We start from the raw sequence: 288,358 nt of genomic DNA, 5'->3' as shown, positions 1-288,358 counted from the left end.
GGGGTAGCTGGGTTTAAGCGCTTTGATTTTAGATTTTATCCTCGTTTTGCACGCATTCCTCAGATGTGCCGAGTTGTTGATTAAATAAATGATTGAGCTCGGGGAGCGTGGGGTGCTGGGTTTAAGCGCTTTGATTTTAGATTTTATCCTCGCTTCGCTCTCCATTCTCCGATGTGCCGAGGTGTCGATTAAATAAATGATTGAGCTCGCGGAGCGTAGGGCAACTGGGTTTAAGCGCTTTGATTTTAGATTTTATCCTTGCTTTGCACGCCTTCCTCCGATGTGCCGAGGTGTTGATTAAATAAATGATTGAGCTCGGGGGCGTGGGGTAGCTGGGTTTAAGCGCTTTGATTTTAGATTTTATCCTCGTTTTGCACGCATTCCTCAGATGTGCCGAGTTGTTGATTAAATAAATGATTGAGCTCGCGGAGCGTAGGGCAACTGGGTTTAAGCGCTTTGATTTTAGATTTTATCCTCGCTTCGCTCGCCTTCCTCCGATGTGCCGAGGTGTTGATTAAATAAATGATTGAGCTCGCGGAGCGTAGGGCAACTGGGTTTAAGCGCTTTGGTTTTAGATTTTATCCTCGCTTCACTCGCCTTCCTCCGATGTGCCGAGGTGTTGATTAAATAAATGATTGAGCTCGGGGGCGTGGGGTAGCTGGGTTTAAGCGCTTTGATTTTAGATTTTATCCTCGCTTTGCTCTCCATTCTCCGATGTGCCGAGGTGTCGATTAAATAAATGATTGAGTTCGGGGAGCGTGGGGTAGCTGGGTTTACCCGCTTTGATTTTAGATTTTATCCTCGCTTCGCTCTCCATTCTCCGATGTGCCGAGGTGTCGATTAAATAAATGATTGAGCTCGGGGAGCGTGGCGTAGTTGGGTTTAAGCGCTTTGATTTTAGATTTTATCCTTGCTTTGCACGCTTTCCTCCGATGTGCCGAGGTGTTGATTAAATAAATGATTGAGCTCGGGGAGCGTGGGGTGCTGGGTTTAAGCGCTTTGATTTTAGGTTTTATCCTCGCTTCGCTCTCCATTCTCCGATGTGCCGAGGTGTCGATTAAATAAATGATTAAGCTCGCGGAGCGTAGGGCAACTGGGTTTAAGCGCTTTGATTTTAGATTTTATCCTTGCTTTGCACGCCTTCCTCCGATGTGCCGAGGTGTTGATTAAATAAATGATTGAGCTCCGGGAGCGTGGGGTAGTTGGGTTTAAGCACTTTGATTTTAGATTTTATCCTCGCTTCGCTCTCCATTCTCCGATGTGCCGAGGTGTCGATTAAATAAATGATTGAGCTCGGGGAGCGTGGGGTAGTTGGGTTTAAGCGCTTTGATTTTAGATTTTATCCTTGCTTTGCACGCCTTCCTCCGATATGCCGAGGTGTTGATTAAATAAATGATTGAGCTCGGGGAGCGTGGGGTAGTTGGGTTTAAGCGCTTTCATTTTAGATTTTATCCTTGCTTTGCACGCCTTCCACCGATGTGCCGAGGTGTTGATTAAATAAATGATTGAGCTCGGGGGCGTGGGGTAGCTGGGTTTAAGCGCTTTGATTTTAGATTTTATCCTCGCTTCGCTCTCCATTCTCCGATGTGCCGAGGTGTTGATTAAATAAATGATTGAGCTCGGGGGGCGTGGGGTAGCTGGGTTTAAGCGCTTTGATTTTAGATTTTATCCTCGTTTTGCACGCATTCCTCAGATGTGCCGAGGTGTTGACTAAATAAATGATTGAGCTCGGGGGGCGTGGGGTAGCTGGTTTTAAGCGCTTTGATTTTAGATTTTATCCTCGCTTTGCACGCCTTCCTCCGATGTGCCGAGGAGATTTTATAAATAAATTACTGATCTCCGAGAGCATGGGGTAGCTGAGTTTAAGCGCTTTGATTTTAGATTTTATCCTCGCTTCGCTCGCCTTCCTCCGATGTGCCGAGGTGTTGATTAAATAAATGATTGAGCTCGCGGAGCGTAGGGCAACTGGGTTTAAGCGCTTTGATTTTAGATTTTATCCTCGCTTCGCTCGCCTTCCTCCGATGTGCCGAGGTGTTGATTAAATAAATGATTGAGCTCGCGGAGCGTAGGGCAACTGGGTTTAAGCGCTTTGATTTTAGATTTTATCCTCGCTTCGCTCGCCTTCCTCCGATGTGCCGAGGTGTTGATTAAATAAATGATTGAGCTCGCGGAGCGTAGGGCAACTGGGTTTAAGCGCTTTGATTTTAGATTTTATCCTCGCTTCGCTCTCCATTCTCCGATGTGCCGAGGTGTTGATTAAATAAATGATTGAGCTCGGGGGGCGTGGGGTAGCTGGGTTTAAGCGCTTTGATTTTAGATTTTATCCTCGCTTCGCTCTCCATTCTCCGATGTGCCGAGGTGTTGATTAAATAAATGATTGAGCTCGGGGGGCGTGGGGTAGCTGGGTTTAAGCGCTTTGATTTTAGATTTTATCCTCGTTTTGCACGCATTCCTCAGATGTGCCGAGGTGTTGACTAAATAAATGATTGAGCTCGGGGGGCGTGGGGTAGCTGGGTTTAAGCGCTTTGATTTTAGATTTTATCCTTGCTTTGCACGCCTTCCTCCGATGTGCCGAGGTGTTGATTAAATAAATGATTGAGCTCGTGGAGCGTGGGGTAGTTGGGTTTAAGCACTTTGATTTTAGATTTTATCCTCGCTTCGCTCTCCATTCTCCGATGTGCCGAGGTGTCGATTAAATAAATGATTGAGCTCGGGGAGCGTGGGGTAGTTGGGTTTAAGCGCTTTGATTTTAGATTTTATCCTTGCTTTGCACGCCTTCCTCCGATGTGCCGAGGTGTTGATTAAATAAATGATTGAGCTCGGGGGGCGTGGGGTAGCTGGGTTTAAGCGCTTTGATTTTAGATTTTATCCTCGTTTTGCACGCATTCCTCAGATGTGCCGAGGTGTTGATTAAATAAATGATTGAGCTCGCGGAGCGTAGGGCAACTGGGTTTAAGCGCTTTGATTTTAGATTTTATCCTCGCTTCGCTCGCCTTCCTCCGATGTGCCGAGGTGTTGATTAAATAAATGATTGAGCTCCGGAAGCGTGGGGTGCTGGGTTTAAGCGCTTTGATTTTAGATTTTATCCTCGTTTTGCACGCATTCCTCAGATGTGCCGAGGTGTTGACTAAATAAATGATTGAGCTCGGGGGGCGTGGGGTAGCTGGTTTTAAGCGCTTTGATTTTAGATTTTATCCTCGCTTTGCACGCCTTCCTCCGATGTGCCGAGGAGATTTTATAAATAAATTACTGATCTCCGAGAGCATGGGGTAGCTGAGTTTAAGCGCTTTGATTTTAGATTTTATCCTCGCTTCGCTCGCCTTCCACCGATGTGCCGAGGTGTTGATTAAATAAATGATTGAGCTCGCGGAGCGTAGGGCAACTGGGTTTAAGCACTTTGATTTTAGATTTTATACTCGCTTCGCTCGCCTTCCTCCGATGTGCCGAGGTGTTGATTAAATAAATGATTGAGCTCGCGGAGCGTAGGGCAACTGGGTTTAAGCGCTTTGATTTTAGATTTTATACTCGCTTCGCTCGCCTTCCTCCGATGTGCCGAGGTGTTGATTAAATAAATGATTGAGCTCGGGGGCGTGGGGTAGCTGGGTTTAAGCGCTTTGATTTTAGATTTTATCCTCGCTTTGCTCTCCATTCTCCGATGTGCCGAGGTGTCGATTAAATAAATGATTGAGCTCGGGGAGCGTGGGGTAGTTGGGTTTAAGCGCTTTGATTTTAGATTTTATCCTTGCTTTGCACGCCTTCCTCCGATGTGCCGAGGTGTTGATTAAATAAATGATTGAGCTCGGGGCGTGGGGTAGCTGGGTTTAAGCGCTTTGATTTTAGATTTTATCCTCGCTTCGCTCTCCATTCTCCGATGTGCCGAGGTGTTGATTAAATAAATGATTGAGCTCGGGGGGCGTGGGGTAGCTGGGTTTAAGCGCTTTGATTTTAGATTTTATCCTCGCTTCGCTCTCCATTCTCCGATGTGCCGAGGTGTTGATTAAATAAATGATTGAGCTCGGGGGGCGTGGGGTAGCTGGGTTTAAGCGCTTTGATTTTAGATTTTATCCTCGTTTTGCATGCATTCCTCAGATGTGCCGAGGTGTTGACTAAATAAATGATTGAGCTCGGGGGGCGTGGGGTAGCTGGTTTTAAGCGCTTTGATTTTAGATTTTATCCTCGCTTTGCACGCCTTCCTCCGATGTGCCGAGGAGATTTTATAAATAAATTACTGATCTCCGAGAGCATGGGGTAGCTGAGTTTAAGCGCTTTGATTTTAGATTTTATCCTCGCTTCGCTCGCCTTCCACCGATGTGCCGAGGTGTTGATTAAATAAATGATTGAGCTCGCGGAGCGTAGGGCAACTGGGTTTAAGCACTTTGATTTTAGATTTTATACTCGCTTCGCTCGCCTTCCTCCGATGTGCCGAGGTGTTGATTAAATAAATGATTGAGCTCGCGGAGCGTAGGGCAACTGGGTTTAAGCGCTTAGAATTTAGATTTTATACTCGCTTCGCTCGCCTTCCTCCGATGTGCCGAGGCGTTGATTAAATAAATGATTGAGCTCCGGGAGCGTGGGGTGCTGGGTTTAAGCGCTTTGATTTTAGATTTTATCCTCGCTTCGCTCTCCATTCTCCGATGTGCCGAGGTGTCGATTAAATAAATGATTGAGCTCGGGGAGCGTGGGGTAGTTGGGTTTAAGCACTTTGATTTTCGATTTTATCCTCGCTTTGCACGCCTTCCTCCGATGTGCCGAGGTGTCGATTAAATAAATGATTGAGCTCGGGGAGCGTGGGGTAGTTGGGTTTAAGCGCTTTGATTTTAGATTTTATCCTTGCTTTGCACGCCTTCCTCCGATGTGCCGAGGTGTTGATTAAATAAATGATTGAGCTCGGGGGCGTGGGGTAGCTGGGTTTAAGCGCTTTGATTTTAGATTTTATCCTCGCTTCGCTCTCCATTCTCCGATGTGCCGAGGTGTTGATTAAATAAATGATTGAGCTCGGGGGGCGTGGGGTAGCTGGGTTTAAGCGCTTTGATTTTAGATTTTATCCTCGCTTCGCTCTCCATTCTCCGATGTGCCGAGGTGTTGATTAAATAAATGACTGAGCTCGGGGGGCGTGGGGTAGCTGGGTTTAAGCGCTTTGATTTTAGATTTTATCCTCGTTTTGCACGCATTCCTCAGATGTGCCGAGGTGTTGACTAAATAAATGATTGAGCTCGGGGGGCGTGGGGTAGCTGGTTTTAAGCGCTTTGATTTTAGATTTTATCCTCGCTTTGCACGCCTTCCTCCGATGTGCCGAGGAGATTTTATAAATAAATTACTGATCTCCGAGAGCATGGGGTAGCTGAGTTTAAGCGCTTTGATTTTAGATTTTATCCTCGCTTCGCTCGCCTTCCACCGATGTGCCGAGGTGTTGATTAAATAAATGATTGAGCTCGCGGAGCGTAGGGCAACTGGGTTTAAGCACTTTGATTTTAGATTTTATACTCGCTTCGCTCGCCTTCCTCCGATGTGCCGAGGTGTTGATTAAATAAATGATTGAGCTCGCGGAGCGTAGGGCAACTGGGTTTAAGCGCTTAGAATTTAGATTTTATACTCGCTTCGCTCGCCTTCCTCCGATGTGCCGAGGCGTTGATTAAATAAATGATTGAGCTCCGGGAGCGTGGGGTGCTGGGTTTAAGCGCTTTGATTTTAGATTTTATCCTCGCTTCGCTCTCCATTCTCCGATGTGCCGAGGTGTCGATTAAATAAATGATTGAGCTCGGGGAGCGTGGGGTAGTTGGGTTTAAGCACTTTGATTTTCGATTTTATCCTCGCTTTGCACGCCTTCCTCCGATGTGCCGAGGTGTTGACTAAATAAATGATTGAGCTCGCGGAGCGTAGGGCAACTGGGTTTAAGCGCTTTGATTTTAGATTTTATCCTTGCTTTGCACGCCTTCCTCCGATGTGCCGAGGTGTTGATTAAATATATGATTGAGCTCGGGGGGCGTGGGGTAGCTGGGTTTAACCGCTTTGATTTTAGATTTTATCCTCGTTTTGCACGCATTCCTCAGATGTGCCGAGGTGTTGATTAAATAAATGATTGAGCTCGCGGAGCGTAGGGCAACTGGGTTTAAGCGCTTTGATTTTAGATTTTATCCTCGCTTCGCTCGCCTTCCTCCGATGTGCCGAGGTGTTGATTAAATAAATGATTGAGCTCGCGGAGCGTAGGGCAACTGGGTTTAAGCGCTTTGATTTTAGATTTTATCCTCGCTTCGCTCGCCTTCCTCCGATGTGCCGAGGTGTTGATTAAATAAATGATTGAGCTCGCGGAGCGTAGGGCAACTGGGTTTAAGCGCTTTGATTTTAGATTTTATCCTTGCTTTGCACGCCTTCCTCCGATGTGCCGAGGTGTTGATTAAATAAATGATTGAGCTCGTGGAGCGTGGCGTAGTTGGGTTTAAGCACTTTGGTTTTATATTATATCCTCGCTTTGCACGCCTTCCTCCGATGTGCCGAGGTGTTGATTAAATAAATGATTGAGCTCGGGGAGCGTGGGGTAGCTGGGTTTACCCGCTTTGATTTTAGATTTTATCCTCGCTTCGCTCTCCATTCTCCGATGTGCCAAGGAGATTTTATAAATAAATTACTGATCTCCGAGAGCATGGGGTAGCTGAGTTTAAGCGCTTTGATTTTAGATTTTATCCTCGCTTCGCTCGCCTTCCTCCGATGTGTCGTGGAGATTTTATAAATAAATTACTGATCTCCGAGAGCATGGGGTAGCTGAGTTTAAGCGCTTTGATTTTAGATTTTATCCTCGCTTCGCTCGCCTTCCTCCGATGTGTCGTGGAGATTTTATAAATAAATTACTGATCTCCGAGAGCATGGGGCAACTGGGTTTAAGCGCTTTGATTTTAGATTTTATCCTTGCTTTGCACGCCTTCCTCCGATGTGCCGAGGTGTTGATTAAATATATGATTGAGCTCGGGGGGCGTGGGGTAGCTGGGTTTAACCGCTTTGATTTTAGATTTTATCCTCGTTTTGCACGCATTCCTCAGATGTGCCGAGGTGTTGATTAAATAAATGATTGAGCTCGCGGAGCGTAGGGCAACTGGGTTTAAGCGCTTTGATTTTAGATTTTATCCTTGCTTTGCACGCCTTCCTCCGATGTGCCGAGGTGTTGATTAAATAAATGATTGAGCTCGTGGAGCGTGGCGTAGTTGGGTTTAAGAACTTTGGTTTTATATTATATCCTCGCTTTGCACGCCTTCCTCCGATGTGCCGAGGTGTTGATTAAATAAATGATTGAGCTCGGGGAGCTTGGGGTAGCTGGGTTTACCCGCTTTGATTTTAGATTTTATCCTCGCTTCGCTCTCCATTCTCCGATGTGCCAAGGAGATTTTATAAATAAATTACTGATCTCCGAGAGCATGGGGTAGCTGAGTTTAAGCGCTTTGATTTTAGATTTTATCCTCGCTTCGCTCGCCTTCCTCCGATGTGTCGTGGAGATTTTATAAATAAATTACTGATCTCCGAGAGCATGGGGTAGCTGAGTTTAAGCGCTTTGATTTTAGATTTTATCCTCGCTTCGCTCGCCTTCCTCCGATGTGTCGTGGAGATTTTATAAATAAATTACTGATCTCCGAGAGCATGGGGCAACTGGGTTTAAGCGCTTTGATTTTAGATTTTATCCTTGCTTTGCACGCCTTCCTCCGATGTGCCGAGGTGTTGATTAAATATATGATTGAGCTCGGGGGGCGTGGGGTAGCTGGGTTTAACCGCTTTGATTTTAGATTTTATCCTCGTTTTGCACGCATTCCTCAGATGTGCCGAGGTGTTGATTAAATAAATGATTGAGCTCGCGGAGCGTAGGGCAACTGGGTTTAAGCGCTTTGATTTTAGATTTTATCCTCGCTTCGCTCGCCTTCCTCCGATGTGCCGAGGTGTTGATTAAATAAATGATTGAGCTCGCGGAGCGTAGGGCAACTGGGTTTAAGCGCTTTGATTTTAGATTTTATCCTTGCTTTGCACGCCTTCCTCCGATGTGCCGAGGTGTTGATTAAATAAATGATTGAGCTCGTGGAGCGTGGGGTAGTTGGGTTTAAGCACTTTGGTTTTATATTATATCCTCGCTTTGCACGCCTTCCTCCGATGTGCCGAGGTGTTGATTAAATAAATGATTGAGCTCGCGGAGCGTAGGGCAACTGGGTTTAAGCGCTTTGATTTTAGATTTTATCCCCGCTTCGCTCTCCATTCTCCGATGTGCCGAGGTGTCGATTAAATAAATGATTGAGCTCGGGGAGCGTGGCGTAGTTGGGTTTAAGCACTTTGGTTTTATATTATATCCTCGCTTTGCACGCCTTCCTCCGATGTGCCGAGGTGTTGATTAAATAAATGATTGAGCTCGGGGAGCGTGGGGTAGCTGGGTTTACCCGCTTTGATTTTAGATTTTATCCTCGCTTCGCTCGCCTTCCTCCGATGTGTCGTGGAGATTTTATAAATAAATTACTGATCTCCGAGAGCATGGGGTAGCTGAGTTTAAGCGCTTTGATTTTAGATTTTATCCTCGCTTCGCTCGCCTTCCTCCGATGTGCCGAGGTGTTGATTAAATAAATGATTGAGCTCGTGGAGCGTGGGGTAGTTGGGTTTAAGCACTTTGATTTTAGATTTTATCCTCGCTTCGCTCTCCATTCTCCGATGTGCCGAGGTGTCGATTAAATAAATGATTGAGCTCGGGGAGCGTGGGGTAGTTGGGTTTATGCGCTTTGATTTTAGATTTTATCCTTGCTTTGCACGCCTTCCTCCGATGTGCCGAGGTGTTGATTAAATAATTGATTGAGCTCGGGGAGCGTGGGGTAGCTGGGTTTACCCGCTTTGATTTTAGATTTTATCCTCGCTTCGCTCTCCATTCTCCGATGTGCCGAGGTGTTGATTAAATAAATGATTGAGCTCGGGGAGCGTGGGGTGCTGGGTTTAAGCGCTTTGATTTTAGATTTTATCCTCGCTTCGCTCTCCATTCTCCGATGTGCCGAGGTGTCGATTAAATAAATGATTGAGCTCGGGGAGCGTGGCGTAGTTGGGTTTAAGCACTTTGGTTTTATATTATATCCTCGCTTTGCACGCCTTCCTCCGATGTGCCGAGGTGTTGATTAAATAAATGATTGAGCTCGGGGAGCGTGGGGTAGCTGGGTTTACCCGCTTTGATTTTAGATTTTATCCTCGCTTCGCTCTCCATTCTCCGATGTGCCAAGGAGATTTTATAAATAAATTACTGATCTCCGAGAGCATGGGGTAGCTGAGTTTAAGCGCTTTGATTTTAGATTTTATCCTCGCTTCGCTCGCCTTCCTCCGATGTGTCGTGGAGATTTTATAAATAAATTACTGATCTCCGAGAGCATGGGGTAGCTGAGTTTAAGCGCTTTGATTTTAGATTTTATCCTCGCTTCGCTCGCCTTCCTCCGATGTGTCGTGGAGATTTTATAAATAAATTACTGATCTCCGAGAGCATGGGGTAGCTGAGTTTAAGCGCTTTGATTTTAGATTTTATCCTTGCTTCGCTCGCCTTCCTCCGATGTGTCGTGGAGATTTTATAAATAAATTACTGATCTCCGAGAGCATGGGGTAGCTGAGTTTAAGCGCTTTGATTTTAGATTTTATCCTCGCTTCGCTCGCCTTCCTCCGATGTGTCGTGGAGATTTTATAAATAAATTACTGATCTCCGAGAGCATGGGGTAGCTGAGTTTAAGCGCTTTGATTTTAGATTTTATCCTTGCTTTGCACGCGTTCCTCCGATGTGCCGAGGTGTTGATTAAATAAATGATTGAGCTCGGGGAGCGTGGGGTAGATCAACCAGTACGCACTTGTCCTGATTGATCTTGATGCGTACCTTGCGTAGAGTGGCGAAGAGGAGATGCTCCAAATGCTGCTCCCGACCCCTGGATGCAACGACTATGTCGTCCAGATATGCTCGCGCGAACGGCAGGTCGCGCAGAAGATGATCCATTGCGCGTTTGTGATATTGTGCCGCGTTGCGGAGCCCCATCGACGAGCTAGTGAATTCGAAGAGCCCAAAGGGGGTTGTAATCGCCGTCTTGTGCGCGTCTTTGGGAGCGATAGGGACTTGATAAAAGGCCTTCTTCAAGTCTATGACTGAGAAGGTGTTGCCTTGTAGTTCCAGTAAAAGGTCCTCTATAACTGGGAGCGGATATCTGTCCGGGACGGTGCGACTGTTGGGCTGGCGATAGTCGCCCGTGATGCGGTATGAGCCATCGGCTTTCTTGACCAGCTGTAGAGGGCTCGCCCAGGAGCTGTCTGATAAACAGCTGGTGGACCGTTCGTCACGATGTGGTGGAGGGCGGAGAGATCCGGTAGTGAAATGGTGGTGCTGCCTGGAGTAGCTAGATCTTGGTCTCTCAACACGTCAGCAAACGCACCCTCAGCGACGTCGGCCGTGATGTTGACTGCGACGGAAAAGACTCGAGCTGGAAGGATTGCACCGGTGGTATGGTGTGAGTGGTCGGCATCGAGGAGCTGTCTGTGATGGAGGTCGACAGAGAGGCCGAAATGTGCCAGAAAATCCGCGCCTAGGATGGAATCACTGACATCGGCTACGATGAACTTCCAGCTGAGTGGTTTGGCCAAAGCGAGGTCCAGCGTCAGCGAGTGAGTGCCGTAGGTATCAATCGCTGAGGCGTTGGCTGCACTGAGGGTGAGAGGGCTACGTTTTCTCGTCTCCTTGAAATGTGAGAGAGGCAGCAGTGAGATGGCCGAACCGGTGTCCACCAGGAACTTGAGTTTTGATGACTGGTCGGTGATGTGCAAGCGTCTCTCCGTGACTGCGCCTACCGCCTCGGCTTGCGGGGGCGGAGGCGCCTTCAGTTTCCCAGGCCCGGGGTGAAAGAATAAGGCTGCTTACACTGTACGGCCTGCTGGCCGAATTTCCGGTGATACCAGCACATGTCGTCGCCGGCGGCTGCTGGCGTTGCGGTTCGACGGGGGCGAGAGCGAGAGCGCGCTCTGCCTCTGCTGTTGCTACTGCTATTGCTGATGTTGTTGCTGGTGTTGTTGCTGGTGTTGTTGCGCACGAGGGTCTCGAGCAGCTTGCTCTGCCTTTGCGAGGTGGTGAGGAGCTGCGCCAGCGTAGCCTGCAGCGCGGCCATGTCCGAGTCCGGCTGGGGCGATGCCGTGCGAGACGAGACGCCGCTCGACGAAGGTGTTGAGAGTCGAGAGGCGACGGCATGGACCTGCGGCTCTGGAACCATGGCGAGGTCAGCCAGCTGGGCCAGTTCCTCGAGAGAGCTGGTCTGCAGGACTCGGCAGAGCCGGCTGGTGTGCGGCGGCAGGATATCGAGCCATTTGACCTTCAAGGCCTCATCCGAAATCGCGTCGTTGGCGAGACGTCTCATGTGACGCAGCAGCTGGGATGGAGTGCGGTCCTCCAGGCGCACCTCGTTCAGGACCTGGTGAAGCTGGGTGTCGGCTGAGGTGGAGAGGCGACGTAGCACCGCCTGGCAGAGGGCTGCGTAGCGGTTGAAAGCTGGAGGATGGAAGATCAGGTCCGACAGCTCCTCTGCGATGCCCTGGGGAAGCCGCGCCACCACGGTGTTGAATTTTTGGCGCTCGTTCGGCACTACACCGGCCTCAAAAGCTGCGTTGACCTGTGCGAGCCACAAAGCGGGATTAGCGCTCCAAAAGGTACGAATCTCGCAGCGCGTGGTCTCGTAAGCCGGCCGCGGATACGGAAATAACCCGTCGATTGGCATGGGCGGCGGGGCTGGTATCGTTTCCGTACCATTCGCTCCCGTTTGCGAGCTCTGAGGCCCCACGGAGGACTGCTGCCCGGTTGGCGTACGCAGCACCATGTCTGAATTTAAAGTTGTCTCGGGGTGTAAAAAGTTGAGCGCGGCGTCGGCGCCGGCGGCACGCAACAGGTATACGCGGCACTTGAAATGAAAGAGCGACTCAAGACCGCGAAAAGACTATACCTGTTGCGGGGCGAAAAACTTGATGTGATGATGCTGCCGCCGGACGCTGCCGATGATGATGGCGAGATGTGGCCGCCGCGCTGCCGCTGGACTGCCCTGCTCGGATGATGTTGTTCCGCCGATGTTGATGGCACCTCCTGGCTGGGACCCCGGTGCGTTGCTGCGTGTCACCGCGATGCTCTGCCGCTGTGCCTCGTCCTCGGTGGTGCGGCTGCTCTCGCCGCGTGGTGTGCTGCAGGCAGGGAGACGACCGACGGGGCCGCTCCGCGCGCACTCCAGCTGTAGAGGGGCTGGAGGCAGACTCCATGCTGCTGGTATGCCGTGCGGCGAGGTGCCTCTGGTGCTCGCCTGGTGTTGCTCCGGTGAAGGGCGCACGACCGCGCTCGCTGCTCGATGCGAGAAATAAAAAGAAAAATAAAAGTGGACGCCGCGAGCTGTAAATGGGCTGCGGCGTGCCGTATGTCGAACGATAAAAAAAAATTCTTTCTCGGCTCCGCGCGGTACTCCGAGAGAGAAGGATGGGCTGGCCGCCGAGAGTAAGAAGTTAAAATAGTGAAATTCCACTAATTCATAGTGTATATACACTAATTGGATTAGTTAAAAATGCTCCACTGTGAATTAGTGCATATACACTAATTACAATAGTGAAATGGTTGCACTATTTGAATTAGAGAAATATGCACTATTAAATTTAGTGTATATGCACTAATTGCAATAGTGGAATGGTTAGTGAAATTAATAAATTTGAATTTACTTAACGTAATAGTGAAAATCAAATAACTAAATTAAGAATTAAGAATTCATAATCAATTTATTTAATGATTTTTACAAATTCTGATGGAGTAATAAAAAATTAATATCCGTAAGAAATAGCAATTTTATTCGTCACTATCAGAACTATTGCTATCGTGAGTCAAATTCATATTTTTTAAATTGACATATAATGATGCCACAATAGAAATTGACTTTTTTTCTGTTAAGCGATATACGTACGACTCTATAAACGTATAGACATTTTGTAAAGACACTGGATACTGAATATTAAATATGAAATAAATTTTAAACATCAAATCAAAGGCCGCAGTAAAATCGTTTCGATTATTACACGTAAGTATAGCATTGTCAGCAATAACATAAAAGTGGGGTGTCTCGTCATCAACTTGAATGATGTACGGTTGAATGGTCGATGTGCATTCAGATCGTTTCGATTTTACGAATTCTTGAACATTAGCTCCAGCCTATAAATAATATTTAAATTATTTTTATAATATAATACAATTTCATAAATTTTTCAAAATGGACAAAATTATAATATTCATTTACATTTATGTTTTCGATCATGAATCGATAGGGCTCGATCATTTTAACTTTCTTTTTCTGGGAACTATCCATTGGCTTATCAACTTTTTTCTTTGATTTATTTTTGACAGCATTGCTTACTGGCAATAATGTTATCAACAGAAGTAAAGCTTTTAAAACATCTGGAAATGAACGAGTGACTTTATATTAAAAACCTGTCAACCCGAAATATTTATACAGTGTAAATTTTGAAACAAATATATATATATATATATATATATATATATACCGTCGGTTATAGCATTATGTTTTTTCCATAAATCATAATTGCATATTCTTGTATATTCAAAAATACGTGGAACGTAATATGGGCCAAATTTAGACAAGAAATCATCACATTTTTCTGGAGACATGAGTTCGAATTCAGCTATTATCTGGAAAAATGTATTTTTTTCCTCTGTTACAATGATTTCTTCTATTCTCCCGAAAAGATGTAAGCTATCGTTCCTTGATGAAGCTTTTTCCAAAATAACAAATAGCTTTGGTCGAAATTCAACACTATTGACTAAAACCGATTTTGTTACACATACAAAATTATTACCTTCAAAACCAAGTCGAAGAAGATACTGTCTACTTAATGTACTGCAAACAAATTTTGTTTTACCAGTTACTACTTCATGATGGTTTATTTTAACATTTCCTGAACTCCACTTTTCACATTGAATACATTGTGATACTCGAATTATAGTTTTTGGTATGTTTTTAAAATTATTTACAGCTTGAGCTCGCTTGGCCAATTCGTTATGTTTTCCTTCAAACCTCATGCAGTAAAAGTGAACAAGAGGTCCAGACCAAAGAACACATTCAGAATAATGCATTGCGTGATGAAATTTGTTGATGATATTAACATTTGGAAATAAATTTTTAAAGCATTCTACGAATTCCTGAAGTAGATTATTGATTATTATAGATTATCATAAAGAGAAAGCAAAGGTTTTTGTAATTTTGGTGAAAAAATAATTTCCATTATTCGAAGTAACAGAATTATTAGATACATGTGTTCATCTCCTTCTTCAATCTTTCCTGCGAGTAGAAATGGCAAAGCTCTAGTCAACAACCATATTTGCATAGCTTTCTGTTTAAGTGTATGATCCTTTCTCTTGAGTATATCTTCGGTGAAAGTTGCTGAAGGTTTATTTTTAACTTCAAGATAACCATAATTAAACAAATGTATGCGATTATTTAAAAAAGGAATATCAAATCGTTTTTGGGCACATACATATTCATGGAGAACTAATTTACAAATTATTGGACATATACCGCATAAAAAGTCATGCATAATGTCAAATACTTTGTTGTTTGTAATATGAAAATATAAAGATTTATTCAAGCAGCAGTCACCTTTCATGCCCGTTGCTGTCTTTGAATCATCAGAGAAATTTGTACTTTTCAGTAATTCCAAATGCTGATCATATACATTTTTAGTACGAACTTGAGATTTTTCAAAAGAACAATTGTGTAGATTTTGTCGATTATACAAACACAATGAACAAAATAAATTTGCTGAAGGACTCAATAAGTTGAAAACGTCATGAAGGGCTAGTGCATCTCCACAAAAACTTTCAATGGAAGCTCGAAGAATAAAATTTTCATCTCCAAACTTCAAAGTTATTCCCGCATCACTTTCTAATTGGGCTAACTCTTTCATAAAATGAGAAAGAATTTTCTCGAAGCCATACTTTTGGACATCAACGTGATGAGCTACTATCAAAACATGAATACTGTTTAACGCAGAATTCATATGAGCAGGTAAATTTGAAATTTGGTAGTAAAAAACTCCAACCTTATGAACACCCGTTTTAGAACCTAAGGGACCAACAAGTTCTTTCTCATCGTAATATAATTTTAATCTTAAAGCTTTTTTGTACTTTTGAAAGAAAACATGATTCTTAAAATGATTCCCGTCTATAAATGACTCCAAACTACCATCAGAAGATGGCTGCTCATTATCGATAATTAACCTAACTTCTTGATTGCTTAAAACCATTTTTAAAACCTTTATTACAGGAACATATTGATAAGATTCTACGACCTCTTTTGATACATACGATAGAGTTGTTTTATTTAATCTGGAATCCACACGTCGACCCAAAGGAATTTCGATTGGATCAATGTAGTCACTATTTTCATTCAGTGCCTTCATTTGCTGTTCAAATGTTTTTAAATCTAGAAATGGATTTTCGTTATCAAAAACCTTATTAACGTCTCTAATAATTTCATTATTTACTAGATGTTGAACCAGTTGAGCATTTATTTCATCTTTTAATGAATTTGAGTAGATTGAAAGCAAATTTTCACTATGGTTTAGAAATCTCGTTATAGCAGATCCTGTCATAGAGGTATCACTATGCAATTTACAAATCATTTTAAGAATGTAAGATCGCAAATCTAAAGGGGCATTTACAATATCCCTAGCCATATTATTGAATGCTTCAGCTTCCATTTCATGATGCTCTAATATATCGTTATTGTCATATTCCATATTTTCATTCATTTCAACTGCATTGACTTCGTCATCGGCAGCAGCTGTTGCCAAATTTGCTTCAGCCAAGTGGTTATTTAATATGTGACGTCTTAAGTTACGAAAATGAACAAAATTGCTCTGACAACCATTTTGCCCACATATGAATCCAGTATCAGGTATTCCTTTGGTAACATTAATACTATGATACATAGTAAAATGTTGTGTAAAATCTTTTAATCCACCAGGAATTAATTGATATTGGCATAGAAAACATCGTAATCCATCCATATCGAGTTAAAGTAAGATTGCTGAAAACATTTTTATATAGGAGAATGCTATTTTCTTACATTTAAGATTAAGAGTGCTCTGCAATCCTGAACGACCAATGAGAACACGAGATTTTTCTCGACAAATTACGGATTTATAATTTGTTATTAAATAAAGCCGTAATTTGTCGAGACAAATCTTGTGTTCTCATTGGTGGTTTAAGATTGTAGAGCACTCTTAAAGGTATTCGGAATATTTAGGAAAATCGGGATATTGAGGAATTTTGGAAAACTTAGTAAATAGTAAAACTCAGTAACGTAATAAACAATCTATTATGAAACAGCAGGAAGAGTAATACATTCGTCACCCTAGCCAAGAATCCCCTGCCCCAACTCCCTTATTTCCATAATATACTATTTTGTATTCTAATATAATATTTATATTAAATAAGTTGTATTTATTCCAATTAATAAATTTATTAAAATTTATTTTCCTAAATCCGAGTTCTAGTACTGTATTCTGCTAATTGTAAACTACTGAGATTTTAAAAACTTCAGTTTAATATTTTGTATATCTCCAACAGTAAATATCTCTAACGTTACAAAAAAATGTGAATGATCTCACTTAAATAAATCCATTCGAATCCATCAAATATTTATTTATTTTATTTTGAAACGACTTAAATGAACAATCTACATGAATTAAGAAGTCAAGCCAGGGTTGGGATAAAATTTAAAAAAACATCAAACTTTTATTTACTTTTGTGAAAGTATATTTTCTATCTAAAAATTAACCTTTCAAAAAAAGTGAAATTTTGGCAAGTATAAGTGGGTTTGTATAGTTTAGTATTCAAATGTCAACATTCTCGAATTTTTACCTTGACTTGTTTTTATACTAGAACAAAAAAAAAGAAAAGAAAAAAATGGAACTCATAACCTGAACCTCGTGATCAGCCACCCTGAACACTTAGACCCTGTTACAGTCTTGTATTTACTCCTAGATACCAAAAACTATGGAGCGCACTCCCTGCACCTCGTCATTGGCCACTTTGTACACCTAGACGCCGTCCCGCTCTAGTATTTACACTTAGCTACCGAAAACAACGGAGCGCACCAGCTAGACCTCGTCGTCGGCTACTCTGTACACCTAGACACCATCTTCGATCATTATTCACACCTGGACACCGAAAACTATGGAGCGCACCACCTAGACCTCGTTATCGGCCACCCTGTACACCTAGACACTGTCTTTGATCAGTATTTATACCTGGACACCGAAAACTATCGAGCGCACCACCTAGACCTCGTCATCGGCCACCCTGTACACCTAGACACTGTCTTTGATCAGTATTTATACCTGGACTCAGAAAACTACGGAGCGCACCACATAGACCTCGTCATCGGCCACCCTGTACACCTAGACACTGTCTTTGATCAGTATTTACACCTGGACACAGAAAACTACGGAGCGCACCACATAGACCTCGTCATCGGCTATCCTATACGCCTAGACGCTGTCCTGGTCAAGTATTTACACCTAGATATCTAAAACTACGGAGCGCACTCCCATGACCTCGTCATGAGCCACCCGGTACACCTAGACAACGTCTTCGAACAGTATTTACACCTGGACACCGAAAACTACAGAGCGCACGAATATTTAATAATTATATTTTTCGTAAAATCCTATTTTTGTTTATCATTTTCTTAAAATAATATGAATTACAAATTTAACTAGTAATTTATCAAGTAACTTTATAATATAAATTAAAGGAGAGATAAAAAAAATTAATCAAATTTGAATTGCCGCTTAAAAATACCGCGAGAAATTCCGAAGAAAAAGAAGATCAATGTTTTACCATCAATACATTCTACAACCTAAAAATAGTGTAAATGTATACTGACTTGTCAAAAGATTAATATTAAGTTTTAGCTAATCAATACGACTATTTTATTGCAAACAACATTTATAACCTGTCAGTACATTCAAAATTACTGTATTTTAATTAGAAAAAAAATTCATAATGATAAGATTGTCTAACTTAAACTGTCGAAAGTAAATACATTGATTCAAATTTACTCAAAATGCACCTGACTAACATTACACTGTGGATTAATTATACCCAATTAATTTATCACATTGTTGAAGAGTTTACTAACTGTAACTATGAAGTTTCAGCATTATTTACGTACTGACTTGACCTATCCAATATAAGTAGCTTTCTTATAGGTACAAGATTTATTTGGATTTTTTACCTTTTAATATGTCAAGAGTCTCCTGGTTTATGGAGTGATTTATACGGAGGAATTCAATCAATTCTTCCGTACTCAAAAAGATGATGGATGTCATGGAGAACCTCAATTTACACAGTTCTGAAAAAAGACTGAAAAAAGACACGTGTTACTAGCATATTCTAGGTTAGAAAAAATAAACGGGATCTTTGTCGGACACTTAGTACTCTAATTTGCAAAACTAATCAATACATACCTTTTGTACAATCACGAGCAGCTTTGTGAAGATGACATGCAGCGAAGAACACGTTTTATCTTTTGTCACGAGCTGGTCGAAAGGCGCGAGAGAGGTTCGAGCTCCGAGCTCCAGCTTATAACACGTGCAAATGCGGCCATGATGATCTGTACGTTCTCGTAACCAACATCTTTCACTGATTTCATATTGAAATTTCACTATTTCAATAGTGAACCATCAGATTTCACTGCCTAATTTAGTGAAATTTTTTATCCCGGAAAAACAAAGTTTTATTTTCACTAATTAATAGTGAAGTTCTACTAATTTAATAGTGGAAAAAAGTTTCACTGTGACAATTAGTGAAATTTTCACTATTTTAACTTTGCAGAGAGAGTGAGATGACGTGGCGAAGATGGCGTCGGTTCTTCGCGCTGTGCCCGACTCCGAAACGTGTTGCTGAACGGGGTCACCACTTTGGAAATTGACTGAATTCCTATTCAAATGTAGCTTTTTCGCGATCGCGAGTCGCGTGGGCACAGGAAGGTACAGGAGGAGGAAGAAAATCTAACACTCCGATGTACTGCTAACTCAACTCTGACGACTTTATTAATAATAGTAATACTGTTGGGTTTGAGCGTGTGCTCAGTCTGGCGGCCAGTCCCAGAATGGCGACCGGGTGCGCGCTCCCCGCTCGCCACAGCGTGGCGTCGGCCGGACGACATTTGAGGCTGACTCCGGCGGTACTCCGCTAGTCGAAGTCAGGCCTCGGCTGCAGCGTCTGCTTACGCTGGTGACGACGCTGTCCAGCGCGTGGCGCCACATGTATATGCCTGCGTGGATGAAAAAAATATATAATTTATCCAAATGAATCAATCTTTAATGACATTTTGTGCACTCTTATCAATTCTGGCTCCTCGTTCGTGGAGTTTTTACTGGTGATCGGCTTTCGCCGATATCATAAATTACTCTGTTCCTAGGTTCATTGGCATTTGAGTAATGCATGACTTTCAACGTTTCATTATTTTCTGGGATAAATCCATGCCCCATTTATATGTTTGTCACAGGTGGACAGTTTTTAAATCTCTTTGTTAGGAATTGACGAGTTTGTTCGTGATCTTGTTTGGTGTATAAGAAAAATTTTATATTGAATGATCGCCCATTAGCCCATGAATAAATATTGTGCTCATCCATAATGTTCTCAACGTAATTAGAAAACTTTTGAATGTCCGGACAAAATTTGCATTCATTCAAATAACAACTTGGTTTGGGATCCTCACATAGAACGAAATTCAAACAATCTTTATAATTCTTCAGAATATTGTTTGAGATTTTTTCTATATTTACTGCGTCAATCATCGCCTTGAAATTTTGGTGTATCGTACATACACATACATTGTGTGTACCAGAGGATCCTGCAAAGACACAACATTTTGGTCTCAGTTCCGCAAACTTGGTAAGCCCAATCGGATGTTCAGGAAACTGTTCTTTAAATTGATTATGAAGGTTCTTAATATCAGTAAGTAATAATCTTTTCTGCACTTTTATTTTTTCACCATATAAATAAATACTGACGGTATCTTTTTTATTTGGCATAATTCTACTGTTAAGATCATTTTCGTAAAAATCTTCAACTTTCTGAGTAGTTTCTGCAGGTAATGTTTTTCCACATTTTGCAACAGGAGAAGCCAAAACTCCATCTGATTCTCTTAACTGTTTTGCTTTACGAGCCATTCTGTGAGACACACCAAATTGGTTCATAATTTTACGTATTGCCCAGTGTTCGGGCAAAATAGTAAGAATACTGACACGTAATGGATCGTTCTCCGGCAGGGATTGGAATTTGTTTTTAAGTCCAGTTAAAATATCTGTAAGATCATCTTGCATAGGTGCATCCGTGTTTGAAACCGAAGGTGAGTCAGTCTCTGAATCAAAATCAACACTCATACTGACGTTTGGAGATGACAAATCATGTAGTTTGTAAAAGGATTTTCTACATGTATCACAAATCAGTGAAGATGTTGGATAATCAGGATAGACATCTTGAAATTCTTTGGAGATCTTCCTAAGAGATTTGCTGTGTCCTGTATTAATATCAAATGGATTAACGCATCTATCGATACGATATTTTTTCGCAGGAGAAGACATTGTTGTAGGATATGAAAAAGCACAACCAAAACAAAAAAGAATGTTAGAAATAACAAAATTACGGCTAGTACAGTTGAACAAGGAGTTGCCGATAAAGTAAGACTTACTCAACAACTGCCTTAAAAAGGATGTTGAAGAAGTCGCCAATGTATCTATTAATGTACCTATTAACTATCCTAAAAAGGACTGTTGGAGAAAAAGTCGCCTATGAATAAAGTCGCTGATGGACTTACTCACCAACTATCCTGAAAAAGACTGTTGGAGAAAAAGTCGCCGATGAAGAAAGCATTCCTTGAAGAAAATATTCCTTTCTATGGGTTGCTAAACGTGGGAAGGGGTTGGGGGTGTAGGTAAAAAAGAGGGATGAAATAAATCACTTGAAAGCAATAAATTCCTTTGCCACAAAACAGTTTTATTTGCTGAAGTCTTTGCACAAGTTGTCATTGGACACGAGCCGTGTACTTGCAGCATTAGGCTGTTGGAAGGGGGCCGAGGTACAGCGCTGGACCCGACCTCCTTATGTGCCCTCCGCGACGCTACTTCACTTGTGGGTAATGCGCAGCCGCCTAGCGGCGCGCCGCGGTACTAGCGCCGCGGTGATAAGCGCTGCAGCGTGCGTGGCGTGTTCGGCGGTTTGCGCGATAGCAGGGGCTTTTCGCGAGAGAGCCTGCGGGTGGGTTATGACAAATATCCGCCGGTTTATATTGGCCATATTGAATTTTGAAATTTCAATGTTAAAATAAGATTCAGCGGCCCCTAAAACTCCCATACCGATACTTTAAACTGATTTAAAATCGTTCATTGCGGTAAAATAGTTTTGGTGGTTGTATAATGTCCGCCATTTTGGATCGGCCATTTTGGATTTTTAAATTTCGATGTTAAAATAAGGTGCAGTGGCCCCAAAAACCCTTATATCGATACTTTAAAGTGATCTAAAATCATTTGTTGCGGTAAAATTGGTTTGGTGATAGTATAATGTCCGCCATTTTGGATCCACCATTTCGAATTTTGAAATGTCGAGGTTAAAATAAGATTCAGTGACCCTGAAAACCCCCATATCGATACTTTAAACTGATCAAAAATCATTTGTTGCGGTAAAATAGGATTGGTGGAGGTATAATGTCCACCATTTTGATTCCGCCATTTTGAATTTTGGAATTCCGTCAGCATTGTCAATAATATGTCCTGTCATGATTTGTACATGCTTTTTGGTGGGATATTTCACAAATTAGAACATTTTTACTATTGTTTTTGTTGAATGTGCTATGAAAACGTGGGTTTCAGGCTCCATATTTTATGCGCCACATTGGATTTTTGAAAAGGCCAGAACTTTTTCAAAAGCCCTTGACCAGGCGATCATTTTGAGACCGCAAACGTCTTGTTAGGTTAACCCAAATTTTGGGTGCACTGATGGTCCGGTTGACGTGAAACGTCCCATATATATATTGATAGCTATATATACAGGGTGTTTCATTTTAATCCGACCACGACAAAAAACCATGGAAAAACTAATTTTAACGAAAAATGACCTTAACAAAAGTTGAAGGGGGTAAAGGGGGCCATCGAATGACATAAACACCTATGACCTTGAACTCGATTTTCAAGGTCATTTGAGGGTAATTGTGATTTTTTTAAATAGGAACCTCCATTTTAGACCTTGGAATCGGATAGAGCGGAAAAAATTACGTCGCAAAGGATATTTTAAGTTTGCTTTGGTGACCTTGATAAGGTCAATTCAAGGTCAAATAACAACAAATCTGCTAAACAGCTGTTTGTCTGGTTTTATTTTACTGATGTCGAAAGATGACCTTGACAAAAGTTGAAGGGAGCAAAAGGAGCCATCTAATGACACCAACACCTTTGACCTAGAACTCGATTTTCAAGGTCATTTGAATGTCATTGTATTTTTTTAATGGGAACCCCTATTTTTGACCTCGGAATACGGAGCAGCGGAAAAAATTACATCGGAAATGACATTTCAAGTTTGCCTTAGTGACCTTGAGAAGGTCAATTCAAGGTCAAATAAGAAGTATCAGCCTAAGATTGTTTTCCTTTCAATTTTTTCGTAGAATTATCATTTTGTTATTGTAATAAACATTAAGAGAATAATTGACCTAAAATGTGATTATGCTTTGCCGACTTTAAAGCCATTTTGTAAGGTCAAAAATGCAAAAATGCAATATCAAATGTTATGTGAAGTCCATATTTATATCCTAACTTTAGCGTTACCCAGGAACAACGACGTGGACGTAATAGGATTGTGTTCCCTTTGGGGTGCTTGATTAGAATGAGTCCCCTTGCCTCTCACTTTTCGGGGTGCTTGATTAGAGTGAGTCCCCTTGCCTCTCACTTCTCGGGGTGCTTGATTAGAGTGAGTCCCCTTGCCTCTCACTTTTCGGGGTGCTTAATTAGAGTGAGCCCCCTTGCCTCTCACTTTTGCTCAAAATTCAACGCAGGTGCTCAAAGACACCACCATTTTGTTGGATACACAATTCAATTCGCTGCTGAAAATGTTCTACTGATTATATCTTCCCTTGTTGTAGTTTCATGTTCATAAACAACATCTTTCAAATAACCCCACAAATAGAAATCGGGTGATGTCATATCTGGAGATCTCGGTGGCCATCGAACACCCAAATCTCCACGTCCAGTGCGTCCAATCCACCTGTCACGGTAATTTTGATTAAGATATTGTCTAACTATTCGAGCATAGTGCGCAGGAGCTCCATCTAATTGAATCCACATTCTTGCTCTTGTGTATAAATCTACTTCTTCAAGAAGTACTGGAAGACGTTCTCTCAGGAACTGTAAGAAATTATGGCCATTTACATTTTCATCGAAAAAGTATGGGCCTACAAGGTATCCGTTAACAATTCCATACCAAACATCTAGACTCCAACGATTTTGGTTATCTATCTGCCTGTACCAATGCGGATTAACATTCGACCAATAATGACAGTTGTGTCGGTTAAGCTCTCCATTGCTTTTGAATTTTGCTTCATCAGAAAACATTACGTATTGAAAAAAGTGACGATCATTAGCAATCATTTGTCGTGCCCATTGGCAAAACTGTAGCCTTAACCTCATATCAGCAGGTGTGAGATCCTGAGTCAAAGTAATATGATATGGATGATAACGTTGACTTCTCAGTATTCTCCAAGCAGTAGCCATAGGTATACCACTTTGCCTTTGAATTTCACGGGTACTAACGTGGGGATTCAAATGAACCATTGCTAAAATGACCATTACATGAAGATCATCTTCGTTGTAATTACGACGTTCTCTAACCCGCGCTAGTTGCCTTTGTTGAGCTCTACGGTAAATCTCACGAATGGTTGTATGACTTGGATGTCTTCTATCGGGATATCGAATTCGATACAAGGCTGCAGCTTGTCGATAATTACGTCTAGATTCACCAAGAATCAATAAAATATCAATCATAATCACATTTTAAGTCAATTATTCTCTTAATGTTTATTATAATAACAAAATGATAATTCTACGAAAAAATTGAAAGGAAAACAATCTTAGGCTGATACTTCTTACTTGACCTTGAATTGACCTTCTCAAGGACACTAAGGCAAACTTGAAATGTCATTTCCGACGTAATTTTTTCCGCTGCTCCGTATTCCGAGGTCAAAAATAGGGGTTCCTATTTAAAAAAATCACAATTACCCTCAAATGACCTTGAAAATCGAGTTCAAGGTCATAGGTGTTTGTGTCATTCGATGGCCCCCTTTACCCCCTCCAACTTTTGTTAAGGTCATTTTTCGTTAAAATTAGTTTTTAAATGATTTTTTGTCGTGGTCGGATTAAAATGAAACACCCTGTATATATATATATATATATATATATATATATATATATATATATATATATATATATATATATATATATATATATATATATATATAGCTATTATTTGAGACTATTTATTGGATATTTTAATGCCAGAGCGTACAACTGATTGATCTCTGTGATGCTGCTGATTTGATCGTAACCAAAAGTTTTACCAAGATGTTGAAGTTCTTCATGACGAAGGAAGTTGCTGAAAAATTTACAGCTGTAAGAAGTGCAAGGAATCAAAGCGAAGAGAGAAAAGAGAGATTTGTCTCGACTAATCTGTATGGCCTTATGTGTGGTATGTCTTGCACTACGGATGGCATATTAATCAAAAGCACATAATCTTGGCATTTTGAAATGATCAATCAATTCATTTTTTGTTTACAGGTATTATAAAAGTAAAAAGAGTTAAGAAGACATTAGAAGTCTCTGATAAAATACTATTGAAAAGTATTAGTGAAGTTTTATGCAATGTTAAGCAGTGGAAATAAATTATTATTGTATTTTTGTATAACTATTACATTAAGGTGTTTTTGTGGAAAAAGTTTATCAAGCCTCCTGTAAATAAGGAATTTTTCAATAAATATAGAATAATTATTTGTTATTTTCTAATGTCCTAACCTTTTTTCTAACATTGTCTAACAATAATCCAATTATAATTAATTAATCATAATTTCAATTCCATTCATTTTGAATATTAATCTTGGAACGAGTGAAAGAACTCAGAGTGAGTTCCAACAAAAGGAAAGGGTTGAGTGAGTGAAGGGTTCTTTTTAATTAACACACACGATTTCGCGGTACACAGAAAGCACTTGCTTTGGCGTAAAAACCCTCACGGTTTAGAGGGAAAAGCCTCAGCAAGTGTAAGCTTTATTGAAAATAAGGAAAGGGAAACTATACAAATAAAAGAAAGAGAACAGTGACTCTAAAAGAGAAAAAACTCAAGTGAAAGAACGCACGCAAACGCAAAGACGCGAGGTATCTTTTCCGCACGCAGAGAGAGCTCTCTTACCGCAAAGACGAACGCAAAAACCGCCGCTGAAGAGGGCGTTGAGCAGGCCTCGTCGTAGTCCGCCGCTGCTTCCGTCCTGGCCTGGAGGTCTGGAAGCCGGGCCTGGGGAGCGAAAGGATGGTCCGCAACCGTGCACCAAGCGCGCCCCGACGTCTCGGGGAGCCAGACGCTTGGCACGAGGGCAACAAGGGGTGTTGCCGCTGTTCGCTCGCCCCGAAGGAGTCACGTACAACACGTGGACACCTTCGCCAACAAACCTTAAGACTATCGCCTCGAGGCACACTCACACACTCGCACAAATACACACACGCGAACGACGCGATCGCGAATTTTCCGCTAAACACTACCAACACGGCGCAGAACGAGGTAAACAGTGATAGCTCTGAGAAGAACAAGTCACTGGCTCACCGTCAGAAGACAAAAAAAATCGAAAAGCGTAAGGAAGCCAAACGTGCGAAGCGCTAGGCAGTCCGAACAGGAATCCGCGCGCGCGGGCCCTTCGCGCGCTCGCAAGCGGGGCCGGCGGCGCGCAACTCGACGCATGCGCGCGCGCTCTCAACGTCGCAACGGAGAGCGAGCAGCGGCGCGAAATTCAAAAAGCCTAAATTTACACCTACACTACTCGAACGAATAAAACGAACTGAACACATTTATAGAAAATCATAACCTCACAATTTGCACGTATCACTAGTAAGCTAAATTTCAGCAATTTAACTGTAAGGAGCCATGTATAAGCTTCTATTACAATAAGCGGTTATTTAGCGGTTTTCTAAGCGGTTCATTAGCGTTATTGGCTAAATAAGCCATTAATAAGCCATTGAACCGTTGAGATTTCTACCAGGGCAGGTCTGAAATTTTTGAACAAGGTATATTTAATGTTTTTAAATAGCCTGCAAAAAGTTTGATTTGGATATCTAGTACTTTGTTTTTTGGACGGTCTACCTTGAGTCGTATAAGTGTATGTTGAAGATTTCTGCAAATATTCGGGAAAACTTTGGGTTTGCATATTTATTTATAGCATTTTTTTTTTTTTTACATGGCATTTGGAACTCGAAAGTTCATCGCCTCATCTACGCAAGCCTTCCACGCTGCCCTATCTTGTGTCAACCCCACCCAAGATGCACCTCTCCGATCGACACCCACCCGTCCTATTTCTACTAGATCCGCTTTAACGTTGTCCTCCCATCTACGTCTAGGTCTACCTAGAGGTCGCGTTACCATCGGCCTGCCCTTCATGACACGCGCTGCGGTACGGTCGTCTCCCATTCTCACTACGTGCCCTGCCCATCCCAATCTGCGCGATTTTATTATTCTGTTAATATTTGGTGACGCGTACAAATTGTGTAACTCATCATTGTGTAGTCTCCTATCAAGTATCACTAAAAACCAATATATATTGTAATTCAACAAAATCGAATAAGAAAGATTCCACAGTCAAATACAAGAAAATAAAACCGCTGCCAATTCATTGGCACGTAGCTTCTTCTGCTTAAATTTATAGGTCTGATAAATAAAATATTGTTTCAATACACAGTATAATCTGCCTGCTAATGTATGGGGCGGTTTTTAATACATAATTTAATATTCAAGTTTTGGATGGTTCATTGTCCATAGGATTGTAGACCTCTCTCTTTTATTATAGAATACGAACACTGTCGTTAATTTACAAAAATTCACGCATGTTTACATGTGTTTCTAACCAACCTAAGTATAAAAAAAACAGGCTATTTATTATATAGATCGCTCGCGCAATTTTTAAGAAAACGATTTTTACATTCTAGATCTTAAGTTGAAAACTGCACGACGAAATGGTTTAAAATTTTAGCGGCAGATAGCTTTTTTGTGGTAAATCACTTAATGAAATTTTGAAGCATATGACTACATTGTTTTAGATATATAAGAAAAAAAAGAATTTTCAAAAATAAAATTGAAACCTTGATATCTTAAGAACTATAGGGGTTTGAAAGCTGCGCAATGAACTTTGCCGAAACACAAAATATCTACTTTTTTTCAAAATCTCAATTGCAATAAGTTTATGTCCGTAATCGAGGTACAAAAACACACATTTTTCCAGTTTTTGATTTATTATTGGAAAAATAAGTAGTCGAATTACTTGAAATTTTAATGGGATATTGTTTAATACGTGATCCATCGACATGTTTTTTTTATGTAAGGTTATGATGTTTAGTTTCGGAGATATGAAATTAGATAAAAACCACTGCCAATTGTTCGGCACGTAGCTTCCTTCAACATTATGTATTGCTTTAATATCAAAATTATTTTACTTCATATATATATTTCTATAAAGTTTTTGTACTTTTTCGTTTGAAAGATAAAATTATTTCTAATAAATTGCATAAACATAATCAATTATAATTCTCTCTCTCTTTCTTTCGCATAGCTATAATTGTTAAACTGATCTCCAAGAGTCATCACCCTCTCTTTTTTACCTGACACTATATTTACTATCTTATATACTTGTAAATAGGGTGTTAGTTTTATTAGTTGATATATTATCTTTGTCATTATGTTTCATTTTCTTACACACTTTAATAAATTATATTTTACGTAATCTTTTTAATAATTACATTTTGATGATATCGTTTCCTCACCACCAAGCGGTAGATATCTCGGCGCGTTTTTTTTTGAAAGGAAATATAACAGTTTTCCTTTCTCAACATTTTTCTATTAACTAAACTGAAATTATTTTCAATTTTCTTTTACATTTCCTTAAAACAATGTTTTATATCTCATCATTTAATGAGATTTACATATAAAAGTGTTAAAATGAATGATATAAAATTTTGTTTAAAGTGGTATCCCCAATCCCATAATATTTTCTAAATTAATTAACCAATAGTGTGGAAAAATGATACTTTCCACCCGATTTACATCAATTTAATAGCATATTTTTAGTGTAATAGAACAAAAAACGTAATATAATGGACAATATTATGCAAAAAAGGCCTAATCCACTTTTTTCTTGTTTATTTACAATCATTTCTCAATTGTTGATAGATACATATTATTTAATGAATTATATTTCTTCTAATAAAATAAGATAAGCATATTTGCTGTAATTAGGCCAATTTTGTTTTATTAAATTTAATTCGTCGACCCTTATCCATTTATTATTTTTCCGTAACATCTTCGTATAATGTCCTGAATTGATATTATTACGATGGTGGAATGTTGCATTTGTAATTTTAACTGCGAGCTTTCATTTCCAGCCACAAAAACCATGAGATTTCACGTCTTTGCCAAATTTATAACTTTAAAACTACCGTGTAACATAAATACGACATACGACTTTTTACGGCAGTCGTTTGGGACGGAACGCGGAAAAAGCTCGACTTGCCGGGGGAAAATCAAAAAAACGATATACTTCGAAAAAATCGTAATGATTCCGCTGTTTACCTTTGGAATTTATTTTTCTATGCTTGGTGATTACTCGTTGAATTAAGAAGATTCGCAGACGATGTATGTAGTTTTTCTTAAGGTGCAGCGTTTAACCAACAGGGCTATACAAGCTACTCTGTGCGATATCAAACAATGCGCACTATGCGGTTGCAAATAATTCATTTAAACTCTCTATAATCTATCGTATCGCGTTCAAAAGCCCGTTGAAAACGGCAATTCTCTCAAGATATTGAATATATAATAATAATTAAACACATATGAGGCATTCTACGAGAAGTCAGACACTTCGCGGTCGAAAAATGGAGCTCTTGCAATTTTGAGGGCACACTGACCAGACCAACTTTTTTACATGCGCTTGGACATACAATACGTAAAAAACATGGGTGCCACCTCCAAACCCTATGCCAACAAAAAGTTACGGGCCAATTACTAATTACCAAAAAATAGCCTTTATTGCACCTCGGGTAATTAATTACCTGGCCTAGCAAAAATAATTTTTTCTGGCATTACTAAATAGTTTAGTCCGAGATCTTTAATTAAAAAAAAAATTGTCAAAAATGACCGTCCCTATCAAAAGGTACGAGCTATTTAAAATAGGCTAAAAATTGTTGAAAAGGCCTTCGAAACCAGAATTTTCAGTATTTTGTCGGATACGATATAACGCCGCCACGATACGACGTTCTCGGAGTCGCCGTCACGATACGACCTTATTCCACGTAGCCACCGATTTAAGCAACTTATTCCTATTTTAAAACTTCATGCTTTCATGTGCGCTTGAATTAAATCGACGACGCTCTCACTACATTCTAGCGCCATCTGTTGTTTTAATCAGTTTTTGGTTATATACGTACCCACCAGCTATATTGTAAATATATGGTTTTTTATTTAATACTGCTTTTTTAATCTATTTATTTATAATCATTAGCGTATAGATAGCATTCATATTATCCTGTAAGAACCATTTTTTGCATGAAATAGCTATAATTGCATAAATTAGGCAGCAACCGAACTGCAACCGAACAACAACCCAATTCGGTTGCTGTTTACCCACCAGGGCGAAAGAATATGCTAATGTGGGAGCTCTGATCTATTATTATACATGCTTGCAAATATTTACATCGCATTAATTTCTCGGGTTCCTTCGTACAACAGCAGACTATCAATTTGCGCGCGATCCTCCCGAGTTTACACAACCGATCACGATGATTCACCAGCGGCAGTAACAGCAATTCCCGAGTGTGATATTCTGGAAGGGGCGAGCGTTGCGGTGAATAGCACTGCGACCGCAGCGGCACCGCCTTCCGAGGTTCCGCGGGCTCGCTTGGCTTCCGTTGGATATTCAATTGAGTTGCTCTCCTGTAGGAGCTAGACGTCCCGACCACACCGGACAGACGCGCTTGTCCTTGACCCGAGCGTCGCGAATCAAAGGTGTGAGCACTGAGCATGCTAGGCGTCAATGCTTTTAATCTTGGCTGATTGCCAATCACCGATTATCGACATCGGCGCGCGACGCTAGTTAATCTAATTGCTTTCGAGCGAATGAGGTATTAAAGTCTGTCTGAAAATAGTGTGGGAAGCCATCGGTGAGAGTTTTCTGTAATCCTGCGAAATCCCCGCACTTACAGAGCCGAGAACGTTGCTGCTAAAACAAACGTCGATGGCAGAGAGGCAGGCGCCCCTCTTCATTCATTAGCGAATCGAATTGCCTCTTCTTATTTACCCTTTCATTTGACGGAACTTTCAGCCGAAGTCTCGCGAACAAGTCAATCCGATCGTCAATAATTTTCCGACATTAGCGCCAGTGGGCACAGTCGAGCGTATAAGAGATACCTATACATCTCTGCGCGAATTCATTCGGCGCCGCAATCAGTCGGATTTTCGACTCGCGCAGCGAAGGAAAGTTCGACTCCGCGCGCACACGTACAACATATCGCGGTGCGCGGCATACGTGTGCAGAGCGCGAAATCGATCGATCCGAGAGAAAGTTTCGCCCTGTCGGGGGCGTATATTGGCGGCGGGCTGCCGCGACGCGCAAAGTTACGGTTAATCACTCCGTGTAGGTGAATCCTCAATCAAAGGCTCCACCCCCCCCCTCTCTCTCTCTCTTTCGCATTGTCAATAAAAGACGCGCCTCAATGGCAGAGCAGTAGCGCCTTCCGCGGCTCCCAAAAGTGTGTACAGCCGTGGCTGCCCTGTACAGGCACCAGACAGAGCGAGAGAGTCTAATCTCTTCGAACCAATAGGGAACATCGATTTGCAGCCCGGCCTCGTTAGCGATGCTGATTGCCGCCTTGTGTACCCGACTCCGCCGACTCTGCGCTCTGCTCTCGTTTCGCGTCTTCGCACGACACTGCTCAGACTCCTCGGGGATGTCCTCCCTCCGGCGCGCACCTGCTCTCACCCCATTCACTTTGGAAGCGTCTTGGCTCGTGCGTAGCTCTGTATACATATATACGTATGCATAGAGGCGAACCGTGTCAACGAGCAAGGATGAGTCTAACGCTGCTCTCTATCGCCTAATGCTTGTTTTCATTTCGTAGCTAGCGACACACGTATTGACACTGTTTTGAGAGGAGCCTGCAGTGCGTGTACAGTGTGGATACTGTGCAGTGTACACGTACAACAACAGCAGAACGGGCATAGACGAGCTACGAATGACACTCGGATAGAGATAGATTGAGAGCCGAGGCCTATGACGGGGTAACGGGGATTAAGACGGTTGAATAATTTGTTTATTTGCCTGCGACGAGCAGGAGGAAGGTAAACTCCGGCGATGGAAGGCAAACTCGACTGTACAAGTGTTTTCGTGCTGTGTCTTAGTTTTATTTCAACGTACTCGTAAACTAACAGTTGATGCACAATTACCCTTCTTTTGCTTGTTTGATACATTTTTCCGGCAGACCGTACTGTTATCAAAACCGAATTTTCCGTAATGAACTTGATGAAAATTACACAGAGAGAGAGAGAGAGAGAGAGAGAGAGAGAGAGTCATCGGGTTGCTTCTCCTTATAAATCTTCCTGCGAGGTCATTCAAGCGCAGTAATGAATTCGTCCCCCGCCGTCGTAATCCCGAAGTAATAGAGAACAGCAGAAGCAACTTTTGCAAACAAAAGGCAAAAGGAGAAGCGTCTCCGTCTCCGAATCAATCGTAAAATCCTCAGTCCGCCTTTTCAGCCATCTTGCTCCTCGCGACTCGGGCAATATCCGAAGAAAGCAAAAGCATTCCAAAGTCAAACAAGCCCCGCGACGCGTCGCCGTACAGGCCGAGGGGACCGCTCGCTATTATCCTGATGAGAGAAAGCGAATAAGCGAGATTGGGCGAGCGGGAGAAAGGAAGAAAGCGTCAGCCGAGCAAAAATGACGCGGAGCAGGCAAGGACGAGAGCCCGTCTAAATTACTTCTCGGACTGATGCTGTAGCCGCGGAGCTTGTCAAGCCAGGGACGTCGATCTGTTTAAATAAACTCTGCAGCCGCGACGCTAATTCACAGAGACTCGCTGGGATCTCGTCCACGTCACCGAGGCATTAGTCGCGCGCACGCGCGCGCTCCTCTCCGTCGGATGGATGCACTCTGACTTTGCGCCGACTGCATATTACATTATACCGTATAATCACGTATATTTTACAAACTTCAGTTTACGTTGGGTCAACAACTTGGAAACGCTTTATCGGGCGAATTTATACACCTTTTGTATATACTGATGACAATCATACAAATTATACAATTATCAAAAGTGAAAAGAATAAAACGCAGAAGAAGCGATTATAACACGATTTTCATGTAATATTTCTGTTTTGAAAAATGTCAGCAAACAATAATTTGCTCTCCGCAGAAACGATCTATCGGTCCAATAGCAGTCAATCACAATTTCTAGCCGAACAATCGGACAGGTAGGACAAGCTGATAAAATAAACAACGTTTCCTCTCCCTCTCGTGGGTTTTTCATTTAGAAAAATTATTCCAGCCAAGCTACGGCAGTAGCAGCAACGCAGGGGTCGTCAAGCGGGTATCGGAGATAATCGAATCTCTCTCGGATGGCAGACTCGTTCGATATCGAAATGCTCGCGGAGAATGCACTCTTTGGCTGCCCCTATGCATGCTGCTGGACGTGGTCTGCGACGCAGGAGCACATCCAGGCTTTTGTGTATGCACCGCGAGCAGTGTGTGCGACTGCTAGGAGAGGACAGTTGGTCTGGCTGTCAGAAGCGTCCCTACGGGCTTTGAAGTTTTGTTGGCCGACCGACATCTGCGCGGATGGTATGCAAATTGTAAAAATTCCGTCGAATTAAATTCAGAGGGGCGGCCGCGTCGATAATTGCGAAAACGCTGGTCTGAAATATTACCACTGCTGAGGGTGAAATTCACCAATACAAGGGAAGTGCTGTATGGTCCAAGCTTGAGGTTTTACAAACGGAGAGGAGACAGAGTCGAAAGCGAAAAAAGTAGACGACGGGACTCGAACTCGCGGACCCGAGAGCCAGAGGTCTGTGCTCTAACCACTGAGCTAACGTTTACGATGCATCCGAAGCGCATGCATCGCAGTACGACTCAGCTGCTCGACTCTTATCGCTGACTCGTCTCGCTCCTCGCGTTGCAGACGTGTGCGTCTGTGACAGAGGTAAGTCAGGGCTTATTCCGCCTTGTATACAAGCTGTTGAAATAATTCAACAAGCCGATAGTTCAGCTGAGGTATTTCCCTTGGCTTTCTGCTTTTGCGCAGCTTCGTGTACATCGTTGGATCCGACAGGAGAGCACCGACTATGAAATTCACTACAGCGTTCAACTTGGCTATAAAGGATCAGCCTCGTGGAAGTGAACGAGAAAGGGTCCGAGTTTAATCGTTGATTCGCTACACCCCGAGTTTTCGCACTCAAAGTCGGATTTTATTTATTCGTTTTAAATTATCGCGTATAGGTATATTTTCAACGCAACATACATCAGTAATTCTTTTGTAGCTCGCTTCCCCTGCGCGCATTTCAGCGTTAAATACACGCCCGATCGGTTATAGGACAAACGCTCAGTAATTAAAAATGATCAATTCTGATTCCTTGAAGAGTACTCCTGGCTGTGGATTAACGGGCAAGTTTCGAGGGAAGCTCGAGTTCTTCATTCGATTCGCGCTATTTTCCGGGGAATTGAAATCGACGTCGAGCGAAGAAAGCAGAGTGAAGCGAGCATGGGCGCTGGCTGCGCAATTGGAAAGCCGAGAGAGCGGCAGTGAGATAGCGTCGCTCGCACTTTTTTTCCACAAATTTCGCCCGAATCAATTCGATTGCCGGTGGCGTCGGTGCCCGCGTAATCCGGGACACAGCGCGCGCGCAAGCTCTCTTAGCGCGGTAATCAATCCTTCGGGCGTGAAAACTCGCTTGTATGTGCAAATTTGCGGCGCTCAACAGCTTTCCACGGCGTCGCTCTCACGCGCGAGCTTACCTCTCTAACTTGCAGCTCTCGTCCGAGCAGTTACCTCGGCGCCCGCTCTATTTTCTACCTTTTTCTATTTCTTCCGGGAATTGGACGCACAGGACGGAATGAACGCGCGGCTCCTAAATTCGGGACTCGATAGAACAAGCTTGTGGGGAGAAAAATCAAACCAAAATGTTGCTAACCCATCGGCTGAAACAAAGGTGGGGTCCGTTGAACCCTTTCGTTGAACTTTGCAGAGAGCAAGTTTCCCGTTCATTTTTCTTCGAGTTTTTACGAGCGAGAAGTTCTCCGAATAAAGGACGACGAATGATGCTGCGCCGACGCCGAGTGAAAAAAAATCCCCAACCGACTGGTCCAGTAAGATTTTCACCGAGTCAGAGACGTCCAGTACTTAGGAGCGCAGAAGCTCGTTTCTTTCCGTTCTCCATGGTTACGGGAGGAAGTGGTGATGCGCTCGCTATTTGTATTCTTCGGGGCGACAGCTGTTCGCCAGCGCTGTCTTGCCGGCTTTTCGTTTCCGGGGCGCACTAGCAAAACCGGCAGCCGCCTGAAGACGGGGCAGAAAAGCGAGCGAAGCAGCTCCGCGCGCCCTCGAGCTTGTTACTTACAACAACTTGTGCCTTCGAGTGGCGGTCTGATTTGCATTGTAAGCGATACGCTGCCTTATACGTATAGCAGACGCCCGAAATATTCCCTGACATCGCACTTCGGGGGCCCCGCAACAGACTCGTTAATGAATCCGATTAATGAATTTTCCTAGCTACTGTTGCGAGGCTTGTTCCCCTTTCCCCCAACTCCCGATTCGCGATGTATAATGCATATGCATGTCGAAGCGCTGCGGTGAGCGGTGAGCCCGCTGCTTGTGCAGCTCCCCGCAGATACTATGCAAGCTGCAGCTCGTCTCGGAAAAAATTCACTACCTTCGGCATAATTAGGAGGAGCTTGAGGTTTCTACCTATTATGATTATGTTCTGGCAAGTCTGTTGCCACTATGCTTCTCGCGAAAGTCGTTATACTTTAGCTTATAATAGTTAAATGCAGCAGAAAGCACAGTCTTATACTTACCTGACTCATACTACTCGTCCGCTAAATGTGACATTTTCTTCGTGTGGGCTACGTAAGCGAGCATCAGGAGTGATCATAAAAACGATAAAAACAATTTATAGCTCTGGATGGCCTTCGTCCGCACTTAGGTCACGTCTATCCGTGACTTAAGTAGTCGATTATTGCACCATCCATATTGCACGGAGTGTGAACATGTCAAAGTCTTGCTCCTTCGGATTAAGAAGCGCATATTGGAACGGAAGGGAACTGATAGCAACCAGAACATTAGTTGCAGCTGTAATGGTAGACCTTCTGTAAAGCAGGTCTACAGTTACAGCTGTCAAAATGCTTATGTTGTAAAGTGAAGTAACAGGCTCAGTATATAAGTTTAATTATTGTTCATTAACATATAAAATATTTTTTCCGTGTATAGTCCAATTATATAACCTTGAATCCAGATTTCAGAGCCCCTTGGGCTGCGCGTGGCGTGCTGGTTTAATTTTCAACTGAATTATAACGTAGTTTTCATGAAGAATTTTTAAAAATGTAATAAAACTTTCATATGTTAGTTTGCATTATTAAACATTTTATTAACAAATACTTTTTTGCCAGTGTTTATTCCCCCAAAAATAAAATTAAAATTAAAATTAATTTGGAGAAAAAATATTCCACGAATAAAATGCGTACTTAAAAACCGAATTTCAACAATGCTACCGCGACATTTGATTAAAAGTTCGTACAACGCATTTCGTAAAAACTTGACGCACCCAACAGCTGCGACCTTACATTATCCGGTGGTCATTAATCGAATAAGGTAACTAAAATTTCATCGAATCAGCGCGGTATACGCGTGCGCGCGAGCGTCGAAAGCGCCATAAAGTATTAATTTCAACCTAAAAGTTCAAAAAGCCATTTCAACTCCTGCGCAGGAGCGTGCACAGTGCACACACACACACACACACACACACACACACACACAGAGGCTATATGGCCGCTTGCGAGCCCGTATCGCCGCGATAAATGACGCACGCTTGTATAGGCTCGCGCGCAGCTGAAATGGGACAACCGCCGCCGCGACAAGCGTCACTCGTATTTCGTCGGTGCGCGTTTATTAAGTCGTAAAAAGTGACACTTCAGCGCTATACTGGGACTCTTCTTCGCCGTTCTTTTTCCGGGCGCAGCTACTGTCACGCCCGTGTTTTTTTTGCGTTCATCGCCGCGCGTATACACGCAGTAGCCGTCGTCGATGCCGGCGGCCCGACGAGAACGAGTGGCTCGTAAAATCATGAAGTATCGAGTCGTAAAAAGGGGCGCGCCAACAGCTAACTGGGACGCGCGCGCGCTCCCGTACACTCGGCGCTGGCCTTCGTTTTCGATAATTATGAATTATGGAAAACGAGAGTTGAATTTGAATGAAGTGCGCCATCGGCTGCAGCTATATACTCCCATACGTGTCGGTCAGCGCGAAAATTATCGGGGAGCGGCGCGCGAGGGCAAACAATGCGGACCCGCGTCGTGCATAAAGTGCGTGAAATAATAAAAGCTTTATCGCGCGTAAATAGCACTAAATCCGAATCACGTGATTTACGCGGAGGAGGGAGCTGGTCTGCCGATGCCGATGGGGATCGTAAAAGGATGTCCGTTTTTTCGTATACATGACCGGCGAGTAGCCGTTCGGCTGTTAATCGAAAATTATGGGGGGGGGGGGGCGGCTAGGGAGTAGCTGTACGGATAGATGAGAGCTCCGCGAGCCCGTAATTGATGCGCGGTCGAAGGTCCGGTTCTATATTGACGAAATGTGCGTCGAGTACTCTTTTCGCCAAGCGAAGCAACGAATTTTCGTTTAATCGGTTTTTGTGCGCATATTTTATCGCAGCCTCCGCTGTAGAGTAAAGCGAACTCGCACGAAAGTATCTAAAAAGAAGAAAAAAATGAATAGCAAATAAGTCCGCGCGCTGCTGTGTATCATACAAATTTTCAAAGTTCAACTATGCATCATTCTAAATTTGAAAATTATCAAACTTTGGCCATAAAGAAGCACTCTCGAGAGGAATAACCGCGCCGTTTCGCTCAAGCTGCAGCTCTTCGCGTAAGCTGTCGAAAAATCGACGTAGGCGCATCGGTGCGTTTCGCGTTAATCCCAGTGCGAACGGCCCGGACGAGGTGCGCGCGTACAGCGCATAATCAAATCACCGGCGTAAAACTTAATCATTATTGCGGGGCATGTGGGTGTCGTGAAAATAACGCGAGATCAGCGTGATGCTTTCGAGATCCCGTAGCCATGAGCATCACGGCCGGGTATTAGCTTTAGCGCGTCGTCGCGCAAATGGAACTGTCATAATCGTTTATCGTGATATTCCTCGAGTGCTCTCGCTCGCACTGCTGAACATTACAATGGACAATTACAGTAACCACATGCTTATTACTTTCCAACTGCCGCGCATCGAACATCGCCTGGAGTGAAGAGCTGCATAGCCCTTGTTGCTATTCGTCCCTAGTTAACCGCCAGAGTGAGAGAGAAAGGATGGTGGGGGGAGTATTGGGCGCTAATGAATTTTCCGGTGAGGAGGAGCAGAAATCAAAGTTCATCCCTCCCGAGCGATGGAGATATAGCGCTGTCTTTCTCTCCTCCGACTGGATTGCAATTGATTAGCTGCGCAGTGGAGGTGCACCCGCTGGGCAGAGGGGGGGGGGGGGGGGGGGGGGGAGTGCCAAAGAGTCGGTCCGGAATGTTATTCTGTAATGCAGCTAAGGTAAAATGCCCAGTACATGGACAGATTTTGAGGAAATTTTAGAAGCTCATTTATTTCGCACGGATAAATTGCGAAGTATCAAAATCTTTTAACACCAACATTTAGCCGACATAATTAACTTTCAATTAAAAAAAAAACCGAACCTCAATTAACAATCAGTTTGTACAATAAAAATAAATGTTGAAGAGTGGCATAAAAACACGGTATAGCTGGACATCATTTGACACAGTTGAACCAGTACTTGGACGCGGTCTTAGCCCCAGTAGCTGGACGTTTGAATTAAACGTGTCCAACTACTGCTTTATAGAAATCTCGTTTTCGGTAAAGTTGGAGAATACTGAAAAAATTGCTCTTATGAGACTCGAGAACAGTCTTTCGAATCATCCTTGAGAATTGACTTTTGTTAAAATGTTATCAAAATCATTAGTATATTATTAGTGATGATGTTTACAATGCTGATCCAGTTTAGTTTTTGAGGTTACGGTTTTTATTTTATCGCAATAGCAAATATTCGGCACTCGTGGATACTGCTCGCAGGTAAGTACCTTATGGCCGTTCAAAATAATCAGGGCTACTTTAACAATTCCCTCGACAGCTATTTGCCATTGCACTTTAACGACCGAGGTTGCTCCGCCCCTTCGGTCTACGTTTAGCATAGCGTAGGTGCGAACCAGGAGAGCTTGCGTCCTTCCCCGTCCTTTTTTCAGTCGACGACAACGCGACGAGGGTACGCTGTCGCCCGCGTGTTGACACGAGGGGTCGCTTAATTGGGTTTGATCGGTCGACAAGAGTTTTGACGCGAGTTCGCGGGCGTGACGCCATCACCGCCGGCCGCACGCCCGTTCAACCCCTTCGATATCCCCTCAAAGAGATTCCGCTCTTTTCGACTCGATGTATAGTATGACACACCGACCAGACGACGCACAGAGCCTCTTAACGCATTTAGAGGTGTCTGATTTCTGCGTCGCGAGCTCGTCGTCTACCAAACGCCGAACGTGTGAACGATCAAATGGGAATTTTATGGCCTTTAGGAAAAATTCGATTTACACGAGCACACGCTGCAATTATGCAGTTGGAAACTTTTCTGGAAGTGGCCGATCCATCATCCTCGAAACTCGCGAAGCAATAATAAAAGCTCTTACAGAGCCCTCTCGCTTTCTCTCTTTCACTCTCGTCTTAACAGGCCATTTCGCAATTACCAATATATAGACGAGCCTAGCGCACAAAAATTCCTCTCTCCCACCCATAATAAAGGCGGCGGCCGGGCACTCGATACTCGGCAAGAAGAGAGCCCTGCGGGCAAACTTCTTCATCCACTTGAAAATTCTTCGAGGGCGAGTATATAGCGAAGGACGACGGGGAGATCGACGCCACCGAAGTGGATAGTAGTAGCAGCAGCAAGGCGGAGACGTAACTTTGTTTACCTGAATTTGTATTCAAATTTATGAGCGCCGGCGCGCCGCCAAGTTTTCGCCGGTCTGCTGCCGACGCCAACGCTACTGCAGCGTCGGAATCACGATAACTGTTCCCCCGAATGCGAGTTTCATTCTCGTATGTGTGTGCGTATGTGTGCGGGGGGTGTGTGTGTACGCGCGCGGCCGGCTGTATGGGCGAAAGCTGCGCGAGTCCACGCAGTGTGTCATGCGTTTAATTAAAGTAAGTCTGGCGGCCGACTGGCTAATGGTTTGCATGTTCCCCGAATAGGAACAGGACTAATTAATTTTCTGATTTTTGTGCCCGCGTCGTAATTATTCCGAGGACGGGCAGATTTTATCAAATGGGGATATATGCCTAGTGGGATTAATACTCTCGGTGAAAAGGCACGGAAAGCTGTGATGCGAGATATCATCGGTTTCTTCGCTGCCAAACGAGGCTAATTTTTGACGCTGCTGCCGGCGTATGCTTGACTTTCCATCGGAACAAGTCAAAACGAAAGCCCAGCGAATCGTGTCGAGTTAAAAATGTTGACACTCGCAGCACTTTTTTTCTCATCGCGAAGCTCGCTGGCCTCAAACAAATTAAAAGCGCGTCAAAAATACGCAGCCAGAGAGAGGATAGCTCACGGCTATACGTACCTCCTGCCGAAAAGCAGAGCCGAGCTGCAAAAACGGCAGAGCCAGCGAAAAAGCGAGTGAGCGCGCGAGCACGCGTAGAGAATGGGCTAGCTGGCTATGTGTCTCTAATAGCTGGCAGCTGCGAAGCTCCGGAAAAATGGACGGCTGGCTCGTCGCGAAAAAAACTCAGCGCGACGTGCATAATTAGTAGCGTCCTGCCGCCCTTTGTTTTGTCTGCCGGCCGGCGACTAAACAAATATTCGTTCGGACCTTTTTCGAGCGCCCGGCGGTAAACGAGGCGAGGAGTAGAGTCTACTCGAATTTCGCGGGATTTGAAAGAACTCTCAGATCCTACTCGCGTAGGGAGTTCTCTCGCGCCTCTTTTTATTAGCCGGTTCGCTGAGCCGTTAGTATGCATATAAATTAAATCGTTGGTATTTACATGTTACTTTCTCCATTTTTGAGCTGCGAGAGCGGACTCCTTTTGATACACCCTCGCTTTGACGAGTGTCACGATTTTAATTAACCTTCGTCCTCGTCGTATGCTTGAAATATAGTGATTCCGTTCTATTTATTTCAGAGAGTAAAACGTGTTGGTGTTTTTTGTTCTGGAATAGTCTCAATAGTTGACGAGATGAATCGACATGCAATGTAGCGACGGTTCTATCAACCCAACTCTGAATAGAAAATGTTATCTCCTAAAATTCGAAAAAAACTACAGTTTGCAGTTTCAATAGAACAACTCAAACCGATATTTAACTTTCAAAAAATAGTAGTAGATAATGCAATTAGAGGAAACGCCTTCGGCCAGATGCCTTTGACACTGGCCCATGTTCAATACTTTCGGTCATGCTGAAAAAATACTCGTTCCATGTACTTGCGCACCTCTATCTGTAATCCATCAAAAAAGGTAAATTAGAGCAGTGGAATCACACTCGGTAAACACGATTGAAATAGGAGTCACGGGTGAGCACTTGATTTTCTCGTTCATTTTCAAACGCGTTTTACACGCGCGAGTACAATATTCAGTATTTGCATTTATAACAGTATAAATTCTATCATTCTCGTTAAATAACAAGCATCGTTAAGAGACTTCATCCATCAGCAATTCACACACGTGCTCTCTAGCCTTTAATTTTTTCGCCTCAGCCCCACAGACGGCGCAAGTACGCGAAACCCGCTGTGGGCCCAAGGAGACCCTCTGTGGAATAAAGTACGCGGTGCAGACGAAAAAAGAAGCGACAAGAGCCCGCGCGGAATCACCGCAAAATATCGCTCGCTCGCGCTTCCGCATTGCAGTCCAGCTTACTTCGTCTTTCCTTCCTTCTCCCCGAAGTGCAGTACGCGCGCGAGCGTAAATCCAAGCAGGCAGACGCGCTGCGGCTGAAATAAATACGCACACACGGCTGAATCCGAAAAACTCGCGTCTCTATACGTATAGGCATTAAGCATTCGCCGTGGGCTTCGATATTGCGCCAGCTACCTACATATTTGCAAGACCGTACACGCGCGCGGAGCTACATCGAATTTGTTTTTGCGCAAGCGAGACCAGTACCTATATGACTTGTGCAACGCTGCATCAAAATACTGATATTGTACATGCTTCGACTGCGCGAATGTTTTCCCATCCTGAATCATGACAGAGAGCTCGGATACTCTTGACTTGTAGTCTTTTCGAAGAGGAAGTTCGGGTTTATAAAGATTTTTTGCGAGTTTTCGATGCGCGATTTCGAAAGTTCAAATGCAAGCAAAAATGTATGCTTTACATTCTAAAACACGTTCACTGTTATGGGCATGGCTTTCGGTTTCTTTTCCTGGTGTATTTTTCTCGGCGATGCGCGTGAAAGGTACACCGATGGTATATTTTAACTGAAAAATATAAGTTTGAAGGAATGATTTTCAGTAACATCCAGTATTTTATGAAACTTTTCATTTACATACATTCTACTAACATTCTCTATTTGTTGAAAATTTATCAAGTATAATCCTCGTGGATAAACGTACACATCAACGTATTAAAACGTCACTCATTTTTTAATCTATTTAACGTGACATTAGCCCGTATTTGAAAGTATGGTGGACGCAGTTCTGTACGATTACAAACAGCGAAACTCGCTGCGTTTCAATAAAGTGAAAAATACAGTTCGCACGTGCGCGTGTCAGCTAAGCTGATAGGACAATATACTTGTCGCGCCTGATGCACGCAGGCTGTTGACTTTTTTTCACGTTTGTTGTTTCAAAAAAGAATAAGCTCTTTACTGTCGTACCATATATGAGTTCTAAATCAAACTGTATTTTTGAACCGGCGAGTTGTTTGAAAGCTTCATTAAAACACTGACATTTGAATTTGAATAAGTATTTTTATACGTTAAAAGATTTCTGATTATTTTAGTCATATACCAAAAATAACTTCCTTGTTCACGTTATTAGATAAATAACACACTGTGTGTAAAGTTTGTAAAGTCCTGATGATTGCTCAATTCTGCGATACCTTATATTTTTGTCATTCACCTAGTTGATTGGTTAATAAATATTACTGTATTAACTCTGTGAATAATCGTTAAAAAATAAGGGTAAGGAGACAAGACAAGGAGGAAAAGAAGAATGCATCGAAGTAAACAGTAAAAGAAAAATGAATGGAATCAAGGAAATTATACTGCAAGTCGCAGTACTATAAGGATAAAAGAGAAAGTGTAAAATTATGTTATCAAGTGTAAAAAGTAAAGCTAGTAAGACAGCGGGAGAAAGAGGACAAAATATTTGCATAAAATCTTCGTTGATGTATATTATGCAATTATGCTATTTCGTTGTATTGTACAGAGTGATACCAATAGTTTTGTTCAAGCCTCTTATTTTGGACGATAAAATAATTTTTTTATTTTAACACTGTAATTTAGATAAAAAATAATTATTCCTAATATACTGTGGTCGCGAAGGCTAAATTCAATCCATCAAGGAGATGCAATTACATTGATGGAACCAATTGAGACTTCGATCCTAAGTCGAATTAGGAGAAATGCAAACGTTATGTCGCGCGCTTTCTGTCTCAGGATTTTTCACTACTGCGAGTTCCACGAATAACTCTCGTCTGTGCAGCAATGACAAGCGCCATTATTGGCATCTGCGCGAGCTAACCGTAGCCTCTCTTTCAAGCTCTTCTGCTTTCTCTCGTGATCTCTTCGTAATTGTCTCCTCTCAACCCCTTTTCTGACGAAGCAGCAGGAACAGCAGCGCGTCCGCGAACAATATCACGCTCGGTCTAGCTCGTCGCTTGGGCGCTTATACCTGCATATATACCCAGTACCCACACACAGTTCTCGCGACACATATACATTTCAGCCGCACATACGTTCATTCGGCCTCGTTGCGCGGTTCTCTGCCCTTGCTGCTGCTGCGTACGACATTATTCTTTTTTCTCCTCTCGCCCCTTTTCAGTCCGCGCGCTCTCTATGTTTCCGCTGTCCTCCGCTCGCGCGTATTATTGCATAGGACCCAGATGCGGGGTAGAGATGCGGCAGCAAGAGCAGCAACAGAGGCACGCGCCTGCTGCATCGACTGCTGCGCACGGCACGAGTATTATTGCCGCCGTCGCGCCCGCGTGCTGCATTTATGAACGTCATAAATTACGAAGTCGCAAATTGCACTTGTTACCGTTTACGCGAAGCGGGGCTGGAGCTGCCGACCATGTGCACCGCTGCTGGTACTGATGGCGATGGTGAGCCTGATGCTGCTGCAGCTGCGGATGTATTCGACGAGCTCGCAAGATTTTGCACAACTGCGATTGCTTGTCTGATCAGCGTCAGAGAAATTGGCAGTAGACATTGGATTTTAGAATTCTTATCATTCCTCGAACATTTAAACTACTTTTATATCTTTCCATAGCGATCTTTAATTTAAAATATCGAAGAAGTTGAAATGCTCAACACAACGATAAGAAATAATGCAACTTTCGTGGTAAAAAGTGGATTCAATTCTTGTTCTTTAGGTGACAGAGTGTCGCTTAATCAAAATCAATAAGTTACAGAAAAGTACGTAACGCGTATTAAGTGCATAGTCTGACCAAACTTTGATATATACTACTTGTATGGTTCTAATGTTTTTATGCACTGGCTGGATCTCTTACATAGTGTTTCAAAAATATTAATGTTTAAAAACCTCAATTTATCGATATTGATTGTAAACAGATAACCAGTATAGGAGAAAAAACTCTAGTTCCAATAAAATCAGTCCCATTATCCGTTATACCTGCTAAAAAACAAGAAAGATTTGAAATTCTATGCACAAAAGACGTCCATGAGAAATTGAGCAAAACTGTTTACAGACCACAACAAATCATCCGGAAAACTGCTTAATTGAAACAACAAATAAACTCAAAATACTCTTTCCTTATGTTAACATCTAGAAATCAAACAACAATAATAATGATGTTGGTTTCAAAGCATCAAAGCAAAATCAATGTTTGCTGGTTAGTAAACGTTAATAATTCCGCAGCATATTAAATATCCAGAACGTCTATAAATAGACGCAAGCACACGGGTCGGTCAATAAACTTTGTTTACCCCTGCCAACTGTAGCGAATGATGTAGCGCATTATAGATTAAATCACGATTGCGCTCGAAGTGTAAAATATTCCTCGGATTCGGAAGAGGAATAAATCAAAACGTCCGTCAGTGCTTAGGTCATCTAGCCGGCATAGGCAGTGTCGGCAGTAGCGCTGGTGCGGCGGCAACAGCATAGTAGCTGCAGCAGAGCAGTAACAGCCGCGCGCAATGTGTGCCAGCGCGCGTCGACTTGATTAACTGCGCCGGGGACGCGAACTGCCTCTCCCCCATCCTCCCTTTAATTCCGCTCTAGCTTCCCTTTCGTCCTCTCTCTCTCTCTCTCGCTCTCTCTCTCTCTCTCTCTCTCTCTCTCTCTCTCTCTCTCTCTCTCTCTCTCTCTCTCTCTCTCTCTCTCTCTCTCTCCCAGTCACCCATAAACGAATACGCTCGACGTTCTTCCCTCCGCACTCGGAGCAATACTTCCGCAGACAGAATCACCTCCTTACACTTTCTTTCCGCGTGTTTTTGTCCCATTTTTTTCAAAGTCCCTCGTTGTCTCCTCCAGCACGCACTCTATCTCTCATTCCGCGCGCTAACCCCTTTTTGTATATCCCCGAGTTCAATGTACATCGGGCAGACGCGTGCACACTCACACACGCCTACAGAGGGAGAGACGCAACACGCAGGAAGAAGCAATGGCAGCGGCGGCGATCAATCGCCTCCTGGTAATTGCATTAGTCGAGTCAATTTATCTCCTTTCCCTGGCCAGCGCCGCGTGCAGCTGCTGAGGCTAGCGGCGAAAACGGACATGTCAATTGCCCGACACTGCCGCCACGATCACGGACCGATTGGACCAGTAGTCTACACATGCGCTCCCCTCTTGCTGGTCAACGTAAACTCTCGATGAGTCGCTCGGTCGCTTAGCTCTCTGCTGCTTCTCTCTCTGGGGGCCCGGATTTTTATCTGGGTTAATGGATTTTTTCGGAGTGCTAATTGCCGGAACGAGTGTGCGGCGGGCAAGCAGAGTCGAGAGCTCGTATACGAGGCATGATGAAAGCGTGGAATACCCCGCGCGCCCGCCCGTCCGCCGGCCGCCTGCCTGCTCTCGGAAGTTGGCCGAAATTTTAATTGATGATATCCGCGCTCGCTTTTTTTTCCGCCAGCCAGCTTGGCCAGATTTCAATTAAACGGGGGATCCTCTCCGCGAGCTTTATGACGCCGGGCGTGATTTATTAATTCGCGCGCGGCCTGGCTGCTACTGCTGCTCTTCATTATCATTTTATCGTCGCCGCTCACCAGGCTCTTTCTGCGAATACCCGTACTCTCTGTCGCTCCCACTTTTTGTTACCTTCTCCGAGCACTTGTTACGCTAAGCCTTGATAATTCGACTAGAGCATAGGATCGACCCGCGGACGTGGCTATTCTTCGGTGCGAGAAAAAGAGAACGTATACTTACCACTTACCGTGAGAGCAGCGACTGTGCGCTGTCTTGCCTTGCAGTACTGCCAGCGATGGCGCCAGCTCTGCCGCTGCTCCTGATGCAGCCACTTCTCCGCCGCGCGTACTCGCGTTGTTCAGATGCGCACAGGTGCTCAAGCGTACCGGGCCAAAGTTTTTGATTAACGGCTGATGGTATGGGCCTGCATCGCTGCACTCTGTCTGATGGGAGACATTAAATCACCATCGTTAATACTGTTCGAGGAAGAAACGTTAAAAAAATACACGCATTTTTGCTATGAATCAATTTGTTCGTTTTATTCAGCTCATATTATGTCGAAAGTCAGTAAAAATGTTGCTACAAGAACTCATCATGGGCGATTACAATTTGCATTAGCAAATATTTACAAAAACAGAATTCAAATAATCATAAGGTATTCCTTAAAAACTAGGGAAACGACGGAATGAGTTGGCAATGGTAATATGCACGTGATAATTACTGAAAAACAAATACATCCGTAGGAAGTCTCGCAATAATCTCATAATCACCGATCGGCCCAAACATGTAATCAACGCTTCAAAAGGGAGGAACTAGCGTCACTGAAATTCCATCAGTATCTCGAATTGTCTACAGTTTTAATCAACAAATTTCACCCGAATTCAACAAACACTTTTCTTTTATCTAAATGCGCGACATGCGCGAATCGGTCACTGTCGCTTCCAACGCAATTCAACGAGTATAATAACAGAGCAAGTGCAAACATTCGAGCTTCGAAAAAGTTCACCCCCTCCTCCTCAACCCCGCTCACGCCAACTCCTCATCCGAGCAAATTTGCGTTCGCACACAACGCGTATGTGTTCTCCTGCCGTTTAGCGGGAGCAATTGACTTGCGTGCGATCAGTCTTGCGAGGGCCGACGCGAAGCGACAGCTTTTCCGAAGCTCGCTCGGCGAATCGATCAAACGGCGCGCGCTTCCCCCAGAGCGTGAAGAATCTGGCCGACGAATCGCGAGAGCGCTGCTCCATTAATCTTGAGCGTAGCGCCACGTCAGGGACGTCTCGAATGAGCGAAAGATGAGCAAAGAGCCGGAAAATCTGTGCGAAGCGCTGGAGGAGAGGGCGAGCGCAAGCTCGAATTAATATTTGATATTTGTGCACGCAGGCGGGCAGCGGTGAAAAAAGTAACGGGAAAAGCGCGTTTGCGGCACGCGCGCGCGCACACACACACACACTCGCCCTCTCGTCGTCGATAATGCTAATCAGTCGAAAGAGGTCGATGCACGCGCTCACCCCCGCTCGCTCCGCGCCTCCCTCTGCCCCTACTCCAGCGTACGCCTGATTCGCAAATGAGAATCCAGGCACGTAACTGGTGCAAGCAGGGACTCGCTTCCTTCCGGCTCCTTCTCTCTCGCTCTCGCCCTCGCTGCTATGCCTCTTTCGTTCGTTTCAGGCTTTTAATTTTCTCTTTGTTTGCATCCATTCCTAGCGATTCGTTACACTAAATGGAACTGCTTTTTTTATCTATTCAATCTGCGATTGCATTCGAATTGATCGGATTATTTCCGAAAATGCTGGCTGCACGCTTGTAACTGTTGATTTAATCGCGCAGTGAATTTATTGAATCGCCGGCAATTCATTGAATTTATTATGATTGAATGATCGATGCGGATTAACGTGATTTCGGTAATGAATAATTCCGGCTCTTGAGATTTGCATATAATTGTGCAGACTCCAAAACCTTTGTGCTCTCTCTCTTTCAATCGCGCATCATGATATTCGAATAATTCGCGCCGAGTTTAATGAACAGAATGCAGCGCGAGAGGAAGACAAAGGACCGGCCCTTTTTCCACAGCTTGTCGCAGATAACTTTTGACGCAGCGAATTTACAAATTTCCAGGGCAACAATCGCGCACGACTCGCCTTCCTCGCTGCCTTGCTGCCTCGACCATGAACTTACACCGCGCGGCGACCATTAATTTTCAGAGGCCCGATTCACAGCAGCCAGCGACAAAAAGCTGAAGCGCATCGCTCTTCTAGGAAGTTCGATTTCGCACTGCACGGCGGACGCAGTGATCAATTGTCATTAATTAAACGCCACGATCGACTTTATCGATGTGAAATTTCATTTATTTTCCGATGCAGCAGGCTAGCCTAATTTAATTACGTATAGATTTTACGGTTCGATTAATCACGTCGGTTTTCCAAATCCATATGAAAAGGCACTTTGGAACGAATAAAATCGCACACCAGAAATACTTTCCGGCTGAATGACTGATGGAGCTTCATTACAAGCGTCTCCGCGCAATCACGTGTCCATCCAGAAATTTTTCAGCAGACAAAGAGACGGAACGAGGAGGCGAGAGAAGCGAAGCAACGAGAGAGCGAGAGAGAGAGAGAGAGAGAGAGAGAGAGAGAGAGAGACAGACAGACAGACAGAGGGGGGGGGGGGCGCGAGAATAAAAGCGCGAGGGAGATCGACGACGAGCTGCCGGAGCAGGAGGGTCTTGCGCGAAGAGCGATAAACGGGGGCGATGGGGGCGCGCGCGCGTGCCCAGGACGGCGTTCACGCGTGAAGATTAGGACAGGCATGCACACGCGTGCCTCCGCGGCTCTCTCTCTCTTCCTCTCTCACAGCCACACACATACATACTGAAACTCTCGCATTGATTGCGGTCAGTGGGCGTGAGCGCAGCAGTAGCAGCGAGTTGTGGACAGCAGGCAGGTTGTGCGCGGCTACAGTGGCGCCTCATCCCCATCTACGTCGTCGAGAAGCAGTCCCGTCATCAGGGCGCGGCGGCAGCCGCGGCGCTGGACTGCGGAATTCCGGAGCCCGGGGTTGCTGATGCTGGCGGCGTCACACTCCCGGACGTCGATAAGCCTGGGGCCGTCGCACTGTTCGGGGGCGCAGCGTACGGGCTTCCGCAGAGCTGGTCGGCGATGCGGCCACCCTCGCGCAGCCCGCTCAGAAAGGCGCCGTGCACCGTCGCCGGATAATTCCGTATCGTGTGCTCACCTGCGCGTGTCAATAAACATATTTCTGTGGTTATTCAGGTTGGTCAAAGAGGATTTTACATATTTGCGGGAAGAAGTATTTCAATGGAGGAGCTGAGAGAATAAATGAGAGTTCTTTCTGGCTATTTCGAATGAATAATAACAAAAAGAGTAAAAAATAAAAATACACATCAGTACGATCTATAGCTTTCGTCGCAATATAAGCGAAACGTCAGAAAGTCAGAGCGAAAAGTATTTTCCTTTTGATAAAATCACGTAAAAAGTTGTGTGTAACGAAAAATAACCGCTGTGTATGGCTATCGGATTTATTGAACTAAACTTTACCTTTGCGCAAAAAACTCAATGGATTGCATTCCGTTTTATTTGCTTTTGCATTCAAAATATGAATGTAAATTTCGTACGCGCCATAATGAAAAATATAAAAAAAACGAAATTCAGGCATGGAAAAAAACTCGTGGTAAAAGAATTGTTATTCACACCCTAAAATATACAATTCCAAAATATTACTACAATGCTTCTATTGACTGTTCTAAAAAAATCATGGTATTATGCTATTTATTTCTCATTGGCTGTGCGTTTTTGCTCGAAAATATGATAAAAAGAAAGCGCAAAGTTCCTCTAGGTGTCTCTAGTACATATCTAATGATATATCGACGCTTCCTACAAAGTCTTCGTACAAAGTGCAGAATATTGTATAAGATATACATTATCGAAACCCGTTGAAAAAGCTGAACTTTTAAATAAAAAATTTGACTACATATGTTTTATTTTAAAAAGCTATCGAATTTTCGTTAAAGAGGCGTAATAATCTGTTACAGAAAGTACTTCTTATTTTACTATCTTCGCCATCTGTCCCAAACAAGCATTTTTAGCAAAAAGCGTCCGGAATAAAAATAGACCACCTGGCCACGAGCTCCCTCGAGTGACTCGGTGCTGCCAAGATAAATCGACCGTCGCGGCGAGATACGCTTGGCGGCTTCATTAAATCGGAGGTTAATTAATGTAGAATTTGCTAAAATGGATCGCTTACCGGCAAAAAAGACGCGTGGCTGGGGCTGGGCCGAGCCTGGCGGCTGATTGGCTGGCGCTGCGGGAGCGACGGGCGCCGCGAGCAGATCGTAATCGCTGCCGGAGCTGCCGACGGCGACGAAACTGTAGGAGCCACGGGCCCAGGGGTCCGCGCGCCACCTCGTCACCACACTCTCTCGCGGCTGTGGTACCACTTGGTTGCCGAAGATGCCCTGTGAATAAGTGGAAAATATACAGGTTTCATTCCATTAATATAGATTAACATTTTCCGAAAACTTTCATAATGTTCAATTAAGCGTAACGAACAGGAGGACAGCCGGTTACTGTTGCCGAGAGAACAATTAATAAGAAGTGAGTTCCGTTACTCGGAGGACTTTCATCATAATTATGGTTTCCCAGCTTATTTGCCTCAAAAGGCGGCATCCGATTCCTTTATCATTGATTAAATCGCCGCGCATAATTAAGTAAATATTTATAATGAATAAAAAGGAATACGCGTGTTTGCCATAAATTCATGTAAGGCCCTCGCGTGACTTTTTACACGTACACGCGCTTAAAATATTCAAGCAAATCTTTTTATCAGGCAACAGACAGAGCAAGAGTGAGAGAGAGAGAGAGAGAGAGAGAGAGAGAGAGCACGCGTGGATCGTCGTACAGGCTCTCGAGACTTGACTCGCTAACCCACTTGAAAATCTCATAATACGTCTCTCTCACTCGCTCGCTTCTTCTTCTTCTCGCGCACGCACTTCTCCCGCTCCAAGTCTGAAGGATAAAAATGCCCGGGCAATTAATTTCGTCGTGTGTACCCCTCCGGCGAGGATAAGCGGCGAATTTCGTTAGCAAAAAAGAAATGATAAGACGGTGCTGAGGAGGCGCAAAAGAAAGTTGGGCCTGATAAATGCCGACGCGCGCCTCGCAAGTGTGCACGGCATGTACACGGTGACACGCGTGAAAGTCTTGCGAGGGCTTTTGACGCGCGAGAATTTTGCGCCGGGGAATTCCATGTCCTCAAAGTGTATGTATTTGCCAACAATGAAGAATTGCTTCGTTTAAAATTAAGCTCCGGCGAGAGAAACGTTATAAATCGATAAGTGTGCGATTGAATTTTTTTAAAGACCAGTTTACTGCAGCTCCGTGCTCTATCGTCAGCGCTTTTTATCTGACGCAACACAAACTTTCAAATTATACTCGTATACGAAGGTATCATACTTTAAAACGTTAACACGCACGAGGAAGTTTTTTTACGGGTTTACTCCTCGAGTCGGAGTCCCTTCCAAAATCTCTTTACATATAACGAAAAATCATGCAAGCGCGAGATTGATCTTTAGATTCAAATTATCTTATGATGTCTGCCTCTGAAAGGAATTCCCGAATCTCTTTTATCAAAAGCGCGGAATCTTCTTACATTTACTTCGACTTAAAACTTCAAAGCCCCCTTTCATTCGAGAAAAGAAATTCCAAAATAAGCTCGAAATGGCCCTCTGTACTCGACGCACGAAGGAAGCCTCCGAACTGATAAACAATCTTTTCGAGCGATAAGAGCAAAGAAGAAGGACTGCCGTAAAGAATGCGGCCTTTCTGCATATTATAACAAGGATCTGGCGCGCAGGTGCACACGTACGCGAGGACTACGTATCGCATCGCTTCTTCCACCGTCGTCGTAGTCGTCGTCATCCCTTACCTTGAGTACAGCGATGCAGCGACCGACGATAACATCGTCGCTGACGTTCTCCATGACGCAAGCTGCCTCGCCGGCGACGAGGGCCAGCAGTACCGGCGCTTTGTACAGATTCCAAAAGAGGAAGAGCTCCCCGCGGGAGGCCGTCGTGCTGCCGACGTGACCGAAGAGGTTGGCAGTCGGGTCCCAGAAGATCCTCTCGAAGCAGAGCACGACCTACGTATGCAAAGGAATTATTTTTATTCATCATGTTACCTTTCCCTTTGACATTCTGACGATTACATTCGTCTGATTGAATCGGTTGATTTTCATTAGGTCCGCTGTAAAATGTTCAAGTGTATCTTTGTTCGTGCAAAATACCGCCGTATGAAATGATTTTCGAGAGTAATACCATCCTTTTTAGATGCTTTGACTATTCTAGGACACTCTTATGACAGCTAAAAGCATGCTGCGATTAACTGACGTGCATGCGAAATTCACTCGTGTTATCTACCTTTCTGCGAAATGCATGCATAAGTTCAAGTTACTAGTGAATATTTATACAAAATGTTTAGTATTCTACTATTTATACATTGCAGACTTATAACAAAAAGCTATAATAATAGTGAAAGATAAAGTACGATGTAATTTTGAACAGCGAGATTTAATCTGACTGAAGCCATTATAATTTCTATTCATTGCCAATGTGGAGGCAATACAGTTAAGATTGCCAATATTTAAAAAAAGGGGTTCCCAAAAATGTAGCATCATGCTAAGGTAATGTTGGTATACAATGCAGTGTAGCCGGATCTCGCGCCAACTCGGGGCCAGGATTCATTCCGAGAGCCTATACACCGTTTCTCTTAAGCTAATTACAACGTCCGGAAAATTCATTATTCGCCAGCGCAGAGCGTCAGGCCGTAGAGCAGCAAGCCGGTGATAAGGGGGCCCACCTCTTTGACTCTTTTGAGCGCTGTACAGACTGCTGCCACCGCTCCCAGCGCCCGTGTCTATCTCTTTGTGCAGCGCGCAGCTCCTCATCCTCTTCAGTAGGCCATTACTAAATTACTAATTTAATTAGAGAGAGGGCTGTTGCTGCCAGCCTCGCTGCTGCTGCCGCTACTGCCGCCGCTGCTGCTGTTACTGCCACTGCTACTACCAACTGGGCGAGCGCACATTTTTAATTATGCATCAAGTGGCTGCAGCAGCGCGAGAGGCGCCGCGCCTCTGGTGGCGGGGACGCGCGGGAGGATACCATTTCATCAATTTTATCACTGCCCTTCTCTGCTGGCCCTTTGTGCCGCTTACTTATCCACCGGGAGCTCAGTTGCGTAGTTTACACTCGCTACTCCTAATTACTAATGACGAACTCCTTTCTCTACCTGCGCGAGCTTCGTTCCTCAGAGGACCAATGTCTCTCATATCGTGTTTACAGAGCTCGGAGCGTTTTGATAAGAAAATTAATTGCTCGAGCAAGTTTGAATCCTTGAATCCTGCAGGAGGTATTTGCGAGAGATGCTGATGCCACGGCTGCGCGAGGCTGTGCGCGCGGCAAGATTCGCCTTTGAGATCTTTGTGTAAGCATTTTTCTCTCCACGGCTACTGCTTTAATTACAAGCTGTAATTCAATTTAGTTGGCGTGTTTAGATGGCACTCGCGTTGGCCGGCGTCATTAAGCTTTCGAGAAGTTACACATGCTGATGCAATTAGCGAAAATTTAATTTGCAAGATGACGGAGTCGAGGGCTAATTTTAATAGACTACTAATTATTTTTAGGCTTAGGATCCTTGTCAAGAGCTTTTGAAACTGATTAAAAGATTTTGAAAAACTCACGAAAACAGCGAAAATACAATCACTAACTCGAGTTATCAAAAGACAAGCTGTTTCAAGATTCTCTGCTCAAATTGAGAATAATTAATTTCTTGTTATCAAGTTGAAACAAAGTACTATGCGAAAAAACTGGCTCGCGCGCGCGAAGCTTTCCGGTCCAAAAACAAAGCGAGTCATAAAAGAAAATGCAATTTGCAGGGTCCAGAGGCTGGCAAAGAGCACGCAATTGAAAATTTCTAGGTATTCATCGCGCCTCCGCATAAAGAAAAATCCATTAACATGCTAATCCGAGCGTCGTCGCGCTACCGCCGAGCTGCCGTTGTCGTCGTCGTCTGACTTGCCAGGGAGCTAAATGCATTTCTAATGAGAAAAATAATTTCTCGGCTGGAGCTCTTTTTCGGCTAATCAAGTTCTTGCCAATTATTCGGAAATTCATTGCATAATCAAGAGCGGAAAATGCTTCTGGATTAACTATTAATTCAGGAATAACGATCTTTCGATGTAATAATAATTGTGCACTTCCATTTTTTTTACACCGGCTACTTTACATGAAGTCTAGCAACTTTTCATTCGGACATCCATAAGTTTCCGATGTCAGATTTTATTTCGCAAATATGATGCACCAATAGAGAGCACTACTTCAAATAAGCGAATACAAATAAATAGAAAAAATGGTAACGCATCTACTGACCTTGTTAAGATTACCAAAACCGAGTCGCTGTATGGCCTGCGACTTCCAATCGGGTAAAGGCGGATTAAACACTACTGCCGAAGGCTGTGTCGACGCTTTTAGTACGCCCAGGGGCAGCGTGACCAGAACTGCATCACACTTGAAGACTGTGCTGTTGGTCTGGGGTGAGCGCGACGGCGCCGCGTAGACCTCAACACCGTTGGCACTGTAGCGAACTGCCCTCACAGCTGTATTTAGCCGGATGTCCAGACCTTCAGATAGAGCTACAGGTACGCACGAATAGCCATTTCGCACTGAAACAAAAGCAAAATTTCAAGTGTTAACCAAATATTTACTAAGCCAGCAAATGAACACGAATATCATCAAAAATATTTCAAGATATTATAATTATTGCTATATTATCAAACTACGTCTTTCGAATTTTGGCGTTAAGACAATTGGAACTAAAACACATGAAACGGGATTATTAAACACTAAATTGGAACTGTTATCCAGGAAATGTTTAACCTGCTTTTATATAAATTAGTAAGTCAATATAATAAACTTCATTTGTAAGCTTCACAATATCCGGTCATCACCTTTTTAAGGGAGAAAAAGCTAGAATGCAAAAAAGTATCTAGTGAGATACTATGTCAAAGTAAACAATATTCGTGACATCAGTGTTTAGCGAATTCTATGAAAGCGAGTCTCGCATTACTAACAAAGTTCAGAGAAATTCCGATTATCAGATCCGAAGAGACGCCACTCCCCCTGGCCCCGTGTCGTGACAGTTTTTGCTATACTCTTGAATAAATGATGTACCCAACAACATACTTCCGACTCCTTTCTTCTTTTGCCATCCGGAAGAATCTGATTTATTATCTGACTATGATGTGAAAAAAGGCGGAAGAGAGCAGAAGACGTCAAAACACTATGCCTATATTGTGCACTAATGGATAGCAGCGAGCTCGAGGGTGATCAATAGAAACAGTAAATAGAATAGAATAATCTATGTACTAATTTTTTCTAATGTCTTAATTGTATTGTAATTTGTGAAAAATGTAAAAGAGCACTTAATTTTCATCTGCCGGCACAATTTAACGGAGGAAAGATGACGATGCTTAATTGGAATTTCTTATTTTGGCACTTCGTTTAGAAATTCGTTACGTACGTCTGAAACTCTGTACCACCACAATACACTTCAGTCTTCAGTGGTCATCGCTATGCACTACAATTTTTAGGGATTACTGAGCGTGCAGGTTAGCACAACAAGTGGACATAATTTAAAAGAATAAGTATCTTTATTAATTCACCTATAAAAAAAGATCGATGCGGGAAAGCTAAGTTTCTTGTTTACACTATTCTTAATCATTATCGCTCTCCTCGTGTTCAACTCGACAATAAAAAGAATTTCTGCCCAATCTTATGCGTTTCTATCCGTGACAATAATCTTTGTTCGTTATACTAAACATTTCTGCTTTTTTACACAACGTAATTTATAGTTAAAATGTATGTGACAGTTTTAATTAAATATACCTTGTGAATTTTCATAAAAATTATATTTTTTATATTTAAAGCCCAATTTGAAGATTTGAGACGATAAGTCTTAGTAATCCACGAAAGACTAAAGGAGGAGCCTATTAAGGAGGAGTAAATTTTCCACACGGAAAACTATAAGAGCAGAGTATGAAAGACAGGCGCATCGTTGCAGAGCCTGCCGCTGCATCGTGCGTTGCGTGCGTGCGTGTGCGGGCTGCGGTCGCACCGGGGCGGCTCCTGATGGGAGGGAATTTGTTTCTCTTTAATTTATGCGCGTTTATCAGACGTGGAAATCTCCTAAGCGCGAGGGCGAGTACTGCTACGGCGGCTCGCGTGTCGCGAATTTATAACGCTCGTTAGGAGCCAACACTATCGAGATGCGCCGCCACCGCCGCCGCCTCGCTTTAGCCTCGGACAATGTGCACCGAGGAATTCGCTCCTCACGGCTTCCGGCCTCGTTTTGTTAAGCGTTTTTCTTTTCTTCGGAGCCGTTGCATTTTTCTCGCCTTTAATGGTTGCGCGAGGTTCCAAGAGCAGGACACTGTAAGGGCCATAATGGGTGTGTGTATAAGAAAAGCAGAGTGTACCGGAATAGGGTAAATCGACGCGATTTTTCACGAGAGATTCTTTGTCGGGATACGAGATGTTCTTTCCGTGTCTATCTTGCTGAAGATTATAATACTCTGCGCGTTGATGTGAAGGTAAAATAAATTGATCTAGGCGGGACGTTGCGGTGCCTAAGGGTATTGGTAAACCGTTTTACTTATCGAAAAACTATTAATATGTTATATGGGTCGATGTTTTTAAAGGCAAATCGATTTAGTATTGTTAAAGTTTATTAATTAAGGCTATAATAATATTTTAAAGATGGATATAGGTAAACATTTGGGGGGTTACCAATGGAATCTGTGTGATAGAACTCATACAGGTTAGACGCGAATAACGATTGTTTAAAAAACTCGAAGAGTTAATAATACATAAGAATTTAAAGACTTGAAGATATATATAGAAGCCAAGAGGTATAAGCATATATTTGCAAGGCGTGAATTATAAATACGTATCCGATATATGAACTACAAAGTCGTAATAGAGCAATGGAAAGGCGATAGCATAACGCGTTCAGTATCCATTAAATATCAAGACTAAACGTATATCTATAAGCCATTACAAATTACCGCGAGCAGTTGCTGATGCTGTGTAAATTCCCAGCGCAATCTCAGGAACGCCACGAACACTGTGAAAATATTAATTACTCTCTACATTAACGATAACGTCTTACTCGGGTACGCGCTTATTAATTATCATATCCAGAAGCAGTGACAACGGCGCCGGCTTAGCGGGAGCACCTTCCGCGAGGCCCCCTCGCGACGAGAAAACTTTACGGCCGTCCAATCGCACACAGCATTTGATCAACAATTTATACTCTCGAGAAATAAAAGTACCGCTCGCGTTCTGTCGCTCTCGCTCTCCCCAACGTACGGCTCGCAGCCTATAAAAGTGATTGAATAATCGTAAAATTTATCGCCGGTATCTCTCGCGGAGAGAGCACATCGGGAGCCCAAGCGTTGCCACGGCTGCAGTTCGTTCAATTTCGCGGAAAATCTCGGTGTGTTCCTGCGGCGATGGCGCCAACAAGATCTCGTGAGCGCGCGAAAATACGCGTGAAATGCCGGCGTGTACCGCGTCAGGGCTGCGCGTAGTTTTCGCGATAAAGGACGCAGTAGTCATCAGTGCGCTCCAGCGGCCAGGATGCGAAGACGCGAGGGCCAAGCGTGTGCGCGGAGGTGGGCGAGAGCAGGAGGAGGAGGGTGTCCACATCGACGCGAACTCGTTACTCCGGCCGAGCAGCTTCATAAATGAGCGCAGCGGCCGGCAAAGTTTGCGTGCGGGGACGGAGATTATAAAACGCCCGGCACACGGGCATGCAGTCCGTAAAAATTAGCCGGCTTATAAAAATTGCAATAAAGCTGCGCCAAGTGCAGCGAGCGAACGAAAAAAGGGCGGCCGCCAGCGGGGAGGAATTTACAAGGCTGGGGCGCGCGTTTTCAGCACCTAGGATATATCCGACGTCGTAAATAACGTCCGATGCGCGCGCGGCTGTCCCGGGAAGCGCGCGAGGCAGCAGCAACAGCAGCGAGTGCGAGAAAGAGACCTACGCGCGCGCCGCGGCCAGTAGGAGCGAGAACTTTCTAAAACATCTCACGTCGTATATGTTCGACTTTACGAGGAAATCCATTAAATTTTATTTTCCGTATTTAAATTACGAGGGCCCCAGGAGAGTTCATACGCGCGAGTCTGTGTATATGGATACGAGGCGACCGGCTGGTCGATGTCCCCCGCTACGACTGCACTGTAAAAATCTCCATCGCGTCGCTGCGATGCACAATTTTATGCGGTATACAAGCGTTTTCGATACACGGGCTCTATCCAACGATATACGTATGATGTACACTTTGTGGAGTGAGGCGGCCAGTTTAAATGATCGACTGATGCACGGAGAAAGGTCTGATCGGGAGGCAAACGAGAGTTTTGAGCCAGCGGCTGGATATGAACTTATTGCAATGCCCATACAGTCCGCGAATACGCGGCGCGTGCGTGAAATAAAATTACTCGGCGCGCTGGACTGCCAACAGAAAGAGAGAGAAAGAGGGGGAATGGAGGCTCGAGGCTGAATATTATCATCCGACCCGACATAATTATCATTCCAGCCTTTACAATTACAATGCGGAATGATTCTCAATTAAAAGCAAACCGAGAGCGGAAACGCCGCCGGGGGCGGCACTAAATTTAATTAAATCCAATAAACCATAAAAACCCGTCGCATAAACAAAATACATCCCAAAACGAGAGAGAAATTCAGCGCGGCGTTCGCGCGCTCTCGGGACAAAAATTCCTCGACAACAGACGTATTTACATTCGCGATCAATTATTTTCACGCTCGGTGTATCCCGCGCGCGCTCACGCGTCCTTCCAGCCGTCGCGTCGGACGGGCTATACACAGCGAGTAGCGTCGGGCTACATACCCTGACTAATTGTCGAGTCCTCCGGTAGGTACATACAGAGGCGTATGTGTGGACCGGCGCTGCAGCGTGTATAACGCTACGCAGCGTCGTGCACGGCCAAATAAACATACTGCGCGCAAGTGGCGGGCGACGAAAGTCGCGCATATATACTCGATAAATACAATTTACTCGTGCATTAAGCGCCCTCCGGGCTCGGTCGCACGCGAAATTTCAGAAATCGCTCGACCAGCTCGCGCGCACAATGCCTGCACTCCCGACGCTCTCTCCCGCTCATAAAGCCATCGGCCTCTCCCCCTCTATTCCAAAATTTCGCCTAAATCACGCGCAATACTGCGACACCAAGTGAGAGGGTGGCTCGCTGGGAGTACCTGCACTACAGTTAGACCGCGAGCGAGATGGAGGTACGGCCGTTTGCGCGAGGTCGCCCCGTCGTTCGGCCTCTCAATTACGCTAATTATGACGTACACGAGTTTACGTTCGAGGGTTAATTATGCCGGACCAGGCCAAGTGCGCGCACCCTCTTAATGCGGATGTATACCCTGGCGCGTTTGCCGGTTATCGGCGCGGAAACGAACTCGCGATGCCTAAAATGCTGCAGCCATCAGAGATGCGACAGTTCTCGTCCGGACAACCTAGCGATATATCGCGACGTCATGGAGGAGAGCTGATTTTCGGGGGCTCTCGCCTGATGCCGGTGTTTTTAGCAGCGTTGCTGTTCCTTATGCAAACGATGCGGCGGCCAGTGATGTATTGTTACAGGCGAATTTTGATTGATCGAGCAGATCTACTGGAGAGAAAATGTGCGGTTTAGATGTTTAGGCCGGGGTAAGCGATCGATGTGGATAGGATGTTTGATGTCATGGATTATACGTAGATGGATGATCGGGGGCTGCTATTCTCCCATTGATGCAGCACACATGTACTTCATATGAGTGCAGTATGCTTTTCATGAAAAGCTCGGATCATTTTAATTTAGGTATAACGTGTGTATTGATAATACTATAGCAAACATTTCAAAAGCAGCTGTGTATGTAAGCGCAGAGTTGTAAATGTTCGTTCGCGTATTTGATTGTCTACTGTGAGTAAGCTCGACGCATGCAGAGTTAATTTAATTTTGAAACATCGGATCATTGGTTTAAATGCTATTAATCCTCTTGTAAACGTTGCAGACCTTTTATACCTCGCTGAGGTTTTAAAATAGCACAAGCAATGTAGAACGTTATATCAAATTGCAGCTTTTTCCCTCCAATTTCGTAAAAAAAAAACAATCACCTTTTTCGCCACCTCATCATCACCTACAACATTTTGCCAAAATAGAGTATACGAAAAGCTGCGCAGCGCAGAAAGATTCTCCCTCGGCGATTGTTCGCGAATCTCCCGAGAAATGCGCAAAATATCAAATGCAGCAGCCCTTTCACTGGGTCGATCGAGGGCGATCGAGCCGGCTGGCACGGTACACGAGAACAGCTAAAAGACATTGTGATCGCGATATTTCCAGGATCGGCGGGAGCGAGCGATGTCTCACAGCGGGAGCCGGAGAGAGCACAAAGTGTCGGCGGCGACGTTGGCCTGGACGGCAAAAGTCGCGACGAGAGTCGGAGCCGCGCCGCAAAGGCGATTATAATGGGAATGGAAGACGACTGTGGTCACGAAGGGTTGCGCGCGGCAGCGACGGCGCGCCAGGACGTAATATCGCGCCGGGCCGGATGCGCGTCTATACATACAGCTACCTCTCTATCGCTCCAGTCCTCTCTCGGCGGGCGCTTGTCAAAAAGATCAATATTGAACGATCACATTGTTTGAGCGCGCGTCGCCGGGCGCAGCTTCGTCTCCGCTCTTTCTCCATCCCGCCTCTCATTCTCTCTCTCTCTCTCTCTCTCTCTCTCTCTCTCTCTCTCTCTCTCTCTCTCTCTCTCTCTCTCTCTCGTGAAGGCTTTTGTCCGAGTGCAAACTCGATACAAAAGCCCCTTCCGGCTTTCTCTCTCGGCGGCGCAAGCGCGCGCGCGGGGGGCACAAAGAAGCCAATCGCTAGTGAAATCGAGAAATTAAAAATTAAATTGTCCCTCTTTCGCCGGCTCTCTCGGCTCTTTCGTAGCGCGAGCGAAAGGCATTCATGCGCCAGCTCCGCCGCCCCCGGGAAACTTCGGAACGTAGTCGCGAGAGCCCGTGTACAATTTGAGCGGAAAATTATGTGCCGCGCTCGGCCGTTTCGTATCGATAAATGCAGCGCAGGGGAAAGCGCGCGACGCGACGAAACTGCCGCTGCGCGGCTAGGCGACGGCAAGAGGACGTTGATGGCGCGAGCGAGCGCGATTATTGTCGGCAGCTATTATTTACCTAAGGGCTTTTAACGATTTTCGCTTCCAGGCTTTTATTTACTCGTCTGGCTGGCAGCGGCGGCAACGTAATTGAAGCAGCCGTACAGAAGCTCGGATGTATTTTTAAAGAGCATTATCGATTCGTGGAAGCTCGCGAAGAAGCGTTTCGATGTATTAGGTCCACTTGTGCCCCAGCGTAGCTTAGCGCCAGTTCAATTCGCGCAGCGCTCAATGATCGCTGATTTCCATCGCAGCCGGGCGTCGCCGACGTCGTGATGCGAGCACGAAAGCCGCGCGCGTCCGGCATCCCTTTGAAGCGCCGTAGTAGCGTCACGTCGTCGCTGCCGGCAGCTTCCCTTGACCGGCGCGAGCGTACGCACCAGCGACACCCTTTCGTATTAGCCGCCCGCGCGCGCTTTATCCGCACCCATCCTTCTCGTTACAGTCTCCGGCTGCCGCCGCAGCGCCCTGTGTTTGATCTTGGCACGCAGTATATTTTGACGCAGAGTCGAACAATTTGTATGCCATGCTGCTTTTCAATTTACATTTAAATTGGTTGCTTATGCTGTACTGTCGCTCGCGACAGGAGTCGAAGCCGCGCGAGCGCACGCTCGCGTTCCGGCGCGAGAAAGAGAGACCGCGGCAAGAGAGAGAAAAGGAAATGAGAGGGAGATATGGCTCTCCCTCGCTGCAGCTCCATTCCTCGACCCCCCCCCCCCCTCTCGCGCTCTTTCACTGTTGAGAGACGAAGCGCGAAAAGAGTGGCCCAAAGTGCAGAGGGAGCATGAAAGAAAGGGATCGAGATAGAAGCGTTAGCTGGGAACAGTCAAATGCCGAAACAGTAAAGTGCCACTACCGTGTCTATATACGAGAGCCGTATCTGCAGAGAGCACGAGAGAACGAGCCAGCGAGGAGAGCGGTTCAACGAACCGCGTGAGCAGCTCACTGCACGAGGCGCGACCACGGCTTCGTTTGCCTCCTCTGCTCTCCCTCGTTCTCCTTTTTATCATCGTTTCGCTCTTGTCTTCCGCCTTATCCTCTTCCTCGTTCGCCTCATCTTTTTCGTCCCTTTTTCGGCGCAAGCTGCACACGTACACGCACACACCTACGTATATAAAAGAGTTGCTGCTTCTTGTTCGCGCGCCTGAGGGACCGCAACCGCGATAATTTACGGAAGAACGAAGAGGCGCCCCTGCGGCCAGCCGAGAGAGAAAAGGAGAGAGAAAGAGAAGAGAACCGCCAGGCTCAACCCTGCATGGATTCGCCGATTTATCGAACAGACCGAGAGAGATGGAGAACGGCCGGAGAGAGCATAATGACGCACCGTGCGCGTCGCTTTGTACCTCCGCTGCACACGCGCATGCGTGAGCGCGTCGATGGATTTTCTCCGATAAATTATGAGGATAGAGTTTCACTCCCCTTCCGACGGAATGTTACACGTACATATGCCGCGCGCATACTGATAAAAACATTATTGTAATTATAGAGTGCGCAAAGGGGATAATTTAAGGAAAAAGCAGCAAGAACGCTTGTCGGCAGTCTCTGCCTTCGCTTCGATCTAGATTAGCGTTGCATTACTGAATGTGTAATGCAGGCATCATCTTCAGCTCGTGTGCTAAACAGCCGCATGCTGTATTCACGACAGAGAATTCGGCATTTCGTTATACGGAAACAAAGCGTCTTCTCTGGGAAATAGACACCTTTTGTGTGTAATGTTGCTGAACGGCTGTTTAATTCATTAAAATACAGTAGCTGAATAATAACTGGTTAATTGGAAAATATCGAGCATGTACATCCTGTATCGCAATGTTTACTTCTTCGTCGTCGTCCAAGCAAGACAATGGGAACGAAAGCCTGCGACAAACAGCAGAAACTGTGGAGGGCTTTTTCTAAAGATTTACTTGGATTTGCAGAATTTTTTGTCCGGCAGCGCCTGTGTACGTGGCCTGTGCTCTCATTCGGCGACGCGGGTTGTCCGTGCGGAATCCGAAATGAGCTTTGTTTAAAAGCAATCGCATTTAACATCGAAAACAAAGTGGAGGAGAAGAATGCGCGCTAGCATCGCTGCGATTTATTCCTAGACACAAAGGACGCAATCCTTCGAGGCGGATCGAATCTAATCCTGTAATAACGTAAAGGGGGCGGCGAGCTACACAGAGCCCATGATAAAAGAGAGACAAGGGTGGATTGCAAATCGCAGTTCTGCTATAGCTGTACACGTAGCTTTCTCTTCGGCGACCAGCATCGAGCACTACTCAGTTTACTTGAACGTGTAAATAATCCGCGCGATAAAGCTTTGTGTGATCAGTGTGAAGAGGAATATTCTGATTTCATCGGCTCTGGTAGAGTTGAAATAGCTCATTTCACGATTGGGATTCGGTCGATGGACTGAGGGGAACAGCTGATCAAAAATGTAATTAACGAGCGATAAATTTACGAAAGAACGCGACAGGCAGATGCACGGCGCCGAAGCCAAGAAGCTTCGAAGACTTGAGTGAGTCATTAATATTGATAAACGTTATTCTTCGAATCCATTTGTAAATACTTGCTGCCCGTTGTCGGCGATTGCCACCGTCATTTGAATATCAATTTCTTCAATTATTCGCGGCGTGTACAGTGCTGAAAAATTACAAAGATCCGACGAGTCGAAAAAATTATGCAAAACGCTGCAGAGGCGCGCGCTATCTTTCTTCCCCCGGTCCATCTCGTTCCCCCAATCTTCCACTCGATCCGTATCGGATGAAAAACTATATTTGAATAATTTCGAAGCATGAATAATACAAGAGAGTGGCTACGATAAGGCAATCACTTTCGGAAAGTAAGACATTAGCTCGGCCGCGTATAACTGGCCGCTCGCATTACACTCTCGAGCGCGCGGAACTCTCTGATTGATTACGCATTTGCATAATTTCTCAATAACTGTTTTTCTCTGGAATTCAACAAAACTTTCTATCTGCCCGGTATAATGCGCTTCTTCGTGCGCTCCTCCTTTTGAACCGACCGACTGCGATGAAAAGTAAAGTTGTACGAATGTATTATTACCTAAAGAAACGGCACGGTCAACGAAGTTTTTGATAATTTTCAATAACTTTAAAAAATTTCAATTTCTAATTCCTTTTCCGCAACAAAAAAGGCCTTTTTCATGATACGTGCACGAAAAAGGCCACTTTCAAATCAAGTTTTTCTTAGCAGCAGGAAAAAACTACTCCCTTGGAAGGAAAAAGACTTTTCTTAACACGTGCATGAAAAAGACCCGTTTCCATGCCTCTAAAGTGAATGGCAAGCTGCTGATTTCGAGCGTGCGCTGCAGCGGGAGAGAATGGCTATTCCCTCCCGCTACTCATAAACACTCAAAAACACTAAAAAATAATCAGATTTTTGAAAATTTTTAAAAAATATTGATATTTTTGAAAGAGAGTGGTTTACGACTCAAAATGCGCAACTTACCATTCACTCTATATGCATGAAAACGGGTCTTTACAGGCACTTGTCAAAAAAAGTACAGTGTGCAACAATTGTCTCCGTCTCGGGCGTTTTCTGCGCCCTCGACTCCAACTCGTGTTCAAATCTCACCCTCGTTAGAAATCGCCCTTCCCCCCCCCCCCCCCTAGTTGCACAATATACTATTTCCTCCCAAGGGAGTAGTTTTTTCCTCACTCTGCAGCCTATCCGATGGATGTGAAAATATTGAAAATTTTGAAAATATTGAAAATTTTCGAAATTTTTGAAATTTTTTCTCGCGTGTTTGTTGGGGTTTACTTATCGGACGTTGTCGGTACGTTTGCACGTTTTCTCGTTATCTAGCCTACATAAGCTGAAAGAGGACGGAAAAACACGCGAAACCAGTTAGGTCTATACCACCGCCAGTTACTGCTAAAGGGCGAAGTATCGGCATGAACCGAAGACTGTAAATGGCGTGTTTCTTGGGGTTCACTTATCAGGCGTTCTCGGTACGTTTGCACGTTTTCTCGTTAATCTAGCCTACATAAACTTAAGGGGTCAAGTCTGGGTTAAATCCTGCAAAAAAACAAAAAGATATTCTTCTTTTTTTTTTTTTTTACATGGCATTTGGAACTCGAAAGTTCATCGCCTCATCTACGCAAGCCTTCCACGCTGCCCTATCTTGTGTCAACCCCACCCAAGATGCACCTCTCCGATCGACACCCACCCGTCCTATTTCTACTAGATCCGCTTTTACGTTGTCCTCCCATCTACGTCTAGGTCTACCTAGAGGTCGCGTTACCATCGGCACTTCATGACACGCGCTGCCGTACGGTCGTCTCCCATTCTCGCTACGTGCCCTGCCCATCCCAATCTGCGCGATTTTATTATGCTGTTAATATTTGGTGACGCGTACAGATTGTGTAACTCATCATTGTGTAGTCTCCTCCATTCCCCGGTTTCCTCATCTTTCTTCGGCCCGTATATTTTTTGCAAGACTTTATTTTCATATACCCTAAAACGGTTGTCCGCCTGCTTAGTGAGAGCCCACGTTTCGCACCCGTACAGAACCACCGGCAGTATTATTGTCCTGTATATTCTTATTTTAACGTTTTTAGACAACAGCCTCGACTTAAGTAAATTACTCACGGCGTAGAAGCAAGCATTACCCGAATGGAGTCTCTTATTTATTTCGACATTAATCTCGTTTCTATCATTTATGGTCGTACCCAGATACCTGAATTCGCTAACCTTTTCAAAAGTAAAATTCCCAACTCTGAGATCTTCCTCCCCTCTGCAGATGCCTAGCTTATCCACAATCATGTACTTTATTTTTGATTCACTCACTTCTAACCCTGTATACTCCACCGCTTTTATGAGGATTTCCGCGTTTCTTGCTACCGTTTCCCTACAATCCCCCAGTATATCCAAATCATCTGCGTAGCCTAGTATCTGCGTTGTTCCATTAAGCGTTGCGCCCATCTGGCTAACCTGCATTTTTCTAACGGCATACTCTAACGTTAAGTTGAACAGCACCGTAGAGAGCCCATCCCCTTGTTTTAAACCATCGCGTATCATGAAGGATTCTGATACATTACCGCCTACTTGGACCTTTCCCGTGCTTCCGTTCAGACATATTTGAATTAATCTCACGAGTTTTTTCGGTACACCGAGAAGTACTAGAATTTGATAAATTTTGCTTCGCTTAATAGAGTCGTACGCTTTTTTAAAATCTATAAATAGTTGAATTGGTGTATGGTTTCGCAAAATTCCCACTTTTTCTCTAACAACTGTCTTATGGTAAACATTTGATCGCTCGTCGATCTGTTGCGCCGAAATCCGCACTGATAATCTCCTACTATATCTTCCGCGAATGGAGTGAGTCTAGCTTGTATTACGTTTGACAGAACTTTGTAGCACGTTGCTAAAAGTGAAATACCCCTATAGTTATTGCAGTCTGTCTTATCCCCCTTTTTAAAAATCGATATAATGATAGATTCCTTCCAATTTTCGGGTATTGTTTCATTTTTCCAGATGGCACATACTAGTTTATAGATTTTGAAAGTGAGCTCGACGCCCCCATATTTGAGTAACTCAGCTGGTATAGAGTCATTTCCCGCGGCTTTGTTGTTTTTTAGTTTTTTAATCGCGGCCTCTACTTCTTGGTAGCTCGGTTCCTCCACGTGGGGTTCAGCAGTGTGAATTTCGTCCCCTAATTCTTCGCTATTTTCGTGCACGTTTAATAATTTATCGAAATAATTTTTCCACAGCGACAGTAATTCGTTGTCATTTGTTACGAGGTCCCCATTTTCGTCCTTCATCAATTGCGCTCTACTCCTAAAACCCTTTCTGATGGCGTTAATCCCTCTGTACATTTCGCGGGGGTTATTTTCCTTACTGTTAGTTTCTATTCTCCTAATAAGATTCTTTTGGTACTCCCGCTTCTTATTTCTGTAGATCGCGCTCGTCTGTTTCCTTACGTTAGAATACTCTTCTACGGTCCTATCGCTTCTATTTTGTAAGCTATCTAATTTAGCCTTTTTGCGCCTTTCAAACCAGAGTTCGCACTCTTCGTCAAACCATGGTTTGCTCTTTGGCTTTTTCTTTTTATCCAGTACTTTGTTCGCGGCCTCTTTTACCGTTTTTTCGATATCCCCCCATAAGCTATTCGGTTCGTCATTCCCCTCCGGCGATGTGTTTGCTTCTTCAAGTGCCTGAAACCTGTTATTAATTTCTATCTGGTTATTAATTCGCTCTGTTATATCTCGTAGTTTCTCAATATCGAAGCTTTCTACCTTGTTTGCTCGCTTACTATTTTGATTCGCTACTAGTCTAGCTCTTAATTTGGCTACTACTAGGAAGTGGTCCGAGTCGCTATTTGCCCCTCTGTAAGCCCTTACGTCAAGAACATTAGTATGACGTCTTTTTTCAATGAGGAAATGATCAATTTGGTTCTGCGTGGCCCCGCCCGGCGATGTCCACATTGCCTTCTGTATGTTCTTGTGCTTAAAAAACGTAGTTTTGATTATAAGATCTTTTGCCGCCGCGAAATTTATGACCCTAATACCGTTATCATTCCTGGCTTCGTGCAGGCTTTCCTTACCTATAGTAGGCCTAAACATTTCCTCCCTACCTATTTTAGCATTGAAATCGCCTAATACTATTCTTGTGTCGTAAGACGCGAACTGGTCGATTACCTGCTCTAAAGTTTCGTAATAGAGATCCTTAACTTCTTCTTCTTTGTCCTCCGTAGGACAGTGTACATTAATAAATACATATCTATACCATTCACCTTCGATAATGATGTACGAGAGCCTATCATTGACGGATTTGAAACTTTTATCCGAATGTATGATGCTTTTGCTTACGAGAAATCCGGTGCCTAGAGATCCCCCACTCCCGGCCCCATACAGGTACGTGAAGTTACCCGATGCTAGTACTCCGCCATCTGGCCACCGCGATTCCTGTATTGCTACCAAATCTAGATTGTACCTATCAGCTTCCTTTACGAGTTCTTTAAACGCACCTGCTCTGTATAGACTGCGAACATTCCAAGTTCCGACCCTTAAGTCCCTTTTGGTTCGGATTTAATTTTTTTGAGCCATGATGTTATGTTAAACCCGCGCGCTTCGGATCCTGTTCCGACCGCAGGTGAGTCCACCGTTCTAGAGGTGATAACCCCCATACCTCTCTAGAACTAAGTATGAGAGCTTTCCGACTTTGACGAGGACAGTGTCAATTCGTCGTCAGACTCACTACGGTTTCATTCTCGCATCCTAACGCCCCCCTGCAAGGCAGCGCGCCTTCGCTGGCATCGTTACCGTGTAAGACCAGGTGACGAATCATTCTACACATCCCCTTTCGGGGCAGTTGTCATCGCTCCCGCATCCTCCTCGGCAGCAGGATTTTTGCCCATTTTTGTAATGTGTGATGAAAGAGATAGATTGAGAGATAAGAGATAATGTGAAGTGTTTTTGTTGTTGTGGTGCTTGCGTAGTGTTTCTAGACGAATGCGTTCGACAGTGTGGGCTCATCACACCCACGTCTGTTCCTATCGGCTGTCCGCGGCTGCTTATTCAATTTATTCGCAGCTAACCTCTTTCTCAGGGGCTGTTCCTCTATCCGCAACCTAAGGACGCGCTGTGTAGTGGTGATAAGCACCCACCCGTTCGATCTGGACGACAATGCCCAAGACCCGCTTAGGGTAGCGGCATTGTAACAGAAAAGATATTCTTCTTACCAAAAAATGTTTGATTTGATGTAATTTGAAAAAAAAATTCTATTGAAAATATATAAAATATGCACTATTTTTATCGAAAAAAAACATGTATATACCTTGTAAAATCATTGACCAAAATTCATGACATTTCACTATATAAATAAGTGTTTTCAGTCACTTGCCACGGCTTTTTGAAAGATCCGGACCGTCTTCTTTACTCTATCCGGGCTTAAAATGTACCTTAAACATGCCCCCTCGGACCGATCGAGAAATATTGCTAAAAAATATAAATCAAATACTGCTATCAACAAATTTTGTTGCTAGCAATGTTTAATTGATATTTTTTAGATAACAAAATTTGTTGCTAACTATATTTAATTCATATTTTGCAAGTGACTGAAAACACTTATTTATATAGTGAAATGTCATGAATTTTGGTCAATGATTTTACAAGGTTTATACATGTTTTTTTCGATAAAAATGGTGTATATTTTATATATTTTCAATAGAATTTTTTTTTTCAAATTACTCCAAATCAAAAATTTTTTGGTAAGAAGAATATCTTTTTGTTTTTTTGCAGGATTTAATGCAGGCTTGACCCCTTAAAGAGGACGGAAAAACTCGCAAAACCAGGTAGGTCTGTACCAGCGCCAGTTCCTACTAGGGGGGAAATTTGCTTTTTCTAGCACCTATGGTGCCCTCGACTTCCACCTGTGCTTAAAACATCACCCTCGCTAGAAAAAGCCAATTTTCCCCCATAGTTGCATAATATACTATTATAGTTACCTTGCCAAAAAAAAAAAACAGTGTGCAGGAAGGAGGAGGCTTTTTTGGCCTTAGGTAATGATTTGAGCATCAGTGATAAATCTAGGGCACCTACCGCATATCATCTCCGCCTACTCATCTCCGTCTCATGCGCGAATCTCGCCCTTGTTAAAGATAGCCAACCTCCGCCCCATTATATAATCGTACAATATGCTTCGTTAGTTTTAAGAAAATACACTCTTAAAGAAGTAATGGCCAGATATTGTGAAGCCTAAAAATGATTTTCGTGGATTCTAGAGGGTAAACCAATATTCCGTACTTCAAATTGTGTTAATTATGTCAAAATTGATACGGAATTTTTGAAGTTAGGAAGCAGTCCAGTTCTGTTAATTACTGCATTTCTTAAATTATTCGTTGATGATTGCAATTCATGCTATAAGATTATAGGTTAAAAGCAGATCAGTTACAATTTAATGCTTTATATACTCCGGTTTCATTTGGCCAATGCTTCCAACTGTCGTGACCCCAAAATTTAAAAAGCGTCGGCCGTCGCGTAATTCTGACAATGATATAACAATGATTAATCTCTTGAAATACATGAAGATATTTTAAAGCATTAAATGTAAACGCTAAACGCAATAGTCCGGGCAATTGTGCGTGCGAAGCGAGCTGGGATTTTGCTAGTCGTCTTAATAATGCATCCAGCATGTTCAATATTTTTCTTTAAAAAACTAGCAAATAATAATAGCTGCAAGAAATAAAAAACGCACTCGTATCACTCGCTCAGCTTTCAATTTCCCAAACGAATTTTATGTAACTCGACATTTGTGTGTACAGCAAGGCTGAATGAGCGCTGCCCGAATACACGAAAACAATCGGTGGTAACGGCGTGTATTTCGCCATTGTAACTCGCCGACACCCAACATTGACTTCCATCAGCGCCAGCGTCGACTATTCCCGACGAGCTCACACGCGGACTACTATATGCGCATGTGTTACACAAGTCGTTTACTCAGCCTCGGCCTCCCGAAGCAATTAAAGTATCGACGGTTGCAAAGGGAGTCAGGTGCGCGCTCGCGCGTCTCTTTTTCTCGCGTGCATAATGGAGCGTGCGAGTGCGCACTTTCCTCCAGCTACGGGGCAAAGAGAATCGAGACCGCCGTGAGGAGAGAGAGAGAGAGAGAGAGAGAGAGAGAGAGAGAGAGAGAGAGAGAGAGAGAAGAAAAGCTAAGTGGAGACGCTGAGCGGCGAATAAAAAAGCCCGTGGTTAAACGAAGAACAGCATCAGCGGCGGGATATTTGAATGCGACCTCGCAGAAGTGAATAGTGCTTCTCTCTCCTTCTGCAAGCTATCCTTCTCGCGATGTGGTAGGCGCGCTCTGCTTGCAGCCCGTGCATAGCCAACACAAAAAACGCATTTGCGGTGGATCGGAGCGGCGAGCCTTCAGCCACAGAGCAGTGTGGCAGCGGCAAGAGCAGCAGCAGAAGCAACGGCAACGACATCAAGAACACACACACACAGCCTCTCGACGCGCTCGCTCATGCCTGCAGATGGAAAGCAAGCGAGGAAGAAAGGGAGAGTGAAAGAGAGAGAGAGAGAGAGAGAGAGAGAGAGAGAGAGAGAGAGAGAGAGAGAGAGAGAGAGACGGACAGAAAAGTTGGCGAAAGGGGATGCACGCGAACTGCACAGAGGCGCCTATGTGTTCTCGAGCACGCGTTGCGGCATACATACGTGCACACATGCCAAGCATTCCAGCGTTAGGCTTCTGCTTACCGAGGGTAAGAAGTTTATAGGTGGACTCCAGCGAGAGGAGCCGAGAGAGAGACAGCTTTGCTCGACACGCGTGTACCTGTACACATATTGCGTGGAAATAAGACACTCGGCAAACGGAGGCTGCTAATTTGCTCAAGGTCTGCAAACTGCCAACGAGGGCTTTACTATCCACCACCCAACTATATCTATTGCACCACTAATGCGGCCTCTTATTTACCTGTCTCGGTCTCCCTTCGTCTCCGTCTCTATTTCAAGTGCACGCGTGTACTCACACCAAGCAGCGATCCGCCTCTGTGTGCTTAGGTCTTATCTCAAGGCCGCAAATTGCTTTTTTAAACAGGACAAAAAAGAGCCACGCCGTGCTCTTTTTCAATTTACGCCCCCTCGCTGTCGGGTGAAAGAGAAGAGCGCAGAGTGCTGGAGAGGGAAATTGTCTGCATACCCCCATGCGCGGCATTTCTTTTAGCGAATCAAAAAGAAGAAAAGCGATGAAAAGTAAGGGATGAGAGGCAGGGAGAGGCTAACACCGCTCAGGGCACCGCTGCATTATCATCGCAATTACTCGCAGATTATGTATTCGGGGGGCCGCCGAGGTAATAGGGACTTGGCACTGAAGGAATGAAGAAGTTCTCGGCGAGTCGTAGGGGGACTCGAAGACGAGAGATAGGTTACCGATACGCGCAGCGCTGCTGTATAGTTAACGAGGACGAGGGAGGAGGGGTGTCTGGCTGAGAAGACGATAGACTGTTAAAAGGACTTAGTATTGAAATAGAAATGAATATAGTTAGCCCCTCGTAGCGATCGCTAAGATGTACACTTTGCGCACGGTGTGCTATGGAAAAATAGCATATCAGAATAAGAATACATTACACCGGCAAAATAATTTCCCAAGCTTCCAAAACAGTGATTCAACCTCCAAGTGAATAAACAATATTCGCAAACAAAAGCCAACGAGAATATAAGTTTTTTCAGCAAAAAATAGGCAGTAAGGAAAAGAAAATACAAGCACACATAATACGCAGGAGAAGCGCTTGCGTCGAAAACGTAATTGAATTTTTCGGACCGCCAACAAAAAACGTCGTTCGACGCTCGAAGCTATAGCGAAAGGGATGAAACTGGACAGAAAAAAAACACGAGCATAGTGCGTGTAAATATACGTCCGGCACAGCTGCGTTAACGCGAGTAAGCGTGCAGTGCGGAGGAAAAGAGAGAGAGAGAGAGAGAGAGAGAGAGAGAGAGAGAGAGAGAGAGAGAGAGAGTGCAAGAGTGCGCGTTATGTACCGAGAATACAAGCGCGCCACTCACACAATGAAAGCATTATTAACGTTGCTTTGTCTCAATAGGAGAACGTCGTGTTGCCTTAACGAAGCTTTGATTTTTTTCTCCTCCTCTCTTACCCCTTTTTTGCTCTAATATGTACAACGCTCATCGCTTAAGGTTCAGCCTCTTTCTCTCTCGAATTTTTAATGCACAGATTTTTGTTTGAAGATTAATGGCCAAGATAGAACAATGTTGTGAAGCATTGAAAAATAGGGGTTTCAAAAACCACGGGTATGCGAACGCAGTTCATTAGAAGTGAATGAATAAAGGCTATCAAAATTAAAAACATGAATCTTTTACTGTTGTTGCTATCTAAAAATTGAATATAGATCAATTCAAATATAATTTTGTAGGCGACTGATCCGTACCAATGAATAAACACTACTACTAACAACTTATAATGGAGTTTTTGGTGATGCAAACATTTTTAATTCGGTAAAAACAGTATTTCGTTGTTTTCACTTTCTTAATTCGTAATACGAATAATTTTCTCTGCATTAACGCGTGTTTGTTGGCATGGCACGAGATGAACATTTTCAATGTTTGCAAGTAAACTTTTTTAGTTTTAGTTATTCATTTATTTTAATGAACTAGTTCGATTCAAAAAACGATACAGCATCATAGTTGAACTTAACGCATTGTAAAATCAAATTGATCATCTGAGGTGATTTTGACAGGGCTCTGAACTTTTGATCCACATAATAAAGAGAGCTGGGTGAAAGATAATTAAAGTGGAAAATTGGTTGCCAAACATAACTATTAGTTCTTAATGTTTCCATAAGAGTTAGGATACAGTTTTGTCCTGATCAGTATATTATTACGAAAATTCGTCTATATAAAAGTGGCTTGTATGTTACGTAATATTCCCCAACTGTAATCGAAACTTCATAGGTATGGATCCCGTACAGTAGACATGAAACCGCTAGTACCTCTGTATTGATAAAAGTGGTTTGGGTGGAGTGTGCCCTGAGCCAGTCCGACAAGATGGCGCACCCTAATTCTCATCTCAAACATAGATTAATAGTTTGAATCAAATTTACTACGAGAATATTCAAGGCTTTGAGATGTTGCGATATAACGGCTGTAATTAAATTGTTGCTTCAAAGTATTTGTCACAAGTACTGAAATTAGTTCCACACATTGCAACCATATAGGCATGAGTATGCACACGAGCTTTTTCAAATTATTGAGGCTTACATTGATTATATTGGAAGAGAGTTGGACTGTTAAACACTTCACAAGTAAGTTTGTAACTTAAATTGAGCGGTTCTGAAACCCGGCATCTCAAGATATCCTCGAGCTTTCGCAGCAAAGCATCCTTCACATCACATAAAAATTAATGTCCGTACATCGAATAATCGAGACCTTAATGTCCGGATTGTAATGACGCGCGCAGCTCGCGCTAGAAACAAACTAGCCGAGCGTGCGCAATTCCAATTTGCCAGGCTTAATCTGGCGAGCTTAAAACCGTAAGTACTTTCAGCGTCTTCTCTTTTATTACATCTAATGGAAGAGCCAAAGATAAGACGATAATCTAGCGATTAATAGACGCCATTAGCGCTTGCGGAGCCGCCTCACTTTGTCGCTGCGCGCACGCTGTGCCGCACTCGCGCGACTGACTTTCTTATGTGTACGTGTGCTCACACGGGTAATAAGATTCATCCCCAATTTAGGCGTTGCGCTGCTGCTGCTGCCGCCGCTTTTCCACTCTGGCGCGGCAAGAGACAGAGCGCAAAGTGGAGGGGAAGTAGGCACGCAACTCGGCGTGTAATTAAAGCCGCGAAATTTCAAAGCGGAGCGTCGAATGCAAATCGCCCGGCGTAATAACAATAACCTGTCTTCTCTTCTGAGAGCGCGTGGGAGGTTAAAGAGACCATGGCTGAAAGAGCTCACGAGTAAGCTGGGGGAACTGCGCGAGGCAAGCCGGAGATGCGCAACGCGCGACAGCTGTCTTCCAACGGGAGCTCGCTAATTGTAAATTCGTCTAGTTTCGGAGCGATGTACCAATATATGCAGAACTTGTGCTTTGCTCTGGGGTGGTACGTGCTGCCATTACAAGTGATAGCGATACTTTCTGACTTCTCGAGCACTTACATTTCCGCCTAAATTAATTCTACACAAACTACTCTTCAAAGTATATGTGATCAAGTATCATTTTGCACTTGGAGAACCGAAATTATGAGACGTAGTTTCAATTAATTGCAAGATATATTTTCAAGCCACCCTGTAGTGCACCCTCCAATAACCATCTGTTTAAATAATATTAATTGATACGAACTCAAAATTCATACATTTGACTATATTCCAGCAAATTGCCCGCAGTAACAATTAACACAAGGTGAATGTAAAAAATGATAAAAAATGTGTACTATAATTGGTCGGCTATTAAACGTTTTAATCAAATTCAAATAGAGTTTTTACACCACTAAATTAAGAACAAAATAATTAATTATTAATCGAACGAACATTAAATATTTTTGGCCTACACAACGCAGTTTTCGTTAATTGAGTTTAAAGTTCAAATGAGTTCTTTCACTAAAAGGTAATTTGATGTCAAACTGAACAAGATCGATTGGCAACAACTCTATGCTGCACATAACTGGCATTGTTTATACGAAAAACAATTTGTGCTGACACTCCAAAGCGACATACTTAGTCCGGACAAACTGTTTCATGTTTAGACGCCTCCAAATGCAACGCACTCTACCCTTTGAAATACCCATTTCCTAATTAACATCAGAGGACTGCTGAACAGCAAACACCCAATGTTTGGATAAGTAATATTGACTTAAAATATTAAGCAAAATGAAATAGGAATTTCTCCATATATTTTGCTAAGGATAAACGGCCAAAATGTGTTCGAAAAACTCTTGTCACGAACAGAATTTTGCAAATTTCAAAACCAGCGATTTCAGAACAGTATCCTATTGTTGGATATACGTTTGTACATTAAACTATTTTCTATGTCTAGAATCAACAGCTGCATCTGAAAAATGTTACCGTTCGAAAGGGTGGCTGGTTAACAGTCTGAAATTTGCTTTTCATCAGTACGCTCGATGTTTTCCAAAAAGTATATTTGTGGTTTGAACATCAACATTCCACTTTCGCGGCCTCTAATTTCCCAACAATTCGATGGACAAACATCGCGTTCGAAAAAAATCGTTCGAACACAAACTGTAGCCAGAGTGAGTGGGAGAGAGAGAGAGAGAGAGAGAGAGAGAGAGAGAGAGAGAGAGAGAGAGAGAGAGAGAAAGGAGCATTTACAATGCTTGCGCACGCGTGTGCGTCGGTTGTGCACATATTTGCCTTTGTAACTGGTTTCACGTGGCCGCTACCGCGCACCGCCGCAGGATGCGTGCGCATGAGTGTAGCGCCCGAGTGAGTTAGTGTGTTTTCTCGCTCGCGGCCTCGCCGCCGGTAAAGCCGTCCAAGTGCGTCACAAACTCGCTGCTGTACTCCTGATGCTGCTGTGTGAAACCGCGCGGTTAGTTGCCTTTTCTCTCTGTCTCTCGCACGACTGCCCAGGCACAGCATTGTTTATGCTCTACATAGAAGAGCAAGCGCTCGCGTCTGTAGAATTGAACTCGCGCATATGTGGGCTACTCTCTTCGTGTCTCGAGTGCTGCCAGCTGGATTATCTCGGAGCTCAACAGAGCTACTGCTACTATTCAGGACTAAAAGGAGATGCCTCGGGCTAAATTACGTGACAGGAGTTCTGCTGCTGCGGCGCGAGAAATTTCTAGATATTTGTCGGAAAACAAAGTGCCGAAGCAGCAAATGCCGACGCCTCGGCGAAATGGGCACAATCATTCCAAGGAACACCAGCTGAAGATAGAATAAATATTACTCTTCAAACGCGATGAGGTCTTTCTGTTTCAGAGAGATTCCATAAACTTCGAGCGTCTATAGCGAAACAAATTAAGGAAATAAAACGATCCTTCATAAGCCTTTTTGCGTCGCATCGTACGCTACAAGATCCCAGAGCACCTGGTTATTGCCATACAGAAGATGATTGCAGTATGCGAATTCTTCTGCCAGTCTCTGACTCCCGTACAGGCGGGAGCTGATGGCGCGATATTGCGCATAGGCACTTGTTTGCTATCCTCGGAGGATAGATTTTGAGAGAAAGAGATGGTCACTGGGAGCATCAGCCGCAGGCGACTAGCGAAAAAGCTGCCACGATACTTGTGCGTTCGCACCGCGCGCACTGGAAACGCTGCAGAGCGAGCAGAAAGGGACATCATCTACTGCGACACATTTTTTGTAACGCTGCGAGTGTTACAGACAAAGTTGGATGCAGCCACACTGCTTACTGTTTTTCATCATCAGGCTACAGTATTTTCTGTGGTTAGCATGTTGTGAAAAAGTCTTTGCAGCGGCAACGGCGCGCGTTATAAAGTAAATTCAGGTATTGGAATTCCCTTCGTATAGATTTGTTGTAGTATACCTGGATACATGATACCAAGAATTAATCCACCCATTTGATACTGTATTTCAAATTATGATCCATACAAAAAAAAAATATATATATATATATACACACACACACACACACACACACATACTCATGACGAATACGCGCTGAGGTAAATAGGCTTTAATGAGCAGCAAATGATTAATTGGGGCTTGTCGTATGAGCGCTAGTCGTTAAATGCATTTATTGTTTATATTTGTGTTTGATGGATCATGGATATTTTTCTATTTTTTGTGATTCTACCAAAACGATGGAATAAAAAAGTAATATAGTCGAGGCCCAAGTTCAATTTGTGATTTGAAATTGAATTTTAGACGTTTTACTAGTTGCACTATTTTATCTATACCGGATTTCCAATTCGTTGAAAGTAATTATGTTTACGTGCCATAAACAAGCTTCAAGATTTATCGATCCTTAAATCATTTTCCGAATTGCTCCACTTCGACCTTTCGACCGCACACATACGCGAGAAACCAAATCTTGTTCGACCGAAGCGTCAAGCATAAAAACATAAGTACCAAAGCACACAACTGAAATGTTCCGACGCGTGTTCTCGCCGCTCGTTCCAGAAGTTGGAATATCCGTCGGTAAAATTTCCATACAATCAAAATGTTACTTTCGTAACCAAAAGCGAAAAGCGCTCTGGCAAAAAGATAGCGGTCTCACAGTAGAGTTTCAATTTTGCAGCTGCTTTTGGCATTGCTCTCCCATACAAAAGGAGCCGAGTTACGCGGCTAGAGATCGAATATATCAGCGATTGTTTTAAATTTTTATTCGAAAGAGATAAGTGATAAAGAAAACATAGAACTTTTTTAGTTTCAGTATTTCCTTCACCTATAGTACTGCTGGGAATTTACTCGTAGATTAAAATGAAACGTTTGTGATTTTAAGAACCTGCTAGTCGCACGATGTGGGCGTGAAACGCCTTCGATTCATCACTTGTCACCCGCGGAGGTATTAAAATACCTATAAATCAGCGATTCCTGGTCGCTGTTATAACACCAATAAAAAGCCGACAAACGCGATAAGGGCCGTTCTCTAGACTGAAACAGAATCTGCCACGCACTGCAGTATACGAAAATAGAATTACATACCAAGTCCGAGGGGGGTATACGCATATTGCTATGGAAGCCAGTCGAGCGTGGCAACGCCGCTAGCGATAGCGCGCCGAACGACCGTCATAGTGGTAGCATGGGCTCAGCACGGATAGCAAGCAAGGGACAAAAGTTTTCGGATAATTGCTTGCATATAAAAGCCGCTGTCTCCGGCAGCGCAATATGAACGCACGCGGGCTGAATTAACGGAGTGCGGCAGTGGCAGCTAGTAGCAGCCGGGTTATTGCACCGACGTAATCAATAAGGGCTGCTGCGTATTTACACGCGCGCGTGTATTGGCTGCAGCAGCACCTTTCTCTATTTGCACCTCCGGCTTTCGCCAGGTTGCCGCCGGCAAGGGCACGGCTAGCATATACATAGTTGTACATAATTACCGTCGCTGCGACGAGTCGGGGAAAGACGCAGTGTCGCGCGGCGATATATAACCAGCTGAATTAGGATTCGGGCGATGATGTAACGTCGGGAACAGGAGCTAAGAAAGAGCCGCTGCGACGCGACAAGTCCAGGCGTACAGACAAACATGTATAATGGAGGGCGAGAGAGCAAGCGCGAAAACTTAATTATAAGAAGTTATTATCGACTTCCCGTAGATTGAATTTACGCGGCCCGACAGCTGTCGTCGCCGTCGTCTGCAAGAAGGTATACCGCTGTAGTATATAGTCCGCCTTCTATCTCATTCTCCCTCTTCCTCTCCTTCGTCGCGCAGCCTCTTGAGTACGCTTTCTATCGACGACTGAGAAAGATATAGAATTTAGAGGAGCCAGAGGGGGAGGTGCACACATATATAAACCAAGATAGCCGATCTCGATTGTGCGCCATCCGCGCGGCCGTCAATTCCCCGCAGTCAGAGCGGACTGTAAGAGGCAGATTCTGTGTGTGTATGTCTGTGTATCTGTGAACGCGTGTATATATATATATATATATATATATATATGTGTGTGTGTGTGTGCGTGTGTGTGTGAGAGCAGCAAATGCAAGTACGGCGGCAGCGGCGAGTTGGCGAGAGTGCAGGTCCGAGGTTGCTAGCCATGTTGAGATAGCGAGAGCCCGGCGAGCTAAGGTTAATTGCGCGATATCGCCTTCCACCCCCTCCCCTCTCTCTCTCTCTCTCTCTCTCTCTCTCTCTCTCTCTCTCTCTCTCTCTTGGACTACGGAACGCGCCGGTCCGGAGTCGCCGCAGGCGCGCGACAGTCCCTCCGGGCTCACGTCGTCGACGAATCGCGCATTTGTTGATTGACTTTGTTACTCGAGATCCCCCAGTCTTACGCAACGCTTTTACCTACTGTTACTCGGAAAAAGCTACGAATATAATACCCGTGATAGGAAAACGATGTTGGTTTCAAGCGCCCTACTTTCTCAAAACGCTGCGAGCCGTTACTGGCTGATTTCTGAAAAGTCACACGATATTTTTCTTATGGTCATTCATTTATTTCTTTTTCCATACACACAGGCCATTGCTTGATAGCTATACAGCAAACTCAATTGATTCGTAACACAATAAACTGGCAAAAGCGGAAAAGACATCAAGTTCAAGCTACAATGATGCGGTAACGTTTAAATTTACGACTACACTTTATACGCGTGTACACTTTTGTATCGTTACGGAAATTACTTGCGCACACGAGTAAGATCTTAAAAACAAAGGCGATATTAAAGATTGAAAGCCCTTTTTTATAACTACATGTTACTTTTGGGTAATATCGCGCAGCCGATGCATCTTTTAACGGAGAAAGGAGAGGAAGAGGAGCTGGCGAGAGGACGCGCCGAGAGCAAAAGAGTTGAAGAAAACGAGGAGAAGAGGAGGATAAGGTCAGATAAGCGCAAAATGGCCTGTAGATTAAAGGTAAAAGAATAATGAAAAGAGGAAAGAGTACAGTCATCCGGCTCTCGCGAGATAAGGGAAGTGAGAGGGATAAGGTAGTAAGGAGAAGAAGCAGAGTGTGCATAAGGAGAGAACGATGAGGAAGGAGAGGGCGAAGGCGCAGATGAAGAGGATTATTTCAAAATTCTTATTCCGATGATTCGCAATGGCGAGTTAATCGAGCCTGCCGTTTTTATGCTCACACGTGCATTATTTACCATTATTTGCTCGTCGGCGCATGGAAAAACAATTAGGCGGTAAATTACGGTAGTGCATAGTCGTATAAAGCGCGGTAATGTGGGAACTGAAGATATATGTCTGGAAAAACAAGTTCTAATGAGGCATTAAGTTTTAATAAGGCCATTATTTTCAACAGTGCTGTTCAATATGATAGGCACGAGAAATTCCGATGGAACGAAATAAGAGCCGCAGCCCCGTCGTAAATAATAACGCGACAATCTCCGTATACACTTGCCACAGCTTCGAAGCTCTTGGCGCTGAACTTTTGTTCAACGCCCTACGAAGTCAATAAAGTCTGTCTTGGGCGGTTTGCCCGTCAATTCCTCGCGAGAAGAAAAGCGCCGTCGCGCGTTCATAATAGCACATCGAAAAATCCAACAACAGAAGAAAGGGTAGTCGCTCGTGACGCCGCGCTTTGGCTCGCGAGCACACCTAGCGCGTAAAGTGCGCGCGCGCCCTCGAGTCAATTTGCGCTGGGGGTGCGCATACGGAGGAGGGGAGGAAGGGGCGGCAAATCAACGCCCGGCAATGAAAGAGCGTCGGGCTGAAACGAGGAGAAAAAGAAGGAGCCCCGCTGCGCGCGACGTCGATACAATTTTCCACAGTCCCGCTGATTACAGTCGCGAAAGTCGCAGCTTTTGTTTGTCTTCGCCGCGCGGGACCGAGAAAGAGTAACAATAAAGCCCATAATTCTCGGCGATCGCGCTTCTTCTCCTGCCTCCCCAGCGGTAACGGCAGCAGTCGAAGATAAGCGGGAGGAAAAGCGGGGAGGCGGCCGCCTATATATTTCTCGAGGGACTCTCTCGAGATTTTCTCAGGGCTCGCGGAATTTATATGTATACACACGCTTGTGTGAGCGTGTGCAGCGGGGTGCTCTGAGCTCCGAACTAGAGATGCCGGACGCGCGCATGGGAAATGTCGGGAAATCGAGCGGAGACGATGGCAAAAGAGGAGCAGGAAGCGAGAGAGGAGGACGGAATTGATGAGTTCCACATAAGCTCGCTTTGCCTCGACTCGCTCGATGCCGCTCTCTTTCTCCTTCGAGTTTGTCAAAGATGAGAGAGTAGTTCAGTAGGAGACGAGACAGCTCGACCCTCACGGCCACCCCTTCCTTTATTTTTCCATCGGCCGACTACTCCGCCTTCTTCCGATTTCACGGGATCGGGGTGGAGGGGGGCAGAAAGTCGATCAACGCAGTTCTGCTGGCATAGCGTCTTGCAACAGCCGACCGTTTCTACTGAAACCGCCTCGACGCTTGCTTTCAGTTTATTTACTCATCGTTATTCGCATATTTTGTATTTAATACGGCGGTTCGACGTAATGCGCGGTTCATTAGTGATAGATATAGCTTCAAATATTTACGTTTATAAGTGCAACCAATGATGTTTTGATGATAGTCGTTGAGAATCCGATTACACGAAGCACTCATACCAGTCAATGGACTGAGATAATGCTTTTCAGATTTTCCAACAACTCTGTTCATTAGGACTATTAGCTATAGGTAATACGAGATAGTTCTACGTTGGGGCATTAATAGCTAATTATCACTGTCATCGGCTTAAGAGCTAACAGTGAGAGCGGAGTAATAGATGATGGATTATGTGCAACCGGTAATGATCAGGGGTTGTCGATTTTTATAAATACGTGCGGTTACTCAATCAATAATATATCTATCGATTCTATTATGTAACTAGATGTCTGAGAGATATAATTATCCATTGTTTTATATTATTTTAACTATAAATAAACTATGTCGATGCATGCCTGAGTGAAAGCATGCTCTATCTCGGCTACCACTTCAAGAAAGCTTTATCTTGAGGCGAGTTTTTTAAAAAATTGTCTGTACGCAAATTTTGATATGATCGATTTGTGTGCCTTAAATAAACTGTGCAAAACTACAATGGCAGAATCATAAAAAATTAATCTCATTTCGGATAAAAAATGACATAGGAAAGTCGTAAAAAAAACCTCGTTGTGAGATAGAGCGTTCTTTTACTCGGGCATCAATATATTCACACGAATTATACTTAAATGTAAGAAATGCAAGGTCTGTAATAAATTAATTTTTATTTTTCGGTGCTAAAAGTTTTGCTTATAAATTTTTACACTAAACATATTTTTATCGTACAATTGTTTTAGTTTAGACAACCTTATGAGTTTGAAAACAATGAAGACGAAAAACAAATATCAAGATCCTTTATTTTATTCAGAGACAAGTAGGTGAGTAAGCTCATCACCGTACGCAAGTGAACCTCTTTTGTTGTTCTATTTCCTGGAAATTGGTTCTGATCGCTATACGCTAGAAATTTCGCTCTTTGTCGATGTTTATTGCCTCTACCCGGTCTCTGTTCTCGAGGCCAGCGTAAAATTTTTATTTCTCACCTGGATCTCGTAATATAATGCCACAGTCCTTACGTAGCCTTTATCTACAGAGACACGAATAAAAGTGGCCGAGTTTAATGCTGGGATAAAGGGAATTAATGTTACGCTGAAATCATTTTAAAAATCTAAACGTCAATCTAACAATAACAAAAAATTTAATTTTTATAATTTCGATTCAAATATTTTTTAGTTGAATTTTTACGTCCCATTTTTCAATTTCTCGCGTAATCTGTGTGTTTATGTCCTATTTTTTATGGCCCATAACTTTTTACACTGTGAGAATTCGTTTGAAGCAAATTCGAGCTCAAATTAAATATCTCTTTATCGACATAAAACAAACTATACATAAATATATTTCACTAGGCGAAAAAATTCTACACGGATATTTTTTCTACACCGATTTTTTATTATTTTACTACACTGAAAAACTCTACACAATCACACAACCTACTGTTAGTTGATTGTTACAAAGTAGGTTATACGCTTGTGTAGAGTTTTGCAGCGTAGTAAAATAATAAAAAATGAGTGTAGAGAATATCCGTGTAGAATTTGTTTGTGTAGGAAATAGTATATTTTGATACAAGTGCGCGAAGTAGGTGATTCTCGCACTGGTGTGGTGACAAAACACCCGTGTAAGGCTCGCTTACTTCGTGCACATCCCTGGTAGAAAATCACCCATTTAAAATGGCCGTAAAGGCAAAAACTGGCTAAGTAAAATGTGAAAAAACTGGACATTTTAATTTCCTAAAAGTAGCGATATCTTGGGCATTTTTAATGGCTGAGAGTTATATTTCATGAAAATATCAATAAATCAATTAATTTTTCGGATGTAAAATACAAAATTATTAATATTCAGGCGTAAGCTGAATAATTTGATTAATTCAAACATATGGCGAAGCTCATAGGGCTTTTTGCGTGGTACAACGTCTGCGTGGCTCAGTCGACTAAGGCGCACGGCCGTACTTATTTGGCCGCGTGCAGGATGTGGGTTCAAGTCTTCGGTCAGACACAATTTTTTCTGATGCGAAAAATTATTCTATACTTTCCACTAAACTAAGAACTCGAATCCAAGCCTGCTATATACCATTATCCAATTATAACCTCAAACTGTGCTAAACACGTGTAACCCTGCTGTGTTACTCGACCAACTATAATGGGCAGTTTGTATTTACGAACAAGGTAAGCAGATTGAATCCAAAACTGCTCATTAAGTTGGAGAAAAGGCGTTACATTCTGCCTAAGAAATGGCAAAGAAAACTGCCTAGTTCTTAGATTCCATTCCAAGAACTGGCCATTAAATGGGTTACCGATTCTACCAGGGATATATCGAACTATATTTTTTAACACGACGTGCGCGAAAAACGCGGTTTATACGGGGCTCGTTTTTCGTGTAGCATTTGCGAAACTTCGTTTCCATAGCAACGGCATGTTTCGCGCCATATTATTTGTTTCGCGCACTAGTTAAAAAACCTTAGGTGTTTCGTGCACGGAAAACGAGCCCGAGAAACCGTGTTTCGCGCACGGAGTGTTAAAAAGTACTTTTGCGCCCGCTACTCAATTCATTAGCAAATCTTCTAAAAATGCGAAAATCAGTACATGCGTTACAAAAAATATGGTGTGCACCAAGGGCTAAGCGAGCTTTTTGGCCTCGTGTGGTTGCAGTATTCGTCTGCGGCTCGTAAACGACCTCGCCTTAAAAAGCCCACTTTACGCTCTTGGTACACAATAGAATATTGTGTAAAGTATTTATGTGCACAGTTTGTTCTGTGTTTCTTTGTCTACTTTTACTTCCATTTTCAAAATTATACTCCCTGTTTTCGAGCAGCGCGCTTATACGATTAAACAATTATCATGAAACCCTTATTGAAAAGAAGAAATCAAAACGGGCCGACTTGTATAATATGAGTTGTTTCGTGTGATATAAAGAAGAGAGAGTCATCTAGTACCTAACGTTTTTCCTAACCTTTTTGATCACTTTCACCATGAAATAGATTAGTTGCAACATACCGATCTAGTTATCATAATTTTTATTATTATAATTGCTCTAAAAGTTCTTGCGATATATAATACGTTTTTTTGGATTTTTATCTTTACAAAAGTTAATATATAGAAGTCTAGTCTTGTTAAGTATGTACTATCCACGCACTGTTAATTTACATATTATTCCAACCTTTAAATATTCAATAAAAATCTGGGCGCCAATTATTCAAGTGCATCACGTTTTTTCCTACAATTAATTTTAAGTTGAATATTCCCTGGTAGAAATTTGGCTGGTTGAACCAGTCAATATCCTAGCGGCTCGGCAGATTCATTCGGTAGAATTCCGACTAGAAATACTCGAGAAATCTTGCCGATAACTCGGATCGACCACTAACGTATATTTTATAACCTTTTGCGCATGCGTTTACTCGTCACGTCAGACGCTACATAATACCAACGCATATAGTTGTGGCTTATTATATTTGTTATAATTTTATTTAAGAGGTGTACCACTGATACACCTATGAATAATATTATAACAAATATAATAAGCCACAATTACAAATAGTTACCAAAAAATAGCCTTTATTGTGCCCCGGGTAATTTATTACCTGGCCGAGCAAACATTATTTTTTCGGCATTACTGAATAGCTTAGCCCGAGATCTTGAATTTAAAAAAAAATTGTCTTAAATGACCGTCCCTATAAAAAATGCGAGCTATTTGAAACAGAGTGAAATTTTAAATTCATGATCTCGGGCTAAGCTATTCAGTAATTCAGTAAAGTTTAGAGCACAGGCCTCTGGCTCTCGGGTCCGCGAGTCCGAGTCCCGTCGTCTACTTTTTTCGCTTTCGACACTGTCTCCTCTCCGTTTGTAACACCGGAAAAAATAATGTTAGCTCGGCCAGGTAATGAATTACTCGGGGCGCAATAAAGGCTATTTTTTGGTAACTGTTTATGTAATTGTAGCTTATTATATTTGTTATAATATTATTCAAAGGTGTATTAGTGATACAAGTATATTATGTATACACGCGAATTAAAAGTCGGTCGCACATCCAAATCCTACGAACCATAAAAAAAGGCAAGGTTATGTTATGTAGCCGCGACTCTTGCAGACGACTTCTAGCAGATCTGGCTAGAAATATTCCAGAATTCATGTCATTTTAGATGGGTTTTCTACCGATATGTTGAGACTGGAATCTATCCAGTTCATACAAATCTTGCCTATTTCTGGAAATATTATCGTCAACATCTCTACCAGGATTAGGTCATGAAAATTGATAGGTGATCATAGTTACGGAAGTCATTCCCTTTGAGATTTTAATTATCTTCAACCTTATCAAAAGTCAGAGGCGGAATATATGAATAGAGTAGCAGTAAAAGCTGATAATATAATACCAATGCGTCTGTCGTGTTTAAAAATTCATGAAGTTTTAATAATTTTATCAATTTTTTACAACCTTCGTTTCAAGTTTCACTCCTTCAAATTGTACAGTTTGGCTGTAGAATCGCGCATACATCATCTGTGGCGGCATAGCAAACGGTTTAAAAGACATCGTGAAACTCCGCGCCAAAAGTCTTGCTGTAGCGAATTATCCGCCCAAGTATTTCTCATCATTACTATAGTGCTTTCCAACTACGGCTCCCAGCGAGTCTCACTGCGAGCTCGGCGCAAAATGAAGACACGGCGGGCGCGACGCTCGCGCTCGGGAGAGAGAAGCGCAGAGCAAAGAGTAATAAAGACGAGAGCGAGCAAACGAAACGAAAGGAAATGCATCCGAGAAAGAGGCGCTGGAGGTGGAGGTGGAGAAGAGTAGAAGAAAAGAAGAAATTGGCGAGCGGAGGCGTGCAAGCATTCGTACGTCAACACAAATACACACTCGCGAGGGAGTCAGTGAATGAAGGCGAGGGTGTGAAACGGTTTGTGTCAGTTGCACGAGGAGCCGGAGAGGAAGAAGATACGAGCTACACTCGCTAAAAATACAGATAACGAACTGAAACCACTTTTGACCCGCCATGCCTAAGGATTTATAGCGATGCAACGAGCCCCGCATTGGCGTAGCGTACTGTTTCTTTCTCTCCCGCTCTCTCCCTCGCGCTCTGGGCATAAATCACGCGCCAGATATCCCTATCCCCTCTTTCACTCCCGTCTTCCCTTTTTTCTTCGCGGCTTTCTTTTCTCGCCCGACTCTCGCGATTCGTTCTCCTCCCGCGGCTGATCGGTTATTCGTTAATATTAATAAGCTATACGTAACTGTCGGTAGTAACGATATGACGGCTGCTGCTTTGTGTGCCGAGGAGACGCGCTAGAGTCGAGGGGGAGCCAATGTTGGATTTGGCAGCGACGAAGATGCTGAAATTGACACTCGCACGCTCGCTAACGCCGCGGGACCTTGCCGTTTCGTGCAGTGCTATATACTCTTCTGTTAGTCTGTGTATTATACGAGTGTGTTATACTGGCAGCCGAGTCTCAGTGGCGGTCGCTCTGCTCCGCGCAATGAAATGCTTTATGGGCTCGGGAGGAAGAAGGTGGTTGGAATAGTGAGATGGAGATTGGCTCGTTTTGTGTACCGGACGAAGTGTATAATTGGACGGTACGGGGACTCCGGCGAAGAGGAAATAAGAATTTTGTCGTGCGCACTCACTGCCAATTTATTAGAGAGAAAATTGTTTTTTTTCCCTCTTTTTTGTACAAAGCGCGTTCAACGTGCGCTTCGTGACTGCAAAACTGGTTGTTGTATCTAGAATTCTAGGAATTTAGACTCACGTGCTTTTTCCACTAAGCTTATATTACAGCGAATGTCAAAGACCCACCTGAAACAGAAAACATAGACTTATAAGATACAGGCGAATTTTTTGCTGTTTTATTATTTTCAAAATTTTATCAGAATCCAAGTTGTCAGTAAAACAAAGATTGCAGTAAGAACACAAATAGTTCAAGCATCCGGCAGCGTATAGATTTTCGACTCTACAAAACTATCATTCGAACAAATTCTCAAACTTTCAGTATCATGTGCATTTCTCGACACTGCCCATACTCGTAAATCGACCAACTCCGGAAATAGTCATATACGGCTACAAAAATCACAATCTTCTCAAAAAAGAATTTTCTTTTCCAAGCAAACCAAAAACGCTCGTCATTGCATAAAATAATCATATTTAGTTGCGCAGTGCATTGTAACCAGTGTCGAAAAACAATTCTTTAATTAATTAACAGTTATTACGAAACACATTTGTGTGACAAACATCGAACTTGGCTGCCGCCAGTTATAAAAGTGACAAGGGAGTTGAGTTTCACTATTGCGTTACCTTTAAGTTGGCTACTTCGGGCTATAAGACGAGTTGAAGACGCGGAGGGATCATTTGGAATGTTGATAGCAACCCTTGTGGAATTTTGCCCGTTGTTGCGAACCGTGCCAGCTACTGCACGTGCCGTACTCCCTGCTGCGAATTTTGCTACTCCGAACTCGCAGAATGTTAATCTCTGGATATTTGGAATAACAAAACTTCAAAGTAGATCCAATTTAAATCTCGACATATTCTGACCACCAAGTGGCCTCTGTCGTACTTGTGAAGATTCGAGTCGCGAAATTTCTACAGGCTTATATCTAATATGAAAGAACGTGTGTCTCTTTTTATCGATGTTTATACGCCAATTCAAAACTCAAAGATTCGAATCTCTCGTCCCTGTATGCAGACTTTTCTGCGTGCTCAGCGTTCACACCAGCTTCCTTCCCAGCCAAAAACAGAGTAAACGAGCGACAGAGATGGATGTAACACGCGCAAAATTCCGCGGCGTGTGAGTCACGCGATCCGGAAAGAGAGCGGACTGGTTGTATACGTACAATCACAGGCACGATGCTCGAGAAGAGATAGAGAGAGAGAGAGAGAGAGAGAGAGAGAGAGAGAGAGAGAGAGAGAGAGAGAGAGAGAGAGAGGCTGGCGCCAAGAGGCTTGTTTATATCGCCTGCGGAAATCGCCGTACGAATCGAACGACCGCGTGCGCTCTCGCGAATTCGCGAATCCCGGGGCCCTTCCCCGCCGCTGTCGCCGCGGTGGCGAACCGCTAAATCTTTACGGGACACGCACACGCAAACGAGTCGGAGAAAAGAGGAGCTCGCAAAAACTCGGATTCATTCGATCGTAAAGCGCGCTTCTTTATCCCGCTTTCGAGGACTTCACCCCTTTTCCCGGAGCCGGTTACACGCTTTTTGGCTTTTTCGATTTTTTGACTTTGTAAAGGACTCGCGCGCATGTGGAGGACCATTGTCGAGCAGCGTGCGCAATTTGTGTACCCGAGTGCAAGTATTTCAACGGCGGTAGCGTGCAGCTCGCGCCGGCCGTGCACTCGATACCCGGGAATCTTTATGCGTTTATGTTTTTTATTGCGTAATTTCGCGGTAATCGACGCTCGCAGCGTCGTTATAACGTCGAAAGCCTTTCAAAAAGCAATTACGCGCATAATACAGAGCTCCAAAAGTGTGTTTTTCCCTCGTAAAAAATTAAATCTTTTTTTCGAGCCAGTCTTTGTGCAGCGCGCGAAAAAAATTGAGCAAACAAATTATGCCTACGCATCATCGCACAATGTAAAATAACGCATCCGCACACAGTACAGCGTATCGGGCGATGAATTATCGTAGAATCAAATGAGCGCTAGCATGCAGCGCGCGAGTTTGCAAAGCCAATTAGTCACAAAGGCCGCGAATCTCGGCGATTGCAGGCTGAAAAAGTTTGCCCGTTCATGTAAGCCAGGGGAGGAGGGAAGGGGGGGGGGGCAGGGCAGAGGAACCGCGCAGAAAGAGTCTATTTTTGCGGAAAGTACATTATTGCCTTATACTTTTCCAGGGGGAACAAAGCGAGGGCAAGCGAGCAAACGCGCGTCGAGCTGAAATATACAGTGTTTCCAGAAGCGAAACTAAAGAAAACTAAAGTAGCCTTTGAGAGACTTATCGAGTTCTAGTGAAGTAAGAGTTTGTTCATAAAGTCTCATTATTGAGTTCTCGATATGTATGGCAAACGATATTCCGACGAGACTTTGCGAATACGGCTTGCTTAAAAAGTTGGTAATGCCATTTGCCTTTAGCCGAGCAGTCGCTTTATCTATCCTCGAAGGGAAGGAGGCGCAGAGATAAAGAGGGAGAGTGGATTTTCAGAAAAATCCGCGGTGTACGAGTCTCTCGGAAGTTTATTAACGAAATTTCCGAGAGAGTTCCGGCGCGCTGCATCTCGAGATAAGGGGGTGAATGCACGAGGAGCTGGAGGTCGAAGCAAAGGGAAAGTAAGTCTTTCTCCTTGTGCAGTAGTTTACTAATGAATCTGAAAATTTCAATTACGCCGAGGCCGGGGCCCATCGGCATACATAGCGAGAGCGGAGCGAAATTTTTTGCACTTCTCGTCTGGCCGCCTCCTGCTCAAGTAGAGTGCCATTTGACGAGTGCGCTCTGCCCGATGATGATGAAGTTAAGGGAAAGATCGATGAGAGTGCTTTCGCGGACCGAAGAAAGTAGGCTAAACCGAGCCGAGCGAATTATTCTCATTCGCATTGAGTCTCGAGCTTGCTTATACTTGCTAATGGCGAAGGTATTGAAAGCACAACATCGAGCTAGGTATTTCGAGTTTTTTTTTGAGCAAAGTCTGCATACTTCTCTTAATTAAACACCTTGAAATCTCATTGCATTAACCGAGCGTAAGTGAGATTCCAAGTAGATAATATGTTTGGCCCACGGTAGAAAACTGGACGATTGCAAAGATACCAAATGTTCGACAAAAAGACCCACCCTGCGTGTATATCATATTGCTAGAATCAAATCAAGTGAAGGTGAAATAAATTTTATTCACTTCTAATAAATATAGTAAATAAATTGGTGTGGTTACATCATAAAGAATATCTATTGCATAAACTGGCAAATAAAACATTGACGCGTTTTTGCCGGGAGGACTGTCAATGAGAATTATTGCTTGCAGTCGCAGAAATAAGCGGCAGATTGAAAATCGAGCGATCAATTCAGCCACATCAGTTTCTCTGACGCGGGTGCATTACAAAGCTTCCGCGTAATTACCCTCCGAAAAGACCATAAAATCTCCGTTAAAACTTAATTAGGTCCAACTACTAAATCACCCTCATGCAATTTTCGCAGGAAACAAAAAAATGATCATCCTCCCCCTCCCCGACCAGCAGTAGTCTAGAACGTTACTAATTCAAATTGATTACTCGGCCTCGCACACCCTTACCACGTGTGTGTTAATTTCCAGAGCCAACAAAAAACAAATCAGATATCGGTGTCTGAATCGGAAAAAAGGCTGCACGTCATTCCGGAGCAACGCCGTGCGAGTCAAAACGAGAGGAGGAGGCAAGTAGAGGTGCAGAAGGCTGTAAATAGCAGCGGTATAGTAGTAGCAGTGGCGGCGGCAGCGGCAGCAAGAGCGACTCGTCTCGGCAAATTAAACGCGTCAATTTCCAAAGCCGAGCAGATCGTTGCGATTCCGCGAAGCAAGACAGGGAGAGAAAGAGAGGATGGCTCGGCTAATATGTGTGCAGACGCGTCCGATACTGCTGCTGTAGCAGGGGGGTGGGAACTCTTTAAGCCGCGAGCCCGATCGATAAATCACGTGCGGGAGAGCGAATAAAAGATGCGTGACGTCAGCTCCGATGTCTTTTTAATTAGAGGCAAAAAGAAGCCCGATCGCGATTACCGAACTTAACGTCGAATAAAGTTAAATCACGCGACGCGTTTGGGGATGCCGCGCGCGCTCTTCTCCCTCTTCCCCGTTTCTCTCGTCCACTGTATGTTTATACGAGAGCCTAGTCGCGACGACGATTCGCCTTGCAGATCAAGCCGGTTTCGCTGCGACGATCCCGCCGGGAGATTAGCCTCGAACGATCGGCAGTCCGTGTGTACATGTGTGCGTGTTCGCGGCCGCTGTTGTATGCAGTCGCGCAGTTAAAATACACCAACTGCCGAGGCAAACCGAAGAAGATTCTAATGTCCGGTAATGAAAGTCCGCCTTGTCGCCCCAGCTGTCAGGACGAGGCGTGAGAGAGAAGGACAACTAAGCTCGAGACGCTGCAGCTAAGAATTTAAGTTGACCAAAGAGGAGCAAAAAGGGACAAGAGAAAGTGGGAAAGAAGTACGGTTTATGTATAACACGGGAGTCAGTCGCTCGATTCGGCGAAACACTGAATATTATGAGGGCTGTTTTCTTGGAATCGTGCATTCGTCGATGCAAACAATCGCATCTATTCCAGGCGCGAGTGTGATGCACGCTCTTTGCATGTCTTAATTTAATGTGTGTAAGGTATCAGCTTGATAACAAAGACTCCGTTTAATCGCTTAATCTAACGATTGGTTATATGAACATCAGCCGTTGAAAGCAGTACTCTCATATCTGCACTCGTGGGCATTGTCATTTGCATTTCCCCACCGTGCATTATCTAGGGCGGAAAGATTCCGTTAATTATTATTATCATTGCTCTGTCTGATGTTTTACGATTACTATTACTACTGTTATGGTGATTGTGGCGCTGACATTATCATTGTCATGATTGTACAGTGCGCGATAAGAGTCGAAAAAAGTTGCAGAAAACGAATTAACGAACTGCTTCTGAAAACATTTTGATGGGTCATTTACACCTGAGCATTCTCAAACTTAAAGTAGATATGCTATACGTAAAATGTATGTGAAATGTTTCTCAAAAAGTTTTTTTTATGAAAAGGAGTCTGCCAACAAAGATAAAATAGGTATATCAATTTTAACAATCAACACACCGAGAGAAAAACCAAGACACAAGAACCGGTTTAATTTTATGTATTATAAAACAAAACAGAGGTTTTTATTACATGTAATATTTACAGTGCTTCATTTCATTTCTCTCTTTTTTTTTAATCGCTTTATCTAAATTAAAGATGTCTCTGTTTCTCGTTATAAATTAAATTATTTTTATTGATTTATTGATCCAATAACAATGTCGCACCATCAAATATCCATAATATTATATTATCTTTGAGCCAACTGACACATCCCAGAGGAACATTCAAGCATCCGTTCTTAATTTTCCTCGACAAACTTATTGACGGACGAATTTATTGATCTCTCCATTTTATGTTTCAGGATACAATTTATTTGTCGTCTGTTGTAAAGATTTCAGTTTCCCTTTTTTAAACGAAATTCTATAGAAAATATGTACAATATACTTTGGGTTCACCGAGTGAATTGAATCATTTTCAATCTAATTGACTAGAGATATAAATGATCGTTCACGCACTGTCATCTTCACACCCTCCGGCCTTATTATAACTTGCGAGTCAGAAAAAAATCAAATCTAAAGTATCTTCACATAAGCCGCATCTTCGCCTGGGAGACTGCAGCAAATCCTTAATTGCGACATAAACAAGTAAAAGTGTGCTAGCTAACGTAGCCAGTTACTCACTTCTCTTCTCTCCCCAGCCTCTCGCGGTAAAAATTTAGTGGCGCGAGAGAGAAAAAGACAGAGTTGACCGTTTGGCCGCGCGTGTACGTGCAGTGACAAAGAGAAAGAGACACGCGCGCCCGCGATGAGGTCGAGAGAGCCTGCAGAGGAGAAGGAGAAGAAGAGGAAGAAGAAAGAAAACGAAGCGGTACACTTCTACTTTACGAAGGTAGTAAAGGGATAAGAGGCGCAGCAGCAGCAGCAGCAACCGAGCAAGGAAGCGAGAGGACAAAAGGGAGGCAGAGAAAGGAGGAGAGAGAGAGAGAGAGAGAGAGAGAGAGAGAGAGAGAGAGAGAGAGAGAAAAGTTGGCGCGCAGGTGGCGATAAATCTCGAGTTTAACGAGGCGCGAGGAAAGATCGAGGAATATTCGATGCAGGAGACAAATGACGTCTAATAGGAAGGAAGCCGGTTTGACGATTTGGCGCGCGAGCGCGTCGGCAAACGGCCGCGCGATGCCTATCGCATCTCGGACATTTAATTAATAACAACACCCGCCGAGGATGACGTCTCTCGGCGATGTGAGTAATGGCCTCCGCCCATCTGATTGCCCGGCCGCGCGCCTCGGACGAGAGCGGACAACCGTCGAGCTGGCGCGAAAGAGAGACGGAAAGCGCGAGGCCCCACAGACGCAAAAGAGATAAGAAAACATCGCGAATCTCTTTCTCTCGCCCGACTCTGCGTCAGTCTTCGAGCGCTAGCCTCCGCAGCCGCCTCCCTGGGGCCGGAGCCTCTCGCTCAACCGATTTATTAGACATTATCGGGAAAGCGTTTATGCCCGAGCGCGCGGACGCGTCAAAAGGAGCCGCCATCCCGGCGATGTATTGTATATGATAAATAAAGCGCCGATGCCGATTAATTTGCGTGTGGCGGCCCGGCTTCCGTGCGCGCGCGCTCAATAGGTGCGAGCTCGTTTTTCACTCTCTCGTCCGCAGAGGCAGACGCAGGACGTGTTGTTTGTTCGACGAAGCTCCAACAGTCGGCTTGCTTGTCAATGTTTGCGGCGAAGCGTGTTTCGGGCTCGTTTTTTCGCCTCGATTTTTTCTCTTTTGTCGTAATAGCGCAAACACACCGGACAAAAGATCGACTGGAAATTCAGGTGGATTTCGTGAACGTGAGCGGATGTCGGGGCGGTTATTCGACTTTTTTCGGTCATTCTTTTTTGGGACGCTCCGTTCGTAGAGGGTTCTCGAAGTTTGAAAAGAGAATGTTGGTAGGTGCTTCGGAAAATTACTCAGTTCTCGCATCAAAGCGGGAACGAAGTTTTCCTTTTTCAGACTTTTTCGATTACCTGAAAAAATTTTGCGAACAAGTTGAGAACACACGAATAGTACGTCAATTTGCTCTGCTCTTTTTGAAGGAATAGAACATATTGGAGCAAAACTCTAGAAAGATATTTCTATAAAAAGTAGTAATGTATACGGTATAGTATGAAGTAGTAACAGACATACAAGTCCAGACGTGTTCGTATTACGACGATTCACTCAATTTTAATCAATTCCTCGAGATTTTCATGATTTGAATACTAAGAAGAACCACCTCCCACACACACGCACACACACACGTTGGTATACTTGAACGTTAAATATTATGTATAAAATCCACGTACTTTTAAATCATCTTATAGGTAAGAAACGAGCCATTAATTAATACATCTTATTCTAAGATCTTAAATTTACTTTCAAGTTTCGCCAGATTTTATTTACTTCAGGTGTGATACGAAAATTGTGATGAGTGATCAATAAATAAAATTTTAACTTTTCCAAGTTAATTTTGTTCTGGAATTTGTGCAATAATAAATTGAAAGGTAAATCCTTTGTCCTTTCGAGTTATATTTTATTTAAATTAATTTGAAATTCAATAAAAAGGGCCTCTGGGTGGTGACAGAAATTCGAAACATTTGTTTAAATCATAAATGCATTATCACCGAACACGCTAATATGGACTGTTTAATTTCCCACAAAATCTCCATACATTTGCAATACTAATTATTTGATTAGTACTCTTAAATTCTTTTTAAAATATGCTAATTTCTTCTATTATTATGATGAAAGAGAAAATTCAACTTAATAATCTCAGTTCAAATTTTAAGTTCCTTAATAAAGTATGCAATAGTCGTAGTTTCTCAGTTTGCAGCATTTCGATTACTTTTAACTTGATAAAATCGTTTCAATCTGCCATCTTATTCAAATTTGGAACAACGCCCAAGACCGTGCAAACCATTCATTCATCAACGAAATAATGGATTGGATTTCCGGAAGTCTGTGAAAGTTTTCATTCGACAAATCGTTTCTACCGCTTAAAAACCAACGACGCAAAGCATTTGAAAGTACTTTGGCAAAAGCTTTACGACAAGTATAACAATGACCCTTGGTTAACTAGAAATCCTATGAAATCTTCAAACTTTTTCAGCTTACCGACAGTTTTCAGCTCTCGACAGTCGTAGCACACAGCAGTAAAGGTGTCTGCTAGAGAACTTCAATTTGAAACGATGGAAAGACAAGTATCAGCCTTCGCTTCGTAAAGGAAAAAGATGAGAACGCTACATCGACGACCAGACGGCGACGAAGAAGAAGAAGAAAACAAGGACTTGCGGGGGAAAGAAGAGGATGCAACGGCGAACTCGCGCACTAATACACGTTATAGTGGTATCAAATAATGTGGCCTCGGGCCATATTAGGACGCTTGTGCTGTTTCTATCTTTTTTCGTGACAACGTCAGAACGATCAGTCTCTCTTCTCCTCTTTTTTCATTCCCGATATTATACACAGAGTCGACGCTGTGCGTACTGTATACACAGCGTCGAAAATGCTTGGCGCGTCTCGTTGCAGAGAAAAAGTATCGCCACATGCCTCCACCCGCTCTGCAACCTTCTCTTATTATTGGAAGAGAGAGAGAGAGAGAGAGAGAGAGAGAGAGAGAGAGCTGAGCCCCCGCATCGTGTTCGAGGCAGCAGAGTGGAAAGGAGGCGCTCGTTCAGGCTAATTCACGAGCTTGTCAGGCGTTAGCGAGTCACGCCGCGCGCGAGATATGCAAATGACAGGGAAGGCTACTCCCCCCCCCCCCTTCCTCATCACTCGCTCTCGCTCGCTCTCGGTACTTGTTTGGCGGTTAGTGCTGCACCGCTGCTCCTGCTGTCTTCCTGAAAAAATCGATTGCACTCGGGCTCTTTCTTTCGATCCTCGAGCGAGATACCAGCGTATGTCTACTAAAAATGACTAGTATACGACCTACCGTTTACCGCGCTGACTTGTTTAACGTCGCATCGTGCCCCTCTGCTAGAACGAGAGGGACACTGTGAATGGCCTGCGCCAAGATGCCTTTCATTCTTTTACGCCCTTCTTTATTCGGTTTTGTCTATACACCTCTTATCGTCGGCGTTGTCGTTGTCGTCCTCGTCCTCATCGCTTCTCTCTTTCTTTCTTTCGACGCCGTCACCTGCTATTAATGCTCCCGCTGGGCTAATTAGCGACTCGACAATTGCAGATTTTCTAGGGAGATTTTGCACTTTTACGCGGACAAAATTATAAGTTGAAGGAAACATTTTTTGTTGGTGATCAAAACATATATATTACTGCTCTTGGAGGATAAATAATCTGTTATACTTTACGCATCGTAGTGAATAATCTTCTTAGCTTCCCTGGTAGAAATTGGCTGATTTAAAATGGTGAAAGAGTTAAGAACTTGGTAGTTTTCCTTGTCAGTTCTTGTTACAAGATGTAACGCTTTTTATCTTAGTTCTTTGGCAGTTCTTAGATCGAACTGTTTTTCATAAGTAATGCCCAAGATAGTTGGTCAAATGACAACGTTTACTTGGCTCGGTTGGCTAAGGCGCGCGACTTTCCTTGTGCAGGGATCGGGTTCGAGTCCCAGGTCACTCGAAATTTTTCGGATGATTTTTCGCATACAAATCATTATTCTATATACTTTCATTAAAAAAAAAACTCGAATACAAGCCTGCTAGTAATGATTTTCCAATTCTAACCTCGAATCGCTATTTACCACGTGCACCTGTGTCGCGTTATTTCACTAAGTATCTTCGAAAGAAAATAGTTAAGAATACTCAATCTAAAAACTGTCAAAGAACTAGGATAAAAGGGTGTTACATCTTGTAACAAAAACTGACAAAGAAACCTACCAAAGTTCTGAGACTGACAACCTCAGAACTTCCAAATAACTTGGATACCGTTTCTACCAGTGTTTTTATAAAATAAAACCAACGCGTTGCGAAAGACTTTTTCATTCTGGATTAATAAACGACGGATCGAATCATTGAATGATGACAAATTAGCATCAATTTTTACAAACTTTAGTCCTTTCCGAATACATTCTTAAAAACCCCTATAGCGATGCATTATGTTCTATTGACAAGCAACTATTTGATTTTGAAGGCTAGACTTTTTTATCTTCCATGCGGATGATTGAAAAAAAAACTTTACCTATAAGTCCTATGTATGCCCTTTTTTCAGTTTATGAATCATTTCGCTAAATGTTTTTATGGAATTTTTCAGGTGACTACTGTTGACACGTATGACTAACAATATATACTCTTAGACTTCTAGTTAACTACAATAATTTTTAAATAAACAATATTTAAGACAAAGTAGGCACGTAGGCTTAGATAGACAAGGATCCGAGAGTAATAGCGGAAAGATCAAGCAACTCAAGCGTAAATCGACGACACTGTATCTGGGTGCGCACCAACCGCTTTCGGAAGCAGACTTGAAGGACGCCAACCGCAAGGGATTCGGTCTTGTGTCGTGAAATCAACCTCTACAGCCGTTCTAGTGAAAGATTTCGGAGAAAAGCTCAAAAGGCGAAACAAACTTAGTTTTATAGCAAAAAAAGCCTACGAAACTGTGCATACCGGCTAATGCCAGAATCGTTGGCTCGGGCATTTTTAATTTGACAGAGTAGCTATTTGATTTTTGCATAAAACCAAATTATTCAATCTTACGACGAGATTTTATGCGCGCACGTGTACGAGTATAACAGACAATTACACTGCCACTCGTAACGTATATCCTTAAGAAATTTAAATAGTAGCGTCCGAGAAATATTCATGCAGACATTGTTTGTTCACATTCCTGTAAGTTAAATTTATACATATATTTCTCATGAGGTTTGCGGATGTTGATATTGGCAGCTGCTATTTATTCTTCTGCAGCCAGTTTACGAGTTCCAGTAACATAGTAAATTGTATTTTCCATAACCCTGCATATTTATGTTAATGTAGTTTCGATGCAACAGTAATAACTCAAGCCTCAACTACAAACCAAGTCGAGAGGAGAAATTTTAAATCTAACTTATCAATTTTCGTAAAGAAAAAAACTATCCATCAAACATTTTTTTCATCCAGCAAAAAAAATCGAAGCCATATTTTTAAAGTGAGTCACAAGTAAGTGACACACTTTTGTAAAATATCGAATCGTCTGGCTCTCAACCAGTTGCCGATCTCTATCTCTGCACGTATACATTCTATCAGGTCAAAGCAGTTCGTACGCGCAAGCATTCACGGAAGCGCGCGTGCGATGCGTTGTCAACTCCGCTAACGCTCGAGGATAATTGACGTCGAATCCACCCACCGAGATACGCGCTCGCGTCTGCATCGGTTCACGAGTGTTTACTCACGTGTATACACTATCAGCACTGCTCTTGGCTTCGCTGAGAAAAGGAGGAGCAGAAGTACGGAGAAAGAAAGACACGAAGCAAAGACGAGGAGGAAAAAGCGGCGATGAGGACGTGAATGATGATGAGTGGCGACAATGATGGACCGAGAGTAGAGAGTCTGCAAGTCTACTCTCACGGGCCGCTAGATGCGGATTTGATGAAGCTGATTCGAGACGCTTTCACGGCCCATTTGTTTTTGGATGCCGCTGCGATTCTGGCTACCAGCGCTCGATTATTCTCCTGATGAGACGTGATGTTGTGGGTGGCTCACATAAATAAACCTAATAGATTAAGAAAAAGTGTGCCCGACATGCCGACGGTGAGTTGAACTGATAGAGACACTTTCTAACGTAAATATTTCCACTCGTGCATTCAGCATGATGTAGTTTTTGCGAAATCTTGACGTGTGGAATATAACGAACGATTGAGAAAATAAAAAAGTTAAATTTCATTGAATGTTCGTGAAAAAAGTAACGACAGCACAAGGTGTACGACATAGCCAGCCATCAATTTAGTTACTCCCCGCAATCTGATTTTCTGGCGATTGACGCGAGCCATTCGACGTTTCAGGGAATCGGCCAAACTATACAGGCACGAAATCGACGCAAATCCATCTCACTCGTTCACTCTCCGGCCAGTAGCGGCAGCTCTCGAAGTTTAAATTGCGATGGCTCGTCGATAAGCAAACGTACCCACGCCCAAGCGCGTGCGATTCCGTTTCCGGCGCAAGGGCCGACCTTTGACTGCGAGCTCTGGCGTGTATTTGCAGCCACTTTGGAAAGTGCTACGATAAGGCTGCGACTCGATCCCCAGTTTTTTGTTTGTTAGCTTCGTCAGAGCTGACGGTATATAGCAGCGAAATAACAGCTTTATCGTGGTTCAGCTCTGTCTAAAACTATATTTTTATATTTTACTCTCTTAATTTTGTTTAAAATTAAAAAAATAATAATTTGAGAAACTTGTGAAAATTTCTAAGTCATAAAGCATGAGTAATTAACATTTTTACTAATTTTTTAAATTAGCCATTTATAAGCCAATGAACCTGATAAATCCATGTCGAAATAAGGTACATTTTTACGTAACCGTTTGTGAAATCATTGGCCCACGCACTCCAATTAGCTTACTAATGGCAAAGGGTTGGCTTACATTTCTACTAGGGAAGCATAACAATCAATAACATCTTTATTTCTTATTATCTTACCATAAAACAAATGTTAATTTCAACTCGGAATTGAGTAGCTCTCTACAATTTGTCGTTTGCTTTGTTAATCTTTGCTCCATTAACTCATACAGAGTTGAAAATGAATTTGTGTCCATGTGCATGAATTCAATGAAATCTTCCTGATTACTTAGTTTGAAATACAGAAAAATTGTGTGGTAAGCTCCAAACTGAGTACGAATCTCATTTCTTAAATGAGGTTTTATGCACCATCGCTGATATTTTTCCTTTTTTTTTGGACGATTCTCAAAAGTATCATTAAACTCAATGTATTGGCTCATATTTTATTAATAATTCTTTTTCCTTGATAGCCAGGCATTTTACTTTTACTTCTGTAATAGAGCTTGAACAGCGCGCTTCGGGCGCCCTAGCCTAGAAAACGTGTAGCCTTCCTGACTTAGACGCATGCGCACTACATGAGCCAATCACAAAATGTCTATCTTGGCTTCACAACATCCGGTCATGACTTTTTTATATAGAGATATATCACTATATACAATGGAGTATCACTTAACTTGAAGAGCTAACTTAAGCTCTAAGTTTAAAAGTTAAGTTAAGATTTAAGTTTTCACTTAACTTTTGCTTTCTTCCTAAGGAAACCTTGTAATAGTAAATTTTAGAGTTTGTATAAAAACTTGCGGGAAGTGTGTTTTGATGAATTTTTAGTCGAAAAATGGTATTTTTTATGGTGATTTTAAGTTACGCATGTGCGTTTTTTATGGCGCTTTTTCGATCACCAGTGATTTTAGATGCATTTCGCGAACTATCCTAGCTATTATAATTTGAAAACTAAATGTTGAACTTTTCCTTAGAACATCATAATTATCAAATGTTATTATAACTATAGACTACTTTAAAAGTTATTTCGTGGAGCATATCCGGAGAAAAACGGGAAGAAAACATTTTAACCCCAACATGCAGAGTTCCTTTTTCTGTTTGTTTTTCTTTGGCAATCGGCGCGCGGCAATTATAGCTATGCGAGAAAAAGAGAGAAAGAGAATTATAATTGATTATGTACATATTATATATGAAGTAAATACAATTCAGATATCAAAGCGATACATAATTTTGAAGGAAGCTACCCTGGTAGAAATCGAAATATTTTGAATAGTCAGGAAACTAATATCATAGAAAAATAATTAGTAAACCGCGTATCTCGTTTAAATGTCTATGAAATTGTCAATAATTAGCACTTGTAAAAAATGAATTTTTTAATCAGGACTATCTTTTTTATACGTAATAAATAGTTAGTAAAATGAGATATTCAAAAGTAATCCATGTTTTGTAGACAGAAAGTACTCTGTTAGTCTGGCCAGCAGCCGATATTAATTCTATGTAGAGGCGCAGTCATAAACGCGTACAGAAGCACCGTATCAAAAAAAAAATTGAACAATTAGTTAATGTGGATCATTCTATAGATTTTCTTCTTGATACTACTGTGATAGTGCCAACTCATTGTTCAACATCTACTGAAGGTCAAGAGTCTGCACATAGTGAGTTTTCCTCTATTCATCATGAAAATGAAGAGCCAAGGGACTTAAGTGATTTGTTTAATAATTTCAATGAAAGTGATAGCGATGTTCAAATAAACTACAGTGATAGTGATAATGATATGTATTGTGACTATGAAAGGAACCAGTTGATCGATCATGAAGACTTTGTTGCTAATAATCAATAGGATTCTGAATCTTCTGATGGATCCGCAGTAGAAGAGAATTCATCAGATGACAGAGAATGTGGTGAACAATTTGATGAAGCTCCAGAAGTACAGGATCTTAGAGTTTGGGCTATCCAATCAAGGTGTCCAAAAATGTATCTGGACTCGTTACTGAAAACCTTAAAAAGAAGACTTTTACCAGAAATCCCACAATGTTCGACAACTCTTTTAGGCACTTCAAGTGCTCGATATAAAATTGAAGAAATGTTAGATGCGGAAGGATCAACAGCAGAATTCTGTTACATGGGAATTGAAAAAGGACTTCAAGTTTGTGTTAATCCTCTTCTACACAAGAATAAAACTCTTCAGCTTGATTTTAACATTGATAGAGTTAAAATAAAAAAATCAAGTCCTATGACCATGTGGCCCATTCTGTGCAAAGTTTATTACAGTCCAAAGCCACAAATCTACAAACCATTTGCAGTGTCTGTATTTTACGGTAATGGAAAGCCTAAGAATGATAATAAGTTTTTTGAACCTTTTGTGTGTGAATTAAACAAGCTTTTAGTTGATGGAGTTTCAATTAAGTCATAAATTTTCAGAATATCAATTAGATGTTTTATTTGTGATACGCCAGCAAGATCACAAGTAAAGTGTACCAAAAGTCACACGAGTTTTAATGGTTGTAAACGATGTGATACAGTTGCTGAAAAAATAGACGGTGTAACAGTGTATACAACATTTGGTAATCAAAGAACAAATGATGATTTCAAATCTTTTAGAGACATTTATCATCATAATGGTGCGTCTCCACTTCTTGCAATTAAACCAGAGATTAATTTGGTCAATCAGTTTGTTCTTGATTCAATGCACTTGCTGTACTTAGGTGCTATTTTAAGGCTGTTTGAAAATTGGATGACTGGTGATTTAAGTGTAAAAATAAGTGCTACGCAAAAAATGAGTTGAACCGTCGAACAACAAAATTAAAAGTGAACATACCAAAAGAGTTTGCGAGAAAGATGAGGCCGACAAATAATTATGATAAATACAAAGCAGTTGAGCTTAGATTCTTTGATTTGTATTGTGGACCAGTGGTGTTAAAGAAGATTTTACCACAAGAGTTATATGATCACTTTTTATTGTTTCATGTGGCTTGCCAGCTATTATCAAGTAAAAGTGCTCCTTCTTATACTAATTCATCAAGAGACTATTTAAAACAGTTTGTTGAAAGTGCAGTAGTGCTGTAAAATTTGTTTCAATAAACATTCATAATTTGTCGCATCTGCCAGATGATGTGGAAAATCTGCAGTGTATCATTGATCAAATTTCAGCATTCCCATATGAGAGTAAATTAGGAAGAATTAAAAACATTTTATTGTCACCTAATAGAACAGTGGCACAGTATTGTCGACGTGTGCATGAGGACAGATAAATACTTGATAAAGTAGCTCGCCTTCATGAAGAAACAGTTATTAAAAAAAAAGAGTCAGTTGTACAGTTATATCATAAAGAACAATATTTCTCAACGAAACATCCAGACAATTCTACTGTACTGAAAAGTGGTGATATCGTTGAAATAGTGAAGATGTTTGTGAGAGAAGATAATATTTATTTGAAAGTTAAATCACAAAGAATAAGAAAATCAGTGTATACATATCCCTGCGACTCTTCGTTGCTTGGTATGTTTGAAATGGAGAGAGCAAATACAAACTCAAATTCGAAAATTGTATCTCTTGATAATCTCTCATGTAAGCTGGTTAATATATCAGTAAATTTTTCTCCAGAAGACGCTAACAGGAGCTTCGTAGTACCTTTGCTGCATTAAACTTAAAGGTATGTTGGTAAATGTTTTTCATCAATGTTTTTACACATTCAAAATTTTTCTATTTACATTGATTTGGAAAAAATTTGAATAGTATTCTGTTGTATGCATTGCAAGCTCATTTCTATAACCTCAAAATATTTGAAATTTTGAATCATATTTTTTCTATATATTTTGTATCAGATTTTCATGCAAAGTTAATTATGAATTTTTTAAATTTTATTTATTGTATAATTTGTTCCAAACCTATTAAAATCTAATTCGTTTACTTATAACCAAAAACTCTATTCAATTCAAAAATAACTATTTTCTAGTAATTAAATGAAGACGACGAGCTTCTTTTCCGCGAATTTCAAACCAAGAAAAAGGGTCAAGACCTAGATAATAGTACACGATAACGATTAACACAACTTGTTAGATTATCAAATCCGAGTGACGCTCTTACTAAGGACGGCGATAATTATTTATTGCTGCAGATAATTGACTTGTTATTGCAGTGTCTTACTGCTCATTTTGATAAAAACTTTTATACCTCAAAATTTTGTAGTCATGTGGGTTATTTATTTTTATTTTTTTCACCATTTATCAAGTTCAATATTTTTGAGGTTAAGTTGCAAGTTACTTTTCTGATTTTTTTTTCTTCCTGTTACAATTAATTAAGTGAACCAAATTATTTTTACATGTTACTTATTGATAAATAAATCGGTTATGAAGATTTTATTCAAGCTTATACGTAATTTAATACTTTCAATTATTAATTATAGTGGCATTAGCTGCATTCATAAAACATAAACTGAACTTGATATATTTGTTGTGATTGTTTCAGCGATGGATGCACCTGGAAGCTTCGAGGAGCTTTATCCGTACCACATTGTGGAATTTATTAGTCCTGGGAAAAGACCCCAAATCCGCAAAGTCGACGTAGTAGCAACCAAGTGGCTAACGTTCAAGCAGTATGTCACATCCACAACCCTCATTTCATATCTCTAGCTTAATTAAAAATGACATAGATGTTATAATGAAAGTTTTTCTTTTACAGGTTCTATTCGGGCACAAAATTTGTCAAATCCACCTGCACCAAAAAGTAATTTGTTCGAACTAAGGGAAACTGTAGAAACAGAGACTGCTTTATCTTCACAAGAAGAGACCGCTTCATCTACTCAATCATCAGACACTGCTTTATCCGTACAATCAACTGTACATCATACTGGAAGTGCTTTATCCGTAAGTCAAGGTGTTTTATCACCAACTGATTCATCTGTACAAAGTAATCCCCCGTACAAAGTGGAACTGGTTCCTTTATACAGCCCAGAGTTGAGAAAAATTCTTCATTTGCAAATAATTCAGCTATTTTATTTGCTCAAGACAAGGGCGTACTGGATATTTCTTCATCTGGTTCAGTTGCTTGTAATGATCTTCCAGCCGGAGTTTCTAATTCAACTGCGAAAGTCAGTCTCTATCAAGTTTTGCTTGGTAAGAATTGATTTACTAAAATTTTATTTTTCATGAAGTTACAGTTTTTTTATTTGAATTATATTTCAGGGTATGTGTTTGATATCAAAAATGATATGTCGCTGTTACGAACCGATGTGAAAGAAATAAAGTCTGATATAAAAAATCTACGAAATCCTTTGGCAAAAGATAAAACTTCTGCAAAAGAATTTATCGGAACAATACAGCAGCTCTGCAGTAAATTTAATTACAAAATACCATTTGCCACTACAGAGGAGTTTCAGACTTTTAATCAAAATTTACAACAAGATGAATCATTACATGAGGCAGTGGCACAGTACAAATTTCATATCAAAACTTTATTATACAATTATCTTTTGTTAATTAATTTTATAAATAATATCTACATTTTTCTGTTGCAGTCTACTGTGTTACAGACAGGCTTGGATCAATCCTTGGTTATATCACGGTCTATTGTCAATATGTCGCAGTTAAACGTGTAAAAGATAAATTCATTATGAAGCCAACTCCATTTTTTCAATGCATTGAAAGTACTATGATTGTATAAATTTAACATAGTATCGCGATTTAATAGTCATATTTAACCAATATTTGTTTAATATTTCAGGTCTTATCAAACAAAGAAGATTGATATGCAAATTGGATACTACAGATAAAGATATGATTTCAGCTTTAAGTGCTGTCTTAAGCAATTCTGGAACATGGTATACGTCCAAGAAATCTGATACCTCAACAATACTCAAGCAAAAACGTAAAAGTCCATCGAATCAGCTGAACGAAGAAAACTACCCAGAATTTAAAATGACTGAGGAAAACCACGATGAGAGTGGCAGTGAAGTAGATGACGGAGGAGTTTCAACTCCTGAAGATGAAGAGCCCCCAACAAAAGTAACACGACGCGAAATTGATATCGCTAGTCCTCAGCATAAGAATTCGAATAATGATCTGGATTTAATTACTGAACAAGAAGCGATTTTGGCAATCATCATTGCAAGAAAACTCCAAACCGGTTAAAGTCTTAGCTATTGAGTCACATGCTGCAAACTCTAATGAGACTGATCCTATGCTGTTTTCTTTGTTTAATGAATATGGAGGTGACACAGATGAAGACGACTTCAGCGAAGCTTATTTACATAATTTTAAAAGATAATTTATTGTAAAAGTTCATACTATTATTATTTAGATGTCTTTTTATAGAATTTTTTTTATTGTTTTTCTCCTGAAAATACAATAATAAATTTCGAATTTGAATGCGTATGTATGCTGGTTAAGTTTATTTATTATAATACTTTGTTAGTTATATTAATCAAGTTATTATAAAATGATATCGAATATTTATTATTATTTTCATTGTTTAATCAACAATGCAAATAATAATAGATATTTATTAACATTTTATAATAACTTGATTAATTTAACTAATCAATTTTCTAACACGCACTAAATTTTATTGCATTCCATATTCACGCCTATTAAGGGGGCACACCACCTTTGAAATTAAAATCAAAATTTTTCATTAAAAATTTATAAATACTATTAATTTTATAAATAGAAAAAGTTTTATAAGCATATTACTGATTTTTTTTATCAATTTTTGATTAATTTTAACATAACTATCATGTAACTTTTTTTCTATGAAATTTAAACTAAATCCCCTCATTCATACCATAACTAATGTACTTTTAAATAATATCCTAGAGTTTGAGCTCATTTGGGCCATTCGTTCCTTTGGAATCTTACGGTAAGTGAATTATGGACTCCCTACTATACGTAGGTATTATAGAGGTATATAGAAGGTCTAAAACCATCAAAATAAAGGTAATTATATCTAAGAATAGTAATACAAATTTGGTTCATTTATACGAGTATTTATAAATTTTTAATGAAAAATTTTGATTTTAATTTCAAAGGTGGTGTGTCCCCTTAACTACCAAATTTATAGAATATAAATAGATAGAAAATAGTTAGATTATAAACGTTATTCTTAATCCATTAATATTAGCGATTTCTTAAGTAGTTTGAGCGTATTAAACTGAGCGTTTAATAATTACATTTTGTTGTGGCTAACTTTCCTGGCCAATAAATATTTAAAAAATAGCTATGTATAATGTTAATATGAAATGCCTAAAAAAGACTCGAAAAAGCGTTTCATCGATGGCCAAGAAATGATCAGGAGTGCAGACTTGTTCATAGTTTGCACAACGGGGAAATTGTTAATAAATGGCCAGTAACTAAAACCGATTTCTACCAGGGTACGTGCCAAAGAATTGACAGCGTTTTTTCTTTAACTTTAATCTATAAAAATTAAATAGATAAATAATACAGGAGTCTTGCAATTCTGGAGTAACCTAATTAACCATTTAAGAGGTTGTAGCAGACAGTAAACTTTATGTATCCTGCAGTATCATTGAGAAAAGTAGCGCCCCCACATCACATGGAGCAGTCGCATCGCAGCCGCGTCGCTTCAGTGTGGAGAGTCCCTAATAGCTGTTAGACGGGCGCTGATCCCATCTAAGCAGACAACCTGTATACGCGGCTCATACTATCGTGTGCGTTGGTTAAGTTGCTACTCTTTGCTTTTCTTATTAGATAAGTTTTTTATTCGTAATATATTTTTATTATATACCATTTGGCAGTTATGGATATTAATGGGAAAAACAAGATCGTTGCATCGTGTACCGGTCGGGTACCACTCGCATTATTTATCCACCAAAGCAAGTCTTATTTTTGGAATCGTGAAAACACGTCTGCGCCAAGTACACGGGAGCGTCTCCTTAAATTGGGTTCGTAAAATATATAGAAAATGTAAACATCGACGCACGTGTTAACACATATCGCGCGACTGTAAAACGTAAGTACGCCTTTCAATACCGCGCAAGCTCGAGAGCGAAGTGCATTTTTATAAATTTACCACGCATCGAACAGCCGTGAGTTCTGTCTTTCTCGTTATATTGACACTCGTGTAAAAATCGCGTATTTCTCGAATATTTTATTTTTCCGCGCAGGATGATGATCGAAACTCTCGCATTTCAGGATATAGGCGGGTTTTCGATTCGTGCACGTAAAAACATGAAATGATGCCAATTATATTGGAAAAATACATATTCCTTCTTTCCAATTTATGCTCGAGCAATCTTACGTGTGTAAGAAAATCAATGCTGTGCCTGCCATTAAGCGACATAGCCCTAATGAGCAATTCGCGAGGTAATGTATCACGTGTAATGCACGGATGAAAAAATGACGCAATGCGAATTCTCAGAAAATTGGAGGATGGAAAAAGTCGACGCCCTAAAGCTTTCGGTCAGAGTCATGGAGAACAACGACAGCCAAAAAAAAATCGCGCGTATCGTGTCCAGTTATGTTATATCCGCTTTATGCAGCCGCGATAAAAATCTCAAGTCGCGATATCGAGCTCTCTTTATTCGCGGGCGAGCATTAAGAAAAATCGAAAAACCGTTCAACGGCAGGAGTAACCGAGCGCGAACAAAAGTATCGGCGAAAAGAAAGCAATTCCAAGAGGAACAGGACGACGAGCGAGAAGAATAAGAGGGAGCAGCCGCTGTGTACGGGGAAGAGGAGCTGTAAGTATATAACACAAAGCAGCCCGCGCGACACGGCGGCAGCGGCGAGGCGGGGGAGGAGATTGAAAAAAAGAGCGCAAAAAAATCACGGGGACACAATGTACGTATGCGTATACGTATACGCAGGAATGCAACGCCCAGCGGGAGAGGAAAGAGCGTCCGCATGGGTATAAGCGGAGAAAAGGAGTGGCAGACGGCGAGTGAGTGTGTTTGTGCGCGTGTGGAGCCGCTGCGTGAAAAAGAAGAGCCACGGCGCGATAAATAATATCGAGGGCCATATAGCCGCGGAAGTGCAGCGTGTCCGGGTCGCGGCGGCGGCGGCAGCTGCAACCACAGCGTACGTCCTCGTCGTCGGGGATCGTCGTCATCGCGCGCTGTAGTATACTCCTTCACCCGCAGCATTGCACACTTTAGTTTGTGGCCACTACTGTCCGTCAGCGTGCGACCGAGCCGGCCGGCTAATGATCCTCGCGCCTATAATATATACGCTTTTTCGTATAGGAAAACGATAATAGGAACGTGTTTTACGGCGCCTCGTTAGGGGCCAAGCGCGCGAGAGATTTACGCGGCCCGCAAACCTATTGCCTCCTGCCTTCCTTCGCGCCGGCTCGCTATCCCTTCCCTGATGCACAGTATATACCTGTACGTGTACAGCTGTACAGCAAGAGCACTGCCGCCCACGATATGACGAGTTCCTCGAGTATAAACGTGTGCGCGAGTTCAATAAGCGTGGGTGCGCGCCGTTTCTTCCCGCGATTTTAGAGATGTGCGGTCGCAGAGATTCTGCATTATATGCACACGAGAGCATCCGTATGTTTCTATGCGCGTGGGCCGCTCTGCACGCGGCCGTATTTTTACTTTATGAATGCGCGCGGAAAGAGGCCGGAGGAGCCGCGAAGAAGAAGGAGAAGCGACCGAGATAGGGAAGAGGATGTGATTTCAAGGATACATTGTTCCGAGGCGAATCTACATGAAATCGCGCCTTGTTTTAGCGTTGTTCCGAGTCATGTTGCACACTCTCTCACTGTTTGTGCGTCTGCCGATCCCTCCCTTTCTCGCTTTTCGCCCTCTTTGAGGCAGCGTGACGACAGCACTCGCCTGTACGTGTAGATTTCAACGCTGAATTAATACGTACGAGATTGTGTTTTGTTATGCAGACAAGCTTTTTCTCCTGCCGGCAAGGATAACTCGATTCTCTTATAATTCGATTTGTATTGTTGTTTCTAGATGATAGCAATAGATAAGCCTCTACAACAGGAAGCGACACCATATACGTTCCCTGCGATCGTGTAGTATTTTCGCAAGCGGATCGCTCGAAGATAACAAATGGGTCTTCCCGAACTGATTGTAATGAGAGTCCGATGACAGCTGCGGAATTGCACTCATTTTTTATTCAAATGAAGATTATAAGAAAAAGAGGACTTGTGTGACTTATAAATCGAAGACGAAACTTATTGAAAGTTATTATTACAAATAAGTGCATGCTTCTATATTCGTTCGCTATTATTATTCCTCAATGAACAGAACATCGATGAAAGATAAATATAGGTCGTTCACTTTTCATCCGACTATTGGTAGTACATATCAGTTATCCCAGCAACTATTAATGGGTTCATTAATGGCTCTTCCGTTCCGACAAGGCGGAATATGGATATTGTGTATTAATAATAAACCCGGCAACCTGAATATTATTGAGTTTATCGGGACGTCCTGAATGAATTGATTTTAGCACTTGGCTTAAAAACGGCTTCTAACTTTAGACCGGGTCGACGAATTTATCTCAAGTGCGATAATACAATTAATCTTATACGAATAGCACTAATATGCAATCTTTTGCCGTTTTCGTCGTTATATTCGGGGGGCTAAAAACCGCTATGATCTCGCATGCGATCCAGGTGACTCACCGCTTGAATTATAGCCCGAAGTAACACAAAGCCCTCAAAGATTTTTATGTTGATGCAAAACCTGATGCGCGCGATCCTTTGCGAAGCCTCGTTACGCGTACGAGGGGGCGCGTTCGTTTGCAAAAACTGTCGGACATCGCCGCTGATTTTTATAGTCTCGCAGCGACATCGGCCGATTTACGATGCACTCAGGGGCCTCTGACGTAACACCTCCACCCCCGGCCCGCGATACTTGCAGCAAGGGCCGCCGTAACTCCTTGTCCGACTTGCCAGGCCGTAGATCGCCCCCTGAAGTCAGCGAGAGGACCCCGACGGGCCACAAAGCGGGCACTCGCAATATTTCCAAATATGAAACAACGCTCGTTGAGCAAAAAGATCAGACAAAAACAAGGCTGCTGCGCGCGGAGGCGTCGTAGTGGCTCGGCCGGGGAGGGGGTGGGGTGGGGTGGGGCCCCCTTTTTGCGGGGCCCCAAAAGACTTATAGAGGCGATAAAACGGCCAGCGGCGGCAGGAGAGGAGCAAGAAGAAAGGAGCAGTGTTCTCGCAGGAAAGAGAAAGAGCAGCTAAAAGTCAAAAGATGAAAGAGAGTAGGAGGAAGAGAATCCAGGAGGGCCGCCGTCGGTTTTTATGGGAAAGAAAACGAAGCCAAGAGAGAGGATGGGTGGTAGAGGAGAGGGGAACTTTTGCAAGGAGGAAGCGAACAAGAATGCGGGAACGAAAGAATGGAGAAAAGAAGCGGAATATACATGTATAATAAGAGGTGGGCCGCCCGGGTGCCTTCGTGTCTTCGGTAGGAGAGGGTACACCTCTGCGCGCGCGGCCCAAATCGAGTTGACCCCTTCTTATATTCGGGGGTCCCGCAGGAGTCCCCCTATCGCTGTTTCTCGCTCTTTCTTTATTTCTCCGGGCTCTCGTGCCTGCTGTTCGTGGACTTTGTTCCTTCAACAATAGCGCGAGGAGGAGGAGCAGGCGGAGGTGGCATGTATGTGCGCCGCGGCCGCCGCGCACGTCTTTCGCGTCTCCTCGCTTTTTATATCACGCCATATACATACATTATACCCACTTACGATGGAGTCATAATATTTTTCATGCGGTAATTTATGGCTCTCCGGCCGAAGTCTCCGTGCGGTGATATTCTCTTTTCGCTCTCCTCGTCTCGATCGCCTCTGCGAATGAAGCGCGGCCGCGTGTGTGCGTGTGTGTGGATAAAAGAGGAGAGAGGGGGAGGTGGTCCCGAGCAAACCCGAGGGGCAGAAATAATGAATGGTATTCGCGAGGCGGGAGCCCAAATAGCTCTCTCTCTCTCACTCTCTCTCTCTCTCTCTCTCTCTCTCTCTCTCTCTCTCTCTCTCTCTCTCTCTCTCTCGCTTGCAACGGAGTGAGAGAGACAAACTCTCTCGGCTCGGCTCTGCTCGCGGCCGGGGAGAAAATCACGCTCGGCGAATCTTATCGTCAAGAGTCATTTTCATCAGCGAATGATGCACGTAAACAGCCGCAGAAAGCAGAGAGAGCGCGAAGAAAAGTATCGAACGGCGCGGCGCATCAGGGCACACGCTTGTGTGCGGAGGGCTCGCACATGCGAGACGCGAAGAGCGGCGGCCCCTGCACACACACGCGCGGCATACCTTGAGAGCTGAGAAGAGCAGAAGACACAGGGCGAGCGTGAACGGGGCAAATTGTTTTCGGCAGCCGTACGGCCGGCATTCCGCGGTATTTTCTGCATGCGAGCAACGGCTAAACAGTCTCTCGTCGCCCGGCTCCTCTTCATCTTTTTTCCTCGCTCGTTTCTTCGCGAGCACAGCGAGGTCCTGTTGCGCGCAGCACCCGCCTCGAAGGAGAGCGAGACGGACTTCGGGTGCAGTGCTTATTACGAGTGATTGAATATGTTGAAAAGACGGCCGAGAGCCAGCGACCGACGAAATGACACACGTGCGCGCTCATCAGTATAGGACCCGCTCGGTGCTGCTGCCGCCGCTGCCTGCGCAGCTGGGCCTCCGAGACGAGATGAGAAAGCGCGAGCCCGAGAACGATTGAGAGAGAGAGAGAGAGAGAGAGAGAGAGAGAGAGAGAGAGAGAGAGAGAGAGAGAGAGAGAGAGAGAGAGAGGAGGGAATTAACGGATCGGGCTCTTCTCGCACTGATGAGACGTCCGCTTGTGCGAGCGTCGGGAGGAGCGACTGTGAGCGAGCAAGAGGTTGGACGGATGGGTCGATGCCAACGAGACTCGTTGGGCAGCGCGCGCGCGGCGATGGAAAAACAGGTTTGCCAATCGGCAATTTAAAAAATTGCCATCGAAATTACATGCGCTGCGAGGGAACGACGAGTTGCATTTCAATTGGAGAGAGTGCGGGAGAGCGAGCGAGAAGGAGATACGCGCCGGGGGATCGGCCTCACATTTTGCGCCCGCGGATTTTTCAGCGAGATTTCGCAGATAAAAAGCCTTATCGCGGGGATTTATCTGAGCTTATTTGACTTATTTTTTTTATTTTCATTATTTGATGGAGCGAGAGATAGATAGATAGATAGATCTTTATTTTGATCAAAGCAAAAAACAATACAATTCGTAGAGAGAGAGGGGGGGGGAGTTATTTGTAAAAAACGAGATCTTTGCTTATGTACGCGCGTCGTATGTGCGAGAAGAATGCAGCTGCCGCTACACAGTGGTCTCAAAATCAAAAAAATGGGATAAATTCAGTCTTAGATTAAGTATTCAATAAAATCCATTTTATAAAATTGAAAACATATCTTGATGTACCTAGGAATGAAATAGGATACCGCTTTTTTGTATTATAAAACCGCATATAAGGTTAAAAAATCGATAAAGTTAACCTAAAGTGAAATCATTATTTCCGCAATTTATAAAATGATTGAAAACAAACATTTATTCTCCAAATAAGTGCAGATATAGGTTTTTGATGTATTTTTCGACGCTGAATCTGAATCCAATGTGGGAAATGCAATAAATCCAAAATCAGCCCCTAAAATATCGTAAAAACCGCCCTGTTTCTCATAATATCAACTTATTTTTGATAGGCGAGTAAAGATATGGGTTTTCGATGTATTTTTCGACGCTGAATCCGAATCCGATGTCGGAAATACAATAAATCAAAAATCAACCCCTCCAATAGGGTAAACCCATATCTTCTCTTATTTGGAGAATACATTTTTGTTTTTAATCATTTAATAAATTGCGGAAATAATAATTGCATTTTAGGTTAACTTTATCGATTTTTTAACCTTATATGCGGGTTTATAATACAAAAAAGCGGTATCCTATTTGATTCCTAGGTACCTCAAGATATGTTTTCAATTTAAAAAAATGGATTTTATTGAATACTTGATCTAAGACTGAATTTGTCCCATTTTTTCGATTTTGAGACTACGGTGCGCTACCGCTGCAACACGCCCCTGTACGAGAGCTTGTATATTGAAAGAACTTTAAACATCTGCGATGGATCGGAAGCTGCGTGTCCGTAGGGCTCGAAGATCCCGAAGGTTGTTCTAATTTCCCGTATGCAAATGAATTGCCGAATTTCTCAACAGTGAGATATACTGCGATGACGGAAGTACGTTAAGGACGCTTACCGAATCCAACGGTTCTCCGATGCTTTTAGGACGCAGCGGCATTTTGCTGATGATCCGTCGATATTAAGCGTCATTACATGCCATGGGTATAAGAAGCGGAAAATGAATGTTGTTTCTCGTGCTCATTTAAAAATATAATTATTAGTCGAACAAGAAAAAGCTATTTTATCTAAATGATCAAACTTGAATTTTTTCGGCGAGCGCGGCTTTACGAGGACTAAGTAATGTTTTTAAGCTTCTTTTGGTTGTGCCTTTCAAGACGCCAAGAAGATTGTGTGAAAAATTACTACCACGAAGCTTTCCTAGAAAGCGAGCGATCGAGTCGAGCTGCAATAACATTACGAGATTTTAATATGCCTTCCCTTCTCGTTAAATTTTATGCAACTTTGAAGCATTTATATCTTGTAATATAATCCCTGGTAAAAAATTGTCGATAAGTTCATGCCGGTACAGTAGAAACAAGCCTGAACCATTCGCGAAAATCAAGGAAGGAATATCGGTTGATGCTCGGCGAAAACCCGGTAAGAGTATATGTATAGGTATACTGCAGGCCCGTTTCAATTAGAGGTTATATTTTCGGACGATTGCTTCACGAATAAATAAATGCCTCAAGTATGCAGCTATCTAGTGCGCTACATAGTTTTTCGTGTCTAGACATAAGAATCGATTGTAGATGGTGTCTAGGTGTTCGGGGTCGGCGATGACGGACTCTAGGAAGCGTGCTCCGTAGATTTTTGTAAAAGGCTCACTTGAAAACGTCATTATCTAGCTTTATGGAGTTGTAGGAAAGGCGCATCGTTTCAAAAACGGAATATGGATTCCTAACCTCAAAATTCGAAAAATGTTAGTTTACTACCCTGAATGGAAATTCGATGTTCGAGCCCCATGGGGCGAAAATATCGTCCGTTTCTCTCGAAAAGCCCCCCTTTACGAGATATCGACGAAAAATGTATTCCTAACCTCAAAATTGTAAAATCTGACTATGCTACCTGAACGGAAATTCGATGTTCGAGCCCGGGGCGAAAATTTCGTCCGTTTTTCACGAAAAGGCCCCCTTTACGAGATATCAATGAAAAATGCATTTCTATATCCGGATCCTGAATCCCGTAATCGACGACCCCAAAGACCTAGACATCATCTTTTTGTGATTTGTAATTTTACTTTCTCCTGGCTAATTACTCCCTTTTCCTCCCAAGTCTTTTCCTCCCAAGAGAGTAGTTTTTTCCTCACTCTGCAGCCTATCCGATGGATGTGTGTGTCTATATAAGTATTTTCAAAATTTTCGAAATTTGGCCGGATCGGCGGGTGACGCGCGGTGTTTAGGCTCGAGCGGTTTGGAGTGTTTTTATGGCGGTACGGATTAGCGCGGCGACAGCCCCGACGTAGCGTCGGGGTTTTTCCTGAATTTGTCTAGTACAATCGAGCCTTTGTATGCGTGAAAATATGGAATCGGTTGTGTGTGTTTTTTCGAACGATCGGCGACGATCGGGTCGAGCAGCGGCTCGGCTCGGTGAGGGTGGCTGTAGCGGCAGCTCAAGTTTGTTCAGGACACGAAGCTGTTACCCTCGTGCCTGATTGTACGACTAACAGTTTTACATCTGAACAGAAATAAATTCTTTAAATTCAGCTTCGCTCAATTCTTATTCTCATAACTCCCTGTCACCCTCCTTTTGCACGATAGTCGCTCACTGGAGTGAAAACACTTATCATAAAAAGTACGGTGTGCAACAAGGGGGAAGTGGCTTTTTCAGACTCGGCTTACGGCGCCCTCGACTCCCACTCTTGCTCAAAACATCACCCTCGCTAGAAAAAGCCAATTTTCTCCCCTAGTTGCACAATATACTATTACTCCTTGTCGGGTTTTTACCTAGAACGGCATACAAAATTCATGTCGCCAGTACCGGGTTTCTTGGGAGATCCATTCGCTGGATTCTACAGATATTGAAAACTACTAGTGAGTTTCTACCCGAAAACCCGGCAACGATTTGATCAACCAGGGAATAAGCTATCATTTTCAACAAATCCATTTTTGTTAAATGGTGCAGATTGCACTTCATTTGTGGTAAACTGTTGGCTTAGAGGTAGTTTTTTACCTATAAGTTCTTATTTGTGTTGTGATTGGAGATCAAGTGGCGCGGGAGCGCCACGAAGGCGAGTTTGAGAAGCAGACGACGCCGCGGCGCCCGTGACACTATTTACTTCTATATTGGTCTCTCGAATTTTCAATTAAGGAAATAAATTATTTATCATTCATGTACCCAGCTAATTTTGATAAATGTTTATACTGGTATGCCAAACTATGATTTTAAACCAAAATATCAGCAATAAACCAGCTTTAACATAATAAACAAGTATGCAGGTGAACAAAAATGCTGAAATCACTTGCTTAATTTTTCTTCAGTCCAAAAAGTGGTAAGACCGTTAAGTTAGCTGCGTGCAGTTTGACCGAGTGGTTAGACTGTGAAGTTGGCCGCACAAGCTATTGAGCATACATTGTCTGCTACTCTGCTTGAATTATAAATGTGTGCTCCGTAGTATTCGGTGTTTTGGTGTAAAAATCTTTCAAGGAAGGTGTCTAGATAAATAGGGTGGTTGATGACGACGTCTAGGTGGTGCGCTCCGTGGTTTTTGGTGTCTAGGTAAATAAATCATACGATGACGGCGTCTAGGTGTACAGGGTGGCCGATAACGAGGTCTGGGTAGTTCGCGCCGTGGTTTTTGGTGTCTAGGCGTAGAAATAATTCGAGGGTGGTGTATATCAGAACAATCAGTGATCTCATCTTAGTGATAAAAATGTTACAAAAAAGCTTTGATCTAAAGGTGCTAAATATGCTTATATTTTATTTCTACGACGTCGAATATGAAATACTCAAAAAAATTTACTAAAAAGGATTGAAATCTCTAAAAAAAAATTAACTTTTAAAAAAGTAAAAAGTTAGGCAAGTTTGATATATTTCGCAACAAAATTACAGATTGAAAAGTACTAAGATCAATCAAACAAAGTCAAGTTTATTATATTTAATCGTGATGAAGCAAGGAACAACTCTCAAGATAATTACTACGTAACTTGCCATGCCCGTTTCATTGTACTTATGGTGTTTGTATGACGTTCTAATACATAAAAGGAAATTTTAGATGTTCACCAATAAACAAAATTAATCGGGCATGGCAAGTTACGTAGTAATTATCTTGAGAGTTGTTCCTTGCTTCATCACGATTAAATATAATAAACTTGACTTTGTTTGATTGATCTTAGTACTTTTCAATCTGTAATTTTGTTGCGAAATATATCAAACTTGCCTAACTTTTTACTTTTTTAAAAGTTAATTTTTTTTTTTGAAATTTCAAGTTATTTCAAGTTATTCATAAATTTGATTTCACAAATCTAAATTATACAGTTGAGATATACCAGAGTAAGAGTCATAATAAGACAAGCCCAGGCAAGACCGGACCTACTCCACACTATACAAGATTTTTAAATTAGTTAAGCTTTTTTACAACAAAAACAATAATGTTTTAAAAATCTTGTCTTGTCTTGGTCTTGTCATGCAATCTTAGTCGTTAATGTCTAAGTAAAATGAAAAAAAACGCTTATTAAATAGCTTTGTCCTAGAGGCCTAATTTTTAATTTATTTTCAAAGAGTAACGAAGATAATGTCGAAAACAAGATATTGTTCTATTTACGTTAAGTTCAATCAGATTATTCAATAAACTAGCTTAAAGATACCAATTTTTAATCATAGATTTATATTTTAAAAGCGGTAAAGTAATTCTAAACATATTTTGAAATAAAGCAAATTCTAATTTCTTCTAAAAGACATAGCTTGTAAATGACATTAATTTGATCGTAATATGATTCTTTCTAATCAATAGAGTTACTCAATAATGGGTACGAAAGATTTTGCGGGATTTTTAATAATTACTTCTAATAAAACCATGGAAACAGAATATTAAAGTACCGATTCAAGGAAATCTCCCATTAAAAATAAATACATTTGTAAAGAACGAGCTTTGTGTAAGCTTTAATAGCCGGTGGCGTTTCTTGTTACGCTCTCAGAGTCCTCTTTCTCGCAACAATGGCGCGAAAATGTTGTCCCGGCTTTATCTCATCAATTTATTTTTATTAGCGCTCGCGGCAGAATATATTGTTTATTTATCGGCATTGTGCTCGGAATTTTCGCGAAGCTGTGTAAATTATGAAATACCGGGGGTCAAAGGAAGAGTAATAAGAGGAAGAAGCAGCAGCAGCGCAGGAAGGATTAAGTAAAAAATGAGCTTTAAGTTCGGCTCCGGCGCGCACGACGACTCTAATGATTTATGCATATCTCGCAAATCACGAGGCGTATGTATACGCGCCTGGGCTTGGTCCGCGCGGAAATCGGGTTTTCTGATTCATTGGGTCATAAACTGTCAGGTTATGTTAAAATCCCTAAATCGAACTTTTTTACGATCCCGAGTGCTTTCTCTCCGAGAAAGCATAAATAGCACTCGTCCTTTTCTTCTTGTACTCTCTGTTCTGTTCGCCGTCTCGCTCACGACTCAAAATCATCGTTACGACGCGCAAGACTCGGAGCAGTAAATTAGAGCGCCGAAAAAGTTGTTCGATCGAAATCCAATTATCAATAAATAAATGGGCTTTGGCGGGAGCAGGAAAAATTCAATTTTAAAGCCCGACCTGCCGCTAGAATGCAAAAAAGCAACCCGGAATTCCTCCCCGGCGTAAAGCTCATCCGCGGGCGAATCGTGCACTACTCCCGGGGATTATTAGTTCCATCGGGATATCGGCCCGCAAAATATCTTGGCATGAGCGGCCGAAATTTCGGCCCAAGTCCATAGCCAGCACAAGGCCAAAATTCTTCAAAGTCCGAATTCGAGGCGGAACTTTTCCGAGTTGCTACATGCATCAACTTCCGCGAAGTACGGAGCCCTGCGCCGCGCAATAAACGCATAATAATATCAGCGATGCGGGCCGCGCTCCGACGGTTATTAATTCTCGAAGCGCGGAACTCCCCCAGCCACTGGCTATGCGCGAACTTGGATTTTAATTAGTTGCTTTCTCTCATTCTCGCTCTCCCCTAGGCTTTTCTCTTGTTCTCCTTTTTTACGCCCGTATATTTTGGCTCACACAGAGGCGCTGATTTTTTTCTGCTGTCCTAGTTTTGCCCTCGCACTAACGTATCCGCGTTTTTGAGATTTTTAACAAATCATATGTTTCAATTGAAAAAACATTTGTAGCAATTGGACCATGAAAATTTACTGCCGAAATCAAATGTGCGCTATAATGATGCAGACAATTTTGAGGGGGCTTTTACTCAATAACGCGCATTTTGAAAAAGGCATGAAGGAACAGCGGGAAACCTGTATACTGGTTTAAACTAATTTTCCACGCGTTACCCAATTTTAAAAGTTAACAGCGTGTCACAAATGCGATGCCATTCGTCAGTTTTACGAATTTTATTTCTGCGCAACTCCACGTTCGAGCCCTTGAAATACGACAACTTATTTATCTCGGTCACAATTCAATAAAGTGCACGGTTCGAGCGGCAAACAGTCAAAAACGCGCTATCGCGGAGCATTTATTTATTTCGTTCGGGCGATCAATCACTCCAACGTACACGTTCGCATAGATACATAGTGCTATACCTACACACGCTCGCACATACGAGCAAGTTAAAACGAGAGAAAACCGCCAAACAAAAGCGAGCAGGAAAAAATCGATCAGAATCAATTTGCCTTATAATTCGGCTTTGCGCGCCAGAGCGCGGAACTTTCTAACCGATAACTCCCTGCGCGCGCGCTCGGGTTCGTCCTTTTTCTCGTCCCGGCTATATTGCCGTCGCGTCTTTCGCCGCGCGAGCGCCGTATCCTCTTGTTCCATATACTTTCTTTCTTTTCCGGCCTCTGGCCTGCTCTATCTCCCGAGCCCTCGAATCGTTTAATCATAATCTAATAACTGGCTGACACAAAAAACGATCCCGACGAGCTACGCGCCGCCGTCCTCCGCTTGGGGTCCGTGATGCGCTTGCGCACGCGAGCAACTACGCCTTGTACTTACAAGGGGGAATGTCTTCGAGATTTTATCTATCGGAGAGAGCCTACCTGTCAGGCGGCCACGGAGAGCGACTCCTCTTTAGCGTTAACACTTTACGCGTGTGTGCGAGCGCGAAAGGAGCGACTCCAATCATAAAATTTACGGTTCTGCGCTTTGTCTTTTATTTCGCGCTTTATCCTCGACAAGTTGAATCTTATTCCTACTGGATCGCTCCCCTCGCGTATAGTCTGTCCGTTTGCTTGGCAGCGTTTGTTTGTTTTGCGTCGCGTCTGATTTTGTCGGACGCGAAATGAAATATGTAATGTAATTTTTTGATAAGATTTCGGCCGTGTTAAGGGTTTGTTTGCATGTGAAAGAAAAAGGAGAAGTGACTGTGCACTTATTTTTCTGGTGAGGTCTTGGAAGAAAAGGGTCCATTAAAATGGTCAGGAATCCAAACTAATCGAAATAGACAAGACTGCTCGCATGATATGTCGCGCAGTAAGCGAATTATTTTTTACGATATCAGCGATTTGTCCAATTTATGACAGTATAAGATATGAAGAATCGCACAAGTATTTAAGAGTAACTCCTCATATTTAACACCTTTAATTATGTTAAATTTGGTTACATACACGCATAAAAATGTCCTCTTAGGCCAAGAGGGAATAATCTTATTTTAGGACCCAAAAGGAAAATCATTCTGAAGTAAATGGATTTCGTTTGATTCAAATGGATTCCTTTTGATTTAATGGGAATTGCTCTAGGCGCTGAGCACTTTTCGTCGGACTTGAATGGACAGTAGATCACCAAGGTTTTTTTAATGTATTTTTGCCTCCTGAACACGAATTTCGAGGGTGGAATGCCCAAAAGTGGTCAGGTAATTTGTTAATAACAAATTAATTGTTAATATTTAACAAAATTATATTATTTCGAACCAGGAAACATTTTTTTAGATTCTTTCTATGATTCTAAATCGAAAATGTTCTTATAAGATTTTCTGAAAAAGGCTTTGTTTTCGATTAAAGGAGTACTAAAATCCGGTCAGAATCGCGATTTTTTTTCTCAATTTTATCAAACTTGATCAATTTTTACTCAACTTAGTTAAAAAACTGATCTGGGCTCTAACCCATAATAACTGGGCTCTAACCCAAGTCGGGAAAAATGTGCTCACAGTAAAATTGGAATTTTTGCTTGGCCCTAACCAACTTAATTAACATAAAAATTATCCGATTTTATTGAGTAAAGAAGAGCATCTCAACAAGGCTGGAATTTTTTTTCTTGTTACGTAATAGGTAGTCGATCCAGCTCACGCCATTCGGTGGATAAATCCCCTGACAAACGCCCGCTGAAGGATTCAACAAATTCAGACGAGCTTCCGCTTAACGAGAAAGTTCTGGACGCTATCGGCAAAAGGGTAATAGAAGAGAAAGTGTATGGTCCACCTTTGCACTCGAAGTTAGCAGTGCGCTGGCAAGACATCATCAAACGGAGTCTACCTAACGATGAAAAACAAGCTCTAATCAAGAAATATCCCCTACCAGAAAACTGCAAATTTAGCGAACCTCCCAAGATGAATCCCGAGCTAAAGGCAGTCATGCATACTCAAATAAGCAGGGATGCACGTATTACTGGCAAGCAAGAGAAGATTGTCGGTTGCTTAGCAGCAGTAACGAAGGCTATGTCAGCCTTAATTCAAGAAGGTAGAGATCTTCAAGATCTACCGATCTTGGAAACCTTGAGCGATGCAATTAAATTGCTGGCAGATGTTCACAGACATGAGTCAATTATTTGGCGTAGCCTAATAATTGCAAACGTGAATTCGTCTCTGAAAGACACTTAAATCGAAACAAAATTTTCGGAATTTTTGTTTGGAGATAAGCTTGAAGAAAACATCAAATCAGCCAAAGCGCTACAAGCAACCGCAAAGGATCTCAAAAAACCTAATCCGAACACCAACAAGGAGTCAAATAACTCCAAGAGCCCGTACCGACGTCAGAACAAGGAGAATTCGAAGACCTCGGGCGGACAAGGCAACCGGAACTATTCGAAGAAATCGTACAAGTACGACGATCGCCAGAAGAACAGCGACAATCGCCGGAACCAGGGCCAGGAGAACCGGAAGCCATACGCGAAACGTCGCTAGACAATTCGGTAGGTTGCATAGCTGGTAGGCTAAAAGAATTTTTGAACGAATGGGAAGAGATAACATCAGATTCGGTAGTCTTATCTTGGATCAATGGTTATAAGATCCCTTTTGATTCAAAACTGTTCCAACACTCCATTCCAATGGAAAGAGATTGGACCAGTAAGGAAAGCGTAGAGATAGCTAATTTAATTACGGAATTAGAACAAAAAGGTGCAATTAAAAAATGTAAAGATCAAAATGATCAGTTTATATCTGATATGTTTATGGTGCCGAAACCAAACGAAAAATTCAGAATTGAAGGATGCTTATTATCTTATCCCTATTAACGAAAATCATAGAAAATATTTAAGATTTAAATTCCAAGAACAGCTTTACGAATATTTAGTCCTTCCTTTCGGGTTGAGCGTAGCGCCTTATGTTTTCACAAAGACTTTAAAGCCGATAATTTCTTATTTACGAAAACTTGGTATTTCCTTAGTTATATATCTCGATGATATATTGGTAATAGCTGAGACTTACAATAAATGTTTGGAAAATCTAAAATTTGTAATAGCTCTTTTAGAAAAGCTAGGTTTTGTAATAAATTATCGTAAGAGTCAACTGATTCCAAGCAAAAAATGCCATTATTTAGGTTTCATATATAACTCAGAAAATATGTCGGTTGAATTACCCAGTGACAAAAAAGAACGGATAAAAAAGATTGTTAATCTAAAAATAGATCAAAAAATTAAGAATAGGCAATTCGCTAAGGTCTTAGGTACTTTAGTATCTTACTGTGTAGCTGTAAATTATGGTTTCTTATCACAAAAGCATGTGAAAGGGAAAAATTTTTAGCGCTTGAAAAGAGCAATAATAACTATGAACACATATCATCATAAGCAAAGAAATTAAAGACGAACTAAAATGGTGGAATAGTACTAAAAACTTAACAAAAAATTCTATAAAAAGATCGACTTACGATTTGGGAATTTTTACCGATGCCTCACTGACTGGTTGGGGTGGTTTCTTTGAGGGAAAAAAGGTACATGGATACTGGACAGAAAATAAAAGATTGAACTCCATAAATTACCTTGAATTACTTGCGGCTTTCTTTGTATTGAAAATCTTTTCGAAAGACCTAAGTAATTGTCAGATACTCTTGCGTATAGACAATACGACTGCTATAGAAAATCTGAATAAAATTACTAGAGAAATATGGCAATATTGCGAGCGGAAAAATATCTGGATCTTTGCCTCATATATCGCGTCAAAAGAAAACGTTGAAGCAGACTTAGAATCACGTAGGTTACAAGCAAATACTGAAATAGAGTTAAAGTCATCTATGTTTGAAAAATTATCTTCGGAATTTGGGAATCCAGATATAGATCTGTTTGCAAGTCGAGACAATGCAAAATGCAAAAAATACGTCTCTTGCAAACGCGATCCGAATTCCATGGCAATCGACGCGTTCACGTTAGAATGGAAAGAAATATATTTTTATGCCTTTCCGCCTTTTTCGGTAATCTTGAGATCTTTAAAAAAGATTCAAGATGAAGGCGCACGAGGAATTATGATTGTGCCTGACTGGCCAACACAACCATGGTTCCCTCTATTTTGTTCAATGACTGATTCAAAACTAATCAAATTTAGAGCTTCAAAAAATCTTATCATTTCTAGCGAGACGCAGCACAAGTTTTGGAGAAAAATTACCCTGGTGGCCGCCATCTTATCAGGAAAGCACAAGAATTGAGAGGAGTACCCAAGGAAACCATGGAAATTATGATGTCGTCGATAACCGACTCATCTCATAAACAGTATGAGACGTGCTTCAAGAAATGGTGGGAATTCTGTGCTAGAAATGAATTGAATCCATTCCAGAGCGACGTTCCAAACATTTTAAAATTTTTGACGGAATTATACAACAACGGATCAGCTTCCAGTACCATAAATTGCTATAGGTCAGCAATATCCTTGTTGGTAGGCCCAGATGCAGCACAAGACAACAGGATGAAAAGATTTTTTAAAGGTCTGTCAAATTTACGACCATCAAAACCAAAGTATGATGTGACGTGGGATCCAAAGATTGTTCTAGATTACTTTTCTTCATACGAAGATAATAGTTAATTAGATATTAAAAGTTTAACCATGAAAGTAATTACCTTGTTAGCCTTAACTACCGGGAATAGAATGCAAACCTTTTCGTTAATCAAAATAGAGAATATAGAAATAAGTAATGAATCAATAGATATTAAGATACCCGACCGTATAAAAACGACAGGCCCGAATCGCAGCCAACCAGTGCTCGTTTTACCTTATTACTGTAAGAATACAAAGTTTTGTGTAGCTACTGCGTTAAATATTTATTTAGATCGTACTAAACAAAACCGAAATAATATAGATTTTTTATTCATTTCGCATAAACGTCCATTTAAAGCTGTAATATCGCAAACCCTAAGTCGCTGGGTTAAGAATGTCCTAGAAAGATGCGGCATCGATACTAATGTATTTACAGCACACTCAACGCGCCATGCGTTTACATCAGCGGCAAGTAAAAATGGAATCGACATTGATACTCTAAGATTTAAAATTAGTCAAAAACAAAAATGCGTTTGCTAAAGCGGTATTAAAATAGTAAAAATATGTTATAGAAATTGATTGCATGAGTTATGAGTTACTTAAAGAAATAAAATTTAAAAAATGTAAAAATTGGCTCGTTAAAAACTAACTTAACCTTCTATAGAAATCATCGTAACGTGTGTTGAACATCTACACTGTTGATCATGAGGAAGAGGCGCGTAATACAATTTAATGATTAAACGAACTTACCTGTAAGTCAAGTTCTATCATAATTGTATGAAGCGCCTCTTCCGAAATGATCAGTCCCACCCAAGTAGATTGAAAACCCTTAATTCAAGGACAATCCTTGATACCCCTTTAAAAAAAACGTTACGATGAAGCTTTGAAAAAATGAAGAACCGCCCGCGCGGAGGGAGACGCCAAGCCGCCGAGCGGCACGAGGCCCCCTCCCGGGCCGTGCGATTTTTTACCTAGACTTTGAAAGATTGTGGCGCCATCGGCTGGAGTGGGGGGAACTACACTGTTGATCATTTCGGAAGAGGTGCTTCATACAATTATGATAGAACTTCACTTACAGGTAAGTTCGTTTAATCATTAAATTATATAATTGTGTAGAGTTTTGCGGTGTAGTAAAATTACCGAAAATGTGTGTAGGGAATTTCCGTGCAGTAAATATCTGTGTTGAATTTTTCCGCGCAGTTATTTCCTGTGTAGAATTATTTTGTGTAGCGTGTAGGGCTATTTGTGTGGAGTTTGTACGGTGTCGAAAAAAACATCAATAATTACTCTTATTTTTTTTACTTTTTGCCCGATCTTAACGAAACAAGGATCAATTTTGTTCATTGAGAAATTTTAGGAGGAGTAACGGTAGGAAAATGCATGATACGATTTATCAGAACGGCGCTAGATCAGTTCGTTTATTAAAATTTGAGTGATTCAAAGAAATTGTAATATCTCCGAAACTAAATCGTCAAACGTTTTGAAAAAATGTATGACGATGAAAAACGATTATATCTATTTGCTGTAAAAATTTTAAACCGTTTTGATGACTAGTTTTCAAGCTAAAAATCGAAAGCTTATAAAATGGGTTTTCTATGTCGTACGATTACGGAAGTAAAAATGCTTTAATTAAGTTGTGGGAAAATATCGACCTTTTGATCACTTCGGCTAGGTTCTTTTTGCAGCTTACAAAACCGTTTAGTTTAAAAGATATCAGGATTCAAATTCCTTGTCTCTCACCCTGTTTACTCTGTACATGTGCAAATCCACGACCGACAGTACACAACTTGGGTGCTGGAAGGGCACGCCTACCAGACCAACTTTTCTTGGTTCTTTGGGTCACCTAGAGTGAGGAAATTCTCGCGTGCATCGCCGATCGCTTGTCAAACTTTTTTGCGGGGCAGTTGAAATTCTCTTATGGGAATTTAACACGGGGAAAATTAATGAAAAACAGAAATCTTCTACTTTTTTCCTGGAGGCGCAAACTAAAAATGTGTTTTAATTGAATCAAAGTATAAAAAAAAAAAAATAATTTGAGGGATGGCGGGTTAAAAATAGTTGCTTAGGTCAAAAGTTGTCTAGGCTTGAAAATGGCAAAAAATTACCAAATTTTTTATTTTTATGAAAATCAGCGATTTTTCCTATTTTTAAAGACCTTACAACTTCTGATCCGAGCGGTCAATTTCGAGCATCCGGGGATTAAATTGAAGCTCTTTTCTTCCGCTTTCGTTAATAAAATTTAGACTGGCACTTTTATTTTATGATCAGCTATATATATGACGATGAAAATGGCCAAAAAACAGCCATAATTGATAGGCATATACGTAGCTGATTGTAAAATTGAAATGTTAATCCAAATATTTTAAATAAAAGTAAGAGAAAAGAGCTTTAATTAGAGCCCCAGATTGTTGAAATTGATCGTTCGGATCGAAAGTTATAAGAATTTTAAAAAAAGAGAAAAATCGCTGATTTTCGTAAAAAATCTTATTCTTCGTGATTTTTTACTATTTTCAAGCCTAGACAATTTTTGACCTAGGCGACCATTTGTAACCCGACAGCCCTCAAATTAAATTTCTTTTCAGTTACCTCGATCCTAGTAGAACAGATTTTTAGATTACGCTCTCAGACAATGAGTGGGTGAAGTTTAATCGTGATTAGTTTTTTCTCAATGTTGCATCCCCATAAGAGAATTTCAACTGCCCCGCAAAAAAGTTTGGCAAGCGATCGGCGATGCACGCGGGAATTTTCTCACTCTAGTGACCCAAAGAACCAAAAAAAGTTGGTCTGGTAGGCGTGCCATCAATTTGAAATTTGCAACTTCCAACACCCAAGTTGTGTACTGTCGGTCGTGGATTTGCACATATCTGAAAATTACTATTTCTATTAAACCTTATAACTCGCTTACTAAAGTTAAGAATGTTTTAGGACAATTTATGATTTTATGAGGTTATGAGGACCCTATGGTATTTAAAATATTGAGATTTAAATTTTTTGCATGAAAATTATATGATTTGATATTGTGACGGGTGCTCCTTATGTAAAATAATTAACATTAAAAGTATTTTAAAAATTATTAATATACTGTATATTTGAACAATATTTTATCTATTTCAACTATAAATTTTGTTAAAGGAAGCTACGTGCCAAAGAATTGGCATCGGTTTTTCTAAATGTTATAAATTTGTTGAGATCATAATATACAAAAATATTTACTATACAGCAGCCCGATTTTTGCATGACAAATGTATATACATCGTTTTTACCGATTTTTTCTGTTTTCTGTGGATTTGCACATATGGGGTTCCATAAATCGTTTTTACGCAATGCCTGACAGTTTCCTGGTTGTAAATATTCATCGCCTATCTTTTATGGGTTGTTCTAGAGCAATCTACAACCTATTGTAATCCAAACTGCATTGAATTTTTCAAATTCTTCAAAGCAATTTCTTTTTACGGCTGCACCACACGGGCATACAGTAAAAAAACGTCGACACGAAAATTCAATCTAATCGAGAATACAGATATGTGTGTGATTCGATCACGCCTTATTTGTCGCAATAAAATATCCATTCGGACGAAACAAACGCCCGTCCGATACCAATAAATATTCGCTCTCTCGTCGCGCGGCATAAGCGCGCCTGGCTCCGGCTACTTCCCGAAACAGTACATATACCAACTCCGGAGCGATTTGACGTAAATTTTTGATTGGCCCGTCTCTTCTTTCTTGTATAAGCGTATAACTCCCCGCGTCGCGTGTCCCTCTTACAAACTGGACTCGCTCGGCGTCTCGTCTCGTCGTAAACAATGTCACCGGGTATCCGGAGGACGAAACTCTTTACTCGGGGATTTGAAATTCATGACATTCAGATCGAGTCGGTCGATAGCGGGACGAGAAACCGAATATCTTCTGGAAAATCCGCTCTCGGTTCTGCTTGGCTGTGCGCGCGCCCTCGCATCCTTTTCCGCGCGAAGGGCGCTTCTTGTAATACCTCGAGCGATAGGCATCGCGCATAGCGCCAAATCGAACAGCGCAGGCTTGTATGTATACGCACAGCTTTGCCTTTCTCTCTTTCTCTGTGTCTGATTACTGCTGGATTGCGCGAGAGGAGCGTATTTATAGAGTTCGGGACTATGACCGATCGGCGAACGCGACCTTGCCGCAGTTCGAGGCGCAAGGCTGTCCAAGCCATGCGGAACTCGATTCATTCGAACGAGACAGGAGCAATTTCCTGAAACGAAATTGTGCTTGCTTATTCTCAATTTGAATAATATATACAACTGCGAGTCGTGCGCGGGCAAAAAGTTCGAATAGAAGCTTCGCGGAATAGGAAGTTTTGATAAAACGCTGGGTCCGGAAAGTTTGTCGAGACGACGCGCTGCACCGGATGCTGGAATAGAAAAATACAGACTGCTCCGACCGAGGCAAACTATTTCGCATCCAAATCGGCGCTTGATAAAGTGAATACATTGCCTCGGACAATTTTATTTTTGGATCGCGAATATATAAATGTCGCCTTTTCCCTCGCAGTGAGCAAGTTTTACAAAAATTCAGGAATCGCTTTTCCTTTAAAACAAATAGAGATGCGGCTTTGTTGATTGTGAGCGCAACGAGAAATTTGAGATTCCGGGAGGATATTCAAAAAACGTCGATTTATTCCGATGCGGATTCCTCGAAGCAAGAACGACAAACTGTAACGGTGGAATAACAAAGTGAATATGGCAAATCTCGAACAAACACGGTATAGAAAAATACTAAAAAAAAACAATCAAGCCGAACGGAAGAAGAAACGGCAATTTAATAACAACAACCCGTCGGGCTGCCGGCGTTTCGCGCGAGTCCGGAATAGTTCCGAAGAGAGATGTCCACGAAGGAAAGGCATAAAGTAATTAATCTCGCAATTCCGGGTGCGCCGACGGAAAATAAGGCCATAATATAAGGACCGCTAATGCGTTCGCGTAACAGCCCTTCATCGGGAATTCAATTCTGCAAGTTGACGTTCCTACACAGCGCGGGCGCGAAGAATGCAAACAAAAAATCGCCTCTTCGAACGAGCGGACGAGCTGGGCCCGCGCGCGCGCGCGCGAGAGAGAGAGAGAGAGAGAGAGAGAGAGAGAGAGAGAGAGAGAGAGAGAGAAGAGAAAAATTAAATAAACATCACTTAAGCCGAGAGGGACAGCTCGAAAGGAAGAACCGAGTCGTTGCGTCGCTCGCCGTCTGTCAGCTCCGTCTTCTTTTCATCCCTCTCGTGGCTCCGAAAATAGAAGGCGATATCCGAGGACGTACGTATATACATATATATATACGAAAGGTCGCGCGTTCGAGCTACCCCCCGTCCGCTCTGGATAATCGGATTAATTTATTCCGGACAGCATAATGTTATTCCGAGAGCGGCGCGAATACGCCGGCAGTCTCATAGCACGCGCGATTTTCGAAAATATATCGGGAGTCGCGTTCGTTTTTTATTTATTTATTTGCGCATCAAGCTTCTGATGGGATTTCTTTAGTCTCCGCGTAGATCTGCCGATAGCCAACGCTGGGATTTGCGCTCGAGGTCTGCGTGGTTTTGCATTTTTTCGCGATGGCGTTTTTGATAATTGCCTTGATGAATTTTTGAACGACACGCCGGGATTTATGTTTTATCGCGTCTCCGAGCGATCAACGAGACAGAGAAGGAATCGGCATGATTATGGTGATCAGCGCGGTGTTTTCATTAACGCTCGCATCAATCAGAATCAAGTCAGTTTCACGCCTGGATATGCCGAGGGACTTTATTACCGAGCGGAAAGGCAGACGCTTCCGAGCTATAAATAGATACATTGTTTTGACAGTCAGAAGAGTCATCCACTGATAATTAACCCGACCTCGAGAAAATCATTCGCGTCAGGCGCTCGAGAGCAAGACTTAATCGCGGCGAAGATCTATCCTATTCGAAACGTGTCGAGGATGAAAACGAGTGTAAATGCGCTATCGAAGAAATTATAAACCTGCGGCCGCCAATCGCTAATCGTATATGAGAAAACAAATAATCTCATTTCCTACACTCGACAGAGGAAAAATGAAAATACGCGAGCGTATTGCATCAGTCAAAAGTTAATGAACGAGCCCGACCATTATCAGATTATCATATCAAGCATGAATTCGTATGAACTTAGACGGGTTCTCGCCGAGTCAAGGCAAATAAAAGCACGAGAAAGCCGCGCGGCGATCAGCGGGTCCCTTCAAGCATCAGCAGCGCAAGCGCAAGATTGATACAATCGTTTTATTGGCCCCGGCTGCGCGCAGCCAAGTCTCTCTCTCTCTCTCTCTTTCTCTCTCTCTCTCTCTCTCTCTCTCTCTCTCACTCCCTCTCGCTGGCGAGCGCAGGATTTGCGGCGTTCGTTCTTTTGCTTGGCATTCCAGGAGTGATCAAGCCGCGCTCGCACGCGCGCGCCCGCGAAGGAGGAGGGCGCGTAAGAAGACAAGAGATTAATTTTCTGTGAAATGATTAAAACGTCTTATGCAGAGGAGAAAGAGGCGAGAGCAAGGGAGTGTGAGTAAGAGAGAGAGAGAGAGATAGTTTATCGAATCGGATTTGCTGGGCGCGACTCGCTTAGCTCCTCGTTTTTCGAGTCCCTCGCTCTCTCTCTCTCTCTCTCTCTCTCTCTCTCTCTCTCTCTCTCTCTCTCTCTCTTCTCGCTCTCTTCCTGCACTAGCTACTTTGCACGCAGCAGGAGGGGGGGGGGAAGCCCGGCTTTATTATCCCCCCGCGGAGTGCAGCCGCACCACCGCGCGCTAGCTCCTGTTGCAGCTCTCTCAATCTCTCTCTCTCTCTCTCTCTCTCTCTCTCTCTCTCTCTCTCTCTCTCTCTCTCTCGCGAGTATAAGCAGTAAGTATTAAAGGGGTATAAACAGATTAAGAACTGTGTTTTCGAACACGCGCGCCAGAATGATAAATGCGCGCCTTTAGCGCAATGATGATAATTAGGCGTATACTCCGAAATCCGGCTCTTTGATAAGACACTGGAGAGGATTAGCTAGAGCGCATTATCTCGGTGAATTAAATTATTCAGATGCTTTTTGTCTAGGGCAGATACGGAGCGAGCTCCGAGTGAAAAATGCGGTTCGCGAGCTGTAAGATAAGTATTTAAATACTGCAGAGTAGCGAATTTCGCAATTAAAATACAGCTATATAGAGCTGATCAATAATTTTGCTCTGGGAATCCGTAGACCTGACACAGTTTATATCTTGTACGTTGTTTGCATTTGCGTTGAGGAAATTATATTTAAAAATAGTATTGAGAATCGAGTTAAGATTTCTCCCTGCCGAAACTGGATAGCAAACAGATTGAACCGATCGAGTTCTGTACTCGCTTCGGTGTAAAACAGCCAATGCGATGCTTCTAAAAAAGCCATACCATTTTCCAGTACCTGATAGTCTGCTTCCGTGGACAAAACGAACGTTTGCACTGCGATAACCAAGTTAAAGCTTTAATCGAAAGGGTACACTACGTGCATTACAAGTGGCAGGTCTCATTTCATGCTTACTTAATTATTCGAAATCAACTACTCCCCCTCGAACGTACGAAAAAAAATGGATAAATCCCAACACAGAATTTGCTGGGCGAGTTGCTCTCGGGCCGCGCGCACTGACAGCTGACAGCGAGCGCGCGATGCTCTCGAACAATGCACAGGGCTGAATAAAACAAAGAAATTTCCAGAGCGAAAAGCCGGCCGTCATTTTCGGGCCGACGCTGCGACGCGCGCGAGGGAGAAGACAGCAGCGGCGGTGGCGGCAATGTCAGGCAGAGTCATGCACGCGCGCGAGTATTTATCGGGGAAACGGGGGACGCGCCGGGCCCATGAATTATGAAAAATCATCGCTCCGTGGAGCGAAAACTCAATTAACACGACCGACAGACTCGGGCTTTCGCGTCTCAATGAACATCCATAATCGGACGCTAATACCCGGCTGCCAGTCGCGCCATTCAAACGCAGAGTCGTGACCATAACGCGGATGTGCTCCTATTGCGATGTGTATATGCCGTCAGGCAACGGAGCGCGCGTTGCAGCACTGCAGCCATCAGACACGGGGGACTGTATGGAGTGCGAATCTAGTGAAAGTTTAATGATCAGGGTTCACTTGAAAACTTTCGAGTTGAAGTGCTCCTGAGTCTTAAATAAGTGACAAGTACTCTACGTCCTCGTCGTACTAGATGTCCACAACCCCCCGGGCCATAGGACCTTTGGATCCTGTGGCGTCGGGAACGGTTGGCTAACAGAGTCGGGCTAATTTCGAATGCGAATGGATGGGATAGATGGGCGTATCTTTTGAGTGTTAGACAGTCGGGCTTTCGGGTCCGTCGTGTTGCATGAGCAACTTTTCGAATGCGTACTTTTTCTCGAACGCGAACAATTTTCCACTCGAATGCGTAACGTTTCGAATGCGTACCTTTTCGAATGCTGTAGGCTTCGCGCATCGTTCTGTCTCCTTCGCGTTCGCGTGTAGGAAGCTTTGCGGCGCTGCGGGGCTCCCCTGTTGAATGAGAGCGCTCCTTGTGAGCGTCTCCAGTTAGCTTGCTAACACTTCGAGACTGACAAGTTTGTCGGTGTAGACCAGGCGGTCGGGGATACGTTGCCCCCGGCCGTTTCAAAGGGCCATCCGCAATCTCGCCTCTCGGATTCACAAATCGCGCCGCCCCACAAGGTGCGATGGAATGAATCTGGAAGGCGATGCGGTAACGTCTGAGTCTGCGTTGATGGCTTGTTGGTCGGCTTTCGATTGTTGTGCGGAACGAGGTGGTTGTGGGACTCTCGATTCGAACAGGCTACATGGCCCTCAACTCTCGAAAGTTTTGCGCGCTCGTTCAGACGGTCGCCACCTAAGTGGGGTGACTGGTTTACCGGTCGTCTCGCGAAGGTGGTTGAATCGAAAAGCAATGCGTGTGGGGAAACTTAGAGATTTTTCTTGCGTTGCTTAATCGGAGAAGCAATGCGTGTGGACGGTGTTGGGGGTTTCGCGGGGAGTCGTTCTGCCGGGTGGCTTGCACGCGGAGCTACAGTTATAAGGGGTTTAGTGAAAGGACTCGCGCGCGCGGGGTCGATGTCCTTTCACGGACTTAGTACTGAAATTAATTAGTTGTAAAAGCAATGCGCGTGGGGGGACTTTGATTTATTGGGATAAATGTAGAAGTAACGCGTGTGGGGACTTAGTATTTATTATAGATGTAGAAGCAATGCGTGTGGGGGGACTTTGTATTATTATGGGTTTTAAGCAATGCGTGTACAGCTCCTGACGTGATCGATCCGCTTGCGGGACCACTCCTCGCTTGTCACTTTGGTCGACTGGGTCATGGCGCGCGGTTACGAATCCCTTGCGGCTAGCTCCCGCCTGGGCTCCACCCAGCGTGTATTAGGGTGCTCTGTGTAGAAATGCTTCACGTGTTCGGAGAGCTATGCGTGGAGTCTACTCTATCCCCTGGGGTCCACCCAGGGTCTCAGGACTTTCCGTCTCAGCCGTCAACCCGAGTCGGGACGGCTGCGACTGGCTTGAATGGACGTTTTATTTTTTTTAGGTGTGCGGAGGGCGGCGCCTGTCACTCGACGGGCACTACAGGCTGATTTGCTTGACCGCACAGGACCCTGGGGGTGTGTGGGTCGAGCTCGGGTAAGGTGCGAATCGCGTTATGGGGAGGATCGGCCGCAACAGTGACCCGGTTGTACCCAGTAGATCTATCTACACTGACTTCGGACTCTCTGGTTTTCCTGCTTCGCTAGCGGCTCTTTTCCTGTGACCCCAACACCGAGCGTCTGTACGGGCGAGCATCGAAGGGAGGCGTGACCGGGGTTGCGTTCGACGGCTTCGAGGGGGGGGGGGCGGAGTGTCCGAAAACCTTCACCCCCCCCCCCTGGCGTGGTGACCGTACGCGTCAGGTTCATCAAAACCACGGCCCCGGTAGCCGCCGGGGTAAATTCGGGAAAGAGTGTACTGCTCGACGGGCACCGAGGTTAGCCCGGAAGCCTCGGGGAAATCGGTGGGAAATCCTCCGCAAAACGTGCTCTTTTAAGCTCGATCTTCGTAGGCGGGTGGAGCACGGGAGGGTGGACATCGACAACTCGGGGTGGAAGGGCTTGCGCGCCTCCTAAAAGGACCTCCTAAACCCAAAAGACGGCACAGGCCCTATTATCGCAGGGTAGCCTGATGGGGGCGAAGACGCTCTGAGCATGGCCGTTGTTAGGGCATCGGAGTTTTAGGTCAGTACCGGAGGGAGGCGCGTCAGTACGATCAGCTAACGTCCATGGCATCCAAAAACATAACACCTACGATTACTATGGATTCAGAGAATGCGCCGGAGCATACTTTGAACCCACCCACGAGCACAGATTCAGCAGCGAGCCTCGGGTTTGTGTAGAACACGGGCATTCAACGAACCAGGATACGGAGCCTCTCAAGCGTTTCTAGCGTGGCGAGCGACGAGAATTCGGGCGCGGGGCAGGAGGGCGAGCGATTTACGAAAATGGCTAAGCGTAAAAGGGAGGAGGCGATCTCCGACGAGATTGAAAAAGGTAATCCCTTTGAAAAGAGAAACGGCGAAATAATGGAGGTCCGTAAAACATTTAAACTCGCGGCCCTTGATTTGCGAAACATATGCTCAATCGAAAATGATAAGAACCGATGTAAGCTCAACAAGGGCGACCTTACCAAGTTTAGATCGGTTCTTAGCGCGGCCTTACAGATCGTCGAAGACGCGATAACCGAGAAGTACGACTACGGAATAATTTTAAAGTAGAAGACTGAGCAGGTGCGGCAGCTACAGGAGATACTGTCAACGCGCCCATGTACTTATGCAGATGCAGCAGGAGGAGATGGGCGAATGAAGAAGACGCCGGCGTCCAGGCGTCCCCCATCAGCAGCGGTGTCAAAAAGCCGAAGACCAAAGCCCTAGGGAGGCCGACTGCCAAAGTCGTTGTGTCAGGCAAAGGCGAAGACGGAGAAAACTTGAACGCGGAGGCCATCAAAGGCAAGCTCAAGTCCTCGTAAATCCGGTCACGGCGGGAATACGAGTAAAAAGCGTCCGCGTTGCAAAAACCGGGAAGGTCTACGTAGAGACCAACAGCAGGGACGAGGGGAAGAAGTTCTCGGAGCTGCCGCAGCTTCGGGAGGCTGGCCTCGTCGCTGAGATGCCGAAAGGGAGGAAGCCTAGGCTGATTCTCTATGACGTGCCAAGGACGATGGAGCATGGCGAGGTAGGAGCGGCCCTTCTATCAATGAACGCCGATGTGTTCGAAGGGATCGAATGCTCGGCGTTCAAGAAGGACTGCAATTTCCTATTCCGGACAGGGAAACGAGACGCGGACGTGGTGCACTGGGTCCTCGAAACATCACCGGAGATGAGAGATCGGTTGCGCGAGCGGGAAAGGCTCTACCTCGGGTGGAGGAGATGTAGAATACAAGACTACATCTTCCTCACTCGATGTTACAAGTGCCAAGGCCTTGGCCATATAGGCAAGTACTGTAAGGCCAAGGAGGAGTCATGTGGGTACGGTGGTGGACATAAAAAGGAATCATGTCCCTTAAGAGAACAGCCAGCGAAGTGCGCTCTCTGCTCGCGCAGAGAGAAGCCCAGCGACTACAGTGTCATGGTCCCGAAGTGTCCTTCGTACAAGTCGGCCTACGAGGCATACACGCAAAGTTTTGAGTACGGGGGCCCAGTGCGGTAACAATGTCCTCGACGGTAAATGTACTCCAGCATAACCTAGGTAGAGGTAAAACATCGACCGCGGAACTGCGGGATGCCGCGGCGTCTGCCAGGGCTTCCGTGTTACTTGTGCAGGAGCCTCACGTGCGTGAGGACATTGGAGTGATAGGGCTTGGCTCTCTACCGAACAGGGTACTCACGGGCGTGAAACCGGGCGAACGTCCCTGGGCCTGCATCGTGATTACGGATCGCTGTCTGGACGTGGTGGTCCTCCCGCACCTCAGCGGTCCCTTTTGCGTGTGCGCGTACGTTTCCACGGTGGTGGGCGACTTTTATGTAGTATCGGCGCATTTTCCACCTTCGCAACCCCTGGATTCGCATCTGCGTATGCTGGGGCGCATTCACGATGGTATACGCTCGTCTAAAGTTATACTCGGTATCGATGTTAACGCGTGGTCAATGAGGTGGGGCTCCAACATCACCGACCGGAGAGAGGAGGTGGAGGAGTTCCTTGCAACGACCGACTGGCTCGTTGTCAATGAGCCTGGCCAGCCGCCTACCTTTTCAACGGTGAACGGCGAGAGCCACATTGACATCACGCTGGTCGGATCCGAGCTCTTAAACCGAGTTCGCGAATGGAACGTTAGGGAGGGTTGGACGAGTAGCGACCATCGTGTGATACAGATCACGTTGGGATCGCCAGAGCCCAGACAACTTGTCCGGACACCGCGTTACAATATTACTAGAGCAAACTGGGATGGATTTAGAGACTACGTAACCTCGAACCTCGATACTCTCGATCAGGTCATCACCAGTTCAGAAGATCTTGAACTGGCAGCGTCCGCGTTGGGTGGGATTTTTCATCGCGCCTGCGCTTCCAATAACAACATTCCTAGGAAGAAGCACTTTATTAGGTCTGTCCCCTGGTGGACCCGGGAGCTTACCTCCTGGAAAAGGAGGGTTAACAAGGCGCGCAAGGCCTATCAGGGAGTCAGGCGGTCTCCTGGGGCGTCAGAGCTGAGGAGGATAGATAGTGCGTTAAAAAGGGAGTATAATAAGAAGGTGTATCTCGCCAAGACGGGAAGTTGGAGAGAGTTTGTGACCACAGATGGGAACGAAGAAGCTTACGGAATTGTAAATAAAATTATCAGGAAACGGTTTACTCCGGACACAGCTCTCTCTAGCATAAGCACGAATGGGGGAGCTACCTTGGACTGGCGAGATACGGCCGATAAACTTCTCGGCGCTCTCATCCCGGACTGCCCGCTGGGCGATCGGGTGGACTTGCACGATCTTTGTCACTCATTCCCGGAGAGCGAAGCGGGGGCTGCCCCCTACTGGACCGCCGGGGAGGTGACGAAGGTCATCAAGTCTCTTCCTAGGAGTAAGGCGCCGGGTGGCGATCTGATCGAAGCCGCGATGATTAAGACCATGGCGAACTCTCCTGAGTTCGTGGGGGCTCTGGTAAAGATATACAATAAGTGTCTTGATTTCGGAGTATTCTCTTGTAAATGGAAACGCGGACTTATTAGAATTTTGCTTAAATCGGTGGAGAAGGACCCAGCGGTCCCCGGTTCGTATCGACCCATTTGCCTCTTGCTTTTGTTTGGCAAGATCCTTGAAAAGCTAATCAAATTGCATTTACATATGGTGCTAAATCACCCGGACTTCGCCTCAACCCATCAGTACGGGTTCAGGGCCGGGCGCTCCACGGAGGACGCACTTTCTGAGTTACGGAGGAACGTTGATTCCTCCAGTAAAAAGTATGCCCTGGCGCTCCTTTACGACGCCAAGGCGGCTTTTGATCATCTCTGGTGGCCAGCACTGATTCACGACCTTCAACGAAGAGGTTGCCCAAATAACCTCCTAATCTTGATTGGAAGTTATTTGTCAGGTAGAGTTGTGGAACTCGCCGGTAACTATAACTCTCTGGAGAAGAACGTGACGAAGGGCTGTCCCCAGGGATCTATATTGGGTCCAGATTTCTGGAATATCGTCTTCGACACTCTGTTGAAACTCCTGGGGGGCCTGGACCTGGACATTAAGATCATCGCGTACGCAGACGACCTCCTGGTCCTAGTCGAGTCGAATAGCCGGAGACTGCTCGAGGTTGGCGGGCATGAGGTCACAGACACGGTGCAGGATTGGTTCGTCAGGAATAAACTGATCCTCTCTGAGAGCAAATCAGAAATGATTCTGCTAAAGGGAGCTCTCCCCTCTAGGGATCCGATTATACAGATAAATAGTAGAGCACTAGCGTTGGCGGAGAGTGTGAAGTACCTTGGCGTCCATGTTGGCGAGAGATTTTCAATCGCTAAGCACCTGCTTGCAGCAGGATCCAAGTGCCGGTTGGTCTTTGATATCCTTGCTCGCTCGGCCAGGGCGAACTGGGGACTTCGTTTCAGATCTCTTGATATAATTTACAAGGGAATCTTTCTGGCGATCATGTGTTATGGGGCGGGGGCCCGGGGGGGGGGGATCTTGTGAGAACGAATCAACACAGGCAAACGTTCCTGAGCATACAAAGGACCATACTCCTACGGGTCACCAAGGCCTATAGGACTGTCTCCGGTGATGCACTATGTGTAATTGCTAGGGCGATCCCCCTGGACTTGGTCATCCGGGAGAGAATGATTCTGTACATGATACGGAAGAACTTAGAGGCGGGATTCGGCAGGTTCAGGTTCCAGCCGGGTTCAAGCAAAGTAGAGGCAAAGAGAGAATTACGCGAAGCAATTCTTCGGGAATGGCAGATGCGCTGGGAGACCTCCAGCAAGGGCAGGGAAACATATTCATACTTTCCAGACGTCACGAAAAGGGTACGTAGTGACTGGGTGAGACCTGGCCACTACATGGCGCAGGCACTAAGCGGTCATGGGGACTTTAACGCGAAACTTCACTCCTTCCGGCTTAAAGAATCCCCCCTCTGCTCGTGCGGGATGGAGGAATCCTCGTCGCATCTGCTATTCGACTGCGAACTGTAGAGCGAAATTCGATCGGAGTTTGCTGCGAAGCTGGGGGAGGCCAGACTCGAATGGCCTCCCCAACGCCAACGATTGATGGACAAAGATCTCTATCGAATCTTCGAGGACTTTGTTATGGCGGTACTGAAAGAGAAAGCAACGCGGGCGGCCACCGAGCAGGCCCAGGCTGTAAACTAATTAATGGTTAAATAAAGAGTCTTTCAAGCCTCAGGGAGGGCGGGAGGGCGCAAGCCTTCTTGTCCGACGGGCCTGGCGAACCCGGGGCCCGAGCAAGTGAGAGAGCGATATGGAGGCCTAGTGTCGACTAATCGCGAGTCGCAGCTTGGACCTGGTCGGTGGATTTCGAGCCGGCTCACGCGTGAAGAACACGCCGTACCACCTTGGCAACTGCGCGCGGGCCGAGGATGCACGGAACGAAGCCGGATTACCGTGGACATGGGCAAGACGAACATCTTACTCTGGGCGTATGGGAAGAGGGACGTTTGGCAAGACAGCGATTGTGGTGGTTCGGTTTCCCTAGTTTACTAGTTTTAAGGAAGGACTTCTGTCGACGACTCCGCCTCCCCGAGGTCCCCGCTGGTAACGTCGTGTCCTTTCGGGTCCATCTTTTTGGGCTCCTAAGGGCACGGCGGCAGAATGGAGTCAACCCGGACGGGGGGGGGGGGGGGGGGTCCTAGCTACTCTATGATCGGGCACTGCCCGTGAGAGTGGTGGTTTTTCCCTGAACGGCCTCCCTTGGCGGTGTTTCTCGCGTCGATAGTGGACAGGTAAACCTTGATTTGAAGACCGGTGATATAGGGCTCCACCCGAGGTGCACCATGCCCCACTGGCGAGGGTGTCCTCACATTACATGTATGGAGTGCGAAGGGCAACGACGTGGGGGTGAACTGCGTGAAGGATACAGTGAACGCGCGCTGTAACAAAAAGCTTGCGCTTTTGTACAATGTCAAAGGAGGCGAAGTGCTTTTGCTTTTAAACTTGATAAAGCCAGATTCACGAGATGATTTGATGATGATTTGTCGCATAATTTTAATTCATGAAACTAATGCGAATATTGTTACAAACGGAGAGGAGACAGAGTCGAAAGCGAAAAAAGTAGACAACGGGACTCGAACTCGCGGACCCGAAAGCCAGAGGCCTGTGCTCTAACCACTGAGCTAACGTCTACGATGCATCCGAAGCGCATGCATCGCAGTACGACTCAGACGCTCCACTCTTATCGCTGACTCGTCTCGCTGCTCGCGTTGCAGACGTGTGCGTCTGTGACAATATTTACAAAGAAAATTTTGCTTTCGTAATGATTGTATACAAGCGCAGAGAAAAGCCATTTCTGCAATGACGCCATCTAATCCCCCTCCCCCCTACCCTCCCCACTCCTATACCTTAGTACTACGATAACTATGCTATGACATCCGGTCTAACCTACTGCCCCTCCTTCTATTTTTGGTATAAAATGATTGCTTGAGCCGTCAAACCGGCATTCGAGCATCAACCGCTTCAACAGCTCTACTCACTTTTGTTGCTAAGCCGTGAAAATGGCTTCTCAACGATAGCAGGAAAGAGTAATTAAATAATGCCCGCAGGAAACTAAGACTCTAGTCATCAGTCATTGCCTTAAAGGAATGCGGGACGTCAAAATTTCCCGTCTTAATGTTCTAAAGTCAACCCTACGCGGGTGGCTTAGTGATATTAAGAAGCAGGAAAACGAACCACAGAAGAGACAGCGCAAGAAAGCTAAGCCAAGCGAGGAGCCCAAGCCTAGCGGAACTACTAAAGACCATGAGATTTAGGCAGTGCCTGGCGAGGAGAGCTAGTAAGAGAAGAGACGACGCGTCGACTCCAACGTCTGAGAGGTCTAAGAAGTTCGACAACATCCTGGAGCTGAGGAGGAAAAGGTCAACAATGACAACGAAGGTAAGGAAAATCTTGAATATCTTGAACAACTTGAGGAGATGTCGTTCCAAAAGCTTCGAAAATACGCCACGGGGTATTTTGTATTTCCAAACTTCTAGAAAAACAGAAAGTCCGATCGAATTTTTCTTTCGGTAAAACGATTCATTAAACTTAACACTACGGCGCTACAGACTTCGTTTTTCATTTGCAAGCTTTATTTAAAATGTTTTATGTAAAATTTGATTTTAAGGTTGGCGCTGGAATCGCATGAGTACGACGAAGTACGCGTAAACATCCGTTCGCAATTCCAAGATTTTAGAAAAAAAAAAGTCCGATCGAAATTTTGTTTCGGTAGAACGATTCATTAAACTTAACACTAAGGCGCTACAGACTCGGTTTTTCATTTGTAAACTTTATTCAAAAAGTTTTATGTAATAGAAAAACAGTGTTTTTTGGGACGACATCCCCTAAACCTGAAAAACAAATTAAGTACCTCAAAAATTTGGGCTTGATTCATACATCAAAATTAGCAATATCTAAATCTTTACTAGTAAATAGAACATGGAATTCAATTGCTCAGTATATGAGCCTGGCCAAACTTTGCTGATAGTGATTCCAGTAGAAATAAGCGGAATAAGACTCAATATGACAGCCACTTCATCGGTAAGTGTTACTAAATTAGCATTGTAAATAATATAAGGTTACAGTTGCTATATGGGAACGTAAAAAATAGCAACACATTCTTAATACAAGATAGGTATCAAGACGGTCTTAAGCCTGTGTAAACACAGAGAGAAAATGTTTCTGCAAAAATTAAATTGCATAATTATTATTAATTTTACTATACTGAGAGAAAGATAAGGTTGTTGTATAAATAGTAGTATATTATGATACTAGTGCGGTAAAGTAGTTTCACCCTCGTGGGGACAATATCGTCCGTGCGAAGCGAGGGTGATAAAACGCCGTGCATTAATGGGCTGCTTAGTTCACGAGTATTGAATACAATTTTATAGCACAGCTACTTAAATCCGCCAAGTCACGCCTCTCCTTGATCTAAGCAGTCCATTATTGTACCGTGAGGTTAGCGCACGAGTGTAGCGAGTGATAGACTACTTAGGTCACGGATAGACGTGACTTAAACGTGGATTTAAGCCACACTGTGCTATAAAATAATGAATGTAATTAAAAGTTGTTTAAATAATTGAAGACAGCGTGAGACATCATATCCTACTTTTGAAGAATGCAGGATTTTAATTTTTACAATAACTTTTTAACTAAGAGCGATGAACTAGTGATGAAATACCTTTTTGGATAATGACGAGAGTTGCCGAATCAAATGGGATTACATTCATTATTTTATTTCTTAAATTGGCTGATCTGATATTTGAGCCCAAAATACCGAAAAAGATCAAAATTTAGAATTTTCATCTTATGCAATCCTAAGTTACTTTGCATAATATTCTGTTATAATATTGAATATTATCACAAAATAAATATAAATTTTATAGTACAATATTTATATTATAGTTGCTTCAGTGCGGTTTACTATCACATTAATCTCATCCCCCGCGATTCAAGTAAAAATTGTTCGTGCTAGTGGGTGATAGTTTAATTAATGCATTTCGCAAACTGTTATTTTTAGCTTGTTTGCTTGTTTGACATTATTCTCGATCATATTACGCAAGAATGCAGTTCACGTTCGTCAATGACAAGTTGCACCGTGCGCGATAAGACCAGCAGCCGAGTAGGAGCTCACTGCTCACACAATATTACACGTACGAACGTTAGAATGTAAAATGTTTTGAGCCAATAAGTATTTTCGGCCCAAATCGCAAATGTGAATAATTGCCGCTGAGCTTTCGAGACAAGTACGATAATTTGAGGGAACACGCGAGAAATATAAATGTGCGGATCAGGTGCAAAAAAGCAGATGCTGCGCTTCTTATATTGGATTCATTTAACCTGAATGAAGCTCTAATTGCATGAAAATCGAGCTGTCAGCAGAAATAAAACAATCGACATCGAATAAATTATTCGTCTCCGGGTTCTCGGTTTATCACTGGCCGACTGTCACCTCAATTTGTCTCACTGTCGGCGCGGGTACGGAGACGCCGTGCGCTGCAACCGCATGCATTTCAATCGTCTCGCCGCAAAGAGAGATAGAGAGAAAAAGAGGAAGGGGATGGGGGTGCCGACAGTAGAAAATATCGCCAAAAGTTTTTAGCTTACATTACCGAGGCGCAAATTAAATTAACCTGCAGCTCGATAATGAGAATACGAGGCCGAAGAGCGCGCGGCGGGTGGGATACATCAGGCTCGGAAAACGAGAAAGTTCGTCGAGGGTTAGAAGCGCGAAAAGCTGTCAGACAGGCAGCAGCGGCGGCTAAAACTTCGCGCACCATAAACTTGGTCGTGTGCTCGCGAGTGCGTGCGCGCGCCATTACGCCAGTATGCAAATCACGAACGGATCCCTACATCCGACGTCGAGCCATCCAAATGTCTGCTCGCCGGATAGACGAGAGATAGACGCGGAGAGGACCGCCGCGCGCACGCGAGTCTAACGAACTCGCAGCGCCCTCCCACGCGTGTCTGGTTATGTGTAATATATCGCATGGACTTCCCCGTGCATGTGTGTGCTACTGATTGGTCCATTCAGACATCGCATTCTTTCTCGCGTGACTGGCTCGTTCCTATGGGGACGTTTCATATTATCGGAATCTCCGAGCTTTATCGGCAAAACGAAGAGTCGTTATCTGAACTCTCTCGTGAACTGCTATACACCTTATTAGGATATTTTCGACGCGACGCGGAGGTGAGGTTACGCGCGAAAAGCGAAAAAGCTGTTCCGTAAGCTCAGTCGCTTCCCTCTAATTTAGAAAGCTCGCGGCAACGAACCAGCGCGGGGACTTTTATCGGTAAGGAAATATCCCCTGGGCGGTCCGAGGGTTAACTCGCAACAGTGTGCAGTGTTTCGCCGGCGACGAGACAAGCAAGAAGGCGGTCACAGGAGCGCTGGAAAAAGAGAGCAAACGAAACAGCCGAGCCAAGAGAGCGTATCTTTTTCCGTGAACCCGCTTAAGCCGGCGTGGCGCGCTCGACTTAAGCCAAGCTCCGCGTCCCGATAAGAGTCCAAATTATGTAAATTGAACGCTGATCGAGATTCAGAGATAATCTTGCCTGTCGCACTGATTCCCGGACAGAACGCGAGCTCTCCGTACACGTGCTAATAGGTTTACTCGCGGCGCGCCGTCGGCGTCGTCGTTGTGTATAGACATAGAGAGAGAGAGAGAGAGAGAGAGAGAGAGAGAGAGAGAGAGAACGCGAGAGAAAGGGAAAGGGTTGCTGCGGGCTTACACACGCGTGCGACAAAGATCACAGGCAAAAATGTTTGCCAAAGGGGAAGCCTGTAGTCGTTCTCGGGGATTAGCATGCATATGGCCGGTCTGTATGCAGATTTGTAATTTTGAGTTTTGCGCGCGACTCTTTGTCGTTATCTGTCTGATGGTCTCCGGCAAGCCGTGTGTCGGAAGCCCGATTGATGAGATCGAGTCCCATTTTATCTTTTTGCCCGCCGTACACGGCCGGCGCGTGCACGCGGCTTTAACCAGGGAATTTCGACTTTTATTTCCTCCGAGCCAAAGAGGATTTGGCAGAAATTTGTATGGCAGCGTACAATCAAACGTAATCTCCCAACGGCAGGAGTGGCAGTGGCTGCGCAGACAAAGCAAACGCAATTACACGTATAAAACCTTGAGTCATTTGTCCGTGATGTCGAGCCGCGCACCTGTCCGAAACTTTCGAGCGCGCTTCGGCCGTGCTTCCAAGAAGCAGCATAAGCGCTCTCTACTCGCACGAAATGCCTGCAGACGAAGGCCGGGGGGAGCCGGAACAAACAAATAATTTCGAAGGTTCTTCCCTTAAATCGTTTCCCTTGCTTATTCAAATATAATTCAGCTTTACGCTCATTGCGGAGTACAATGCGACGAGGCTTTTTCGAGGATTACTCGCAGATAAAACGCGGGGCAAAAATTGGATGCAACGCACTTTTGAATTTTAATTAAACTCACGAAACGCACAGCCACGGCAGCTGCTATCATTATGCTAACGAAGCACGCCTGGCCGATTTCGCATCATTAACGAGTTAGTTTGCTATGATTTCTTTAATGAAAAGTTTTCCTCCTTTCAGTATTCATTTTTTCCGCTACTTGCCCGAGCTCTATTTGGATAGTGGATTCGGGTCACAAGCACAAGTATTCTGCGTACGAGGCTGTGTTGGAACTTTTTCAAAAAGAAAATACGTTTACACTCGTTAGAAAAATTTAAAAAACTTTAGTCCGTATAGCTGTCCATCATTAGCGAGCTGTGCATCATCCAGATTTATCGGTTTATTTACTCTCATTACACGTAATAACGATAATAACGTATTAGTCAAAGTATCGGAGAACAGGCAGTAGAAAAAAAGAACGAAGGAAGTTTCCGACTCCCGCGTCGGTGAAGTTTAATGAGAAAAAACAACGAGGAGCGAAAAAGGGCAGCAGAAATTACACTCTCGGAAACTATTTCCCAGAGTAGCGATAATTTGCAGCGGAGAAAGGTAAACCCCGCGCAGTCTCGGAACGATAAAATGCTTATCAATCGGTAATTACGGCGAGGAGTTACCCCCGGAGTGGGCATTCTATTTAGGGATACAAAACAGCTATATACGCGGGGGATTCCGATAAGGCTCCGCACAAAAAGTGCAGTTAATCCCCGACGGCGTCGCGGAAATTCGGTATTTTTTTCGCTGCAAGACGCAGAGAAAAAGCGAGAACGCGCGAGAAGGAGAGTATACATACCCAAGACAGCTAAAGGTCTCGAAGCCGCAAAGAGAGAGAGAGAGAGAGAGAGAGAGAGAGAGAGCGAGAGAGAGGAGCTCGGCCAGCGACCTCATATCGCCTCCTTCTGTCTCTCCTTCTCTCTTTAGCGTAGCGCAGCCTTTATATACCTTTCAGCATAAAGAAGGAGGGACCGCGAGAGTTACTTACTTTCAATCTGTCAGAATCTCACTCGTTCGTGCTCTGCTCGCAGTCCTCTCGCTGCGGCAGCGCCGAGAAAATACTTCTTTAGTCTCAGCTAACCGCTGTGTATGCTGAGATTTCGGCGATTCTTCCTTCCTCCACCTCCTCATTCTCGAGCTCGTTTGCCAAACTCGAGAAGGTGGAGCGGCCGCTGCTCCGCCGCGCTCGAAGGAGCTGCGCTGAACGACGGCGAGGATGCGTCGCTTGAAGAAACAGCGAGTTCGCCGAAAAATTTTCGAACAAAATTGCACGAGTTTCAAGATCTTTCCAATAATTTTTCCGCTTTCCGATGGGGAGCGAAGAGAAATTATTTGATTTCTATGCTTGATATCATTATTCGAAAGTTAGGATTTTTACCTTGGAATCGGTTACTTCTGACAGAAAGCTTTATAAATGTAAATTTTGGAGTTGTAAAAATTCATTGCAAATGCGTTTTTCGCCTAAAAAACTAATACTTATCACACTTACTTGAACAAATTGCGTAGATGAAAAATTTTGACACATTATTATACAATGATATAATATTTACTGATTGCGTGATAATGATTTCACCTGCATAAAAGTAATGGCTGGCCTAGACGCAATTTGATGGTTAAAAGTAAACGCCCAATTGAATTACGGGAAGATGCAATTTTTTAAACACATTTTTTAGATGTCAAAATTGTGCAAATATTATTACTGGAGGAAAACTCCAGAGGGTAGGCAACAAGAGCAGGGGGGGGGGGTCTGCGAACGGGAGAATCGGGAGAAAGAAAGACGACGCCGAGGAAGTGGCCAAGAAGAAGAAGAAGAAACACAAGGAGAAGAAGCTCGCTCACGTGTACGCGGCGCGCCCCTATTTCAATTGCGAGAAGGCCGAAACTCGAATGCCAGCGAGCGTGGCCCGCATATCGAGAGGTTTATGCACGAGCGCCCGAGACATTGCACGCTAATGTCGCGAATTCCTCGAATAACTCGGTTTTGTAAGCCCGTAAAAACTCAAAATCCAATTAAACCCCATTAAAGCGGTTCCCTCTCTCCTGATAGCTCTTCTTTTGTTTTATTTCCTTCTGTTACACCGCTGCAGCTCCTTCTCCTGACTTTGCTCTTCTGTTTCTCTTTCTTTCTGCTGCTCAGTGCCGTGCTCTGTTTTGTCGTCGGACCAGCGCTCGCCCTTGTTCGGTCTGCGGCTCGCGAAAAAACAAAAACGAGCTGCGGCGCGAGAAGCATTACCTATTGAGTTAGCGATGACCGAAGAACCGTATACAGCGGGAGAAGAGATCATCGCGTGGGCTGTCAAGTTATAGCATATATTCATATAAATATTTTCCGCGACTGTGGTGTTTTTTCCTCAACGGCATCTACTTACATTGCTTGGTATGAATATTACTATGTTGCATAATATATTCGATAGAAGGAGTAACTTCGAGTTCACTTGCATGCGAATTCACTTGAACTGGCTGCGTATACTCACCACCGAATTTGAAGTTATTCGTTCCGTCAGGTTTTCACCACTATATACACAAGCGTGTATCAGTATAGTTCAGAATAATTATCGATCAAACTGACAGTCTTTGAAAATCGTATTCTCTTGTAATTATTGTTTTAATGAAATCGCCGTTGACTGAGAGTAGAGCCACTATTCATATTACGGCTGTATGGAAGAGCAAAAAGGACCACACTTACGCAGAGAGCTGGGAAGATTCAGACTAAGGCCTTAGAAACAATTGTTCGCGTCGAGTTAATGAATAATGGGGCGCGAAAAGGCGACCTGTTGCTAGAAAATCGCACGCGCGCGTTTGCAATTGAAAACGTGAACGTCAAACTAGGAAAAGAAGAAGGAGGAGGAGGAGGAGAAGAAGCCGAAGCAAAAGCATCAGTGCGGAAGAAGGGAGAGCGAGCGAGAAGGAAGAAAAGAAGCTCGTTCAGTATCTCGTTCTCTCTGTCTTCGACTCGAACGATCGACTCTCGTCTTCTCTCTCCCTCTCTCTTTCTCTTGCGTTCTCAGGTCGTATACCAGCGCGAGCTGCAGAAGCGGCAGAATCTCGAGGAGAGCAGAGAACGAGCCTCCAACCGGTCCGACAACTTTTTAACGAGACGAGGCTAAGGGAGAAGAAGCAACGGCGAACGCGAGGCAGCCAGAAGAAGTCGGAGAAAAAGAATAAGAGCGCACTTGCCTCTCTTTCCTTCTCTTTAGGCCCGAAACGAGCGAGAGAGAAGAGGAGAGAGCGAGGGAGAGAGAGAGAAAGAGAGAGAGAGAGAGAGAGAGAGAGAGAGAAAAGAGCGTGCAAACTGCTCATACACACACGCGCGCACACACACACACACACACAACAAGGACGGATCGTAGACTGCAGGCGAGTATTGGAAAAATTGTTTATAGTCGAGCGCGCCGAGGGTATTTTACAAGCGGAGACGCCAGTCTGAGAGTGAATGAGTCGCGCGATGATTACGAGCGACCGAAAAGCCCCGAGTTACGAGCGAAATCGTCGTCCCCCGCCGCAAACTGGAATAACGAGTGTGCGCGCCTGTGCCTATACACCGATTCGAATTGATAGAGAGATACTTTGTGCGCCGATATACCTATAGCGCGAGGAGGAAAGGAGTCAGGAAAAAATCTTTTAATTTAGAAGTCCATAATTTTGCGATAAACGCGCGCGGAGGCGGACACGGGGCCTTTAAATATCATCATTTCGGTACTTTACGCGGCTCGATTCCGCGCGGCGCTGCACACAATGATTTTTTCTCCTGGCTCGTTTCCAAACTCGAGTTACGGCGCGTGCTAAATTATACATGTACGCAGCGACGGGGGGAATTTTTCGCGCGCCTCCGCGTTTAACGTTTTGGAAATTTTCGCGTTAATTCAGCCGGGCCGAACGTGAGGCCCGTCGCTGCCACGCATTCTGAGCTCCTTTCTTCGCAGAACGCTAATTGCCGGCCAAAAAGACGTTTAATCGACTCCGAGGGGAGGGACCGCGCATCGGGTGTGCGTACTTTATAAACAAATGCCGACTGTGATTCATGCGGCCTTTCAACGTTTCCCCCCTTTCGGCAGGGACGAGTCGAGATCGGCCGATATGCAGGGAGACGATCTCGGCTTACAGCCGATCGCGCGATCTAGTGTGAGCGAGCGCGCGGATTTTCTCTCCGCCGCTGCAGCCGCGCGCGATTATTATTAATCCTCCTCCTCGCGGAGCAGTCCTAACCGTTGCACGCTTCTTTTGTAATTCAATAAGGGAGCCCGGCCGCGGCCGGCGCTATTTATACACCGGCTGCTGCTGCGCTGGCTGCCGATCGATTGATCGGTGACAGCGGTGAAGACAAGTTGATTCTTCGGGTTAATGGAGGCGCTTGCGCTCGGCCCTCCCGATCTCGCCGCTGCTGATGATGTAGCGAGGAAATTGATTCGGATGGCAGGGACATTTATAACGGCCGACTCGAGGTGTATACTTGAGAGATTTAAGAACGGCGGCGCTGAGTACGGATGGCGCCGCCGCCGCAGCCGCCGCTGCATGAATAACGCTTTTCGATTATGCTCGCTTATTTGTGGCCAATAAAGAATACATCCCACCGGCTGCAAGAGTATACACGCGCTGTCGAACTCGCGCGCGTGCGATACGAGGGTAAGCCGGGCGACTGGAAGGAACCATCATTTTACGCTCGCGCGGGAATAAATATGCGTGCGTGTAGTCGGCGTAGTGTATGGGAAATCGAATACCAATCGCCGGCTTTATTTGCGGCGCCGCGATTGTTTCGATGCTTTATGCTGCATCGAAAGCGTCACTTTCGCGAGGAGCGAGATTTAAGAAAAAGTGACATCTGAATTTCATAAAATTTTTCAGGGACAAAAGAAGTACCTTTCTGTGAAAATATGTGAACGCGATATTAAATTCTGACGCGCGCACACACACAGCTCTGGCTTTTGAAATTGCAGCGGTGCAAAATTTAGTGAACTCGTCTGCAGAAAAATAAAAAATGCGCCAGAGTGGGAGTCTCGAAAAAAGTGTGAATATCGCAGAAGGAAGAAAAAAGGTCCGGGCGACGCCCAAAATGGTTTCTCGCTCATTCAGCTCGCTCTGTCGACGACCGATCAAGCGAAGGAGAAGCGAAAAATTTTCGACACGTAGCCTCCGGAGTGATACGATCTATATATAGTATACGGCGTCGAAGGCGAGGATCGCGCGGCGTCCAATTTGCCAGAAATCAGGCGGTCGCTGAATCAAAACCACTCGGGGCTTCTTGATTTCTCTCTCGCTCTCTCTCTCTCTCTCTCACTCTTTCTCTCTCTCTCTCTCTCTCTCTCTCTCTCTCTCTCTCTCGATTTGGACATTTTAAGGATTTCCGCGCTAATGCGTCCTTTGAGCCCCGAGACGCTCGAGGCGTCCGCCGGGAAAAAAATTGCGCCAGCGGCACGAAATCCCTCACCGGCGAGCAGTTCTGATATTTATACAGGAGGAGGCGTTGATGCGCGAAGACGAAAAAAGATGAGACTCCGATAACGAGTCACATCGCGCATTGAAATAACAGCCGCGGCGCAAATATGTTGTCCGACGTGTTTGTCGTTGCGTTTTACTATGGACGCCGTCATTAAGCGAGTTAAGTGCGGCACAAATAACGCCGGGCGCAAATGAACTGCAACGTAGGCGCCGTAAGCACGGGATTTTTCGGAATAGTTCAGCTCTCGCGCGAGTTCGTCAACATCTCAATAGCACCGGTCCCCGAGTACTGCGACACTCTAAATCAAATCTAGCCGTGCGATAGCGCAAGCGACTCGCGACTCCTAATCTCCGATACGAAATTGAAACGGCGGCATAAATTTCAATCCACAGCCGCACATTTCTCCGCGGACGCGAGGCAACGGCCGCGATTTGTCGCAGTTCGTTACCTCGCGCGTCATTGTTCCGTGTATCCGTAGACACACGAGCGAACGGCATTCCTCGCACTTATAATCCTCCATCCGATAACTTAAACAAACTACGCTCGGCCGGCTCCTTTCTCTCTATTTGCGCGAAACACGTTCAGCGACAGCTCTCGCATTACACTTTTTAATCAAGTAGGTCAGTCGCGTCGACGGCTCGTGCGCGCGCTCGCCCGCGAATCGGGATCGCGATCGGCACGGCGATTTCAAGGCCGCACGGGGCGCTCTTTAGTCGCTTCGCTCGCGCGTGGAAGCGCGGACTGCCGGCGCGCGCGAGCGGGCGAGAGAGAGAGAGAGAGAGAGAGAGAGAGAGAGAGAGAGAGAGAGAGAGAGAGAGAGAGAGAGCGGCTAGCTATACGCGTAATGAGAGGTTAGGCAAGTGCCGATAAATCCAACGAGACTCGGGATTTGTAAATTATACCCTGCTCCATAAAGGATATCCGCCGGATTGGACGGACGAGTTGCTGCTTTTCTCTCCTTCTCGCTTCCTCTCTCCTTCTATCCAGCGCCGTGTGCGTTTCTGTGCCCACACCTCCCCTCGCTTGAAAAACCGCCTGTGCAGAGAGTCTCGAAGCGACTTCTTCTTTCTTTCGCTGCGTCTTCTTCTCTCTTCTCTCTGCCCTCTAACAAGACTCGCTGAAAAAGTCCATCAAATACTTGTATAACGAGGCCTCGGGATTACGACGTCGGTAGATCTCGTACGTGTACATAGGCGAGGAGAGAAAAAAGAAGCGCGAGCGAGTGGATGTATGCATGCGTGCGTGCACCGGCAGAGAGGGGCGAATCCCCACGCGGCCCCGCCGTTACACCATAGACCAGTGCGAACGAGTATTTCTTGTTGTCACGCGAGGAAATCATTAAGCCACGCGTTGCGCTAATAAGCGCCTCGAATTACACACAAATCGCGCGTCTCGTTATTCAATTTAACGGGACAATTATAACGACGGCTGAACGGGGGCGCGAGCCTCGTTGATATACACCTGCACGACGTACGCGCACGTATATGCCCGCTGCCGCGTATACGCTTGGGGAATGCATGTGCACACTACGGCGGCATTTACACACGTTTCCCTCGGTGAAACGGACTCGCGAATATTGTCGAGTGCAGCGACGGTGGCAGCTTCATAACGCCCAGTGTATAATTACGTAATGCGCGCCTCCGAAGGGCAAACAAGCGTTTAATTAGTAATTACGCAGGGGAGGGGGTGCAGCGCCGCGAGTCTGCGAGCTTGACGCTCCGGCGCGCCTGCCGCGCTGCAAAAATCTAATTATGAATCCTCGCGCGCGCGAGGGCCTCAAAGGGCGCTGCCGAGAGATAAAGTGACAGTCGAGGCGAAAAAGCAACCGGAGTGCCAAGAAGCTCGAATAATCAGCGCGTATACGAGCGCGATGAGCTCCTTCTGTGTCAAAGGATCCGTGCCACCGTACCTAATTCGCTTGCGTCATTCATCAGTCTCCGCGCGCTCATGGGGGAGGTAAAGTAAGTCGCGAGGTCGAGACGAGGAGCCGAGTGGAAAGAAGAAGAAAAAGTCACCCGAGCATGAACGCATTACTCGCAACGAGTTGGCTGTTACTACTGCAACGATGCTTGGCTTTTTCCTCTGAAGACTCTTCAGATCGTTTCTCTCGTGCTCTTGATCGCTTGCTTGGACTAAGAATATCCACGTCAAAAAGGAAACCTCTATTTTGACAACTGCGGGAGGCGAAATGAAGAAATTACGAGAGCGTCAGACGAGTCAACTTCCCGGGGCGTCGTCACGAGTCGTGATCCTCGATACGCTAGCGCACACTCGTTCTTCCGAGAAAACAATGCGAAATTGCATTAAATATTCCGTGCATAATTGCAAAAGCCAACATCCTCCTTTAGGTCGTCGTCGCGCGCGTTTTTTTCCGCTCCTGCTGGCATTCTCACTCTCGCTCTTTTCCCTGGCCAGTCCCTCTCTTTCTCACTCTCGCTGCTGCCGCTTCCCGTCGCGACTGGTGCGTGGCCGTGTGTGTTTGCTGTCTCAGCGTTGGGCTTTGATCTGCTACAAAAGAGACAAGGGCCATCCGCGCGCCCCTCATTTAAATGCATAACTCAGGAAATGTGTAACGAACGTTTCACGGGCGAACACCCGCGCCCGCTCTGCATACGTGTATACCTGTCTGTGTTCGCAACCGCGTTCGTATACGTATACATGTGCTGCCGCTGTTGCTGCGCATACACTGTACACAACAGAGCAGAGAAGCTTGCCCGTGCGCTCCCGAAAAACGCGATGGGCAATATTTTTTTCGCCTCTGCTGCCAGTCGCTCGTTCTTTTTCACTTTTTTTTTATTAACGCGACGCGCGCGCGTGTAGGTATATATGTGTGCGCCTCGTTGTTCCTTTTGATCCCTTTTTTTCACACGCTCTCATTTTTTCCCCGCAGCAGTAGCAGCAGCAGTACCGGCCTTTTAGGAGACAGCGAGCTGGAAACTTTTTGACGCGCGATAACTTTTGACGTTTTATGGCCTTGACGGCTCTTTGAATTTTTCGCGCTCGCGCGCCCGCGATTTTTTTCTCTCCGTACCGCCAACGCTTCGAACATTCTCTCTCTCTCTCTCTCTCTCTCTCTCTCTCTCTCTCTCTCTCTCTCTCTCTCTGTTTTTTATCTCGTGCGCGAGCACAGCAACATTTGATATGTTTTTTAATGAAAGTTGACTTACCCGCGATGTCCAATGAATTTCGCTCTGATACGAGCGAGAGTTGTGTACCCGGTGACATTGAGAAGGTGGTATGACTGACTTACCTGTAACAAGAGCAACAAACAAATTCATTGAAAAGGATTTAATAATGCAGAGTGCCATGTAAAACGCTCGCGAGCTTTTTTTTTTATAGCCGTCGTGTCGCCGCGCACTTTTGTTCGCGCCCTTCGGTGTGCGGCACGCTCGCAAAAAAATACCGCGGGCTTGGATGGACTGACAGGCCGGCGCGGTAATAAACTTGTGCGAAAAGTCGGTAAATTCAATCGCTTTTGGATCGCTCGCACAGCAGTAGGGAAGCGACAAATGTAACGGACTTAGTTTCCGATTTTCTATACGACGAATGTACGTCATATCGCGCTATTTATCTCTTGATATTGTTACAGATTCAAGCTATTCCGTCCAAATCTGCACATATCGTGGAATATTTGGAACATTCGTTCAATTAAAGCGCCAATTCTTTGCGTCTACCGGACAACTTTATAGCTGTTGTTTTATTGACAAGCACGCAGATAGTCCAGCTTGATTGTTTTTTAACGATCTTGTTTCACGATCCTTTTTTTACTATGCTGCCTTCAATACTAGGGTACAAGGTCATAGAAAAAATAGTACCGTTACGGTGTACCAGCCTTTTTTCTCTCTTAGTAAATGAGCTACCGAGACTTCGTAATGGCATTCATTTCACTGATTTATTCAATCAAAATCTTCTCCAGCGTTGATGACTAATACACAACGAATTAGCATAACTTGATGAACTGGAACAATAACTTTGCTTTGCTCGATGAGCATATAATTATATTGAAACTAATTAACGAGAAGTTCGTAATTCATCAATCGGCAGAGTCCATTATAGCATGTTCATCTGGATCGTCAAATTACTTTAGTAACAGATTGAAAACATTAAAGCAGGACTTCGGAACAATTCAGTAGAAATTGCCGAGCAGCGGGAATAAAAGTCGAGCACCCTCTGCCGCAACTGCATCAGCCATTCCCTGTGCACGAAAAATCAAAGCGCGCACGCTCGGCATAAGCTGAAACTACGACTCAGAAGCGAGTCAGCTCGTCTCATAAGGCAACGCGCAGAACTGGGAAGCATCTTCCGCAAGGAGAGAAAAATACGTGAAACTCATCTCAACGATCTCATCCCGGGAGCAAAGCGCGCAAAGTAACCCCCGAGGTTTCTCTTCCACGAGCGAGCCACATTCAAAGTCAACGACGTAGTCTCCGTCGTCGTCGCCGCTCCAAAGCAGAAGAAGGTGCAGCAGAAACGGCGGCGGGCGACGACGACGGTTACAATCCGGGCGAGTCGCGAATCGGGAAAAAGTCCCGGTTATCACGGCCCCGCGGCTCGTTAAGGCCGGAAGAGTCGCCCGCATCGCGTAATCGTCGAGAAAAAAATACCGAAGTTGCGCGCAAAACTAGTTCTGCGATTTCTTCGCGTTCGGTCGCATGTGTATACCCACAGTGTCGTTGTGACCTCGTTCTTGGCGTCTCGCCGCTCTATAGGTATACAGAGCGTCGTCTGGTTTGAAGCGCGCGGGGCAGAAAAGCAGAAAGAACTCCCGCAGTGCGTCGTTTTGCCACCCGCGAATATGGATATAAATCGAGCTGTTTTGAGAGATGGAGTGGAGGCTGCATTCCGCGCTCTATTGTTCGATGACGTTTTCTTCCGAGGAAAGTTTATCCGCTGTGTTTGGTAAGATTGAAATTTTGAATTCTGGAAAACTAGAGGATGTAAACGCAGATGAAGTTGAGATCAAGTTCGGACATTGGGAATGCGACAGGGATTTTGACCACAGGAAAAGTTAATTGGACCTTCAAATAAATAATCAATCCGGCGAAAACGAATAAGAAGAATCAATTTTTGCAGAGCAGTTAGCGGTGCGCCAATGTCGAGGTTAGCGCAGTCTGTTTCTCTCATTCTTGGAGAGCGTGCGGAGTCCTCGTACACTTCTTCTCCTTCGCAACTCAGTCTTTCTTACGGCCGCGTTCTTCTGCCCAACTGTCGCGTTTCTACGAGTCTCGCGTATATTGTTGACGGCGAACAAGAGAATCCGCTATTCGCGTCATTAGAAATAAAGAGGCGAGCAAGAGATTTTTGACATTCCAGTTAGCGTTGGAAGGAAACTTAATTACGCTCCTCGTGTTCCTAGCCTTTTTTCCCATTATACGTCTGTCTTTCGAGCTTTGGCTGCCAAGTGCGTGGCGCGGAAAGGCCGCGAGAGGAATCTTTGTTATTTTTACTGTTATGCACAATTCGTCGTCGTGCAGTGTTCGCTGAACCCAGCAGTGCTTCCAAAAATTCACCAGTCACTTATCGTTGCACTTTCAACCTGCAGTTATATGACTTCGACTTAAGTTGGAGAAAAATTCGTCTTATATTTTTTAATGCTAATTTATGACGGCGGACGAAATCCCCGCTCGACCGCGAGTACGAGAATAGAACTTAAAATCCAAAGCCCCCGATCTGCACTGCATATTTCAAAAGACATAAATAAGGCTCTTCCGTTACACGAGCGATAAGAAGCCAGTGTCGGCACCTAATAAATTAACGCTCAAAGCCTCTTGATAGACTCTTGAGCAGGCAGGTGTTCTCTCGGCCGTTCGGCTCTGCGCCTGTGTGCGTGAACGCGCGCGCATGCGTTGGTATACATACAGTCACGCTTTCTCGTACCGTTGGCTTTTACGGCGTAAAAACCAACATGTCAATAATGGATGTATTAATACGCCGCGGCGCTCTTTTCTGGCAGGCGAGCATTTACTTGGGAAAATTCTCTATCTCTATAGTATATATATATATATATATACTATAGTATATATATATATACTATATATATGTATACTATATCTCTATAGTATACATATATATATAGATATATCGACTTCAGTGCGAGCTGCGTGTACCAAGAGCACACAGGGAAAAGCCGCTAATTATCGTTAAACAGCCGGACAATGGAGACGCTGTAAGCTCGCTATTTACATGTGCAACAATGACCAATTGACACAATGCGATCCGCTCTCGCTGCACTCGTTTTCGCAAAGAGCATGCGAGCGCTGTTTGGAAAACAAACGCCAGAAATTCCTCGCAGTCTTAATTAGGCGAATATCTAATTATCGCGGCGCCTCCGCGCGCAGTAGCGCGCGATGTTTACATTTCTGCTTAACCAGTCGCGCGGACCGGAACGAGCAATAGCCCTTCAACGACGCATTTTTATAATTAAATCACACGGTGACGTAACGTCGTTCCAGTGGCAATAAGTAACGAAGTTACGCAAAACCAGCCTCTCGCGCTGTCGAGAGCAAAGTCAAACAAATTGAAATTAATCGCTCAAAGCGTATTTTCATCGTCAGCGAGCCGACCAAAAGCTCTTGACTAATTAAATTACGTCACGTCAATGAAGACTCGCCGAGCGCAAGCTGTTTCCCGTTTGCATAATAAAAGTCTCTCTCTCTCTCTCTCTCTCTCTCTCTCTCTCTCTCTCTCTCTCTCTCTCTCTCTCCCTCTCCTTCCCTTTCAAAGAGTCGCAGTGGCCGCTAAATCACAGTAGCCTATCTCCTCCCTTCTTTCTCCCTCAAATATTTGACCCAATAAACAGAGAGCTGCACGCAAAAGCTCTCGAACGATCAAAGCAGAGCCCTACTCGTAAAAGGCGAATGGCCTTCTTGAGCGCGCACTCAAGGGCCTTCCGGTCCACCCCCCATTACCCATCGGGCGTCTGAAAGTGCCCGAGATATCTCTCGCTCTCGCTCTCTCTCTCTCTCTCTCTCTCTCTCTCTCTCTCTCTCTCTCTCTCTCTCTCTCTCTCTGTGCCTACACGTTTGTGTGTACCCATACAGGTTGTATATAGCGGTGTAGACATACGCGCGCATATTTCCCGTCGATTTCCATTTCGACGCCATCAGACGCTGCTTTATAAACACGAATTTCACGCTCGAGAACGCGTGTACGCGCGCCCGCGGTGAGGAACGCGGAGGAAAAAAAGGCCGCTCGACGAAAGAGCCGTATGGGTCGCCGTATGCTCGGCTTTTGTGCCTCACGCACGCAAGTGTGTGTACAGTGTACAGGTACCCAGGTATACGCGAGCGCTCGTCGGAGTATGATTGATAGATTCCGCGGGACTTTCGTCTAACGATCGAGCGCGTTAACTTGCCCGATCATCGCCACGGGATGCCTTTCCCTCGTCGCTCTCCGCGATGATGGGCTGCTTATGAGCTCGAGCAGACACCTCCTTCGGTTCGCCGCTCTCGTCTGTTATTCCCGGGCCTCGTTTTCGGACTGTCTTCGGCGGCACTTGGACGTTTTTTCACTCCCGACGATGTGCGCGTTTTGCGTCAATCACGCGTGGGCTTTTTCAGCCTCGTCTTTATTTTTATGTAAATTTTTACTTGTTCCGAGCCGGAGAGCCGCGAGAGATTGATTGAGCCGATGGATTCGTTAATGGTCTAGATAAATAGCTGTTGAAGTGGTTTTAATAACGTCGGAAAAAACTTGTAATATTCTCGCATCTATGGCCATATCGATAAAAGTAGCGCGACAGAATCTCGGCGCGTCTCGTTTTCAGTCCGGATTAATATTCACTTAAATAGTCGGAGCGATTTTTTTCTTTCCTAGTATAGGCAGCAATTATAACGTGGTCTACATATACATGAACGCGCTCGCGTCCGGAGCTAATTAAAGCGCTATTAATAAAAATATCAACACGCTGTCAAGAACTACTACTGGCCATTGTTCTCTCCCGAGGTCTGAGCAGCGCGTCTAACGTACGCTTCCTTCATCATCCGGACAATGAGGCCTACGAACTTTTATATCCCCGATAAATTTCGTACGGTTACTTTGCCATAAAAGCCTCTCGTGCGCGCCGTTCTCTGCGCAGCACACTTTACAGGCCGAAAGTACTTTTTTCTAATTACCGCGCTACCACCTCTCCCCCCGCGGGCGAAAGAAACAAACAAACAACGTCGGCAGCAACGGGGCCGGGTAAAAACGGAAAGGCCATGCGCGCGCTCACGAGAGAGAGAGAGAGAGAGAGAGAGAGAGAGAGAGAGAGAGAGAGAGAGAGAGAGAGGGAACAAGATCGAGAGAAGACAAGAAGATATCGCAGAGGAGGCCGCAGGGAGCGAGAAAGAGAGAGAAAGAAAGAGAGATGGTCGTCGCGCGATCAGTGACCGACCCGACGCCTTCGCCCGGTCTAAAGGGGCCTCCACAAGCATATAAAGCCGAGGCAGTTCCAGCTGATCGTAAAACGCCGGGCGCCGATCTGCCGACGCTATCGCACGCGAGCGGGAGTCAATAAACTTTTAATTCAATCCCCATTTCGCGCTCTCTTACTCTTCATGCGGCTGCCACGTGTACTAAATTGAGTCGAGCCCCGCCGCGAGCCGCGCGGAGAAAGAGAGAGAGAGAAAGGCGACCGAGCCGACTCGTCGAGTTGATTTTATTTCCGAGCGAACCTTCGCACTCGCGCCGAGTCTTTTTCATTCACTTTTTAATCGGCTATTAACGAGATTAGCGGCTGAAGTATGGCTTCATTTAAATTTACTCCCGAACAGCAGCAGCGAACGCGAACGAGCGCGAACGATCCATCGTCGCGCGCTATCGTTGCCCCATCGCTTGTTGTTATTTAAGTGACAAGTATATTACTGGAAATTTATTTACGGGCCTTTAAGTTATAAAACAGCGCAGAAATCTGGGCCGCTCGCGCTCCGTGGGACATGTCGAGCGCTCGCCATAAATTTTTGTATAATTAAGTAATGCCTCCGACATTGTAATGCTCGCGCTCTCTCCGTCGCGATTTATACCTACATCGCGCTCCACCACTGCGCCATATACCTCCTCTCGTAACTCACTCGGCTCTCCGACACTCGGCCGTTAGCGACGTACCTGCATTATTGAATTAGTTTGTCCACATTAGACGCAAAGCGAGCGGCGAAAGGCGGTGTCGGAGACGCGGAGGTCAGGTGCTTTCAGTCAGTGCACGACAGTCTTTCTCGGATCTTGATTCCAGTGGATAAAGCAGCGCAACTCGAAAAAAGGTGTCGGGTTTCGGCGGCGACCCTCCATTTAAATAAAAATGACGATAATTCAAGCTCGGCTGCCCCTGCTCTCGCGAGCCATACGGCAGCGCTGGGAATTATTAGCGACATAAATTATCCGGCCGAGTAATTATTCAAGTGATAACATTTATTATGTGCGCGCGCCGGCGAGGCCGAGGGATAAAGCACCGGGCGAAAGATGCCTGGAAAGAGTGAGTGCGTGTGGGGGGAGCGGAGGGAGAAATTAAATATCGCGCCCCACTGAAAGGCGGCCCTACGGGAGGCCACTTAACGTGTCTCTGCCCGGGCGAATAGTCGCGTTAATTTGGCCGCTGCTCGATCGCTTAGCGCCCGCCGACTTGCGCACACGCGATGATGAGACACGCGCCAGAAAGCTGGCCAGAAAAATATACGAGGCAAGAGATTCGCCGCGTGACCGAAATTGAGATGGATTTTTGGAGCGCGAACGTGATTCTTCCTGGTGGAATGAATGGAAATTTCGGTATTCGAGAATCGAGCTGGTGGATTGACCACCGATGATCCTCGATTTTGAAAAGTCGACGCGATTATAGAGCCATCAATGCTCCTTATTTGTCAACGTCAATTATGCTAAAGTACTCGATACGCCGTATCTCCTATCTCCGAGTGTGTTGAATAATTAATTATCCGTGTCGGCTCGTCGTCGCTTTATCTTCTCGCGTGGAACGCGCGTGCGAGCGCCCCAATTAATCGGAGTCACCTCTTCGCAGCTTCGCCGCGAGTTTTATCTAAATCCAATAATCGCGAAATTATCGGAGTAGCAGTTCGTGGGACGGTGACTACCACCAGCGACGCGTGAGCGACAAGTTTATAAAGGACCGAAAGTGTGACGACGAGAGGACGTCGGGGACCATTGAGGGCAATTCGTCGCGGGCGCGGGATTCTTGCTCCGGCGTCCACTGCCTTTCGAGTTTTTTGTGCGCCGCAAGCAGCTAGTGCAGTCGAGATTTTAGTCGCGCGACGGAGCACGTCGGCCGGCTGCATCGCTTCGATAAAAAGCAGCGCACGGGAGCCGCGGCAGCTCGAATATAAGACCGGGCGCAAAAAAGCGACAGGAAGAAGCGGAAAGAAAGAAGTGGCACGCAGAGGCGGCCGAGAGCCGACAGAAACAAATAAAGAAGAAAAATGAGGAGCACGGCCGCTCGGAGAAAGAGATATACACAGCGGAGGCGAGAGATGAAAATGAAGCGGCGGCGGCGGCCGTCGCTCGGCCGGAATAAGACGATAAGCGGCGTGATTATTGCATCAATAAAATTCTCCCGCCGCCCTCCCTCTCGCCGTCTCCTTTGGCTGACGCGTAGGTGAAGTGTTTGCAGTGTGACGGCGTAAAAGTCCGCTCGGCGAAACTTATGGAGTTGACCTTAGGCTCCCTGCGCGTGCGAGCGATCTCTTTCTTTTGTCTCTACTTCCCCCCCCCCCCCCCCTCAATCCCCGCTCACGATGCTTCGCTCGCGGGAGGGCATCTACTCTCCTTCGGCGCCCCCAGCGCAGTCGTATTCGCGGTTTATGGAAGCCACTAAACCGACTCGGAAGAGAATGAGACCGCTCGCGAGTTACGAGACGCCGGGGAAAATATTCAATTTCCGAAGTTGGTCGTACAGAGCCGGCCGCCGCCGGCGGCGGCCACATGGCGATGACCCTTGAAATCGGCAATTTCAACGCGGACGACGAGACGCGCAAGTGAGCCTCTCGGGCTCTCCTCCTGCTACCGCTGCGGGTTCGCCAGCCTCGCACTGTTTCGTCGCCCAGACGGGATTAATTGACTCGGGCCTCGCTCGCTCGCGCGCAGAACGGAGAGTATAGGGAGAAAGACGGAAAGTTCTGCCACCTGACGCCGACAAAGAGCCGTCTAACTTTTTTTTCTGCGGGGTGGAATAAAGATGCCCCTTGGCTGCGTTATGCGGAGTTTCGCTTTCGCGATCGACCACCTCATCCGCGTTCTCTCATTTCTCGCGCGAAGATGCGTACCGGCCGTATAGTAGGCGAGATGATGTATGCGGAACGAGGCGTTATTTATGTTACTGCCGCGGCGAGTATTAACGCAAATATAAAATCCCATATCCGATATCAATGGGAAATATATTCAAATTTACCGTCTCATTATTGAAACATCAGGCGACGGCTACTTTCCCGATTAGATGTACGTTATACGCGAGCGCAGCCATACGTGTGAATGTGTGTTACACTCTCGGACTATCTGCGGCTACATAATACGGCGAGATAAACTCGTATATTACAAGCGGTATTATTAACTACCTGCGCCTGGCTAAAGTAACTTTGAACCCCGGCAATGCTAAACCTGTCGTATATGCATATACAGTCGTACTGAAATTAATAGAAATCGTTTTAGATGTTGATTTTCTCGGACTCGAGTGGCAGGCTTATAACTTGAGGATTTTTGACGCTAATGGTAAGCGGGCTTCGATCTTTCCTCTGATTTATGAAAATCGAAATAGCCTGGGCTACGCGGACAAACGACTTAATTATCCAGCCGGTCTATTGATAATAATGCGCGAGAATAATATACGCGTGCTTCGGACGTCATTTTTCTCGCATATAAGCGGCGGTATGCTGTTTGCGAACCGAAAGTCGAAGATGAATCGGCGCTGGAAATAATTCTGCGTCACGGTTGCAAATTTCGCTACAAATCCCAGGGACACTCGTATATCCCCAGCGAGGAAAATATTACCGGCAGTGCAAATCGGCGTAATTCGCGAAACACGATAAGAACTATTCGAGCCGACGAGAAATATGGGCAACATACGAGGGGACATAGACGCAGAAGAGGACAAGGGAGAAGCAAGGAGGAAGGTGACGAGGACAGGAGTTATTCGCCAGGACGGAGGCTGCGGCGCACCGAGTCGGACGAGCCACTGTGAGGGCCCAAAGATTGTATCCGTGTCTTGTTTTTATAGGCTCACCGCGGAACGCTCGTATCGGGCCCCGCGGTGTTCTCCGCTCTCTCTCCTCGCGTTCGCCGGGTAAAATATAATGCGATGCGCGCAGGCAAGAGAAAGGGACAGCAGAGCCGCGCCGGCGGAGAAAGAGAGAAGCCGGAGAGGAGGGGGAGGCGCGCGAGCGCGGTGGGAGAGCCGGGAGGGAGAGAGAGAGAGAGAGAGAGAGAGAGAGAGAGAGAGAGAGAGAGAGAGAGAGAGAGAGAGAGAGTGCGCGAGTTAAGTACACCGCGGCATGGACGCGCGAGATCGAGGGAGAGGGAAGTCGGGGGACTAGTCGGGGCCCGGAACTCTCGGCTCGCCGCGCGGGGTCCGTCGCGACGCTCGCCAGTCGCTCGGAGAGTCCTGTAAGCGCAACGTCTCCGCAGCCGCCTTCTTTGTCAGACACTCACGGTGCGCGCGAGACGCGGAGTTTGGAGATTTTGGAGCCAGTTTTCCAGCCACGCAACCGATCACTTCACGTATGCCCCACGCGACCCGAGGACCGGGAAAATGCGAGCGCTCGTTGCAGCAGCGCTAGTCGGAGACGGCGACGGCGGCTGACGCCCCGACAGTGCAGCTAGTGCCAATATCGAATTATCGTCTCGAAAGCCCCGCGCGCGAGTGTATGTGCAGGTGTGACGGTGCTGTGACTTGGCCGCGAACGGACGGACGGTGACACGATGCAGGCCAGTAATCCGGCCTTCCTCGCGATCCTCCTAGGCACGATGTTCTGCGTGCTCGGGGCCTCGCTGAGCCGCGCGCTCCGCTACAAGGCCCCGGACGAGTGCGAGTGGCTGGCCGAGGGCAACGCCGAAGAGGACGTTTCCCTCGTTTGTCGCCTTAGGACCATTAACAGCGAGCTCGAGAACACCAACTTTAGCGTGATCCAGCCACAACACACGGTGCGGCTCCGGCTCGAGTGCAGCGACGCGCTCTTCTACCAGAGCTCGCTGAGCGCGGGCAGTTTCAGGCCCCTGGTCGAGCTGCGCGAGCTCGTCATCGAGTACTGCAAGATCGCCAACCTCTCGGACGACGCGTTCCGCGGGCTCAGGGAGCTTAGGAATCTGACGGTGCGCACCCACAACACCGACTGGTCCTCCATGGCCCTCGAGGTCTCGCCGCGAGCCTTCACCGAGGAGCTGGTCCAGCTCGAGAGGCTCGACCTTGGAAACAACAACATGTGGAGTCTGCCAGAGGCCGCGCTCTGTCCGCTCTACAACCTCGAGCTACTCAACCTCACGCACAACAGGCTGCGTGAGGTGTCGAGCTTCAGATTTAACCAGGGCAACGGCTGCGCCCACAATCTCCGCCAACTTGACCTGTCCAACAACAGCATCGAGTCCCTGCCATCCGGCGCCTTCTCCGCACTCTCCAGGCTCCACAGCCTTGACCTGAGGAGCAACAACATCGCCTTTATAGCCGATCGGGCGTTCGAAGGACTGACGTCCCTCACGTCGATCGAGCTGACAAATAACCGGCTGGCCAGCCTGCCTCCCGAGCTCTTCATCGACGCCAGGGACATCAAGGAGATCCACCTGCGCAACAATACTCTGGCAGTGCTGCCACCCGGGCTGTTCAGCGAGCTGAAGCAGCTCCTGGTGCTCGACATGTCGTCGAACGAGCTCACCGCCGAGTGGATCAACTCGGGCACGTTTGTCGATCTGGTGCGCCTGGTGGTGCTCGACCTCTCGGACAACCAAATAACGCGGCTCGAGTCCTCGGTCTTCCGCGACCTCTACAGCCTGCAGATTCTCAGGCTGCAGGAGAACCTCATCGAGTATCTGCCAGAGAACACGTTTTCGGCCCTGTCGAATCTGCACACTCTGGTGCTCAGCGACAACCGGCTCTCGACGATTGACGCCACGACCTTCAGCGGGCTTTACGTGCTCAGCCTGCTGTCGCTCGACAACAACAGACTGGTCGACCTGCATCCGACCTCGCTGAGGAATGCTTCGTCGCTGCAGGATCTGCACCTGAACGGCAACCGACTGATGGCCATTCCCGAGGCGCTGAAGGCCACGCCGCTGCTGCGCGCCCTCGACCTCGGCGAGAATCTCATCTCGGGCATTCCCAAGGGCACGTTCGACCACATGGTCCACCTGAGCGGGCTGCGGCTCATCGACAACCACATCGGGAATCTGACCAAGGGTATCTTCGACAAGATCCGAGATCTGAACATCCTGAACCTGTCGGGCAATCGCATCGAGCACATCGAGCCCGGCACCTTCGACGAGAACCACAAGCTACAGGCCATCCGGCTCGACGGCAATCAGCTGAGCGACATCAGTAACCTCTTCTCGAAGCTACCCAACCTCGTCTGGCTAAACGTCAGCGACAATCGACTCAAGATCTTCGATTACGCCATGATACCGACGGGCCTGCAGTGGCTTGACATCCATGCCAACAAGATCAGCGAGCTCGGAAACGCCTACGAACTCGAGTCCCAGCTGCAGCTCAACACCTTCGACGCGAGCGTGAACAAGCTCACCGAGATCACCGGCAGCGCCATCCCCACGGGTGTCGAGATGCTCTACCTCAATGACAACCTCATATCGCGCGTGCAGAGCTACGCCTTCTTCAAGAAGCCCAACCTGACCCGGGTCGACCTCAAGGGCAACCGCATCCGCAACATCGAGCCGTACGCGCTGCGCATCAGCGCGGTGCCGGCCGAGCGCCCGCTGCCCGAGTTCTACATCGGCGACAACGACTACCTCTGCGACTGCACGATGGAGTGGCTGCAGCGCGTCAACCTGCAGAGCGAGAGCCGCGTGCAGCCGCGGGTTATGGACCTCGAGAGCATCTACTGCGAGCTGCTCTACGACCGGGAGCGACTCTACGTGCCGCTGCTCGAGGCTTCCCACTCGCAGTTTCTCTGCAAGTATGACACGCACTGCCACGCCATTTGCCACTGCTGCGACTTCGACGCCTGCGACTGCGAGATGACCTGCCCGACCAACTGCACCTGCTACAACGACCAGACCTGGACGGCCAACGTCGTCGACTGTTCGATGGGCGGCCACGTGGCCCGGCTGCCCGAGCAAATCCCCATGGACGCGACCCGGCTCTACCTGGACGGCAACGACCTGCGCGTCATCGCTAGTCACGCCTTCATTGGCCGCAAGAAGCTCAAGGTGCTCTTCCTCAACGGCTCCAACATCGAGGTCGTGCAGAACCGCTCGTTCAATGGGCTTCGAAACCTCGAGGACCTGCACTTGCAGGACAACGGGCTGCGGGAGCTGCGGGGCCACGAGTTTGTCGGCCTCGAGGCGCTGCGCACGCTGCGTCTTGAGCGCAACCGGCTGAGCGTCATTTCGAACGAGACCTTCCTGGGGCTGCGCTCGCTGGCGAGCCTGCGTCTGCAGAGCAACCGACTGACTACCCTGGGCCTATGGTCGCTGCCTGGCAGCCTCAAGATCGGCCTCGCAGACAACCCCTGGAGCTGCGACTGCGACTTCGTGCGCGAGTACCGCGAGTGGTCGAGCGGGCCGACGGTGCGCGTTCTCGACGCCGCGGAGCTGCGCTGCCTCGAGAGCCGGAACGGCAGCGAGGCCCGCGGCTTCTCGCTGCTCAGCGGCAGAGGCATCGAGGGCAACAACGGCTCCATCTGCGCCGAGCTCGACAGCATCGAGAGCAACCTGTCCGCCGCGGCCGGCAACTTCACCAAGACCATCATCGAGCGCCAGGCCCTCGAGGACTACCTGCCGCTCTTGGTGAGCACGCTCGTCGCATTCCTGCTGCTCCTGCTCATCTGCATGCTGGGCTTCTTCTTCCGGCACGAGATGCGCGTCTGGCTGCACTCGCGCTTCGGCGTGCGGCTCTTCTACCGGCACGCCGACGTCGACCGCGACGACCGGGACAAGCTGTTCGACGCCTTCGTCAGCTACAGCTCCAAGGACGAGGCGTTCGTCGCCGAGGAGCTCGCCCCGGTCCTCGAGATGGGCAACCCCTCGTACAAGCTCTGCCTGCACTACCGCGACTTCCCCGTGGGCAGCTTCATCGCCGACACGATCGTGCAGGCCGTCGAGTCGTCGCGGCGCACGATAATGGTGCTCTCGGAGAACTTCATCAAGAGTGAGTGGTGCCGGTTCGACTTTAAGTCGGCGCACCACCAGGTGCTGCGCGACCGCCGGCGCAGACTCATCCTCGTGCTGGTGGGCGACGTGCCGCAGCGCGAGCTCGACCCGGACATCCGGCTGTACCTCAAGACCAACACATACCTGCAGTGGGGCGACAAGCTCTTCTGGGAGAAGCTGCGCTTCGCCCTGCCGGACGTGCCCAACAACCAGCGGGCGACCAGCCAGAGGAGGCAGCCGCCGCCGGTGCGACGACAGCACAACAACCAGACGTCCAGCGCGGCCGAGCGCTCGAGGACGCTCGCCGTGCACATCTAGTGACTCGAGACTGTGACTTCTTTCGCCTGCTTCGTCGGCTTGATCTTGTGCTGCGTGTACCGCGCGCGCGCGAAACCGGGCGAAAGCGCGAGAGCGAGATTGAGAGAGATTGAGAGAGTACACGGAGACTGAATGTCCGAGAGCGAGACTGGCAGCCTTGCGTGTGCGTCGTGTACAAGTGCAATAGGAGCCGCCGCGAGTGCATGTGCTTCGTGACGTGTAAATAAAGAAGAAGTGTAAAGTTATCTTCTTGTGTGCGGGCTTTCTGGCGGTGTGAGTTTCGCGTGTAACGCGAAGTCGTCGCTGTGTACGTGGTGCGTGCGAGTGCTGCTGCTGCTGCTGCTGCTGCCGCCGCCGTTGTTGTTGTTGTTGTTCTTGTTGGCGGAAGCTTGCCGAGAGCGCGTAAGCGGTTTATGTGTAGAAAATGTAAAATACGTCTCGCCGAGATTGATACAAGTGCATTGTGCGTGGCACGCTAAAGTCTGTAAATATATGTCTAGCCGATATTGTACGCGTATGGTTGTAATATTCGACGCGGATGCGCGAGACTCTTCTCCCTCGTCTCCCAATTAAACTGCGTCGCGCGGCGGAGAGAGGGAAAAGAGTCGCCCTCGTTGTGCTGTCGGGGATGAACGAGCGAGCCGGCGGTCGTCGGCTTCCGAGACGTTGAGATTCCAGCTGCTGTTATGTCGTTACGTCGGACACTTGTTCGAATTTCGCGCGCTCCTACGCTCTACATAAATCGACACGTTGCACAAGCGAAAGGAGAGCGCAATCTCGATCGCGAAGGGGCAGCCAGCTCGCTCAATTCCTCTCGATAATGGACACGTGCTGGGGGAAAAAAAAATATATATATATATGAGAGCTTCGAGGGGAGCCAGACTCCGTTCACGGTGATATAACTTTCTAATGAATTTTGTATTAGGACTGCACCGCGTGATTCTGGACGCGCTGTAAGCGAGTCTAGCGCGGATGAATTTTCGAGGACTGTATACACGCAAAGCGTCGACCCGTCCATATACGTATAAATTTATACATATAAATAGTGTCTGTAAAGTATATCGCGCCACTTACTATCTATAGTATTTATTTTCGCTGCTGCGCAAATGTTACTGCGTTACTGCGCCCCTGCGAGTGAGTAAAAAAGTGTAAACGCTTTACTTATCGTCAATTTATTTTTACTTCTCGTTTGTAAATTTTGTAAAATACGAGCGAAAACCATATAGAATGTATAAAAAATAAAAAAATTACACACATACACGCGCGAAAACAGGAACGTGATCGACTGAAGTCTTCTGTGTAAGAGTCGAGGCAGGACGTTGGCCCTTGTCCCCGTGCACCGATGCGGCTGGTCTTTTTCTGTTTTTATTCGTGCGCCGCACGTGCACGGGGTTGAGGGATAAAACGCCGCCGCGAGCGGGCTCTCCGTGGAGTTGAAATTCGAAAACCGTGCGGAGAAGTTGTTGGAAAATATGCGCGCACACACACACAAAAAAAAAAGAAGGAGAAACAAATGAAAGAGAAAATAAAAACTTCTATTGTGACGTTTAAGGACTTGGTCTTTATTTCTCGTTCCATTGAGGCCTTGCGACCCTCTTCCTAGCATCGGCGGCTCCACATCCCTGCCCCGTCACACACCGGGGTGTACTGCTCACTCGTTTTGCCTATGTACATCGGCCGTGCGCGACGAAAACGACGGAAGCGGAGGCGCGACAGCGAGGAGACGCACTGAAAAAAAGCGCACTCAATGGGACGAATAGAGATGCGTTAACCTGCATGCGCGCTCGCCGCGGGCTCTTCATTCTCTGTAGCTATCTATCCGTCCGCCGCAGCAGCCGCAGAAGGACACGGCGAGCCGGTATGCGGGCTTCAGGATATTCTTCCTCTCTGGCTCTCTTCTCTGTATCTTCGTGCAGCGCTTGCGAAAAAGGACGAGAGCACGGAAGAGCGAGTCCGCGAAAGAATTCCTTATCGAGAGAGAGAGAGAGAGAGAGAGAGAGAGAGAGAGAGAGAGAGAGAGAGAGAGAGGCTAATATAGAAAAATCCCGCCTGCAGCGTGCAGTGGGCTGCCGCTCGTTATGGAGGTTATTTTTGATATGAAAGCTCGACCCGGGCTTTATCAGATATTTCGTAGCTCCCGAGCCTTTTTCTTTAATTTAGCTCTTTTCCGTGCAGCCTGCTGCTCTATCGCCGTGTAGCTATATAGATATGCCGCGGTTTTTCTCCGCCTCTGGCCCTTTTTTGCGCTATCCCCCCGGCGGGAGCGCGCGCACGCGGGCGAGTCGTGCATGTACCGGCTTCTTATGAGAAATAACTGGAATAACTGGGGATCTTGGACCGAGGTGAACGTCGCGCATCGAGAAATTGAATAATTTAATGAGGATTATGGAAATTTATTTTGCAGACCGTAAAAAGATAGCCCCAGCACGAGAGACTAGGGAGGGATTCGTGCTCGCGCGCGCGCGATTCACATCTTATTATTATTTCCGAAGTGAATACATTACCGAAATTAAATGCAGCCGGTGAGCTGCCTTTTCTTTTGCCTGCGATCCTTAACAAGAATGCAAGAGAGTGCACCTATACGTATACGTGTGTGACTAGCACAGCGCGAGCAGGCGCGCGAGATTGTGATCGGGCTCCGCTGAAAGATTGAAGAATGATTCGGCCTCGTGCGCAGCGCCTTACCCGCGCGGCAGTGATTCAGCATCAGCGTGTAATACTCCTGCCGCTGCTACTTTTAGCGGGACTGCAGTGCATACACGGCGGCACATTTCTAACGAGTTCACCAGAACACACCGCTCCCTCGCTGGAATACGAAATTAGCGAGTTTTTCGAATAAATTCGTTTTCAAGCTAATCGCACAGCCTTTCTCTCCGTACATCGTGGAAGCTAATTTTCCCCCGGCTTCGCGCGGATTCCAGCCTAATCGGACAATCGAATCTCCCGCGTGCGAGCAGTCCCAAAAAACGCGGCCGCGGCGCACAAAGCGCCATAATTCACGAGTATCTCTCCCAAGGACGGCGTCTCTCGCGCGAAAAAAGTCTCGCCAAACAATGCAATCCCATCGACGCACGCGGCCGCTCGGCGGAGAAAAAGAGCAGCAAGCGCGGCGGGGAGTAAGAGAGAGAGAGAGAGAGAGAGAGCCAGCTCGGCAAGTCTCCGACGGCGTCGCGCTATCAGCGCGTGTACAAGCCGCGGTATCGCGTCGTGCGCCGCTACGTGCCCTATCGCTGAAACGCGGACTCAGAATTCTTAATTAAAGAAATCCCCGCGTATACCGTAGCCGGCGATATCCATCGCCGAGAGAATTGTCGCCCTGCGGTGTATGCGTATACTCGCGCGGCCAGCGACAGTGTATCGAGCTTAGAGCCGGCCGCAGACGACGACGACGACTACGACGACGACGACGACAAGGGTAGACGGCGCGTAACGACACTGTAAACAAGTCTATTTTAGATTAAGCCCGTCCCTCCAAAGTTTCTCGTGCGCAGCTGCTACTCCGTTCCTCGCGACGGTAGCGATCGGAATATAATGAAATACCCCTAATCGCTCGTATCAATTATGCGCGACGAGTCCGCGCGCCTATCGATAAAAGTGCCCCGTCGAAAATGAACACGTCCCGGCGCGGCCGCTGCGCTGGAGAATTTATATAGGGTGATACCGGATTTTCAGAGAGGGTATACTCGTCGCGGCCGCGTGCCATTATCGACTGACGATTCAGCGCGCTAGACAGACTGCGCGGCGCAGCGTGCATCAGAGCGAAAAGGAGTGTGAGGAAGCGCACACGGACTTTCCATTAACCGCTATCGCGCATTTAAGATAAAATTATCGAAAACGCATTAGCCGCGCTCGGGGGAAGCGGTCGGAGCTTCGGACAGCAGCGGCGGTGGCATCAAGGTGCATGCATGCTCGCGCTTGTTCGCGCCCGCGAACATCTGGCCCGTGTCAGTCTCGTATGCATATAGCTCGCGGCGGGAGAACGACCAGCAGCTGTCGTCCTCGTAGCCTCTCCGCCCTGCTCTACACGTCGTTAGGCGTTTAAAGCTCCTAACAAGCGTCTCGCGGAAAAGCTGCCGTTCCAAACAAGTGCTGGAAGCTGTGACGTAACGCTGCAGTTTTCTCTCGGCGCAGCAGAGGCGGCGCTGGATTGAAGAATCGCTCGAGTAGGTCGGCCGGTCCGAAGAAGGCAGAGAAGAAGTCAGAGAAGAAGAAGAAGAATAGGGAGAAAGAGAAAGAGAGGAGGGGAAGACAGACAGCCGTATATCCGGTATTCGAGAGCGAAGCGAGAGAAGGCTCGAGGTGTTGCGTGCGAGTTAACGAGCTAACGACGCCCGGCGAGCGCAGCGCGATTTTCCTTTCCTATCAAGGCCTCATCTACTTCTCACCACTACCGCCGCCGCCGCCGCCGCCGCCGCCGCTCAGACGAGACGAGCCTAACCTCGCGTCCCTTTATATTCCTCTTTAGGCTCGGCTCACAACAATTGTCATAAACGCTTCTTCCCCTCTCTCTCTCTCTCTCTCTCTCTCTCTCTCTCTCTCTCTCTCTCTCTCTCTCTCTCTCTCTCTCTCTCTCTCTCTCCCTCTCTAGACTTTATTATTTGTTATCTGCACAGCCCGCGCATCGTTCGCCGGCTCGTGTATATCTTCTCCCGCTCGGCTCTAGGGCCTCGCTTTATTTTCGTAATTCAAAGCCAAGTGGGCGTGCACGCACATCTCGCCGACGCGCCCGCAGCTATAAAGAATAATAAAGTTTGATCTTTCCGCGCACGCGCGCGCGAACGCAGGATACGCGCTCATACAGTGTACGCTGCACACTCACGCTCCGCGGCGATTCTCTCTTTCTCTCGCGGGCTTTTTGAGTTATTATTTACGCGCGCGCGCGCATATGCAGCGGCGAGAGGGAGAGAGAAAAACGCAAGTCGAAAGAGAAACAGACGCGCGCGCTTGCGGAGGAATCGTTCGGCATCGCTGCATCAGCTGCAGCGGCGGGAGTGAGAAAAGGTTCAGAGACGGAGAAAGAGGAGCCTCGTAAACGTAACTCGACGCCGCAAAAAACTCATTTCAATAATAAGCTGCCCTCGGACACACGTACGCACACGCGAGGAGCTAGCGCTCGGGAGAGGACTTTAATTAAGCAAATTTTCGAGGAATATTGGCGAGCGCTCTCGTCGACCCACTCCCATGCTTGCCAATATTGTGTATCGACCGAGTGTCTGCGCAGTACCGCGGACGAAGAAGGAAAAAAGAGGCGCGCGAGAATTCCATAACGAATATGACTGCGCGCGCCCGCCGCCGCTTTTTTCGTGAACACAGTCTTATCGAGCGACGGCGGCGGCTGCGCGGAGTTTCATTAATTCAGGCCCGCCGACGTTTCTCGCATCGAATTAAAATTCATAGCGAAAGGACGATGAGAGACTATATAGGCGCGAGGCGGCGCGAGAGGTACAGCATCCACGCGAGCGCGCGGCGGCTTAATGAGCGGGAATAATGGCAAAATCAATTAGGTATTCGGCTCGCAGCCAACTTCCCGCTCCACGGCGCGCATTCCCAGACAGTAAAGCGATCCGGCCGCGAACAAGTGGCGCGGAATCCGCACCGCACGAGACTCGCTGCGAGTTGGCAACGGCTAATTTACTAATTTCCTTGAGCTACCGGAGCAAGTGCCCTTCCCAGCTCTCTCTCTCTCTCTCACTCCCCCCCCCCCCCCGACACTCGCGAGAAAGTGTACGAGCTCCGAGCACACTGGGAGCATCTTCTCCGAGAGGGAATACTGCTGCAGTGTTTCATTTCCCCTCTCTCGTTCGCGACGATAGCTGCTGTTACAGCTTTTGCTTTATCTCTGGCCCCGCGTCTGTGTACGCGTACGCGAGCTCTCGGAAATTTTGCACCTCAAGGGTTATCGAGGGAAGCTCTGCGCTGCTCTCGGCGACGATACAAGGCGAGCTGCTGATGCGGTCGCCTAGCTCCTCCCCCTCTGTCTCCGTCTTTTAGCTCTCGGCTTCTCAGCGAATCAACGATTTTCCAGATGAATATCCTCGGGATTCATACGAACCGCGCTCACGTCGAATCGACCCAAATTCGGCGCTCTAGCCGTGACCTTCCGTTTTTTCGAGCTGCGCTATTTGAATTTGAATGCGAACGATCGAGACACTCGCTCGCGTTCCAGTCGGAATTAATGGATCCTAGACAGCTGCTGAAAACTAATCGAATAGTCTGGAGGGAAGAGACCGACGTATCGATAAAATATAATTGAATCTTGACGAGGACGGATGTCTCGGCTCTTCACGTACGTCGGTGATAAATAACTCTCGCCAATTTCATGGAAAAGAGCCACTCCACGGTCTATTGCGGTAATAACGGAAAGTGAAAAAACAATCCAAGAGGCGTTAATCGGCCAGGGGACGGATAAGCGCGCGCAAAGTATACGCGGAAGAGTTAATGCCTTCGCAGTTCGTTTTAAACACGTGATATTAAAATGATATTGACGCGAGTTCGCGCACTCTCTCTCTCTCTCTCTCTCTCTCTCTCTCTCTCTCTCTCTGCCGCTGAAGCTTTGTAATCAAAATGATGATTATACATGAGAGTTGTTTTGAATATGCAGATTACAGAGTTAGAGCGGGGAAGACTGTAATTCATAATAACGGCAGTTATTGTACCCGAGCAGTGCGACTGTTGCGAAATCCGAGCTGAATTTGGATGCTTATAAATATTTACTAAAACGGGTGCAGTACGTTTTTATCTTGATTTTACGGTTTGGATGGGTAAACCTTATTCCGTATTATATCGCGAGAAATTGATTGCGCAATAAAATTTTAGTTTCCCTCTGAAGAACGCAGATTGTATTGCGTACCCGGCTTATACTTTGCACTTTGATGGAAATTTTCAATTAAGTTTTAAAAGGATAATACTACTCGTCTGAGCGGTGGCTACTATACATTATTAACTAGTACAAGCTTTCTCGGCATAAAAAATTGCGAGTAACGGCCCTGAATATGCGTGGCATTAACGGTAAGTGCAGTTTTATTCAAATAATATGTGTTGCGTCTGAAAAACGAAAGCAAACATGGAAGTGCGAGTATGCTCGTTTGAATAAATTCAGAACATGAAACGATTCTTATGCATATAGCAACGAAAGTATTATGAAGAAAAATGAGTACATTAATTATTAACAAGACTAGAGTATACAAGACTGTTTGCACTATGGAAAATAATGGCGCGATTCAACGGTTGAATGGACAAATCTCACATGGCTACATGGTTTCGAATGTGTAGTGATATCACCACGAGGACGTGTACAAACGAGCTTAATAAAGTTTCGACTGAGTACAAATTCACCAACGCGAGAGTTATGCTATTCAAGCGTGGAAAATCTCGTCTTCGTCTTCAAAAAAGTAACATTGCATTAAAAGTGAAAGAGGTATAGCAAAATGCTTTAAGAATCGCTCAAAATGGCTGTATGTCAAGTACATAATTCTTCATTATCAAGCTCATCTGATAGGAGCGAGAACAAGGCGTTAAACGAGGAGTGCTCTAATTTACTGACTATAATAGAATATTCCCCCTTTTCAGCGCGATATAGTTATGAGTATTAGCGGTTATACCAAAGCCCCGAGAGCTGCGTGCGGCTAGAATTTTTTTTCTCAGTGAATGTAATCAAGAAGGGAATCATCAAATATTTATGAGCTAAATAATAACCCAGAGAGCTGGGAAGGATGTTTATTAATAAATTAATCTTTTCATCCTGTTAAACAGCAATTTTAGGAATTTGTTGTTTCTTCTTGTTATCCATTAGATTTTAATTAAAATATTGCTGGAAAAACAAACCTGCATACCACGGTAGCGCGCAATGGAGCGAAATTGATTTCCGCGCTTTTTACCTGCATTCCAAGCCTCCTCTCCCTCTCCGTATTTTAATAAAAGCACGAACGAAAAACCGAACAAATATTGGCGAACCTATGTAGTTAAAAACTTATTCGGAAAGCCTGCTCATCAAGTGCGCGGATGCGAGTCGAAAAATTAAAAACAACGCACCGCCGTGGCACGCTGCGGAATTGCATGTTTGCATAATTCATCCAAATTTCGGGAAAAAACACGCTGCTGGCGGCGCATTGTTATCTCGGTCACATGCGCTCGCGCGAGCGCGGCATTTCACTTTTCTTCCGCGTTATCTCGCGCAGATCATCAGTGGCGACGGCAACAGCGTCGTGCGGAATTACATATCTCCTCTCTCTCTCGCTGCCTGTCTCGCGGTGTACGCGCGAAAATTTTCCGCACCTTACGCAATCTGCGCGATACACACAGCGAGATGATCGCACGTGTGCGCGGCGCGCACTTTCCTGGAATCTCATGAATAACTTTTACCCCATTATTTCTGCGCTGAGCGCGTCGCTCTCGATTATTGCGCCGCTGCTGCTGCTGCGGGGATCATTCGCGAAAAGCGCTAATCGGTTAAGCATCGCGCTCGCGTGCACCAGACCGGCAGCGAGAAAACGAGCTGGGAAAAGTCCTATCGTTACAGCGTCGCATCGATACAGCTTCGCGGAATGGGCCGCGCGCTCCCGGTTATTTCCTCGCGCTCTCGCACGCGCGCGAGGTCGTCCAATTAAGGTCGAATTTCCACACGGGCTTGGAGGGAGAGAGAGGGAGCCAACTAGCGGACCGCCACCGTGCTGAGAGGAAGAAAGTCGCCGGCTACTCTTATGCTGAATTAGGGGGATGCGGGGACTCGCTTTAACGCGCCGCCGAGTCGGATTGCATAACTAATTGTGCGCACACTCGTGCTTTTCTAGGGTTACGATAATTCAGTGATCTCGCTCCAGCTCTGCCGTTCTCCCTCACTCAGCATGTATATTTGACAATGGAAAGTTCGTGGCGAACCGTGGGACCCACTACCGTTCTCTATGCTCTTTCGCAAATTGACGCTCGTTGTTCGCTATACGCTGAAAAATTCGGATGAAAAACGCATGCGGGGTATATAGTTGGAGGTGAATGATGACCGCTACAGTCCGTGCAGGTGCGTGCGCATGTAATTAACGAGCAATCAGCGCGGCGGCGCATGAAACTCTTACAGGCCACAGTCGCGGCCGTTCGATAAGCGCGCTCGTCGCCAATCCGTCACATCCCTCACGAGGGCGCATCGGCAGCAGCAGCAGTAGCCGCGGTGCGCTGTAGCGACGACAAGCCGCGTCTATCAGAGCGTCTCCCGTACTGTGTGTGTTCGCAGCTACAGACAGTGCAGCCGGTAGCGGTGGCGGCGGCGGTTGACATATTCCTATTACGCAAGTGCGCGCTCACGAGAGCGAGAGCTGCTCGGGCCTCATCCGCGTAATTAGCGCGTTGATGTACGGCCGCGCTCGGCGGCCCGAACGAGGGCCCATTTGTAAGCCGAGCCAAGCCCGACGCAATTACTCACGCAGGTGCGATACATATCGGCCCCCGGGATCCCCGCCGGGGCGCGCGCCTTGCTCTCTCTCTCTCTCTCTCTCTCTCTCTCTCTCTCTCTCTCTCTCTCCTCCTCCTCCTCCTCTCTCTCTGTACGGCACTCGCACACGCGAGCCGAGGAGAAAAGCGTCAGCCACTGGCTTTTTAGCGCTGTCGGAAAACACGACCCGCTTCCGTCCTGCTTTTTTCCCCCGTGCTCGCGAGCAGGGCGAGATTAAATTGGATCTCACCGACTTGATTCCACGCTTTGTGCGGCGCCTGCTGCTGCAGCGTTTGGTACAGCCTCGTCTTTTATCGTTTGCTTTTCACAGCCGAACGCCGCGAAAAGTTCATCTCGCCGAGTCGGCGATATTCGCTGATTAAGTTTGACGACGACGCTGCAGCGCGAGTTGTTTTAGGGAAAATCCCGACGCCGGCGTGTTTGCGGCTGTCTGTTTGACGGGGGACGAGCTTTTTTTCCACCTCGATTCGCGGCTGGTTCGCGCAATCAGAGTTTTGTCGAAAACGGGGATCGGCGCTGCTCTCGCGGGAATTCGATGTAATCATTGTGTTTGCTCTTTGCGGCGCGCCTGCGCTTCCACAGGCTTTCGGGAAATTGGCTTCTGTATTTCACGGAGGAGTATATCCGTTCGTCTAGAAGGAAACGCGCAAATTGCGTATTTTGCTCTGCAACGAGTACAGCTCGAAAAGCAGGTTCAAAAGCAAGAAGTCGTTTCTCGAAAGCTCTTCAACTTTCAGAATGGCATTATACCTTGGCTCAGTTTGCGCGTGACGATCGTCGCGGCTCCCAGTGGTAAAAACGTTCAGAGAATGCAACTATGGTATACTGCTACGCTCTGCTAACATATAAAACGAGAACGGACAGATACTGTTGGGAGGTAAAAATATTTTACAGTCTCATTAAGAGTTTATTTGCTCAGACTCGCGAGTAATAAACATTAATTACCGTTCGACGTTACCAACGACTACTGAAATATTATGGAGATAAACGCGCATTTGAATAACATTAAAAAGCCCGTGATAATTATAAATCATGCTCAATACGCACGAGAGCCCAGAGCATAAATGTGCCTACATACGTTTATTTGTAATAGTCCGCGAATTTTATTTCCAGCCGCGCGTAAAACCGTCGTAAATTTCTAAAAAAAGACTTAAAACGAAGCGTACAAAGGTATTCCGTTTGATGTACATTTCGGCAACTCTATATTACATCCGTATCACACAACGCGGATTCCCAAGCTCTCCCATCCCGCTAAAATATTCATAATTCCATCAAAATTCACTTGCGCCGCGCTCTATTATTAAATCATCCCGGCTCCGTGCCTAAAAAAGCGTAGATCCCGGCACACGCACAAGAAAAAGTCGTGAAACAATGATCTCGGTTGAGCAGTGGTGGCGGCGGCAGGTGTAGCGCGTTTTAATTATCGAATGCACCGCGCGGCGGCTTGTTTCCCTCGAAAAATCTCGCCGACTCAATCTCAGCACGCGCTCAATACATCGCAGCAATTTTGCAGCAGATATCTTTTTTTCTCCCTCTCCCTCTTTCTCTCTCTCTCCCTCTCTCTCTCTCTCTCTCTCTCTCTCTCTCTCTCTCTCTCTCTCTCTCTCTCTCTCTCTCTCTCTCTCTCTCTGCTTCTCCGGCTGCATAGCGATAAAAAAAAGAACAAAGACCGAAACCCTCGTGTGCATGCATACACAGTCCGCATACACATAATACGCGCGGCGGCGGCGGCAGAAAGCGAAATGAAAATGTTACGGAGGCCCGCAGAAATTTTTGCCCGCTCTGCTTAGTCCGCGCGCGGTCTCTTGCAAAGGAGAGGAGAGCAAGATGAACGAGAAGATGCAAAAAAAAGGACGCACGGCTTCATAACTCGGAGGAGCGATGGCAGCGCGCGTGCATCGGCGGCAGCGTTCCTCGGCTGTCTCTCTCTCTCTCTCTCTCTCTCTCTCTCTCTCTCTCTCTCTCCTCTCTCTCTCTCCTCTCTCTCTCTCTCTCTCTCCTCTCTCTCTCTCTCTCTCTCTCTCTCTCTCCTCTTCCCCGTCGAGTCTCGAGATAACCTTTCAAACCGACAATTATTGGTAATATCGGAGCTGCATGGCTGCCACGAGCAGCGCACAGGGACGAAGGATTATACGGGAAACGAAAAGAAAGATGAGGGGAGATATATAGGGAGAAGGAGAAAGAGAGAGAGAGAGAGAGAGAGAGAGAGAGAGAGAGAGAGGATAGGCCTCGAGGCGGAGAGAGAGATTCGCTCGAGTGCTCGAGAAACGTCGGACGTGCGGCTCCTTGGGCGCAAATTACAGAGTAGTCGGGGCGGCGGGCACGTTGTTTACCATGGCCAAAGTAAATCTAATGAATATCTATGTAAACAAAAGAAGCGGAGAGAGAGAGAGAGCCTCGCCTCATCGCTAAGTAGCTTCCCTCCCATCCTTTGCTCATTTCCATCCTCTTCCTCCTCCTCCCTGATATGCATTTATACTCCAGCGCACGTACACCTAGTCGTACGCTCGGCGGCGCCAGATATATACAATAAATAAATGGCTCTCGCACGCTACAGCTTATTGGCGCTTCTTGCGCTTGGTCCACCAGCGCGCGCGCGCCCACTCCTCCTAACGAGGGAAAACCCGTTTTTCCGGACCGGAGGATGACGCAGATGCGCGCCGCGCGATTGCCAGGCCCTCGTCTTCTTCTTCTTTCTTCCCTTCTTCTTCTTCTTCTTCTTCTGCCGCTTCGCTCGCGCATCACAAAAGACGAGCGCGATATTCGCTCGAAAAATGAGGATCCGACGTGTGCAGCAAAAGGAGCTGCGCGCCCTCGTCGAAAATGATATCTCCGGATGAGCGATAATTGATTTGAACTCGCTCAAGGTCGCGATAATTGCGATTCTGCTTCTCTTAATAAGCGGCGGCTACGCTGATTTGTGTGTTCAACACGAGGAAATCGTCGATGATGTGGCTACCCACTTGCGCGCTCACGAGGTGTATACTTATTCGACCGCGCCTTCGTGAACTCGATGCATCGTTGGCTTGATGATCCTCGGCTTCATTTTATTTTAAACGCGCTAAGTAGATGATTGCACGTGAGAAAAAAAGTTCGGCCGGTTGCTTATGCGTACATATATGCCTACATACATATACGCCTTCGAGCACTCGAGAAAGATGCGTGCGTAACGTACCGAAAAAAGCGGACTAATGAGGATATGGCCTCTAACGGAATAGCGAACAGCTTTTATTTTCGGAGTCGGGCGCGTCTTCTTATCTCGCCTGCTGGATGAAAATCTACGAGGAACGATTTTACGATCGCATCGTCGTTGAGAGTCGTCGGAATACATTTTATGAATTAAAAAAGGCGTTACGTAAGCTGATGGTCGCGAGCGACGTTGATACTCGGACCGTGAAATTTTTTAGAAGAATTCAGCGTAATGGCCTTCTGACATTGTTCGCGCGATGTTTTATTAGTCTTTTGTTTCCTCCCGCGAGAGCGTTCTTCTCACCGGCATGCTGCAGCATGGCTCGGCCACTAAGAAGACGTTTAATAACGTCAAGCAGCTTGCGTTGGAGAAAGCAGACGCAATATTAATAAACATAAACGTTTCTCTAAAACTACTTTGTGGCTATTTATCGTTTCCCTCGTGCCGTTTGTCGTTGCGCGCTTGTGGTCAATGGAGAAATAAAGAAGTTTAATGCTTCCTCAGAGCTATTACAATTTCATTTCGAGAACGAGTAAAGGCATAGGCCATCTCTTCTTGTGTAGATTCGAGATAACAGCGCGTGTACGGCGGTTCACACGCATGCTTCACACCCAAGGCTAATAAAAATAAATAGTAAGCATCGTGAAAATTTACATATCGCTCGAAATTTCAATTAAATTTTACGAGACGCACAAAACGTTTCGACGCTCAATAAAAGGGACGTCGTCGTAAATTCTACGAAAGAGTATTTTTTAATTCCTGAATTTTAAACGATGTTCATAACAGAGACGAAACGACTCGTTCTCGTCTCGGTTTGTGATAATAATACTATGGTAATCATCAATCTCTCACTGCGGCAATAAGGATGGTCCCCCCGTAACGCAGGGTGTGCTCCATATAAATAAAATATCAATCTCCAAGGAGAGTGCTCGGCCGGGCTGCATTCTCGAATTTAGCGCGAGCGCGGACCCATAACCCTCGACCGCACACGGCAAACGAGCCGACCTGCAGCAGTAGCAGCTCCGAGAACAACAACAACAACGACGACGACAACAGCACACACCGGTAGCAGCAACGGCGAGCGCGCGCGCGATATTAATGAATTACCAGCTGGCCCGTATATACGCCCTGCTGCTGACGGCGTATCCTGCAGCATTAAACGAGCCATAAACTAGCGCACGCCGCGCGCGCGAAGAACTATATGCGCTCGGCTCTCCATTAACGAGTCGCCGCGTATGCGATCGTGGTTATGGTAATACGTGCCGGACGAAAAACGCATGGCCGGGTGAAAAAATATTCCGACCGAGACTCGTCCGTCGTCGAGCGGGAGAGAGAGCGAGAGAGAGAGAGAGAGAGAGAGAGAGAGAGAGAGAGAGAGAGAGATAGAGAGAGAGAGGGAGAGAGAGAAGGGCGCAGTTTCTGTCTCTCGGCGAAGTTTTTATCGTGATTTCTTTAAACATCGTGCGAGATAACGATCGCGCGCGCACGGACATTCACGTTCGAATTCCCCAGTGCGTGTGTTTTTTCTCGCTCCGAACATCTCGAAACTTCTACTCCCCTCTTTTGCCCCTTTTATCTTTCGGACGTACGATCACCTCCGCTCTTTTTTATTCGACATTTATATATACGCGTGCGTGTATGGACAATTTTACAGGAAATCAAACGGAGTAAGAGTGAGGGAACTGAATCGTGATTACTCCTTTACATGTTCGTTCGAATATGTACACTGTTTTGTATTTAGAATATTAAAAAAAATCTTAATTGCAAGCTCAGTCCGATGAGCTGCGAATATGTGCAAGAATATTTTTTACATGAGATATATTGTCTCTTTCTTTTGCTCTATTCTAACGTCCGATATAATCGGAGAAGTAATAGGTTTGTATAATTATATTTAGTCAGAGGGGGAACTTGGAATCGTTTCTGATTGCAGCGACGGATATCTCAGCGAATTCGTTTGCGTAAGTTGAATGCGTAGTTGAAAATGGACCGCCAAGTTTCGAAAAATTGAGCAGCATTCAGTAAAGATAGATTGTTAAATTGTGACAGGATCGTTCGGGTGATTTCAAACGGAAGGGATTTGATGAGAGCGATGTATTCGCCTTGCTTGCCTTGGTGATTAATGCTAAGGAAAACATGTAGTTCTTCAAAAAGTCTGAACATTTTGCATGATTTTTCGAGAACTTATAATCTGAGTCAAGCTCATTTTTCAATCGAACATTCTTCTCAAAAAAGTTATGCTTACATGAAGGAAATACAAAAGTTGGGGTGGCCATGGCAACCCTTCCAAATTATAGCTTTCTTAATACATAGCCTCCAATTTATTGCTTGCTTTCTTCTTTTTCTTATAGGCCTTTCCATTTCTTCAAAACCTCAGTTCTTTCTTACTTATTTCACAAAACAATTTTCATGAAATCGTTCATAATGTAAGGACTATAATTCGTAGCCCCTGACGAAGACTAGCACAGTTTAGAGTTTTTTTAATTTTTTGTGAAAAAAACATGGAAGAGAAATTGCAGATAAATAAATTTTAAAAATCAAAAAAGATTTCAAAATTAGAAGAAAAAAAAATTAAAAGATATAAGAACTTATATGTGTCAGTCCATAGCGCGAATTCGGTAATGTGTTACTATTTGTAGGAAGCGAAGATATAATTATTTACAAAAACTATAGAATAAAAAAAAACAATAATCAAAATCCGGGAGATTAACCATAATGCGGAATAATATCTAAAATTTAGGAACCCATGCCCATCGCGTGCCGTTGATGTCCGAATGACAATATTCGTCATTCAAAAGAATGTGAAAACACGAGGGATTTTGCGAAAGCTCCAAATAAACCTGTATAGCCAATTCATTATGCTTGTTTATTTCTACAGAATTATTTTCTATGAGAAAAGCGTCATCCGAAGCGGCAAAGGTACAAACCAAAGAAGCACCGCTCGCGTACACAATCGACCAACCGGAAAATGATTATCATAATGACCGACGAGCCGATCTATGGCCGACGGAAAATCCATCCATTTTCGGAGCGCGCGCGCGAGGCCAATCTGCCGCGGCGGTGGAAAGAAGCGCGCACCGCGGCAATAAGGAAATGCGGATCGGAATGTCTCGATCGAAGCGGTAGCTCTCGCTCTCTTATTTGCCTCTCCGCAGCTCCGTTTCGCTCCTTTATCCCTCGCGCGCGTATACGTACGTGTACACAAAGTAAGTATTCCACTATGCGTCAGTGGGGAAAATGGAGCGGGAAAGTCGAGCGGACCAAATCGTTCGAACGGAGTTTGGCGCGCGGCTTTTATTACCGTACGGTCGGGTACTTTGGCCGTAATTAATTTGGCGAACCGTCGCGCTGTACGTATTCTCCGGAGAGGGAATAAAGAGAATAGTGCGCGCCGTGCGGGCTGTCGTTTTGGATTTACCGTTACATCGCACTGCTCGGATATTAGACTGGATTTACTCGCGTTTGGAAATGCTGAAATTTGCTTTTACTGCCATGAGCCGATGCCTTTTGCGGTCGCATGCTTTATAATTCGGTCGGTAATTTTCATTAGCACTTGAATGCCTCGCAAAAAGTGCACGCGCAGAATACGCATTAGTATTCGTCGTCGGCATGCGACATAGCGAAAATCATCGCTGGAATGCAGTTCTTCAGACGTGCGAGCGTACAGGAGAAACATTCTAAATGGAGCGGAATACACGCCGAAGAAATTTCCAAGTTTATCTCTCCGCTCGTACACCAACGGGATTTCCGACAATGTGCACCGACCACAATGCGCGAATAACCTGTCGATAGCACGGGGAAAAATCGATACGCACCGAAACGTACGCTCCGACGACTGCAGGAGCGCTTTCCCATCAGATGCACATATAATAAATGCAAGCGCGGGTCAACAGTGGGGAAAACGTTCACCTACACTCCACATCCAACTGCGCGTAACAAGAAATTCCAGCGTCGCAATGTTGCCTCCCCGTAGTTTTGCATAAACAAGCAGCGGCGAAATCCCTTTACCTCTCTCTCTCTCTCTCTCTCTCTCTCTCTCTCTCTCTCTCTCTCTCTCTCTCTCGCTCTTTCTCGTATGCAGCGAGGAGAGGGCCTCCAGTTATAATAAACAAATGGGTTCTGCATCGGCTGCTGTGGGCGCTCGATATTATTCCTCGCGCGATGCGAACAACCGGGCGTGCAGCGGGGCGTTTCAGTGCGCCTTGTACCGTTTGAAAATTGAGCCGACGACGAGTTTATTGCGCCTTTGTACTACCACTAGGCGCTTCTCCGCTGATCGGAAGAAGAGTGGATCTTCCTGATATTTTCCTCTCGAGCGACTGAATTACCTTTCTCCGGGGTTCGATTCGAACAAAAGAGGCGGATCATAACGGATGCCGCCAGGCTTGTAAATATGAACTTGATGCGCGACGGTCGCGCTGCTCGATAATCATTTTACACTCGAATTGCAGTCACAACACCGGCTGAAACGATATCGCATTAGCAAGCGAAAGCAGACTGTGTACACAGTGCATTCGCGCGACGTAAAAATTTGCGGGCTAATGGACCGAAGTCGATACTAACGAGAGGGCCGTCTCTAGTTTCGCGCGCAGCTGTACGCATATGCTGCAGATAGGAGCGCGTCGCGAAAGTGTGGACAATGATGAGAGATGCGATTAACGACGACGAAACGAGGCCCCCGCGCGGTAACGAGTTTAGCAATTAGCTGGCTCCTCTGAGCGGATTTATCGATTCCCAGGTACGCGGAAATAGATGGAGAGATGTGCTTCCGCCGAGGCCTTTCCGAATTTCGATCAGCGCGTTACGTGCACAAACGAGTCGTATAAGCTGTGCTCGTTAGCCTTTGCGTAATAATCTATATATCTGCAGCGCACTGGGCGGTAATTTTTAAACGCACATCTTTTCCGCGCTCGAATAATAATAATAATAGTGCGCAAAAGTTCTGAACAATGGCTTTTGTATAGCGCGGCGTCGGAGCAATCAGCCGCGGTCCGCAGGGTGAAGCGGAGCCGACCTAATTGAAGACCGTATCAGTAGCGGCCGGGTTATCCGACTCGCCGCCGTATGTGCAGGCAGCGTGTACGGAGCGATGGGCGAAAAAGTTCACGCGGCTTTTTGTCGCGCCGCACGCCGCGCTCCTCTCCTTTATCTCGGACTGCGCGCTGTCGAGTTAAGTGAAATTGTCGGTGAAACCGGCATTTTTTCGTCCCCCATCCCCGCGACGAGCCTGCATTAACTGATAGGTCTCGAGGGGCTTTTACACTTATTGTGGCCGCGTATGAACTTTCCCGCTAGTTTCCCTCCCCCGCAACTGCGAGCTAAGTTGAAAATCTTGCCGTTTCCCAGAGAGCTGTGTCTCGCGTGCTTTCCTGAGCTCACTTTGGCAGTTTGCGCAATTTCTTTGCCGAGACGCGCCGGCTGCAGCTATATAACGTCGTATACGTACGCATATAAAGAACTTTTTGAAGCATAGTTCGGCTCTCTCTCTCTCTCTCTCTCTCTCGCGCGGGAGTCATGTGCTGCCGCTGCGGCGGAGAGACGAAATTATCCGATATGTCAGGTTTAATCAAATCTGGGGCAAATCTGGCGCGAGAGAGTACATTTAATTATTTCCAACTGTACACTCCGCTCGCATTCATTTGGTCGGACATGAGCGAGCGGGTATGGCGCACATAAAAGAGTGTAGAAAGAGAGAAACGAAAGAAGAGGGACGAGGAGAGGCGTAGCTCCGTAAATTCCTCGGCGACGATTTAATTCTCGAGCATAATTTCCAGAAAACGGTATCTTTGCGCTGTAAAGTTCGTGCGTCACCTCGGCGCGGTGTGGGTCGCGGCGGAGTAAAAACTTTATCTTGTAAAACAAGTATGAACTCGTGCGCATAAGAGGCAGATAAATTATTCGATGCCGGCTCTATTGCCGGGGCAACAATCCCGGGCACGTGTTCTCGAGCGTGTGCGCCGGGCTCTCGCGGCCCGCACTAAACTGCGCGCGTAAAAAGGACGTATAAACGCCTGTCGAACCCGCGGAATCCTAAGAGCGAAACGATGTTACGGCCTCGGGCCATCCTCTTCCTTCTCGGCTCCTTTTACGATTGCGGTTCGAAATCCGCGCGCGTGCGCGCGACATTAGCCGCCGCGAAATCTCGCGACTGCAACTTTTCCCGGCGGCGAACTTCTCCGCGCGCGAGCTTTTTGCCGCGGGAGTAGGTGCGCGAGCGATGGGATCCTTCCACGAGCGCGGGAGACGACGACTACGCCGAGATTTATGAGGACTTTATTCAAATCTTAATGCGCGAGGTATTGTTTAGCTCCGGAGGATTCTAGCGGCGGGGAAATGGCCCGAGGCTGGTACGCGGCTGCGCGTAGAATAGCGGGACACGGGAAGATACTTACCCGAGCGCGAGGCTACTGATAGTTCGGCCAAAAAAGTTTGATTAATCTTCAGCTCGAGGCGCGTTGCCGCACGCGCGCGTTCTAATTCGAGAAAGAGCTTTTCGCCGAGGAAATAGGTGCGCGCGCGCGCTTTAACGACGCTGGTTTGAATTGCAAGCGCGTAATTTATAGTTTTGATAATCGAGCTCGGATCGAACGTCGCCGGCAAGTGATAAGACGCACAATGAAATTTTATCGTCGAAAGTATGCGCGCTGTCGCCTAGGCTATTCATACTGCGAGCTCGACAACGAAACAGGACTAGTTTTATCGTTCTCACAATGAAACATTGCAAATAGAACATCGCGTTAATGATCGCGAGTTAGGAGTTTTTGTCCGCCGCGGGGCACTCAATGTCGCTGAAATTAGTTTCCGACAAAGCCAAGTGGAGCATGAAAAATTGTTAGAGTAAGAAGCGGTTACGAAGCAGTAAGTAGCAGCAAAGCAGTCAGGCTTCGGCTAAAAAAATAATTGCGAACTGCGCGTGGACGGCTTTATGAACCGTTACCTGCTTAAACAACGGCTCGTAAATTATACGCAGAACGAATTCTTCGAAAAAAGGAGCTTATCCTCGAGCGTGCAAATTTGCATCCCGAGCGACATTTCGATAAAAAGCCGCAATCCGCGCACGCCAAATCCATCCGCAGAGCAAAGCGCTTCTCCAATTAGTCGTCGTCTCCATTATTTTCGCAGCGTGTTGACTTACGCCCTCGGCGGGCTCGCCGCGCAAAAAAAGCTCGGAAACAGGAAGAGCCTCGTCGAAGAAAAGCCAGGGCTCTCTGCGAAGAAGGTTGAAGTCGCCGCCGTTCATTGTGTCCATAGGCAAGAGCGCGCGCGAGCACGAGCTCTACGCCCGCCGCCGCGGAAAACAATGAGAAACGAGCATTCTGCAGCGGAACGAGCGAGGGAAAAAAGAAGCTCACGACGAAATAAAGAACGGCCGGGAGGCAAAAAGACGAGCGGGGAGAAGTTAAGGTCCGAGCCGGCCTTAATGAACCGAAGCGGCCAGAAAACTCGACTCGCGGACTTGCGCAGCGCGCAGTCGGGAGTCGCGAGTGTGTACGGACTGTATATAGATGTGCACGGAGGAATGCGCAGAGCTGGATGGCGCTGCCGCCGCTGCAGTGTGTCCTGGCGGCGACGCCAATATTCTCCGAACACGCTGCGGTGAGCGAGGAGGAAGGCGGTGTGAAATCGACTGGAAAGACAATATGATTTTGAGCGCCGAGAGCTGCTTGCTTGACTCTTCGCTCGGCGAAATAGTAGCTGCTGCACTCGAGAGGGAGAGAGAAAGAGGCGGATATAGCCGGCCCTCCCGCTGCAGCATGCATAGTCGCGAGTGTGTACTCGACTTTTTCTCGCGCGTATAATAAGCCTTGCGCAAGAGCAAATATCATAGAGCTGTAAGTGGAAAATAATGGACCGGAGAGTGGGCGTATTGAAGCGGTTCTGCTCCGGGGAATCCGGCTGATTTTAATCGAGAGTATACTGCAGCTATAAAATAATGACGAGAACTGCAGCTTATATATAGCTGCAGGAGGCGGTATCGGTGTATTTACCTAATGACTCGTCACTTTCTCGACAATCGCGCGACGGCCAAAAACAAACAGAGCGAACAAAGAAATGTAAAAGTGGCTTGCTCGGAGTTTCACGAGAAACGAACAGTACACGAGAGGTACGTCCGCATCGCAGGTATAGGGCAAGGGAATTAATGGAGCAGCATAACGGCTCGCGGCGGGCGCGCGCGACCGACTTCTCAGCTGCGGCGGCGTGCAGCGCGCCAAAGTGAAGGAGGGAGAGCAGAGCGCGAGAAAGAAAGAGCAGGAGAGCAAAGTGCGATTCGTGGTATTTGATATCGGGATAATCACTCGCGCTCTCGGCATAGTCCGCGAATATATATAGCCCGACGCGAGCGGCAGCGCGCGCACCTATACACGCCGTCGCCAGAGGCCGACGATCCGTACACACAGCCGCGGGTGTAGTCGTGAATCGCGCCGCCGCCGCGATGTGTTGGATGTGGTGCAGCAGCACGCGAGAGAGCCGCCGCGGCAGCACGTGAGGTTAACCTCTCTCGCGCGCAGCTCACTCCTCTCCGATGATCGTCTCTCTCTCTCTCTCTCTCTCTCTCTCTCTCTCTCTCTCTCTCTCTCTCTCTCTCTCTCGCTCTCCCGAGCAACGCCGCTCTCATGAAAGCGGGCCGCCGCGGGGCTTTCTCTTTTTCGCGAGAGAGCCGAGAGACTATATGGGTACGTGGGTACAGATGGCCACCGGCTGCGCGCTCCGACACACTGGAGGCGTGCATGTACCTCTAATTTGCCGCACGGAGGGCCAGAGAGAAGGAGACTGTATCGCGGGCTTTGTTCGAATTTTCCGGGTGGAGCGGCCACGCGCGCGCGCAATAGAGAGAGAGAGAGAGAGAGAGAGAGAGAGAGAGAGAGAGAGAGAGAGAGAGAGAGAGAGAGAGAGATTGACACGAGGCGCGCAGCCGGCCGTGAAGGAATCACGAGCGATAGCGCCTCGTATCGCGGCGGATCCAGTTTAATGCCTCGATAATTTTCGGATGTAAATGCGCAGCGCCCGCGCACTCTCGGCTCATGCAGATGAAAGTGATAAGGCCGCGCGGTAACCTGTTGCTGCCGCCGCTGCTCGTATAACCGATATTGGACTGATTTTTTCAGGAAACTAAGGGGGGTAGACGGCGGCTGACAGATAAGGCCTTTTGACGTTGACCGGACGAGAAGCGCTGCGGATATAATTGATCGCGTGATTCGATCAAGACGTGATTTGAATGAGCTCGCATCATAAAAGTATTCGTTGAATGCGCAGCGCCGGGGTCGTGCTTCAGCTTTGACACACTGAACTCGGAAGATTCGAATCGGCGAGTTGGCGAAAATTGATAACATTCAGCCGAATGCGCGGAGATTTGTGCACTTATCTTTTATGGCTCGACGATGTTAATAATTCTCGGACGGAGATCTGTATGGAAACCGTACTCCGTTGAGAACATCAAGATACTTCCTACGTTCGGAATCGGGGTTACCTTATTTTTCAAAGTCAGTGTATTGTATACCATATCGAAAGACGATACGTTCAATACCGAATATAGCATTATCGACAGTATTATATGGGAGAAAACTATCGTCCGTACATAAGTAGAAAGTACCTTCAGTGTTTCGAGTGAGACGTCGTGTAACTCGTGGATTCGTACGTGTACTTTAATAATCGTTCACTGTTCTTTTTTACGGACAGCAAGTAAACCGCGAGAAACGCGAGAGCAGGACATCGATCAAAGGCCCGATATACCGTTGGGTCAACTCGATCGACGCCGCGTCATTGCAGGAAAATTTGTCCATGCACATAGCAGCGCGTGGAATTCGAACGGGCGCTCAATTGCATCTTCATTTACAAACAGCGATTGAATGAAAAATAAATTAATCCATTCGATTCCGGGATGGGGGGGGGGGGGGGTGCCCGCAGCTCCTCTTGGGCCGCAAACATCGCGGAAAATTGAACCGGCTTCTCGGGAGAACTCGGATAAATTACGAATTCAACTAATTTGAATTTCGGTCGTTCCGAAGTCCCTTTACTGCACCTGCTAGACATCTCCGACCGCGTGAAGCATAGGGATCGTCGACGCGCTCGAACTGCCGCTGCTGCCTCCGTCCTATCTTCCATAAAGCCAACTCTCTCGACAGAGTCCCAATCAGAGCCACTCTGGGGGCGCGAAATGGAATCCCACCGCTCTCCGGCACCTCGAGTGCTCGAATGGTCCAATTTTCCTTTTTTCCATTCAATTATTCAGGACGCGTAATAAACAGTCGAGTGCGTCTCGCGAGTTTCGCCGGACGAAATTTCGCATTAGAAGATTTTCCCGCTAATCTTTCGAGCAGCTCAACGGCGAGATTAAATTTCATTCGCGTATGCATTATTCATTCGCGCAGCATACAAAAATTGCGCCAGCATCGACGATGCGGTTCTTACGTGCACTCGCCCTATGGGAATAACGCGGACTGGCGTTTTCAAAAGCAACATTTACCTTTGTTATCGCATAATTTGATCATTTACATGCGCAATCACACTCTCGCGCAATGCAAAGTCTCGGCGCGCTCGAGCGAATAACCACTCAAAAACACAGCTATATTAATTTGTCAGTGTGCTTAAACGCTGCAGTCAGCGCTGGTGCTCAGCAGCTCGGGTCACTTACCCCGAAGGCGCGCAGTAGGCAAAGCGGAGAAAGACACATTCGCGCGCAGTGAGCCAGAGAGAGAGAAAGAGAACTGCTCACGCGGCTTTTCTCGTGGCTCACGGAACAATATCGCGTGGCAGCGGCAGCAGCGCATAGTCGCATTGTGACCGGCGTCGTCGTCACCGCGACCGCTGCAGGTTTTCAAGAGAGAGCTGTGCATATACGAAGGAAAAGGAGCTCGCGGCTCTCTCACACGGCCGTTATAAGGGGAAACGTCAGTCGCGCGAGCTATGTCTTGCCTAGCACGAGCGCGCGTGTATGCGGCCAGACAACGTGTGTATGCCCCGCGAGAGAACGACGAAAGGAGAGAGAGAGAGAGAGGAATTTTCTAGTTTGCAATGGAGATCCTGCCACGAGCGAAAAGTCGGTGCATTATGAGACTCTGAGTTGCTGCCGCGTCCAACTCCGACATTGTGACGTCGTCATAGATTCTTTCTTTCACGGCTTCAGAGAAAAGTCACTAGCCATTTGATGCTACTCTGAGAAATTTCAATTGTCTACTAATACTAATTTTCAACTGTTTTTTTTTATTTTATTATTATACATGGAGGAGAGAATCTTTCTATTCCACAGTTTTATTCTCTTTCACATTCAGAGGTTATTCGAGATTTTAAAAATTAGCATTAACTGTCGTTTAATGAAGCTAAAAAAGTACTCCGAAGAAAATGTGGAAAAAGCCGACCAATTACATTTTTGACAGGCATTCTTGTGTCAGTATTATGAGTATATTAGATTGGTAATCAATAGACATCACAATTTTCAACATAATACTAAAAAGTTACGTGGCTCAGCTCCAAAACTGTGGAGATCGCAGAAAAGTATGCTATCATCTATACACGAAATAATTTTTAGCTGAAATTGCATCATCTGCTTGAAATGTTATCCCTGCAGAATGATGATGCATATGGCCGTGTAGAGCCTTCAGCACTACACATTGCGGGCCGTATAGGGATTGTGCAACTTTTATTTATCGAGTGAAATCTAGCATACGTTAGTACACAGAACAATATTAGACTTTATAGATGACAATTTTCTCGCTTGATACAGGCGATAATAATTCCAGAGGATAAGAGCACTTCATACGCTACGTTGTTTATGCTCGTCGTGAACTTTTCTCGGTGAAGCACAACCGGGCTTCGTAGAATCGCTCGCTGCGGATGATTGTAAAAAAAAAAAAAAAATAAATTGACAGTACGATAGAAAATAATCTTCTTTCTAACGCAATCCTGCTTTTAAATGTTCCGTATTTAGCAAGAAACGACGTGAATGTAACTCTCAAAGTCAAAAAGACATCATTTTGAAACAAGAATAAGGTTATCTTAGCCAATATATTGTTTTTAAGAAAAGATGCATAACTTTAAATGTAGATAATAATGCAGTGAAGCAAAAATAATTCTATTAAATTTTTATATAGTGTTGAAATAAAAAAAATAATTTCATAAATATTTTGCAGTTTTGCAAAAACAATAAGCATTTTCAAAGTGCATTGCAAAGAGACACTTAATAAAAAATTTACAACTCGTTTAATATTGATGGAAATAAGTCCAGTTTTGCTACTCGAAGGTTTTTTGGGATCGCTAAATACGAATATCGCGATGGCAATGCTCTCCGAGGTACTTGGTGCCCAGGGTAGACAGTATCAATGTCGTCTCCTGGAGTTTTGTGGGAATTTTAAACACAATTAGTTGAAACTCGTTACTTGGTGGTTTTTGGGGTCACTGAGAACGAATATTGCGATGGCAACGCTCTCACTGGATATGAATATGGTATAATACTCAAGATTATTCTAGGAGACAACGTTGATACTCCCCACCCTGAGCACCAGGTACCTCGGAGAGCGTCGCTATCACGATACTGCGACCGCAAAAACCCCCGACTAACGAGTTTCGACTAATTATTTTTCAAATTCCCACATAACTCCAGGAGACGACGTTGATATTGTCTACCGTAAGCACTAGGTACCTAAGAAACATTGCCGTCGCGATATTCGTGTTTAGCAATACCAAAAATCTCCGAGTGGCAAAACTGGACTCGTTTCCATAAATATTTACGGAATTTTTATTTAGTGTCTCTTCGCAATGCTCTTTAAAATGCATATTTTTTATGCAAAACTGAATTTTTTAAAAATTAAGTAATTAAAATAGGTTGCAAAGTTTGTAGACGTTTTCACGAATCGAATGCAAAAAGCCGCATTAAGAACCGTCTTACTGCTCAAAATATCAAAGGTCTAGTGCTTTATTTCTTCGACTACTTTCTTTTTTCTATTTACTGCACTTAAATAAACACTTTTCGAAAATTACTTATTTTTGCAGTAACTTTTACTTGAAAGATGTATTTTATTACTTGAATCATTCATATCAGTAAATTTGTTGATAGTATGATAAACGAAAAAGATAGGTTATGTTCACATTCGAAGCGCATTATTAACCTATTATAAGTTCATAAATTGGTAAAAAAATAAGGTTATTTTTATCAAGCAAACCAATGTCTAAGTTTATTCTTCTACCAGGAAATAGAGACAAAATTAAAAGTTTCCGGATTCAAGGGTATTCTTACTCGAGAGAGCATTAAACGCGAAGAAGGAGGAGGAGGCAGATGAGGATAAGAAGAAGAAAAAGAAGAAGAAGAACCAATAGAAGAAGAAGAAGAAGAAGAAGCAGAAGAAGAAGAAGAAGAAGAAGAAGAAGAAGAAGAAGAAGAAGAAGAAGAAGTGGATAATGCATTAAAGGTGCTAGTCAACAAAAAAAATCACACAGACGACAACATGGAAGGCTTTGAAGAAATACGCTTTTTAACGAAGTGTCCTGGCTGGCTGCACGCTGCCTCCTTGCACTCGGCTTTTCTATAAAACCCGAGGCAAGAGGGGGAAGAGGGAGCAACTCCTTGTTGAGAAAATAGAACGCGCGCGCATTTACAAAATTAAAATAAGCAGAGCGCGAGCTCGCGTGTGCCCAAAGGAAGCCAGCCATCTGAATAATAAAATCTCAATTCTGTTACTTCAGCGCAGCGGCAGTAGGGGAGCCGCGAAGAAAGCCCGAGGATGAGTCGAGCAAGAAAAACGCACGAGTAGACGAGGAAGAGCTTCCCGCGAAATTCCGGGGAAAAATGACGGCGGCAGCGGCGAATGAAGATGCGGATATGCGCGCGTATTCTCGCGGGCGCTTAGAAGATCCGTCAGCTGTCGCAAGCGCTGTTGAAACTGCACTGAAATAAACGCGCGCTCAACTTTATCCATCTCTTTCTCGCGCGCGAGGGCTGTAAAACCCGCAGCGTAATCGCTCGCGCCGCTGAAAGGAGTGAGCCTGATGCTGCCGGTAGAGCGAGGAGAGAGAAACTATACGCCGAGCGGCTGCGCTCTCGTATGACGCTGCAGCATGCACGCACGCCGCAACTATAGTCTGACAGGCGCACACTTATATACACGAGAGAAGATAGTAAATACTTTTACTGCGTGTTTACATTATGATAATTTATGTGCGCGCGCTTCACGTCCTCCTCTTCTTATAATCGTTTATTTTTATGAGCGGAATAAACGTCAGGAGCTCTTTTTCACTCGCCTGCTTCCTTTTTCCAGCCATCTGCGCCTCTTAGTTGCCCCTACTCCCGACTCTTAGACTCCCGCTCCTCTGAATTCGTTCGAATTCAAAGAGATAGCTCGCGAACACGGAAGCTCTGGTCATCCAGGAGAATCACAATGACGAAAGTGTCCTTCGCGAGGGCGTGAGCTCCTCGAGAGCCACTGCTTGGGTGGCACAGTTCTCAATTTACAGCTACGCGTAGCCTAGACCGAGTGCACGATTCTTCTTTCGATGCCCCCGTGGGATTATTTCGGCCAGAACAATGCATCTGGACCGGCTGTTATTGAGCTGCGCCGAGGAGAGCAAGACAAATATTTGACTTTATTTCAGAGCGAGAAACTGCAATACACGCAGGGGCCGAGCGATCGGGGTGTATAGAAAATCAATATCATTTTAAACGGTGACTCGGCACTTTTTCTCTGACCGTGTGTCACTCGTCCGTTATACAGAAGCGCTTTACGAAAATAATTCGATCATCGAGCGGTGGCCAGCATTTCGCGAACATTTTTATCCTCAATTATTATCGCGCTGCGCGATTGCAGGCAAAATTAGCCGAGCTAAAAGTACAGAACGATCAATTCGCGAGAAATAAGTTGATCCACTTTACATCCACGAGACGAGCTCGCTGGTTAAATAGGAACACATCGCTGGCTAAGTTATTTTCGCATGCGTACCTTTGTAAAATTCTCTGGAATAAGCGCAGAAATTTACGGTGCTGCATTTTTCAAGTCGGAGATAAGCCTCAATAATAAGAGAACAAAACAAGCACGCGGTAAGAAAAGCCGTTCTATAAATTGAGTTCTCCCGACATTTTTATTGGAACAGGTTCGATAAATAAGTTATAAATTATTAAACAATGTACACTGCACACCTTGCGTTTTTATTTTTCAAAATTAGTATTATGCAAGCGCTTATGCGAGCTCATTTAGCAAGCGTATTAGCATAAACTAAACATAACCTAGAGCGCTACCTTGCGTTCCGCGTAAACACTAAAATAATTGTATTCCTTGCGCTCGAATAGCTAACGTAGCTGATCGATAAAATATCGAGCTATATTATCACCTTGCTTCGTAGAACAGCTTTAAACATCATGAAAAATCGTCCACGGAAAAGCGCGTTACACCGCGTATAATTTTTTCGTTTCAATGCACTTGCGCGCATAAAAAACGTTTAATACGTTTCTCCACTGCCACTCTCGCGCAGCGTATCGATTATTACTTAAATCAATTAACTGTGAAAAAATTTAATTAGCATGAGAGATCGATGGTAGCATATACGTCGTCTGATTACTCCATAAATCGAATGCGTCGAACTTCGTTATTCAGTTTTTGCGTGCGTTTGCCGGGACTAGGCGCATAAAACACGACTAAAACACTTTTTTAACTGCTCTAAATAACTGCACGCAATTTCGTCATCGCGCGCGAGCATTAATGATAAGAACTAGCGACTTGCTAATAAACCATAAAACTGCACGACTATATCAAACTATTAGCAATATAATAGCAACGAGAATAACGGCAAATCATGAGTAATATCGAGCGCATTGGATGCACTACTGTAAAAACGCGCGAAAATACAAAACAATCGCGATACGAAAATGAAACATTCATTTATCCGCTTTATGGGACGATGTGAACGTACGCATCGGAGCCCCCACGGACAATGAAAACATTATCCCATTCCGCGAAGTTCAATTAATCGATTTATTTGACAATCGTGACCGTTCGTTAGGCGCGCCACGCGATATTACTCGTTCGCCTATATATATATTTATATATATATATATATATATATATATATCCTCGATTCCCGTTTTTCCCGGGCATCTAGGAGCAGCTGTGTACGGAGCACGTAGGTATATATGCAGTACAGCGAGAGCTAAAGAGAACAGCAGCTTACAGCGCGCGGTGTTGCGCAAAAAACCGCTCGGGCTTTATCGATGTAGAGCGCGCCGGGTAAAATCATATAATATAGTTATTGATATACGATCGAGGCAGCCCGAGTTATAAAAGCCGGCAGCAGCGCGGCTCTGAAATCAGTGCCGCTACCTCTCGCTCACATAGTACGGATGTGTAGGTACATAGGCGCAGTAGCGCCGCAGCATCAGAGAGTATACCGTAGAAGAGAAGGAGAGGGCAGGAGAGGAGGGGGAATAATCCGGACAAAGAAGAGGGGATCGGAGGAGTTATTAAAATTGGCTTGGTATCGATTGGCAAATTATCGGGCCGGCGTCGATGCAAGGCTAACTACAATCATTTTAACAGTCTGTCGTGCGTATACGTACGAGCCATGTGCCAGCAGTCCTTTATCGGCTGCATACCTGCGCTGCGCGCACATGCACAGGCCTGTAGGTACCTCTCTCTCTCTCTCTCTCTCTCTCTCTCTCTCTCTCTCTCTCTCTCGCTCTCTCTCTCGCTCTCTGTGTATATAATACGCGTGACTCAACGGGTTTTCACGAGCAGCCTGTGTGTGTGTGTGTGTGTCCATAGGTGCATGTCTCATTGTACTCGGCGTCGACTTCTATGAGTTATGGGCGTTGCTAAAAATGCAAATGGCTAGACGTTGCCGGCGAGAACGCTAGAGAATGAATGAGAGAGAGAGACAGGCGGGAACGCTAGAGAGAGAGAGAGAGAGAGAGAGAGAGAGAGAGAGAGAGAGAGAGAGAGAGAGAGAGAGCTTATGTGGATGGGAGCTGCCGGCGCGAGCGCGCGCGTTTACGAGCGTGACTTCTTACTTAATTTATGTAACGAGGGAGTAGGGAGCGAGCGAGGAGGTGTGACGGCGTGACACGAGACCGAGCGCCGAGGAAATAAAAGAGCATGTGCGCGCCGGTAGCTATCTCTCTCTCTTCACTCCCACTGCATATGCCTGGTGTATACACTTTATCAAGCTCGCTGATCGGGCACGAAGCTTTTCATTACGAAAATTTTAGGCCGTTCTCGTACGTGTGTGAAAGACCGTCGCCCTCGATTTTCTCCCGTCGCGCGCGGAAGGGACGATGTAAATTGAAAGAGTTATCTCGTCGAGATACGAGCTGCGGTCGCTGTCGTGCCGCGCGATGAGGGATGGCCCACATTTTTCGCATTCTCACGCAGTTTGTTTCGGCTAGCGGAGCTAGCGGCTGTTTTAGGATTTCGTTTTACGAGTTGTAATATCGTGCCACCAACTTGCGCTTCGCGTGTTGTGTTTGGCAAGCGTAACGCGCTCCCGTACTGGATCCCACATGGGCTCGATTGCTGTAGTTCGCACAGCTTGATTACGGTCCAAATCAAATCTGATGGAGCTCGATCAGACTTCAGACAGTTCCAGATCGGGCGAGCAAAAAGGCACCTCCATCAAAAGCTCATCCGAAGCTTCACATTCCAAGTCTCTCGTACGCGCGATCGTATGTTCACGTCAGTTCGCGAAACTATACGCAGCGAATAATTCCGACAATAACAAAATCAATGATTGAAGCGACGCGGGTAGATTATATTTCAATATCGGAGGCTGTGAACTATCGAGAGAGCGCATGCGGATGTGAGTTTCAAAGAAATAGATAGCGACACGCCATTAAGCAACGCGTACTGTACGCGTGTAAGCCTTTTGTTGTGTTGTCGCGAACGTTGCGGTCAATGACTCATGCCGCCGTCGGTGAGATTGACGTTGTATCAGTGTAAATTGTACAAGCTATATTTCTAAATTCAATTGTCAACCGAAAATTAAAAGCGCCTTGGAAATATTTCATTCGGAGCGAAAAATAACGCTGCCGTCGATATGAGACATCTAAACGCCGCTCGTAAAAAGCGCTACGCTATTGAATTCTTTCCCCGTCGCAAGTCGATCAAAGTGTTATAGTGTGATTCTTTTTTTCCGTTTCCGCACGAAACGCAAAATTACGTACTTTGCGACATCGGACGCGGCAAAGCGAGCATAAATTTTCCCTAAAAATTCGTCAGAAATCCGCTGTGAGCAGCAGGGGAAATAAAAGGCCTGCACGCGCGCGACGAGCCCCGGGTATTAATTAAATGAAAACTGCGCAGTGTTTCGCATAAAGTCTCGGACAAGTTGTCGAAACGGCGGCAATAAAATTATACAAGGAATTTAATATTCCTCGGCGCCCATACTGGTTCTGCAGCGGCGAAACGAAACAAAAAATAAAGAAAGAAGAAAATATCGACAAAAAAGCCCGCGCGTCCGAGAAGCGTGAAGCCACCTACCGATGTTGTCATCGTCCCCTCTCGTATAATGCGCCGTAAATCTAATCGGAAAAAATGCGCGCGACTTACCGCGCCGCACGTCAGCCGCAATAATTGTAAATCAGCCGGCTATAATCGCGTAAACGCTCGGCCCAATAACAACGCAAGCGAAAGAACGAGGCAACAGCATAGCGTCTCGGAACAATCTCATTTTTCCCGACTACCCCAGCTGCTCGGCGAAACGAGCATACGCGAAATCATTTATGCAGGCCTGTACGAGGGCAAAAGGAACGCCGAAACGATTTGCGAGCGGGCGGTTTTTCTGCTCTCTTGCGCGCTCTCGCGCCTTGTATTTACATTCGATCGGGCGATTGGGTGCACTGTCGGCGGCGGCGCTCGCAAATCGTCGGCCTATAATGGAGCGAGGGAGGGAGAGGGGGAGAGAAAGAACCGCACGCATGTACGCGCCGTTTCCTCGTCAAATGCTGCAGTGAAATCCCTGGCCACTCGTGTGCATGCGCGCGCGCGCGCAACTATGTGTACACAAAAACCGCTCGGGGATTATCATCGCGAGAGCTCGCGAGCGCTCTAAACGAGTGTGTGCATAGGAAATCGAAAAACATCAGCTCCACTTGACGAGAGAGAAGATAACATCCGCGCGGTGGCGGCGGTTGGCAAAAAAGGGCCGCGAGAGGGAGTAGAGAATTTATTCTCCGCGTCTCTCTCTCTCTCTCTCTCTCTCTCTCTCTCTCTCTCTCTCTCTCTCTCTTTCTCTCTCTCTCTACTCTCTGTTTTCTCGTTTTGCCGGTACAGGCGTGCGCGCGTACTACCGTTTCTCCATATTTTATGCCGCCGCGTGTCTATCCATACATAGGGAATTGAAATAGCACAATAGACGCCGCCACCGTACAGACCCTCGTGTATGAATACGTGTGTACGCGCGAGGCCTGACAAGACCGAGAGTGAGACGAAGAGTGTTTCGCGCGCGCATAATAGACATGTAGAAAATATATATATCGCCGGCGCGCGGCTATACACCGAAGAGTGTTTCGCACCGCAGAGCAAAAGCGCGCATCGTATCTTGAAACGCGAAACAAGATTTTATACCCGATGCTGCCGCGAGTTTGCTCTCTCGTCTTGTTTTAATCGAAAATCTTTATTCACGGCTTAGAGATCAAAAAATCGCGCGCGAGGAAACGATAATTTTACGGCTCCATCGTTCGGCGACAATAATTTTGCGCGTTCAACAAGTGTCAAAAGTAGATGGGCGTCTGAGTGTACTCGGCATTGATCTACTTGCGCGCAAAGTTGCTCCTCTTGTGCAAGAGTCTAATAGCACACCTTTACGGAAGCTTTTAGTCGATGGCATTTTTACATCGAACTGTAAGTTTCACGTCGGGAACTACTTGTTGCGCATTAGAATGCACCGGCCGTTGCCGCACTGTCTTGTAATCGTCGGGCGCTAGCGACTCGCCGTGGGACTCGAAGTGAAAGAAAATGATTGCTTACTTGACTCGACACTTGTTGTGCGTACCGGAATACTTTGTCGGCGCTGTAACTTTTTATTTTCCGAAATTGCCGACGCCCAAAACTGTAATACCGGGCTTATAACAATGTTCAACAGGGTAAAAGGAGCAGAGGTCAAAGAGAGCGTCGGGCGAGCGGATGCTGCGGAGGCGAAAGGAGAGGGGTGCGGGCAGACGAACAAACGAATTCTTCCGATCGAGCTGCCGGGCACGTTTTGCGAGAATCATTTGTAATGCTCGCGTGCTCCGCGGCTCGAGAAGCCGTGAACGGTGGGTTATATTGGCTCGCGCCAGACCAGACTGCATAGAAGCTCGCCTCTGTACTTCCTCTCTGTGGATGTATCCGCTTTTCGCTTTGTAGCGCAAAAAGTGCGTGTCATTCCTTTTTTATTTTCCTATAGCTTCTCTGATGTATTATACACGTACGGCTCGCTTTATCGTCGGGTTATGCGTGTGGAAGAGTTCTTTGAAAAAGTTTCGCGCACAGTGGAGTCGAGAAGGACAACATTGAGTTCATAAATTTGAAATAATTTAGTGGACTGGAAGGATGCGGCGGCCAACCAGCAATCTTTCGCGCGTTTGTTTTCTGATTTATCGAGTCAAATTACTGTCGATAGAGCGAACTCGTGTGTATATAGGTAGCTACGCTTTAAAAGCCGTTGCCGCTGTTACACTTCATTTTTCTGCAATGCACTTCCAACTTCTCCGCGGCGTCGAACTTCTCTAGATCAAAAAGAAAATTGCGCTTATCTCGTAGTAGGAAATTGAATGAGTCGCCGACATTTCTGGTGGAATTCAAGTGCTCTTCTACCCCCGGAAGCTTTTATTCGGCGGAATAGATTTTCTCTGCGAATCAGAGGATGTTTGTTCGACTTGTGTAACGAATGGGGAATTTTTCTCTCGACTTGTTTAAGGACCAATTTACGCTAATGGTATCGATTTTCGAGAAGCCATTAAGGGAGAGGAGAGAGAGAGAGAGAGAGAGAGTCGTGTGTGCTTAAAAAGTTTATCGAGAATTACGAAAAATGCGGACACCATTCGTCTTTAATGACTTCATCGATAAATCTCTCCGGGAGGCCGAAATATTACAATTTCGCTAAAGTTTAATCGAAGAATGTTAATTATACACGTGTTTCTCAACTTAACTCTCTCTGCGCAGCAGCGTGCGAGGGATTTCCGACAAAGCTCTCCGTATACCTGCGCGTGCATATGTAACGCGTATGATCAACGATTAATTACCCCTATAAAACGCTCGCTCGCTTATATGCTGCAGGTAATATAGTGGATCATCATGTTTTCCCGCTTGCTAAACTCGTGAGTAACGGTCGGTACCCTAGATACATCGCATTTTTTATTTCCAATACATTTACCCCCGATGCGAGTTTCACTCGATCACGAAACGATAAGTGTGCAGTTTATACGAACGTCGGTGAAAAAAAAAACAAACGAATCGGCTCCGAAGATACGAATTTCCACTCATCCATCAAACGCAGAGCGCGCGTTTTCCCGAAACAAATTATGCCGATCCAGCAGCAGCCTAAATTTCAAAACAGTGCATTTCGATAAAAAATGACGCGCCCTCTGTTTTTTACGACGCCTCTCAGAGCCTGTCGAAAATTCCCCGTCCGAACATCAGCGGGAAACAGCGGTTCCACCAGTCGATTATTCCGCGATGCGCGACTTGAAAAAAAAAAACGCGAAAGAACAGAGCAGCGGGCGCGGCGCGGTAAATTTGAATCCCCAATAACTCTCCGCCTCCCTCTATTTGCTCCGGCGCGCTTTCATTGTCTCCCGCGTGTCTAATGGAGAGAACGACGGGCCATCGGCGGGCCGAATCTAGGATGATGAACGGCTGGCGTGCATGCAAGCACGGCGCCCGTCGACAGAGCGAGCGCCCGGGATTTTTGACATTATGCTCGCTGAATCTACATTGTAAATTTGGCATTATACGAAGATCGATGGCTTTTTTGCCGGCGCGAGAGCTCGCCTATATAGGCATTATACTCCACTCCCGGGAGCCGCTGCGCGATCCCACCGCGACGAGCTACTCTCTCACACCCACACACACACGCCCGTGTCTCTTGGAAAATCGTGCGATCGTTGCTCGCGCAGACGCAGGCTCTCGGATGTTTCCACGCGTGGTTCTCTCGCTCTCCCCCCACCCCTCTCTCTCTCCACGGCGTAAAATTGGAAATTGATTAAATCGAGACACGTTTAGCCCATTATTCCTCCGCGGATCTTCGTCCTCCTCCTCCGCCTCGTCATATAGGGTTACCTGCGGCGGCTCGCGCTATCGGCTGCTCCTTCTCTTTAACGGAAAAATGTTTAATGCACGCGGGGAGCGCGCGGTGACGTATGTGGGCTGCTCCGACGCTAGATAGATAAAAGTCCCGCGGAGCTGAATGCCAATGATTGGAGCGCGGTAATGGAAAGAGTGTGAAATTCAAGTCGTTCCCACTTTTTTCATTTCTTTTTTCTCTCCACCTCTCGCGCCGGCATGGGAAAATCGAACGAGGGATAAGACTCGCGTGACGAGGATGGACACGGCCTTTTAAGGCCTCGACTCTGTTTGTTTTCTGCTTTCGACCGAATTACTATTCCCCTCGCGCTCGCGTTGACGTAGCGTCAAACAGTAGCACGTTTTTTCTTTTATCAGCTTCGTCGCTACAACTGTAACTGCGATGACGCACGAATCTCATGCAAATGAGGGCATTATTTCACAATTTTTTCTCTCCAACGCGTAATGGATTTTTTAACGAGCGATGTTTAGACGCTAAGTACTCATTACTCCTTATACCTTCGCCAAATGAACGGTTAAGTAGGTGGTAAAAAGTAATCGCCGAGCATTAGCCGCGGTCGCGCGCAAAAAATCCAAAGTTTCACACGCCATTGTTGACAGACACCTGCGGTGTTTGCGTTAAGGTTCTCAAGGATTCCCGCTCGATCTTTTGCAATGCACTACCGTTTCGGCTCCTCGTATATCACACGTGCGTACATACACACACACAACCGTGTACACATCTGTATAATGCAGGGATAGGGCATACACATCGCTTGCGGGTATTGGTGCGCGGCGCGGGATTGCTCCATAGGCTGCGCACGTGTCTTTAAATTATAATGAGATATCGATGCAAGGCGCGTATTTTCGCGAGCGGGAAGGCACGAGACGTGCCGGCATTTCGGTATTTCGTCGAATGTGGTGGCCGCCGCTCATTTATACGTTAATTGGATTTATACCGAGGATATTGATGAATTTGGTAACTGACGAATTTATTATACCGCGAGCACGGCCGCTAATGTGTTGTGGGATTTCACGTGCGCGCGGCCGTATTCAATGAGTTTTAATCGATGCGCGCGACGATGATGAAAAAGCGCTGAGCGCGGAATAATCCGCTTTATTTTTGCCAGCTGCATTCGTGAGATCCAGGGCACGCGTGCGCCGCCGGTGTAACCGCAAGGCGATTAAGCGCGGCATTATTGAAGCTAGCTTCCGAAAATCCGAGGCTGATTTTTTTTACGGGATATTAATTTCGCTAAGCGAAAAATCAAGAGGAGAGACGACACTCGCGCGCGCGCGACAGCGAAACACAGAATTTTTTGTCGGTCGCTCGGGGTACAGGGAAAAAAATAACAGCAATGCCAGCCATAACTAAAAGCCATTCTGCCCGCCTCCTCGTCGATTCTTTTCTTCCGACGAAGTCGTGAATTTTTTCTCGCTACACCCCGACGGCCTTTTCTCTCTGTCTCTCTCTCTCTCTCTCTCTCTCTCTCTCTCTCTCTCTCTCTCTCTCTCTCTCTTTCTCATGCACTCGGTCGCCGCGCGCACGAGTGTACCTTTTAATCTAATACAGCCGCTGGACTTTTTCAATTTGGCACGCAATAAGGGGATGGATCGAGCCCATAAGCAGGCCATCAACGAACCGAACGAACGAACGAAGCAGCATCCGAAGAGGAGAAGAAGAAGAAGCGGCGAAGAGGGAGAAAAAGAGCAGGATCTCGCGAGGCTCGTCTTGTTGACTTAACGAGAGGCCTTTTTCCGCGTACGCTCGTTAAAAACAACGCGCGCGTCATTTCTCCCCCTCCCCTGGCGGCCCCCCTCCTCCGTACACGGACTGCGTACGTATAATACGCAGCGCAATCCTCGGCGTCGGGAGAAACTGGTTTACGAGAGCTGAGCGCTATTATGCGCCAGCCGCGGCATTCTGTAGCTATGTTTCTCTCTCTCGCTCTCTAGGCGCATTATGAAGCCGACGCGCGCGCGTGTGCGAGCGATCGGTAGCAGCACTGGGGAACCGCGCGAGAGGAGCCATCATCGCTCGTACGAGGCGCCTGCCTGCCTCCTCTCTTCTCTCTTTTCCACGAAAGCGCCTCGCTTCTCTTATCCTATCTCGGACTGCTCGCGCTCGCTCTCATCGCGTGCGCGGTAAGCGGCGAGCGTAGAGCTGTGCAAGCCGGCAGTCCTCGCTACCGAAGTTGGACCTGACGCTGCCCGTTGCGCTTTCGGAGAGCGGGTCAGGTGCTTCTGCTGCGCCGCACATCCGAGTTATACGGACGCGCTACTCGTTTGCCCACTTTTTTCCGCTGCGCCGCGATAAGAGTTTTATTTCGCCGGCGGAGAGCACTGGTACACGAGCTGTCTTCTTTTGTCTTTAATTAAAAGAGCGAAATTGCTCGAGAGCAGCGGAGAAGTTGCTCGTTGACGGATATACCGTCTAGCTTGGCGTTGATGCATCGGCTTGTTTGTCAATAAGAGCTGCGGCTTGCGTGGAAAAGCGATGTACTCTGATTTTCTGGACAATCATCGCGAAAACTTATTCGTGGACCTGAGCTCCGGAAAAATTTTCACGATTACTCGACATAATTGCAAGGAAGGAGAAAACAATAGGAATTTGAGATTTTTAGCCGAAAAATGAATTATTTCGCTTCGCCCTGCCATTTTTAGCGACTTTATTACATTAGCGCAGCAGCTGATTGAATGCAGAGAGACTAGGTCGAGATTTCACGGATGGATTTCAAGCTTTTACGCAGAAGCCTTTAGAATTCGCAGCATGAATGACATTACGAATTGAAAAATTTTAACGCTCATAGTCCATTAAAGGTATTAAAGCGCTTTAGTTTTCCTCTTTAGAGGCAGATCTGAAATTTAATTTTCCCGTTACGAATCCACTCGATCATTCCCGTTTTATTATTTTATTTTTAATCCTGCAAGCCAACAGATTGCTCGATCAATAACACGAATTTTCAATAAAATTTTATCTCCAAAAGAATTCGAATCGCGTATTTAAAAAAAAGCGAAACGCCGATAATGAGCGATAAGTGCACATCTTTTTTACCAAGAGCACGTTTCGAGGATACATAATGAAGGAATAGCTGTACAAAAACCGCGCGAAAATGTTAACATAAACTATCTAACTAGCACAATGTAACGTGGAGAGAGCGCGCGGACGTCGGGCGCAAAATTACTCCGCAGCAGCTTCTCTCCTTTTGAAAAACAACTCGTGCCTCGGCAAATAAAAACCTCGTCGAAAGCATTCCTCGGGCTCGACTGAAGATTCGCGTAAAAAACTCAGACCGCAGATTTTCGCCGCAACGACGGCTGCTGCTGCTGCAGAGCTTGTCCCTTAAAAAAAGCCACGACCAAAAAGCAGGAGAAGAGCGAAGGAGACGCAAAAAAGCCGCGTGCATGAAGCGACCGTGAGCCGAAATCTCACACGTGTACCTTAATTTCATTTCCTCGCCTACAGCTCTCGTATAATTTATCGCTCGCCGCGTATTCTGACGTTCGCGCGCGCGCGATTTTTTTTATCGCTTATACAAACCCGTTGCGCGAAGCAGCGCCTAACGCAGCCCCACCTCTTTCTTATGGCATATACAGCTATAATATGGAGCAACGCTTACGCGCGTCCGTTTGGTGCGTGCAGCGGCTAAAAGAGGACGCGTCGGCGAGTTTGTCTTGGGCGTATAAATTTGAATTCCGCGAGTCCTTACGGCGTCGAATCGAATCGCGTTGCCAGGGCTCTTTCTTTCTCCGCCGCGTCTTCAACGATCGGCGCAGATTAATTTCAAAGCCGATCGGAGCTGCGCGCACGACTCCCGAGGGAATGCGGCCGCTGCCGCTGTGTTTTATTCGCTACCGATCGAGCGTGGAAAAGAGCGACGCACGGCGCTCGCGCTATACGTATATATACAGCTACTTGCTCGAGCGACGCGCGTGTCTTTCTTTTTCTCCCTTCCATATCCTTTCCCTCGCTTTCGGTCAAGTTGCGCCGAAGAAGCGGTGGCGTAGTTGTTCCGCACGTCTAGTCTTTCGACGACGATATTCAGAGACTCCTTTTTCCATCTCCCCAGTTCTTTGCGCGCCTTGAATGCACGAAGCAGGGATCGCCTATAAGCGACGTGAGAATTGCGCCCGATCTAATGACGCGTGCAGCGCAGCTGTAAGTATACGCGAGCGTGAGTGTGTGTGTGTGTGTGTGTGTGCGTGTGTGTCTGTGTGTATGTATTACGCACGCGAGGCGCACTCGTCTTCGTTTTCCCGACTCTCTGCAGCCTGACGACGAGGGCGGCGAACACGAGAGCTCAGGAGGCGTATACACACAGCCGGAGTAACAGGACCCAGATGAAAGCGGGAGACGAGAATAAGGAGCTCCTGCAGCCACGTGTCTGCAAGTCAGGATGAGATTGTAAGCGGAGAGGATGAAAGGGCAAAATGGATTTATCGATAAATTGATTCTTTTTTCTCTATTTCAGCGATATATAAAAGAAGTCTGCGCTCGTGAGCTTTTCAAACGCGACGAGCTTTTATTGAAAACCACTGCGGTATTGGTTTAATTTTCGGCAAAGCGAATTTCGGCTTGCGCAGCGAACTTATCATTGTCATTCTTATTATTATAATTATTATTATTACTATCAGCGATTACACAGGATGCATTTTCAGCGTACCCATATATGTACACAGGTGGCTGAGGAAGCACCCGCGCTGCGAGCGTGAATTTTTAACGCGATTTGTGTTAGACTTGGGAATGTTTAATTAAGAAGCTCAGTGTAGCGTGCGCTGCTTGTTCGGCGTAGTCGTGCGCGCAGTAAGTAATTTAAGTAATTTTGTAAAGTTCTGTATGCGTCTGTATGCCCTTATGCGCTACAACGCGAGTCACTATATACAGCGCAAATAAATTTTCGCGAACGTTTGATTAGAGCAGCGCTTATTGGAGTTGCGATAAAACGCGAGTCGAATGCCGTTTGCTCTTGCGTCAGCCGACTTTTCGAGGGAGACACACGCGATCTTATAATTCAAGATTATTCAAGGGGTTTCGCTCGATCAAAGTTTGATATCACATTCAACGTAACTTGCAGGTTCGATTATCTTGATCTCGGGCTCGGGGAAACACAGGCCGCGGCGGAGCCGAGATGGCAACCAAATGACATCACAATGTGAAATCATGCATAACGTGACGTCACAATAGAGGCCAAATAGCTCTCGCGAAGCTATATTATATATACTTGTTACACAACGGTAGAAAACTCGCTTCGAAAAAAGATTCGCTTCCAAATAACTCGCTCTCGCCGTCTCTCGTGTAACCGCGTGTGTGCTTTGCTCTCTCCCTTCGAAAAAGCAGCCGATACCGCATGCGGAACAAATAAATATTCATCCAATCCGACCAACGATATTCCAAATTAAGGGAACCTCTGGCAGCGATTCAATATCCATTAGAGGCGTATCACGTCTGCTCCTCGAATTTCCCGGCGCTTCTCGAAAGCAGAGAGAGAGAGAGAGAGTGCGCAACCCCTTGACTATATATAGTATATACACAGGCAACCCAACACCTGTCCGCATCCCTCAGAACGCAATAAACGGCCCGGCGCTGCGCGAAGCGCGAGCTGCAGTCTCGAGTCATTCTCTTTCTCTCCCTCTCCAGAAGGAGAAGAATATTGCGCGTGTGCAGGGTGGGAGAAGGGTGCGCGGAATGCGCGCGTCGCGCATCCGTAAAAAGGCTTCGGGCCGCTCGAGATTCCCGAAGACGCCACCACGCCGACAAGAAGACAGAGACTCGAGCGCCGGGCCGCTGCTGCTGGAATTCCACGATTAGATCTTGCGAATCTCTCTTCCTCTCTCTCTCTCTCTCTCTCTCTCTCTCTCTCTCTCTCTCTCTCTCTCTCTCTCTCTCGCTGGAAGCGTCCTTTGAAGTGCGACGCGTGCAAACCTGCGTACCTAATGTGGAGAGAGATATACGCACGCATTGCGCTCTGTGTCTGCGAGTCTACGGCGAAATGATGCACACTTTCGCGATTGTAACGTCAGCGTGTAATACTGCACGCCCTACATAGCTCTCCCCCTGTCTGCACGTTTTCGCCGCGACTCTCCTTTCTCCTTGTATAGACAGAGCTGCCCCCCTCGCGATCTCCGGCACTTCGAGATCGGCTCTCTCGTGTGCCAGCGGATTTTTTCGCGGCTCGCGTTACACTTTCCGCGATTACATGAACTCGGAGCGTGCGATTCGAGTAAAGTCGAAACGGAGGCTGATTTTTCTCCGTCCTCTCGCGTTGGCGACTTTCTTCCGGCTATGTCGCACGAAAAGCCGAGTCGCGAGCGTGCATTTTTTGCATGGCCCCGGCGCTGATATAATAACGATGATCCCTCGAAGCTCTACTTCATTAGCGCAGCCTACAAAAAACGTTAACGCTCAATCGCGCACAAAGTCGCACGAAGTCATCAGCTGCCTGCATCGGAGAAAGGCCTCCTCGCGCGCGGGACGACGACGAGAGCATACCGTAGGCGCGAGTTTCTCGAATAATGCGGCCTGCGGTATTCAGATTGTTTGATATCTTGACAGCTCTTCTCTCTCCCTTTTGTGATTTTTTTCTTCCCAACGCGAGAGCGAAGGAGCCTTTCCCAACTCTCTTGTCCGTCTTATCGGACGGCCGCAAAAATCCGGCGGTGCACGTTTTTCCCGGCGCGCGCGAGATAGCGCGCAAAACTCGCCGTCGCCTTTCGAACACTCTCCGCGGCTCTGTGTGTGCCCATGTTTATACAAAGTTTACCCGCATGTATACACTCTCGGAGTGAAGCCTCGTAGCAGGCGGGAGATCATTGTGCCGAGCCGTGAGCTGCCTGTCGCTCGAGCGCGATATGTCGTGCGGGATGCAGCGAGATACAGACGAGCGAGGCACACAGGCCGATGTTGCCCCAGTTGCCGTCGGCCCATTTTTATGGCTACTGGCATGACTGTCTGCATTATATATACAATGTGCTATATATATATATATATATATATATATATATATATATATATATATATATATATACTGTGCTGCAGAGCGATGGTATTATACGTATGACCAGGGGTATACCTTTGGTGCATGAGCTGCTGCTGACCTGGATCTGCAATTTCTCGGGTCGTGCGCTGTCGCTAAGAATGTGGTGTACGTGTTTTTTAGCATCGAGTCGCTTTGCGTTGTTGCATTGGAATTTTTTCTCGATGGAATCTAAATGTAGTCTGAGACCGATGGAAAAATGCGGATGGTATCCAGGAATTTATTTTTCTAAGCAGCTCGCTGATTGCGCGATTCGGTGCTGCCACTGCTATTGTTGGAATCGGCTCGTTATGTTGCAAAATAGTGGAGCGAACTGTCGACTCAGCTGCTAAAAAGTGAGCTTAGCGCACTTGTAGTACACGTCGTTATACGCGCGATATGTTTATTCGCCCCGGCAGATCTTGATGAAACAATGGAAGCTTGCAAAGAAGCAACATCAAGAACGAGCGTATTCGTTATATTCTTTGGCGCTGCCTTGAAACATTCACATCTCAACGTCGGCGCAAAGGCAGCGCGGCGAACGAAATTTACGATTAACGAAACGGCCCAATAGAAAGGTTCTTTGATCGGGCCGCGAAACTGCCTCTTGTAAATAAAACACGCACTTTCAAAGACGTAATCTCGCGCGAACTATCGGCGAAACTGGGACACGCCGGCTCGCAACTTGCGATGCTCATCTGCGACCTCAAAACTTGTGCGCACACAGTCTTATAATTCCCGCGGCGGAGTTATTCATCGCGGTGGAGATATAACGAGCGTCGCTATACAACGAGAAAATTTTCCCGAGACTTGCACGTTTGCACGACAGCATCAGCCTCGTCTCTGCCTCTCTCGCTTTCGTCCTATTACGTGATGTCCTTTCCGAAGCGAGCGGCGCGCGAGACTGGACTTAAATAAAGTATCGGGCTTTCTCCCCGGAACTCGGCAAGAAAATTTAATTGGTCGCTGAGTTGACGCTGATTTCCGAATGATTAAGCGTCTAGTGTTGTTTGCTCGCGGATTAAACTGAGTCGCTCCCTCTCGCTCTCTTACTCGCGTCCCGGCGACTTCGCGGACTCGAGCTCAATGGGATGGTTTGTTCTGCCAGTCAGAAAATTAGGTTGAATCTAATTAAGTGTACACTTGAATGCTCGACGACAAAACGAGGTGGAGAGAGAGAGAGAGAGAGAGAGAGAGAGAGAGAGAGAGAGAGAGGAGGAAGAGAGAGGGACTGAAAAATCGGTGGGAATCGCGAAGATGTTGATTTGAATGCTTTATACTTGTACTAGCTAGCTGCATTGCTGCAACGACGACGCATTCACAGTTCACTTTTCACGTAACATAATTACTTATTCGCAGGAAGTAACACATTCAGCCGTACACTCACGCGCGGCGATGGAAAAATTGCGCAATCGCCTTAACGAAATAATTCATCCGCTTATTATATTGCATACGCGTGCATGATTATATGTAGGAGCATCGAGGAGCATTAAACTCTGTGCGAAAATCATCCGGGCAGTTTAATCGGGCTTCACCGCGCCGTTGGCTGGCTTCTCGACACTTTAACTTCGCTATCGTTCTCGAAAATCAAGCAGCCGCGAATCAAGAAATCGCCCGACATCACTTTTGCTCGCGCGCATGAGTTATGCGAGCGTGCGCGCATAAAAAAGGCCGACGACGAAATGCGCGCGGCTTTGGACGATCGCTTTGCATTATCACCGGTGTCTCGCGTTTGTTAAATAACCTGAGCGATTCATCATTTCTACGATTCTGCACGCTCGCGCGGTAAAAAGCGGGCTAACGAGCGCCAACGACGAACCGAGACTGCGCGCGACCAAGCTGGATTGTATGTGACTTTAAAGCGGATAGCGAGTTTCGAGTGTATAACCGTATGTATTTCTGATTTTATTCTAAGATTTAGTTTTTATAATTTACTTTTCTAAACTCGCACATAACTTATAGGTAAAATAACTTTATTCAATATGTCGATCGGCAAATTATTTTGATTGATCCGACAAACACTTTTGGTATTAAACGTTTTCGGTGGTGAGTATTATAATGTAAAATTTGCTGTAGTAACAAGCCGAAAAATGTTGACGCTTTTAGTGGCAAATCATGAGGAAGAAGATAGTAACTGCAAGTTTATATTAGTTGCATTCGTGCATCGAGAAAGAAAACGCCAGACAAAGAGTGTTGACATAATTTCTTCGAAATAGTTGAGTTATGAACCTAAAAAAGCAAGATGCGTTACTCCATTTATGCAAAGTCCAATAGAAGATCAAGATATAAAATTACTTCATGATTTAGTCATGAATATGTGTGATCCTTCATCGGAATGGCCAGTACTTACTGTTGATTTTCGTGGTCGTGTATTTAATATTAAAACATAATATTATTTACAATTGTCGGTTGGAAAAGTGCCATTCTTTCAGTTTTCTCATTGTTAAAAGTAAAATAGAATTACAACGTTTATATTATTTAACAACAACTTATGAAGAAGCGTTAATAAAGTTGGAGAAATTTGGAAAAGAAGGATGTGTGTTAATGCCGTCAAAGGATGAGGCAGCTGCAGCTGCATCAGCTTCTGTTCAGTCTCAGTTGTTAGATCCATCTAGCGTATAGGTTAGGATTTTCTTAACTTCGTTTAAACCACGAAAAAGGTATTTTTCAATAAATAATTTTAATAGTTACTGAATTTTAATCATAATATATTTATTACTTATAAAAGACAGCAAAATCCTTCTTAATAAACATTAATAACTCGATCATTTGTTGGAGTTTTTGTTAAAACTTAGTTTTAGTATTTTGAAATATTATTCAGTTCTTGTTTTATTGTAGCTGGGAAAACCCAAGAACAGAGCCGTACCGAGTCCGTCGCCGAACTCGGCAGCGCATCTGCTCGTTTTATAATTATAAGCTTCTCGAAAAAGTAAAATTCAGTTTCGTTAAAACTTTGTAAAAACGTAGTTGGAGGTGTTTGGAGTTCGAATCATACGATTTTAGAAGTGTCCGTGCTGATAGGTTTGTGTGCATGTATGTATACCGTCATATTTCTGGAACTACGTGACCGATCGTAATTAAATTTGACATGCATGTGTATTTTCTGATCCTAAATTCAAGATTATATGTAGGGTATATCCTGTGGCATTTAAAATATTGAAGTTTAAATTTTTTCATGAAAATTATATGATTTAATATATATCTAAAACTAAACGATCGATTATTTTTGATTGGATGTATCTCCAAATCTTAACCATCGCTTCTGAGTAAAAGTCGATACCTTTTTTTTATTTACAATATTTTATATATTATGGAACTATAAATTTAGTTAAAAAGCTACGTGCAAATAAATCAACAGTGTTTTTTGATATGTGTTTTGTTACGAATGGAGAGGAGACAGAGTCGAAAGGCGAAAAAAGTAGACAACGGGACTCGAACTCGCGGACCCGAGAGGCAGAGGCCTGTGCTCTAACCACTGAGCTAACGTCTACGATGCATCCGAAGCGCATGCATCGCAGTAAGACTCAGCTGCTCGACTCTTATCGCTGACTCGTCTCGCTCCTCGCGTTGCAGACGTGTGCGCCTGTGACAGTTTATTGCGTATTATATAGCATACGATAAATAATATTTTAATTTGTACACGAAGAAAAATTAGAAAGTTAAAATTAAAAAAAAGCAATTTTTACCATCTAAAATAGTAAAATTTACTTTGAAATGGTGCAAAGATTTTTATAATTTTCTGGTGGATTATTTTCTCTGCCTGATTCGGACTAGGAGTCTAAACCCGGAATCTGGAGTTAACCCTTTCTCGACGAAATTGCTAGTTTTTGATTTTTTAAATATTATTATTAAACATTTTTTAAATATTATTTAATCTCAAACGCATCGCCGATTACTGCATATAATGGTCACACGCATTTTATAATTAATAGGTTTATGGGGAAATCTACAGAAAATATGCAGTTAGAGTGATCGAACAAAAAGATCTTTAATTTTAGCCTTGGTAGGTTAAAAATGGTTGCTTGGGTAAAAAGTTGTCTACGTTTAAAAAATGCAAAAAATATTTTGATTTTTCACGAAAACCGGCGATTTTGCTATTTTTAAAATTCTGATAACTTTTGACTCTGGCTGTCATTGTTAATCGTCCAGGGCTTAAATTGAAGATCTTATCTTGTTATTTGGTTTTGAAAATTTAGATTAAACCCCTCTTTGTTGAATAGCTACATATATGACAATCAAAAAGGTCGAAAAAGGGCCTCTGATAGCCATAAGCATATTTCCATAAGAAATTGATAAGCATACATATAGCTAATCAACAAATAAAATGTTAATCTAATTTGGTAAAATCAAAGTACAAGAAAGGAGCTTCAATTTAAGCCCCGGATGGGTGACGACAACCGCCCAAGTAAACAGTTATTAGGATTTTAAAATAATAAAATTACCTTGTGTTTTTTATGAAAAATTTCGATTTTTCGCTATTTTCAGACCAAGACAACTTTGAATGTAAGCAACTATTTTTAACTCACCAGGGCTAAAATTGAAGATTTTATCGCATACTTTGAACCTATAAATACGCATTTACTGTTTGCACCCCTAGAGCTTGAGTACATGCCGTTGAACAATGGCTACTTTTCATGAATTTTTACGACGAAAATTTCACGAAAAAAAATTTAAATCGCCCAGAAATCATTGTGCCGAGGTCGATATCGCAGGATCATCGCCTTTTCAGTGTTCTATAGACCTCAAAGGATAAGAAAAGTGTGGTAGCGGCGATGTAGCATCGAATTTTTTTTCGGATTTTCGAGCACTCTAACTGCATATTTTCTGTAGAGTTCCCCTTATATACAGGTATAATAACCGGCATGGAATCTTAATGCTTGCAAGTGAGAAAAATTAAACGCCACCTGGTCCGCGGGCGGTATTCAATAGCCACTCTGAGAAAGATTTTTCGAAAGCTATAATAATTCTCACCATCTGAGAATAGTAAAAATTAATATCATTAATAAATTATATTATTTAAGATAGCAAACATTTTTAAGTTTCTTTAGAACCATAATAATTTTTATCAACCGATATGGTACAAATGAATATCCTTTATAGTAAATTTTATTATAAAAATAAAAATTACAAACATCCGAGTCTGTCCTCACTTTACTGTCTGAAATAGTAATTTTTACTATCTAATTTTTCTGAGTGTATGATAGTTACAAACGTTACCATTTGTAACAGAGAACTCACAGCTCATCTAGACGAGTGCACGGAGCCCCTTTATTAGGGGGAGGGGGGGGGGGATAATCCGATCTCGAGAATAAGGAAAAGCAATTCTGAGAACTGTCCTGTGCAGTTCACGATCCATCTATCGATCGAAGCGTGCATGCAAGACATGTGTATATATGTGTGTGTTTATGTTGGCAAGTGCAAATGACTCGGCTGCCACATAACCTTTAATTTAAACGGACCTGTTTCTAATATATATATATATATATATATATATATATGTGTGTGTGTGTGTATTGTGCAGGTCCGTTTCGACGTCCATTTATTATGCCGATTCCGAACTACTGAATAGATTTATCGACAATTTTGACCAGGGTACAAGGCGCATGAGCACAGTACAGAATGCCACTTTGATAGACCAATTCATTATGCAGAATGAACGAACGCTGCACCTTTATCGAAATGGTGTCAATTGGAAGCTCTATCCAAAAGTAATTTGGCAAACAATCCATATCCGAAATCACGAGATACGGCCGTTTGAAATCTCGGTTAAATCTGTGTCAGGGTTACAATGCTTAACACTCCATCACGCCTCGGTAATAAGACAACCGAGCTCCTTAAAATTCTGCAGGGCGCGAGACTGGGTCGATCTATTACACTTAGCGCAAGCTTGGCATCACAGCGTAGCGCAAGTAGTGGAGCGATCGCTGTTTTCGCGTGGCCCCTGATGCATCGAAAAGTCTCGACACCCCCGTCTCCCACCTTCCTCTTCTTTTGCTGCAGTTGCCAAGACCGAGTACAGATGATCGCGTCAAGGCTGTGAGCGCTGCACGGTTGCAGCTCGCGGTTCCTTTGTAGCGCGCCTCTCTCTTTCTCTCTCTCTCTCTCTCTCTCTCTCTCTCTCTCTCTCTCTCTCTCTCTCTCTCTTTCGCTCCTGCGTACATTCTCGCCCGATAAATATACCCTCTGGCAGTATAATCCAGGTTCTCTCTTTCTCTCTGTACACAGCACTGCAGCAGTAGAAAGAGCATCAGGAGGTCGGCAGCACCGGTAGCTTCTGAGAACCTGCCCGGAGGTTCGCGGAGCCGCGGCTCATTCTCCCCGCGTGCGCTTCGCGTCTTTCTCCTGCGCTCGCGCGCGCGCGGCACTTATCCACACGCGGCGACTCGCGATCATCGTTTCCTCGACTGCCTCTTCTTCTTCTCCTGCCAGTGCTGCTGTTGCACACCGTGAGTATACACTCGGCGGCGGCTTACGCAAATATATCACCTGGGAGATGCTCGCGAGGAAAGCCGCTGCTGCGGCTCACGGACCGATATTTCGTTTTCAGGCTTTTTATAATTCAACTTCTTATCTCTCAGAGCGACGGCGGCGGCGACGCGACAATCGAGTTGCAGCCGCAGCAACAGCATAAGAAGCCAGCGAGGAGGAGGAGAAGAAGAAGACGACAACGCCGAGGTCGACTCGTCGATCGTCCCGCAGGGACAACGCGCGTATTTCCCAGCGGACGCACGGACGGCCACTACACGACGCGCTATAGTCGTGAATCGCGCTAACGGCACACGCGCTTTTTCTCCCCCTCGCGCTTATATACTCTTTCTTGCGTGTACTCGCTCTGCGCGCTCTGCAATTTTATGTCCGGGAATTTTTATAGTCCGAGTAGCCGCGGGAATTCGAGCAATGCTCTTAATTAGATTAGCCGCGCAGTAGCAATTCGCGGACGACTAATTAAGAATGAGCGCTTATTACGAGCGTGAATTACGCTACCGCGAAGAGCGGCGAGCCGTTTGTTGTTGCCGCGCTGCTCATAGCGGACCCATGACTTCACGATGACGAGTATTTGTCGGTCGCATCAAGCTTTTAGCTTACATGCATCGAAAATTATCTCACTCGCGTACGCAATCGCACGTGCTCATCGCCATCCGCGCTCGGCGTGGATTCTATTCTATTCCGCAGGTTTATCTCCCGCATTGTAACGAATTTCAACGAGCACTTTACCTCGAACTTATCACGTCGAAGATGCAGAAACATTCGGTACTGCGAAACGTACAGCATACCGCACTCGCGCTCTCTAGCTCGCTTCAGCAGATCAGATCGAAAATTTGTGCTGCTCCGGAGGCTTTTTACAGCTGCCTTGTGCCAGTGGGTCTAAAGTTAGCATAAAATCTGATTGCGTCCCAGCGCCGCAGCCGCCACTTCTCCGTCGCTTATCGCTCTCGCTCGAGAGCTAACGGCCCCGGCGAGTGTCCGCGCGCGCGCGCGCGCGCGCGCTGAATTTGATTTTGAATCGCGGCCTCGTCTCTCTCCCTCTCTCCCTCGAAGCTCATTCTCCTCTCTTTCCTCTTTCTCTTCTGTCCGCTTGCGGGGCTTTTTTCTGCAGCTCGCGAGCGCGTCTCCCGTGCAAACGTGACTGAAAGTATCGGAAACTGTAAACAGGTTTCTCGCCCCGAGATCATCTGATTGGTTGCAAGAATTTCGATTCGATTTATCGACGCCGGCCAGGCTCTTTTTCTCTCTTTTTCAGCCCAAGATCGTAATCTCGTTACCGAGTTAAATCATACCGGGCGGCGGCGGCGCAGAAATTCCTTACGCGGAATTCTTCTCGCGCGAGGATCCGAATTATTTCGTAATGAACGACGAGGTAAGCCGTGCGCTGCCGCCGCCGCCGCCGTCGAACCCCACTAGCTAATAATTCACCGGCTCATGCGCGCGTGCGCCGCTCGCTCGCAGACTAAAGCGACGTTTTTCTCTCTTCCTTTTATTCCGAGCGCGCGAGAGCTGAACCCTAATGGAGTTGAACTATAAGCCGGCGAACAAAATTCGGGAATAAGAGTGTGGAAATTCAATATGTTAATTGCGCCGTCAGCGCCGAGCATTATACCGCGGAGCTATCACGAACGCTGTAGATACATATCTAGGATTCAGCCCGTCGCTACTGTCTGATCTCGGAGACGCGTGAAACTTTGGCATGAATATATGTTTTTAAATACGTGCTTAGGAGGTTTAGAAATTTTAACCTCTCGGCGGATACTTTATGATGCTTTATATAGGAGAATGAATTTCAAAGGATAATATGGTGTGCACAAGCGGGATCCTCTGATTAAATAATCTTCCTTATACGTGTTCTCTACATGGTATCGCGCAGAACGAAATATATTTAGCGACAGTTCTGATTAAATATATTTTAAATGAGTTTTTTTTACATGAGGCAAAAATAATCAAACTTACACATCCGAAAACGATCTCGAGCGGACGGCTGTATTTCAATCGCTTACCTGAAACGAAAAAAAATCAAGAGTTAAGAGTGTGCAGATCAAATATACACCAGTTAGATGTAAGGTAACGTCTATGTGACAAATGCACCTATAGCTGTATGACGCAAAAAATTGCAACAAAAATGATGAACGATGCGATGAATATCGCCCGACTACGAAAAATGCAACCACAACTCATCGGGCGGTCCAGCTTGAAAAAGCGGAATTTGCAGCTACACACGAGCTCTCTCAGGCTACAACCGATCCGCCGAGCGAACTCTAGCTCCTTCTCTAATACCATCCTAATGGAAATAAACTGGAGGGCGCATAATATGGAAGATTAAGCTCCAGCCGGGAAGGTATCAGCGAGCGGTATCGGCTTAGCCTGCTCACTTGGCCGTAAGGGAGCAGCAGCCGCGTCAGATAGCAAGCTCGGCTAACGGGCCGTGCGCTCGATGAAATATTTACATTTAGATTCGTTTCTAGCGTCCGCGAAATCCGAGCCGTTATTGGCACGCGAGCTGCAGCCGGCAATCCCACGGGCTTACGCGACAGCCGCGTCCAAACCGATGCGACGTGACGACGCTGCGAGCAAATTTTTACTCGTTCAAGCGAGCGAGCTCAAGTAAATCTGCCGTGCGCGCGGAGTCGCAGCCTGAGAATTTCAGATTCAAAACCGACCTGGGAATCGTATCCTGATTTTTCATGACCTCCGAGGGATATTGCTGCCAATTCGTGTTCGATTTTGACATGGAATTGATTTTTAACGCACAACGTCAACCGCACAACTGTGCAGCATGTGTTCTTTTTTTATGCTTGAAGCATACCTTGACGAAATTTACATGCGTTCTTTGGAGCACACCAGCGGATCGTTCTCTGAGTCCTCAAAAAAAAACTCCGTGCAACTGATGGTAAAACAAAGAGTAGACACAGTGTGTTATTGGTTATTTACGTTCACGCATCATTTTTTGCGGTATTGTCTTTGCAACGTTACAAACGAAAACCTTTTTTAAATAAAAAATAATACATAGTAAAAAATCTCTATGGGGAGTTCATTTTTCCGTTATTCTTACCGGACAAAAACTGTAGCTTTTTACAACCTTTGCACGGATGAGTTATGCATTATGGGTTGCGAAAAAAAAGTTTAAACGCTCCGTTTATTATCATCACATCTATGAAATAAAATATCGTAAATTTACTATTTTTCGCAGAGAAATGATATCTTTTAACAGTTTTATAGAGAGTGTCTATAAAGTAAAAGGAAAATAACAGAGGTTTATTATTATTCGGTTTAGTTTATAACGCTTTTGCTAAAGCATTTATTTGTTTCGTCAGTTTTTTTGTTTTATACACAGGAATTTCTTTTCACTACGGGCATTAAAAATGAATCAACCGAAAATCAAACCGAAGCCGATATCAATGCAAATCCGATGAGATTTCACATTGAGTCCGGCATATCGGATACAATAACTACGTTGATTTAAAAAAACTGAAATATCTCGATTTCCAACTCGTATTCAACGCTTCTCGTATCAATTTATATCTCCGGTTTTCCAGCCACCTCGTCAACGAAACAAAAATCGACCTTTCAAGGCAACGACCGGTACAAATACATCGCACTACACATCTGCATTTTACAATATTCTGCTGAAATTGCACTTTCATTGGCAAACGCGGAGGAGCAGCTCATCGGACGAGTTGTCTCTCACGTAGCCATACTTATAACACCTTCCGCAAGCTCTCGAGGAGTCGGAGGGCGAAAAGAGCGCACAAAGGTTTGATGCTTTCGACGTACGTGTGAAAAATTACTCCCGTAGCTCTGAATGCGAAATTTTCCCCTCGCTACGAGATCGGAATAATCGATAAACACTCCTCGCAAGTTCGCGAAGAAAGCCCAGAGCGCATAAAAAAAGAGCAGCGGTATACCTACGCAAGCAGGAAGGCTCGTGTAGCGAGGAAGAGGAACGCTCCGGAGGTTGTAACCTAGCTCGCAATCGTGTGTCGTAAAAAAAGGTCACGGAGTAGGTAGCGTAAGCTAGCGAGAGGGAGAGTGAGAGGGAGCAGCGGAAGAATCAGCGCGCGTCGAAAAATCCGATCCCTCACTTTGGCGGCTCGTAAAACAGCGCGCGCGCGGGCACACTTTACGCCTGAACGCCCAGCGTGTGAGCTTCTGCCTGTGAGCGTGTGTGTGGATGATAAGGGACGCGCCGACGACTTAAGTGTAACGCTTTTTGTGTTTTGATTTTTGGAGCGTGTGGCTATACGCTGAGCTCTGACTCTGGGCGATCTTCGATTGATTCAATGTTTTTGCTCTACGTAACGTTTCATTTCAAGGTGAGGCTAAGTTTACGTTTCTGAAAAAAGTGCTTTTTTAAAAGTTTAATGACTTGGCAGATTTTTTCCAATCATACAAAAGTTGATGAAAAGATCCTCAAAGTTGAAATTTTCCTAGATATTATGGTATAAAAAAAAGGTGAAAAATCTCTAGCACGACTGCGCTCGAGCGGTCGCAGATGGTAGATGACGATCCAAGGGGAGATATGAGAATATCTATACATCCGAACGTGCGCGTCCAGTCTCACAACGCTGAAAAAATGAGCCACGAGAAGAAGCGGAAGCTGAGTTTACAAAGTATGTCGCCGCGGCTACCGGATCCCGAGCCCGACAAGGGCAGAGAGCGGCACGCCGACTCAACTTTATCTCTTCAAAAGTTCAAAAGCCGCAATTAGCCTCGTCCGCGGTATGCAAATTAACTTAGCGCGTGCGACTCTATTCGCGCGCTTTGTTGCTCTCTTCCTCTCTCCCCATCTCTTCATGGGAGCACCGCTCTCGTGCGGGCGCGAGATAAAGTGCGCTGCCGAAGAGAGAGAGAGAGAGAGAGAGAGAGAGAGAGAGAGAGAGAGAGAGAGAGAGAGAGAGAGAGAGAGAGAGAGAGAAAGAGGCAGTAAGCACCGGAGGGTTACTTTCATCGTCTCGATTTCTTAGTCGCGCTCCTTAAATCAGGATTTAGCCGCCGCCACGATTTACAAAGTGACGACAGTTAGCGCGAAATCCTCGGCGAGCCGGCGGGACAAAGTCAGTCGCAAATTGCGCGCGATTTTTCTTTTTTTTTTCAGTTTTATCTCCTCTGCGTTTCACGCGCACCGCGGCCAAATGAGAGGCGTAGTCGGCGCGCGAAATTGGAGCCTGGAAACTTTTTAAGCGAAATCTTCGAGCTTCCAAGTGGCCTCCAAGTGTGTACTTGAAACTCTGAACTTGGCTGCCCTCTATCTGTATGTGTATGTAGCTCTGGGATCCATCCTATCTGTGGCCACTTGACTCGAGTTTTTCTCTCGCGATTCAGTATACCCACAACAGCAGTCGGCCAACTTTTTATTCCCAGGCCGCAGATAGTATGAAGTAAAAAGGATGAAGCTGCGTCGCGACAGTTTCGGAACTTGCGAGAAGTGCGTCGGCCGCTATCCGTTTGATTGATATATTTTTCCTGCATCGGCACGCAAGGACGAATCCTGAGCAACTGGAACGAGCAGAAAAGGTAGAGACGAAAGCGAGGTCAAAAGAGGGGCTACGGCGGCGGGAGGGGGGAGGGAAGAGGGAGAAGGAATTTTTTAATTATCGCGCGGCGCAGCAGCGCACAGGTCTATGATAATGGCCGAAAAGATCATCGGATTCTCGCGCACGCGCGGGAACAGATCGCGGAGCTTTAATAAAGCAGGGAAAAAGGAAGGAGCAAGAGCAAGGCTTTTAAAGAGCCAAGAGCGCCCGCTGGCTGGTGTGTATGCACGCTTTCTCATCAAGGGTATGCACGCGCCTCGGGTAACGGATTTTTTTGGTGAATTATCATCCGTTAGTGAGCTTCGTTTTTTCAATCTTGTTTCGGTCGAGATAACGCTTGATAAAAAGATTGGATTTTTCAATCAAGATTGCACGTATCTCGGCTTATTAACGCGAGGCACGCGGGCTGCAACATTGTATGCGAAAGTTACGGTAATTTGTGGCTCTTGCCCGAAATTTCTCCTGGCTCGCTCGACTCTCTTTTTCATCGCAACGATTCACAATCGTCGCTGAACAGTAAGCATCAAATCCGTGCACGCGCTCCACTTATTCTGACGAAGAAGCGTGCAGTGGGACTTATACCAGTTGGCGGGCTTAAACAATAAACACGCGAGCGAGTTATTGATTGGCACGATAAACTTTCCCAACGCTGGGCAAACGTAACTGATCCAACGGTACCAGAGTTTGATAAAACAGAAAAAAAAACGGAGGCTGCAGTTTCGACCCGCTGCGAGCAACAAAAGCATCACTGTATAAACAAGCTCCCAGCGCTGTCGAGTCGAAAAGAATTGACAATTTTTTTTTGCGCGCGCTCACAAAGCGAAGCAACGGCAGCCGCCACTGCACTGCACACGAACGCCCCAAATAATTAAGATTCATATCTGGCATTCCCGGGTCGAAAAAAGACGAGCCTCTCGTAATACGCACCTCTGCAAGCACGCGCAACGATGCATTATTCGACTGGTACTCGCATGTGGCGCGGAGCAAATCGATTTTTCAAGAATCCTCCGGTGATTATTTGCTGTTCGGCGCAATATCGCCCGGAGTGTGTTACGCACACACACACACAACGCCAGCGCGTTGTCTTCATTCCCATGATAATAAGAGAACGCGTCCGGCGGCGCGTCGTAGAAATTAATTTTCTTATAAACGAGCTGCTTAATTGCGCCGGCGAGCGACGGACGCATCCCGGGATAATTTGATTTTAATCGCAATGCGAGAAACGCACTCGCGCCACCGGCTTCTCTTACTGCTGCTGCTGCTGCAGGTAACACTAGCAGCCAAATCGTCCGCGTTTCGGATGACCCGGAATGATCGTCGTTATGCATTGCCTATAGCGCGCCGCAAGGAGCCGGAGAAAAATGTGTCCAGCGCGCCGGTCGCGCGATAAAGCGAAAGAGGAAAACACGAATGAGAAAAGAGAGGCAGGCCGGCCAGCTTTCTCCATCAATTTCCGCAGGCGGCCGGCTAAAAATCTGATGCTCATTAAAAAGACGAAATAACGTGCCGGCCTATCTCGTCAGGGCGATCAGCACGCTCACCTGGGAGAGGAAAAGACGGCGCAAGCGAGGAGTTTCGGAGGTCCTACGCGCGCGCGCTCGCGTACCTTACGCACGGATCGTGATCGGGCCCAAAAGAGTGTAGTACGAAAGAGGAGAGGCCGACCTGCGTAGCGGGACGTATCTCGCTCTGTCCCGCGGGAAGAGGGAGGCTGGAATCCCAATTTATAAAATAAACGACAGGAGAGCGCTCGGTTTATGCTCTCGCGTGCGAGAGCCTCCCACACACAGGTGGTTATCTCGGTGACTTAATGCCGAGTAATGCGCTCTCCGGTTACATCCGCGGGCCCGATCTCTCTCTCTCTCTCTCTCTCTCTCTCTCTCTCTCTCTCTCTCTCTCTCTCTCTTCTCGACCGGCGCGAGAGCGGTGCTCTGCTATAAACTGCACTTCTCTATACAAGGAGTTTGTCTGAGATCTGAGGATGGGCCCCTTTCCGAAATCTCGTACGCTCGTTCGCGTTCGTACAGGCCCCATGGGCCTGATCGAAGCATACCTCGCGTGGAAAGGCATAGTTAGGAGGAGGCAGTGATTGTTTTGCCTTGACGGCGGTCGTTAAACTCTCGAGAGGAGTGCCGGAATAATTTTGTTATATATTTAACACCAATTTTGGCAAGCGAAATTATTTTTCAAGCGTATCGATGGACTGAAAAACAATCAGTAGATCCATAACACATAAATTAATTGAAATCAATGCATGGTAAACAATTTTCTAGGCTCCAGATACTAGTAACTAGACTCGTGTCGATATAGGTTTTATTATTTTATTCTGATAACCTTCGCATTTATTTCTTCCCACGTTATAAGCGGATATCTGTTTTTATTGCAGACTATAAAATTCTTATGGTTCTGTTAAGGCACTAGTAGGTGTAAACTGCTTAATTAATCGGAAACTGGTTTTGATTTATTTTATATTTTTCCTATTTTCTTAAAGCATTGCAAGCCGACACTTTTTATGGTAGCGCGTTTATAATTTATTTCAGATATTTATCATCGATGCAGTAAACATCACAAACAGCCCACGGCATTTTCTCATTTTTGTATAAGTAAAGAGCTGTTTTATGACTTTAGAAGGATTCTTTTCGTCAATTTAATTTTCATAATTTGCATCTTCATTTATCTATACGTTTATTTAGTAGTATGCACACCGCTCGAAAAGATAAACAACGAAACAGATGGTCAGAATAAAATGATTCTTTTATGTAATTACAATGTAATTTAATTTTTATAATAGATGCCTTTTGATATCTCAAGTTTCCGCGTGCTAGCAATAAATCATTCATCGCGTAAAACGTAGGAACGGTAGCGGTAAAACAAAAGTTGCTAGTCCAAAAACTCGACACCCGAACGCGTCAGACTGAAACTCACGATCACTTCCTATTACTTCCAAGCAAGGGAAACTGGAGAATTTAGCCACCTGGAATTGCGATAAAATTTTCAACGCACTCTTCCCCTTTAAATAAGTAAGCAGTTCGCTTTCGTCCGACGTAAGCCTTAGTTTTCTCGGCGATGGCACGCGTACTCGTTCACTTCCCTCTTCTCATAGGTCCACGTGCGCGTGTTTCAAGTCGTCCATACGCGTCGCGAAAAGAGCGCATCTGAGCAAGAAGAATAGAGCAACCGAATAAGGAGAAGACACAGCGATAGGTACCACGGAGAGAGCCGAGCAGAGGCTCGTGCACGTATCCGAGAGAACTCCACGTCGAGAGGAGCAGCGAGATAACAAGGGTCTTCGAAAGTCTGAGGCGAGAGCTTCTACAGATAAGGAAATAATGTAACAATATTTGTTAACTCTTGATATTTAGAGCAAGAATGTTTAAAATTGCATTAAAGTCTGTACTTATGTATTCACATTTTTTCTTTTCAAATATTCTGTGTTAGTGCTAATGAAGCAAGCATGTGTGTACCTTATTAAGGCTAATTTCACTGCTCATTATATGCACGAAATAATGACGAGTTCATAGCTTGTAATAAATAATGCACGAGTAAATCTTCTTATAACGAGCTGAACATTTGTATTTCAAGAAAAAATTAATTTTTCTTTCAAGTAGATATTGATACACTGATTTTTGTAATAAACCTCAAATATTTGTATAATAGCATATTCTGGAACACATCTCATCGATCAAACTCAATTTAAGAATTGAGAGAAATACAATTTTCAGGTCTCAAAAAAGAATCGCCATGCGTCATCTTGATATATATTCAGAAGAACACGCATTACAACTATCTGCTTGGCCCACTTGCAGCTGGAATGCCTCACGTACAAGAAAGAAAAAGCGCCAATATACGTATGTCCGTCTTGGCTCGCACGACGAATCTTGTACACGACAATGCAGGGCTGTTTCGGGGAAGATCAGGCCCCGTTTTTCTTGCGTTCTCTCGTCTTTCTTGACTTCCAAATCGAAGCGCTGCTTTTTTGGATGAGCACACGCTCACACGCTGAAGAAACTCTTTGAGCACTTTGACAATGCGCGTGCCGTTTTAACCGACGAGCGTATGCATTAGGCGGCGAATGACCCACTTAATTATCCGTCGGCAATAATTTATTCGCGCCACTGAAAAGAAGTGGCTGCTTTTTCGTATGAATGCAAGTGCCACCGCGAAAGTCTGTATACCAAGCTTATTGGATTGATAAAAACTGATATTTTTTTTTAAAAAATTTAAAAATTTAAAAAAATTTTTTTTTTTTTTTTTGTTAACAATAATTCTGAACATATCTAGATTTTATATTTTCGTAATATTAGCTCTTACAGAAATCCGAAAACCCAGGCCTCGAGGTGAACGGTAACGCCGTTCCGAGCATTTCACCCAGTGAGACGTTCAAATACCTCGGGGCAAAGGTCTCGGAAGACGTCTCTCCTTGGAAGGGGCTGCTCAAAGGCTTCGAATCTGACGCGTTCAAGGAAGTCATATCCCGCGTCCAGAGACTGCCGTTGAAGCCCATGCAAAAGGTGGATCTTCTACAGATATACATCTTTCCGAAGTACACCTATGGGCTGATAACACCGCCACCGGCGAGGGCAGTCTTGAAAAACGTCGACCGGATCATACGATCGAAATTCAAGGAAATCCTCCACCTGCCAGAATCGGTGAGTAGTAGTTTTCTCTACACACCGAGGAAGCAGGGTGGACTGGGGCTTCTTGAAGTGGAAAAGATGGTGCTGATAGCTGCTCTTCGGAACGGCTTGAAGGCCCGTCAATCCCACGATCCGGTCACACGCGCGGCCATGAATTCGAACGCAGCCGACGATCGGCTAAAATCTTACGCCAATGCTCTACGACTACACTGGCCATTAACAACTAGGGAGCTAGATACCTACAAGTATCAGCGTCGCCTGAGCTATGCCCAGAAATGGGCTGAGTAAAAATGGCAACGCCAGGGGGTCGAAGAGTTCGCACAAGATCCCGTCGGCAACTCATGGTTGCAGCACTATGATCTTCTGCCCGCGTCAAGGTACATCGATGTTATCAAGCTTCGAACGAACACGATGATGAAGATCATGGATGGACGCGTAGATAGTTCTTGCCGAAAGTGCCTAGGCAGTAGCGAGACCCTTGGCCATATACTTGGCAGATGCCGGTATACCAAGAATAAGCGAATAAGCCGGCACAATGAAATTAAAGATCTCCTCAAGGCTCGTCTAGCCAAAAACTAATAGGTAATGGACAAGCCGCAGATAACGGTCCGAGGCCGGAAGTTCAAACCTGATATTTTCGTGAAAACGAATGAGAGAAGGGTGCAAGTAATCAACCTAACTGTTCGCTACGCCTTTGGCCCACCGAAAGCCCAAAAGTGATCAGGGAATAAATGAACGGGTGACCCCAAAGTTGGGTTTAACCCTTAAAACGTTGGAGAAGCGGAAGAGAATACCGCCACCTTTAATCGAGTGCTGCGGCATCCGAATATAACCGATCATAGATGGTACGAGTCGTAAGACGAGGCATGCTTGAAGCCTTTGTTACGGCGAAGCCAGGAATCACCATGCAGAGGTGTGAACTGGGGCGGATACCTCCACGAAGTCTCCCTGGGCATCGCGCAAGCGATGGCTAAAGTCCGCATTCTCAGCTACAAAACAGAAAGGTCTTGAGACTCCGTTAAAACTAATTTTTCCGAGCCTAGTAGGCTCCCTTGGTAACGCTTTGATGACTGGAAAAGGACACTTTGGGAAAAGCGTAGATGGTAGAAAAAGTCGGATTTATGACTTGATACCTATTTATTATGACTCAGAGATTTTATTATTCGTTGACTTCTACAGATTTTATGTATTTGACTGTTAATTATTATCGACTTGAGACCAAGTCATCTTATTTTACTCGGTACCGGTTCAATCCATCAAACCGAAAAATCCGTCCCACGCAATAGCGTGATCTAGACGCAGTAGTGCTATCAGGCTACTGAAAAAGATTGATAGATCGGTTAGAAACGCGATTAAATCTTAGTTACGACTTCCTATGGACATCCCTTCGGCTTATATACACGCATCTGTGGTAAAGGTAGACTTACCGACAATGTCGCGCGCTCTACGGAGGACGCAATATATGAATTGAGAAGAAACGTGGATTTCTCTAGTAAAAACTACGCCTTGGCGCTCCTTAACGACGCGAAGGCGGCTTTCGATCATCTCTGGTGGCTAGTACTGATTCACGAGCTTTAACGAAGGGGCTGCCCATCCAAGGCTCTCGATCCCGGTTACTAGCTCCTATAAGTATCCTCAGGTAGCTACATTGGTTGTGAGTTGCCAGTACGCAATGCTTCGGCGGCGCCGTGTCCACCTAGCGGACAAATATGGAACTACGGTTTTGGTTAAGTGTGATATACGCGATTGCGTATATATCACAAGTGTACATTCACTTGGAATCCTATGGATAGTAAACGAATTCACAAAACATTGTACCGAGTACCACAATGGGTAAGTAGGGGCAATTCATATATTAGTTGGTAAATTTCAGAGTTTTATTACCAAGTATCACTTAAAAAAATTTCAAATTATTTACTTTATTTTGTAATTCACCCTCATGAATCTTTTCTTCGCGGTTTAAAAGTGCTGTGTTCCCCTTAAGAACGAATTTGAAACATAAGAGGTATTTCGAGTCTGAATCACTTTTGCTTCCCCCTAGAGGAAGCTTTGTAATATTAAAATTTAGAAGTTTCGCTATAACTTTGTAAAAACGCATTTGGATATGTTAAAAATTCGAATCATGCGTTTTTGGAAAATGTCCGTGCGGATGGATGTGTGTGCGTGCGCGCGCGCGCGTTTGAGTGTGTGTACGTATATCGTTATGATTCTGGAACCACGCGAACGATCGTAATAAAATTTGACATGCATATATTTTTTCTGATTCTGAATGCGGGAAGATTTTTTTTTATTATTCTGACTATTTTATGGCCATATTATAGCCATTTTTCGATTTTTGAAAAAATATTTTTGCTTTTTTTTGATGAAATAATTAATACAATATATTCAACAACAGTGTATCTAAAAGAGCATAAAATTGCCTACTTTTTTTCTGCAAAATTTTCCAGATTAACCGTTCCGTTCAATTTATATGATAAAAAAGGTGATTTAAAAAAAAATTTCATATTTCCGAAACTAAATTGTTAAACGTTTTAAAAAAGCTTATGACTGTAAAAAACAACAATATCTTGTTGCTGTAACAATTTTAAACCATTTTGATGACTAGTTTTCGAGCTACAAATCAAAAAATAAAAAAAAAATGGGTTTTCTGTCGTACGATTACGGGAGTAAAAATGTTTTAATTAAGTTGAAATTTTTGAAAAAATATCGATCTTTTGATCACCTCGGCTAGGTTCTTTTTGCAGCTTATAAAACCCTTTAGTTTAAAAGATATTAGGATTCAAATTCTTTGTCTCTCACTCTATATACTCTGTACAACTGAAAATTACTATTTTTGTTAAACCTTATAACTCGCTTACTAAAGTTCAGAATGTTATAAGAAAATTCACGATTTTATGAGGTTAGGAGAGCCCTATGATATTTAAAGTATTAAGGTTTAAATTTTTTCATGAAAATTATATGATCTGATATTGTGACGGGTGCTTCTTCGGTAAAATAATTAAGATTGAAAGTATTTTGAAAATCATCAATATACTGTATATTTGAACAATAAATAATTTATCTACTGGAATGATAAATTTTGTTGGAGGAAGCTACGTGCCAAAGAATTGGTAGCGGTTTATTTTTTTAAATTTTGTGCACGGAAAACATGGTTGGTAAAGGTGCCCAAGTGGAACTTGTCAACTTGAAACTCAGAAATACTTGTAACAACCAACTGCTTTGTAGATCTGACTGCACCGACTTTGTTATAGTAAGTAAACTAACAATGTTAGTCGATTTTTATCGGTGGCACAAATTTTATAAATTAATTGGTAGCATCAACAACGAATATTGGTTGCCCGAGCAACGTATAGCTTGGTAACAATGTGAAAGAGATTTATTATTATCAAAACTAATTGATTTGTTAAAGTTGCCCTTGAATTTAGACAAATGGACGTTTATAATAGTTTACTAAAATTCTTTAGTCTATGCAAGTTGCAGCTTATACATCCAAAAATGTTCTTATATACCAACTGCAATGCTAGCGCAGTCTCCAATTTTGAATATAAAGGACGCAGGTTCGATTCCTGGCGAAGTAAGTTTTCTGCATTAAATATATTTTAAATTGTTAGTTTGCAAGCGTGCGAATAAAATTGTAAAAAATTAAAAAAATATTAAGAGACGCAATCTGCTTGTTTAAGTGCACTTGATGAATAAATTGAATAATGTAACAATAATTAAACAAATAAACAGGTGAACAAAAAACAATATGCTTCCTCCTAGAGGAAGCTTTGTAATAGTAACATTTTGTGTTTCGTCAAAACTTCTAGGAAATACTTTTTGGTGTGTTAGAAGTTCAAATTAAGTATTTTTAGAAAATGTTCGTATGAATGTGTGCGTGTGTATATACCGTAATATTTCTGGAACTACTCCGTCAATATCAATAAAATTTGACATGCATATAAATTTTTGGATTCTGAATTCGGGAGAAACAGTTATTTTTTATTTTCTCAACTATTTTTTTTATGGTCATTTTTTGATTTTTGAAAAACACTATTTTGCTTTTTTCCAATCATCCCATTGTTACAAACGATTCAGCTATAATGCATTTGAAAGAGAATAAAATTACATACTTTTCCTCGTTTGGTCCTCGGGATCGACCGCTTTGTTCGGAAAATAAAATGCAAAAGGTGATTTTTTTCTAAAAATTCATATCTCTGAAACTAAACATCATAACCTCGCGAAAAATTATGTTGATTAGTCACGTGTCAAACTATATCCCATTAACATTTTAAGTGATTTGACTACTTATTTTTTCAGTAATAAATCGAAAACTAAGGAAAATGAGTTTTTTGTGCCTCGTTTACAAACGTAAAATGGTTTTATTGCACTTGAGATTTAGGAAAAAAGTAGATATTTTATGTGTTTTGGCTAAGTTCATTGCGGAGCTTTCAAACCCCTATGGTTCTTAAGATATCAAGGTTTCAATTTTTTCTTTAAAATTGTTTGATTCCTTATATCTCAAAAAAATTTAGTCAGATACTACAAAATTTTATTTGGTGATTTGCCATAAAAAAGCTATCTGCTGCTAAAATTTTAAACGATTTTGTCGAGCCGTTTCCAAGTAAAGAGCTAAAATGTAAAAATTGTTTTCTCGAAAATTGCGCGATCGCCCTATCTAATGAATAGCCTGTTGTTTTGATGGTTAGGTTGGTTAGGAACACATGTAAATATGCGTGAATTTCTGTGAAAAAAAAATTGACGGCAGATATACTGTATATTAAAATAATATTTTATTTATTGGACCTATAAATTTAGTTGAAGGAAGCTACGTGCCAATGAATTGGCAGCGGTTTTTTTAACTGCGTCAACTTGGTAAAACTTACTAATAATACAGTTTGTGCGTATTTGTTTAATACTTATAATAAATATACAGCAGAGGCTTTCAAAATAAGTGTATGTATTTATTAAAGTAAAATTGAACAAAGTAATACAAAGTATCACAGAGTAGCTAGTCGGTTAGTTGCTTGATTCGGAGAAAACTAACTATTGCTCTCTGCTAAGAGCATCTCATTTTCTCGGGGATGCACAAATCAGTTGATCGAAGAGGGAAAGTGCTAATGTCTAGTTATATGCGTAAGGGACAAAATGCGCGGCACGCTGACTAATTTTGGCGACGAACTCGGCGGCACATCTGCTCATTGAATTTTTCCGCTACAAAAAACTAGAACTGAATATTTCAAAATACTTAACCTAAGTTTTGCCAAAAACTCTAACACTCCCACTTAACTTGAAATATTTAAAGCTAAAATGCGCTAAAATTGCCCTGGTAGAGATATTGAAGATAATATTTCCAGAAATATGCTAGATTTGTATTAACTGGGTAGATTCCAGTCTCAATATATCGGTAGAAATCCTATCTGAAATGACATAAATTCTGAAATATTTCTAGCCAGATCTGCTAGAAATCGTCTGGAAGAGTTGCGGCTACATAACATAACCTTGCTTTTTTGCTTTTTTATGGTTTGTAGGATTCTGATGTGCGACCGACTTTTAATTTGCGTGTATATATAATATACATGTATCACTGATACACCTTTGAATAATATTATAACAAATATAATAAGCCACAACTATATGCGTAGCGTCTGATGTGACAAGTAAATGCATGCGCAAAAGTTTATAAAATATAACACTGTATTTGAAACAAGATCTGTTAAAACTTGACATAAACTATTTAGGAAATTAACTGCTCAACTGATGAAAGATATCACTCCTAACTCGAGGGGTGGCTGTAGCTGTTAATGCCATTGCTGGCACATAAGGATATTTTACTTTTACTATTTGTAATTTTTTATAATCTGGTCGAAAGTCATGCCCCCATTGACTCAACACAGTGAGCTCATCAATAACAAACCTACCCAGTTGGCCTCGTTCATTAAAAGTTGGGAGAGCATTACATATTTTTGAACTTTGGTTACTGAAATCAGACTTTTTTGAATAGGTCGTTTTTGAGATAACTCTGAACTTTGCGTATGGTTATATAAGGAGTTGTAGATTTCAGATCATCTGTAATTAAAATTACAATAAAAATTGCTGATATGTTTCATATATGTAAGAAAAAAATGAATTGTAATAAACCAAAGTTTCATTTTCTGAGTATTCTGCTTGAACAGGACTTGTATATATTCTTGATAGTTTGAAGTTTTTTACCAAAATTTGCTATAAATAAGGTATTTTCCATTGTTCAATTATCTGTAAACATGTCAGATTCCAATAAACTTAATTTACTGTTAGTACGATTTTTACGAATATTATCTTGAATATTACAATCACTATCAGTTCTATTCCAATGATTTCTCTCTATTATTTCTTCTTAGACTTTTTAGACATTTCAGGCGATAAAGTTGCTCTTACAGGCACTTTTCATTGAAATAATTTTTGACGTTTAGTTTGAATAGCTGTGGTACACTTATACGATTCAATTGAGATTCTTGATCTGCCGTCAGTTGACGATAGCCTAGTTTTGTATTGTTACATATTTCTTTCAGAGTTACGTATCTGTTTGTCTGAGTTTCCAAACATTTACTTTTATTGACATTTTGTACTTGTATTGACATTTAAGTCTTTTAAAACTATTGTTTTTCCTCCTCGTTTCTGTCACTGTTAGCGATGACGTTATATTTTAATTTATTTTTTGATACACTAGAATTCTTCTTTTTTTTTTTTTTTGATTCATGAAGCTTGAGTATTCTTCTTGCTTCATCCTAGAGAAAGCTTTGTAATAGTAAAATTTTCAGTTTCGCTAAAATTTCATAGAAACGTATTTGGAGGTGTTTGGAGTTAAAATCATACGTTCGGAAAAATTTGTATTTATGATTCTGATCATTTCATGGTCATTTTATGGCCAATTTTCGTATTTGAAAAAATATATATGCTTTTTTTAATATGATTAATACAATAAATTCAGCAACAGTGTTTCAAAAAGAGCGTTAAATCGTCTTCGTTTTCCCGCAAGATTTTCAAGATTGACCGTTCTGTTCAATTGTTATAACAAAATAATTAAAAAAAAAAAATTAATATCTCTAAAACTAAATGGTCAAAGGTTTTAAAAAAATGTATGACAATCAAAAACGACAATATCTTTTTGCTGTAAAAATTTTAAGCCGTTTTGGCGACAAACCTCCCACTCGTGTAGAATCAACTTTTGCGCACTTGTATCGAAATATATTATTACGCCTGCTGCTGCATTTTTTCGTCCGCCGGTCGGAAAACGACTACTTTAGTCCCTAATTTTAGGTCAAAAAAGGCGAAAATCGTGCATGTGTTACAAAAAAGACTTTAATCCTACTCTAAAAATGAGAGGAATCATCATTCTATTCGTTCTCTGATTTGTCGTTGTTTGACCAATAAGATAACGAGATATAGATGGTAGGACGCGCGTGATATTTTGTTTCTATCCTATGAAAATGTTTATTATAAAGCAGAGCGCGCATTGATCTTGCTAGTTAGGTTAAAATGTTGAGAAAAGATAGATCTTTTGCTTACCTCGGATAAGTTATTTTTGCAGCTTATGAAACCGATTAGTCTAAAAGGTATTAAGATTCAAATTCTTTGTCTCTTACGCTGTATACCTCGTATAACTGAAAATGACTATTTTTGTTAAACCGTATAACTCGCTAACTAAAGTTCAGAATGATTTAAGAAAAATCATGATTTTATGAGGTTATGAGGAACCCTTATGGTATTTAACATCGAGGTTTTAACCGCGGACGTCGAGATTAACGAGCAGGAGCTCTAACCACTGAGCTATCATCTACAATACAAGCGCATGCTATGCATCGTAGTACATACTGCTCTGTGGACTCTTATCGCTGACTGTGACAGGTGTATAACAAAAGAGCGATGAACGATAATGTAATTTATCCGCAATGAAAAAATAGGAAATACTGTTCACTCTCAGATAGATATATATTGATTCAATTTGATTAATTCTTTCAATAAAATGATCACAAAAAACTGAAATTTCTGAATTAAAAAATCGCTATCAATCAAATGAAAAACAAACTTTTTCACTATTACGCTACAGTAAACACAAAAAGATCGATCATCAACATATATTGGAGGTTCCACTAATATGCAACAACACTATCAAGATGCAATGGCATTGATACATAAATATAACATGTAATCGAAAAAAAAAAAAAATAAAATTGTAGTATAACTCAAAGCAGGGTGTATTTTACAATGTGCAAATGTATTTATTCAAAGTAAAATTTAAAAATACAGAGTGATGGATGCGAGCTAAACTTTAGGCTATGCAACTGATCGCTTGTAATGTCGAACTTGGACAGACTGCTATCCTCCGCTGAGGGTCTTCATATACCCCAGAGACGTGGCCTACATCTCATCGCACGAGGGACGCTGCCAATACCCAGGTATGCGACCAGTCGCTCGAAGCGTGGGTGGACCAACCCTTCATTAATGGCCGTCGCCGCTGCCGTCGCCTACCTGGGCCTCATTTGGGGCGCGCACTCAACGGAGCATCTGCTTTCAGAAATTCCCCGCTATTGCTCTTAAAACTTAAATATTCTTATTATATTGCTACTTATAATCCAACACTCGCACTTAATGAGAAATATTTTGGATGCTTAATTGATCACGCAGGATACATAATTGCTGTTTAGGCTTAGTCAAAATGTCGGCTAGCTGTTTTCTACATTGTACATAGTGAACGTCAATTTCTTTCCGATTTATAACTTCGCAGACAAAATGATATCTTACGTCTATGTGCTTTGAACGCTTGTGAAATTCTGAATTATTAGCTAATCTTATAGCCGATTGTTATCTGCAAAAATCTTAATTTAATTCTCGTAGCATCTGGAGCAGCCAGATCGCTTCTTTCTTTCTATGCCTTAGCGCTATGTATTCAGATTCTGCTGTTGATAAAGATACTATACTCTGGCGCTGGCTGGACCAACAGATTGGTCCACCATTCAGCAAAAATACAAAACCACGTCTCGATCTACGAGTTTCTGTACATCCGGCATAGTCAATATTTCCGAATACTATGCCGAAATCACGCGTGCCAATCAAATACGGAATTAATCTTTTAAATAATTTCCAATGCTGCTGAGTGAAACAAGTCATGCTAGGGTGCAAGGTATGCTACTAGAAAACTGTAGCGATCTATCACATTGAGCCGAGTTCTGTCGCGCAGACGTCATCCTTGAGTTTCTGCGGGGGCTTCGATTGGCTGCGGTTGCTCGTTGATCTCATTATCTTCCACTTCATCAGCGGGCTTGTTAATCTGGACCTGCTATATCAACGACTTGTTGATGATCTGCTGCTGCTTCGTTTTCAGCCGCTTCTTATCCCTGTCCTAAACAAAAATCGATTTCAACTCGAAAAAGGTCGTCTTCTTGCTGTAGATTTGTGTAGCTGCTCTCGTTAAAGTCGACATCGCTGCTTATTAAAATCTGGCGAGTCGCTGGATCCCATAATCTATAATTTGTTGACTCACCATCGTAGCCTACGATGATTACTTTTTTACTTTTGCTATTGAACTTTTTGCGCTTCTCTTTAGGTTGAGTCAGGTAAGCGTCTGTACCGAATACGCGAAGGTGTTTAATTTCTGGTTTTTGATTAAACCACTTTTCGAACGGCGTTATAGTTTGTCCTTGCTGCATAACTACACGATTTAATACGTAACAGGCTGTATTTATCGCTTCAGGCCAAAGTTCTAGATTTACCTTGCTGCTGCCTAAGAGCATTGTTCTAGCACTTTCGACGATGGTTCGTATCTCCCGCTCGACTCGTCCATTTTGCTCGTGAACGTACGATGAAGAAAATTCATGGATTATACCTTTTGCTTTCGTGTGCTTGCTAAACTGCTCTGTGGTATATTCGGTGCCATTATCCGAATGCAGCACTTTTATGTGATTTCCTGTTTGATTAACCACAAAGCTTTCGTATTCTAAGAACTTCTCAAAAACATCAGATTTGTGCCACAAGAAATAAACCTTACGATAGCTTGTGCACTCCTCTTTGAACACTAGAAAATATCTTGTGCCTCGCGGAGACTCAATATTTACGGGACCGCATAGACCTATATGAATTTTTTCACCAGGCTTGAAGTTGCTGCTGCGTTTCTTGGGTGCGTGGGACTTGCGAGCTTGCTTCCCTTTTATACACGGTTCACAAAAGAATTTTTCTGCCTTTTCAACATTGAAGTTTTTATCAGTAAGCGCTTTACTCGTGTTAATCACAACGTGCACACTTACATGGCCAAACCGCTCATGCCAGAGCTTGAGCGCATTTTGCTCTTTCGGCTTTATTTAAAGTAAAATATAAGAATACAGAGTGATGGATGCGAGCTAAGCTTTAGGCACTGCAACTGATCGCTTGTAATGTCGAACTTGGACTGACTACTATCTTCTGCTGAGGGCCTTAATATACCCCAGAGATGCGACCTACAGCTCATTGCACTAGGGACGCTGTCAATACCCATGTATACGACCAGTCGGTCGAAGCGTGGGTGGACCGACCCTTCATTAATGGCCGTCGCCTATCTGGGCCTCGCACGTATTCTACGCGGACCATAAACGCGCCGCATCTCTGAGAAGCTTATCATCATAAGAACTGCAGATGCGCTACCGAGATCAGCGTCGAACTCGGCAGAGCATCTGCTCTTGGGAATTCCCCGTAATTGCTCTTAAAACTAAAATATTCTTATTATATTGCTATCTATAATCCAATAAAAATAATTTTGATAAAAATATCAAAGTTATTTCTACTTTCAAGTGTAATTTCATCAAACAGAAGGCGTATCAATTACAGATGATCAGATCTAAGAAAACTATTAATTTGATTATATCAAACTGCAACAATCTTTGCATCGTTTTCAAACATCACAAAAATCTTGAATTGTAAAATCGCATTTTTCTAGATTTTATATGATGCAAACTAAGTGTTAATATTATAATATTTGGATCATTTGTAAAGTTTGAATTACGTATAATAATTATAACTTTTGTAAAACAATAAGTTACTCTTTGCGCGTTCTATTTTCTAGAGATTAAAAGTTCAAAATAACAACTACATTGAGACCGGATATTCGTTTTTTAACCAATGAAATCACTTTATTAACGACTTTAGAACATCCGGTCATCTCCTTTATATAATATTTTAATGCCGACTTGCTCCCCCCTACCCGCACACTTGCTTTCTCACTTTCACCCTTATTCAACCCAGCACACGGAAAAAAAGTGAGCCTGGAGGGACACCGGCGCTCGTGTGCAGAATCAGGAAAGGTGAATTATGCCGATAGAGCGCATATGCGTGCCATTAGAGCACACAATCTTGCCGAATGAGAGCGGTCTGAGCGAAGCCGATGCAGCACAGACCCGGTGCTGTTTTGGCATCAGTTCTTGTGCTGCGCGCTGCCTCGTTCGCAGTGCGCTCTCTCCGAAGCATGCGCGCGCATAGCAAAACGAGAATTTTCGATTTTTTGTCGGATTTTCTCATTCGAGACGATTTTAAATAGAGTACGACGACTACAAACAATTAAAAATAGGGTAAAAATCGTCTAATATGCGAAAATCCGACGAAAAACCGAAAATTCTCGTTTCAGCGGCATTTTTGCAGATTATTACCCTATTTCAAAATCCTCGTATCTTTCAATAGGGACGGTCATTTTCGGCAATTTTTTTTTTAATTTAAGATCTCGTGGTGAGTTGTTCAGTAATGCCAATAATGCCAGTAATGCCAAATAATGCTTGCTTGGCCAGGTAATCAATTACCCGGGGCGCAATAAAGGCTATTTTCTGGTAACTATTTGGAATTGTGGCTTGTTATATTAGCTATAATTTTATTTAAAGGTGTATCACTGATACACCTTTGAAAAAAATTATAACAAATATATAATAAGCCACAACTAGAACTCTGATGCTACACGCCGAACACTGAGAGAAAGATATCATTGCCGTAAACATGTACACACGTTAGGAGCAATAATTGCTAATATATTCGTGTACATCTTACAAATATTCTATACGAAACAAAAACAGTTTGTATGTATACAATAGATTTCTATAGTATACATACAAAATATTGCAGGTAATATCTATATGTTAATAGTTAACATATGAATTTAATGGCTATCCTGCGTAGTGTTGCGTGCAGATGGCGTTTCTCTCGTACCGCCTAACCTCAAAATCAGTCATCCTCTTTCATACAAAAAATATTCTTGCGGGTTTATTAATCATAAATAATCAATAAATCATTAATAATATAAGAACGAAAGCAACTGAATATACCTAAGGAAGCATGCAAAGTGCCTTTGGACTGATATAATGTAAAAATTTTGAATTTTGACATTATATCGCTGTAAAGTTACTCAGCATTAATAAAATTTATACAAGTATGTTTTCTAATAATTTTTATTTGATTACTTTATACAGTATGTAAAAAATCGTAAAGGGCAGCCATATGTTAACTATTAACATACAGCTATTTGACATATAACATAGCTACGTTAACTATTAACATACGTATTATTGGCTCAAATCGAACATGCCTATGTTTACAGTTAACATATATGTTTGCTGCAATCTTTCTTTTCTATCAGTGAACCGAATGGAAAAATGCCGCTGTGACACTATGCGCGCGCATGCTTTGGAGAGAGCGCACTGCGAACAAGGCAGCGCGCAGCACAAGAACTGGTGCCAAAACAGCACCGGGTCTGTGCTGCATCGGCTTCGCTCAGACCGCTCTCATTCGGCACGATTGTGTGCCCTAATGGCACGTGTATGCGCTTTATCGGCATAATTCACCTTTCCTAATTCTGCACACGAGTGCCGGTGTCCTCCCAGGCTCACTTTTTTTCTGTGCGCTTATAAGAAAAAATAGTGCGTATAACGCACAATGTACTACAAACAGTGCACGTTGTTTTTTACTTTTATTATCCATTCTTCTCTTAAAAAAGTGATCATCGAAAATTGTGAAGCTTAAGAGTGATGAATAAGATTAGTCAATGGATTTTAGAGAAAAATAAAATAGTACATTATGCAACAAGAGGCGAAAGGAGAAGATTTTTCCGGCGGGTAAGTTTACCAACCGAACGAGAATATTTTTCTAGAGGGTGCGTTTACTGCCCGAGCAAAGCGAACTCGCTCCGCTCGGGCAGTAAACGCACCAGCAGGAAAAATATTCTCACGGGTGCAGTAATTAGCCGAGGGAAATCTACTTTCGTCCCGTGTTGTATATAGTATTTTATTCTACTTTAGACCGAAAAACCACTATTTGAGCCTGATATGGGATCAAAACTTTCAAAAATTTTCTAAATTAAAAAATTTTTTAAATTTTTTTCTCGCAAAATTTCTCATTTTTCCGGCAAATTCCGTTCTGAAATATGCTATAGCAATATGCTACTTTTGCCCTGCATTTCAGGCACAAAATTGGCCATTTCGGTCGAGTGTGGAATAATGGAACTTAATACAAGACTTTACTGTGTAGCCAATTTTTTGACTTAAAAAGTGTATAAAGAGCACTATTCGATAAGACTCGGAAAAAAAAATAAAAAGCTTCGTGACATTCAAATCTGTTAAACAGAAGTTCATTTCTAAGATTTTCATGGAAATATTCATAAGCAAAATTATATCTTCGTACTTTTATTTTTATTGCTCTTGCTCTCATGACTATACATGCATCAACATGTCACCAATAATACCTGTTAAAAAAATTGTTTTATCTATTAGAAAAACTCCCTAACATATCGGTTCGATAAGCAAATAACCCCATAAAAACCACTTCCTCTATGACGCTTGGCTGAATTTTTCATGAAATTCGGCAGTGTGTAAAACTTATATCAAGCCAGAAGCACAAATATAAAGGCAAAATAAACGACAAATTATTCAAGTCTCGCGACGTCCTGATGCAAAAACCAAACATGAGCCTGCATATAGAAAAAATGAAAATAAACGAAGTACGCTGCCGCATAAAGAATCGCAAATTCACAAGAGCACAAACACGCCACAGATTAATGAAATGATCGATCGAGCCTTAAAAGATCCGCGGGGTTCGGGGGGTAATAAATCGTGTTTATTCGCCGCGGGACAGAGGAGTTAGAGTCGAGAAGGCGAAAGAAAGAGAGATAGAGACGGAGGTGGAGAAACGAGTGCGGCGTCCTCGCGTCGAGTGTCGACTGACTGCATAGTGTAGTGCACTCGGCGTCTCAAGTAAACGGTACTTGATCGACGGCACAGCCTCTGCGTGGACTTAAATACGCGGGCCAGTGCAGCGCTCGGCGCTCACCTCGAGAGTAGCGCAAGAGAGCAAGAGCAAGAGAGGGAGACAGAGAACTGAAGGCTTCTTGTACGTGTCTGCACTGTCTACCTCTCGTCACGATTGACTCTAGTTAAGTACGATGCGAGTGTGTTGGTGAGAGAGGAGGTAAGAGAGTGTATAGAGAAGTACTGCCCTTCCAGCTCTTAGCGGCTTCACTATCCAAAGTCTCCCTTTTATGAAAGAAAGACTAAGCTCATTCGGGTAAACGTCTTCAGGTTACGTGCGAGTACGTCGCTTTTGAGTTGCTCGATTCCTATACTTATATACATATATAGTACGTTGCGTGCTACCCAGAAATGACTCTCGGATCCGGCGTACTCGAAAGCTTGTTTTGCCTTATGTACTATATAAATCAGGTATACATATTTTAAGGATATATTTACCATTGAAATTATGAACTTGGAAAATGAGCTTTACCATTTGCTAGTCGACTTGTTTTTCGGATTGATAGTTTAGCAAAAGTCGGTACATAATAAGTAAGACAAGTGACAGTGCTAAGTATATTCATTCTAAATACTTATAGGTGCGTAGTAATATAATTTACACAGCAATTTGTGATGAGCATGCATGACTTACACAGAGAATCCAGAAATTCAAAGAATGAGGTTTAATTGACTTACCTATAACAAAAACAAGATAACATTTAATTTTATATGTCTTATAAATATATAAAATAATTAGAAACAAAACTTGCAGAAATATTGTTAAAAAAATGTTAGATATGGAAGATTTTTTGAAAAGGCCTGTGCTATCATTTCAATTAGTCATTGAATTATAGCACGAAATTGCTACATTCATAAAATCGCTTATAATAAGTTGAAGTCAGTGAATATTTTTATTTTAACAAAAAGAAGAGTTCTAAATCCCTAAACTTTTTGAATACTACCACCATGGCAAACTAACTTTGTTCTCTTGCAAAGTACTTTTCGCAAAGACTGATCGGATTTATACTTTTTCTGTAATAAATGGCCAACCGTCGTGTGTCGCACAAGCAAAAGTTTTAATCCTGCAAAATTTTTACGAGTTTTAGTCGAAGCTTTTGAATGCATTACTCTCATCGAAATGTACCTATGCGTATGCATGTGTTGAATAAACGACAATAATTATTCAATTTCATTACATTATACTCCCGTTAATCAATTTATCATTAAAATCATTATGTTATCGATGATCTGAGAATGGATGATTTAAGCAATCAAAGTCAAGACTCAGGACATCATATTGAAATTCCATGCAATCCATCGCAGCTGTCGTCCATTCGAAAACAAGTTTGCAACAGGTATTGCCAACAGTTTTTCGGCCTCTCTGCATTGTAGCACATATGAGCATCCTCGAGAGCCGCGCAACGATCCTCGGAAGAGGCATAGGCCACTGGACGAGGAGCGGAGAACAGCGGCGCAGAGAGATGTACACACACATGCACGTGGAAAGAGAAAGAGAGAAAGAGAGAGGAGCGCAGGAATATAACGTCGGAAGAGCGAGCTCTGAGAAGCGCAAAACGAATAAGAGGAGTGGATTCCGCGGGGCGAGACTGCCTCGTTGGCGGGTGGGAGTGTACAAGGTCTTCGATACCTCGTAAATTACCTTCGGCCCTTTGCGCCCTCGCCTTACCTCTCCCCTCGTTTCGTTCGGTTCTCTCCTCACGGCTGCGAAGGCGGCTGCTGCTGCTGCAGCTCACTCACTTCTTTCTCTGGACTTCGCTATTAAATATCCGTTTAATTTCGCCGCGCGAATTTCCTGGCTCGGTTTTGCGCTGAATTTATGCAGGATACGCCGATGCCGGCACTGCAGCCCGAGAGTACCCGCCTTTGTGGCCGAATTCGCGGTTTCAGCGCGTGTAATTGCTTAAAGAGCCGAAATTTTCGCCTCTCGTTATTTAATTGGCCAACTTTTTGGCGCTGTAATTAGTGCTCCAGTCTTTTTTGGGATAATTGGAGAGGAAGCGAATATTAAATTTCGCGGCCGATCGATACGACGCGTATAGAAATAGTCGTCGGCGACGCGGTTTGGGTTGGAGTACGCAGTGTATTTTTAGCCGAGCACTATATCGGATAATTACAAGTGGCAAATTTATTTAAATTACGAATCTTTCGAGCGGCCGCGTGTACGATAAATTAAAAAGAAGCGTTATCGGTGGGCCGATTAAATTTATTGTCTCTGAGCAGTGCATACAAGTCGTTGGGTAACGAAATTTCAAAGAAAAAAACCATAACAAGCAACGTTGCCCGAAGTCCGAGTTAAGCGGAATGTTAAACCATTGAAACTTCTCGCGCGCGGAGGAAGTGCAGCGCCGCTCGGCAATAAATTGGCAACGGTTATTTCTCTTTTTCCCCTTCGTCTCTCAGACTTTCTTTTCCCTTTTATTACTCCCTGCCTATTTTCCTCGCCATATTTGCTTCTGCGTCTTGCTCCTCTTGCAGCTTGCTCTCCCTCCCTCCCTCTCTCCCCGCCTCTCGTGCGTTCCTCGTGCTGCAGGCCGCTCGTCGAGAGGCTAACAACGACAAGCAGCTATGTATCGTTTGCGAGCCGTGTGAAGATCAAGAGAACAAGAAACAAATAATGAAAGAAGAATGAAAAGCCGAAGCGGAGAGAAAGAGCGTATGGGAGAGAGAGTGCGTGTGTGCACATAGGAGTGCACACCGGTCTGCGGAGAAGAGCGAAGTCGAGGCTATCTTCAGCGGACTGATGTCGTTGTTCGGAGCGGGATGCGCGTGTGCGAGCCGAAAGTCGGTTTCAACCGGTCCAATTTTCAATTCGCGCTGTCGTGACATTCCCGACGTGCTCGCTTTTTTCCACCGGGGACTGCCCTGACTTTTCGCTTTTTTTGTGGTTCGACGACCACGACAGCGACGGCGGCGCGGACTCGCGAGACTCCGTATAGCAGCGCTGACTTTTATCGTCCTCGATTGTTGAACAAACTTCCAAGATAAACGGATGTGGCTGCTTTATTCGATAAGTTGCTTCGTTATTTAATTAGCAGCCTAGCGCTGCGCGATTCTAATAACTCGCTGAAAACAGGTTCATTTTATCATCATTATGATACTGTTGTTCAAAAATAATAATACCCGACTTTATTTTAGCCATGTCGCTTTAATCATGACGCAGAGTGCGTAGACTGTATCAACTGCACTAATAGAAAAGTTACTTTGCATTTTTCTCGCAAAATATTATTAATTACTGTGTAATGAAAAATTCGCAAAATAAAAATGAAACTGAAATATTTAACAGAGTAAACATCGTTGAATTGTCAAGTTTATTTTTCCCTCTCCCTCAGCGGCGCATAACCTACTTCTCTCTGCTCCCTCTTTCTCCGCTTAATATCGAACTTTTGCAAACTTATAATTGGCCGCATAAGAAACAATTTTACGCGCACGTATAACACGAGTGGGAATTATGAGCACACAGAAGTTAGCTTATGATAGCCAGGATATATTTACGACTACTTGAGATAATTACATCATGACATTATATGAGCGCGGCTGTCGGCATTCTTTCCGATCTATCCAATAACGAATTCAGGCCTATCTCGGCGAGTTCATCGAAAAACTTATAATTAACAAACTCTTGTGAGAAAGTCGCGCGCCGGCGCGTGCAGGATAGATTCGCCCGAACCATTGCACCCGGAGATCGCAATTTAAATACCGAGTCTATAAGCCTGCAAACGTCTCTCTCTCTCTCTCTCTCTCTCTCTCTCTCTCTCTCTCTCTCTCTCTCTTTCTCTCGGCATTGTCGGTAATTACCTTTGAATTACAATGGCGCGCGCGAGCGAGCGACGCGCTTCTATTCGCGACTTGGAAAACGTGACACGCGCTTGAACACGAGTTCATTATCGGAGTTCGTTCGAATGATGAACAGATCGGGGGTGCCATACAGGAGGATCGAGTGAGAGAGAAAAAGAGAAAAAAGAGACGCCCGCCGCAGAGGAGAAATGACGACGGCGACGCTTCTAAATTAATCGACTGACTGGCATTAAATTGCAAGCCGCGATCGCGATGAGACAATGGATCGTTTTGAAAATTTCGTGCCTACTCGCGGCCGCGAAGCGGTTTTTGCGCGCACGGAGACTTTCGAAATCGGCTCGTCGCTGGAATCAATTTGATCGCCCCGCGAACTGGACGAGTTATTAGCGGGGATATTTTTTGTACGAATCGTCCAGAGAATCCGCAATTTCGAGCAAGAAAACTTTGCACAACGAGCTGCACCGCGCGTGGAACAAGGCTTTATGAAGACACATTTAGCATTGAGACATCAAGAGAGAAACGAGCCAAGTATTCCGGCGGAGCTGTAAAAGGGAAGCCAAACTTCAAAGCTGTTTAGCTTCCACTTTATGGGCATGTCTCTCTGCTCGTCCTTTTTAAGCTCTTCCCTTCTTTCTTACTTTATTTAACTGCCTATTTCTAAGCTTGACTGCACCCGGCTCGCTTTTATTATATGTCCTCGATTTTCGATGCGCAAAAAATATTCGTTCCTCGACTCTCTGAGGATTGCAATTTTAAGAAAAAAATATCGCGTTTCAACAGCGTGGATAAGCGAATGAAAAGAAAACACCACCCGCGCATACATTGTTGCGCTGCAGCTCTACTTATTTGCCTCGTTTTATCACACTTTTATTTTCCACTCGAGTCACTTACTTGCCACGTCTCTCTCTCTCTCTCTCTCTCTCTCTCTCTCTCTCTCTCTCTCTCTCGCCCTCTTTCTCACCGTCCATCCTCTTCTTCGCGCTCTTACTCCCCATTTCTTTGTTTACCATCTCCGCTTTCTCTGCTCTCTCGACTGACTCTCCTCCATTCGGCGCTCACCATAGCAATGCATTGCCTTTGTCTCCCCCTCTCTCTCTCTCTCTCTCTCTCTCTCTCTCTCTCTCTCTCTCTCTCTCTCTCTCTCTCACTCGCTCGCTGGCTCTTCCTCTCCGCTCCTTTAGCGCGCAAATTTCGCGTTCACAGAGCGAGCGTTTCGCGTCACGTGCGCCACACAGAGCAGAGGAGTCTTCGCCAAGTGGCCCAATTGTCGTGTCTAATTCAGCGTTAAATCGTTTACATCTCATTAATCGCGAAGAGAGGGGCGCCTCGAAGAAAGAGCAGAGGCAGAGGTAGCGGTAGAAGGGGCTCCTTTATATACCTGCGCGGGCGCTGCTCATCGATCTATCCATACTGGCTTTTGCGGCCGTCATTTTAATTCCGAATTTAACCGTAAGTCGGGACGACCGCGACCCCCTCAACTCGCGTTGCGTCGTTCAGCTAAAGAATAAGACCCGACGCCAGCGTGAAACGTTTGCGCATTCGCATATACGGCTATATGTAGTTACACGGATAGGCGGGCACGCATACAGTTCGCCACCTAACTGCTTCCATTTCATTTCGCATCGATTCAAATCGTCCCGCAGCAGCCTCTACACCCTGTAGGCTCTCGGGCTTTTTTATTTTCATCCAGAGCGCGCCGTCGACTTTTTGTCGGCTCTTTACATCTCTCTGTTCGCTTGCTCGGCTCGCTGAGCTCGCGTTTATCTTCGTTATTTTTTTTTTGGCGCTGCTCCTCGGTGCTCGCTCCTTCCATTTGATTAACGTACGTTTGTTTCGTGACGCGCGACGAACTCAGCATCGAATTATTACTGTATTAACGAGCTGAATGATCAGATTACCAAGAGTCTCCAACGGTCTTGCATTTGAGCAAAGAATTAACTTCTGATAAGAGTGACGATAATCGTTATTTTCAGAAATATTTTTATCATAACCTATACTTACAGATTTTATAATTCAAATTACACCCATAAATATATCTTTTCAGAAAATTAGAAAAAACGCTTGGGCAAATGGCTACACTGCTGTCTACCAAAAATTTTCCAACATTTTAGTTGACTTTTCGCAGAGTGAAACATTTTTGTCATGTAACACGTACAGGTACAGTTTTATTGACATAGATTTCCAATACGATTTCGTCATGCGTTTGTTCGTCTGCTGAAACAATTCGATCTTACCTGTCACCGCATATTTTTCTATGACTGCAAGAATAACGAAAAGGCTAAAAATTTCAGTAGACTTTTTTCCGAACCGCGAACAACTTTTAGGAATTATGTTATTACACAGTAGGAATATTTAATATGTGATAGGTATAGTATGTAACTTATTCTGTTCATCTAAAACAGGTACCTATTAAATTTGAAATCGTTCGGAATACATTTTGTCGTAATCAAATTGTATTATTCACAACAGTAATGAGATTAATCTTTATTTTAACATTAGTAGTGAAAATTACGATATAGAATACTCAAAAAAAAAAAAAAATATAAATACCTGTGTAGGTATCGTATGTTGAAACCCTTTTTCATTTAATCCCAGAAAAGATGATTGCGAATAAAAAAGTCACAACGAATTACGTTGAAATGGAATATTGCACGCGAGAACCCGCAAATGTCGTTTATGAACTTAAACTACAGGAGTAGCGGCAGCAGCAGCAGCCAGATACATTGAGTGAAAGATATCATTGCCGTAAACATGTACACACGTTAGGAGCAATGATTGCTAATATATTCGTGTACATCTTACAAATATTCTATACGAAACAAAAACAGTTTGTATGTATACAATAGATTTCTATAGTATACATACAAAATAATATCTGTATGTTAATAGTTAACATATGAATTTAATGGCTATCCTGCGTAGTGTTGCGTGCAGATGGCGTTTCTCTCGTACCGCCTAACCTCAAAATCAGTCATCCTCTTTCATACAAAAAATATTCTTGCGGGTTTATTAATCATAAATAATCAATAAATCATTAATAATATAAGAACGAAAGCAACTGAATATACCTAAGGAAGCATGCAAAGTGCCTTTGGACTGATATAATGTAAAAATTTTGAATTTTGACATTATATCGCTGTAAAGTTACTCAGCATTAATAAAATTTATACAAGTGTGTTTTCTAATAATTTTTATTTGATTACTTTATAGAGTATATAAAAAATCGTAAAGGGCAGCCATATGTTAACTATTAACATACAGCTATTTGACATATATAACATAGCTACGTTAACTATTAACATACGTATTATTGGCTCACATCTACATGCCTATGTTAACAGTTAACAAATATGTTTGCTGCAATGTTTCTTTTCTCTCAGTGTACCGCGCACGCCACATCCCGCAAAGGGAATGCGACATTTACTTGACCGAAACTGGCCAATGGCAACATAACAGTCCTGCTGAGAGATATGAGAGAGTCGGCGGAGTGAGTGTGTTAGAGAGCTGCGCCGAAAGGAGGATTCATAGCTTAATTATAAAAGGCTCGCGCTGAAACGAGAGGGAGAGAGAGAGAGAGAGAGAGAGAGAGAGGGAGAGAGAGAGAGAGTCAGAGGTATAAAAAATGAAGTTTGCAAACTGGCGCGTTAAGAGGAATCCAGCCTCGTTTATTACAATTTGCCCTCTCGTTCCGACTCGTTCTTTCTTTGGTCTGCCTCCTATATATACATCTCTTGTACGAGGCTGAAAAATTGCCGCGTTAAAAAGCACGATAAATCATATTGGCACGTATGACCGTGCGGGAATTTAAATACATTTTAAGGTACATTGTATATATTCACCATCGATCAGCTTTTAATATTCAGGGGAACACTGGGATTGTTGCTTTTCGCAGTGCGGAGGTGGAATTACACCGCGGATGGGGGAATATTTCTTATTCTGCCAGCAGAAGAGCGAAAAAGAGAGGGGGAGGGGGAAATCATACCCGCATGATTTAAAGCTCGAGCGACCCGTGAAATGATCTCTGACCGCAATTCATCAATTCCTCATTTTTTTTCAGTCCGCAAAATTTATGAACCGAAGAGCTGGCCACTGCTACCTACAATCGAGTCTTACATACACTTTCTATAACAATGTGGGTAAAGTGACTAATTCCTGAAGTCTCTTGCTATATAATACGTGATTTAATAATCAGCACCTCCAATTCTTCGCGTTTGATAATTAACGAAATCGCTATAACAGCGAATATCATTGTATTCCAAAATTTGTTCTCCATAGTTTTGATTTGCTCTATCAATCATCACAACTTCGACCGTGCATCATTACCCTGCCACCGAAAACGGCGAAACATTATTATCGAGTCACCGATATCCATTATGTTCTAGTAATAAACGACTTTTTCGAAAAATCCACGGTAATGCAATTTCGATCTTAGCTTCACGTACAGGCTGCAATAATAATAAACGCAGTCGCAGCAAAGGGTTCAATTATCATCTGGGCGCAGCAAACAATAAATAAAAGCTTCTTCCCCCACTCGCTGCTCCTATGTCGAGGGAGCGAAAACAGCTATATAAAAGTCTTCGAACCCGCATCGTACAATAATCCGTGGAAACCTCGATCGTACTTTCCAGCCATATTTTCAGGCTCTCTCGAACCCCGGACAATAATGCGCGACCCTCTCGCGATACACCGCTGCAGCAGTTTTCCATGCAGCACTCCCACACAGAGGGCTACCCCACAATACGGGAGCAGTGCACGTGTAGGCGTCAGGCGGCCGATTATATATATTATATGCTCTATATACGTCGGCCTTTTCCTCGATTCTCACCAGCCGAAACGTGAGCTGCAGCTCGTACAAGAGCCGCTTGTCACCACCTTGTTGCTGTCGTCGTCGTTGTCGCAGCATGGAAAATTCATGTAAGATGCATCGCGCGCGCGCAGTGAAAGTAGTCGAGTGCCCTGGCTTTCGTACACGGGCTTTCCGTGCCGATAGCTGCACAGCTGTTTACTATATCTACGCTGACGCAGTAATAGCATGCCGAGCCGTAAAATAGAGACATATCGCGCCCATCCGACAACTTTCAATGCCAGCTTTTCAGCACAGAAATATTTTTCAATATTTTTAGGCAAAGCTTTTGGGCTAACATCAAAATCTAGGACAATACAGCAAGATTAAAAGTGAATAGTGTAAACTTAGATGAAAAGGACACTGAGAAAACTGTCCATATATTAAAGGGAGATCGCGATTAGTGTCGAATTGGAGCCAAACATTGGCCAATTCAGGCGTTGTATCAAAAAAATTCATGAGGATTAGTGAACAACTTCAGGGGTCGTCTAAATCACCCGATAGAGGCCTGGTATCGTAAAAATCAATCTGAATGGGACAAGAGTCCTGGATTGAATATAAACTCGTATTTTTTTGGTAATTTTTACCGATTAAAGTAATGTATAAATCAATTAAAGTAATATTTTTGCGAGGTAATCATATCAGTCATTGTTACCGTTGAGTTGAGAAATTTTTACAGTGAAATTCAAATATCATAGGATATTTTTTAAATATTTTTACCAAAAATTTAATTGCATTAGAGTAGCAATTTTTTAAATGTATAACAGGTATAATTGTTGCACCCGAATTGCCTACAATTGAAAATAATATACTATAAAATGATTTGCTATTTACCCAAGCCCATTTGAAATAAAGAGCTTGATTTGCACTTTAGATGCGAAAAAGAGTCCGTTTCATGCGCACTTTAAAATAATTCCTGCTGACTCGAATGCACATTAGCGTATGCGTGACACCTAATCCGCGGCTCATCACTGATGGCGATAAATTGTCGTCGCGTGGCTAACTGTCCGAACACGGAAAATTCGCGAGTTTACACAGACCTCTCCACTCTATATGTACTTCAAATAAAGTGGACGATCCACTTTGAGCCCTTGTCTGGCACTTTTCGTCGATACCCTATCGCTACATTCTTCGCGTTTCTAGGCTTGGCACTCGAACGGTACTGCCAGTAACCCTGACAGCAGCGCACCTTCTCTCTTCACGTATCACATATATGCATACACTGAAAAAAACACAGCCATTTTAACTGAACTCGCACCAGTAATCCGTCATTGTACGAAGACTCGCCAAAATTACCGTAGAGTTCAGCAGTTTTAAAGAATCAGTTCGGTCGTTTTTGCTGGTGTCGCGCGTAAGCGACCAATTTCACGAGTCCCGACTCTCCAAAACTACCAGTGGCACACCGTTGTTCTTACTGAACAGTCGTTACGGTGGCAGAACGGTTAAAACTACCGGACTTTACAGCAGAAACGACTGTGTTTTTTTTTCAGTGTACATATTGAATAGACCTTTTTGACGCGGGACATCTCATCATGGTAATGGTTCAAAGGTTTCGCATCTCATTCGCAATGAACAGATCAAAGTTAATGGAAGTGGCCTGGCCGGTCGACACGAAAAATTCGTCGATAAAATTGCTTGTCAATCGATACTTTTCACCTCTCCCGCACTGCCAATAATTGACGCGAAAGCTGGCGCGCAACAAGGCGATCATCCATGTCATAAAAAACTAAACAATCGCTCTCCAAGGACAAAACGCGCCACTCGTTGCGCACACGGATAAATTAAGGAGAACAAGATTCCAAGCAAATCCCCGGTGAAATCGAATGATTAAACTCGCACGAAGCATCTTGCATGCATTCGAGCGCGTGCACAGCAGGCTACACCACGCGCACCGCGGCAGCGCTGCAGCCTCGCCGGTGTAGCGGGAGATACGTGCTCTCGGTATTGTTTGGCGCTGCGCGCGCGGGAATTCGCGAAAAGCGGCGACACATTATTTTCCTTTGTTGATGAATTATCGCGGCAGCTCGCACGCTCATTGTCTCGCTCAAGTGGCTGATTAAGTTCCTTATTCGCGCGCAAGCCAGCTCCCGCGCTCAATTTAACTCGCGTAATTAACGATGCAGCCACTTGCGCGTGTGCGAACGAACCTATAGATACGTGGCTTTTTGCACGAGCGCGGGCGCGCGCGGCTAGTAATTGTCCGTGTAAATGGTTTATAGGCAGAACTTTACACGGGCCAGCAACGCCCGGAATTTTCGCATGTGGCACTGCACGCGCACACGCGACTTTTAATGAAGTTGTGAATTTGCCTGGCTTTTTCGGCATTTGTAATTGCCAGCTGCCGGGGATAAATAAGCGCTTCTTTATTGGTATAGACCGCCCGCGAGCTTTGCGTACGTCTGCACATTGCACTCGCATCGGATGTTTGTTTAGAGGCTATATGCGCATAGGCTCGCGGGAAAGAAAGGCCAATTACGTATCGCCGTTTACCCTCCATCTCTCTCGCTCGTTATTATAGCCGACGTCGTGTATGCACTCGTGTAATTATAATCGAATTAGCGGTTACGCAAAGCATCTTCGAAGCCGATAGATACTTTTCGTGATAGAAAGCCACGGTGCTTTGCGGAAAATCTACAACGCCGGAGCACCTCGGGCGCTTACACTTATTTTATGAAAGTCAGATTACAAAACTGCTGAGATAACACACAGCGCGCGCGTTGGGGCTAAAGTAAGTGCTTAATAGTGGCAATTTCACAGCTTTCATTTTTTAATAAATATCATCAAAGTTATTAATACTTTCATGGACGCGCCCATAAAAGGCGCTTTCCCGTTACTATCGGAGCAATCAATTTTTTACAATGGCTCGTCGTTCCTGAAAATGATCAACTTTTCGATGTAAAGACGCATGGAAAAGATGAGGGAAAGTGCGCAGCACGGCAAATGAGAAGAGAGAAACGTTCGCATGATAAAGAAAATGCGGCAAGCTCAGCGGGGCCCGAGCCAAAATGGACTGTTTACGTTCAACGCCGAATGTCAATTCAGCGCGCATCACCACAAACCAGCGCAACCGCTATCACCCTGCAAGCTCTCGTACACGCGGCCATCGCGATCTTGCACATTTTGCAAAATGCTCATGTAGCACACATTCCCGGCGGCGGCTTTTGGAGTCTTGGCTCGTCGTTGTCGAGTAGTAGTAGCGGTCCCAAGCGCCGCCAAGTCTCTCGGTCTCTCGGCTCCACAGTGACAGTGTGAGAAAGAGAAGGAGCGAGAGAGGAAGACAATGACGAAGACGACACGGACGACAGTATAACACACATACACAGGACCGCGGTGGTGGCGGCGGCATGCACTCGACTTTCACCAGTTGCGCGCGATCGCTCTTCTGTATCCCTTCGCCTGTAAGTTATCCCAGCCGACGCGCGAACACGATTTTTCTTCTCTCGCAGCGCGCGGAGACCGATTGTTTCATTTCGAAAGGTGGAGAGAGAGGGAGGAGGCGCAGCGGGAGAGGCGGAATAGGGAATTGCATAATTCATGCGATCCTTCGATCGCCCCCGGCTGTGTGTGTATACAGAATATAGCTTCCTCTAGCAAGAGAGACGAAGGCGAGCCCAAGAAAAATAGGAGCGATTAATTTTTCGCCAATCCCCGCGACGCCGAGTGCCTTCAGAGCTCAGTTTCGGAGTCTCCGTCCAATTCGCGTCGCTTAAATCGTAATCCTCTCGTTATACGACACGGCCATGTGTATCTAACGAGTCGTTAAGTAAATATAAGCTCTTTTTGCTCAACGGCGCGCGACGGGAGCGTATTCTTTGTAGAACGAGCGGCTATGCGCGAGCACACAGAGTCGCGCGAATCGTGCGGCTCATTACATGCCCTAATGCGCGCGCCGCGCTGCACCGCCACGGTTCGAGGGAAAGTCTATTAAGGGATTTCATAATTTGCGATATGCGCCGAGAGCGTTTGTGAGAAATCTCTTGGCGCCGCGGCTTATGAAACGCCCGCGCGGATTGTGCTCGGCGTTGCCTTTTTACGGGCTTATCGGGCGAAATTGATTGTGGGCTTGATTGAATTTAATTATCTTTTAATTACGGATCCAGCGCACGCCGGCTCTATCGCGGAAAATTAATTTCACGAGAGATCTGAAACGCGCTCGTGAGTACGAGAGTAGCTAAAGATAAAATTTTCATGTGAAAAATGAACAGCATCATGCATGTGATCACCTGATGCATTCGAGTGACGCGTGACACATTCCGATTCCAAAGTACTGTAGATCTGCGTAGATGACGGAACACGAGGTGCAAGCCTGCACAGTCGTGGTCGGAATAGAACGCACACACTTTCCGAGGGTGTAACTTTGATTTCTTTCTCCCCCAAGGCAATTCTCCATGCCAGGTCCTTATAGGCTCGACCGCGAGGGAATCAAGAGTAGAGTACATGAGTCGAGAGCGATACATCAGTTATCGGCCTACCACTGCTCTCTTTCTCTCTCTCTCTCTCTCTCTCTCTCTCGCTCGCTCGCTCTCACGCACGGCTTTACAAAGCTCAGACGCGAATACACAAGTGAGCAGAAAAGGTCGAGTCGCGCGCAAACATGAATAAGCGAAAAAGAAGTTGGCGCAGGCGTCTGCAAAAATGGCCCAGTGTAGTGTCGACGTCGTCTCCCTCGGGGGTCAGCTCCGCGTCGGAAAAAGGCTCGAAAAATCCAGCGCTTGCAGGTTGATTGTGCGTCTATGCCCTTTTTGCGTCGCGCCAGAGAGAATATTGATTTCGGCCGCGACGGATCGGAAAGAAGCCTCGAGAGCGCTTTTTATAGCTCGAGCGCGGCCTTTGATAAATTTTTTGCGCGTGCCGTTTTTTTTTCCACCCCCGCCGCTGGCATTATATATTCAGCAGCGAACCTGTTTCGCGGAGTATACATAACTAGATTCCTGCGCGGTATTGTTTTCTTACTTTGTACATGCCGATCGCCGATAGGAGCAGTCTCGAGCGAGAGACTTTTTGAACGCCGACTCGGAAGGGTTCATCCCTGCTGCAGCTGCCAGCGCTATAGCAAGCACGGATCGCTTCTTTTGAAATCACGACGTTGAATAAATGTATATTTTAATTTCGATTTCGCGGTTTATGAGCTCGCGAACGATGGATTTCTTTTGGCGCAGCGGAGGAAAAAATTATCAGTTATAGCGGACGCTATACATCGCTTCGGATATACCGCCACCTTGACCTTCGTGGGTACATATACGAATAGAGTGTTTTTTGTGGATTTATATGCATTATTGATTCACGCGCGAGCTATGGAAGGGCATGACTTGTCTATGCCACAATACGACGATTGCGCTCTACAGAGTTAGCTTCGTATGATTTTATGAAGCGTGTGAAAAATTGATGTCGAATGTACCAGAGGAGCGAATTTCTCCGGATTTTCGACGAAGCGTGAGAGCGCAGACTTTATTATGTATAGGAAGTGGGTGCGGCTTCGAAACCAGCATAGTATAACACGATCATCAATTCATATTCCATGAAAGGGGTAAATCAGGCAGCTCTTCAATTCGCGTTTTCGTGAAACTCACAAATTGCCAATGCGAGCAACAAATACAACGATTCTTTGATAGATATTCGGGTAGTGTATAGCTATTGTTCTACGAAGAGTGATCGAATAAAATTAGCACTACTGGCGCATTCTGTTTGCTCATATGGCATTGTTTTGTAAATTTAAATTAAAAAAAAAAATTTAATTCAAGCTATACTTCATTTTTAAATCTGGTATCAATCCAACGAAACTTAAATGAGGTCGTGGAATAATCAAGCAGCAATGGGTTGTTCCTTAATCTCTTGAAGTGTTTCATCATGTCCTTTCATAAAATTTATCACCCATATTGCTGTTTGACTTTCATTGACAGTATTCGGGTAGTTAGGGTGTCTAAACGATGGATCTGGGGTTTTACTTGACTCAAGCTTGTCTTTTGAGATTCATATTGAACAGGTACTTTTGAGGGTAACTTTCAAGACATTCAGGTTAATAAGTATGATAAATTTCTACAAAAATTTAGTATCCTCATTAGCAATTCCTGATTAATAAAGCTCGTGTTAGTCTAACATAAATTTCTCAGGTTTGTGGCTTACAAGAGAGGTACACCTTGAGATGTGCGAGTCAAACGTCGAGTTTTGTATTTGGTTACCACATTATAGTGCGTATAATTATACCACAGATATAAAAATACATTATGAGATTTTAAGTTGACATATTAATTGAACAGATTCAATAAATTTAGAAGCAATAAAATGTTGAGAGGTTGAAAACTTACTCCAAATAACAAATCAAGTTATTTTTCAGACTCAAACTCGAAAAAAACTCGAAGTACTCGAAGATTTAAGTAACATATCACTGTTATGAAACAAGGAAAAAACCATAGTATTTGTTAATTATGTGTAAAAAGTCATGCATCTAAAGTGAATGGCAAGCTGTTCATTTCGAGCGTGTGGGAGGGAATAGCTATTCCCTCCCGCTACTCAAAAATGCTCAATGTGAGTCAAATTTTTGAAAAATTTTGAAAATTTTGAAAAGAGAGTGGCTTACGACTCAAAATGCGCAACTTACCATTCACTCTATATGCACTGAAAAAAATACAGTCATTTCTGCTGTAAAGTCCGGAAGTTTTAACCGTTTTTCCACCGTAAGGACTGTTCAGTAAGAACAGCGGTGTGCCACTGGTAGTTTTGGCGAGTCGCTTACGCGGGACACCAGCAAAAACGACCGAACTGATTCTTTAAAACTACTGAACTCTACAGTAATTTTGGCAAGTCTTCGTACAATGACGGATTACTGGTGCGATTTCAGTAAAAATGGCTGAGATTTTTTTCAGTGTCCATGAAAACGAGTCTACAGGCACTTGTCAAAAAAAAGTACAGTGTGTAACAAGGGGGGGGGGGGCTGCGGTGCCCTCGACTCCAACTCGTGCTCAAATCTCATTCTCGTTAGAAATAGCCCGTTTCTCCCCCTAGTTGCACAATATACTATTTTGTAACACATGCACGATTTCCACGTTTTTTTTACCTAAAATTAGGGACAAAAGTAGTCGTTTTTCGAGCGGTGGGCGAAAAAATGCAGCAGCAGCAAGTACTTTTGCGCCCGCTAATTTCGAGCAGCGGGCGTAAAATATACTATTGCGCCCGCTAATTTCAAGTAGCAGGCGCAAAAGTACTTTTGCGCCCGCTACTCAATTCATTGGCAAATCTTCTAAACTCGCGTGAAATTCAACAAGTGCAGTTTGAAACGCGAAAATCAGTACATGCGTTACAAAAAATATGGTGTGCACCAAGCTAATTGGGCCCCGGCTAAGCGGGCTTTTAGGCCTCGTGTGGTTGCTGTACTCATCTGCGGCTCGGGCTAACTCGCCTTGACTCGTACTGCAAACTCCATACTCCGCCTAAAAAAGCCCACTTTACGCCCTCGGTACACAATATATTATTTTATCATTCCACACTTATTTTGCAATCAAAATAAAAAAACCGCTACCAATTCTTTGACACGTAGCTTCCTTTAACATTATGTATCGCTTTATATATAATTCTATAAAGTTTTTGTACTTTTTTGTTTGATCAATAAAGTTATTTTGAATCAATTATATTTTGTTTATAATAATCACATGAGCAGCGCAAAATTCAAATCTAACCAAGTCAATAATTTGTTTGATGATTGTTCAATTAATTCACAATAAAGATAATCATCAATACTTAAAGATAAAAGTAAAAATAATTAGTTATTGGAAATTATTATAAATTATTAAATAATAAAATACACATATATTTTTAAAATTAATCTTTTTTTAATTTTCCCAGCGACCAATTAGATGCGTGCTTGTCTAGGTTCCGTTAAAATTTATAATGATCAGAGCGGCAATTATAGTCGGAATGTCATCAGCATGAAAAGAAAATGTGTAAACTTTTTATTTATTATTAAATTTCTTATTTATTTATTGTATTTATTTAGCTTCAAGTATTTTGCTACTGTGCAATTGCACTATGATAAATAGGGTTACGTACTGCCATCTGACGGGAGGTATACGTGTGTGCCTTACGCGAGAATTGACATTCGTCAAGATAACGCGCGCCGATTGCTAAAGAGAAACAAACAGAAAAAGGAACTTTGCACATTGGAGTTAAAATTTCTCCTTTCCGTTTTTCTCCAGATATGCTCCATGAAATGACTTAAAATAAAGTAGTCTATAGTTATAATAACATTCGATAATTATGATGTTTTGAAGAAAAGTTCAATATTTAGTTTCCGAGTTATAATGGTTAGGATAGTTCGCGGAACGCATCTAAAATCGCTATCAATGATATGATATGATGATGTGATGGAAAAATCGCCATGAAAAAACGCACATGCGTATACGAACGAACAAACATACAAACACCATTTTTCGACTAAAAATGGATCAAAACACACTTCCCACATGTTTTCACACAAACTCTAAAAATTACTATTACAAAAATTACTAGACTTCCTTAGGAACGAAGCACAAGTTCGAGTTTGACTCGTACATCCCTAGGTACACCTATTCACACTTTTGGCCCTTTAATTCTCTCTTTGTATGCATTTAAAATACTTAAGGACCATGTCACCTCGGTTGACTTTTGTAATACTTTTCAGGTTAGAGTCCTGCCGTACTCGAGCGTGAAGCGCCCCTAACCTGGAGTTTTACCCTACGATTAATCATATGAAGCGCTTGTGAAATTTACTTCCTTCTGCTATTAGCAGGGGTAACCACCATAGGTGTCTTCAAGAGTAGGCTCAGATCGCTTGTCACAGTAATTCAATTCAAATTTTATCTTGTTTATCGCTGATAACGGTCTTTATTGCTATTAGTTTTATGATTTTATGAATCTTATAATATTTATAGTTATATTAGAATATTTCAATGAATTTTGTTTTAGGTTTCTTAGTTAATTATCAAGCAATAAATATTTTATACTCATTTTCAAGAAATATAAACCTATACATAATGCGATTGTCGGACGAGAAACTCAATTCAAGCTCCAGAAATTGAAATCTTCGGCGGTGCGATCGGCTCTGCTGCAGTGACTTTAATAAGTACCGTCGTGCAAACTTCGTGAAACTTTATCTTGGCGTGGCCGCAGACAATAACAGAACATAGACTCGGAAGCGAGTGAAAACCTGTACAGCTTGACACGCTGAAGAAAAACAAGCACATGTAGTTTGACGCAGCGATCCAGCCCAAAAGGGCGCTGGAAAGTGTAAGAGAGATTGCGAAAAGTTTTGACCTGCGAAATCGAGTTCGCGCCGGCCCATACGCGACCATCGGGACAACTTCCAGTAAGGGACTCGCCACGGGATTTATACGGTGTAAATCGTTAGTGGCGAAACGGCGCCGAGTTTGAGCGAAGAAAAAGTAGTCGAGTGAGAGAAAGACAGAAAGAGAGAGAGAGAGAGAGAGAGAGAGAGGGTCGACGTATCTTTGAAAAAAAAGAGCAATTCGCCACTGGGCGGCTGAAATTACTTCGAAAGATGAAGTTTAGATTTTGGAAAACACACGGGCGAAACTTTTCTTTTCAGTTTGCTCCAAAGTTGCGTTGAAATGTGAACGATCGTTATTAACTGAGAAGCTGCAGTTTATCATTATAATGGAATTTAATTATATTCCCATTGAAGCAACAAACACGCTGCTACTTCCGGTTGCGTTAACAAAAAGCAACCATAGCTGCGCACTAATTAAATTTCGTACTATTGTGCTTTCTCGGTGTTGTGTATTTTCATTACCGTCCATTCACGTTGCCTATTGCGCAAATAAGATAATTAATATTCGCAGTCAAATTAATCGCAGCGATACTCCTCATTTCAAAATCTTCAGTCTTTTCAAACTAGCATAAATTTTTCTCTGTACAATTCATGACAGTTTCTCACAAAATTTTTAAGTATGTAGAATCTAATTTGCAGAATCGTACACGAACTGAAGTTGATAAAATATTTACAGCCAAGTCGGAAAATTGACAGAAAGACATTTTTCGACTCTCCCGCCGTAGGTATAGGTAGGGAGTACGTGTACGCAGCAGCGTAACTCTGCAAGAGCGTCACCAGCTCCGTCTTGTTCACGCGAGCGACTGCCGGCGTACACGTCTCGAAAGAGAAACAAACGTCGCTCTCGAAGAAGAAAAAGAGGAAAAAGAAGAAGCAGCAGCAGCAGTCGGACTCTCATCGGTCGGCTCTTTGGGGGACGGCACACGGACCCGCAGAATCGATTATTCTCTTTAAAGAGGATAGAACAAGCCGAATGGCACAAGGGACGCGAGCTCGAGCGCGGACCAACTGTTAATATATCAGGCGAACGCGGCTCGCGAAAGGAGTGAAAAAAGACAGCGTACAAATGTGTGCGAGTAGGCTCATACATGCACATTCACATGCACGCTGCAGGCAGCAGGACTCGCATGCAGGTGCAAGGAGGAGTAGGAGGAAGTGGAGCCGCGATTAGCATTCTCCCATGAAGGAATGCGCCGACCGTGTCACGTCAACCGGTGATCGGTGTGAAGCCGCTTCTTTCTCTCCCTCTCTTTCGTTCGCCATCTCCTGCGCAGCTCCTTTCCGCAGCCCTTCTTCCAACGCAACAAAGAGAGAGAGAGAGAGAGAGAGAGAGAGAGAGAGAGAGAGAGAGAGAGAGGAGCAGACTGTCCGGCGGCTTAACCGCTCTATCCCCTGGCGCGAACTTGTCGATGTCGCCGTCAAAGCCGATATTATTAAAATTAGGTCTTCGGGATGAGAGTCATCGTGGCCTCTCTTCTTATGCGCTCGCGAACTCCCCTCGGCGCTTGTTTCTCCGGCAGCCACGCCGACTTCGTGTACGAGCATACCAGAGTGTTCCGGCGTACACGGGCGACGAGTAAAAAAGTAAAAGTACTTTAGCGTTTCGATTTTTTTGTTCTATTCTCGTCGTTGTCGTTTCCGCGAAGGGGGGAGGCGCGAGTCTTTTTTGGTGGAAGGGACTGGTACCGCGGTAAAGTACACGTACCACTTGCAGTCACGCGGGGATGGATGTACGTCAGTAAAATTCTCTTATGTGATTGCACTTGTCCCCGTCCTCTCTTTTGTACTAAGTGTTATAAGGACCCTTATTTTTTGTACATCATGTCACAGACCCACACGTATGCTCTCAGCAGAAATGCTCTCTTATGCAAACATTAAAACAATTGCGAATAAGAACAATCTCGGATCGTATAATGTATATCAGAATTGACTGGAGACTGAGTAGGAAAAAAAAGGTTCAAAAAAGTCGATCCCGAATGTCGAGTTGAGCGAAGGAACGAGCTCAGAAATAATTTTTCTGCCGCAGTGAGAGAGGCCTGGAGCGGTGCAATCCCGTCGAAACGAAGCTCACTCTCGCGTTCAACTGACAGCCGGCTGATTGGTAGACACCATTTCGCCGAGTATATTGGCATGTTTTGTCAGCGATAGCGGCTCATACATGAATCTCTTTCTCTCCACAACTGTCTCGCGGTCAGCCTTCCTCTCTCCTTAGCTTCTCCTCTCCCTTCCTCTCTGTAAGGTCCCCGATAGCTCGCTCTTCGTTGCAACAATCGCTTTGAATTGCTAATGCGGGGCTGTCTCCACGGCGTCTCTCTCTATATATGCATACCTACCATGGAGCGCTCTCGTGTAGAGCTGTCGATTATGTGTGTGTGTACGTGTGCATACAGCCGCGCTACGCTGATGAGAATCAAGCGTGTTGATTTCGCCGTGACTTGCGGGGCCAGAGCGCGAATTTTCGCGACTCGGATGAAGAATTCAAGCGCTGCGCGCCGCGCCGCCGCCGATGGGAAAAGAATTTTATTGTAAGCAAATGACGCGCGCGCAGCTACCGCGCTTTGCTTTTCGTAAACGGGTGCCGCGCGCCGGCAAATAAATATATGCGCGTGTCCATCAATGTACGTCTGCAGTATATTGTGTGTACACATATATTCGCCAGTCGCTTGACTGATTGCATCTGCTTATTTGATCATTCATGTGCACTAACAATGCGACCGCGCGAGAGCGCGCACGTTTGCCCGCCTACGTTTATTCGCGATTCAAGGATTTTCGGCCGGCCTTCTTAATATTCCCTTTTCTCTACTATAATACTGCTACATGTACCATTCACCGAGGGACTCCACACTCCTACACGACAATTTGTTTTATCAATTATCTTAAAAACTATCTAGGCATAACTAAAAACACATAGCTTTTAGGTATCTGATGGCCCTTCGCATGCGTGATCCACCTTAAAACTGAAATCTTGAAAAACACATCAAACGAGAGACAGACGATAATTAGTCCTAAAGTATCGGCAATTGTACAAAAGGTAACCCTTATAACTATAATCTCAAAGATTTAAAGCACACCGCGCAAATGCCTGACACAAAAGAAGCTCGGCAGGCGCACAACTAACGAGTAAAAAGCTCCTTTGTAGGCCAAGACAAGCTTTCTATAATTAATAAATAAAGTATAGTGCCAGTCACAGAGGGCGAAAAATCGAGAAGTTTACGTGCTGCGTGTGCCATCAATATCGCGCATTCGATACGTAGCGATTTTTCCAGATACTCGCATGCGTACGTCAACAAAATCATCGTGTAAAAGCACGTGAAGCATTTTCCTTGCGAGAGACCCACGTGCATTATAAATTGAAAACACAGCGCGACGTCAGGCCAACTAGGTACATTATACGTCAAATTCAATATTTTGCGTAAGTACACGGATTTTCTTCCGAGCAAGCGAGTCCGTGCGTATACTGTTGCGACGGGTAAACAAGTAGATTTGCCGCGCATACATAAGAAAGGAGGAAGAAAAGAGCAGCAGGATCGATATTGTATTTAGAAACGCAAAAAGCCCTCGGGCCTACCTTACCCCATGTATGAAAGACGCATGAGCACATATTGTTGCCCGCCTGCGCTCTCACAGTTCAAATAGCACGGATGCTGTGATCTTACAGTTCCGTGATAGGGTAACAAGCAACAACAACAACTTTGACTCGTGGCAGTAGCGCATCATGTTTTTGTTTCCCGGAACTGCGTAATTATGCGCTGCGACTAGCCCCAATCTGAAAATGTGCCTGAAGTGCTGTCGAATGTTTGCTTCTCTCCATGCTACTTGCTACGACCTAAAGTAGACGACGGGACTCGAACTCGCGGACCCGAGTGCCAGAGGCCTGTGCTCTAACCACTGAGCTAACGTCTACGATGCATTCGGACGCTATGCATCGTAGTACGGCTCGGCGGACTCTTATCGCTGACTCGTCTTCGCTGCTCGCGTTGCAGACGTGTGCGTCTGTGACACCTAACCTATTCTGTAACGCGCTGAATGTATAAATTTGAATGACGAACGCATGCGCGCCCTTTTTCTAGGCCCAAAACACCATCACAATGGTAACCTTGAACTACGCCGTAGTTCTGGTCACCCTGCGCTAGCCTGCTTCTCGACGGCGCATGCTCACGCGCAGGCAAAAGTCTGTAAAAATCAGTGATTACACTCCCTCGCTCTCAGATTTGAACACTTTAAATTCTGACTGCATTTCTTCTTGCTAGTCTGTACGTGGGATTTCAACTTTTTCAATTCTTCGTCTAACCTCCTAATTTTCTCATGGGGTTCATCTTCAAGCTCCTCCACATCAGCATCGTCTTCAAGATCTTCGTAGATAGGGTGAGAATCTAGCAATGCTTTGCTCTTTGCTCTTTGCGCTCTTCGCCTTTCGCTTCGATTGTTACCGATTTTTTTTTTTTAATGCAGATTTTCTGTTAACGCTATTTCGCTTGTGGTGTTTTTACCTTTTCTTAAAAGTTTGCCTGTTTTCGTAACTCTCAAGCAATTCAAATAATCTTCGTCATCTGAAATACATTCGTAAAGCGTTTTAGTTCACAAACTTTTGTATGCAGGATATCAAAATCGTAGTGACTAAAGACCTCTGACTCAATCGAACCAATCCAAGCATAACGACACTTAATCCGCCTTATAAAATGTCCTGTAGTACTTATTGTGCGTACGCGAAATATAGACAAACCAAAATCTATTATCATATTGGGTATTAAAATTTACTTACCACTTTTCTTAACTTCTCCTTCCTCTTTTGAAGGGCACAGATCATCTTCGCTTATGACACTAGTGGTCTTACTTTGTATCCAAAATACTAAGACACACATTTTTACTTGCGTTTGGATTTTTATTCGAGTTAATCCGTGCTCTCGTTTCGTATTAGAAGTATATACTATATATATGACGCGTATTGTAGAGGCTGTCTGCTATGTTATACATCAGAATAACATAGCAGACAGAAATACAGTTTTCACATTTTCAGTCAATGTTGAATGATGAATATTTAGCCTAATAATTCATCTAGAATGATTTTAAAGAGAAAATATGATTTTCAAAAAGTGCCCATTAAGAGTGTAAACCTAACCCTACAAATGCATACTGTCATATATGACAGTATGTACAAACATGCTGTACTGACTGACTTTGTGTTGTTAAAGTGCAATTACTGTGTGAAAAGTGTCATCGATGCTCAAAGTCACCAATGATGAGGTTTGTACAGGTATTTCAAATCTCATCAGTATGCGAGCGCAGTCACTGTCAACCACCAAATCTCTCATAATCATGCTAAATCCATGATATTGAAGTTTGATGTCTGTTCTTTTGCATTAAGACTTGTTAAATTATTTAGAAACAGCCTGCTATCTCAGTTTTCACTTAACAGTCTTGGTTCGGCTTTGCACCCTGAACCCTATGGCTTCGGCGGCAAAAATACAGGTGGGTCTATACATGAAAGTTGAATTTATATCAGCTAGAATGAATTCAACTCAATACACTGTTTCAACATGCCAATACAAATTAAGTTGCTAAATTTCAGCTCTCTAAGTATGATAGTTGCTTGGCCTAATTTACAAGATCGTATAGCTGAGGAATTGTGACAGCAAATTATTGTTTAGAGGCCAACATCTCCAGCTAAATCAGCATGTATTTTGTAATTGCAAAATAAAATTTGTTTAAATTCATTCCCTCTTTTATTAATTTACCCTAAAAAAATTCTATATATAATAGTATTTTTCAATTTTAGGAATGAAGCTTGTAACGAGGCTTGTAACGCATCACACCTGCTGTACTTTACCATAGGTCAAATAAAGTTACAGTATTTTGATAATATGAGCAGAACAATATTCTTTCCTGTACATTTACCTCAATACTGTCATTTTACCGATCAGCAGTGTAATTTTATACCAAATTTTTTACAGTGCAGCGCGTCCACTTTTCTCCCAGTGTTATCGAAATGTACTATTTACCGAATCCGTAAAATGGGTCACCTGTTTATGGCCAATTGCGAAAAATCATAAAATTTTTTGGACGTTTTGAAGTCACATAGTTTTTCTCTTTCTTCATGATTTTTTGCTATTTATGATCATATACAATAAAACAGTCTATAGACAACTTTTAATCTTATGGGGAACCATTTTTCGTAATAAGAAATTTTGTTAACTGCGAATTTTTTATTTTTGTATCATTTTATCATTTATTTAGAATTTGTTATAACTCAACCTTTAAGAACGTTAATTCAACAACTAATAGTTGTCGAATTAACGTTCTTAAAGGTTGAGTTATCGATAGCTACAACACGCGACTTCGATAAACTAATTATAATTGTCGACGCATGGCACGTGGCTTACTTAAACAAACTTATCTTGTCTCTATGTAATGTATTGTAATGGATGTAATTGCTTCCTTCTTAAATTATTTTTCGTAAATGTTTCAACTTTCAGGATCATCTGAACTCGCTTCTGGACACAAAGCTTGTATATGAAACAATATCGTATATTTTTTGCAAGGTCCTAGGTCTGAAATCTTCACTAATATGAAAGATGTAAAGCAGTTTCGGAAGCATTTTTCATTGTTCGCAGAATACGCGCAAGTTATGTTCAAGAGTAGTCCCATGCACCGCATAGGCGAACACCCAGAGGAAAATTCACTCAGAAAGCTTGCAACAATCGCCGACGAGTTTGCACAAAAGCTAAACACACAAAGGCGCGCTTGCAATTTCACACAAAATTTTCAACAATTCATGCCGCCCATCCGGGCTTCATAGACCGCAAAACACGAGCAGTCTCATCCTGCCGGCCGCATTTTCCTCGCTCGGTCTATACCTATACCCCCCCCCCCTCCCCCTCCCGCGCAGAGCAGAGATATGCAAAGGCCACACCGCAAGCAAATCGCGAGGAATAACGCGCGCCTTCGAAGAGTTGAGAGGAAGAGCTGAGGAGAGAGGGAGGGAGAGGGCGAGCGAGACGCCGTCGCGCTTAAAAAATTCAAAAGCCGCGGCGCCTATACCGCAGTCCCGCGCAGTGTTGTATGAGAGAGCGTCGCGCGAACGCGAAAAGCCTCAAAGAGAAAACGCTAGCTCGGGGGAGAAAGAACCTTGAGGAAAGAAGCTGCGCCGGGCAAAAGCTCGCGCTCGCTTCTGATTTACGACGTGTACATTTCAGGAGAGGAAGAGGGAGAGTGTGCGAATCGCGCGCATTTATTATTCGGAAAGGGAAACGTGTTGCGCCTCTCGAGTTCGCGCAAGCTCGGCGGCTTTTGATGCCGAGCGCTGCTGGGCGAAAGGGAGACGCACTGTGCATTCGGCGCACGTAGCCGGCATTTTACGATAAATTTCAATAGTCCGCAGGGAGCGAGCAAGGGAGAGACATAGAGAGCGAGCCGAGAGGTGATACCGGTAGCAGCTAGTACCTCCAAGTAAGCTCGACAGTCCATTCGACTTCGTTACTTACAAGTGACAAAACGCACGTTTCGTGAGGCCGCATATCTTACTCGATCCCCGCGCGAGTTCGCTTCTTTCTCGCCACTGCGCAGCCGCCCTCGGGCCTTTCTGCGCGCTGTTCTATATATATGGCAGACCGCCGAGCAAACTCAGTCTGCGGTGTCAAAAAAAAGATTTTCCGAGGCTGCGCGATATCTGTATATTATACCTGCACGACGTGCAGAGAGAGAGAGAGAGAGAGAGAGAGAGAGAGAGAGAGAGTGCACTTTGCCGCCTCTGGCGCGAGGTGCGAGCTGGATTATTGCACGGAAGCAAGCCGCGGCTTCTTTTGCGCAGCTTTTCTTTGTCGCAAAGCCTCGACACTCTGCGAATCTGTACAGAGCGACGCACGGGATCAAGACTTAATTACTCGTTTGTGCATGTGCAAACTCATATAGGAAAATAATTATGCATGAGGCTAGCTATGGGTGTCACCTTTACCTGGCATGATTTTTTTTAAACCACGCAATGTGTTAATGTAAATGCAGTACACCGAGGCTGTTTCATGGGCTGAACCGTTGTGTACCTTATTATACCATCTAATAATGTTTACCGTTTGATTAATGTTTGTCACATCGATGAGATCTACAACGTTGAGACCACTACACCTTATGGATCTTTCAAGAAATTATGCGATATTGCTTAGTCTACACGGAGAGAAATGTATCACTAAATATTCCTACAATTTTCATAAAAAATTACATACTGTTATAGTAAAGAGGAGACAAACTAGACTGATAGTAAATTTTAGTATACTACGGTACCATCAAATTTGACTATACTACATAACAATTTTAACTGTACCGTATATCAAAATTTATGGATACTGAATCTTCTAAAAATATTTTTGGCTCTTTTATTTTGTCTTCTATCGGTGCTTTTTCTCTTATTTGTATTTGTTGTGTGTTGCAGAAGGATTTTCATTTATTTATTGGTTACATTTAATCTCGCAGTTTAAAAACGAAAGTCTCATCATGTATGGCGTTTCATGAATTTACATACAACACAAGCTAATTATTACACATGTCGCAACCTAACAACGCATCGCAAGACTAATAGCATTTATATTTATATATAATGTTACGATCTGGAAGTTTCTTATATACTAACCAAACGGTTTTTCGTCACTTACGAGTGGAGTTTACGAGTCACCCCCTAGCGGCAGTAAGTAAACACGCGAATTCCTGTCGTGGGGTTGAGTTACGACGAATTTTTTAACTCTGTCGCTAATTTTTTACCGACGGAACACAGCGAGTCAGAGCAAAGTGCAATTTTTACTATACTAGTACCTATAGCAATTTTTCATGAATTTATAGTAAATTTTCTGTATATAGGTTGAGTTTGTTCCCCTATTAGGATAAAGTATAGTAATTTTTAGTGATACATTTCTCTTTGTGTAGGGCGCGAAAGTTTTAAGTAAATTTTATGACTGATCCATTATACATCAGGTACTTATTTCTGTTAAACGAAATTTTCTTTTCGATGGAAAATTATCTCCCCACGTAAAGTGCTTATAAAGCTTTTTCCCCAACAAATTATGAAAGGCAATTGCAAGTGCAATATTCTCAGCTAGAAAATTCGCAACTAAAACGAAATTTATTAATGGCGAATGAATGAACAGAGCAAAAGCTGCAGTAACGACTCTCATCATACGGGAATAACATTCGTTACCTTCAAGCTAAAAAGAAGTCACAGCTCTTGCAATGTGTTTTCGTCGCGTCAGTCTTGGACCGCAACCCGCAGATCACTTAATCGTTAATTACGTCTCTGGAAAGGACATTTTCACCGATTGCCTTGACGTTGAAATCAAGAGAGTTGGAAAAGCGCTCGGCGACAGGCTATACCAGCAACACTCGGCAAAATGTCTTCTATGTATACATGTATACATTCATAAAACTTTCTCGCCTCGGCGGTTGAGCTTGCGTCAAAAGCGTGTCTTGCGAATCGTCCGCAATTGCCCGACCAGCGTCAGCGCTCTTCTCATCAGCGCCGGAACGACTTCTCATTTTTCGAGGCTTAACCAGCCGCAAAAAGCTACTAGCTCTCGCGGAGGTAAATAAAAACAGTGCCGCGCGCGCAATACGAAAACGCTAGCGAGACGGAAAATTGCGAGTGAGCTCGATAAAAAAGCTCCAGAGACGGAGCTGCCAGAGGACTTGTCGTTCCTGGAAAGGGGATGGGATGGGGTTTCCTTTGCCTACTCTCCCGCGTACCTTTTTATGTTTACATCGCAATTACGCGCCCGAAATGAAGCTTACTCGAGGAAAATCGAGTTGCTAGTGGGACCGTGTAGCTATTACATCGTCGCGAGCTTTCAACCTTTGCACATGGCCGATTGGACTCGGTACTAGTATTTATAAGACTGTAAACATTAAAAATTCTAGTCATGTTTATGCAAAGAATTTTTCTGTTCACCACATAAAATTATAAGAAAAGCCTCTCTTAAAACGCGATTAAAACTCTATAAACGTAATTAAAACTCGATTTAATTTTGTAATTCGAACAATACAAGAGTCCTCTTAAGGCAATCGTTAATAGTTTTTAATTTTATAATTGTTTTAAAGTTTGTATCAAATAATTCTATTAATCTCTAACCTCAAAAATTGATTTTCCATAATGAAGGGTTTATCGAATATTCGGGCATTTCACCGTTTTTAGAAAGAGGGGACATAAGGAAGATTTTGTTGATTTAAAAAATCTGAAGTATACCCTCGACTTCAGAGTGTGCCTTTTACGGTAGAGAAAGCAATACTGATGCACCTAGATGCTCAAACTCTAATAAGCAAACAACATTTTGATTCCAGATATCCCGACTCTACATCATAAGCAGAGGCAGAGCAGTCTCTCTGTACAGCACATCGAATTGCCATCTCTGATTTCCGTATAATTCAGCGTCGCCGTCCCTGCGAACCTGCACGTCAACCCCTCTCGCTTAGAGCTTTGACTACATCTTCCCTTTGACCAGCATCAGCGCGAGCGGCAGCGGCAGCAGCAGCCGCTCTCGTTCTCCAATTTCTCACTGGCTGCTATCTTTCCGACTCGCTCCGTCCTTCCTTATCCAGCCGAGCTGTACGCGCGCAGTTTTCTGTCATTTCCAGGCAAGTCGCCGGCTTTCTTTTCCGCGCGCGCGTCTTCTGTCTACCGACGGGAAAATAAGGCTCGCGAAGACGGAAATCCAATCGGTTTTCGATATCAAAGCTCGAGCGTGAGAGCGATGACCTTTAAGAGTCTGAGGGACGAACGAAAAGCTCGCGTATACCCTGCATGTTCGTGCGCGAGCTGCGGCTAATAATGGACTGTCATATAGTCTGGGCGAGAGGGAAAAGGGATTCCATTGTCGACGCTGCCTGTTGTTGTTGTCGTAGTCGTCGTCGCCGCCGCCGTCTTCTCTTCCTTAGATGCTATGACATTCTTTGCCTTTTCTTTCGCGATCGAGAAGCGACGAATCGACTGGGGACCGAACGTACACGTCTTCTTCCCTGTACCTTAGCAATTTCATAATGAAGACTGATGCATGAGAGGTAGGTATTGGTACATGCCTATAGAAATTCAGTTTTCTTGATTCCTGGGTATTCCCGCTGACATAAAAGAGCTGAAAGCGCTGGAAAGTTAAGCGTGTTTACCGTCAAGGTAAGAAATGAGTCGTCTTGATGTTACTCGAAAAGAGCGAGCTCCAAAGAGCAATCTATATTATCGAACTGAGATCGCGAGTGGAACGGCTTCGGCGAGGTAAGAACATTGTCAAGTTGCATTGAGAAATCAAAGAATACAGAACTTTCGATCGGTTAACTTTTCAACGGGAATTCCAACCTTGCGGATATTGGCAGACCGCACGTAATAAGCGTCTTGTAAACTCGGAGCGTCGTGAACAAGTTAATAGAGAAGTGAATTCGAATCTGCATGAAATCAGTTGTGATGAAAAGCGAAACACGTGTAGCGTACGTTGCCGATGGTGTAATTTCGTCGTAACGGAGATCGATTGAACTCGAGAAATGGCGTATATAATTGCCATGCGAGTATAGGCGATGTAAGACAAACTGACGCGTGTACAACACGCTACTTTCGAGTAAGTGCGCTCTGCACCCCACCACCTCGGAAATAGAAGCTCAAAAACGCAGCAGTTCTCTGCGGTATCGAGCCCCGATAAAAAATGACCGACCAAATCGATGGGAAACGAACGAGCGAAAATACGCTAAAATTAAACTCCCGAAAGACTCGCAACTCTTCTTTCTTTCGAAGAAGCAGCAGTAGCCGCAGTCTTGCTCGTCGGCAGCGATAGAAGAAAATTGTGGTGCCTCATCGATGTAAATTCAGGATATTACGTAAAGTCGAGACGAGAATGGGATATCGAAAAGCGTTTAAACACACGCGCTCGCTCCTTTTTCAGCCGCGACCACGCGGAGAGCGAGCGGGATAAAAAACGGTCGAGCGCGGAGCGAGAGAGAAAGAGAGAGAGGCTGATGAGAAAATGAATAATCCCCTCTCGCGTATGGTATATAAGTATTAGCGCGTTCTCTCTCTTATGTATTTACCGATCGTCCCCCTTATATACCAGCCAGTAATTTTCCAGCTCTCGAACTCGGCTATTAGCAGCTGCAAGAAGGCGCCCGTCATGAAAATAATGCGATAATTCGCCGCTGCCTCGTGCACTTGTTCAGCGCCTCCCTCCACACTCTCTCCCTCTCGTTGTGTGTGCACATGCACATTTGTATGTAACGATCTCGGCACATATATACCTGCAGACGCGCGCCCGATTAACAGATAGTTTGCGTAACTATCGGAAGGCTACTTTATATATACGAGGCTCGCGTGCAGACTCACACGATCGCTCGCCGTGCTCGTAATAAGTTTCGCTCTCCTCTCGACTGCTGTATGCCTCTCGGCTGGAATAACCCAATTTCGCGTCGCGCGCGCCGAATTCTTGCGCAAGCGAGAAACCGGAGGGCCGATCCCCTTTTCATATCGCGAAACAGCTTTTTTTTATTTATGCGTATGTATAGGGCGATCCACACACACGTTGCGGCTGATTGCGAGAAAGTGGCAAACACGAGATTTCTTACTGCCGGGCGGCTTGCAGCGAAAATGCACGATATAGAGCCGCGGGGAAGTATTTTGATTAGGGAAAGAGCCTCGCAGTCGTGCGACAGGCTTGATTTAAGCCGCGACTGAAGTTTATGAAATACTGGCGACGCTGCACTAGTGTACACACTCAAAGGGAATATAATATCGAAGAAGTTTGTTGAGAGAGAGAGAGAGAGAGAGAGGAGGGGGGCTCGCCTAGTTTACATCAATTCCAAAGTCACTTTGATGCTGCAGTATATTTTTCTTGGCGGCGCATTACGGTAAACAGAAATAAAGAATCGAACGACTCTTGAGAGATTCGCCTCGAATGTACGCATGGAAGCCGCAAAAAGTTGGACTATGAAAGAAGCGGTTCTCCAGAAAACGGTTCATCAGAAAAAATAAAATCAATTTTCAGTCGAAGATTACGTATAGCTGAGAGCCGCACGCGCATTGAAAAGACATCAAACATACACGGAAGGATTTCTTTCTTTCAAAAAATAAACAGTTATATCGAGCTGTGTTCCAAAGACGAATGCATTTCCCGCGCTCCATGACGTACGTATACGTTTGGTATTATCTATATATAGCGAGGTTTCATCCGAACGGAATAATCCAGCTGCTCGAGTGATGCATTTTCAGCATGAAACTTTGTTGCTCCGGGCTCGCTTTTTCAATATCATACTCGTAAAAAGAAAATCTTCGCAACTGCCGCCGCCGTCGCTGCTGCATTGCGCATAAAACAAACGACGCCGAGAGAGCTTCCCCTATAAAGTCGACTCTGATGCACGAGCGCACGGTCTCGAGTGCGACGAGGAAAAACAAAAGGAATCACGTCAGTCTCTCGTTATTTATAAGCAATCATAAGACGAGAGCGCGAGCGAGCGAAAGAAAGAAAAGAGGAGGGAAAAAGAATCAAAGCTCATCCGCAATCAGAGCGCGGATCATCCCGGCTCAAAGGCCAAGGAAACTCGATCGCTCTCTGCGCAGTGTCTCTCGCACTCGGAGCGCGGATAATAGCTTTTTCAGCCGCTGCCGCCCCAGCGTCGCCCCGAGTGCGAGAGAGTGGAAAAAGGCCCGTTAGCGGCCGGTCAAACAGGATCATCGACGCGAGGCATCATAACTCAGGCAGGTCGCGGACGTCAATTAGCCCTTCGCGTAAGGCCACCGCGCCGGGTATCTCTCGTGCGTCGCTCGCGTCCTGTTTTGCCGTGCACTGCAGAAAAAAGAGGCGCGGGTTTTCGCCGTTGCGGAAGAAGACGAGAGGCGACAAGAAGCGAAACAGGTGCTACTGCCCGAACACGATGAACGCGTTACACGATATCTCTCTCTCTCTCTCTCTCTCTCTCTCTCTCTCTCTCTCTCTCTCTCTCCCTTTTTCGCTTTTTTCGTCCTTTGCTCTCCAGCGCCTCTTCAATTCGGCATTCCGCGGGACTCATGCTCGAGAGAAAAGTGCAGAGCGCGAGGGCCACGAGACTGATTACCGGCCGTGCCAGTGATTATCTTGCAAGGGCCGTGTCCCCGCGTTTTTGCATCGGTTTCGGGGATCCGAAACTCGCGATGAAGTCATTGAAGATTTTGCGACGTCCATCTGGTTATGGCTTGCGCTGGGGCAAAAAGCCGAGAGACAGGCTGCTGCTGCTGCCGCTGTCTTGTCGCTTCCTTCTTGCGCCCGTATAGACTAATGGGCAAATTTGATTTTAATTGTACGGGGAATCGCGCGCGATCTCGGCCTCCCGACGACGGGCTAACTTGGAAATTTTTAATTGCCTCCGATCGTATCTGTAATTCGTGTTCCCCAGCGGCACTTGAAACAGCTGACGCGCGACCGCCTACCTGCACAGTACACACCGTGCATACGCGTCGCGTCGACTTTTTCTCCTTGATGAATGAATTCCACTTATAATTTTGAAAATCGGTGATTAATGACGCGAGCTTGTTGAAAAATTAATCGAGAAAAAAACGACGCCACACGCTCTCTTGAGTTTCGTTGCGGTGAGAGCTGGTGAGGCGGAGAAGCTCAATGAAATTTTCAGCAGATATAAAAGCGATGGATGAAAGAAAAGCCTTGACTTTGAATCAATTCCACAGTGTCGGGATCGCAGAGCGGGCTGCACGTAGCCGCGTTTACGCTTACGCGCGCACGACATTCGCGACGGCAGCGAATAAAAGCTCGAAGAGCAAAGAAGCACGTGACGGGAATACCGCTTAATGGGATTTGCTCGACGCGGCGACGTGGTCGTCGGGCGACGATTTGACAGGTCAAATCGAATGACAAGTGTCTCGAGAAGCGCCCCAAGGCTGCGAGCAGGCCGAAAAAAATCAGCGAAATTTCGGCGACTGCGAAAGAAAAAATGCCACGCACTGTTTGAGGGGCGGGGGGAGGGGGTCAGAAGTGATGGAAGCGTCGAACAGGCGCACGTGCGCGCAGAATGAATGGATAAAGGAACGACTACTGCGTGTTTTTCCAGCAGAGCGCCGATTTGTTGACGTATGAACGAGAGCGCTAAAATGCCGAAGCGCTTCGCGCGCGCCGGTGTAAAAGCCCGGAGCTCTTGCGGGTAAACAAGTTAGGCGAGTTCAGGAGCGAAGCGCCGTACAGGTATACACTGCGCTGCTTCGTGCGTTCGCGTTGTTATCAGGGACACGGAATGAAATTCGGGAATGGCCCCATCGGCAGGGAAAATATGCTTGCTTTTACAAGAGCGATTCGATACGAACTGCGAGCTAGACCATCATACTCGCTTTTATTATTAAAGTCGTGAGTTCGAGCGAATTATCGAACGAGTAATAAAATGTCGAGAGGCCAAACGAGGAAAAAATCCTGACCCAAATCCTCCAGGCGCGCAGCGCTTCTTTATGCAAAGTACAGCGCTAACGACAGTGCGTCACCGAAAGCACCGCGACGGTCTTATCTCTCCTCACCTTATTCGCGAGCCGGCTGCTCAGATTAGCCAATTCCTATCCGTACGTACTCAGTCCGCTCCCACGTCCTTTCCAGCCCTGTCTACTCCGCTTCATTCTCCTCCTCCTCCTCCTCCTCGCGGTATACATGTGTCGCTGCAAAAACTGACTGTCCGCAAATTGAAAGCACCAGCCGCGCTTTTTTAACTCCCCTGCGCTGGTGAGAAAGGGAGAGAGGGCACACATCGCCCGACATTCTCACGTGGATTCTTGATTGCAAAACACTCGACTAGTACGGTGTACCGAGCTCGGCAGAAAAGACAAACTTCTGCTGCTTCTTCTCTTCAGGAGCGAGAAAGGGCAGAAGCAGAAGCGGCAGCAGCGGCAGCAGCGGCAGCAGAAGTGCAAGAAGCGCGAGAGAAAGGGACACAAAGGGAATACATATGTTTCGTGGCTTTTTGCGCGAGCCAGTCTAACGTATACTCGGACCTATACGACCGGTGTATACGTGTGTACGCACATCTCCCGACTCCCCCTGTTCCGTATATAGCTCCGCATATACATGTATATATAGTGTATACGCTCTCCGCGCAGTGCCCTTTCGACTGTCCGCTCTCGTCCTTTTTCAGCGTCTCCTCCGCCGCCGCCGTCTCGGCTGCTCGTCTCCTTTGCCTTAAAGGCACGTACGTCGTGAAAAATTTAACCGACAAAGACGAGCAGCAGCGACGAGAGAAAGAGCCGAAAGAAAATGCCGAGTGCCGACGGCTCTGCGCTGCAGACTCGTTGTACAGCTATACATACACCTATACGCGAGCGCCGGCGAAAAATTATTAATGCCGGCGGTGCTACTGCAGCTGTACACTTCGAGCCAGACACGCTGATGGGGCTTGCATCGTCCTGCGAGGGCTTATCGCACGCGACGAATCTCGATGCTTTTCGAAATTTAGCTCGACTCGCGCAAGTGAAATTCGGCTCATTCGATTGTCACTCATTTTCGGCGGAGCATTATAGAGAACTCGATTTTTTCCCTGATATAGGTTTTCGGCTCGTTTCACTTTCGAAAAGTTGCGGTAATCTCGCATTGCACGTCGTTTTTCATACCGGCTGAATTTAATTTAGCTAGTCGAGAATTTCGTGCCAAGTGTACAGGCGCAGTGCTGAGTATTATACACGCACGGCTCGTCGACGAGAGGAGTGCGACCCTTCTTCTCTTTTTTTCCAGCCCAGTCGAACTCGACGCGAAAAAAGGTATAGCCCAGCAGTCGAAGTGGAATCCACTACACTGCTGGTGTAGAATTCAATGAATATATTGAATTTCGCGTGGATTGATGGGAATTCTTCAAGGCAAAGCCCCATTGATCTTCCGTCAATTTGAGCTCTCTCGACGGTCGAAAGGTTCGGCTGACTCCGAGTCTATAGCAGAAGCAATTAGAGCTGCGGTGCGCGTCCCCGCATCTTCCGAGGGCTAACTTTTATTTCGTTCGAATTATCCCTCCAATTGCGAAAGCACGTCGAGGGCAAGGCCCTCAATGCGCGAAAGTGAAAATCGAAGGCAAACAAAGCATGGCGCAGACTCGGTGGCGCAAATGCAACGCATGTCGGCTCGTTCTCCGCATGACCTCCTCTGCGGCACATTCCTCGCGCAATGCAGAGAGGAGAGCTCGGCTGCATCGCACTCGAAGCGCGCGCGCTTGCGTCAGAGAGCCGTCAAAACCGAATCGAGCATATCACGAAGCCACTTGAGAAATTAGTGCATACACGCGCAGAGACGGAGGGAGTGCGCACAGATGACCACGCGCGCGCTGGTGTATAGCCGAGCTTTCGATTAAAAGCCATCGGGTTGATTCGAGGCAGCGTGGCGCCACGCCCGACTCGTTCCATTATTTATAAGCGCACCTGTCGGATCGTGCTCTCTGCCTCTCTGTGTCGGGGCCGCTTCCGTATACTTTTCGCCGCGCACTCGACATCTCAACAGGCCGAATCCACTCGCGGGGATCTTTATGCCACCGCCTCCTTTCGATAGGTATTTACTCTTCGTTTTACATCCTTTTGCACGCGAGTGCACTTCAACGGGGGGAAAGGGTTCGCTTCTCCCTATCTCTCCCAGCTCTCTCCCAGCTCTCTCCTGCTGCTTCAGCCGCTCGAGTAGCTTCTCTTCTTCATTTCTTCTTGTTTTTTTATCTCATTTTTCCTCTCTGCTGTGCGCGCGGTGATTGCTCGTGCCTATACATTGTTAGCGAGCGCGATTTTTACCGGCGACGGTAATAAGCGCAGCGCGCCTGGACATGAAAGTGATTTCGTTGCGCGCGCGGTTAGGGATTGAAAATTTTTTAATCAACTTGGAATCATTATCTCGCCAGGCTAGTTATTGCTTATTGTTGCGTAAAATGAAATTGATATACCACCTGCAAAAATTATAAGTGTTATTTATGTAACAACACGACGTAACGTCGGAACTGCAAACTTTTGAACGATCGTATTATTTATAGAGTATATGGAGAAGGGGCAAAGTTGCCCCTATAGCAAGCATTTGCAGTGCGTGCTACCTTTAATTTCTGCCTCTTGTGCACTTTTTTGATAGACGACGTGACTTCGATGCGTGGATCAGTATTTTTGCACCTTTTCTAAGCCATACTTCAAGCCGTTTCAATCAAACACAATGCTCGTTTCTTATAAGCAGCTCTAACTAGTTAAATGAGTTTCAGAATCATGGAATTTTCGTTTGAAATTCGAACTCTCAAAAAAGTCTAGAATATCTCACATCGTTGCATGCTGATTATTTGATACAACTACCAAAAGAAACTTTAAAAAAAGGTCAAAATGTACGATGGACTTTAGTGACCTTTGTAAGTATTCCTGTCAAGCATGTGTGGCGACTCTGTAATATCCTAGTAAATTCAGTATAATTTTTTTTATACTACGCTTTTTCGGTTGCCTTAGTTTTTAATATCGGCAGACTATAACAAATGATACAAGAACAAAGTACGCACGCCGTACTATCAAAGCGCGCAGCAGCCGATATTCGTTCCCTGCCGAGACACAGGTCAGAAGAAGCCCGCGTTAAGTATATAGAATAACAGTAATTCGAATTGCCCTCAGTCAGTTTATTTTGTAAGGTCCTGTTATAATTAATAAAGTCCGAATTGCCCTCAGTCGGACTTCTTCGCTAAGTTTATAACTCTTAAATAATTGCCAATTATACCGTAAACATTATAAAGAGTTTGCGCGTCTTGCCCTCCGTCGGCCCACGGTACGCAAACTACTAGTGTTAATGCAATAATTGTACGAACCAGTGTAATAAGTACATATCTTGAATAAATTGATTTCAACCAACTTGTCGATTTCCCTAATTACACTTCATACACAAACCAAGTTAAGAGTTTCAAATATATATACATAAAATTATTTTAACTCCTGTATAGGAGGTACCGCAATCCTATCCCCAGTTCCCTGCCTTTGCCCTAGCCACGCATCTCTGCTTATCCGTGCAAACCGCTCGGCACGCGATAAGCTAGCTAACAGATCCGTAGCCGGTTATTATTTTGTTGAATTAGTTCAATAATAATATCTGGATCGTCACAACTGTTCATGAACTTTTATCATAGCGCATCTCTCTCTCGTTTTCCATACAATATAATTATACAACGAAAATGCAAGGGGCGACGTGGAAACTATCTCTGATTTCAAATCCAAATCGTCGAAAAATCACGTACTTCTGCGCAGCTGGACAAAAGCTCGAGCCTCGGTCTTGTATAATGTAACCAATAACCGTGGCAGCAGCAGTAGCACAGCTTGCAATCATTTGTAGAGCAGAATTTTCACGAAAACGCTCATTTCTAGAGCGAGAGACGGCGGCGGCGGCATTCGCTCGGTACAAACGAGAGAAATGGTTTTCTGGCTCTTGCATTCATTCGTCCCCCTTATTCGCGAGAGAGCCAAGGTAACGAATTGCAATCCATTTCTCACGACTTAGATTATCTCGCGGGTCCGTCGACGGCTCCGCTCTCTCTCTCTCTCTCTCTCTCTCTCTCTCTCTCTCTCTCTCTCTCTCTCTCTCTCTCTCTCTCTCTCTCTCTCTCTCTCCCTTTCTCGCTCTTGCTCTCCCGGCATTCCGCAGAAATCCAAAACGCGCGCGCAAGGCAGAGAGGGAGCTCGCTTGCTCGCGAAGAATCGCCTTTGAATTTCAACAGATTATCCTCTCTCTCTCTCTCTCTCTCTCTCTCTCTCTCTATCTCTCTCTCTTTAGCTCTCGAGACTCAACAGACGCAAATGCACGTACGCACGCGCGGCGGATAAAGAGAGAAGAGCGGCGCGAGCCGAAGAAATGAAAAAAAGAAGCTACGCGGAGCGCGCTCAAACGCCCAAAGGCGACAGAGCTCGGGAATGCGCGAATCGTCCTCGTCGCCGCTGCCGCGGGCAGATCGCCGGCTCGCGATTCGGGATAATCGGCGCATGCGCGCTCCCCGCTCTCTGCTCCCCGGGCATTTACGTTTTCTCGGATAATCATCTTGGACGTAACTTAGCGCCGCAACCGCGTGCTACCGTATAAAGTAGACAATCGGATTTCCTGGTTTCTTCCTCCGGTGGCGGCGCGCGCTCTTCTTCGTCTTCCTTTCAGGCCGCGCGCCTTTCTCTCCTATAGCTATAGAGCTACGTATATATAAGTACGTACGTGCACGCGGCAGGAAATGGGCCCGACTAAATAAAGAGTACGGCGATCGATCGACATGCGAAAGTCAATTTTGTGTAACGGCCGAGAGATATTACCGCTAATAATCGGTTCCTCGTTGCTCCTTTTTTCCACACCCCTTACCCCTCTATTTACCTCATAGTTATCATGCAAATTCCAAATACTCGGGGTGAATTCGCGGCGATCGATAATTCAATCGCGAACTATTTTCGCGCGCGGCAGTAAGAGTTCAATCGAATAAACAGTAACACGGATACCGTTTGGCGAGCTACACACGCGCGTATGGGGCATTCACTTAAAATCATGAGTCGTGAAAATCATTGTATCGCGCGCAGCCACATACGCGGAGGAGTACTAGGCGCGCGGAATTGCTTTCAGCGCGTATGGATACCATTAAAATTAATTGAAGAGCCAATGGCAGGATAAATACGCGCATTTACGATTCATCGCGGTATTCGCATTCGAAATTTAGGCCAGCGTGAAAAAAAATACGTGGGAGCACGAAGCGCTCGTTAGCTGGGATAGGGCACAATAAAACTTCTCGCGTTTCCTATGAAAATTGATAGTTATTAATGCACGCTCGCGTTCGAATTTGTCAAGCCGATATAAAAGCGAGCGAGCAGAGTAATCGGGCCCATCAATCCTCGCGCGATAAGAAGGCGAGCCGGAGAAGGTTTCAAAGGGACTGTCCGAAAACGTCGGACACAATCGCTCGCAACTACGCCCGCCGCGCGCGGGCAGTCCTCTCCTCTTCAATCCCCTCGGCATCGGAGCCCGGCGCAATCGCTTTTTAATAAGATTGATAAAGTCAAGCTGCGAGCTTACTCTCTGCCAGGCTAATGGGAAGCAGCGCGGAGCGGAGAGGAGGGGAGAGCTTAAGCGAGCAGGCGGATGCACCGCGGCGAAGCGAATAATTCACGCGTTATCTACGGCATCTTTCCGCGGGAGCCAGCGCCGCCGCATCGCGATCGCGGCCTAGGGAAACGACGGTGCGGGCTGCGGTGCGGTGTCGCGGTGGTGGTTCCTCTTTCTTCTCGTATTGTGGCACGAGGTGTACACCACGAGGCTGGCGCAGCAGCGAGCACAATCGGAAAAGAGCGGCCTTTTTCTATCCGCGAGGCATCGATCCGCCGGGTAATTTAAGCTCGTCTCTGTGTGTGCATAGCTACACGCCTCCCCGCTCGTGTGTGGATATAGAAGAGGGAAAGAGAGAGAAAGAGGGGATAATTTTATAGCCGCCGCCGCTGCTCGGCTTCCTTTTGTTTTCTCCTCGTTCTTCTTATCCTCCTCCTCCTCCTTCTTCTACGCGGCGGTGTACAGGCCTTCACGGGAGGCGAGTCGAGGGGTGTAAATTGCCGTGTGGTGCGGGAGAATGTTAAGTAAGCTTTCCCTGCTCTTCTGAATATGTTATACACGCGGTGGCCAGCGCACAGAAGCTCGCGGCGACAGCGGAAATTCCTCGTTTTCATTCGAGCGATAATGTGTGGTGCGGCCCCGACCGAGCTATACTCGCCACTCGAGAGCTTTGACGAGCGCAGGCGACTCCTGCTATCATCACCTCTTTCGAGAGCGAGCGAGCGCGCGCTACAATTAACGAGCATCTACCGTGCGCCTCGATTCTGTACTCTATTTAAGTACTTATGACTTGGCGCGATGCTCTGCTCAGCCCTGATTGAGCCAACATTCATTTGCCGATTTTACGGGCTGGCTTTGCATCAAATTTTATCGTCTGAAACGAGCAGTTTCGTAATTGGCGATCGATGAAAATCGCTGACTCACCTGTCAGATGATTGCCGGTGAATTCAAAATCGTCGTCCTGATCCCAATGCTTTAGGCTGAGGTTCGAGAGTGAAGTAGCGTTAGCGAACTCCAGATTCGCGAAATGCCAATCCAGAATTTGTCTGTCCTTCGATGATAGGTAGACGTCACTGTTAAATTACATTTTTACGTCTTAGCATTCACGATTCAGGCTTGAGAATAATGTTTATTCTAAGTTTTACGTAACAAATTACCTTGGCGGTGATGCTTCAAGCTCTTGCAACTTAGCTTCAATTTCTGTTTGCTGCTCTGACAGTTGATCCCATTCCTTACAAATGTTGTGCAGATCACGTAGTTTAGAGCGAAATACAAATTCTTGAGTTATATCTCTAGGTTGCTTGCTTTCTAGCATTTCCTTGTACTGCTTATCCAATTCAGCCAAACGTTCCTTAATTCCAATCATCTGAAAAATACAGTAACATTTTTCTTAAATTGCGTCACGCACACGTTCAAGGAAGTAGTTTTTCGAAAATTATAATAAGCACTAATGAAACCTATTAATGCTCAAGCTTTTATTTCAAAATGGAATTTACTTTTTGCTGATTAGCAATCAATCTGCCTTGCAGTGTGAGAACAGAGCGCAAATGTGACACTTGTCTTTGTTTAACCCCTTGTTCCTGCAATCGAATGACCCACTCCAATGCTTGACCCAGGGATACAGGTCGTGTGGAACCCCCTTGTCCTCCATTACCAGAATTTCCAACATAATTAAAATCCAACTGGTGCGATAGATAAGATGTAGCTTCTAATAATCTATTGAATTCCCTTTCGACCATCTCGTCTTTATCTTTTGGTACCTGAAATTGTATTTTAGTTCAAAGTAGTTAACTTCAGTGAAAAAAGTCTTGAAATATCAAAAAATATTTACCGTTTGACCATCACTTTCATACAAAGGACACTTTTGTCTAATCTTATGTAGCTCCATGTTTATTTGCTTACTTAAAACAGTAACTGGATTTCCTCCAAGACCAGTAACCACCATTGCTCCCAGATCAGCAATATAATTAGATTTGCGAAATGTTGCTATACGTCCACCAACTCGATCCTTTCAATAATAACACACATAATTCATATTATTAAATCCGATTCAAATACACTCGAAGAATATATTTCTATTCATACCAAATAATAAGTTACGTGCAAACAAAATATCTATGATTTTTTAAATTTTTTATGTCATAAATGAAATCAACCTACTCTGGCTTCTAAAACAACAACATCAAGACCAAATTGTTGCATCTGTTGAGCAGCAGCTAAGCCTGCGATCCCAGCACCGATAACAATCACTTTTCCCAATTTCTTTGTTGGTATTGGCTACATGAAACAAATAAAAATATGTGAGCGTTGATGTTTACATATGTACAAACTGATTTTAAAATCATTAGCAGTAATTGACAAATTACTTTAAGTCTTTTAAAAACCCCAAAATTGATGAAGCCATGTCTTTCTAGAAAAGCATGAACTCGGCGTACTAGTACTGGGTCACTGTTGTAAGGAGGCTCTATTACTGGAAGAGAGTTCTCAATAAGGAGTTGTTGTTTTGGATTTTCCAACCATATTTGAAGCTGAAAGCAGTTTTTACATAAGTGTGTTTTTATTAAAATCTCATAGAATTATGTACATACACTTACCAATCTATTGCGTATATGCAAGAAAACTTTTTGAGTTTGGGGAGGTCCTCCTGCAACATCCGGAAAACATGCAGCTTCCGTAGAAGTCAGCTTTTCAAACGGTAAACGACTCTGGAATGCAGCTCCTTCTAAGCCATTCAGCAGTTCTTTAACTATACACCAAATAACATAGTACACATAAATATTATAGAACTGAATTGAAATCACAGTATCATAAAACTAAAAGCAATCTCACTGTGTGGGTCTTCGTGGTCGCTGTCTTGTTCTTCTTCGTCTTTTGCTTCTACTTTTGATGCTGACGCACTTGCATTTATAGAAGCATCGATTTCCTTTTTAGTCTCAGCCACAGATTTCTTTTCTGGAGTCCCTTGGCCTGTTTTTGACTTTTCTGAATTATCAGACGTATTCTCTTCATCGATTTGGAACTTTTCTTCCATTTCTCTATACTCAACCTAAAAAGACATAGAATTGAGTAGTAAAACAAGAAGAAAAAGAAAAAAAAAATCTTGTAATGTTTTTGTATGAAAAAGCAAAATATTTATAGGTTAATTCGATTAACCAACCTTTGCGCGTTTCCTTCGGCTCATCTTAAAAAATGTATGCGTCTGAAGCAAGGTAAATAATCACTCGTTTCTCAATAACAGCAGTTGCTACACAAATTAATACAAAATAAGTGAAAAATGAATTATTTTTGAACTCTAGCGCCGGGTAAACACAACACCGTTTGTCAATCAAATACACACAACACCAATATCAGTTCACCGCTTCATCCATGAACTGAGCAACATGTAGACATACAACATCGAGTCGCCCGCCAAAACTCGATTATCCCCCGCCGATAAAATAGGTCTCTCTTCGCTTTCACCCGCATGATCAATGGATCAAGACTAGCACTGTTCAAATTTCCCGTCAAAAGACTTGGAAGAGTAGCACAACTCACACATTTGCCGTGAAGACTAGCACAACTCACACATTTGCCGCGAAGACTAACACAACTCAGAATACCCATAAAATTGGGGGTTAATTCCTGAATTGGGCTCGACAGGCTGGACTTCGTGACATATCTGAAGTGTGCAATACTCTGCGATAAGTTTTGAGTTATTTTGCAAGTTTTCGTTGAATTTAAACTTTTATGATGTACTCTTTGTGAGGAGCGAAGTAGGTATTTGGTACACCAACGTAGTAACAATACTGCCGTCAAAGTTTTGTTTCTTACAGTATCTTGGTTTTTACCTATACGCTTATTGTAATAAGAATTATAATTTCTGCAATCTACGAGAAGTCGAACACTTATTATTTTGCCCAAAACTAGAAGTACTGTATTTTTGGGATGACACTTATCGGACCAAGGTTTTTTTGTTTGTTAGGATATATTATGTACAATATAAAGAAAGAGGGTTACAACTATCCAATGGGAAATATGACTGCTATCACAACGATAGTAGGTTAGATAAAAATGATGGTGTTATAGCCTTTGTTAATAATAATTTAGTACAAAATACCGTAGTAGTTAAATATGGTAGAATTAAGATTGTAAATACCAGAATTAAGTTAAATAGTAATAGTAATATTGAAATATCGTCCATATACGTAGATCACACGAAATACCAAAGACTGAATTTAGAATGGATCTGAATAAATACTTAATCAAACAGAAAAATATCAAAAATCATCTTGTAATTGGCGATTTTAATGTAGATCTGTTCGAATGCGATTACATGAGCCAGGAATTTCTGTGCAATTTTCTAGAAAAAGGTTATTAACCTGGATTTAGTGGTGAAACAAGACCACGCATGGGTTTAGCCAAAGGATCTTGCATTGACAATATATTTATAAAAACTAATAACATTGATACAGTTACCTATAAACTCAAAGCTACAATAACTGACCACTACCCTATTTTGATTGCAGTCAACGAAATGAAAACTAAACAAATTAAACCTATAGAGTTATTAAACTACAACAAAATAAAACGTATTGCGGCTACCATTAACTGGACTGAAATATTGTCAATGCAAGATCCAAATATACCTATGAATAATTTAATAGATAAGATTAGGTTATGTGTAAAACAAGCTAAATCGAAAATGTAAAAATAAACAGCAGGGTAGGAAGAATTGGATCACTGATGGAATAATTAAATCATGTAAAACAAAAGATTTTTTATATAATTCATGACAGATGGATATTACAAATGATCAACTCAAAGTCAATTACAAAAACTATGCTAAAATGTTAGATAAAGTTATCAAAGATGCTAAAATTAAATATGATACAAGACTAGTTCAAAATAATGTTAACAATCCTAAAAAACTTTGGGGTATCATAAACAACAAAATGGGAAAACAGAACTAGCGCTCCACACGCGGTCTGACGGCCCTTCGCGACGCAAGGCCCGCAAAACGCTTCGCATTTTGCGTGTAAGGCACGACTGCGCGCTCGCCTTGATATATTACCTGATACTCGCGCAAGCGTCAGGTAATCAATTAACACTTTTGGGCCTGATACGTCTTGTCACACCGAAATTGTTATTCAATTATAAGTACCAAAAATCGTTTCTAGGGTTGTCGTTTATGTTTAAGCGTTTTGAAAATATGTTAGTCACGGTAAAAAGTTGTGTTTTTAAAATATCTACAACTTTTACATTGAAGGTTTTTATGTATATAGCCTCAAAGTTTTATGATAACTAGGAATGAAGGCGCGCTCTTGATTCTACCTCTGTCTAATAACACTGGTAGAAAATCAACCATAAGTGTTGGGCGGCACACTAATGTCTGCTAATATTCTATAAGCATGTAACATGTTACTAAATCCCTCAAAACTATTTTTTAATAAATATATTAATAATGCTCAATGTCGTCATCATTGGTTTGAATAGTGAATTTGAAGAAAAGTTCAGTATAAAAGTCAGTGGGTTTGTCTATCATTACAATGCCATTTATTTGCATTATAAAAAAGCTATACAACTGAAATTTTACACAGATACTTACTATGCTAGCTAGAAAACATGTAACCTACATGATTATGATTTAACTGTTTTCATTCATATTTTCACATCGAGGCCCATATGAATTTTTTAATTTAGCGTATCAAATTTTGCTTGTAGACAGTTACACAGAAAATACCATCTCTAGCACATTGTATTTCTGGTTTCCAGTGTATTTTTACATGAAGAAAGTGATAAGTATTTTAGCTTTTTTGTCAAGGCATTAATTAGAATTTTTACTTTTAACAGTTATACTTTTAACAGAGATTTTGAGACCGATACCTGTTTCTCCATTTTTGCATTTATTCTCATTCAAAAACTAACAAGTCTAGAAAGCTCATATTTTGCATATAGATTTCTTTTGTGATTGTGGAAAGATATTTAAAGTTGAATCAACGTTAACTGAAATACTTTTGTGTTCGACTCCGACACTGATGTGAATGCAAACTCATGCTATACGACTAAATTATTATCATGGGTGTTGTAGTCGAACACAAAAGTATTTCAGTTAGCGTTGATTCAACTTTAAATATCTTTTCACAATCACAAAAGAAATCTATATGCAAAATATGAGTTATCTAGACCTGTTAGTTTTTGAATGAGAATAAATGCAAAAATAGAAAAACAGGTAATTGTCTCAAAATCTCTCACAACTATTGAAAGTCAAAATTCTAATTACCTAATACCTTGACAAAAAAGCCAAAACATTTATCACTTTCTCTATGTAAAAATATGCTAGAAACCAGAAATACAATGTGCTAGAGATAGTAGTTTCTGCGTAACTGGCTATAAGTAAAATTTGACCTGCTCAATTAAAAAATTCGCATGAGCCTGGATGTGAAAATATGAACGAAAACAGTTAAATCAGAATCATCTACGTTACATATTTCTAGGTAGCATAGGAAGTGGCAGTATCATATTGTAGTTATCTAGTAGCCTTTTTATAATTCAAAGAGCATTGTATAATGATAGATTTAAACTTACTGACTCGGATACTGAACTTTTCTTTAAATTCACCTCTCAAACCTCACCGTGGGCGACTTTGGGCACAGAGACACAGTATATCTTCAAACGCTTTATTCTTTTAATTGAACTTCTCACTGACATTTCAAAAAAAAAAAAAAACTAAATAATATTCACACACTTTATTACTACTTCAAATAGGGTTAGGGTGCCACTTTTCAATACCCATGTTGTAATACTATACACACTCTTGGTAATGATTAATTTTTACTAAAATTTCTTGCTAGTTATATTACATATATTTTATCTGTTATCAAGGTTTCCACATTTCATTTTAAACACCTCAAACATTTCTACCAGGGTTATGAGTTATGACTGTTTTGAGGGTTATGAATTTAAAGCACGGTTCTGATCTCGTTGCCTAGGCAACAAACCAGCAACCAATCAGAATCACGTATTAAATGCTTCACAACAGAGGCCATCATTTTTTAAAGAGAGGAATTAAAAAAAAAACATGGTCCAGTTTTATTGTAATACTTTTTACACTGTTGTACTTGGTGACAAAGATCAAAGATTAGCCAAACAAAAATAGAAATAGAAGTACGACGACGTGCGTGCGACGAAATGAATATGAGAATAGAATCAGAGGTATCAAGATACATTGTTTTGCGTGCAGTATTGCTCAACAATATCCTTATTTGAAAGAATCGACTATAAAGCAAACCACGTTCCTCACAAAAACATCGGGAAAAGCGTAATTCATCGCCTCGTTTATCGTGTTCTCCCATTCCATTATAAAGTGGCGGATATATACTGCAGATCGTACAGCTGGAAGTTTACTTCAAACTCGGGATTCCGCATCAACGTAGCAATCTGAGGAGAATCCTTCGTGAGGAGTTGGAAGAACGTGCAGCTCTCGACCATCCTCGTAGACCTCGTTTTATGGACCTCTTCGATGCAGCGCTGATAAGATTTCCAGAGTCGCTGGTTATAAGTCTTCATGATCTCCTCGTCCTTCACTTTGATCTGAGGCTGGCAAGCCTTCCTCTTCGCCAGAGCCTTGATCATGTCGATGATCGGCCTCTTTGCTGGAGCTCGTATAGAAGTGCGAGTGAAGAGAGCGAACGGCGTTATGCCTAGGTTGTTCTCGACGAGGACATCCGCACCAGCGGCCAAAAGTAGCTTGATGCTCTGGCTCAGTCGTAGCTAGCAGGCTTTGTGTAAAGCAGTGCGACCGGTCTTAGTTTTCATGTTGACGTTCGCGCCGCGTTTGAGCAAAGCTTCCACAGCCGCTGGACTGCGGCAGGCAGCCGCGAGGTAAAGCGGAAACGTGTCGTCTTCGGGCCATTCGTTTGCTCGCGAATTCACGTCGGCACTGTGGTCTGCGAAGAGGTTCACCTGAAAAACATGGTTTATTAATACGTGCTCATCATAGAAATCTGATCCAAGTTTAGAAAATATACTTTACCAATTCGCTCCTTCCCCTCTCGGCAGCCAGGTGTATCGGCTGATTATGCCGGATCTGACCTCTTTCGTCCAGTGAAATGCCTTTCTCGATGAAAAGTCTGGCCATCTCGGACCGTTCCACGGAGGAAGCGGCTACGTAGTGCAGAGCGTTCAAGCCAAACTTATCTTTGGCCCAAACGTTGGCTCCGTGTTTCAGCAGCATCGGCGCCTGTACGTTGGCATTGTGCCTCTCGAGCGCTTGATAGGCAATTCTCACGTTGACGTCAGCTCCGTTTTGTAAAAACATCTCCGTTAACTCGACGTGGTTGCGCACCACCGCGCAGTCCAGCAGCGGTACCAATTCGCGATGCGTCATCTTCCGGCAGTAACACTTTTGCTTAAGTAACGAACTCCCTTCCACACCACGTTATAGTCCACGAAATGTTGAAAAGTCGTGTTGATCGTCTTCTCCAGTTGGAGCATCGAGCAACTGAAGTTTTGCGCGCGCTCGTAAGCTCGGATCAGGTCCTCGGCGTACATGTCGAAGTTGCTCTCGAAACACTTGTCCCGCATCAGCGTTGCAATATCGCAGGGACACTGTAGGAGGAGTTGCATAAATGTGCAGTTCTTGGCGAACTTAGTGAATTTGGTCCTGTAAGCGTGCTCGATGCAGTCTTGATAATAATCCCACAGATTCGGGTACTCCTCCATGAGGCGCTCGTCTTTGAGCTCGATCGTCGGTTGGTCGATCTTTTGCAGCGTCAACGCCTTGATTAACAACTTTACCATTGGATTGTTCGCGTTCTTGTCCGCGACGAGAGCTAAAGGCGTGTCGCCGAAGAGGTTGGCAGCGCTGACGTTGGCACCGTTGTCAAGAAAGATGCGAGTCACCTCGACTCGGTCTTTCCTGACTGCGAGGTGCAGGACGGTTTCTCCCACGGAGTCCTGGGCTGCCAAGTCGGCGCCGTTGTCCGTCATCAGCTGGATGAGTCGCTCATGCTCCGGTGAGAGATACCGCAGGACGATTGCGTGGAGGACAGACGATCTCTCCGTGAGGCCGATGTGAGTCATACCGAAGGTCTTGTTCACGTCAGCACCGGAGCGCACGAGCAGCTCGATCGATCTTTCGTAACAGCGCAAGAAGCAAATCCACAGGAGTGAGAGGTGCTCGAGACCACCGGCCGCGCCGTTCGGACAGTACTGGAAGAGGGCCGGCTGATGCCTCTGGATCATCTTGAATAAGGAATCCTCATTGGCGTGATCGGTAGAGCGAATGAGCTTTTTGATCTGGCCGTTCGTGAGATCGCGGAAGATCTCGGTGAGGGTATCGTACAGCATGTCGTCGTGGGTGAACTCGTCTCCTTCGCTCGCGTACGGAACCGATGGCGAAGTTCGGAACGAACTGGAATGTGTGGCGTAGTTCATCTTCGTATTTTGCAGGGCTGCGACGCGGTCGGACGATGCCGGTCAAAGATGGCGATGGATGCGCGTTGACACGAAATTCGT

At 44.6% G+C, this 288,358-nt stretch overlaps 5 protein-coding genes and 1 long non-coding RNA gene across 8 annotated transcripts; 1 reads left to right on the top strand and 5 right to left on the bottom strand.

The window, feature by feature from the left end:
- Positions 1–9,836: 9,836 nt before the first annotated feature.
- On the bottom strand, positions 9,837–11,837 carry LOC116417893 (the record flags this gene model as incomplete). The annotated part of the gene is made up of 3 exons (XM_031933010.1): positions 10,997–11,837; positions 10,259–10,883; positions 9,837–10,202 (listed from the first exon to the last, which is right to left on the bottom strand). Coding segments are annotated over exons 1-3 (1,832 nt in total), but the record flags the coding sequence as incomplete, so codon positions are not given.
- A 919-nt stretch (positions 11,838–12,756) lies between these two features.
- Positions 12,757–17,948, bottom strand: LOC116417897. 2 transcript variants are annotated; one of them, XR_004345309.1, is made up of 4 exons: positions 17,145–17,948; positions 13,549–17,046; positions 13,284–13,441; positions 12,757–13,198 (listed from the first exon to the last, which is right to left on the bottom strand). XR_004345309.1 is itself a non-coding variant. In XM_031933020.2 (3 exons), the coding sequence occupies exons 1-3, from the start codon at positions 14,135–14,137 to the stop codon at positions 12,839–12,841; spliced, it is 1,107 nt and encodes a 368-aa protein (XP_031788880.1). In that variant the 5' UTR covers positions 14,138–14,226; the 3' UTR covers positions 12,757–12,838. The 2 variants fall into 2 exon arrangements, 1 of the variants encoding a protein (XP_031788880.1); XM_031933020.2 differs by lacking the exon at positions 17,145–17,948 and having other exon boundaries at positions 13,549–14,226.
- A 28,531-nt stretch (positions 17,949–46,479) lies between these two features.
- On the bottom strand, positions 46,480–282,223 carry LOC100678665 (lysine-specific histone demethylase 1A). 2 transcript variants are annotated; one of them, XM_016987349.3, is made up of 16 exons: positions 282,021–282,223; positions 281,693–281,909; positions 281,458–281,609; positions 281,230–281,391; positions 281,024–281,140; positions 280,695–280,871; positions 280,360–280,623; positions 280,021–280,229; positions 279,788–279,936; positions 217,399–217,445; positions 153,642–153,724; positions 87,608–87,654; positions 54,409–54,701; positions 51,912–52,124; positions 50,232–50,442; positions 46,480–49,202 (listed from the first exon to the last, which is right to left on the bottom strand). In XM_016987349.3, exons 1-16 carry the CDS (start codon positions 282,042–282,044, stop codon positions 48,973–48,975), a joined length of 2,595 nt encoding a protein of 864 aa, XP_016842838.1. In that variant the 5' UTR covers positions 282,045–282,223; the 3' UTR covers positions 46,480–48,972. The 2 variants fall into 2 exon arrangements, with proteins under 2 accessions (XP_016842838.1, XP_008203666.1); XM_008205444.4 differs by lacking the exons at positions 87,608–87,654; positions 153,642–153,724; positions 217,399–217,445.
- On the top strand, positions 162,900–168,616 carry LOC100119196 (toll-like receptor 8). The gene has a single exon (XM_001602964.4). The coding sequence runs from the start codon at positions 163,366–163,368 to the stop codon at positions 167,074–167,076; it is 3,711 nt and encodes a 1,236-aa protein (XP_001603014.1). The 5' UTR covers positions 162,900–163,365; the 3' UTR covers positions 167,077–168,616.
- On the bottom strand, positions 226,679–227,216 carry LOC116417895. The gene is made up of 2 exons (XR_004228106.1): positions 227,044–227,216; positions 226,679–226,934 (listed from the first exon to the last, which is right to left on the bottom strand). It is a non-coding gene; the product is annotated as an uncharacterized LOC116417895 (long non-coding RNA).
- Positions 282,224–286,612: 4,389 nt separating the features above from the next.
- Positions 286,613–287,228, bottom strand: LOC103315635 (serine/threonine-protein phosphatase 6 regulatory ankyrin repeat subunit A-like). The gene is made up of 2 exons (XM_008205445.1): positions 286,875–287,228; positions 286,613–286,804 (listed from the first exon to the last, which is right to left on the bottom strand). The coding sequence occupies exons 1-2, from the start codon at positions 287,226–287,228 to the stop codon at positions 286,613–286,615; spliced, it is 546 nt and encodes a 181-aa protein (XP_008203667.1).
- Between the last annotated feature and the right edge of the window lie 1,130 nt (positions 287,229–288,358).

Source organism: Nasonia vitripennis (assembly GCF_009193385.2).
Source record: "Nasonia vitripennis strain AsymCx chromosome 5 unlocalized genomic scaffold, Nvit_psr_1.1 chr5_random0004, whole genome shotgun sequence".
NCBI classification, from domain to species: domain Eukaryota; kingdom Metazoa; phylum Arthropoda; class Insecta; order Hymenoptera; family Pteromalidae; genus Nasonia; species Nasonia vitripennis.
The sequence above is the reverse complement of the archived record's forward strand: the minus strand, read 5'-3'. Positions and strand labels throughout refer to the sequence as shown.

Excerpts from the sequence above, each read along its gene's own strand:
- LOC100678665 (XM_016987349.3), bottom strand. The coding sequence starts at position 282,044 with ATGAGCCGAAGGAAACGCGCAAAG. Across the intron at positions 281,910-282,020 it reads GCCGAAGGAAACGCGCAAAG|GTTGAGTATAGAGAAATGGA; the intron begins GTTGGTTAATCG and ends ATGTCTTTTTAG. Across the intron at positions 153,725-217,398 it reads TCGAGATCGTTTTCGGATGT|GTAAGTCAGTCATACCACCT; the intron begins GTAAGTTTGATT and ends CTCTTGTTACAG.
- LOC103315635 (XM_008205445.1), bottom strand. The coding sequence starts at position 287,228 with ATGACGCATCGCGAATTGGTACCGCTGCTGGACTGCGCGGTGGTGCGC. Across the intron at positions 286,805-286,874 it reads AGAGGGGAAGGAGCGAATTG|GTGAACCTCTTCGCAGACCA; the intron begins GTAAAGTATATT and ends CATGTTTTTCAG.
- LOC116417897 (XM_031933020.2), bottom strand. The coding sequence starts at position 14,137 with ATGCATTATTCTGAATGTGTTCTTTGGTCTGGACCTCTTGTTCACTTT. Across the intron at positions 13,442-13,548 it reads ACATAATGCTATAACCGACG|ATGTTTTAAAAGCTTTACTT; the intron begins GTATATATATAT and ends GTTCATTTCCAG. Across the intron at positions 13,199-13,283 it reads TCATGATCGAAAACATAAAT|GCTGGAGCTAATGTTCAAGA; the intron begins GTAAATGAATAT and ends TATTATTTATAG.
- LOC100119196 (XM_001602964.4), top strand. The coding sequence starts at position 163,366 with ATGCAGGCCAGTAATCCGGCCTTCCTCGCGATCCTCCTAGGCACGATG.